The sequence below is a fragment of the Anolis sagrei genome, chromosome 5, assembly GCF_037176765.1.
Source record: "Anolis sagrei isolate rAnoSag1 chromosome 5, rAnoSag1.mat, whole genome shotgun sequence".
NCBI lineage: Eukaryota > Metazoa > Chordata > Lepidosauria > Squamata > Dactyloidae > Anolis > Anolis sagrei.
In genome coordinates, this window is record NC_090025.1 from 150,861,250 (window position 1) to 151,149,607 (window position 288,358).

The 288,358-nt window shown below is 39.1% G+C and overlaps 2 protein-coding genes across 2 annotated transcripts; both read left to right on the top strand.

The window, feature by feature from the left end:
• The first annotated feature begins 69,805 nt into the window (after positions 1-69,805).
• LRRIQ1 (leucine rich repeats and IQ motif containing 1) lies at positions 69,806-190,931 on the top strand. Its single transcript, XM_060777373.2, has 27 exons — positions 69,806-69,857; positions 71,375-71,510; positions 74,176-74,287; positions 76,304-76,398; positions 78,216-78,336; positions 81,772-82,001; positions 83,790-83,864; positions 84,731-86,074; positions 89,432-89,584; positions 93,347-93,497; positions 101,870-102,063; positions 103,904-104,031; positions 111,610-111,683; positions 113,515-113,608; positions 117,821-118,003; positions 127,222-127,695; positions 130,290-130,488; positions 131,448-131,567; positions 137,294-137,383; positions 139,068-139,189; positions 139,743-139,838; positions 141,041-141,126; positions 151,231-151,332; positions 170,882-171,008; positions 174,875-174,935; positions 178,976-179,096; positions 190,055-190,931. The coding sequence occupies exons 2-27, from the start codon at positions 71,376-71,378 to the stop codon at positions 190,186-190,188; spliced, it is 4,821 nt and encodes a 1,606-aa protein (XP_060633356.2). The 5' UTR covers positions 69,806-69,857; position 71,375; the 3' UTR covers positions 190,189-190,931.
• A 30,707-nt stretch (positions 190,932-221,638) lies between these two features.
• On the top strand, positions 221,639-279,260 carry ALX1 (ALX homeobox 1). The gene is made up of 4 exons (XM_060777372.2): positions 221,639-222,002; positions 235,321-235,625; positions 248,300-248,428; positions 278,609-279,260. The coding sequence occupies exons 1-4, from the start codon at positions 221,756-221,758 to the stop codon at positions 278,927-278,929; spliced, it is 1,002 nt and encodes a 333-aa protein (XP_060633355.2). The 5' UTR covers positions 221,639-221,755; the 3' UTR covers positions 278,930-279,260.
• The last annotated feature ends 9,098 nt before the right edge of the window (positions 279,261-288,358 follow it).

Genomic DNA, 288,358 nt, shown 5'->3' on the forward strand with positions numbered 1-288,358 from the left:
GAGCATAGTGTAGTTTGAGGGTTGGGTCAAAATCCAGGAGATCAGGGTTTGAATCCACACTCCACTGTGGACACATACTTGAGCAAGTCACACTCATTCAATCTCACCAGAAGGTGATAAAAAACCACTTCAGAATAATAGATCTTGCTGAGTGATGGAGAAGTTGGTATTAACGAAGTGCTTAAGCCTCTTTCTCCCTCTCTCCCTCGACTTTTGGAAATGGTTGGGTGCTTTAGAGGGAGATGTCACATACCTATAAGAAGAGTGGGCCATTAGCCAGAGTTGTCTGATGAGAGGAATAGACAGGCCAAGAAATAGGAAGAGTGTGGTGTTTTGAGGGTTGGGCCAATGCTCTGTGAAACTAAGGGTCAAAGAAGTACTTCACCATGTGTGTCTCACCCAGTCAAATGATGATGAACAGCCTTGGGAATAATAAATATTGTCTAGAAACCCCCAGGATAGAGTCACCATAAGTCGCAGATCACTTGGAGACACATCATAACAATTTCAAGGAAGCCTTGTTTGCAAAGTGAAAATACATAAAGAGAAAGATACAAGGGGAGGTAGACTACATATTAGGGTTGGCCTAAAATAGCCAAATTACAAGCCCTATCTAGTGTTTGAAAGAGGATGGAGCCCTCCATGTGGTATGATTCCCCTTCCTTTGGTAGTTGTTAAGATGTCTCCTTGAAGAGCAAAACCTTAACTTAAGAGTGTCCCAACTTAAGAGTGTTTGAGTTAAGAGACATCACTCAGCCTGGGTTTCACTTTGAGTTAAGAGCTAGTGCCAGAAGGAGCTCTAATGTGAGAGTGCAGAACTTTAGGGCTTCAAAGGAGCAGTCTCTGAGCCTTGTGCCTCCATACCTTGTATTCTTGTCTGCTTTGGGAGATTGCTGTCTGCTTTGCTCTTGTCCGCTTTGAGAAACTTTAGGTTAGTTGATTTTGTGTGGTTTTTATTCCTGATATGTTTGGAGCCCCGGTGGTGCAGTGGGTTAAAGCACTGAGCTGCTGAGCTGGTTGATCGAAAGGTCGCAGGTTCGATTCCGGGGAGCGGTGTGAGCTTCCGCTGACAGCTCCAGCTTCTTCCAACCTAGCAGTTCGAAAACATGCAAATGTGAGTAGATCAATAGGTACTGCTCAGGTGGGAAGGTAACAGCACTCCATGCAGTCATGCCAATCACATGACCTTGGAAGTGTCTATGGACAACGCTGGCTCTTTGGCTTAGAAATGGAGATGAGCACCACACTCCAGAGTCGGACACGACTGGACTTCATGTCAGGGGAAAACCTTTACATTTACCTTATGTTTGGCTTCATGAAGAGAGGGAGCAAGAGAGGGAGGGAGGCTTGAAGGAGTACAGCATGAAGAAAATGATGCTTCTGCCTCTTCACTTTGTGCTTTCTTGCCACAACTTTGTGCTTGTACCATTTTAAAGTTGATTTTTAATTGTTTCATGTGAATTTGCATTTATACATTATTTGTTATTTATAAAGCACATTTTCTTATTTAAAAACATGTAACTAAATGGGGGGAATCGGGGGGCCAGAACAGATTAATAGCATTTCAATGGGGAGATTCACTTTGAGATAAGAGTGTTTTGAATTAAGAATTCAATCACAGAACAGATTAAACTATTAAGTACCACTGTATCTTCCAAACCAAAGTAACCACCCAGAAGTAGTTCTGTGACCCATGTGTAGAAAGAAAAACAAGACTCCATGGTCCCTAACTTGAGTATGAGGGAAGTCTTATAGAAAAGGCAGATTCTGAGTAAAATGGCTGAAGTGACAAAGCATCCAAAAAACTCTATCCAGATGCTCTTTGTGACCATTAGATCTCCTTTACAACTGACTCTCAAGACAGAAACTACAAACTAGATGAATAATTATGTATGATGGTATCAGTTTACACTTGGTGATGTTTGCCAGGATACATGGTCAATGGTTGTTCTCTCACCTTCAGCTGGAGACAAAAAAGCTAACTGAAACTGAGTCATAGCCATCCTGAGTCCTTCTGTGGAGGTTGAGAAAGGACGGGATATAAAATCCCTAAATAAATAAATAAACTCAGATCAGCCATTAATTTTTCCATTACAGGGGAGATACTGCACTGTGCCGATGGTTCTACTCCCCACTAAGCACTAGATGCACTCAAAATTTGGGTTCAGTTGATTTTTTAAAAAACTTTCACACTACCCAAATTTAATCTCCAGTTTCATTTTAAAAAGACTGTCTTGTTTTGCCACACATCTGTTTTCATCCAACGCAGGAGTCAGTGTGCTTTTTTGAAATGCAATGAACAGATCTCTATAAATTTCAGAATATAATGTGGCACCTGTATTCCTTATTCATGCCACCCCAAAATAAGTTCTCTCAAGGGGTTTTCTAGGTCCTCCAGTATGATCATATGGTATTCTTCCAGTAGAAGTGGCTCATTTCAGTGGGTTTTTCTATCATCGGTAAGTCAATCAACATATCCCTGTAGATAGAAGGGTTGTACTGTACCATCCCAAACAAACTTTTGGCCACCCTTAATTATATTAGGGCTCCAGGGACATGACTCTCATGTGTTAATGCATCATTATATTTGTTTTCCTGACTAATGTGTTACTTAATTGCAAAAAATGAACTTGCTCATGTGGTCTTTTTCAATAAGATATGAGGCACCCTACACCACACAACCAAACATCTCAATTGACATCATATACATCCTATACAAATGACATATTTATTCATCTGACTAAGCTCTTTGGTTAGTTCAGGACACTTGGACTCATGATACTTGAATATGATTTCACTTTGTTCTTTTACTGGAAGAAACAAAATATTCAGCTTGGGACCCATGGAACTCATTTTCAAATGTCATATATTGATAGACTCTCTAACACAGATCTTCATCAAAGGTCAATCAACAGCAGACAAAATGGACAACTCTTGGACAAATTCTGCAAAGGTGCAAAAGCTACAGTGCAACTCAGAAGCAGCATATGCCATTTCCCATTCCTTGTTCTTTGTTCACACAACAGAAGCAGTTTCCATGAATAATTTTAACTTGGTGTTGTGACATTACGTATAAACAAGGGTGGGTCAAAAAGTTTTGCCTCCTGTGTCATAAAAATGTTATGAATGAACACATAACAGCAGAAGTTGCTACAGATCTTAGTCTGAACTATCCTCTACACACTGTTCAACATAGTCACCATCAATCTGTACACATTAGAACCATCATTTAACCCAGGCATCAAAACCATTTTGGAAAAATTCAGAGGTTTGCTTCGTGACCCATGATTTTAAAGCTGTTTGAACATCATTTTTGTCATTGAATCTGAAACCTTGTAGATTGTCTTTCAAAGGTCCAAACAGGTAAAAGACAGAAGGGGCCAAACCAGGGCTGTGGGGTGGGTGAGGCACTACTGACCAGTCCAAGCATGTAGCCGGGGGGGGGGGCTTGGGGGGCTTAACCCCCCCCCCCGAAATTCTCATGGTGGTCCGTGAGAAAGCCTTACTGGTACATTATTTAAACTGTTATGTTTATTCATATCATGATCTGATCAGCATGCTCAATATATCCCATATGTATGGGGGTATTGGGGTAACGATACAAAAGGTTTGCTAGGGTAGACCCTCTTTCACTCAGACTCAGCCCCCTCCCTTCCCAAAACAAAATCCTGGCTATGGGCCTGGACCAGTCCATTTTTGCAGTCGCCTGGGTTGAGAAAAATGACGCGTGGCTGTACATTATTGTGATGAAGCTTGATGGAACAAACATCTTTTAGTGGTCTCTTCTTTCTTCTTGCCTCCTTAAGTCAATTGCTTGGGAACCCATTTAACACACACTTTGTGATATCCCAAGTCAGCAGTGATTCCCTGGACAGAGCCATACGAGATGTTCAATACATCAGCAACATCCTGAACTGTAACATGTCCGTCTCCTCAAATCAATTCATCAGCATGTTCTTGATTTGCAGCTGTGACTAATGTTGTCAGCTGGCCACTTCTCAGTTTATCTGCAATTTCTATTTCTCAATTTTCAAACTTCTTCACCCAATGCCACACATTGCTGATGTCCATTACAGCATCCCCATAAACATTCTTCAAGTGATTATGGATTTCCTTAGCTGCACAACCTTCTTTTGCCAGAAATTCAATGATGACTCTTTCTTTTAGCTTTAGATTCATGGTTCTAGTCAGTCAATCTGAAAAAGAAAAGACTATATTAGTAGAGTAAGGTTACCTCCTTCATATTATGCATAGATAGTCCAGTAGCTGTGAAAGAAATAAGAGCGATTGAGGCATTTCTTTTTGATATATCACAATGTGAATTTCCATCTTTATTTATTTATTTATTTATTTATTTATTTACAGTATTTATATACCACTTTTCTCACCCCTAGGAGGACTCAAAGCTAGAACAGTAATTTAGGTTTCATATGTCCATCCCCATGTTCATATGTATGTCCAATTACTCGATATACATCCTATCCGGTATCAATGTGCCCACATAACCAAGATGTTTTCAAGGTTCTTGGAGTTATTAGTATCTCTGTGTGTCAATATTAAGTTAATGATTGAAATAAAATTGTTTTTCAGTGAAAGTACTTTTTTAACATTGAATAAACTACTTTCTGCTAGCTGTATTATACAGATGTCATGTTTTGTAGCTATGTACATTCTATATATGTTTGTTTAATTCTACTGCTACATGTATTTATTTCTTATAGCCTTTATTTATTTCTCTCAAATAAACATAACTGCCAATGTGATGTACAATAGGTAAAAACAATTTAAAGTAGAACATAAATAACTACAAACCAATTAAAATACTCTAGCTTCTCTTTAAAAAAATCTCTAAAAACAGTTTTTAAAAACCCTCCAAAATCAGAATTTAAAACAGCCAGAGCAGACTACTCACCAATTTATGCTGCTACCCTAACACCACATACGTGCAGCCCTCTTGATGTTCTTGACTGCAGCTGCCATCAGTCTCAGTTAGCATAAGAAATGCTGGGAGTTGCTGTTCATAATTTCCCAGGATTTTGAGAGGATTTGATTCCTACCTCTATTTTTTATGTGGAGTGGGACATATGGATTTTATACATTTTGGAGTTGGGATTTCCATAGCTATGAAATCACAAGGTGTGCTCCTACTGAAAAACATTGCATTATGCAAGAAGAAATGTCTGTTTGTAGAAACTGTTAGCAATTTCATATTTCAAAAAGACTGCTAGACAGCTACTAGTAATTTTTGAAGTGCTAAATGTGTGTGCCTCCCTATTAGTTTCATCAAAAAGATCCCAGGATAGAAGCAAAAGACTGAGAAGAAAAGAAGGAATGTGGCTAGATCTACTGCACATTCACAGCCCAGTTAGTGAGGGTGGCCATTTTTAGGCCATCCGCTCTTCAATTTAAATTCCCCTTTTCATAGGCCCCTTCTACACGGTCATATAATCCAGCTCAAAGCACACAATCTGGATTTTATATGGCAGTGTAGAAGGGGCCTTACTATGAGCTGTGAGGAGGGAAGGGCAATTAGCTTGCTGATTCTACCAGCTGTAGAAAAGAAAAAAACAATATGTGTGTCTGTGTGTTCTTCCTCCTGTGTTTGTTTTAGCCCCTTTGATGCAGTAAGGCTAAGTGATGTGTGACACATGTGTGAGACCCTGTCAAAGATTACACCTTTTAAAAAAGCCTGGAAGATATTTCTTTTCAATCAAGGCAGTTAACACATCCAGCAGAGAGTGATGAGACCCAAAAGGCTGTGTTGGTGACTATGTGTATCAATGAATCACCAATTACATAACTGTCTCATATCTAGAATTACATCTGCAGAAAACAGATGCTTTTAGTGAGGAGCATGAACATTTCAATGTCATAAAGAGTCTTGCAGACACATTTGTTGTAATATTGTTTTCTGTTTCTTTAAACAAAGCACACTGTTATGAACAGAGACTGTTCTATTGATGGGTTGTGTATACTGATGACTTTATGTCCCCTTCCACTCTCATCAGTTTGGCCACAGGATAAAGCAAAATATGGGAAACCAGGTGACTCTAGACTATAAATCTTCAGGAAACCATTTACTGTTCAAAGAATAGATCTCATTTGGAATATGTATAAAGTAATAATGAGTATGGGATTCAGCTGAGAATACCAGCAGGAAGGCAATTCAATTAGCATGAGCATCTGCTGATTTTCTGAAGTCTTATCTACTGGATGCAACGGTCCATGAATGGCCACCGTAAAACCTTATCTTCTTTGTAAAGGTGTGCACTTCAAATCTCCTGTCCAGACCTCATTACAGAACTGTAAGTTGCCAATCACTTTTGTTGATAATTCTGATTTGCAACCAATGGAAACAAAAACAAGTACCTCACTAGTCATTTTCAAATTCATCTTGAAACTGACCTTCCTCAGTGAGTTATGACGTTCTCAGTAGCCATAACTCACTTTCATAATAATCTCTTTAAAGTTCACTCAAGGAACTCATACATTCCAGACAAATAAGTAAATATGCAGAATTTCTTCATTCATGGCAGAAAGTAACAGTATCTGGGATCAATCACTGAGAAGTTTATCTGATATATAAATGGGAAGTTGAGTTTAGTTCCAGGATATCTGTAGATACCAAAATATGTCAAGTCTAATTATATACAATGGCATAAAAATAACATCCTTATATAAAATGGCAAAATATTGGAATTATGTTGGAGGAAGCATATTTTAAACAATGAATCCATGGGTGAAGAATCTGAGGGTATTAAGGGACAGCTGTATTCTCATGAAATATGTCTCTGCTAGTAACAGAACAGATAAGAGCTTCTCATCTGAGCAAACTCTACAGTTTATCCCAAAGTCTCCAAACATAGGAAAATTAACAATTACTTGCATAACAACCGATATCTTTGAACATGTTCACCATGAGTGAGGGAGAAGACTTTGTGTGTGTGCAAAAAGGCATGGCCAATATGTAGACAATATTTTGTAAAACTTTGCTATGAATGTTTTGTAAATATAGGCACGTTTAGTTACAATTCTCCATTTTCCCTATGTACAGCAACATTTGGGACACCCTGTATAGAAGAAAATGGTTAGTAAAATATTTTGATCCCAAGTCGAGTAGGAACTGATATATGAAATGTAGTCTATAATTAGCATTTTGAATTGGTCAGGTTCCAAGAATAGTTTCTGGTACCCTGCCCTAATCAATAATATGGTTTCAATATTCTGAACCATCTGAAGTTTTCAAAGCCAATCACAAGTGGCTATTCTCTGGCCATATTGGACATCTCCAAGAATGGATTCACTTAATACGTTCACTTCAACTGTAACACATTTTTCACCACAACTGAAATCTCATAACCAAAATTCAGAGTTTAATCCAGGAGTAAGCTCAAACCAGATTCTCCAGCGACAACTTCTGAAATTGCTCCTCCCTGTCACTTCCACACTTTGTGTAGAAAAAAATGATAGATAGATAGATAGATATGATAACATCAGCAGTAGGTGATTCATTAAAGTAATTATTATCCAATAGCCAGGAATGAAGCTCTGAAATGCATATATATCTTCTTCCTCCAAAAACCCTTGGAGCTGAAATGCTAATATATAGCTATCATTTTACCCAAGTATGGAATATTAAAGCCAAGCCAGAAATTATCCAATATGATAGGGTTCAGGAAAGTATTTGTTCATCTTAACAATACTTCAATTGGATATAATTCAGTCATATCCTGTTGCAAACAAACATTGCATTATCCACTTGATCAGCGTCCCTACTCATGGTTTTACAAGTTAGGATGAACAAGGGTCAAGAGCAAAACTGTTAGATTTACAATGAAAAATACATACAGGTAAGCCAAAGCAGTCTATCCAAGCATTTGTGTTTATTAGACTTTTCCTGATATCAATATACTCTTTTGGATGACTTGTAACATTTCTCCACCACCTGCGTTATCATATAATTCTAATTGTTCGAAAAGCCTGTTTTTGATTAGACTTATTTTTAGTTTTCCATCAACATTGCTCCAGTCAGCATGGTTTCATTACTCTCAACTAAAAATCAGATTAGCTGTCTTGGAACAAGGGCATGCTCAGAAGAAATATCAACCGTACAGATCATTTCTCCATACCAGAGATATCAACAAGTGTAAAGCTAGGAAAATCTCCCAGTCATTCAGAGCTGCTTCATATCTTTGTAATTAAAGATCACATTAGAAGGTTATTTTAAACATACGTGTAGTAGAGTATGTGCATTATCACATTAAACTCCCAATTTACCACACATCATGGTGAATCTGACAGGACCTATCTCCCCACACACTGCATTGCCAGCCTTTCCCTTCACTTCATCCCACAGGGGGAAGCATCCACTGCTGTTTTCAATGCAACATGGGAAGTCTCCTTTGCCAATTTCACCCTTTTTCAGGCACAGAGTCCTGTGGTAAGTAGATCAATGTTGTGTGATAGGAGCCAGTGGGCTTTGTGCCTGAAGAGTGGAGAAATTGGCGTAGCACAGGCAATTTTGCCTGTCTGATGATGTTGTATGACACACCTACTTTCTCTGACAAATAGATTGATATGCTTATCAGCCCATTGTGGTCACATGAAGGAAGAGCATTAAGACCTAAACACCTTTTTTGTGCATTATATATCCCGCCCTCATTGGCACAGTGGGTTAAACCACTGAGTTGCTAAACTTGCTGACCCAAAGGTTTGTACCTCAATTCTGGGTAGCGGGGTGCAGTCCTGCTGTTGGCCCCAGCTTCGGCCAGTTTCTGTTAGCAGTTTGAAAACATACAAATGTGAGCAGACCAATAGGTACTGCTCCAGCGGGAAGGTAATGGCACTCCATGCAGCCATACCGATCACATGACCTTGGAGGTGTCTACAGACAATGCTGGCTTAGAAATGGAGATGAGCACCGCCTCCCCCCCCCCCCCCCCCCGAGTTGGACACAACTAAACTTAATGTCAAGGGTTACCTTTACTTTTACATGGTACTGTTTATTGACTTGGAGCATATTGGGACTAATTGAGAGTATTTTCACCTAAAAAGGGAGGAAAGAATATCATATAATAAATAACCAAGAAGAAATTGGCAAGGAAGCAATTTTTTCTTTATGTACTTTCTTTACTGTGTTGCATATTTTCAACTTATTATGTGTTCATTTGAACTTTAATTAATTTTTGCCTTGAGCCTAGGAATTTAGAACACAGTTGGATTTCTTTTCTCTTATAATGCAAAGTTGCTTGCCAGGTAAACATTTATAACTACACAAAGCTGCAATCACAGCGTATTATTTTAAGAGTGAGTGAGAGAGAAATGAACTATTTCACTACTCAGCACATAGCCACTGCCCACCCACCTTATAGGCAGTCTTGTGGTCATGGTCAGATGGCTTCTTCTGCTCTTTTCCTTGCACAAGTAAAAGCTAGATAACTTCAGTGGGATCATACCAGTTGGAAAATGTAGCCCAACATTTTTTGAAAGATTTCAGATTAGGGTAGGCAATAGTCTGGTAGCCTATTTCCAATTTCTATAGATTTTTTTAAAAATAGGGAAGTTGCCTGTAAAAGACCGTGGTACCATACTACACTATTCACCAATTCATATTTTATTCCTAATTTTAGTTCATATTCAAACTCCAGTAGGATAACATTGTCCATTGTAGCAAAATCTACTTTTGTACTCCTTAATAGTTGTGTACTCTCAAATGTAGTCAAGTTCTGTTTTCTGCAATTATGGGTCAATAAAGAAGGAGTGAAAAACAGCTCCAGGCCATGTTTTGTAGTTATGAAATCCCCAGACCATTCCCAGAATTTTAGAAAATTTCTTCAAAAAAATTGACCTAACTGCTACATTGTCCCATCTTCCAAGATTCTTAATTAGGTTAAATGGCTCTATAAAACCCCCCTCAAATAGACATATCTCAGTCAGGTTTTTTAATCCTTTTCAGTCCTCCATTCACTTTTGTTGTGTGCCTTAAAGTCCTTTTTGACCTTCAGCAACCACAAGGCCGCCCAATGACAGGAGTTATCTTAGCATGATTAGTTCAGAAGAGGTTTGCTATTGTCTTCTTTTTAGACTGAGGGAGTGTGACTTCCCCAAGATCACTCAATGGGTTTTGTGCCTAAGCAGGGATTCGAATCTTGGTCTCCAGAATTGTAGTCTGATGCTCAAACCACTACACTATGCTGGTTCACCTCCACTATTCTGATTTAAATAAAGCTCCCCATATAACGGGAGCTCAACAATAACATTTATTTTTATAGCTACTGGTTTTTTTTTTTTTTTTACAAAGCCATTTGCCCATATACCAAATTAAGATAAAGATGAATGAAATCAACAGAATGGAAGCTGGCTGGTAAAGACTCTTAAGGCTATTACTGCCTCAGTCAAAAGAAGACTTCTTGTGTCATGTTGAAAAATCTGAGATGCTGGTAGTTGCTAAGGTAAAGGTTTTCCCCTGACATTAAGTCCAGTCATGTCTGACTCTGGGGTTGGTGCTCATCTCCTTTTCTAAGCCGAAGAGCCGGTGTTGTCTGTAGACACCTCCAAGATCATGTGGCCAGCGTGACTACATGGAGCACCGTTAACTTCTCGCTGGAGCGGTACCTATTGATCTACTCATATTTGCATATTTTCGAATTTCTAGGTTGGCAGAATCTGGGGCTAACAGCAGGAGCTCACGCCACTCCCCAGATTTGAACCTGTGACCTTTCGATCAGCAAGTTCAGCATCTCAGTGGTTTAACCCACTGCGCCACCGGGAGCAGTTGCTAGTTGTACAGAAATACATCCCCTTTTGTCATACATTTCCTGCTCTCTTGAATGTCTTAATGTAGCATAATTGTTTCCCAGGCTATACTGAGCCACTTACCACCTTTGGACTTGGGTTTATGGTAGATCCAGAGTGGTGGCGGCAGCAGCTTTAGACACCATACGAGGAAGGGAATCACAAGCTCCTCAATGATCGAAACTAGGCATGCAAAGGCAAACAGTTAACTTACATATGTATATACTAGGGCTGGGCTATTCGTTTCGTTAATTCGTTAATTCGTTAAAAATTCGTTATTTTTTGAATTACGAAACGATAACAAAACTTTTTTTTAACCTGGAAGTGTTTTTAAATATCGAAACGGCAGGCGCCAAAAAATTTTGTATTTCCGTCCATTTCGGAAATACGTAAGATGGCTGCCTGCCGATGCTTGCTGGGAGCTCTGCCGGCTGAGCAAGCGAGGGAGAGGGCGAGTGAGAGGGGCGAGCGAGTGGCGACGGTGAGAGCCATTCAGCTGTGAAACTCTCTGCCCCAGAGGGAGTGCGGTGGAGACTCTTTGAAACAGAGGCTGGATGGCCATCTGTCAGGGAAGGGCTTGGTGGGCCATTGACCTTCAGTTTTGGAGTTGTAGTTCACCTACATCCAGAGACCACTACAGACTCAAACAATGATGGATCTGGACCACACTTGGCCAGCGAGAGGGGTGAGCGAGCGGAGAGCGAGAGGGGCGAGCGAGCGGCGAGCCGAGCGAGAGGGGCGAGAGAGCGGAGAGCGAGAGGGGCGAGAGAGCGGCGAGCCGAGCGAGAGGGGCGAGTGAGCGGAGAGCGAGAGGGGCGAGTGAGCGGAGAGCGAGAGGGGCGAGCGAGCGGAGAGCGAGAGGGGCGGGCGAGCGGAGAGCGAGAGGGGCGGGCGAGCGGAGAGCGAGAGGGACTCAAACAATGATGGATCTGGACCACACTTGGCAAAAGCACTCAATATACACCCAAATATGAACACAGATGGAGTTTGCGGGAAATAGACCTTGACATTTGGGAGTTTTAGTTACGGGGATTTATGGTTCACCTGCAATCAAAGAGCGTTCTGAACCCCACAAGCAGCGAGCGAGAGGGGCGAGCGAGCGGCGAGCGAGCGAGAGGGCCCGCCAGAGTGAGTGCCTGCCTTCCCTCCTTAATAATAATTTAAATTTAATAATAATAATTTTAATTTCTCCTCCCTATTCTACTAAATTAATAATTAAATTTAAAAAATATTTTTAAAATATTGAAAAAAAAGGGCGCCATCTTTACAAAATGTTTTGTAAATATTTACGAAATTTCGTAAATACCGAACTTTTTTGGGGGAAAATTTTGTAATTATTTTAAATAACGAAACAAAAAAACACCCCAATTACAAAACGATTACAAAACCAAATTTTTGCGTTGTTACCCAGGCCTAGTATATACCATTAACGGGATCCCAGCCATTGTATCCAATATGCATAACATACCCATCTTTGTTATTTATTTATTTATTTATTATTTAAAATTTTTATATGCCAATCTTCTCTAACCTCCGTAGAGGGACTCAGACTGGCTCACAACAGAATTCATTAATAACATTACAATATAAAACATCCTACAGTAACAACAAATTAAAAATACATATAGATTAGATTTACAAATAAGCCAAATTGCCAAGATAAAATCATGTCCAACTCAGTCCATGTGTGTGATCGATAACTTTGTTCTGTAGCTGGTCTCAACCATTACTCTGGGAATGTTTCCTTCCATAGCCAGGATTTCACCAGCCTCCTGAAGGACAGGAGGGAGGGAGGACAGGAGGGAGGGGGCAGATCTGATCTCAATCAGGAGAGAGTTCCATAGCCGAGAGGTCACCACAGAAAAGGTCCTGTCTCTCATCCCCACCAGATGTGATTGTGAAAGTGGAGGGACTGAGAGCAACCCCCCCCCCCCTGAAGATCTTAATTGTCTTGATGGTTCATAGGGGAGAATACGTTCGGACAGGTTAACCGGGCCAGAGCCATATAGGGTTTTGTAGGTTAAGACCAGCACTTTGAATTGTGCTCAGAAGCTAATTGGCAGCCAGTGGAGCTGGCACAACATAGGAGTTGTGCGCTCCCTGTACTCTGCTCCCATTAGTAATCTGGTTGCCAGAAGTTGGACTAATTGTAGCTTCCAGGCAGTCTTTAGAGGCAACCCCACATAGAGAGCATTGCAGGAGTCGATGCGGGATGTAACCAGAGTGTGGACCACCATGGCCAAGTCAGACTTCCCAAGGTACGGGTGCAGCTGGCGCACACGCTTTAATTGTGCAAAAGCTCTCCCAGCCACAGCTGAGATCTGTATATGTTGAATAACATAGGGGACAAAACTGAGCCCTGCGGGACCCCACAGTACAATGGCCATGTACTGTGGGGTCCCCTTAACAACACCTTCTGGGAGCTACCCTCGAAGAAGGACTGGAGCCACTGCAATGCAGTACCTCCGAGGCCCATTCCCACGAGGCATCCCAGAAGGATACCGTGGTCGATGGTATCGAAAGCTGATGAGAGGACCAGCAGAACCAACAGGGACACACTCCCCCTGTTGAGCTCCCTCTCATCAACTAAGGCTTGTTTTGTGAGCTGAGACTATCCTGCAATTGCAGTTCATCATTTAGGCAACGTACTGGTATAAAATGATCAAGCTGGATTTTAGTACACATTAAGTATCAAGAGCCTAACAAAAATGAAAAATTAATCTGAGTTTGAACTGCCAGTACACTTACATTTCATGAACCTTTGATCCAAAGACTAGAATCCCAGCAACTTTCCTTTGATCTAGAGTCCTGCCCTTGGCTGCCGCAACGTTGCCAACTAAACCTTGGCCACATTTCATGGCCCTGTGAGCTCATAAGCTCAGGCTCCTGAGTAAGTGTGTGCCATAATTATGTCAGCCTTCATCAGCCATGTTTTATAGATGCTCTTATGCCAGGTGAGGTAAATATTTTAGAAGTATGGACTTGACTGTGCCATGGTCCCAGTTAACTGCTTGAGGCCACTCTAAAACAAAGCTGCCTCTTTAATTTAGTCACATTAGAAGCAGTATAATTTCTACAACAGGCTAATTTAACAAAGAATCCACATGTCTGAGTGGTTTCTACGTATAAGAAAAATGTATGTGGCTGTAAAAAATCCTTACTGACTCCAAGATAATTTCCTATGGGGCCATGCAATATATGCTTTGATAAAGATCCAAATTGGCCTAACCTACACTACTTAACCTTAACCCAACTGGGTCAGCTTATATGGAATAGTGAATAGCATGTAAAATCAGAAATTGGAAGGCCCAGATTTTAGTCCCTACTCATTTATGAAGCTCAATGACTAGTTGCCACTGATCGGGATAACCTTCCTCATGTGGTTGTAATAAAAAGTGAAATAGGAAGAGATGTTATACTCACCACCTTAAGATTTTTTAGAAGAATATAGTTGCAATAAATACAATTTTCTACTAGTTCATAATCTGGAAGTGTTAATGTCCTCTAAGACCCAATGATGTTTTTATCAGATTCAGCTGATATTTCAGTTCTGAGTGCCTGAGGTGATGGATGCACACCAAAGCTTGTATGTGCTGCCTGTGAACTTCATAGGGTTTTAAAAGTTAGGAATACCCAGAGGTGCTCCTACCAGTTTCTTGTTTAGTTAAAGCTTTAATGGAATTATCCAATGGGTTGAACCTATTTTAGGGATATAGTTCAGCACTCTGGATAGCTCTTTAAAGTCTGAAATAAAACATCAAGGCAATTTACCATACTATTGATATGGAAGCCACCAGAAGACACTGCCAGCCATGACCTTACGTGTACTGACATAGCTTATTTATCTATGTACTTGTATTTTCCCCCTCAATTATTGCAGGATTTTCTGACTACAGGCAGTCCCCAGATTATGAAAAAGATAGGTTCTGTAGGTTTGTTCTTAAGTTGAATTTGTATGTAAGTCAGAAAAGGTACATTTTTAAAGTGTAACTCCAGCCAAAAATATATCTTTTTTAGCTTTGGGTAGCAAAGAAGAGTTAACACACCTGTGGTGTTTGTTTAGCTGTCTGTGTCTCCGTCCAGAAGATTTCACCTCACTTTATTTCCCTGTGATAATTAAATTTTGAAACATTTGGCTTGTTGTGGAAACAAGGATTCATGATAAAGCTTTCATGGAGATACCTTTTCCTAGGGGTAGATTTCTCTCATTTCCTGTTGTCTCTGCCCCATTCTTACCTATGAGTCATTTGTAAGTCAGGTGTTTGTAACTCAAGGATTTCCTATATTGGTACTTTTGTGAGATAGTAGAATTCTCTGGATGAGAATTCTAAGCACGCTTCCCTAAACTGCAAATCCCAAAATTCCATGGGATTTTGCCATTGCAGTTAAAATGGACTGCAATGATCTTCTCCACAATTCTCAGCCCTGTCTATGAAATCCTCACCGGATGTAACTGAATGCCAGACCAAGCCTTTCATATCAGAGAAACCTCGGCATTTATTTATTTATTTATTTATTTGTGTGTTTTCAAGTTGCTTGTCAACTTATGATGTCTCCATGAATTTCATAGGGGATTCTTGGACAATGAATACTCAGAAATTGTTTGCTATTTTCTTCCTCTAAATATAGCCTAAGACACCTGAAATTCATTGGTAGTCTTACACCCAAGTACTTAACAAGTTTGGCCTTTCTTTGCTTCCAAGGTGAGATGATCTGCCTTTAGGGTATTAAGTTATATTGCTGGTTCTCCAGCACCTAATATGTTAACATTTTGATATTAATTCAGCCAACATATTTGTTTGGATTATGATTTTACTGATTGTTTTGTGTTTTTATCTTTGTAAAGCATTTGCATTTGCTATTGAGTGGCATATAAATTGGATTTACTGACTGGTTTATTAATTGACTAATAGATGTTTAACACAGTAGAGTGCCATTTCTACTGTGAAAGGGACAAATAACTGGCATCCTCTTGATGTGCTCAAGCATACATTGCACTTATGCATGTGATCTTTTTTTGGACAGTGCACAATCATCATATCCATCCTGATAATGATGTAAGTGGAATTGCATTTGTGAGACTACTGTACATGTGGTAACACATTCAAGTATACAGAATAGCATGGGAATGTATGTTGTCTCTACTTATTGCCTTTGCTGATTGCACATAGCAATTGCACAATGGGTTGCCAGCCATGCACATGGAACATTGATTTTGTGCTACATTAGGGTGAATATAAGGATTGCATAATATAATTTCTTCAGTAGATATTACATTACACGCAAGTGATATAGCATCTAAGCCACTAGGTGTTATTTCAGCTCTGTGTAGATAAGCTTAGTTACAGTAGGCCCTGAGAAAGGGGAGACTGTGCCAAAGGATTTGTGGGGGAGGGGAGAGAGAGAGCATAATCCTGTGGCTCTTCAAATGTTGTTAAACTGCAACTTCCAACATTACTTTTGTTCATGGGATCTAGAAGCAAAGGCTTACATATACTTGGCCAACTAGGGTAGACCTGTTGAATCAGTAAGGTTTTCATAAGGGTTGGCTGGCTGAATGAGTCTGTTCTAGTTGGCACTAGAAATTGGATTTAGGCCATTGTTTCTTCAAAGCTGATGCTATACAAAGAATACAAGAGAATGTGTGTGTGTGTGTATAATATATATGAATGAAAAAGTTGGTATTTAAATCTTTTTTATTAAAGAGTTATGTGGACTATCAATGTTTTTATACAAGCAAAGACGGTTACATTTTTTCTAATACACTGTTTTGTTTTGGTAATTACAACTAGATTGTTTTAGAGTTTTGTTGCTGCTCACTGATTGCTTGATGTTTCCATTTTTTTAACTTAGTGAAATATAAATATGTAAACCTGTACAGAAATGCCTGCTCAAGGTCCACCTTTTCAATGGTGGAAATCATGTAGCTCTTCAGATGTCGTCAGCTACTCCCATCAGCTTGAGCCAGTGGTAAGGAATGCTAGGTGCTGCAATACAACAGCATTTGGAAGGCTGCCTGACTCTCAATCCTTCCATGGTGCCTGCTGGGAATTGGAGAGGGAAAGCTTTTTCATTGTTGGTTCTCTGTTTTGAAAAGGCCTTTATTAGAGAGAATTCCATGGCGTGCCTTCTGACATAATTTTTAGGCAGAATATTATCTCACTTTTCCAGGCTTATGATCTGCAATAAGTTTTAATTTTTTGCATTTATGTTGATTTTTTTTAAAAAAATCTTCTGCCATTTTAATTATTTTGTATATTATTACTGCGCCCTCTGGCAGCACAATGGGTTAAACTACTGAGCTGCTGAACTTGCTGACTGAAAGGTTGGTGGTTCGAATTTGAGGAGCGGGGTGAGCTCCCGTTGTTAGGCCCAGCTTCTGCCAACCTAACAATTAAAAAGCATGCAAGTGTGAGTGCATCAATAGGTACCACCTTTAGATGGGTTAGAAATGGAGATGAGCACCACCACCCCTCCCCCCAGAGTCAGGCACGACTAGACTTAATGTCAATGGAAACCTTTACCTTTACTTTTACCTTGACCTTGTTAGTGAGCAGTAGTTTGTTTATTTATGTATTTACAGTATTTGTATTCCACCCTTCTCACCCTGAAGGGAACTCAGAGCATATCACAGAAAACATACACAACAAACATTCAATTCTGTTATACAATGACAAGACAGACAACTGTACATAGATAGAGGTATATAGGCTTTCTCGGGGGGGGGGGGGGGGATTGGCATCTTGTTTCTTAACATCTAGTTTCTTAACTTTCCCTGGTCCATCATTTTGAGGATGCTTGTACTGAAGAGTGGGGTACAAATTCAAAAATAAATTATTTTTGTGGTATCTAGCCAAAGGCAAATCTTCTACTGGGATAGATGTCAAGTGTGTGTTTTAATGTTAACATTTAGACACATTTAGATTTCTCAGCCAGAAAAGTCTAGTGCCCCACCAAACTAGAAATCATGGCAATTAATATGGAATAATTCTTATAATTCTATAGTGTGAATGAGACCCAGGTAATTAGAAAGCAGATTTTGTCTTGAGGCTCAGTTTAGCCTAGAGCATATTAAAACTTGACTGAAGCAAGATTCAGATTTGTAGTTTTTCCATTTAATGGTCAAAAGATCACAATACAATTTTTGTAGCTGCCAAGTTACCCAGCATTTCACATGAATGTCTGTTTTGTATTTTTAACCCCCCCCCCCCCCCCACTGCCTTATAGCAGTAAGTGACCTTAGCCAATTCCCATGGGAGTATAAGTTGCGCTTTCCTAACCTGTTGTTTGATCTTTTGACTTTGTAAACTACTGGGTTTTGAGTCAGAAGAACCAAGGACTTGCTTGAGTATGGCCATTTCTGTGTCCCTAAAATCCGATTAAATGCCCATCTTCAGTTCCCATTACTTCAATAGGAATTGTACAGGTTCATGTAAGGCCATTTGGGACTTGTATGTCTGCCAATGCCTGTCAAGCCTGACCTGCAACGGCCCTGCTATATTAGCCCTAAGCCTCTTTTCTGCAAACTCTGACATACACAGACAGATACACACACACACATAGAGTGCAAAGTGGGATCAAATCCATCTGGAATAAAACTCATTGTCTTACTTCTATTTGCTATCTGAAACAAGATGATCAATAGGAAAATAACAATAATTTTGCAAGGGTTCTAAACAGGATAAACTAATTGGATCGTATTTAAGCATCTTGCTTGTAAAAAAGGTCTATTAAAAACATACACACAATTAGGAATATATACTCTGAAAAACAAATTCTCAATTGATACTCATTCTATTGAAAGAGAAGGGCATTCATTCAGGCATTGTTACAGTCCAAGATCAGCTCATCATTTTTTTTCCCCTGACTGGCAGTGTCTGTTGCTCAAGCAATGTGATCATGTGACCACAACAAGGCTTAAACAATCTGAAGGCAGCCTGTCTGATTGCATTATATTTTTCAGGGTGTCATGTGACCCTCAGCAGCCAGTTCTCAGCCTTTTCTCGGTTACCCTTAGCAACAGAAAGGCATGTGATGGGTCTTAGGTGGTATAGCAGTCGTGTGATCGGGAATATAAAGCTTTAAGCAAAATGAAGTAGACAGGAATATTGCTCTGAGTTCTTGGAATTTCCCAGTAGATTGCACAGATAATGCTGTGCACTAATTCTGGGTGGGAAAGACAAAGAGAAGGTGCTTATTCTGCAAGGCTATGTATTTTTTTTCATTTTCTAATAATATATAGACATGGAAAAAACTTCCAAAAAGGGTGTGAGCCTATGCAGTTAGAAATAATGCAGGTTAGAGAAAAAGTTTAAAGAAATACTTGAATGGTGGTGATGATAGTGATAACGCTAATGATATGTTTTTTTTCATAACGATATGATTTTTTGGTGAGAATTGGCCATCTGCAAGAATGTTGCCCAGGGGACACCTGGATGTTTTGATGTTTTACCATCCTTGTGGGAGACTTCTCTCATGTCCCTGTATGGGGAGCTGGATCTGACAGAGGGAACTCATCTGGTCTCCCCGGATTTGAACCACCAACCTGTTGGTCTTCAGTCCTGCCAGTACAAGCATTTAACCCATTGTGCCACCATTTCTTACCTGCCTCTCCTCAAAGCTCTAGGTGGGGTACAGCAAAATTAAAATAAATAGATAATGCCATAAGCCAGATACAGTTAAACAGTTTTTTAACAGGTAAAGGTTTCCCCTGACATTAAGTCTAGTCATGTCCGACTCTGGGGGTTGGTGCTCATCTCCATTTCTAAGCTGAAGAGCCAGCATTGTCTGTAGATGCCTCCAAGATCATGTGGCCAACATGACTGCATGGAGCATCATTACCTTCCCGCGGATTGATCTACTCATATTTCAGTGTTTTCTAACTGCTAGGTTGGCAGAAACTGGGGCTAACAGTGGGAGCTCATTCTGCTCCCCAAATTTGAACCATCAACTTTTCTGTCAGGAAGTTCAGCAGCTCAGTGGTTCAACCCGCTGCACCATCAGAGTGCCCTAACAATATTATCTGACTTGAAAAAAACAACCACTTTCCAGCATATCATGTATAAGGCACATTGGAAGGTAAAGCAGTGTCTATGTTCTCTAAACAAAAAAGACTCATCAAGACATTCCATTTTAGAAATTGAGATGAATCATATACACATTAAATTCCTGTAAAGAAAAGGCAATGCTTCGGTGTACTACAAATACACTCATGAACTCAATATGGGAGAATAGGATAGAATAAAAGAAGAAAGACCATAGAAAATGCAAAGGTGAATGGCTGATGAACTAGAAAATGAAATCTAAAATCAGTATAGATCGTGTTCTAAAAAAAGGTTTTTAAGGAAATAAAAGAACAGGTCCCAATGTTGTGCACTCTGAGTTCATTACACTTGGATATACGGGTGGCAATGGAATTCAAGAACGAAGCAAGCTGTATAATTCAAGGGAAGGGAAGATCCACATGAAGGTGGCTTTGCCAATGGAGAGATCACCTGAAGGAATTAATATCCTTTGATTCTAAATTGTTTGAAGGTGGTGTCTCTGAGATATGGAGTCTTTGTATCATCTCTGCTGCGCACGAATTGGGAAATGACAGGGGATTTTAACAGGGAAAAACATCTGCAAGTAAAGATTATGCTCAAACACATTGCTGCTACTGCTCATGGTCAAATTTACTACTCTCTATGTACTCATACAGCTTGTCTGGTTTGATTCATACCTAAATCCACTTGAAGAAAACTTGGTCTTTCTTACTGAGTTATTTAAACTTTATGCATTACCAAAAAGATTCAAGTCAGCTAAACTAGAAAGCCCACATACACGTTTCAAATTCAATTGATTTCCCCACTGAATCAGGCTGATAAAGGGAGATTCAGGAGACATCCATTTCAAAGTGTGGCCATTCTGAAGGATTGGAATCCAAGTTTAATGAATGCTTTGATTTCAGAAGGACACAAAAACATAGACGATGTGTCTTCAAAAGTTAATGCATTGCTCCTAAGACAGACTGTGTAAGAAAATACCAGAAGTGAAAGAAATACAAGCTATATGTCTGCAAAATTATTACGTCCCTCCCAAACTTTCTATATAAGGAAGATGCTTATATAGGAAGAGCCACAGATGTAGATGACAATTGGTTGTTTTGTCTTCCAATCACAGTAGGAAGTTTTGCCTGGGATGTTTAACCCCAGTGTTTGGGGCAGATGAAGCAGTGATATATCACATCACTCTTTCAGTCTTTGGTGATCTTTATTCAACTGCTCTGGTAGAGTCTATGGGATGGAAAGGTGTAACATTGAGGCCCCATCTACACTGTCATTTAATGCAGTTTGATGCAGTTACATTATATGAGTTGACACTGACCATATAATTCACCTTCAAACTGCATTATACGACAATGTAGATGGGGTCTGGGTGTTTTTCTAAAAATGCTGGAAACCCGGGAGTAATCCCATACACTTCATGAGTGGAAATAATATTAAGATTATTTTTTTAAACAGGTTTTCTGTCAGGAAACGCTAAAAAGAAGGATCCAAGACAGGTGAGAATCTTCACACTTTGGGACTTATTTGCCATGGAAAATGCAATTGTGTTTTCTGCACAGAAATTACCACTTTCTATTCCAAAATAACCTCTTTTCTACACAAAATAGTTCCCAAACAATAATCTTCAAAAACAGTCAAGTTTTCAATTACTTTCTTATACCCTGGGGAAAAATGACAAAATTATTTCAGTATGATATTTCCAAAGATTTACATCCCAGACACATATCTGTACTTCTGAAAGCTTGCAGATGAACCAGGCATGTTCTCTTACACTACTATTTCTCAGGGTTCTGCAGGAATAGAGAATACCAGGGATTTCTAGGGATTGAAAACAATTGTGCCCAGAACCATTGGAGAGTTACTGCCTCCCAGATTTTACAACACTGAGCTAGATGAATCAATGGTTTGACTCAGAATAAGGCAGCTTCCCATGTTCCTAAACTTCAATTGTACGACCAAGTTATTATTAAAAGTACAGATAGTTGAGTCACATTGTTGGGAAACAATCATCTCCAATGAAAAGGCCTACTGTTAGCTCTGCATGCCCCAACAAAAAAATAAAATCTGTTTGTGTGTCTCATAACATAGGAATCTAACCTTCTGGCCAAAATAATTCAGTCCAAAACTATTCTTCCTTTGTGGGGGCAAACTACAACTTTAGATAGTTAAAGATTATAACAATTATACATATAAAATTATTATTATGTTTAATAACATATACCTGCCAAAGGCTTCTGGACACTAAAGGGGAGGAGGCTCCTGAAAAATGTAGGTTTAGAAGATATATTATGAGCCAAAAAAAGTCTATAATTACAATTTTATAAGTATAATGCTTTCTAATTCTTACCTTCTTTATACAATAAATGTGGAGGATAAGAAGTTGCATAAAGAACTAGGACTGACTGTGGACTGAAGGGGGCCTCATCCTGAAATGATAAAATGTGTCTTCAGATTGATCATTGATATAGTTGTAAAAGAAAAATTAAACGTCCTTGATTAATTTACTTAGTTAAAAGCTGTAATCCAAAGAAAATTATATGACCAGTTTGACAGTCTATCTCCCCATATGAGTTTCCCTAGGCCCTGAGGTCCTTAGGAGATCTCTTATTTTAATCTCATTGCTTTTGTGGACTCCCATCAAGAGGACAAGAGATAGATGATGCCTTGCTGTCCTTCTAACAGCAGAAAAAGATTTCCTTGTTTCAATAGGTTTTTCCAAACTGAAGACTTTTTTTTTTAAAAAAGAGTGTGCTTCCAGGGGCATATTATACTATTTGAATTGCACTATTTTGATGCTACTTGGTAACATTTTTAATTGTAGAATTTGCCTTTGATATTTTGTTATTAGTTGTTTCATTCTGTTTTGAGCCTTGGTTGAGGGGAAAAGTTAATAATTAGTAGGGCAGTGTAATTCGATAAAAACCTGTACCATTTTCTGTGTCCGTTTTTCAGCTACCCTCCTGATTCATTTTCAGGGAACTTCCCAAATTCAAGAGTGGTTTCTGTTTTCATTTTGGAAAGATTTGGTCCATTGGTGCAGTGAGGATAACAATCCTGAATCCCAATGGGGAATCTAGGATCATGTTCCCACAGCCACTCCACATTCCCCAGGCCTGGTAGCTTGGAAAGGATGGGCTGTGGCAGTCTCTTTTTGCTCCCAGCATCCCCCCCCCCCTCCCCGCACTGCAAACTCTTTACTTCCTGATTTTATTTTATTTGTCATTCAGGGTGCAAAGTAGCTTCAGTAAAGGGGAAGGAGTTCACTCCTCCCAAGCTGCCTTACTCCCTGAATGTTGAAAAATCAAGAAGTAAAAGGCTGGCAGTACCAGTAACTTTTTTTTTTGGTCATTTGGTGGGGGGATGGGGATGCAAGGAGAGTGGATATAGAGCCCATGCTTAGTCTGCTGGCATGATTGGGTTTTCAGGTTGGTGTTCCACTGAAGAGGATGCTCAGGAGGGCCTTGTGTGGCCTCAATGCAGCTTGGAAAGAGCATATTTCATGACAGTTCTGAGCCATATATGCCTATGTGGAACAGAGTTTTAATCTTAATCCCAATGTGCATGAAGCAAAAAATAAATTATGTACTTGCAAGTTGCCCAATGATATTTTTAGAGCCTCCTGGATTTCATAGGGGGTTTTTTATATAAGGAATACTCATAGGTGTCATTGCTTTCCTCTCATTATAACCTACAGGCATTCCCTAGAAGTCTTCCTGTTGAGTACTAACTAGGTCTGATACAGTTTATCTTCCATAATTAGAGCAGGGGTTGGGGGAGGGAGCAAAAAAGTGGCAAATTCGTGTTGTGTAGCTTCAAATTATTTCTGACTTATGATCATTATGAGGTGAACCTATCACTTGACAAGATTTAGACATTGCTTTTCTTTGCTTTCCTCTGAGAGTAAAAGAGTATGATTTGCCCAAAGTCACCCAGTGGCTTTCCAGGGTTAAGTCACTGAGAATGGAAATGCACAATGCCACAAATAGCTCTCATTGTTTCAACTGTTATTTTCACATTGTTGTTGATATCATTGTATTGGTAAGCTGGTAAATACAAAGGGTGGGGGAGTTTTCAAACAAAAAACATAGCACTAAACCTTTATCCTTGTCCAGATTGCAGATATATGTTTATATCTCAATATTTACCAACAGTGACCAAATGAGAAAACTTATGCTATAATAAAATGTGTACACAAAATACTTGGCTTTTTGAAAAGGGCATATTACAGTGTCTTGCATAGTTTCAAATGATTTGGTTTTCCTTGGTGGGGACATTCTCTGCTTGAATGCAAAAATCTAAACCGTGGGTGTCATAATGCTTCCTCTTGTAAAATCTTAGCAACAAAAATACAAGATTGAAATTTTCACAACAAAGTGCTGGAGAACACAACATGCTACTCTTCCCATGGAGCCAAAATGTGTTGTCTTAACTCCCAGCAAGTGGCACTTCAGTTTGCAAGGAGTCCCACAGTTTTCAATTAACAGTGCTACTGTAGCAAAAGTAAAAGATTTTCATTGGAATTATAACAGTTCCTAATTGCCACTGACTGCATCTAGCTAAGCTTCTGAGTGATTTTTTTTTTTTTGCCCTTTGGGAGAAAAATTCACATTAAAATGGATTATGCACGAAACCTCCTTTTATAGGTCTTTATGTTAAAAGATTTTTGTTAAAAGAGAGAGACTGTAAATTTAAAATGTAATGACTTGGGTGTTCAAAAATATTTCAAGGGAAGCTTAGATTTAAAATATATGTCTTTGACCTTTTCAAAATGGTGACAGAAGAAACAAAAGATGGTTCTTGTGGTCTTGTATGACTCTGTGCTCTTTTTGTACATGTTTTATAGCATGACATAGATTTGCATGTCTTCCCAAAAACTCCAGATATTTTCTAAGGTTCAAATGTCAATGAGCTGCCATGCTATCTCAGGACCTTTCCACACAGCCACAACTGAACTGGTATAAGAAATGCTGGTTCAGAGCTGGATGTCATCTCTATGTCATTCATGTCATCCATCTCTATGTGACTTCACTAGCCACACATCGCAGGTTTGGTACAGTTGTGCATGGGCAATGTCTCCTGAGCCTCCCTGCATTCCATCTCCCCATCCCCAATACAATGGAAAAGCCTCCTTGCCATCACAGCAGAGCACCAGCAAAGATCCAGATCTTTCTGGAAGGTATGGATCATTGCTGGTGCTTTTTAAACCCAGGGTCAAACTGAATTAAAATGCTTACCCTGGGTTAAAATGTGAGTGCTTCTCTGGATTAAATGCCAATGCATTTATTTATTTATTTATTTACAGTACATATGCTGTCCTTCTCACCTCTAAAGGGACTCAAGGGAGATCACAGAACACATATACGGCAAACATTCAATGCTGATTATACAATGACAAGACAGACAACAGATAGAAGTATATTTTTCATCATTCAGCATATTTTGGAGGCTGTGCTCAGCTTTGGCTGCAGGGGGTGCTGTCGCTCCATCACCTTTGCCAAAGAGCCTAAAATACCTCCCTGCTTAATGCAGTTCCTATTAATCTACTCACATTGCTGTTTTCAATCTGCTAGGTGGGCGGGGGAGCTGGTCTGAAGGTCAGGAGCAAACCCTGACCCATCTTCGAACTGTCAACCTTTCAGTTGGCAAGATTTACTGCAGCTGCAGCTAGTGATTAACCTGCTGTGCTAAAGCCAGCCCTTATGTAGATGGGGACTCAGGCAATTAAATTAAATGCCAGTGTAAATTTGTCTTCAGACTAGAAAATTCAAGCCACTAAGAAAAAAGAAATAGATTATTATTCTTAGAAAGATACCTTTGCCCCTAATTCTCTCTACTTTCTGCAGTGTTTCTAAGGGTATCCATGGCAACTTGGTCAGTTCAGGTCATTTGCTTGCTGTACTGCTTCTCTCTTTGTCCTCTAAAATATATGCCATTTTGCAAAGCAAATGCAGAAATAAACAAGTCCACACAATCTGGAGATGTGACAGTTGAATGAGCAGCACAGTGGCTGTAGGGTCATCATGTGTCCTATTTTATAGATGATAGACCACTGATTGAACACATTCTCTGGATTATGTCTGGTGTAAAGCTGGAGTAAGTTTGGTGCCCCATTAGGTAGGGACAGTGGAATCCTTGACCTTTAAGATCTGTACAAAAAACTGAAAAAACGCATATATCTTCTGTTTGCAGTCTTCTTCATTCTGGTTTTAATTCTTTCTGAGATAGAGGGATACTGGGGCAGGAGGGGGTAATTTGATCCAAATGTCATGGAAATCATAAATCACACAATGTATTTCCTACCATTGCTGATGAAAAAAATGCCTCCTCTAAATACCAGCAGCCATGGGAATTGTGTGATGCTGATGTTACAAACTCTGATGAGGTTCATACATTGTAGCTGTTGAGGAATATTATAATAAGGAAATATAAGAATAATCCAGCTGGATCAAAGGGGCCACCAGGGTATGAAGGCATGGAGGCAATAATTCCATCGTATTGTTGTTCTGGAGCCAGCATGGACTGCCAAACAGCCCCTCCCAGAGCAACTGAAGTGACAAGAGCATAAAAAACCCTTGAATCGAAAAAGTATCATATTGTACCTAGTGGTACAATATAGTTACTGCAGAAATAAAAATGTTCCATGAACACAACCTTTAGTATAGCATGCATATCTTTAATGAACACTAGGAGTTGAGCAGCCTATGGCAAAGGTTAGAAGCATAAATCCCACAGGTAGTTTTGATGGTTCCAATTAGTGTTTGCGAAGGTAGTTTGTATGTCATATCACTAAAACTATATATTGGGAAATGTAAGAGATAGTAGTGGATCTGTTGAGTAGAGCTATCAAATTGGCGAGACTAAATAGCAAACAGATCCCTGCTTATGCACAGACACACATGCACAAGGTCTAGCAGAGAAAGAAATAAGCCTAGTCCTTTTTTGAAAAACATATAATGGAAGGTTTCTGTTAAAAAATCTGGTCATAATCAAACAGATGAACTTTTGGCGAAGAGAGTAGGAAGAGTAAATGCAGGTTAGAGCAATAGACAGAGTGGGTGTGGGAAAGCAAACAAATAGGAAGTCTGAATATTAGAGATGAATATAGACATGAAAAGCTTTCTAAATCTATCAACATGTCCCTCTTTTTCTAACTTTTGCATGTTACTTAGCCTTGGTCAGTGGTAATGCATGATCAAATGTGCAACTGAAGTACCATTTCAGACCCATTCCACACAGCTGAATAAAATCCCACACTATCTGCTTGAACTGGAATATATGGCAGTGTGGACTCAGGATTCCAGCCATGGTCAGCCTAAGAGCTGTATAGATGGACCTGATACAAATGATAGTGGATAAAGGTGAGAGGCTTAGCCTAAGAGATGTGATTGTTTCCTAAGTGCAGTATAACCCCCTGTAACAAGCAGGGAATCTTCAGGCAGGGAAGACCTTTATTCTTCTATCCCCACCTTGCCACCAATTGTGAAAAAGATGAGGCTTTGTTTATTTGAGAGTGGGGTTTATATGAGAGAGAGATAATTCTAGGACTCCTGTTTATATCACTTTAATATCCAATTAAATCCAATGCAACAAATTTATCTTTGGCTCCACGAGATCTTCAGCTTCCTCTCAGATTGTTAACTGGAGCAAGTTACAGGGAGCGGTCAACCCTCCTGTTTTAACAGCTCCACTGACTGCCGATAAGTTTCCAGTCCCAATTCAAGGTGTAGGTTATTACCTATAAAGCTAACTCTTGCTCTGCGACAACCTACAGTGTTGCCAAGTTCTGTGCAGCAGCAATTAACATTAGACGGCTGATGACCAACTCCACCAGGCAACTTCCTGCCGGGAATATAGTTAGAATGATTTGTAATAACTGAAATGATGTAAATGCTCCCCTCTCAACCCTTTTTAGAGCTTCCAAGTTGTCTGATATTTGTTATTAGCCGCCCCCCTGTTTTAGATTCATACATGCACTTTAAACTGTAAGTTTAGTCTGCTTTTTAATCTGTCTCTTTTATAACATGTTTTTAATCTGCTTTTTATCTGACCTACTTGCGATTACTACTTGCGACCGTAATAAATCATTGATTGATTGATACCTATAAAGCTCTAAATGGTTCAGGATCTGCCTATTTGCATGACTGCCTCCTCCCTTACGAGCCCACATGATCCTTAAGATGTTCCAGGGATGCTCTTCTCTCGCTCCCGCCCCTGTCTCAGGCACAGTTGGTGGAATCGAGAGAGAGGGCATTCTCGGTGGTGGCCCCGTTTCTGGAACTCCCTCCCCAGGGAGATTAGGCTGGCACCCTCCCTAGCCACATTCCACAAGGAATTAAAGATGTGGGTGTTTCGTCATGCTTTTGATTGACAACTCCTGTGACCTGTACCGTGACTTGAGTCACCATTTAATCTGAATTCCTATATTACATTACTATTCATATTTTGTAAGTTAAACTGAATTTATTTTGATCCTGTTAAATTGCTGTTTTCATGATATTTCCTATGCTATTATACATTTCTATCCATCTTATTGAACCACTTACCCTTTAATTAGCTTGCATATCGGCCTCCTCCAAAATTGTTGTTGCTTGATGCTTGATTATTATTGTTATGATATTTTATGCTATTTTAAATTGTAATTTATTATTGTTCTGCTTTTAATTGTATGTTGACTGGGCTTGGCCCCATGTAAGCTGCCCCAAGTCCCTTCGGGGAGATGGAGGCGGGGTAGAAAAATAACCTTCTTTTTCTTCTCTCTTCTCTCTTCTAGGGAATCTTCTCTTAAATAAGTAGTCATAAACACTCAGTATTTAAACTGAACAGAAACAACATTTATTTGAAGATTTCTCAAGTTCACATATGTTTGGCGGTTACACAGTATCTTCACTTAACTCTTGGTTCTTTTAAACATATGAAACTGTTACTGTTACACTTTTAGCATCAGGTTATCTTCTGTCACTTTAGTATCTGCAATTTCCTTTCTTTTAAGACCTATTTTATTTTCCCAGTCTCACTCCTATAGCTTCAGACTTGACACTGAAGTCAAAACAGAACTACGAGAATCTCTTTCTTCTAGCCACCACACTTCTAGCTAGATTATGCCTCAGAGTTAAATACTTTTATGCCTTAAAAACACAACACTGAAGAATAAACACCTGCCTCACTACCTGAAGCCACCTGAAGCCACCTTTTCCTTCTGACTACCTCTCAGAGGCTTAAACTACTTGGTCTAGCTCCACTTAGCTAGAACCAACCATCCTTTGGCCTATCCAGCCACCAACTGACAACTTTTCAAACTGTGCTCTTTCTTTCAATGGCAGTTGACTCCGCCCCTTTTCTTCTACCTGGGGAGCTGTGTTGCTATGACAACGCCCCAGCTCAGGCTACCCAAGTGCAGGTAAGTGGCCTGCACTTACACCACAATATCAATAAACATATGTAAAGCCTACATTTTAATTAGACATTTCCTTACACATCCATATCCATGGTACTCATAGTTTTATTAATCCACTTCTGACAATGTATGTCCTACTTAGACATGTTCTATGCCCTTCAGCACAACTCTGTTGTATTTTTGGGCTGGGAATCTTTATTTTTATAGGATTATATATTATCTACAGTTGTATGTATTTACACAAAGTTCAGAAATGCATTCCTCACAGATAATGTTGTATAAGGGTTTTTTAAAAAAAGCACATTCTAGAAGTTTTATCTGCTTTGTGAAATGTTTTCATAAACGGCGTTAAAGTGAATATTAATTTCTCAACAACAGTTCAAATATATTGGTATATATTAATATTATATAGTGATTACTATTATTGAATATTCAACAGGGCTCAACTTGGATTGTTCCGTCTTCCAGGAGCACAGTTTGCATTACCTTTTAGTTGCATGGGATAGTGTTCCTTTGCATTTCCCCAGGGCTGCTACAAACCCAGCAGCACCCTGGAAGTTAAACAGTATCAGAGCCTGAAAGCCAGCCTGCAGGCCCTTTTGCAGCTATTGGTTTAGAAAGCTATCTCTTTGGGTCTAGGGACCGCCTTTTTTCCTGGGTTGAGATCTCCATTTTAGAATCTTCCCTGCCTCCTTCAGTAGAGAAAGAAAGCTTCAGCTGTACTGTTGGTCAGCAGGTAACTCTGAAAAAACCATTATAAGAACTAATTGAGATAGACTATTGAGATATTGAGCTATATAGAAGCATATTGGGATTCAGATAGAGAAGCTATTGAGTACTATAGGGATAGATAGATAGATAGAATAGGTATTGAGTTATATATTGAGCATTGCTTCATCTCCAAAGCTAACCTTGAGCTATAGATAGGGAAAAAAACCTGCTTTTTTCTAACCATAGCAGCTCAGGGTTGGGGTGAAAAGGTCCCAGGGACTTCTGCCATTTTGGGGAAAAGTTGCCTCAGTAACTCCAGAAAAAGAAAGATCACCTCTATTGTTTCACCAATTGACTGTTTTGTTTGTAACTTTGCCAAGCTGTGCCAAGTATGCAAGGACTTTGAGAAATAAATATTCTGTTTTGATGTTCAAACCTGTAGTAGCCTCAGTTGCTGGAAATCTCAAGTTTCTAAAGAAAGACCCCCGCAGTCCTCCCAGACAAAGAAAGAAGCACATCTTAGTTTATTTTTATAGGGTCCGGGTGTGACGGCACATGGATCTTAAAGCTAAGGCTGCTGCAATATATTTCCAACGATGATAACCCTCATATCCTTTTACCATAAGATTTGGATAGCCTTCAATCAAGTTTTTTAAAAAAAACAAATAGTAATAGAATAATAAATTTGTCAAACTAGATTATCAAATTAGTTAATATAGAGAGGTTAATTAGTAAATGCAATCCAGATAATATAGACAATTTTATAAGGCTCATCTAGTTTTCAAAAACAGAATTTTATCAAATATAATCCTACTTGAAATTGAAAGGACTTGCCAAACTGAGCACTTTCTTAGAAAGCAGTGGTTGGTCCCTTTGTAGATTTAAACTTTGAGCACTCTTAATTGGGCCATAAACCTTCATACAGCAGTGTGCATTTTGGATCCCAGCTCTGCCAATTGCATTAAAAACCAAAGAATTAACACAGTGTTTAGGATTAACAAAATCAAGCTCCTCACTGATGATCAGTTGCTAGGTGAAAATTAAATGAACCACATTAGCTTACCCAGTAGCTTACATAGTAAGAAAGCAAGCATTGTTATATAACTTCTTTTGCCATTAATTCATACTTTGTTGTAGATTCACAGTGGTAGAATATTACCTGGGACTTTCAAAAGTTCCTTAGATGTACAGTTCCATTTCACTTTAATATTTGATTATCTATCCAAAGTCTACATGTAGGTCTAGATCTGTTTCAAAATCCCAGGTCTACACTAGCATTACATCTTAGGTCAGTGTTTCTCAACCTGGGCTGGGAATCCTGGGTAGGGTCACGAGGGGGGCTTCAGAGGGGTTGCCAAAGACCATCAGAAAACACATATTTCTAATGGTCTTAGGAACCCTTTTGGCAGAGAAAGTCGAATATCTTTTTGCCTGTTCTTCTCTTCCTTTTTGGTGTTGGTGAACTACAACTCTCAGAATTCAAAAACATCCCCCACTCAACCCCACCAGTATTCAACATTGGTCATGTAGGTAGTGTGCCAAGTTTGGTGCAGATCCATTGTGGGCTGGGTTCAGAGTGCTCTTTGATTGTAGGTTAAGTTTAAATCCCAGAAACTACAGCTCCCAAATTCAAGGTCTATTTTCCCCAAACTCCACCAGTGTTCACATTTGTGCATATTGAGTATCCATGGCAAGTTTGGTCCAGATCCATCATTGTTTGAGTCCACAATGCTCTCTGGAGGTAGGTGAACTACAACTCCAAAACTCAAAGTCAATGCCCACCAAACCCTTCCATTATTTTCTGTTGGTCATGGGAGTTCTGTGTGCCAAATTTGATTCAGTTTTGGAGTTCAGAATGCTCTTTGATTGTAGGCTAACTACAATTCCCAAATGAGAAATTCAATAACCCCCACCCGACCTCACCAATATTCAAATTTGGGCAGATCGGGAACTTGTGTCAAATTTGGTCCAGTACATGAAAATACATCCTGCATATCAGATATTTACATTACAGTTCATAACAGTAGCAAAATGACAGTTATGAAGTAGCAACGAAAATAATGTTATGGTTAGGGGTAACCACAACATGAGGAACTGTATTAAGGGGTCACGGCATTAGGAAGGTTGAGAACCACTGCCTTAGGTTCAACCAGAAGTTTGGTTGATAATACAGGATAAAACTAGTTAAAGCAGGTTTATCTACCATTAGAAGAAGTCAGGGGGATTTGAGGGCTCTAGTTCAAACCGGCCCACTGACTTTCCAGCCAGGTGCCACCATTCCCTTTTTCCAGTACTCTATGGTTCATGGAAAAGTAGGTAGATTTGAGCTGTGTCATTACTGTCCCTGCAGAAACTAGCTAAGAGCCCTTGGTGGCACAATGGGTTAAACCCTTGTGCCGGCAGGACTGAAGACTGACAGGTCAGAGGTTCCAATCTGGGGAGAGCATGGATGAGTGCCCTCTGTCAGCTCCAGCTCCCCATGTGGGGACATGAGAGAAGTCCCCCACAAGGATGGTAAAAAATCAAACATCCAGGTGTCCAGTGGGCAACATCCTTGCAGACAGCCAATTCTCTCACACCAGAAGCGACTTGCAGTTTCTCAAGTTGCTCCTGACATGAAAAAAAAAAGCAGCTAGCTGAGAGCTCTGGGATAATAGATTGGGAGTGTAATGAAAATGGGCGAAGAACCAGACTGAGTAGGCTAGATTTTGGGGGACCCAGCTCCTTTGCAAAAACAAACCGGGTTAGTTCAGCTGCTTTGAAATATACCACTGTTGTACTGACTGATCCTTTGGTAAGATTGCTTCCCTTAAAAATAAAAAATCCTTGTGAAGTTTGGGAAGTTAGTTTAAGATGACTGTAATGAATGCAAAACCCATCCCAAATGGAGACATGCTAAAAAAAATGCTTTGAGTCCAAGAGCCTCATCCAACTCCTGATCAGTTATGATAGGTTTCAGTATGTTATTTTATTCTTCTTAAAAGTGAATTTTCATTGTCTGCTTCATGGTTAATGAGGCAAACATGCTACCAATGAATAGGACTTGGAAGAGGGTTTTTGTTTTGTTTTGTTTTGTTGTAATATAGTTCCCAGAATTCCTCAGCCAGGAGATTAGGGTATGGTTCATGCTTTTTTGTATGTTCTGATTCTTTACTCACTTTTTGGGACAAAACTTATATTAATTTACCTATTCTACTAGAAAACAGTTGGTGGGAAGTATGTTCATGATAAGCATAGTTGTTCAAGGGATCATCACATTTAAGCACAGCTTGGAAAAGTTACTTGCTTTAAACACCACCACTGCTGAATCTAATGTGGCCACTTTCCCAAACTCTGGGGGTAAGTGATATAATAAATGGCCTGATTTGCAGTTTAGCAGTTAAGTGTGACAGTTCATATCTCACCATTGTGGTCATATCCTTTCTCAGATGCAATTAAAGTGTAACTGCTTAAAAACCAAACATCAGCATGTGATGTCCACTCCAATTAGCAATAGCCATTGCTTCTGCCTTCCACCTCAGAGAAAGTAGTCTGTGTGTGGACCTTTTGTTGAAACTGCCTATAGCCAGACAAAAACCAGACAGCTTCAGCCAGCAGATCTACACAAAGATTAGGCCATCAATAGTAAATCCAGCTTAGAAAGACCCAAGTTTGGATAGCATCTCTGTGTACATTGCCAAGGTACTTTCTCTCAGCACATCTTTAGTATCAGGTTACTAAAGAGGAAAGATCAGTTATTCACTGCCTGAAAAAAGCCGGCATGTCAGAAGAAAGAGAGGAGAACATTATAGATACTCCTCATTGTACTGTTACCAGACACTAATTTATCATATATTTAAACACCAATTTGAAGGTAATGAAAATATAATTCAAAGATATATTTCTTAGATTTTTGGTTGAAATGTAATATACTGACGCTTCTTACTAGTCATGGGCCTGAAATTTGTCTCATTTCTTTGATTCGTGCTTCCGTTTCATTCCATCCATTTGGATGGCATGGAGCAAGAAGGCCCCTCCTGGAACGAAAATAAACTGAATACAAAAGGCAGGCAAGAGTGCGTACTGGCTCCAAGCCTACTTTTTGGATTGATTGCCATGCACTCCTTACTCAGCGCTCAGCTGCAAGTACCCTGGTGCTTTGGGCCTATGGGTGCAGGCTTTGGACCTATGTGCCCAGGCTTCGTAGGGCCTGCAACCGAGCACCGAGTAATGAGTTCTCCTTATTCGGTTCTTGGCTGCAGGACCTGCGAGGCCTGGGTGCATGGGACCAAAGCCGGCACCAATAGGCCCAAAGCACCCGGCCCTAGGGGTCCAGGCTTTGGTCCTACATGCCCAGGTCTGGCACGGCATGTAGCCTAGCGCCGAGTAAGGAGTGGTTTTTACTCAATGCTTGGCTGCAATCATGCCAGAGCTTTGGGCCTACAGGTGTAGGTTTTGGACCTATGTGCCCAGGTCTGACAAGGCCTGCAGTTGAGCGCCAAGTAAGGAGCACTCCTTACTCGGTGCTTGGTTGAAAGCACCCTGGTGCTTTGGGCCTACGGAAGCAGACTTTGGGCCTACAGGCCCAGGCCTCACAGGGCCTGCAGCTGAGTACTGAGTAAGGAGCACTCCTTACTCTGTGCTCGGGTGCAGGCCCTGCCAGGCCTGGCTCATAGGCCCAAAGCCTGCACCCATAGGCCCAGGCACTTTGGGCCTACGAGTGAAGTCTCTTGCCAAATAATGGGCTGGAAGAAAGCAGATCTTTCAGCACCAAAAACAGAAAACAAATATCTGCCCTCCCAATTTCAGGAGGCTCAGTTGAAACAGATCGGGGGCCCACCAAAAGCCGGGACACGAAATGGATCAAGGTTTGCCCCGAATGCACATGACTACTTCCTACTAACATTTCTCTTTTCTGTTTATTTGTCTGTAAGGTTTTGTTGCACTCCAGGATAGGAAAAGCCCTCTAACTGTAAACACCACACCGTTGATTGGAAAACAATCCTTTTATTGAAGATAATTAAAAAGCAGCAAGTAAAAGGCACTTTAAAGAAATAGGTAAATCCAATTAGGTAAGAAGAAAAGTGGGAGAAAAAATAGTCCAGAGTAAAGTTCAGCAAAGCTCATAAAAACAAAGTCCACACTTCTCTAATATAATTCAGGAAAACAGCAAACATTAATCCAAGGCTTGAGTAGGCATTCATACATTCCAAGAGTCCAAACCATGAACACAAAATACTTAGACAAGAATCTTCCAAGCAAAGCTTCCATGAAACAAAGGACAAGAACTACACTTGATTCCAACGATGCTTCATCTAGATATACTTCCATACTTGGAACTTTTTATCCCCTTGTTAAGCTATTCGCACACTCAGGAATTGGTTTTGTTTTACTTGAGATCCCCTTATCTTTTTGTGTCGGAGCCTGGCAAAATGCTGAAGGCACTGTTTGTCCTGTTTGTTTTGACTAATTTCCTCTCTCCTATCTATTTGCTCATTAACTCTCGCAGCTGGACCAGGTGCCCAGTTGTTTTCAAGCCCCAAATCCCGGGAACCCTCTGGTAGCAATTCAGGGAGTACACTATCATCCCCACACACTTCAGGGACATTCTCATGGGAAACTACACTTTGCACAAGGGTCTCCTCGTCCTTCTGTGCATCAGTATCATTGACCAAACCATTGCCATCTTGAAATTCATTGGCATCACTTCCCACATCCAAAGCACCCTGATCCTGAAACACAATCACAGGCTTAACACCAACAGGTTTTCATTTACTAAGCAACTGATTTTCTGTTACATGATCATTTTTTATATTTCACTAGCTTTCTCCTGCCACATGTTGCTGTGGCCCAGTCTGTGTATATCTGGTTTTTGTGTGTGTATATATATGTGTGTGTGTATGTGTGTGTGTGTATGTGTGTTTGTGCATATATGTGTGTGTGTGGTTTTGTGTATGCATTGTTATGTATTTTTTGTTTTTTTGGCTTTTTAAGTCTCTTCTGCTGTGTTTTTCAGTGGCTTTATGAGTGATGGTCACTCGTTGGCCTGATACATGTACTGTGTTCAAATTTGGTGACAATTCGTCCAGTAGTTTTTGAGTTATGTTAATTCCACAAACGAACATTACATTTTTATTTATATAGACTAGCCGTCCCCTGCCACATGTTGCTGTGGCCCACATGGGGGTTCTGTGTGGGAGGTTTGGCCAAATTCTATTGTTGGTAGGGTTCAGAATGCTCTGTGATTGTAGGTGAACTATAAATCCCATCAACTACAACTCCCAAATGTCAAGATTCTATTTTCTCTATACTCCACCAGTGTTCACATTTGGGCATATTGAGTATTTGTGTAGAGTTTGCCCGAGATCCATCATTGCTTGAGTCCACAGTGATCTCTGGATGTAGGTGAACTACAACTCCAAAACCAAAGGACACTGCCCACCAAACCCTTCCAGTATTTTCTGTTGGTCATGGGAGAACTGTGTGCCAAGTTTGGTTCAATTCCAACGTTGGTGGGGTTCAGAATGCTCTTTGATTGTAGGTGAACTATAAATCCCAGCAACTACAACTCCCAAATGACAAAATCAATTTTTTTGAGTGGAGGACATACATTGGGTTGTTAGGTGTCTTGTGTCCAAATTTGGTGTCAATTCGTCCAGTTTTTTTTGAGTTCTGATAATCCCACAAATGAATATTACATTTTTATTTATATAGATGGTGTGTTAAAGAGCCAAATTTTATTTTAAAAGATCTATTCAAGATGGAATCCACTATGTGGGAGAAAAGGATTGGGGCTTAATGTGTTTGGATTACGAGCAGTAAAGGGAATTTTTAAATTCTTCAGTTTTGCAGGAATAGGTTACAATTTAAGTGCATTTAGGGACTAGGTTTAATATTTGTATTTAAATTTATATTATGTTAGTACATTAAAAACCTTGCTGGAATGAAAATGAAAGCAATCACCCACGGTTTTATTTCCACTGCCTTTGTTCCTGGTGTGACCTTGGAACAGAAGGGAACAGCTGTATGGGTTCATTGTTACTTTTGTTTTGTTTTGTTATATTTTTTAACTCTTTCCCCACTCATCCACACTTTAAAAGGGAATTAATGGGATTAAAGATACAGAGAAAGGTTTCAGGAAACAGTATGTTTCTTTGGTGGCATGATAGCTATTTTAAAAAGGGGACAATAAACCACAATTATTACAACAGCTGGGAAATAGTCCAGCCCCACATAGCAACCACCTAACAATGAATGTATTTTTTTTTCCATTCTGAGGTATGTTTATTTTTCATCCCTTTAAAATACCCTTGAATTATAATATACATTGCCATAAAATGCATAGTACTTCATTTGAAAAATAAATATTTGCCCATAAATTATGGCAGTGTTCCAATACGGCCTTTATTGCAGTTGGCGATGCAACACAGAGATCAGGAATGGAGTAAGTAGAGCAGTTCAGATATTGCTGGATTGCAGCTTATAACCATTTATCACTGTTAGAGTTGGCAGCGTTTGCATGTCTATACTTTTTTTTTGCTTATTCGCAGAGGTTTAAGTACAGCATATATTTATAGGTCTTCCTTTTGATTCTTTTACCATGCTCAGGCTCTTCCGGCATCACTCTAAGGCCCCTTTCACACAGCAGTATAAAGTCCACATTGAACTGGATTAAAACAGGTAAACCCTGCTTTGTCCCAAATTAGTTAAATACCTCATTAGAGCCAGGCTTTCCTGAAAGGCTTGGGTCTAATGGGATATGGGACATGTGGGACTGACTACTGGGTAGTCCCAGGGGTCAATCTGCACAGCCATCTCAAATTTTTGATTCCCCACGACCTCCTGGCATATCATTTCTACACTCTAGGAAGCTTGCCGGAGCAGGGCAATGGTGGCCTAGTAAGTTTTTTTTAACTTTTAAGGCTTTTTGGGGAGAGTTACTGGGATGGCATGGGGATACCCAGTCAGGAAAGCCAGTGGGTTTTTTTTGGGGGGGGGGGCAGGCATGGGGACTTAAACCCATGCTGAAACGGGTTTCTTAAACCCACTTTGGCACAGGTTTAAGCCCCATGTGATGAGGTTGCAAATCTGCATCCAATCCCATAATTTGTATATGTATTCATTGTTATTCTGAGCTGGATTCTGCTTCAGTCGGTGAGTAACAATAAAAGGGACAGGCAATCTGACCAACTTGGAGTGCTGGCTTGTTTTAAAGGGGCAAAATGAACTAAATACAAATATGCTTCATGTCTGTTCTAGACATTCAGTAATTGTAAACAGGAATTAGGTAGGGGCCTTACTTCCAAGTGAGGGAAAAAAACAACAGTAATTGTTATATTATGCCACCACTGTTGGATCAGTGCTAGTGTCAAAGAAACTGAGACAAACATTACTCCTACTGTTCTGCAGAAATAAGAGCATTAATGGAACATGGACTGAATTAATGGAAAAGAAGATAAATACACATGCAGAGAGAAATGTGTGTGTGTGTGTGTCTGCAGTGCTTATTTTCAACAAATAATTTCATTCATGCTCTTTTTAGTTAAATATATATACAATTAAAAAGGGAAAAGCTGTCTTGCATTTTTCTTGATGTCCACCTCAGCTTTCCAGTTATGTAATCTATAAGTGAAACATACTGTCTCCCTGTGTGCCTCAGAGATGCTGGATCAGATAGGTTTTCTCTGTCCCCTGAGCAAACACTTTGATCCTTTTGTAAACTTGCCTTTCAAAATGTGAAATTCCAGCAACATTAAAGGAAAACGGAGGTATAAACATGTATTTATTCTCAGCCAAAATATGTGGTGGGAAACCAAGCCTGCAGGCTTTATCCTTCAAATATCAACTTACTTACTACACAGACTTTTCTAATCATCTTATTGTCATGAGAGATCACTTCCATAACATTTGTGATCAAAGCACTGGGCTGGACCATAGAGTTATGTCTGCACTGAAAATGAACCCCTTCTCAATGTACTGCTGGTTCATCACTTTAGATGTGATTTTGAGGTAACACGAATCCAGTGAATTGCTTTCCCAGTTAAAACTGGAATTGGGTCCTGTTTTCATATGCTTTTTCGGTTACACCAGGATAAATGGGCAGTTAATGACGAGGGAAGTCTGATCATAATCTTCCGTTCTCCGAATCCAGTTACAAGCTTCAGGCTTTTTGAAATATCCCACCAAGCTTCCACTGCATTTTCACAACCTCATTAGGACTCCATATAAACTGCCATATAATGCAGGTTCAGCATGCAGATTACCTGCATTTAATTAGATTATATGGCAGTGTAGACTCATATCATCCAGTTCAATGCAGTTCAGTCTGCACTATAGGAGTCTACACTGACCACCATGAGTCACACTGTTTGAAACACTGAACTATATTTTCTCTATTTTAAAAATGTATATACAGGCAGTGCCTGTATATATAATTGTCACTTGTCAGCAATTTCTGTGTTGGATATTGTCTTGAATCTCATCTCTAGCAAAGTATATTGTTCTATTTATTTGCTTAATTTTTATCCCATCTTTCTCCTGCTATACTCAAGGTGGCTTTTCTTACTTATACATACATAATTCTGAGCATTACCTGAATCTGTAGTTTGAAGCCATTGTCTGCTGCCCTGGCGACTAGAATGCAGAACAAAAGAGATTCCACCTGAACATTAGGAAGAATTTCCTGTGAGAGCTATTCAGCAGTGGAACTCTCTGGCCCGGACTGTGATGTGGGCCCCTTCTTTGTAGGCTTTTAAACAGAGGTTGGACAGCCATCTGCCAGGGGTGTTTTGAATGTGATTTTCCTGCTTCTTGGCAGGGGGTTGGACTGGATGGCCGCAAGGTCTCTTCCAACTCTATAGTTCTATGTTGAAGTAGGATATTGTCAAGGTATGTTCATGTATAGTAAATTTCTTTAAAATGCCATAAAACTTTGTTTTTTAAAAAAAATAAGCAATTACCAACTAAAACAGACTGACTTCTTTTCCCATGGCTGCTAGATTTATTTTTCTTTTCTTTTTTAAAAAAAGTTTAGCTTCGGGCTTCTACATCTTCTAACCTTTTTTTTTTTTTTTTTTGTAAATTACAATTTAAATCTTAAATACTACCTATTAGAGAATGGAGTCACATTTTGTCTTTAGAGTCTCAAGAGTTTTCACTGAAAATGGAGAAGTGGAAGTAAAAGAAAGAAACAATACATAGTCATACCTTGTCATACTTAAGAAATATGTTCAATTTCCCCAATAGTAAGTTGCTGTAGAAGAGGGATACTTTTCACACATTCATATTCTTAAATTAGTGGTGCCTTGTTTTAAATCTTTTGGACTGTATGCACATTTATATTGCAAACCTAATATTTTATTATTTCACAGTCTTCTTTTGCTAGCACCACTGTTGGTGTACTGATCTTCCCAATGAAACATCACTTTTTGTGTCCCATTCACGCTACGCATTTATTGCATTAAATTAAATTTTAACAGCCATGGAAACATCCTACAGAAACCTAAAATATTAAGTTGTTGTTATTGTTGGTGTCTGACTGAAGGCCAAGGGATTAATTTAATAAACAAATAAATAATTTAAATATATAAATATTCTGAGTCAGCATATAAATAAATCAAATTTTAAGCACTGAGTAGGTAACAGATAGGCTAATGTTAGATACACAAAAACACTGAACATAAGTTCACTTTCTCCTTATTTGACAACTATTTCTCAACATACAAACCATCTCCTTTGAAATATTTATCTAAATAAGTAGCTGTTTATCACCTGTCAGCTCATCAGGTCTTGCAAAGGCTACAGCCAATAAAAACAGGTAAAATGTGTAAAAGAAGTATTTAAAAATATATCAAGCGACTTTGCAATTAAAGATCCCAAAAGACAGTCTTGATTACAGGAATCAAAGATCACATAAAGTAGTATATCTTTGGCTGAAGAAAAAATCAAATTGAATTCACTCAAGAGGCAGTTTCACAGACAGCAAACCACTATAGAGAAGGTCTTGTCATATGTTTTTACCAGTTACCATCTACGATGGGTAAGTACATGAAAATATGGTAACTTTGTGATAACATAAAACCACCAATATTGATGTTTACTCTGTAATAGCAATCCCAGCCTAGCTGTTCTTCATTTACTAATTATGGTTACTAAAGACTTATGTGAAGAGTGCTCTGTGTTTTCATTTCATAGGTCTCAACTCATTATTTCTCTCTACCTTACAACAATGCTATACTTTCCATTTAATGTGGGTATGAATGGGAAAATATAAGTGTGTATGAGCACAATGGTAGGCAAAACATCCACTTTGGAACTCCTTGAAGAAAAAGTGTTACCACAGTGTATATGAAGTTGTTGCCACTGAAGAATGGCAATATCTTTGAGCTAATGATCTTAATTCTGAATTTGCATTTGTTCATCTGTGTACGGCAACATTGTCAGATAATGAGATTCTTCTTCAAGTCATATTATTCACAGCAGCAGAAGAAAAATCCCATAGGGATAGCAAATTTCATAATTGCATGATATTCCTTCATGGCAATGAAGATAAAGAGCCAAAATCCAGATGTTAATCACAACTACAGCAGACCCATTAGATAACTGCTGAATGCTAAATTCGTGTAAATCCCATTGATTCAATGTGTGAGCTCTAGGTGGGACTAGCAATTGGATTTAGGCCAAGGACTCCAGTCCTGACCCTGTGTTAGACTCTAAGACTCCATTTACACTGTAGAATTAATGGAACTTGACACCATTTTAACTGCCTTGACTCAATGCTATGGAATCATGGGTGGTGTAATTTGGTGAAGCACCAAGACTTTTTGGAAGAGAGTGCTAAAGATCTTGTAAAACGGCAACTTCCATGATTCGAAATCATTGATTTATAGTGTCAAACTGCATTAAATCAACAATGTAGAAGCAACCGAAGACTTACAGCCATTCTTTGTGGTTCTGATGGTGCTTATCTCCAAATCTTATTCACTGGTTTTGTGGTTACTTTGAATGTTTTAATGTGAATGTTCACTGGTTACAATTTCCTCTTATATTAGCTAATGAGAAAAGGATATTATCCAGAGCCCTTTAACAACAGAAGACATTTTGCAAATGAAGGAAATTGGACCAAGTTATATCTCCTTCAGTTTTGCTTTATAACCACACAGCAGTTACAGACTGTTGAAATGCAAACAACAAGAAAGGAAAAAATAATGTATTAAAAACTGTAAAAACAGAACACATGGATTTAGGACAAGAAGAATGTGAAATGTATTGCATGTACACAGACTTTGTCATCATCATATTGTAAAGCAAGGAGAATTGATCCTTGTCTGAAGAAACGGTGGTCTTTGCTGTCTGGTGGCAAACAAGAGGAAAGGCAAATCGCTTTGAGACAGCCTGCCTCATCAGCATAGCCTCTTTGCCTTATCTGCTCAATTAGTTTGGACACTTTGGGGCCAATTTAGGGATGGTTCACCTGCTATCTGCACAGCCCCACTATCTTTCAAACTGCTGTGCAGAGTGAGCTGCTGTCAACTGGGACCAAAGTCCAAGGCTATTTTATCAGAGACATAACCTTAAAAATGAAACATTTGGGGTGGCAATCAGTCATGAATACATATTCTGTATAGTAATTAAATTACAAAATTAATATTTGTAAAAAATGTCAATAAAACCAAAAGAAGAGCTGGTAGATAACTGGTAAAAACCTCTTTTTTTGTTAAAACCAACTTTGACTGTTTCATATTATTTTAAATCCTTGATCATTCTCTATCATGCTCCACATGTTTAGTGTTTCACTTTTTAGAAACATGGGTTTTTTTAAAAATCTCTGATGAATGACCCCCTTCTTTGATTTCAGAATACAACTGCAGGAAAGAAAAGAAGAGGTTGTTGCCCCGTTGTGGCTAGTACAATTGTGCTAACTGGAAGGCAAAGAACTGATATGGTAATTAAATGCCTGCAGGATAAATGGCCTTTCAGGTAAGAAGATCACAGTAAATAAAATTTATGTAATCCCCCCCCCCAACCCCCATGTATGCACTCATAAATAGGAAACAACAGCAACCAGCTTTACATGGATTGTATTCAATGTATAATAAAACAGGGATATAAATAGAATATACAATTTCATGTAAAACAGTGAACATTCAGTAAATTGTTGTCCCTATTTCTGAAGAGACAGAGAGAAACAGATGCATTTTCTAAGGCAAGTGGGGGATTAAGAGCTGTCAATTTGTTTAACTGGTTTTCATCTCCTGAGCTGTAGCATACAGAAATATCGTCAAGATCACTGGACTAGATAAGTGCAGCTGAGATAAATGCTTACTGAACACACAGTGCAATCCTATGCATATAAGGGTTTAATCCCTGATAAATTTACATTGGACTCTAGAGCTGCTTTGCCAGTAGCCCATATTATACATATTATATAATATGGCCTGCTGGCAAATTTCCTTAAAACGAAGTGATCACTATACATTTTTTCTAGTACATTTGACCACATGAGGAAGTGATTATTATGATGGAGTCAATGTTTCCAAAATTACAGATTTTAGAAAAACAAAAGAATAATTAACACCTCCCCTTATGTAGAGAAAACTAGCCATGAATTGTTTTTTCCCTGCAGTATACCTATTTTCTCTCCCACAACAAAATTTCATCAGAGATGTGTCCCGCAGCAATCTGACTTGTGAATGTTTACCTTGTAATGTCCACTCAAAACCAGATCATGTCAAATGGAGGATACATGAGGAATATCACATGCAATAAAACTCTCAGATGTTTTGCAGTGCTTGAAGCAGCACTTCTAGAAAAATGTAATAAATGTATTGTACAGCTGGACATATTTCCTCACACCTTAATAGCAGTTAGCTAGTTTGTTTTAGACAAATCAGAAATATGTCTGATAGATCAGAATGTTAGCATTTGCTCTGTATGCATATTTATTTATTTATTTATTTGCATACCATTTTTCTCACTCCTAGGGAGACTCAAAGTCGTTCTACATTTGAATACAACATTTTTTTCAAATATTAAATGCTATGCATGCAGAGCAAATTATAATATGTCCACTGAATGACTGACTAGCTTAATATCAATGATCACTTATTTTGTTATATTGCATTTACAGCTGTAAATCCTTAGCTATAAATATAATGTCAAAAGCCACATACTGTTCTGCAAGCCACACAAAAGCCTTGAAAGTTTCATATGTATAATACAGTTTCATATACTCAGTACATAGGGGAACAAGCTTTCTGCTAGTCCTTGGGCACAATCATATTCCTTCTCATTGTTTTGTGCAGTTGAGCCACTGCTATGAAATGAAGAACCTGAAAAGTGGCGACAACAGTAGAAAATGGTCATACATTGAAAAACATATGATAAGTGGTACAGACTTCCAAAAGGATTACAGTGTCATACATTAACCATCTCAGGATTATGTTGATTTATGGCAATAAAAATGACAAGAGAGGAGTACCAATGGGCTACAAGATGTACATTACCTAACAATGTATTACATTGTTTTGCAAATACTATAATATTCCTAAAATCATATGAGTGGCCAGGGAAACAAATTACTTTGATTTTATTCATGGCATCAAGCAGAACCGAAGGTGGATATATTGCCTCTTCTAAAGCCACACTGGTTTCATGGCAGGTACTAGTATTTCCATTATTACTACCACCTCATTCCTTTTTAGACCTATTTTCTGCTTCTTCAAATGATTTTTCATTACAATGAATTGGGGTGAAGGATGTATACTGGCTTCATCTTCTTCACCTTTGCCTCTACTAATATCAGATCTCTGACATTGGGATTAGGCAGTTTTCTATGGGAGCTGCTGTTGAATATCTCTGTGTCCCTAAAAGCAGACCACTAATTTTTCATTCTTGGCAATGGTGATCTAAAATATTCTACATTTCCTTGGAATATGTCTCTAGAATCACAGGATAGCAGAGTTTGGATTATGCTACCATCAGATTGTTTTCCTTTGTCTTTACATATATCCATGGTGGGCCAAAAGTCACAAATGTGTTTCAATGTGTTTGCATAACTTTTTCTGTTTTTAATTTACAATACCATAGTGTTATATACAGTATACATAGGAAATAATCAATATCATAGTGTCATACAGTATATATAGGACCCCTTTGTAACTTTTGGCCCATCATGTATATATATGTGTGTTGTGTGAATTCAAGTAATTTCTGACTTGCAGCAACCCTAAGGTGAACCTTTCACAGGGTATTCTGAGGCATAGAATATTTGGTTAACCCAAAGTCACCCAACGGGTTTCCATAGTTAAACGGGAAATCAAACTTTAGCTTCTAGAGTCATAGTTCAATGCTCCAACCAGTACACCACGCTGACTTTCATAGTAAAACACAGAATATGAAATCTCAGATAGTCTCACCAACCTGGAATTCATGCCCACTTCATATACATGGCTAGCTATATTTCTTAAGATTTTACAACACAAGTTTTCAGATATATGTAAGGTATGGTATACTTTTTGATTGGTATCTAATTTAAAACACAATCACTATTTTTCAAAAGAAAAAAATATTCTTACTTCAAGTAGCACTAGTCCAGTATTTAATGACATTAATATCCAGGTGTTTTCTTCATACCATTTGCTGATCTCATCCTCACAGCCCTGTAAAAACAAGCCCAAATTAAATGGAAGTTATTTTTATTCCTTCCTTTAAACTGCCATATTTTAAAAGTGTCTTCTGGTCCAAGAAAATTAAGAGGGTGGAAGGCACATAGAACAATGCTGTAAAAACATAAGCACATAAACATGCCTGAATGCATTTAGAACATAAAGTGATTTTATATGCTAAATATGATATGTCAAGCTGGCTAAAAGTAAGCAATTTACTTATTCTTGAAAGGGAGTTTTAAAATATGAGACCTTGGCCTAAGGGAGATTTTTTTATCTGCACAAAACCTGTTTGGCTTAACATAGGGTACATCTACATCGTAGAATTAACACAGTTTGACACTACTTTAACTTCCATGACTGTCATGCTATGGAATCTTGAGAGTTGTAGTTTTACAGTCTTTAGCCTTCTTTGCCCAATAATCCTAATGTCTTACAAAACTATCATTCTCAGGAGGAGAGGCAGGTAACAATTATTATTATTATTATTATTATTATTATTATTATTATTATTATTTGGTACATAACATGATTAGTACACAGCAAACATGATCACTAAGATGGATTTTGTATTTGATCACACGTTGGTCACCTCCCAAGTATCTAGGACTGTATGATGTATAAGCGAAAAATGCGTGCAGATCTGAGTAGAGTGGCCTTTTGCAGCTGACAGATGGTAATTTTGTCAGGTCCAATTGTTTTTAAGTGTAGGCCAAGGTCTTTAGGCACTGCGCCTAGTGTGCTAATTACCACTGGGACCACCTTTACATCTTTATTTATATAGATTAGCTTTATTTTAAGAATCATTGAAGTGCATTGTAATTGAAGTAGAACATCGTGGTACCCTTTTTGTCAAAGAAAATGAGCTTCCAGTGGGATAAATGGTTCCCAATGGAAAGGAAACAGATTATAACATGACTGGAAAAATGCATTCATGACATTTCATGGGAGGAAAAGGCAAGACAGAAGACTTACCCTAGTAAATGTTGCATTTTTCACTGAATCACAAAACCATTTCTTTGCCTTAGATGCCATGCAAGAACATGGAACCTGATTTAGATGTTCTTTATGCTCATTCCATTTCCAGTCTGTGGAATTGTATCGCCCACAACAATGAAACTGGGTTGGGGAGGTGGGAAAAAAAAGGAAAGTGTACAATACTTTCATGGACAGAAGGACAGGCAGGTAAACCAGTATAGCCAATATATTGAAAAACAACAATTATGTCCTTTGCATGTTGTTAAAAAAAAACTCATTTCTTTCCCAACTGGTGAAAAGACAGGGTAATGGGCTCCTGTAAGGGTGCACCATAATAAGGGTGCACCATAAGCATACCTTATTTTCAAGCTAAAGAGTCGTATTCCAGGCAATTAGTGGCAGCAAAAGGGGAATGTTGGTCATGAAAGAATATTAGCACATACTACTTATTCAAATTAAGGTGAATTACATTTCTGAGCATTCCTCACCACTATGTTGGCTAGGTCTGCTGGGATGGACAGTCAGAAGTGTCAATTATGTGATTCTTCAGATGTTTTGAATTGCAGCTCCCAACATTATTTACCATTAATTGTCTTGGTTTACTGGGACAATCCAACAACAATTGGAGACCGGCACAATCCCAACAGATTTTATGTTACAGTGCTATTACCAGTTTTTTTTTTTTTTAGGCAAACCCCACCAAATTCAGTGTGAGTTACCTTTGAGAAGTCATGTATAGGACTACATTTGCAAGTAAACAGACTATGGAAAATAGAGGCAGCATTTGTTCTTAGGACTATGGTACACAGGAATTCCCTGCCAGAATGCTGGTTGGGGGATTCTGAGAATAAATTCTGAAAAAATAATCTTTCCAAGCTTTGATCAGATCACTTTCGAAAGTACCTTGATTTTTTATTATCTGAGATGAAATTCTTAGCTTTCCATCTCATCTTTCTGCATGTCTAATTTTGACTGCTATGAACAGTTTCTTTTCTTCTTTGCATAAAGTGAAATCTTACTGAAATCTTCCTAATGGCTATGCCTATTACTATGTTCAGTAATGATCTTTTGAAGAAAGTACTTTAATTTGATACTAAAACTAATCTACATTTCTACCACTGTGGCTTACCATGTGCTGAAAGGCATTCAGACTATCCCAATGATGTGCCCTTCTGGGTATTTTTTTATTTCCATAACTAGAAATAAGTTCATCCAGCTGAACTTTCCATAAGTTATTAATCTGTCAACAAAACCAAGACACCAAGAATTTATTAATAACTCTATTAGTATGCTTTGATTTTAATCATTTCTAAGAATACTTTAGTTACCAATTACAGTAAATGAGGTACCATGAAAAGCATTTAAAGTGAGAGTCCGTTGGACAAAATGTGCAGTTAAAAAGGGAGGGTGTTTATATGAACTGTACAACAAATAACTGCTGTACTTAGGGTCTAGAAATAGAAAAAATACATTGGCCAACACACATTTAGTTTCTCAAATGTTAAACCTGTTTCTGGGTATATTTCCCTTCTGATTCCAGAAATGGCACCAGTTTTCCTCTATCAGCTTTAGCTTTTGAGATACAGAACATATGTCATATACCAGCCTTTAACCACGCATCCATAGAAAGCCATGGGAGCCATATTAAATAACCTCAGGCACAGGCCTAAAAACTAAGACACCAAGAATTTATTTGGGGGAGGGGGTGATTTTTTTTAATCATTATTGATTTCCTGGCTGAAACCTGGTGAACCCAATCAGAAAGATTGCCAGGTATTTTCACATTTCAAAGTGTTTAATGAAAACCTAATATGAATTCTTTGTGCAACAAATTTTTGTTTTGTTGAAAAGAAAATTGTACTAACACAATTTCCAGATGGTGATGTCAGTATGTGCATTGTGCAAGTTTGTGTGCATGCAAGGTTGTTTTTCTTTCTTTTTGTCTTCTGTTCTCTTAAGAAAGAAAGAGGGAGGAAGGAGAGAAAAAACCCAAATGACACATGGGATGATGATGTTTTTGAATTAAAAAAAAAACACTTTCCACACAACCCTCCCATGAGTATTTATGCACAAATTTATGCACAAAAATATTGCACAACAAACAGAAATAAATACATCTGAAATATAATCCTGGAGTAGAATTCTCTTTAGACCATGGACTACCCAAAAGACCAATAAAGTCATCATATAGCAAAGTTCAAACTCCCACAAGAAATTAAAATAAGGTTATTATACTTTGGACACATCATAATTTATTGAAAAACAGAGTAATGCTCAGTAGAACAGAAGGCAGCAGGATTAGAGGAAGAGACTACATTAGAGATGTGGAAATTCTGAGGAAAAGATCTGAGCAGTCAACAGAAATCTACACAATACTACTGTGATCTTCTGCTGTATAGGTGTTACTCTGTCACAGGCTATGTTTTTCACATGCCAGGTTCAGCCCACAATTAGGTTAATCTCCAGTTGTAGGGAAAGAGGTTAATCTTGTGCAGCAATGCCAGTGGTCATCGCTGGCTAGTTAGAGACAGACAGCAACTAAATTCCTGTCTCAAGCAGCCTCAATTCCATGAAACAAAGAACTGTATACAGACAAGTTCTCTAACTACAGAAGGAATATCTGAGTCCCCTTTGGGGTAAAGAAAAGCAGGGTATAAATAGGAGAAATAAAAAAGGGTAAATAAATACTTCTGATGTCATTTACATATCTTTGAGATCTCAAAAATAAAAAAATCCAAAAACACAAAATGTCATTTTTGTAAGAGGACAACAATTTTTTACAAATTAATTTTTGTATTAAGTGTGTTAATGACATAAAGAATGTAAAAGAAAACCTCAAAAAAGAATCAAATACACATAATACAGATATGTCATTTTTCTTTTCAATTTTCCCTAAAACCCCATCCCCTCCCGCAATGAACCACCACCCATGATGTCTGGTACCACTCAGTGTGAAACCAATACCTCAAAAAACCCTACCCTTATCTTTGCATTAATAGATTCCCCTTGCAACTACTTTTGTCTTCCTTTCTAAATATCCAAATGCATACCTCCAAAATTTCATTATGTCCTCCCTAGATGCCATTGGAGAACTTGGCCATTTCAATATATAATGATTTTTCTCTCCAGCCCTTTATCCTTTTAAGCCGAAATTTGCTTTCTCCAAGGATACACCATAAAGAATGAAGCTAACATCTGATCAACCAACATCTATACCCAGAAGAACTACCAAAAAGAAGAATGAAACAAATAGAGGAAATAAAATAACTGATACAAAATATTAGAGGCTACAGAGTGAAGAGGGGGCAGCCAGAAAGACACAGCTCCATCCTGTCTCATCCACCAGCAGTTGGGATTGAGACCTGGAACTGATGGAAGGACAACCAACTATAGGGTCACAAGAGCTAGCAACCCAAACGACACTGCCGTAAAATTTAATTGCAAAAATACCAAATATTATCAGAATGTAAGCTATTTGACCAGAAATGGAAAAGAATAGCACATGAACATATATTTTGACAAATGGTAGATTTGCGTGAAGCCCAAATGGTGGATCGATGACAAATCGAATAAAGGAAAAAGGGAAGATAGAAAATAAGAACAAAATGATTCATGTGACTTTCATGGTGAAATGTTGAATCTTCCAGGCTAGTAAAATATCTCTTGGAAAAACAAAACAGATGACGCAGGTATTTTCTTCCCACACCCTGCGATTTATATGTCTTAAATGTGTATATTCCTGAAGAGTGAGTTCTAGCTATTGCATACACCTGCCCTCCATGGGTACCCACAAATCATGAACATAATATAGCCAAAGACAAACATTTTCATGCCCATCCATTTCACCCATTATTATCCCAAGGTGCAGAAGGAGCATTGCCCTCAAGTAACGTGTGCAAATCAGAAAATCAGTTGTGCCAGATCAGGAAGCATAGCGACAAATTGGTTCTGAACTGTTTGTTTGTTTGTTTTTAGTAAAGAATAAATACATACCAATTGTTTTCCTGTAAACAACAGTCCAATCATCGTGACATGGGAAATGAGAACAAGGACAAGCAGACCCATGTACTGAAAAATAGTTTATAAAATTATGTTGAAGTTGAACACTATATAGAAACATCAATAAGATACACAAAAATGTCATTAATATAGAAAATCATCTCAGGGATAATGAAGGTTACTACCTATAAAGCAATCTTGCTTGTATACTTGTAATTAATCATAATTATAAATGATTTTTGTAATATATTAACACCTATTGGTTTCAAATGAAATGCCAATACCATGTGGATTACAGCCAATCCCAATTTCCTTCCTGCTTGAAAAGGCAAGTGAAAGGGACAGTCCCCCTACTTAATTGAAGATCTTGTGTTATCTTCAATCAGTAAGGGAGTTCTCCCTTTCACTTGCCTTTCACCTCACATATCCTTCCCCATTTAATCAACCAAAAATGAATTTTCTCCATGCAAAGATGGTCATGATCCATCATGCCACCATGTGAAGGAGAAATTGAAAATAGGTTCTGCGAAGAAGGGGGAACTCATAGGAGGAAGAGTGAAATGGTTTCTCCCACCAACGAACCTGAATAGGGAATTTGATGCCAGAATAAAAACAGTTATTTGGTCCTATTTTAAATGAAGATAATAACTGAGCTATCTAGACCTTGTTGTCATATTTCAAATAAAAGATTAAATTCTAAGGTGATATATCTTAAGTGAGAACCATGATACCTTCCTCCAAAATGAATACATTTATGATTTTGTATACCTACTCCCAAATTATTATTATCTATCCTGGGAAGAATTTATTATAACATTTTTCCTCCTAGCTAGTCACCCCTATTCCTTTAATACTTTTTGGAAAAATTGAGCAAACGCACAATAGGAGGTTCCCACCTTTTGTAACTTTGCTCGTTGTCTTTCCAGACCTTCTGTTTATGGAGAATTTATGAAAGGTCGCTACTCATTGACAGGATACGATTTAGATGTATATGAGCTGCAGGGAAATCACATTTCTCTGACACTCAAAGCACAATACAAGTGTCCTTTATCTGAAATGCTTGTGATCAGGGTCAGAGTTGTTTTGAATTTATTTTCAGATTTTGGGATATCTGTATTAGCACATAATGAGATATCTTGGAGATGGGATCCAAGTATAAAGACAAAACTCATTTATGCATCTTACACACATAGCCTACAAATAATTTTATACAATATCTTAAATAATCTTATGCATGAAACCAAGTCTGTGTACACTGAACCATCAGAAAACAAAGTGTCACTATTTCAACCACCCACAATGAAGCATTTTATTGCTTATTGAAAACTGCTGTGATTTCACTTGAAAGACAGCATACAAATAAATTAAAATTGTTTTCCTTCAAATTATAATATTTATTTTGGATTCACTTATGCTGAAAATGACAACTTTCAAGATGCTCTTAGCAATTAGCTCTCTCCTGTGTTAAGTGTTTAGCTTTTGCCTGGAATGTTTGCTACAACCTATTGCTGAAATGAAATCAGCAAGAATAATCTTCAGGCTTTGATTTAAAAATAGTTTCCACTCTCATTCTATCTTGAAAACATATTTTCTTAATGTGCTGAAACACACAAAATAGAATCCTCGAAAAACAAATTAAGAGTAGCATGGGTGTCCTCCTCTTCTCCATACACAGGCTGGTATATTAGGAGATGTATCAATTGTGTCTCTATTTTGTGTGATTTTGAACCTGTGCTTTCATTTCTCAGTTGGAACACGGATATCTTGGGAAAGGGTAAAATTAGGATAGGGCCACACTGTGAATTGATTATTGCAAGAAGCTTTTAGCCTCCATACTAAGCGTACTCATAAATTCTGCTTACCACAACCAATAAACACCAGATTCTTTGAAGGCTTCTGAAGTATCCCAAGAGCCCAGTAAATACAACAATGGATCCAATTGCAAGCTGCATATGAGAGACTGAAGTTATCAAGGAATGTTCTCCTGTGGATACTAATATAAAATATATTCATATTTTAAAATTCTAAATATGACCCCTTTAAAAAAAATACAGTGTGCTAGCCTGTTTATACCATCAGCAAACATAAGGAATTGACTATGTGATTTTGCAAAACAAAGGACATTGTACATTATTCTATGCAAGGGACTCCAGGTCTGATATTAAGGCCCCATCTACACTGCCATATCCAGTTTGAACTGCATTACAGTGTTCCCTCATTACTTTGCAGTTCATTTTCCGCAGATTTGCTTTTTTCGCGGGGAAGGAGGATGGGGAAAAGGAGGAGGAGGAGAAGGGCTTGCTTGCTTTCCTTCCTTCCCCAAGCGAGCAGGGAAGGAGGAGGGGAGGGGGAAAGCGGAGCCTCCCTACTTCGCTGATTTTCACTTATTGCGGGTGGTCCTGGAATGTAACACCCATGATAAGTGAGGGAACACTGTATAATAGTCAGTGTAGGCTCATATAATGCATATTGAATTACATTGGATTATACGTCTACACTGCCAAATATTCCAGTTTGATGTAGTTAATTTGCATTCTGAAACTTGATTATACAGCAGTGTAGATGCGGCCTTAGACTAACTGTCTGAAGACTGCCCAGGCTGGTAATCTATGAGAAAAGAAATGTTAATTTATGGCCCCATCTATACTGCTACATAATGCAGATTCAAACTGCATCATATGGTCAATGTAGACTCCTATAATACAATTTAATGCAGTTAAAATGCATTATATGAGTCTACAGTGACCATATAATGCATTATATGGCAGTGTAGATGGAACCCTAGTCACAGGTGGAATACTGAGAGTGGTCTGGGGGCCAATGTTCTGTCCCAAAACCTCTTGAGATCTACATGGAGTAGCCAAAGTGCTGCAAAGACCTTGTAAAACTACAACTCCTAATGTTCCATTGCATTGAGCCATGAGATTTAAAGTGGTGTCAAATTACATTGTTCCTGCAATGTAGATGCACCCAATGCTGTGGATCGAAAGCACTACTCATGAAACTAAACCGGTATAACTATATACATTCTGCTTTTGTAATCTGAACTAAGCAACCCACTTTCTTTCATGGATTTTGAAAGCATGTTTGTGTGATGAAGAACACCATAAAATGACAACAAAACCGGTACTTCAATACAGTTTCTGCGAAGGAGCAATTGTAATGCAATGCTGCCACCATGTGGAGAGCCAACAATGTTTTGTATTCAGTCACACATATACTTTGCATTGCAACACTTGAAAGAACAGAAAATTATGGTGAAATGCTCATACTCACGCAGTAGAACAAAAATCGTATTTTGGTTATGGGAAATCCAAAGACCAAAAGCCACAAGCATAAGACCCAACACCTGGAAGTAATAAAAACATTGGTTCATATTGGAATTATGCTTTGGAATATGTCCTTTAAAATTAAATCACTTGACGTACATCATACGAAAGCATCTTACCAAAATAAATGCATTGAGGATATTTAAGAAGTAGTTTAGTATGAAGAGTTTGTCTCTTTTTCTCATTTTCTTTTGTATTTAAATTTCACCTAAAACCAAATTTCACATTGTTAATTTTCAAAACACTTGTGAATGCAGATACTTGCTTTACAATACAACTGTATAAATACATCTTCATGCTCAGAATCAGAAATGCTATCCATTATTTCCAAGCAAACAAAAGGGGGAAACATATACATCCCGTGTTCTGTATATGTTAATAGAGTCTTCTGTGTTACCTTCCTTTCTTTCTTTCTTTCTTTCTTTCTTTCTTGTTTGCTTAGCTTTAACTGTTAAAAGCTAAAGACCTGCTCAATTTTACATAAGCCTTACAAAATTCAACACAATTCTACACAATCCTTAGCCTGTCAGTTAGGATTACACTTTTTATTTCTGTGAATATTTGCAATCAGGAAAAGGTGATCTCAACCATATAAGGTAAAAATATATCAGAATTTTAGAACATCATCTTTCATAATTTGGGTCCTTTTTTTCTAGAAGACCTTTTCCAAAATTATAAAAAGGAGAGATTTTGTAACTACTCAACGAGGGAATGTTTTAGTTATGATGCTCAGTGTTGGTTGATTTCTTCCACAGAATTTAGTTTTTCGGGTTACAGAGTTATTCAAACCTGTTTTTAAAGCTCAGTTTCAGGCCACATAACAGAATCCATTCAAATTCTAATAAATATTACCAAGCAATATGGGAGACAAAATAATGGTTCACACAATGGAAATCACAAAAGCCCCAGCCCTGAGTTTGCAAGAACTGAGTAAGGTAAATGAGGATCAGGACTCTCCTAGATCTTTCATTCCTAGGGTCACCATACATTCAAATCAACATACTGGCAAATCACTGGAGAAACATATTAGAGCTTTAGTGATAGTAATTTGATAATACCTATGCTTTCAAAAGAATTATTATTTTCCCTCACCTGTAGAAAGTTGTTTTTTTCACAGATATTCCTGTTTTGACGTTGTTTCCAAATAACCCATGTTATTGCCACATTGTGTGAATTGTATTGAGAATGTACTTCCTTGTTAGTGTAACTATGTACATACCTGTAGGTGTTTGTTTTGGTCTTAGTGACATCCCTCGTTTTCTCTTTTGCCATCTTCTGAGAAAATAAGAAAAGAAAAAGTTAAAGCAATTACAAATTCAATGATGTCTACCAAAGTAAGGAAATAGCAGGTTAAAACACAATTGCTAAGGAATGGGTCAATATTAAAGCAAAGAAGCAAATATGCAAAGCAAAATGTGGTGCTATAGAATGGTAAATTCTGTATATGAGAGTTTGCAGGGACAACAAATATGAGGTTCCTAATGTTTTGGCTCAAAATCTTATGTAAAATAGTATACATTCATCAAGTCTCACCCCCACACCCCAAATAATACTTCGTAACAGGTTGATTTATTAGAACCAAGGATTTAAAGGCATATATCTGCCAGACTTTGTGCCTTAGGTTTCATGATTTTGACAACATCAATGTCAAAACCTGCAGATAGTTTCTCTGAAAACATAGGAATTAGTCAGCAATTCATTTGATTTTATTTAATTTTATTCATTTTATTTAATTTAATCATTGAGTCATCATCCACACTGCAAGGAAATGAAGATGGTTCCATTAACAACCATCACTGATGATGTACTGAGGAATACTGATGATGAGGAATACTGATTAAATAATTGGATAGGAGTGAATGCATATGTGGAGTTTGTTTCCAAAAGGTACCAAATCCAAAAGAGAAAATGAAAAATGAATATGAGTTATAAATGACAGTACATTGTTGACTAGGAATAGAATATTGTATGCAGATCAAAACTATTAAAATATATCATTTCACTTTGGTACAGGACTCGGAAAATTGCATTTTATAGCAAAAAATGCATATCATCAGCATGTTTTTCCCCCAATGAAGGTTCAGCTAGACCAAGTGGAGGAAGCAGAAGCATCCAAAATGTAGAGGAAGGTGGCATGTCAGCCCACAGCAAGGACAAAGCCTTACCAGATCTTGGAAGTGACAGTGAAGGTAGCAGCCAGGCCCGTAGCCAGGATTTTGATTCGGGGGGGGGGGGGGGGGGGGCTGAGTCTGAGTGAAAGAGGGTCTACCCTAGCAAACCTTTTGTATCGTTACCCTAATACCCCCATGCATATGAGATATGAGTCGCCTGTCAAGGGCTGAAATATGCGGTATAAAAGTGAAGCAAATAAATATGTTGAGCATGGTGATCAGATCATGATATGAATAAACATAACAGTCTAAATAATGTACCAGTAAGGCCTTTTCGCAGACCACCATGAGAATTTCGGGGGAGGGGGGGGCTTTGGCGGCTACATGCCTGGTAGCAGCAATATGGTGGTGATGCACAATGATCGTGATCATGGAAGCCTCTGCTTCCTCTTCCTTCTCTTCCTCTTAATGTAAGGTGAGATTGCAGCAGTCTGGAAACTGCTTCTAGAGACAACATTGTACCTCTTTTCTCAGTGCTGGTTCCGTGCAAGGGGAGGGGAGGGAGCAGACATGAAACTAGCACTGAGTGAAGGAGAAGGGCATATATTGGGAGAGACCAGGCTAAGCTCCCACCCAATGGACAGGAAGTGGCTGCTTCTGCCATCATAGTCAATGCTGTGCACCAGCAATAAAATCATGCAAAGGGTTGGGTGGCTGCCCTATTTCCTTCTGCTTCCTGTGAAAGCTAACCTTTCACAGGCCTAGTGTGATTGAGTCAACCTGAGAAGAAAGGCTTAATAGTGCTATAGACATTTTGCCCCATAACTATAGTCCTAGATTCATTAAAATTGAAATAAAGCTTAGGACTAAATGTGAAAAGCAATGAGATTTTATAAACAAGTGAAAAATCAGAATAGCAGATAAACAACTATGGCAGCTAAGATAAGTGGCAGATGCAGCGTATGCATTATCCAGATACATTCTGTAATTTTCAAAATGCCTGGTAAGTGCTTGAACAAAATGCAAAAGAAGGAAAAAAAGCGAAAGAAGCCAGCAAAGTCCATGCCACACTGGAATCAGATGCAATACAGAGCTGTATATATTCAGATCCAGAACAGGGACATTTCCAGACAATTGAACTAATTACTATCATCATGTACTTCTTCCCCTGTGCAGTTCTTCGCCTTGTGTATCATGCATTTTAGATCAAAGTCTGAAAGCAGTGAATTTATAATTATTGATTTTGGTAAGCTGCTTTGTGAAATCTTTTGACAACTATTTAATAACACACACACACAATTTTAAGAGTTAAATGAAAAATGTTTCAGCAATAAATAACCTTTACTTTTGGTTTTCCTGAATTGTTTTTACTATAGATCATAAATCATCTTTGAAAGGAGAGGATTGTGCATGTTTTCTAAGAAATCTCATTCTGAATTGTCCCCTGTAACAGATCTGACTTACCTGGGAAAATTGGTATGTGACCTACCTTGAAGGGTAAGTGTGTGAGCAGCCATTTTGTAAAACCAGGAAGTTAGACAGACCTTTTGTGGTTCTCATCATGCAGCAGGACCAGGGGAGGAGCTATTTGCATAGGAGCAGCCTGATTGGCCAGATGCAAATGAGCCGGTGCTGAGGCACGAGAGATGGGCAGAGTCAAGAATGGCAGTTAGAAGAGGCCAACTGAACATTCTTTTTCAGTTAGCTGGGGTAGCTAGTGCAGTTAGCTGGTATCAAGGAGCTCTGAGAGGTCAGTCAGTCATAGAGAGGTTTTAAAGTGCATAGTAGTCAGGATTTCAGTGTCCAGTTAAGGAGTGCAGGGGGTTTTTTTAGCAATCAGTTTTTAGGAGTAATATTATAAAAGCCTTTTATGAAGGAAGGGCTGGGGAAATACATAAATAAAAGTCACACAGAAACTATTTTTAAAGTAACATCTTCATAAGAGAATAATCCATAACCATAATTGTAACCACCAAGCATCTGTACTGTATATATATATTGGGTTGTTGTAGGTTTTTTCAAGCTATATGGCCATGTTCTAGAGGCATTTTCTCCTGACGTTTCGCCTGCATCTATGGCAAGCATCCTCAGGGGTAGTGAGGTCTATTGGAACTAGGAAAGTGGGTTTATGTATCTGTGGAATGACCAGGGTGGGGCAAAGAACTCTTGTCTGTTGGAGCTAGGTGTGAATGTTTCAACTGACCACCTTGATTAGCATTTGATGGTCTGGCAGTGCCTGGGGTAATCTTTTGTTGAGATGTGATTAGATGTGCCTGATTGTGAAGGAAAGTGCAGGACAGGAATTTGCAATTAAGCTGCCATTTTGTTGGGGCTTTGAGCAGTTAGGCTGCCATTTTGTTTTGCTGGGCTACATTTTTGGGGCTTTTCACCGTTAGGCCCCCATTTTGTTTTGTCAGGAATCCATGTTGTCCACCCTGCTGCTTCTTTGATGCCATTTTTTTGCTGCTTTACATATAAGTAAATTGGTTGTTGGGTCTAAGGGTGACACATCGGGTAAGGCCCTTCAATTTGGAAACTTTTCTTTTGTGTGTAGTACCCTGTGGGTGAAAATTTGGTTGTCAAAAAACAAGAGTGAAGGAGACAATATGGCTGCCCCACTGCAAGTGTTAAGGAAAACCTAAAATGACTGCCTAAGACTCAGTGTGAAGAAGACAATATGTCTGCCTGACTGGCAAGAGCTGAAAGCCTAATTATGAGGCATAAAAGCAAATGGAGGCTTCCAATAATATTGGGGTTTAAAGCTTGAACAAATTGTCTGCTACTTTTGAATGAGGCCTAAATTAGGCCTATGGAGGCTTGCAAGTATTTATTTATTTACGACATTTATAAGCCACACTTTTCACCCCGAAGGGGACTCAGAGGGTTATATATATCTTATATAGCATTCTTCCGCCCCTTGTCAAATGAAAGAGGGAAGAGGCTCCAAGGCAGTCTCTCCCCATTGGCCCAAACGGTCTCTATTCATTCCCCTCTTGCTCAGGCTCTGCCTTTGAGGCTTCCGGTAGGGCAACTATTTGAGCAGGTGTGAAGTAGGTAAGTATCAGATTGATTTCTTGGTTTTAGATTTCCAAAAGGAGACAGCCATGCTTCTCTGTCTCCAGAGATATCGGTGCAACCTGCAAGCTTACCATTTTTTAAATTTAATCAGTGCTACTGTTTACTCAAAGCAAGTCTCACTATGATCAAAATATTGCTTAAGCTTGTTTTGCCAATTTGTTAATATCTCTTAAATAATTATAAGCTTCAGACACTTGCTTTCAATTAGATTCCAGCTGTTCCTTCCTATTTTGAGGCAAGGAGGGGTTGAACTTTGTTGCTGTTTTTTACTGGTAGTAACTGTTTACTTTTTAATGAAGGGAGTTTATGAATTTTTGTTAGATCTACCCTATGAAGAAACACACATTAGCAAAGGAAAGACAATAAGTCAGATCAACAGTGTAAAACTTTAATGACTATACAATGTGTGCAACAGCTGTGTTGCTGCTGTGTGCCTTAAAGTTATTTCTGATTTATGGTGATCACAAGGAGAACCTATTATGGGGTTTTCTTGGAAAGATTTGTTCAGAAAGAATTTGTCATTGTCTTCCTCTGGGGCTGAAAGAATGTGACTTCCCCAAGGTCATTGGGAAGGCTTCCATGATAAATAGGGATTTGAGTCCTGGTCTCCAAAGTTGCAATTCATTGCTTGAAGCACTACATCATACGGGTTTTCACATGCAGAATGGTACAGCACATTCATTATATTACTGAATATACCATTAGGCAGACTTTAATGGCATCCTTACAACTGAGGCACTCCAAATCACCCTATTATCTACAGCAAGCATGGGAAAAAATCAACTTCCACAATTACTAATAGCCTTCCAGTTGCTAGGAATTGTGGGAGTTAAAGTCCAAAACACCTGGAGGGCCGAAGTTTGCCCATGCCTAACCTACAGACTTGCTCAGGTTTCACAGATTCGGAGATATTGTTTCCTTGAGTGTATCCATCTGTGATGCAGTCTTCCTCTTTTCCTTGAACCGTACACTGCCTTATACCTTACCAAGCATTATTGTTCTTTTTTTCTAGTGAGTCATGATATGTCTAAAGTAAAACAGTCTCATATTAGTAATCTTGGCTTGATTTGGCCCAGGGCTCGTTTATTTGTCTTTTCAGCTGCCCACAGTATAGAATCAGTTCCCACCTACACTGCCATATGATGCAGTTTGGATTTCCAAAGGTGCATGGATGTCACTTTATTTGTATGTCTGTATGCAGAAGAAAAATAAGATGAAAGAAAACTAATTTTGGCATAGGTTTATTGTCATCCTTTATCCCGTTCTGTTCATCCCCGTTTGCAGAACTTGGAAAAGCTGCATTTTGGTACTACAACTCTCAGAATTCTGCAGCTGACAGAGTTGGTGGAAAGTTTTAGTACAAAAATGTAACTTTTCCACAGGCTGTTTGAGTAGTTTACAGATGCCTTTGGCTTGCACCTACCAGCATCCTCTACTAGCATAGCCAATGGTAAGGAATGACTGGAGTTGCAGTTCAACCACAATACCACACACCTGATATCTAGAGACTGCAAGCTCCTGTGATCCTCTGCACATTTATCTGGGAATTGTTCTGGTATTTGACTTACTCCAGAGTAGGAGCATCCATACAAAGCAAAAACAATGGGAGGCTATTTTAGCTGCACTCCCACTTTGAAATCAAATCCTAAAAAATCTGTAGGGTTCAAGGAAGGGCTGGTGGTTCTCCTTAATGACTTTGCCCAGGGTTTTAGTCAGTATTAACAAATGAGCAATCCCAAATGCTGAATCCTACCCCCAAATAGGTTCAGCACACTGAATAGCTCCCTGCACCTTCAAGCCAAAACCTGAATCCTGGGATCCCATTTACTACTCCTGGCAGGGATTAGTCAATGTTTGGAAGAGTATTGCCTTTGCAACTGAGAGAGGAAATCAAATGGGCAAATTGTCCCCCACCTCCTTTGAAGAAGAAAGAGAATGTTTCTTAATACTTCCAAACATTTCTTTAGGAGCTCTCTGCAGGCCGGCCTTATATTTGAGCCTACAGATTATTCCCATTCCATCATCTCCCAAGTTTATCTGAGGCAATCCCATCATTAAAAAGGAAACCTGGGGAGCTTTCATTCACAATTACAGCACTGTGTTACTATGTCAACTCCCATGGCTCTGTTGCATGGGACCAGGGCATTTGTAGTTCTGTGAGTCCCATAGTTCTAATTCTTGGGCTCCTGACATGCACTCAGATACTTTCTAGTGTAACATCCCTCCTCAAATCAGATACTCAGGTTTCAATGTAATCACTATAGGAAATAAATGGCTGTATAGCTCAATAGGTAGAATGGGGCAAGTGTGCCCAATTTTCCCTTTCAGCTTTTAAATGAACACACACACTTGAAGAAAACAAAACAGAGATAGATTTATTACAGAGCCAGTGTGACATAGTAATTTGAATGTTGGACTACAACTCTGGAAACCTGTGCTTGAATCCCTTTAGGCAAGAAAACTCAATGGGCTGCATTGGGTGAGTTACATACTCCCCGCCCAAGAAAATCTTGTAATAGCGTTACCATGAGCTGGAAATGACTTGAAGGCAAGCATCAATAGCAACAATAACTACAGTGATTTGTTAGCTTTTTTCTGACTTATGGCAACTCTAAACTGACACTATCACTAAGTTTCCTGGCTCTGAAATCCAAAAGATTTCTGTGGTTGAGCTGGGATTCAAACCCTAGTCTCCAGTTGGAGTCTAAACCACTACATCATGCTGGCTTATCAAAGCAGCCTACAAGAGGAAACAAATGAGAATTTAATTCTTGTGAGAGCAACTGGATAATATTCTGTGCTTTGAAAACACTGGGTGTGTTTTTTTACTAGGTTGGAGATTCATTTATCTCATGCCAAGACGGGCTGACATATACCACCATCTCAGGGAACACTTTCAGAATTTGAGAAATACCAATTAATAAGTGGTGTCAGAATGCTTACTGCCATATCACTGTGGCCTACTCAGGGCATGGATGGTGCACCATGTCTTCCATTGTGATGCGCCAAGTGTTCCATGGCAGTTAAGGCTAGAGTAGGGAACCCAGGGTGAAGCAGTTGGCAATAAGGATCACAAAGAGGCAACACATGGTGGGTTTTTCAAGTTTTGTCTTATTGTTTCCACTTTCCTTTGATAAGAGAACACTTCGGTTGCTCAAATGCATTCTACTGGGGAGAATGATTATTAGCTCCACTAGCCCTAGTGTCCTTCCACCAATAGATTTGGACCACCCTTAAATCTTTCAGTGAATGTCTTTGACCAGAATCCAGGGTAAAAGACATTTTTTTAAAAAGCCCATAAAGACGGACCCTGAATGAGGCAACAGAAGACACACCACTAGGATTTTCAACACATCCATTTTCTTTTTGTGGGCTACAAATATCCCATACTATTTTTTCCCTAAGGAAATTATTTTTGAGATAATGAGAAAGACCTTGGTTAATAAGGACCATCAGTCCAGGTGTCCATTATAAAATACAAACAAATTGGGTTAAAGATCGACAGGAAGGATTTGCAACTACCAGGTAAGATATTTGAAGGAATAAGCTTTTTAAACAGGGCAGTCATCAAGTTCAAGATCTGCATGAAGGATTTGCAACAGCCAGGTAAGGATTTGAAGGCATGAACTTCTTGAACCCACAGCAGTCACCAAATACAGATCTGCAACTTCTAGGTAAGAGATTTGAAATAATGAGCTTCTTTAACCATAGCATTCACCAAGTAGAAGATTTCCAGTAAGGATTTGCAACATTCAGTTAAGAGATTTGAAGGCATAAATACTTCTTGAATCAATGGCAGTCTTGATGTAGAGGATCTGCAAGAAGGATCTACAACTTCTAGGTAAGATATTTGAAATAATAAGCTTCTTGAACCCATGGCAGTTACCAAGTAGAAGACCTGCAGGGATGATTTGCAATGAGAAGGTAAGAAATATGAAATAATGAGCTTTTTGAACCCACACCAGTCACCAAATACAAATTTGCAGGAAGGATTTGTAATGACCAGTTAAGAGATTTGATGGCATGAGCTTCTTGAAGCCACAGCAGTCACCAAATGGAAGATCTGCAGGAAGAATTTGCAATGAGAAGGTAAGAGGTATGAAATAATGAGCTTCTTGAATCCACACCAGTCACCAAATACACATTTGCAGGAAGGATTTGTAATGACCAGGTAAGAGATTTGAAGTAATAAACTTCTTGCACCCACAGCAGTCATAAGGGAAAATTCTGCAGGAAGAATCACAACAACCAGATAAGAGATTATAATAACAACTAATAAAACTTTATTTTACCCCACCACCATCTCCCCAAATGGACTCAGGAAGGCTCACAAAAAGCACACAATAGTGCCACGACAAAACAGCATACATTTACATAAACATACTGTGAAGTCTCGGCCTAGTTTTTACTCCCCTCTGTTTGCTCCCTGGAGTTGGACTGTTCTATTCTGCTAAGTTTTAGAGTAGGAGCTTAGGCTCCCCCTATAGGCCGAGCCATTTGGTTCAGCCCATTCTGGCTCATAGCCTGGTGGAAGGACCTTTTATTCCATTCTTTTTGACATAGTTTGTAGTAGTTAGCCAGAACGTGTCTGGTCTGGCTTAGCAGTCCAGGCCATCCTTAGCACATATTTGCCTCGTAGAATAGTTATATTTGCCTTATAGATTATATAGTACATGTACATGCCACAGTCTATAGTTATATTTACCTCAGAGTTATACCTTATACCTGTTCCTTATTATTCTAACTATATCAAAATCAAACTGCACCTTTGTATACCTTGTTTTGATTCACCCTGATTATTCAGTAGCCCCCGGTGGCACAGTGGGTTAAAGCCTTGTGCCAGCAGAACTGAAGCTCGCAGGTTCGAATCCGGGGAGAGGCGGATGAGCTCCCTCTATCTGCTCCAGCTCCTCATGCGGGGACATGAGAGAAGCCTCCCACAAGGATGATAAAACATCAAAATCATCCGGGCGTCACCTGGGCAACGTCCTTGCAGACAACCAATTCTCTCACAACAGGACGCTCCTGACATGAAAAAAAAATAAAAATTCAGTTAACTTAATTGGTTAATTTTAGTCTTGTCTCTAGAGTTTTAATTTGGGGGAATTAAAGTACATATAGGGCATACCGATGGTCACTGGGAAAATAGCCAGACACATATAGTTTTCCCTTAATCTTCCTGGTTGTGCCATCATACATACGTTTGCAAAAGATTTTTTTTTAAAAAACCAACACAAAAACAACAGATTTGAAGAAAGGAGTTTCTTGAACCCACAGCAATCACCAAATATAAATTCCGCAGGAATTATTTGCATCTTCCACTTCAGAAATTTGATGGCATGCACTTATTTAATCCATAGCTGTCATGAAGTAGAGGATCTGCAGGAAGAATTTGCAACTTTCAGGTAAGAGATTTAAAGTAATGCACTTCTTAAACACAGCAGTCACCACATAGAAATTCTGTAGGAATGATTTTCAATGATCAGGTAAGAGATTTGAAGTAATGACCTTCTTGAACATGATGATGCTGGTGATTTGCAGATCCATCACAGGTTAGATACCTCATGGCTGAAGGGGTATAAGAGTGATGTGGGGAAAGAAGTTCTAATTGGAAAAGGGTTGAAGGTAAAAAAAAGAGGAAAGATGAAATGGGCATAGAAGAAATAACATCCAGGAATAGGAGAAAACATTGTCCCAGAGTGTTGGATCTGGACATTGTGTGGTATATTCTAAAATGAATCTCCTGAAGTTTTGGGCCTGCTTTTCTAATGGGACGAGAAGGGAAGCAGACTGGTAGGGCAGAAATGTGTGTGAGGGCTTCTTCTCTGAACCTTAAGACTAGAGTTAGGGAGGTTAGCTACCTGAGCAAGAGCCAGTGGGGTGGATTTTTGTGGTTCTTGTTGACATGCCTGGGGTAACACTGTCACTTTTGGGGTCAGGAAGGAATTTTCCTTCCGGATAGATTGGCTGTAGGTCCTGGAGGTTTTTTGCCTTCCTGTGAGTATTCTTCAGGGGTCGCCAGTTATCACTTTAAAAACTTGCCAAGCTGAACTTGACAAACAAATCTTTAAAAATGAATAAAAATGACCATTGAAAGAGTTCATCTTGTCTGTTTCACTTTCATTTTTGTGTTGAAATACACTGCTCTTGGAATATCAGCCATTGAGAGAGGGCAATATTTGCTCTCCCTTTATGCGGAACCTCATTCTACTTCAGGAAACATAGGCTGGAATTAACATAGGTTTCAGAAATCATTTTTTGGAGGAAGATTAGGTTGCAGATGTTTAAGTGCTTTCTCTTAATGTTGTGTAAAGAAATATTGAGTACCTCTTTGTATCAGACTTCTATTTGCGTGTGCAACAGCAACTGCCCCATTTGTCCACCCAAATGGATACTGACTTGCCATGGAGTATACCTTGGCACCCTACACATTCAGGGGTAAACAAGATGGCTTTGTTTGGTGGATTTCCAGCAGAAGCTCCACTAATGTCCAATAGGGAATGGACTGCTGGTTTCCACATTAGGTCTTTTGGAGAAATGTGGATATTGAAGCAGCCATTCCAGAAGAAACATCATTGATAAATTGAGTAGGGGTGTTTCTTCCCTTTGCAAATCTTCCTTGTGAACCTAAAAAAAAAATACTAGAGAGGACATATTTCATCAGATGCTGGTCATAATATATTTGGGTACTGTAGAAGACCATACCAGAGACCCTCGGCATGGAGCATAACAAAAAACAAGGAGGCCATCTCCTCTTGTTGGCCTGCCTGAGCCATGCCAAAGCTGCTACCAAGTTCCTGTGTTCCTTTGTCATTACCCACCCTGTCCCTTGTTTTACTGGGATCACATTTTCAATGAATGAAACAAGAACTACATTTTGTAATCTCTTGAGACGGTTTTATGTACAGAAGGAAGAGTTATTGTAACTCCAGATTGTTAACTGGAGCAAGTTACAGGGAGCGGTCAACCCCCCCCCCCCTTTCAAACAGCTCCACTGGCTGCCAATAAGTTTCCGGTTCCAATTCAAGGTGCAGGTTATCTTATATAAAAAAATGTAATGTTCGTTTGTGGGAATGAAGAGATGGGCCATGAAGGAGTTCCATCTAGCCTCCAGTGTCATCAGCTGGGAGTCCCCCCCCCCCTTCAGCACCAACCGCTGCTCTGAGATCAGAATGAAGAGAGGGGCCATGAAGGCAGTTCCATTTTGCCTCCGGTGTCATCACTGGAGCCCCCCCCCCCCCAGCACCAACCGGTGCTCTGAGATCAGAATGAAGAGAGGGGCCATGAAGGCAGTTCCATCTTGCCTCCAGTATCATCAGTTGGGAGGGACCTCTAAACAAGGACATTTCTATGTTGCATGTTCCAGAGTAGGCCAACCAGATAATCTCTACATCAACACAAGCATAAAGACATGACATATTAGAAACCAACATTTTCCAGATCACCAGACTGGGCCACAGCAACGCATGGCAGGGGATGGCTAGTTACCTATAAAGCTCTAAACGGTTCAGGACCTACCTATCTTCGTGACCACATCCTCCCCTATGAGCCCACATGGTCCTTAAGATCTTCCGGGAATGCTCTTCTCTCAGTCCCACGCCTGTCTCAGGCGCGGTTGGTGGGGATGAGAGAAAGGGCATTCTCGGTGGTGGCCCATTGTCTCTGGAACTCCCTCCCCAGGGAGATTAGGCTGGCACCCTCCCTATCCACATTCCATAAGGAACTAAAGATGTGAATCATTGTGCATTCGACTGACGACTCCTTTGACCAATGGTCTCTAACTATGACCTGAATTCAAGTTCTTATATTTGATTACACTTTTAAGTTAAGCTGAAATGATCCTGTTTAATTGCTCTATTCCTATGCTATTATATGCTTTATCCACCTCATTGACCAGCCTATTCTTTAACTTGTTTGCACATTGACCCCCTACCCCCCAAAAATGAGACTAGAGATATCTCTGTTGTTGCTTATGATGCTTGTTTATTATTGTTTATGCTATTTTTATGTTATTTTAATATGTTATTGTTCTGTTTTTAATTGTATGTTGCCTTGGGCTTGGCCCCATGTAAGCCGCCCCAATTCTCCTTCTTAAGAGTGCATCTACACTGTGGACTCAATGCAATCTGACCCCACTTTACCTTCCATGGCTCAATGCTATGAAATAATGGAACGGTAATTTTACAAGGTCTTGGTGAAAGAGTGCTAGTACCTCGCCAAATAACAACTCCTAAGATTCTACAGCATTGAGCCAAACTACATTAATTCTGCAGTTTAGTTTCATCCTTCAAGAGAAACACAACATTTATCTCCACAGCAAGCAGATTGTATTCAGGTGACCTATTGCTGCTCTTTCTGTTCCCCATCTTCTATCTAGATGCACAGGAACCTCGATGCAAATTAAGTTCCTTGTCAGCATTTAGTGACCAAGAACCCCTTAAGAGTGGTTTTTTAACAATTGTTTACATATTGGAGCAAAGGATAGTAGATAATGAAAAGCACACTGATACCACTTTTAGTTGCCAAGCCACCCTTCAAAGAAATCCTGAAATGTGTCGTTTGGCAGAGGATGTCAACCTCCCCACCAGAGAACCCTCTAGGGAACTCTCTGGCAGGGAAGTCTAAATCAATCACCAAGCACAATTTCAGATTTCAACAGTTAAAAGTCCTCTCAGTCTGCCGTATGCATTCGAAATAGAGGACCGTTCTCCATAAAGCAGGACAGGGACTTGAAAAGTAGCTAACTAGGGTATCCCTGTTTGTCCTGGGATTTTTAATACCAAAAGTTGAACATATAGCAACATTTTAATGGTCATCAGACCCAGCTGAAGTAGATATTAGGCTTGTTTGATAAAAAAAAAAAATCTTCCTGTTTCATTGGGTGGTCTTTACTTTGAAAGTAGTTGGGGGGGGGGGAGCAAAGGGAGAAGTGGGGAGCAAAGGGGTGGAATCCATCCATTTTGTTTTAAAATGCTTTCCAGGCTATAGCCCAGACATGAGGGGAGAGAAAAGGTAGGAAATCCATCCAGTTTGTTTTAAAACACTTTCCAGGCTACAGCTCCGACGCGAGGGGAGAGAAAAGGCAGGAAAATCTTCGTTTGTTTTAAAAAGCTTCCCAGGCTCGAGACCAGAAGTGGGGGGAAAAGCTGAATCATTTCCGACTCACTGCTTCATAACAAAAATGGCAGAAAAAGCTTCAGAAGGGCAAAGGGACTTCCGGTTTCCTTAAAAACTTCAAAATCGCTTCAAAAAGCAATTTTTCCCGAATTTATTCCAAATTACAAAGATTCCAACTGAACCAAACCATGCCTAGTAGATATGAATGGGAGTAACAAATCAAAGTGTGGGCTATTTATTTATTTATTTTTAACACTTTTACCCTGCCCTTCTCAACCCCTAGGGGGACTCATGGTGGCTTCCAATTGGCAACAATTCAATGTCGCATAATAAATACAAAATACCAATAATTATAATAGTTAAAAGCATAAAACATTAAAGTAATATACTTAGTCCACTGAGCTATTACCAGTCTGGTGGCCATTTATCTAGCCATATACTATGGTTGAGTACTCGGTTTAACTTTTCCATAATCCATTTCCAAGTCATTGTCACATTGTAAATTGTCATTTCTGCCTAATTGGCCGAAGGCCTGGTCCCACATCCATGTTTTTACCTTCTTTCTAAAGGTGAGGAGGTATGACGATGACCCAATTTCCCTGGGGAGTGAATTCCACAGGCGGGGAGCCACCACCGAGAAGGCCCTGCCCCATGTTCCCGCCAAACGTGTTTGAGACAGAGGCGGGGTCAAGATCAGGATTCCATCCCACAGTGGCCAAGGCATTGATTACAGGAAAACTGAAATGCTCACAAATGCACAATCAGCATACATCTCCTTCTTGGGGTACCAAAAGACAAGGCGATTCGGTGGGGGCGGGGGGGGGGGGGTTGAAACAAAGTCTTTAACTTCTTTCTTTAAAAAGTAAAAAAAAACTGATTGCATAAATTTAGAATTTTGTGCATGTTGTACCAAGTCATAGAGCTTTGAATAAGAGCAAAGCACAACCATGGATAGTGGGGATGTTGGGGTTCATAGCCACAAGATGGAAATATATTGTGTGCAAGTCAGTACAAGCCTCCAGCAGGGAAGAACCTTTCCACCATTGCTGTTTTTCATTTTCCTCTTTTCAGGTGAGTTTTCTTTTCAAGATCAGGGATCCTTAAGCTATCTGAAATAAGTTATGGCATGTCTGTCATAGATTCCAAGGGCCATCCAGTCCAACCCTTTCTGCCAGCCAGAAGACACCATCAAAGCTCTCCTGACAGATGGCCATTCAGTTTCCAGGCAGAGGTATATTTCAATGTGGAACAGCTCTAATCCTCTGAAAAAATCTTTCTAATCTCTTTTCTTGCCATTGGAATCTATTGCTCCATGCCCTACTCTAAATGGATATGTAGAAAGGGGACATGACAGCTGCCCCTTTAAGAGGTGTGTAATAGGGAATTTCAGCAGGTATTGTGTTTTAGCAATATCTGTTGAAATTCCCTTTTACGCACCAAATAAAGAGCCAGGAGCAGTGTCTCTTATTGAAGGTGGCAAGCCTTAATTGTATCTTTACTCCAGTTCCCTCCTTTGTACAGCAGTGCCAAGCAATACCAAGTGATGTAATTTGGGCCACTGCGGCTTCCGTAGGCAAGCCTATTTGTCGTTGCCGTGGTTACACTTCCTGTAACACTTGAAGCTCTCCGCTGAAGACGCTCGGCACCTGAATCAGGTTAGGGTTTCGCGGGGACGGGAACCGGGGGCGGGTTCAAAGTTTCTCCTTCGGTACAGAGATCGAGCCCATCTCCGTTGCAGGCTGAGGTGGTGGAATCTCTTTTCTTATTGAGAAAGCGGCTGTTAACTGAGGGCGGGGCATAGAACTACACCTCCAAGCATGCAAGCGGGCGCTCCTGAAGGGTCTTAGGCCTCCTTTGCCGCAATGTATCCTGGAACCTGTAGTCTTCGCGTCCTTCACTTGTGGGGAGAGTTGTGAGCGAAGCAGAGAAGAGTGAATTGTCATTCTGAAGTCGCCTTATTCGTTTTCTTTTTAAAATGGCATCAGTTGTTTTCCTCTCAAGTGGAGCTCGCTGAGTCGGGCTGCCAGAGGGGAAACCAGAGAGAGGGGCCACCGTAACTTCAAAGGTTGTGTAGAAGAGTTGCGCCCTCTCAGCCTCAGGATATCCTGCCACAGTTTCGCCTTTGGGTCGCCATAAACTGGAAACGACATGCAGGAAAAGAAGAGAATGTATCAAGAGGTGTTGCTTGCCACTCTTCCAGGTGGCCAGCAACATTTTCTGAAATCTCAACTCCTCACTATCCACAAAAGCACCAGAACTGTCTGCAGCACTGATGTTAAACTCAAGGCCTGCAGGCTAAGTCCGGCCTGTCATGTCGTTTTAAGTGACTCTCCAGATACTGGACTACAACTCCTATATTCCTCATAATTAGACTTCATGACAAGAGATAATGAGAGTTGTGATAAATAAATATCATTTATTTATTTACTTACTTCACTTGTATACTGCGCTTCTCACCCGGAAACAACATAAAACATAGTATCCAAACATTTTTCACCCATGGATTCAGCGGCCCTTTGAAGGCAACCATAAGGCTGAGGTGGTCCTCCATGAAAATCGGTTTTCATGAGTAAGTTCATTTGCTGCAAACAACATTGGCGACTTCAGACTTGAATATTATTATTATTATTATTATTATTATTATCTTTATTTGTACCCCGCTAGCATCTCCCGAAGGACTCGATGCGGCTTACAAAGGCCAAGGCCTCAAAACACAACATAACAATACAACACCTAAAGCAAATTAAAAACAGTTAAAGCATATTAAACAACAAGCAATAAACAATACAACAAAAACACTATAAAACTGGGCCGGGCCAGAGTAATGGGTACAAGGTTAAAAGTGCTTATGTGACAGGTGATATGTAAGGATTATAGGGTAAGTGCAGTGTGCAGTGTGCGGCAATCTCAATTCTCGTAAAGTGCTTCTGGGACTTGTGTTTGTGCTTTTTTGGATGGACTAATAAAGCTAGTATGATTCTAATACAGATTTTGAGTTTTGTGTGTATCTGCAAGAAAAACTTGCAGATGGCAACTATTGTCACTTGTTATTTGCTCTATTATTTAAGAAATGACATGACTTTAAAGTGTAATGTCTTTATAGCATAAGGGTAACAGCAGCCACAAAGTCCAGTAATATATGTGTTTGCCTTTCCCATATTATAATAAAAAGAATGGAGGAAGATTATGATGATGCAAGACTTGAAGAAGAAATAGAACTTGAGTTGAGCAAAATCAGCTACTCTTCTTCTGATGTCGATGATCCTGACACTAATGTGTCACTGGAAGCATCACCTGATAGTGAACCAGTAAGTATTTCACGAGACAGAGAGGGAGCAATGATCTTTTAGAATATAACAATAGATTTAAACCAGTACACTATAAAACATTGAACATAGACAACATAAAACATAGTTCTTGTTCATTCATTCAGTCGTCTCCAACTCTCCAACTCTTCCTGACCTCATGGACCAGCCCACGCCAGAGCTCCCTGTCGGCCGTCACCACCCCCAGCTCTTTCAAGGTCAGTCCAGTCACTTCAAGGATGCCGTTCATCCGTCTTGCCCTTGGTCGGCCCCATTGTATCCAAAGATTTTTCACCCATGGATTATGTATTTCACTGCATTAATAATCACCCCCCCCCCCTTATAAAAAATAAAAGGGGTGCAACTATTTCATGGTGGCAACTATGCATTGTGCAGGGGGAAAAAACTGCAGCTACAGGGCTTCCCTCGGCTGCCAGTGAAGGAAAACCCCGTAGCTCCAAGGGGCAGGTGCGTTGGCTGGTGGTGCAACTATTGTGCAAGGAGCATGAATTATATTAATATTGGGATACCAAAAAAATTGGGAGTGCGGCTATTATGTGATGGAATACAGTACATACATTGTTGTACAAATTGTTGTCTTTATCAGGATGATTGATGAAAAGGCGATATGCACAGAGTACAGAATTGGCAGTGAATGTCACCGATGATACTTGTTGAATGTCCTCTTTCTCATTATTCCAAGCACATAGGAGATGTCAGTAAAATGTATGAAGTAAATGTAGGTTAATTCTATTAAAGTACAGCTCTCGTTCTTTTGTATAGATCCCCTATAAAATTAATCATTTAAAAATCTAGTAATAATAAATTAATTAATAAAATTATATTCTTCCCCAGGAAAATAATTGTGAAGGAATATAACTGGAAGTATACAACAATAAGCTACCATGAACACTAGTGAAAAGGAGCTTTTGTGAATAATGCTAAAAATGATTTTACAAAAAGCACAATGGTTGATTTTGTTTTACTTAGGTATTGATCTAAATCAGGGGTTCTCAAACTGTGCTCTGCTGAAGTCATGCTGCTTCCCGCCTCTTTCCTCCTTCTGAGAAATGCAGGGGAATTAAAGTTTTGAGCTGCTGGAAACAGCAGCAGCGTCCTCTCAGGACACAGACCCTTTCTTCCTCACTTCCTTGCTTCCCATACTCATTTTCTCACTGCCCAGACCCTCCCCTGCATTTTTTGCTTCCAGAACTCTCCTTCCCGCCCACTGTTCCAGGGGTGCTTTGCTTTGTGCTTTTCCTGCATGGCAGAAGGTGGTTGAACTGGATGGCCCCTGAGGTTGCTCCCTGTTGTTGTTATTACAAAGGCTGAATTGCCATCTGTTGGGGGTGCTTTTTCCTGCATGGCAGAAGGGGTTTGGACTGGATGGCCTCTGTGGTCTTCAACTGTGGTCTTCAACTGAAATACTGTTAAGTTAAAAATTGTTCTTCATTTTAAATATTGTATGGTTTTTTCTTTCCTTTTTTTGCGCTGTGTGAATTTGTTCACACAAATACTCTTCATCCCTCTGTCACTGACCTGTCCCATGCCTGATATATATACATTATTAATATAATATAATATAATATAATATAATATAATATATAAACATTCCTTGGGACTCCATGAGAAACCTTGTCTATTGTTAAAAAGGTTTGAGAACCCCTGATCTAAACTATTAGTGAGAAAAATGATTGCCTTTCGCTGCTGACAGGTTGCATGTATCTGTTACAGGTATGACGACAAGAAATCTAGCAGGCAGTGCCTTTCTTATAAATATAGTTGGATAACAGGTCTGGACATGCCATTAGACAGAGAGTACATCTACACTAACCATTTAATGCAGTTTCAAACTGGTACTGAAGAAAGTGCTTTTGCTATGCAGATGGTTACATGTTAAATCCTGTAAAGCAATTTGGGGCCTAAATGGTGATTACACGAGCCACAAAGTACTGGTGTGAATTAAGGTCTTTCTTTCACTAGCTTTTGTGAGAGTTTGTTGTCAGGCTGCTGCAGTTTGAATCTGGCTTCAAAGTAGATGAAATATTTAGTGTAGATGACACCAGAGTGAAGTGGCCATCTCAGGTACTCAGGCATGTAGCTGGGGGGGGGGGGGGCTTGAGGGGCTTCAGGCCCCCCACCCTGAAATTCTCATGATGGTTCGCGAAAAGGCCTTACTGGTGCATTATTTAAACTGTTATGTTTATTCATATCATGATCTGATCACCATACTCAATATATCCCATATGCATGGGATAATGATACAAAAGGTTTGCTATGGTAGACCCTCTTTCACTCAGACTCAGCCCCCCCCCCAAACAACCTCAGCCCCCCCCCCCCCGAATCGAAATCCTGGCTACGGGCCTGCAGGTACTTCATGTTGAAGAGCTGGAAAGGGCAGTGCAATAGAGTTGTGTGTCATGGGACCTTCTGCCCACAGTTCTCCAGGTATCAGAGCATAGATTTAAGTAAAAGTATGCTAACATTAGCTTGGAATGTGGTTTTTGTAGCACAATCACCACCGACTGCTGCTAGAATTTAAAGTTGCAGTACTTGTGTCCCATCAGTTCAAGTCTGTACCTGTAACGTAGTTAAAAACAAATCTAATCTGGAAAAAAAATAATGCTGAACATCGAGATATAAAATTGTGTTTTAAATATTTATTCAGATTTCAGATGAATTGCCAGAATCAGTCCTCCATTATTTAAACTTTGTGCAGAGTAGAAATCAAAATGCTGAAAGAGTCATCTTGCAAGATTTGGAAAGTGAAGAAATGTCAAGTAAGTAATGATTTCATAAAGTATCTTTTTGATACCTTGATACTTGTGTATAACCTCTCTACAGGTAAGATTCATCAGTGTTAGTATGCATGATTAATTGAAGCTACATGCATTCATGTGAAGATTATATCACATTTTCTGTTGTTAGAATAGGAAAAGCACTCACATAGTTAGTGGGCCACATCTGTCGCCAGGAGCATTTATGTAACATGTAGACCAGTGGTTCTCAACCTGTGAGTTCCCAGGTATTTGGGTCTACAACTCCCAGAAATCCCAGCCAGTTTACCAACTGTTAGGATTTCTTGGAATTGAAGGACGATACACCTGGAGACTCACAGGTTGAGAACCAGTAATGTAGACTATGCTATTGCCTGTCATTTTTTTCACAAAAAGTATGATACTTATGCCAGAATGCAAATTCTCTTTGAGAACAAGGCATATTCCTCTGCACATTATTTTAGTAATGTATTTTCTTTTCTTTTTTTGAAATTCTGACTTTACAATTATTTATGTGTTTTCTTGGAGGGCTTGGTATGGACCATGGTGAAGTTAGGAACATTTGTACATTAGAAGATTCTTTTAAAAATAATCTCTTTCTATCTCTGTATATATCCACATATGGCACGATTTTACAGTATTGAGGGGGGTGGGGTGGGTGGGTGTTGCTGATTAATGTCCTTTAAAGGGGTTCTTTCAAACTTTAAGAGAATAAAGACTGAGAGGTTACAAGAGAGGTAGGGAGAATGGGGCATTGTCTCCATTTATTCCCACAATCTTTGGTTCTAAAGATAATGTTCAGAATGTAAATAAATGGTGAGAACATGACAGCCCAAATTATGTTTTAAATGAACAGGCTGACCTGGCAAGTCCTAAATAAAGACTGGGAAAATGGCACAGAAGGCTTGATAATGTGATATCAATTCTCTCTGTGTTGGATCTTTTTAACTGTTTAAGCCAACTGTGGGAGACTTCGTAGGGTGAGCATAGAGCTCGTTGAGTGCCTGTTTACAGGAGACTGTAATTCTAATATTCTTGGAATAGTTGAAACACGACTATTAGTGAAAAGCTCTATAGGGATCCCATTGTACTGAATAATAACCAAGTATATAATCTTTCCTATTTATTGACTGAATAATGCCCTTTCATCTCCAAGGGACTTTGAATTAAATAAATTCTCTTGACTAGAGAGAACAAGTTGAAACAGCTTAAAAGGCGGATCTGTACATGAAGTAAATGAAACCAAATAGACTTTAATAAGAAGCAATTTCTTGACTTGGTACTGTAATTAAGCTGCCATTGGTACCAATTGGACCTCCATGTGGAGTATTTTTACTGTTGGAGCATGACATCCAAAATGTTATTTTCCCATGTCCCCCCAAATCATATTGCTCCCACAGGGTCTATACAGAAGAAGGACCCTCTTGCAGACCTCAGTCCTCAGAAAGGTATATAAAGGGAGAAATGATCATTCTAGTGTCAAGAGGTCTCAAGTTGTTTGGGGTTTTAAAAGTTATCACCACCACTTTGAATTCAGATCAGTAGAGAATTGATAGCCAGTGCAGTTACTGTGAATTATAAAAAGTGTTGTTTATTACAGTACTTTTCTACGGAGAAAATGTGTTTCCCCTTTGGCTGCTTTGGGCATTGCAGATAAATTCAGAGGAAAAGAGAAATGAAGGGGTGGATCACAGAGGATGTCATTTCCCCACACAATTAAAAGTCCTATCATCATCATGTATTTTTATGTGTGTAAATTAATACGATGCAAGCATGAAGTAGGGTCTTGCCCATGATTTCATACTTTATCTAGAAATGTAAGCTTAATTTGAGAAAAGTAAACAAGCCTCCATTTATGACACAGTTGAGCACTGTGTACATTTTTGTCTTTCAGATATGATGTAGATCTATGAATCCTTATCTCCTCTGAGTGATCCCTGATGAGTTTCTTACTGAGATATGGCTTTAATGCTTGGTGTAATCACTTTATCTGCAGAATGATTTTCCCCCCAATTTTAGGTGATATCTACACAGTTATTCCTACAAATGCTTCAGAATGCTTGGCTGAGATAGCGGCTGAATATAATGAAGATCCAGAAGAATTAAAGAAAAGAGTAAATTTTAAAAGTTTTTTATATTTGATTAGATAGATACTTGTTGAATTGTGATCATGCTTAGCCAATGGTTTCATAGGGGGAATTCATGTAGTGTAGTATGATAATCAAGTGATATTTTTGATTATTTTTATTTTGCCACCTTTGATTACTAATCTCATTGTACAGAGCTATTAAAACATTTGATTTACAGATCAGTCTTATTCATTTCTGTTTAGAAGAAAGTCCCATTAAGTGAGTATCATATATACTCAAGTATTAGCCAACCCGAATATAAGCTAAGGCACCTAATTTTACCACCAAAAAAAAAAAAAAAAAAAAACCCCTGGGAAAACGCATTGACTAGTGTATAAGCCAAGTGTGGAAAACTACTAGTAAATTTCAAAATAAAAATAGATGCCAATAAAACTACATTAATTGAGGCATTAGTAAGTTAAATGTCTTTGAATATTTACATAAAACTGTAATTTAAGATAAGACCGTCCAACTCTGATTAAATAATTATTCTAACCGTCTTCAATGTAAATGAGCTTACGTATCTTTCCAATATTAATAAAGAGAGTAAAATAATAAATGTAGTAGTAATAATAATAATAAGAAGAATAGAGTAAAATAATGGAAGTGTATTAATAACAATAATAATAGAGTGAAATGATAAATGTAATAATAAGAATAGAGTAAAATAATAAATCTAATAAAATAATAATAATAGAGTAAAATAATGTAAATGTAACTATAATAACAAATAGAGTAAAATAATAAATGTAATAAAATGATGATGATGATGATGATGATAACAACAACAGAATAAAATAATAAATAACTTTGACTTGAGTATAAGCCAAGGGGGGCTTTTTCAGCTTAAAAAAGGGCTGAAAAACTCAGCTTATACTTGAGTAGATATGGTAAGTCTCATGAATTGAACATATTTATATACATTTTAAGTTTACAGAGCAAGTCATCATCAGAGCTACATGAAACTGCAACTGTAAATTGCTTTTTAAAAGTTTGTGTTTTATATATAGTAATCACCTCTTTGCTCATGCCTCTTCATTGTATTACTGGTTTGTATTTGCAATCGAAATTGTGTTTCTTAGGAGACAGTTTCTAGTGGTATTCTTTTTTTGGAAATAGAGCTGTTGCATATAGTTAAATGACATTGTGACACATACAAAATTAAATAATTCAAGGCAAAAAAATGTTAAAGAAAAATGTGAGATTTTCAGAATACATTGAATGTCATAACAAAATAATTCATAAAACTTGGTGGCTGCCCTAAGCTTATTTTAAAATTATGTTTGCAATCCCTCTCTCTTAAAAATGAAGTTGTGATAAAAATGCAAACATTTGTAGGCTTTGACTGCTATCTAGTTAGTGGCAATGTGTATGTGAAATTAAGCCCCCACTTAAACACTGCAGACTGGATGAAGAATCATAAATGCTATGTGGCCTGCTTTTCTTTCTCAAAACCAGCTGATGGACAAAGATCTATTAGAAAAATAGGGATATCGCTGATGGGACATTTGGGAGTGGGAGGCGGGAAAATGGATTGAGCTTTCCTCTTTAACAAGCCATTGAATAGTAAGACTGCTGCTTTTCTACAAGGATTCTCTGCACATAGAGGTGCATTGTGGTTAATTCAGCTGTGCCAAGGTTTTCTCTCTATAGCAGTTAACATCTGTTAATTAACTATATTTTGGATACAAAAAGTCTTGCTTGTGAGCGATTGCTTGCATTGAACAAAGCTGCTTCTGTGTGCAACTTGTTGTAATGCAACCATAATAGTTCATTACATTATTATGAAAATGTTTGTTCAGATTTTATCTCAAATAGAAGATGAAGAACAACAGATTAATGAAACTCCTGAACATCCAATTGAGCCCAACAACAGTGAAGATGTTCCTTCCAATGAAGTGGCTGATAGATGTTTTTTGCCAGGTAAAAAAACACGCACTTGTCTGTGGAATTATCCCAAACTTGTCCTATCAAAATCCATATTTTTACCCCCAGACCTGCCTTTGACTTATACATGACTATATGTGGTAAATCAAATGAAGACATACTTTTGCAAATACAGGAAACCAAGGATATCTGTTAAATCAACTGTTTTGTGTCTTAGCATTTGCTAAGGAAAGAAAAATACATGCTGCTTTTTGTTAATGTTTTAATCCTGCATGTTTTTTTTGTCCATCTTAGATCTTAGATCTATAGCTGTAAGATTTATTCTTACTTCTATAACTAGAACTTCTAGAACTAGAACCACATGCATCCTGGACCCCTGCCCATCCTGGCTTCTAAAGGAGGCCAGAGGGGGATTGGCCGAGTGGGTAAAGGTGGTGGTTAATGCCTCCCTCCGGGACGGCAATATTCCAGCGAGCTTAAAACAAGCTATAATAAAACCGCTGTTGAAAAAACCATCACTGGACCCCACTCAATTCGTCAACTATCGGCCAGTATCCAAGCTCCCCTTTTTGAGCAAAGTCTTGGAACGTGTGGTGGCCTCACAACTCCAGGTATTCTTGGTAGACACGGATTATCTGGATTCGGCACAGTCTGGCTTTAGGCCGGGACATGGAACTGAAACAGTCTTGGTCGCCTTAGTCGATGATCTTCGCCGGGAGCTAGACAGGGGGAGTGTGTCCCTGTTGGTTCTGCTGGACCTCTCAGCGGCCTTCGATACCGTCGACCACGGTATCCTTCTGGGACGCCTCGCGGGAATGGGCCTTAGAGGCACTGTTTAAAGTAGCTCCGGTCCTTCCTAGAGGGTCGATCCCAGAAGGTGTTATTGGGAGATACCTGCTCAACTCCACAACCTTTGTCTTGTGGAGTTCCCCAGGGCTCTATACTATCTCCCATGTTGTTTAACATCTACATGAAGCCGCTGGGAGAGATCATCCGGAGTTTCGGGGTACGATGTCACCTGTACGCAGATGATGTCCAACTCTGTCACTCCTTTCCACCTTCTACTAAGGAGGCTGTTGAGGTCCTGAACCAGTGCTTGGCCGCTGTGACTGTCTGGATGAGGGGGAACAAATTGAAATTGAATCCGGACAAGACAGAGGTACTCCTGGTCAGTCGTAAGGCCGAACAGGGCATAGGGTTACAGCCTGTGTTAGACGGGGTTACACTCCCCCTGAAGACGCAGTTAAAACTTGTACACCAGCTGCGCCCGTACCTTGGGAAGTCTGACTTGGCCATGGTAGTCCACGCTCTAGTCACATCCCGTATAGAGTACTGCGACGTTCTCTACGTGGGGTTGCCTCTGAAGCCTGCTTGGAAGCTTCAAATGGTCCAACGATCGGCAGCCAGAATGCTAACAGGAGCGGCACTCAGGGAGCATACAACTCCTCTGTTGCGCCAGCTCCACTGGCTGCCAATTTGCTACTGAGCACAATTCAAAGTGCTGGCATTGGCCTTTAAAGCCCTAAACGGTTCTGGCCCGACTTACCTGTCCGAACGCATCTCCTCCTATGAACCAGTTAGGACGTTAAGATCGTTTGGGGAGGCCCTGCTCTCGGTCCCGCCAGCCTCACAAGTGCGCCTGGCAGGGACGAGAGATAGGGCCTCCTCAGCGGTGGCCCCCCGGCTGTGGAATGCTCTCCCTGCAGATATTAGATCGGCCCCCTCCTTGCTGGTATTCCGGAGGAAATTGAAGACCTGGATGTTCGAACAGGCATTTGGCTAAGCAGTGTGACTGATTGATTATTGGAACACGGAATAATGGATAACGAGATTGGATACTGATTCTAGTGATGAGACCTGATGGATTTGCTATACTGATGTAATTTTATATTGATGCTATGTTTATTGATTGTGATGCTATTGTTTTAAAGGCCTATTGTCTGTACTATGTATACTGTTGAATTGTTGTGAACCGCTCCGAGTCGCCTAAGGGCTGAGAGGAGCGGTATACAAATGAAGTAAATAAATAAATAAATAAACAAACTCTTGTTTCTATGACCTACACAATACACTGAGATGGGTGAATGGCAAAATCCAAATTTACCATTCCAATCTCACTTCATCTTTTGATAGGAATCATCTTTTAAAATGGGGAAGTAAAATTTTATTTATTCATATACCACATTTATACCCCACCCTTCTCACTCTCTTCAGGGACTCAGACATCTTGGCAGAATAAAGTTTGAGGGTGGGCATGTGTACTATACTGCAGTGTTTCTTAAGATATCTGATGTAGGACACCAGGACCACTATCTTTTTCCCCGAATGTACCAGGGAATGGCATTGCATTTTACCCATTGGTTGTTATTTTTCTTTCTTTTCTGGAAACTCCAGAGAAACGTTATGGTTAACTCATAGACTAGAACTAGTCTATGGCCCACCATTTTGAATAATGCTGTGTATTTCTAAGAAATCTCTGAAAAGTTTTTTTTCACAGCTGTAATAATACAGGAAAATAAAGCCAATACTAAATAACCCTCACACCAAAAATGATACAGACTTTGGGAACTAAAACTAGTCATAACTAGAGTAGAGTAGATCCATTTTATAAATTTCTAAATGATAAAGCTGTCCTTTGTAACTTCTATAGATTACATAAACTTACTTTATTTGTGTCTGGTAATTTGATTTTCACTTTTTAAGGGAAAGGATTTCACCTCCTATAAAAGAGGTGTGATAGGACTGGGCCAGCTGTTTTGATCATATGAAATCAGTTATCTCTAGTGCTTAGGATCTTCATTTCCATTACTGTACTGTAACAAAAGTGTAGATTATCATTAAATATCACAGTGTACGTCCAATTTCCTTCTTAGAGTACACTGTAATCTATACATACAAAATCATAGCAGAAGCAAATTGAAATAGACATTATCATATAAATAACTCTGACATGGTGTACTTTGATGGTTCTTGCTTAATACCTATAAAACACATACACCGAGTAACAGTTTTTACCCATTTGTTCCAAAAAGGAAGGATATTAATGGTATGGTGAATGTTGCAAAGTTAAACACAAATAATCCACTTATAAGGATAAGATAATGAATAAGTCCAACAAATAGGTAAATTGTGAAACTTAGACTGTTCAATTCACAGTAATCACAAAATTAAGCAGTATGAAATAAGTTCTATACAGTCTTTTAGTGATATCGTTGTATGTTCATGAATCAGCGTCCCACGACCGGTTTCGGCCTTTGTTTCAAGCCTTCTTTGGGTGGTAAAGTTCAATCTTTTACAAATGTTCTCATAAGAGATACTTAAGTTTTTTGCAATGGGATAAGATACTCTGCTTCTGAGTTTGATTCTAATTGCGAGTATACTTCTTACAGCCACGATGTTGGAGATGAAACACCTACTTTAGTGTAGAATGTTTTCTTCTGCTACTGACTTTATATATGTGTGTCCTTCTAGATGATGGTGAAACTGTTGTTAGCTTTACTTTTCGAGATGTTGAAGAAAGATGCAAGCAAGAATATGAGGTTTGGGTTGAAAAGCAAAAAGTACTTGAAGATGAACAAACAAAACAGATGAAAGCTAAGAGAGAAATGGAAGAAACAAAAAATGAGGAGGAGGAGACAAGAAGACAGCAGCGTCTGGAAGAGCTAGAGGCTGAACGAATGAAATTGGAAATATTTCATGCGGTAATATATTATTAGTGTTAATGACAAGAAGTTCTTTAACATTTGTGTGACAAATGTGACAAAATAATGATGATGATGATAATTATGATTTTGTGATATGAAATCCAGCATATAGATCTCATTTGTCGTGACATACTGTGTTTTTGTGTCAATAATAATAATAATATACATCACACAGTCCTAGACACTTGGGAAGTGTTCGACTTGTGATTTTTTTGATACGAAATCCAGCATATAGATCTCATCTGCTGTGACATACTGTGCTTTTGTGTCAGAATAATAATAATAATAATAATAATAAATCTTTATTTATATCACGCTTTTCTCTCTCACGGGACCCAAAGTGGCTTACAACATATTATAATTATGTAAACAACATTATTGTTATGCATATTGCTCTTATGTAAGATACACTATTGCATTCCTTCTCTTTTCCAATTTTGTGTTCCTACATTCAGAGAGCCATTTTGAAAGCTTCCATAGACAAGCAAACCCGCTCTGAACTAATCTTGCCAAGAAAATCCACCTTGTTGTTGTTGATAGTTGTCTTCAAGTCATTTCTGACTTATGGGGACTTTAAGCTGCACCTATCATGTTCCCATGGCAGATTTTTTTTTCAGAGAGGATTTGTTGTCTTCAGGTCATTTCTGACTTATGGGGACTTTAAGCTTCCTCTGAGGGTAAAAGTGTGACATGTCCAAGATCACTGAGAAGGTTTCCATGGCTGAGTGGGTATTCAGACACTGGTCTCCCAATGTCTTAGTTCAACACTCAAACCACCACATCATGCTGGCTCCTAGGGTCACCATAACTCATAAATGACTTTAAGGCACATCACCACCACAACAGCAGCATTATAATAATTTTAATTATTCAGTAATAGTTTTCTAACTTTTTATAACAACTGATGTACCAATAGCTAAAGTACCAGAATAATTCTACTGGGGTGCTCAGAATTATGCAAACACTTCGATTTCTCTCATCTGGCATTTTTAAAAACTCTTTCTTTGATGCACCTGCACATGTACCTTCTCTCTCAGACATACTTATTCATCCTCTAAACCTGTTGAAATGATACTGTCTGAAAGATGAACAGCTAGACATTCTAGAAGCTACAATTGCACCAGAAAGAATATCAATATTGTGTGTTTTGAAATGGTTTGAATAAAATCTCAAGGTAATATTGCTTCTATAATTTAACTTCTAGAAAAGCATGTGCCCTAAGGTTAGTTGGCTTTCTCATCTGAGCCCTAAATTTCACACATTTTTTTCTTCCTGTATAGTTTTGTGTATTCGTTTAGTTAGTGGAAACTGTCCCCTTTTTTTCTTTTCAGTTCAAGGATAGAATCCCTTCATTGCCTTGAATGATGCGCCTCCTAATCTGATTTTGGTTGTTTTTTAAATTTGCATTATGGAAGCAAATTTATGCTATCAAGCAAAATGTATGTGACTCTTCCAAAATATTCTTGAATAAAAGAAAGATACATTTTTTTCTACACACTGGACACAATCCATCTAATAGATTTCTTGTTGTTGTGTGTCTTCAGGTTGTTTCAGACTGATGACCGTAATTGTTCAAAGGGGGGTTTGCCTTTATCCAGTGGGTTTCCTTGGCAGAACAAGGATTTGAACCCTGATATCCAGTAACCACCCAAGAGTTCTACTCCAATTCTCAAACCACTACATCATGCTGTTTTTGAGAATCAAACGACTAGAATTATTTTTCTTTATATTATTAATTATTGGAGAGCATTTAGATGGTAACATAAATGACTGTGTTTTGTATAGCAACAGCAGGCTATGATGGAAGAGGAGCTGCTGAAAGAAGAGGAGGTTTGGAAAGAACAGCTAAGACAACACAAGGTAATTTATCTACTAGAACATTGCCAGATCTGTATGGCAGTAGCACATGTGCTGCATTTGTAGCCTAGCTCTACCCTCAACTTTGTTAAACAGAAACACCACCGTTATGGGTTATTTGGCAAACTTAACATCTCATCCTACTTATTCTCCGCCCCCGCCCCCCCCCCCCAAAAAAACAAAACAAAACAAAACCACTGGGCTAATTGAAATGAAAACAGGTTGAAGACATTGGATCAAGGCAGACTAGGAAAAGTGCTAAGCCTTATGAAAAGTGTAAGGGAAACATTAATGGCTCGAAAGATCATTTGAAACTAAGTTCAAAGACAGCCAGGGGTTCAGAATCCAAATAGGGAACTCGAAAAAGATGCAAAACCATGGAGTTCCATTTACTGTTGACTAGCCTGCCAAAAAAAACTCCTTTTGAATTCTTAGTAAATATTCCTCTATGTGGATCTCCTTATTCCTTCGTAATTAGTAGCCTTTGATACCTAACAGTACGGCTACAAATGATTTCATTTCTTAGTTTTATTTCTACAAGGCTATCCAAAGCAGCAGTTAAAAATGCCGGAATAACCATATAATACAAAATATATTGAGCAATAAGTTAAAAAAACACTGTTATGTATAAATGTATATTTTACAAAAAGTTGATCAATTCACTTGGTTTCATGAAGTAAAAAAAATGAGACTGTTTACATACATATAAGTAGAGTTGCTACATAGTTTTTTTTATCTTGCCTCCACTATTTCCTCTACTTCTTTTGGGATAGTTTAATATACAACTATTAATAGTAAACTGTATGATGTATCTTAAAGTTCAACTTTAGATATTTCTTACAATAGCATAATTTCTCATTTGAGTTTAGGAGCTGATTAACAACTTACACATACATATAGAAGAAGAAAAAAGGGCTTTTGAAGAACAACAAGCAATGGAAAGACAAGTCTGGGTGGAGCTGCAAAATATGGCAGCTGTCAAAATCCAATCTGCATTCAGAGCATTTATAGTATACAAAAAATATGCTCCTGCCTTGAAAGAATGGAGAGCTAAATTGAAGAGGAAAAGAGAACTGCGAGAAGCAATGGAAAAGGAATTGAGAGAAAAGCAAGAGAGATGGGATAGGAAGACTCTAGAAAAGAAAGAACAAGAAGAGAGAGAGAGAAAGAGACAACAAGAAGAAGAAAGAGAGAAACACATAGAAAAGATGAAGCAGCTTGAACTATATGAAAAGAAAAAAGAAATTATGAAACTTCAACGAGAACAACTACTCTTAGAAGAACTGGAAAGAAAAGAAAAAAGGAACCTAAAAATTGAGTCCAAAAATATGAGTATGGAGCTACAACTGTTCAAGAAGGAAGAAGATACAGAAAATGCACAAGAAGAGGAGAGTGTAACTGAAACAAGGAAAATGAAGCTTGAATATAGAAATAAAGATGTAGAAATAATGAAGGAACAAAAGATAGAAGAAAAAGAAGATAAAAAATCCACAATGCAAAAGGGAATTGCTCCTCAAAATACAGGTAATGCTTTAGGAAAAGAAAATAGTGAAGAAGAAATAAATGGAAAAGAACAAAAGAAAGATAAAAAAGAAGAACTAATTGTTGAAAGAAAACCGGAAACAGGTTCTGAAGAAGATAAAGAAGATGAGAAACATGGAATAATGCACAAAAAATTACAGTATGCTGATGCAAGAAGTGAAGAAGAAACATTCAAACCCAAAATTAAAGATTTTGAAACAAATAATGAGAAATTATTAGAAAATGATGTGAAAGACATCATAGTGAAGCAAAATAGTGAAGCAAATGTTCTCAGTTTTGCAGTAATTAATCAAGAAAGCAATATACATAGCAATTTTGCAGATGTTCAACTAGATTCTGGAGACAATAGACAGATAGATAGATCTTATACATTTGGAAATCTTGAGAAACAGCAAGTTGCAAAAGAAATTCATGTGAAAGGCATTGATCATCGGACTAAAGTTGAAATTTCTGGCGATTTTTTGGAACAGCCACTTACGCTTTCTGATTCTGTTGAAGAGAAGAGACTAGCATGGATGAAAACATGTAAGTCTTGGTCTAGAATTTATAGGGAACACCAGACCAAGAAGGTGGTTGAAAGAAGTAAACCACGGAAATGTTCTGCTGGCCTGATGCCCCCGCTGAGTGCTGCCTTGATAATCCAGGCTGGCCCTTGGAATGCTCTGCAACAGGCAAGTGAGGATCAGATTTTCAAAATTGTGATGAAGTGTTACCTTGTGATTGTTGTCCATGTCTGTGAATGCTTTGCTAGACTCTACCTTAACATTTATCCCCGTCGAGATAGGAAGAAGTAATCTACAAGACAAAAAGAGCTAAGTAGTTAACATTATAGAAAAGCTTCCCCATGTTCTTTATTGCTGTTAGCCAGGATATGTTCACACATTGCTAAAGCTACATAATATACTGGGGAATATCCTTTGTAGTCTCTAGTTCTACTAAATGGTTTCCTTGCTAATATATTGCAATTAAGCAAGAGTAAGGACTGTGCCTGGCCTGAAGCTTCCCAAACTTTACCCTTCTTACTTATGTGGCATATTGGCATATACAAGAATGAGAACTACTCAAGCATAGAGCAATTGTATCTCACTAGCATCTGAAGTCTGGAACTGTTGAAGGAGAAACTATACCTCAGTAGTGGTTATAGGTTTTGGGTATGTAATCACAAACAACTCTAGGTAGGACATGGCTTAAAAAAATGGTATTATAGGATGATAGAGCTGGACGGAACCACAAAAGTCATCTAGTGTATTCATCTGCTAGGCAAGAATACACAAAGAAACACTCCTGAAAGATGGTCATCCAACCTCTTTTAAAAGGCTTCCACCACTATCTGGAATACAGTAGTTTATTCTACCATTAGAGCTCTGTGCACATACATGGGTGCATCTGCACATACAGTGGAGGGGTGAAGAGAAAACATAAGGGTCTCTGGATAAAGAGAAGGCTTTAATCTTGCTCCTGTTCTCAACATTATTCCTTGAGGTCACTGGCTTTAGTCCAGTGGTTTTCAATCTGTGGGTCCCAAGATGTCCTAAGAGCTGGTAAACTGGCTGGAATATCTGAGAGTTGTAAGTCAAAACACCTGGAAACCCACAGGTTGGGAACCACTGCTTTATTCTGTCCTTCCCTTAGCAGCCCTAGTCCCTTCCCTAGGGATAGGGCTATTGTGGGAATTATCCCTGTAAAAATATGTGATATGATTATTATTAGTAAGGAGGAGTATTAGTAGGAGGAGTATTTGAGTCAGGGAGACTCAAAGTGGCTAACAATAAAACATAACAATGTGTGAATTAAAATCTAACACATACAATTATTAAAATAGCATTAAAATTGGAAGTATTAATAATAAACAGTTTAAACCATTAAAACAATTTTAAACACACTCAAGACCCCCTGACTTAGTCTTAAAAACTTGCTTCTTTAATAGCTTGCTTGAAAAGCAGATGCTATTTCATCACACTAGAGAATGAATCAACTTTAAATCTGGTTTCTGCCTCCTGCAGAATTCTGGGGTTTGTAGTTTAGGGAGGAGCCTCTAACAGTCCCACTAAACTACAAATCCCAATATTCTACAGGAAGCAGAAACCGGTTTTAAAGTGGATTCATTATCTAGTGTGATGAAGTAAGCCTGCCACCAGAAGGACAGCGGGGGGGGGGGGGGGCTTTCTAGCCTCCCTAAGCAGAGAGTTCCAGAATCAAGAGGCAGCTCCCGGGAAAGCTCTCTCTCATGTCTCCACTGGCCAAGCTTGTGTTGGTGGTAAGCCCAAGAAAACGGCCTCTCCTGAGGATCTATTCATGCCAAGAGATAAGATCTGCTAAATAGCCTGGGCCTGGGGTGTAAAGGGCTTTATAACTCATAACCAACACTTTGAATTGTGCCTGGAAACAGATTGGCAGCCAGTTGAACTGTTGTAACAGAGGATTGTTTGCTTCCTGTAGCTAACCTCAGTTAGCAATCTGATCTCAACTCTTTGGACCAGCCAAAGTTTCTGAACACTCTTCAGAGGTAGCTCTAAGTAAAGCACAGTGCAGTGATCCATATAGGATGTTACTAAAGCATGTACCACCATGGCCTGATCAGGTGTCTCGAAGAACAGGCACAGTTGGTATTTATTTATTTCATAAGTGAATTGAGAATACAGTTATGTATATATATATTTTAAAAAACCACAAACAAAGTTAAAAACTTGTAATTATACTAAACTTCCTTTGACCGGAAGCTGGCCACTTGGAGTGCCTCTGGTGTGGCTGTAAGAAGGTCTCATTGTGCATGTGGTAGGGCTCAGAATGTATTGTAATAGGTGGTCTGTAATTCGCCTGCCCCACACTCGCTAGTTGTGGGCTCCACTTTGTAGCCCCATTTCTTAAGGTTAGCTCTGCATCTCATGGTACAAGAGCACAGTCTGTTCAGCACCTTCTAAGTCGTCCAGTCTTCTGTGTGCTTGGTGGGAGTTTCTCATCTGGTATCAGCCGGTGATTGAAGTTCTGGGTTTTAGCCTACCACTTTTGGACTCTCGCTTTCTGAGATGTTCCTACCAGTATCTTTGTAGATCTTAAAACATCTATTTCTTGATTTAAGGTATTGGCTTGCTGGCTGATACCCAAACAGAGGATGTGCCAGAGATGTCAAAGCCTTGGTCCTTTCATTACTGGCTGCTACTTCCCAATGGATGTCAGCTCGTGCAATACTGGCTGAATAGTATAATTTCTCCAGCAGTGTAGGTCTTGACATCCTGTGATGATGTGGCATGTCTCATTAAGAGTCATGACCACTGTTTTAATGTGATGAAATTTATTCCACACTGGGCATGCATTTTCAGCAGTAGAGTAGCAAAACACAAGGGCAGATGTCTTCACTGTATCTGGTTGTGACCCCCAGGATGTGCCAGTCAGCTTTCATGTGATTTTATTTCTTGCACCCAGATATATATATGTGTGTATGTCAGGCAATGCTTCTTGTAAGTCAGAGCATGCTCCAGGGTAACTCCCAAGTATTTTGGTGTGCTGCAGTGCTCCAGTGGGTTTCCACAGTTGGTGCACAAGTTTTAAATGTGCCAAGACATTCCTGGCCATCACAGAAAGCCCGGCCTTTAAGTCCAGCACTAAGTCCAGGAGGACGCCCAAACTGAAAACCTGTGTCTTCAGGGGAAGCTTAATCCCAGAGAGCACTGACCTGTTGATAAAAGTAACAGTTCACTTCCAAAATGATACTTTTGTTCAAAGCTAGACTTCAGAATAGAAAAAAAGTTAGAGAATATTGAAGGTACTAGTGAGGTAGCCGGTGCACTTGTCTCAGTTAACTATGAAGCAGTCTGATATATTTTATGGATTTCCATTGTCTGTTTTGTATTTTTCCTCCCAGATGTAATTTTAAGTTTGTCTTGCTTTTTTAAAAAAAGTAGCCAGGAGCAGCATGTATTGTGATAAGAAATTAGAATGAATTTATTATCATTTACAAGTATAATTCAGCTGAGGTCTGAGTATTTAAAACATCTTTTTGAAATACATATCTTATTCAATGTGTATAGGTCACCACAGTTACCTTTCAAGACTTGCCTGGCTGCAGCCTCTCCACGTTGTCACAGTGTTCAAAGCTTCAGTTCTTGAGACTTCAGCGCTGTGGATTGCTTGCTTTGGAAGGTCTCGGCAATTGCAAAGATCTAAAGTATATAGATGTAGAGGTAACACATACTTTTTTCTGTGTTGAAGTAGAAATTATTTTGAAAGATAACATATCCTGTTCCAAATACAGAATTTATAGCTATATTCCCAGACATAGGTATGCTTATGTGAATTACGTCTACAGTAGCACACATGTGGATACTGATTTTTGATTATATATATTTAAGAACATTTTTGCTTATAATGTGAAAATCTGTAATTCTTCCTACCGTGTCGTTGGAACTTTCATTTGTTTGTTTTCCTATCACTTCTGGTATTTGAACCGTTAGTGTATAGCAACGTAAGCAGCTAGGGAACAGTAACAATTATATCTAGCATTGACTATGGTTGAGAAAAGGACCATATTAGGCAATGAATGGACAACTTTGCAAAACCATTTATCCCCAACTCCTTGGAACCAAGATTAAATCAGAGGAAGTCCTCAAAATAAAAGCTGGGCTGTTGTCTAAAATACAGAGTGAGCTGACAAAGAATATAGCTTTCTATCAATATGAACTTGGACCCTTGGCAGTTTCCCATGCAAAGCAGATCTCCATAGCTGGAAGTATAAATTATCTTGGTGCAGGGATGAATAGTTCCCCGGGATCACAGCATGATGTTCAGGGACCCTGGAAATGATGTAATTTCACATTTACAGCTGACATTTTTTTGGCATGGGGACCTTTTTTTCTTTGAGCAACTTGAGGAACTTTGGCGGGGGGGATTGGATACTGAAATTACTGCAGTTATAATTGGTTCTGGAATGGAAATCATTTGATAATTGGCACAAAGATTAATTTTTTTAAAGAATTGATCTGGGGGCAGTAGAGCTTTGGGGCAGTACAGCTTTTCCACCTCTGACTTGATAAATAATATGTGTTCCTAAGTATTGCTTGCCAAATTGTACCAAAGTTAAGGATGGGGAATTTTCAGGAAACAATTGTTCAGTGCTAAGTTGCTTAATAATTCTGCCCATCTACATTTTATTATTATTATTATTATTATTATTATTATTATTATTATTTCACAACCCTTAGTCCAGGCTGCCTTCTTTGTAAGCCAGACTTTTCCTCTTAGCCAATCTTCTCATTCAGATGGGGCAGTGGAAGTAACAGTGTCAAAGGTTGGGAATGAGGAAACACCTGCAGACTTTTTAATGTTTGCCTAGTATCTCTAGACCAGGGGTCCTCAAACTAAGGCCCAAGGGCCAGATACGGCCCTCCAAGGTCGTTTGCCCAACCCTCACTCAGGGTCAGCCTAAGTCTGAAACGACTTGAAAGCACACAACAATAACAACTCTATCTCATCAGCCAAAATCAGGCCCACACTTCCCATTGAAATACTAATAAGTTTATATTTGTTAACATTGTTCCTCATTTTAATTATTGTATTGTTTTAAAGTGTTTCGCACTACAAATAAGATATGTGCAGTGTTCATAGGAATTCATTCATGCTTTTTTCAATTATCATCCGGCCTTCCTACAGTTTGAGGGACAGTGGTGGAGGCGCCTTCTTTGGAGGCTTTTTAACAGAGGTTGGATGACCATCTGTCAGGGGTGCTTTGAATGTGATTTTTGTGCTTCTTGGCAGGAGGTTGGACTGGATGGCCCAAGAGGTCTCTTCCAATTCTATGATTCTATGACTGTGACCTGGCCCTCTGTTTAAAAAGTTTGAGGACCCCTGCTCTAGACAAATGTAAGGGTCTATGGTGGTTAAACCTTTGTGCTGCTGAATTGCTGACCTGAAGGTTGGCAATTCAAATCTGAGAGATGGGATGAGCTCCTATTGTTAGCCCTAGCTTCTGCCAACCTAGCAGTATAAAAACATGCAAATGTGAGTAAATACATAGGTACTGCTTTGGCGGGAAAGGCATAAGACGCTCCAAGCAGTCATGCTGGTCACATGACCAGGAGGTGACAACTCAGGCTCCTTGACTTGGAAATGGAGAACAATATCTCCCCCAGAGCCAGATATGAGCACTGCCTTCAAATCCAGAAATGAAAGGAAAAGCCTTTGCATTTGTTTGTGTTTGTGTGTGTCATTGTATTGTAACTAGGCATCAAATATTTGCCAGTATTTGTTTGCACTGTAATCCGCTCTGAGTCCCTATGGGGAGAAAGGCAAAATATAAATGAAGTATTATTATTATTATTATTATTATTATTATTATTATTAAGTTTTGGAAATCCAAAGAGGTTGTGTAATGCAAAATTCTAGCCTCAGACATAGCACTATTTTAAGGTTAGGCTAAAGCTGTTGTCTCCCTACAAATGAATTGGATCTTGGAACATTGCCTGAGAGAGAAAGAGAGATAATGGTACTGCATAAGTTGTTACAATTTCTTTGAAAGGGTTGTGTTACATGCTACAATTATTTTAAGAAATATTCACTTTTCATTAAAATTTAATTTGAAAGTAGCAAAAATGACCCTAAGTCTACCCTAGAAACACCTTCCCAAGTGTTTATTAGGTTCTAAATAAATGTTATTTGTTACACTTTTTAAAAATAACATTACAGATTATTACCTTGCATCAAAAACATAATGCCTTTGGCTTCCTTGTTGTTAACAAGCAACAATAATGAAAACATATTATCCACAACATAGTTAGATGTAATACATTTCTTTCAAGTTCTAACAACAAACAAAAAGGACATCAAAGTTAAGAGTATCACAAATATCCATCTTCTTTCTGTCAAGTATCTGAATTATACCAAGGGAGAGAGTATTTTTCCCAAATGCTGTAGGTTGTGAGTCTTAGCAGTTCAGTTTGTATGATCAATTGTCATGAATGATGATAGGAAGAGCAGAAAACATCTAGAGAGCACCAAATTTTAAAAGGCTGGCAAAATTTGACAGCAAAGATTGGCGTAATTTTTCCTTTCTATTCCACTGGTTTAGAGCTTCATGCCTCAAAGAAATGAGATGTCTAGGAGTGTCCAGTCTTTTGCAGCTTAAGCAGACTGGGTGCCAGAAGAGCATTACCAATTTCTTCAAGTATTAAGTTTGATACATAGTCAGACCAAAATTATTCACTGACTTGGAGTGCCACAAAAGCAGTAGTAAAATTTCGTATAAAATATACTTAGCTATTTGTATTTTAAAGGGATATTCGGAGTTCAAAATGAAGCATGCTTCAGAGTGGACACATTCCAGAGACTGGATGGTGGTGACAACACTCAGTTTTTGTGTCTTGAAGTGTTCCAGACATCTGCAATATTTTGACTTATGGAAATGACATGGCATCACTCCCAGTTGCTCTTGGGGTCTTTTTTGAGCATTTTCGAGGTTTCAGTTTGGTTTGTTTACTGTTTTATGGTGCCCCCAGTCAGCATTTTAAAATTCCATAGAACTTTTTAAAGGCATAATGTTGTGGGAGTTTGATACACACACATATACTTGCACAGTTATTTACATAAATAAAAGGTGGTATGGACCTGGGTGAGTCAATAGTAGTAATAAAATCCACATTCGACACATCCTGGTCTACATAGCCCTTTTGACATGTTCATGCACATACATGCACAAACTGGTCTGTGAGCTATACAGTTTACTTTCTCATAATATTCTCCATAAATCTGATATTGAGCGATATTGGGCAATTTAAAAATATTAGAAAATTAGGATGACATTTTAAACATAATTGTCTGTGTCAATCTCATTGAACTAAATGAACTGCAATTTTATCTTGACATGCATAGTGTTTTTATTTAGTCCAAATATTGAAAGATAAAAATCCTGTCTCATTTTTGCTTTTTTGCTTATTGTTCTTTATTTGTTACAGGACAATAATATTCAGGTGATTAATTGTGAGAATCTAGAAAATCTTTGCATTTTAATTCTGAATGAAAATAATATATCATCTCTTCATGGTTTACATGGCTGCAGTAGTCTCTTGAATCTTGAACTTTCTTACAACAAAATAACTCGAATTGGTAAGGCACTGAGAGTGAGTATTTCAGATTGTAAATAATAGAGTTGTAACTATGAGCAGTTTAATTAATGTGAAACTTTTTTGTGATTAAAAACAGATTCTTGCTTAGTTAGTTGGGATCAGTAATATCTTTGTTTTATAACCTTTTTAAAAAAAATAAGGTTAGATAAATTCAAAACTGTCATGATTACATCATCATGAGAGAAGTTTTGCCATAAATACTTTTCAGTCAGGAAGATTCCAAACTAATTGTAATAGGCTCTCCATGTTGGTATTGGTCAACTTCACATAATATAAATTAAATTAGTAGAACAGCTACTCCTGATCATAGCATGTTATATCAAGAAAAGAATGATCTGTAATATTACATTTACTCTGAAAGGGATGCCAAGATACTCTTGCCTACTTTTTATGATGGAAAACAATGGAGTTAAGGTCACAACCCCATCAGGCAGACAGCAGTACCCCATAATAACATTAGTTTTCTGGTTAAAGCAATAGATGGAGCTAACAAGAAGAGGGGGGAAAAGCTGGGGGGGGGGCGTTTGTATTTTCCCCACAGCTTTTTGGGGTGAGGAGTTGGATTTTTTCCCCAAGCTTTTCAAAATTTCAAATCACAGCTTCATTGCAGTGTCCTGTAGAATCTAACAGGACCTATTGAAAATATTACACTTCTGTCAGCTTAGCTTTACTATAATGTGTCAGAGAAATAGTACTTGCATGTATGCGATTGCTTGTTATCAAAGTGTGCATTCAACCTAAATTGTAGGAAATGATGTGCCAGTATATTATTAAGAAATTGTTGTTGCATGCTCTTGGGCTTTCCAATTTATGGTGATCCTAAAGTGGCCCTAACTTGAGATTTTCTTGCTCTGAGCTTGATAGAATGTGATCAATGGGTATCCATGGCCAGGTAAGGATTTGAACACTGATCTCCATATACCTACCTAGTCCCACAGCCTACTACGCCACAGTGGCTTTAAACAGTTTTATAATTAAGCTAAAAAAATAAAATAACGATGTGACTTGCTAGCTCAAGACAAATATTATGTAATTATAAAATTACATTATTTGGATTTGAGGACTTAGGCATGGTAATGTTGTAATATTTTAATAGCTAATATTTTAATGTATTTATAATTTCTTGTTATTTTACTTAATTTTTTTAATTGTTTTATTGGGTTTCTTCCCACTCCCACCCTCTCCTCCTTTTACATGCAATTTATACATCAAACTACAGAAGTTAAATTTGAAATATCAGTTGTTTTACTTAATGTTAATTTTTTTTTTACTGATTGTGTGTGTGTTGGCATCTAATAGTTGCCAGTTGTGAGCAGCCCTGAATCCCTTCAGGGGTTGAGAAGGATGAGATACAAATGCTCGAAATAAAATAAATAAATAAATAATGAATACAGTCCAGAAACTAAACATATCAGAGATCCCCATGTAAGAAACAAATTGAAGGTCACCAATAAGCATGTTGTAATGTCATTTTTCAGATTCCAAAAGCTCTCCAGTATTAAAGTAGCTGAATGAACATTTCTGTCCAATATAGACAAATGTCTCTCTATCACCTACATTACAAACTTAAAAGACTAAAAGAAGACATTTGATCATTTTCAAGTGAACCAAAACTTGAGAAATTAGGGGTTTTTTTTCCACCCTGATTATTTATTAGATCCATACAAGCAATCCCACTGGCTATATTTTGGATTGTGGAATCATCCATGTAGAAGTGACATATTTTAGGCATAAGCTTATTTATAAGTGAATAGTGAATGTTGGTGTTTATTAAATTCCAAATACCTTTAATCCAAAGTAAACCAACAAGGTGGACTGATTGGTAACAGAAATGCTGGGATCTGTGCTCAATCTGTCTTCGGTGCCAGTAGTTCTGTAAGGGATTACTTGTTTCAGATGGATTTCCTTATGTGGAGTATCTGAAAGATTAATGTGAAAGTGACATAATATGAATTGATGAGTTTCGGCTATGAAAACTCCAGAGCCAATGGGGCAAAAGCCTCCTATCCTGTCTGTATATACAATGAAAGTACTGTATGTTAAACATAAGTGAGATGAGTTTGAATGAGAAAGTAGATGTTCAAAAAAACCACTTGGAGCCTGATTTTCAGTCCTCGTCAGTTGCTTTGGGGAGGTCTGGTTAGTAAGTTACATAGCATACATTTTGTGTTACACAATAACATATTGATCGGACTTTTTTTCTTTAAAAAATCATGGAATCACACAAAGATAGACTTGTAAAGGCTTGCTCCCACCTCTTCCATCTCTAAATCCTGTAGAATTTCTTTAGGGAAATTTGACAGTTGCCATGAAACAATCTCTGTGCACTGACACATACAATATTCAATGTAAAATTGTTCTGTGGTTGCTCCAATAAAACAAGGCTTAGTAGTATTTTAATGTTTTACTAGCTTCTTATTGTTTTTACATATGTAATGTAAAACTGAATGTAGAGAGCTGAGTATAGAAAACTCAATTGAGAAAATTCCTATAGTATATCCTGTGACTGCTGCCTACTCATATGAGGGGATTTACATTTACCAACCTCTTTATTGTGTGCTTTCAAAAGAAACAGCAAACCTAAATTAGGATTTTGAGAAGGTGAAGTGGAGAGTAGACATCACTCTCAAAGGCCAGTAAGTTTGGAGGGAGATTTCCTTGTTTTTTATCCCAGGCTTCTCCCCCCCCCCCCCCAAAAAAAAATTGGAATAGTTTCCTTTTGAAAAAAATGAAAGAAAACAATTGAATCAGGACCCCTTGCAGAAAAATGCAGAGATTGGTATTTATTTATTTATTTACTTATATACTGCTGTTCTCAGCCCGAGGGCAACTCACAGCGATTCACAACCAATAAAAACAGCAATAATTCAATGCAATAATGTAACAGCAATTAACAAATTAACATATTACCCAAACAATAAACAATTACTGCATTAACCAATCACTATCGTCTCATCATCCAAAAACATAATCCAGAATTCATAATCCATTGTTCCATTCCTATGTTCATTGCCAATCATTGCACTAGTTATTCGAACGCCTGCACAAACAGCCAGGTCTTCAATTTTTTGCGGTATACATACACTGTTCCACATCCAACTCCTATTGGAAATACCTCTGTCATAGATACAGGTGCAATGTGTTTTTATGGGTGGATCATTTTCTGAAACCCTCAGTGATGCAGCGGGTTAAACCGCTGAGCTGCTAAACTTGCCAACCAAAAGGTCGGTGGTTCGAATCCGGGGAGCGGGATCAGCTCCTGCTGTTAGACCCAGCTTCTGCCAACCTAGCAGTTCAAAAACATGCAAATGTGAGTAGATCAATAGATACCGCTCCAGCGGGAAGGTAACAAACGACACACCATGCACTCATGCCATCTGCATGATCTTGGAGGTGTCTATGAACAACAGCTCTTCAGCTTAGAAATGGAGATGAGCACCAACTCCCAGAGTTGACTAGACTTAATGTCAAGGGAAAACCTTTACCTTTAATATTCTGGAGTGAATGTGCCCATCTCAGGAGTGAAGCTCTTCTCTGTCAGTTAAGGAGTGCCCTGTTATTTCCTACAAACTTAGTCAATTGATCTGCTTGGTTTTTGCTAATGGTATTTCTAAGTAAAAAAAAATATATGCTTAGGACATTCATAGAAATGTGCATTTCAGAAGACCAGCTTCATTGTGTGAAATGTCTAGGTCTTACACAGAACTCTTTGGCACAAAATAATAAAAATAAAATCAGAAATGGAGACAGTTTGCAAATGTTGATAGCAAAGCAATACATTTATTTCTAGTGTGGTCCTTATAATGAAATTTAGGTCAAGTCCCTTTCCACGCAATGAAATTTGATCATATTTGGATTGACTGCTTCTTTGTATATTGTGAGTCCACTAGATGGTGCTGGCTAGCTTTTGAGTGCATTTTCACTTCCAGCAATATCTAAACAAGCAATTTGCAGTATTATCTATAAAGTTGAATGCATTTTAGAAATTATTTCTCAGTTTGGCCTCTTAGAACTCATATGGTATTTTAGCTCTTAAGCTTTTAAGAAACTGAGGAAGTTTAAGGTTTGTTTGTCTCAGAACATAGAGGGTTTTTGTTTTTTGTTTTTTACAGTATGAGTCAATGCATGCCTGCCATTAAGCCCCACAAGTTCCTTGGTATTGATCCCTTAGGAATATGTGTATAGGTTAGGCATGTAATGCTGTGAAATGTAGATTTGGCCTAAATATATTTAGGTTAGAAGGCAAAGTTGCTGCTCCTGCTTTCTTAATTAATATTAGGAAAGGCTTTTTACATTAGGGCAGGAGTCATGCCTGTGGCTATTATCTACACTGAGATTCCAATCATGGTTTTAGTTTAGTTTGAAATATACATGTCAACATTTTTCAGAGCATTTCCTAGCGTAGAAGATGTTTGTACGTAGATTTTAAATACATTTATTTACTACATGTATTTATTTACTACATTTATATCCCACCCTTCTCACCCCAAAGGGGACTCAGAGTGGCTTTACAGACAGACAGCAATTTGATGCCTTTAACAAACAGACAATAAAATAAATAAGTACTTTTATACCAAAAAGTTAAAACATTCTAATATTAAAACCAACTATTAAAATTATGCTGTCTAAAATCGTAATCCAATGCTGTTCCATATTGTCATATCAGTATTTCATATTCTTATATTGCACTGAGCTTCTATCCACAGGCTTGGTCCCATAAACACGTATTTACTTTCTTCCTGAAAGTTAGGAGGGTGGGGGCTGCTCTAATTTCGCAGGGGAGGGAGTTCCATAGGCACTTTAGAGAAGGCACTTTATCTCGACCCCACCAACCACAGGGCCTCCCCAGATGAACTTCATCACCGAGATGGTTCATACGTTCAGAAAGATAAGCTGGGCTGGAATTCTTTAGGCTAAAGCCAGAAATTTGAATTGTGCTTAGTAGCAAACTGTCAGTCACTGAAATTATGAACTCAATAGCAAAGGCATTTTGCACATTGTTCTTTCCTGCATATGAAAATAGCTTCTTCAGATCACTAAACCCTGTTAAAAGAATAGATCAGCTCATATTGGAGTGATACTTAAATGTTTCAGAATTTACACTAAGAGTCCATTGTGTTCACTCTGGATTTTGGAGTCAGTGGCAGAAAGCTGCAGAAAGGTGTTTGGCTTTTGTTCATTCTTCTTTTCCTCCACCAGACATTGCTCAATAGAAAAAAGCAAGCTACAAAGATGTCATATTTGTTATGAATTTCTTTTTCTCTTCTGCAGTAAGACTTAAGAGGCTACTCACTCTCACATGCATGCACATTCACTTTTGCAAAAAAAGTGTTTTTAATTTGATATTCATTTAATTGTGTAAGTAATTTTTATGTGCAGTTTATAGTGTTTTCTTGTATTTATCAGGATGATACGTATTGAAAAGAATCACAGATTCTATGCCTTTATGGTTATTTAACTGTTTTTGTATTCCATTGCCACTTTTTAACAAACTGCTCATAGGGTAACTACTAGGACAAGTTAATGCAGATGCAAATTTCATAGACTGCACTTTTCAAGATTTATGCTGCAATGCTGTTATATAGAGCATGTCTTGACCAAACTGTAAGATGTATCTCTTCATTGGCAGCATAATTAATTCACATTTCTCTAGATAAAGCAAAGTGATAGTGCTAGAAAAATTAGTAGCTGAAAGTAAAACAGACTCCACCCCCCCTTTTTGAGTGATTTTTTATATATGAGAGAGCATGCATACTTTTAATGTTTAGAGAAAGTTATGAGCTTGTTTTTCTTAAAACACAAAGCTTAAGCTGATTGTTTTTCAAAAAATTATTTATTCTATTTTCTATAGAATCCCCTGAGCGGGGATTCAGAGCAGCTTACAGATGGGCCACTTCAGTTCCACAGTGCAATACAAATTAAATAAAATACAACACATTAACAGAAGTCTGTTATGCAAATGTAAAACCTATATGAGTTAGCATTAGAGTTCATTGTAATTGTGTGGGGTAGTACAAGAGAACATCAAAGTTGCGTTCAGAGCTACATTTGATAAATCAGGAACGCGAGATTGTTATATATACAGAATACATTTTTTCTAAAAATGCATATTTTCAAAATCATCAAAATAGTAAATAACAACTTTTACCATATATCGTCACTTGTAAGTTGGCAACATGTGTAAGTCAAGGGCAAGTTTTGTTGCCCAAATTATGGATTTTGATATGACCCATGAATTTGTGTCATTCCATAGAGAGGGGAAGGCACCAGTGTCACCTCAGAGAGCCGGCTGCCCCCAGCTGATACCACCTCAATTTTGCCAGCCCGGCATTCAAAAAGGCCAGAAGCGGTGCCTTGACAGAGAGAGTAGAGTGGTCTGATGCTTCTTTTAGATTCTGCAGGGATGGTGTAAGCCCTTCACTTTCACCATTATACTCAGAGAAGGGGGTGGTTCCTTTTTTCTATAAGAGTCAAGGTATAGCACTCACATTGACCCTTAAATAAGTCAACCCAGGTTTTTAGAGTTAATTTTTGACCAAAGTTTCTAGACTAATATATGAATACATAATATAGTTGTTAAAGTGAGCAAATTACATTGATGAACTGAGTTCTGTTATCATAACTTTATATGAATTCAAACTCTTATAGTAGGGCTGTAAAGAACACCCTCAAATTGTCTCATCCCCAGTAAGAATTATTATCTTGACTTATCACACTGACAAGGAAATAGTAAATCTGTTCACGTTTTTTTCTATTTTGGGACTTCTTCAGATAAATGAGTGGATGGATAAAAAAATAGATGGGTTTTTTACACAATGAATTCTGGGGTTTTGCAACAAAAGAATTTGCACAGTCTATATATATAGCTCAACCAAATTTTTCACAAGAGATGTCCTGGTTTAAAAGAAATTGTAAGAAAATGTGCAAAAGTACTTGCAGTCTCACCCAGTAGAAAGAAAGAACTTTTGAAGTAAGCCATTCAAGAGAATAACAAGTGAAGATTTATCATCTTAACTCTTCAGTATCAAGTCATGATGTATATAGGGTGTACCTATCTTGACAGCTAGTCCAGACAAACTTCAGGTAACACTTTCTAACAAACAATTTCTTTTTCACATTCATATCACAGGAAGTTACTGGAACTGTACAGCTGCTTGGATTGGGTTTAGGATCTAGATCAGGCATCCTTAAACTGTGGTCCTCTAGCTGTTTGGGCTTCCAACTACCAGAAGCCCTAATGAGCTTGTTCATTTGTCAGGAATTCTGGGAGTTAAAGGCCCAAACAGTTGGAGGGCCATAGTTTGAGGATGCCTGATCTCGATGCAAGGTCTTCATTCTTCAAGAACGTATGCCAAATGTAGTGCAGCAAATATTTATGCCATTTGGGATGTTGGGACCCAGTCTTTGGAATACTCTTCCCATAATTGCTCATCTGGCATTTAGTCATTCCAACACCAAGCAAAGACTGTTTATTTTCTTTGTCATTTCTCATAACTTAGCTTCAAAACACATTTTTTAAAAATCTTGTTAGATATTCATAACATAGTAAATTTTACTGTTTCCATTGTTAATTATTACCATTGATATATGTATTATTAGTATACCTGTTTTTAATATGGCAACTTTCATATTGTGAAATTTATCACTGTGAGTGATAAATTCATTTTTTAAAAGAAAATAAAATGAAATACAGAATGTGCTGATGTGATCCTGCTGTTTGTTAACTGGTTTCAAAAGAGTTGGGAAATTAGCTAGCTGTATCTGTGCTTTGAGCAAGCCTGAGATAGTGGTTTGAGACCTGGACTACAACTCTGCAAACCAGAGTTTGACTCCTCACTCGACCATGAAAACTCACTGGGTGACCTTGGCCAGGTCATTCTCTCTCAGCCTCAGACTAAGGCAAAAGTAAGCCTTCCCTGAATAAATGTTTGCAAGAAAACCCCACATAGGATTGCTTTAGGGATACCATAAATCAGGAGCAATTTGAAGACACACAACAACAATAACAGCAGCAGCAATCAGTGCTTTTTGTTATTTAGCAATTATGCAAAAATAAGTAATTGTCTATGAATATTTGATATAAAGATGACATTTTTTACAGTGCACTGCACTCTTACAAGAATCGGGTACAAGTTTTAACTGTCATGTCTTCATCTCTCTGGCAGAGAATTCTAAAAACTTCATAAAAATAAAGCCCAGGATTCTGCAAGATGTAACTGTCTGGTGTGAAAGAGACACAGAAGATGGGCAATTTATTTTATGTATACATATATATAAATTATTTTCTTGAATAAATAAGTCAAACCAAGCCATTCAGATACGATTTAAATAAAAAACTGTACTTTTTTTTAGGGGGATTGGAGTCATTAAAAAATCTCCAGCGACTAGTTGTAAATCATAATCAACTCATCAGCACCAAAGGACTTTCTGAAACTCCTACTCTAGTATATATAGATTGTTCCTTTAATCATCTTACTCATGTTGAAGGTATTGAAAACTGTGGCGTTCTTCAAATTCTGAAGTTAAAGGGGAACAATCTCAGTGAGGTAAAAATAACGTCTTAGTTTTATATAGGTGATATTTAACATGTTGTTTAATAGGTGAGATATGATCATTCATGTGTGCTTTAATTGATTAAATTTACATTTGAGTAAAAACAATTTATCAGAGTAAAAAAAACACCTTTTTTGTTTTGGAGAGTGTATGTATATGTAATTTTAGATGAGGGAAATAATATTGTGGTCTCAAGATACGAGTGGCTCCAATCTACCAGACCATGATCCAAGTGCCCATAGAAATGATATATCTGAAAACACACTCATCCCATCAAAACTGACTAGGACAAAAAGGAAAATTGGAACTAGGCATCCAATAACTTCTAGGATTGATTTCAGCCATACAGGTGTGGCCTTTGGGAACATAGTAGACCCTTCCCACAGTTTTTTTTAACCCCATTTAAGACAATGCACATACATTTGCTCAAGTGTAAGGGAGAATGCCTCTCTTCTTGCTATCACATCACATGGAATTTATTTCTTGGAAAATGAGTATGTAGTTTAACACTCAACTGCTTTAAATGACATGTAATCGCTGAATGTGTTACTCACTGTTCTGCATTGACCATGTCCATTGTTTTGATTCAGTCATAATGTAACCAGCAGATGGAAGTCAAGAACCTTCAAGAAATAGAAAACATAGACACACATATGGCATGTATGTTGCCGGTGAGCATGCTCACTGTACACATTGTGTGTATATGTTGGAATCTTTAGGTAAAATTGGTAAATATATGCAAAATCATTATGGCACAGATCCATTGGCATAAATACACTTTTTATTCTATAATCAGACAAAATTTCAATCAATTTAATAATAATAATAATAATAATAATAATAATAATAATAATAATGACAACTTTATTTTTATACCCCGCCTCCATCTCTCCAAAGGAACTGGGAGTGGCAGCTTACACATGGGAAAAGATGTCCACAGAACATCAAAGAAAAAACATCAAAGCAAAAACAATAAATGAAAACCAAAAGTACGATTAAAACAAAATAGAGCAAAACATAACTATCAGATAAAACACAATTAAATAATCTATTGGGGTATTAAAATAGCAACCTTAAAACTTACTCAGACAATACACAACCAAAACCAATAGCCAGAAATACTAAGATGGGCATGATCAGGTTATAAAAAGGACCAGGTCTGGGATAGTGCAAAACAGCGTAGTACAGGGTGAGGGGATTGGAAGAAGTACAGAGAACAGAGTATGGAAGGCCACATTGTCTGCTCTACTCAACTCTTATAATGTAAAAATCACTATGACACAGATCCATTTGACATAATTACCCTTTTTATTCTGTAATCAGACAAAATTCAATCAATTTCTTGAGTAGACCACATTGTCTTCTTTACTCAACCCCTAGAAACTGGAGCAAGTGAAGTGTTTGCAGATACCCCACAGTATCCACTCCAGCCTTTTCATCAAACAAAAATCATGGGCTGTACTTCTTTTTACTCTTTTTTTCTAAATTTTTCGCTACAAGTCCATGTACATACATGTATGTTTTTTTGAAATAGTGGATAATAGTATGTTGTGAATCTGATGGATTGAATTATAGTCTACAGAAGCTTATGCCACCGTGAACCTATTAATCATTAACATGTCTTTAAAACTCTGTTTTGTTTACAACAATGTAATGTGGTTATTTGTCTGTCCACCTTACTGGGCAGTCTAAATAATGTTGACAGACAAGTATTTCCTTGATCATTTAGTAGGAATCATTAACTAGTAACTGTAGAATTGTAGTGTTCATAGTTGTAGTTGGTACTTCTGCATGCTATAATATACTACTGATGTGTTGTTGATTTATATTTAGCTTCCTAGCCTGGAAAATCATGTTTTGCTAAGAGAATTGGACTTGGAAGACAATAGCATTTCATCATTGGAAAAGATTTCATTGCATTGGTTGCCTTTGCTACGGACTCTGTGTCTCTCACAAAACAGGTAAAACTAAACATTTTAATTTTAACATGAGGGGTTGATATTTAACACTAATATTGACTTTAATTCAAGGTTAGAATCATCCAGCCTTGCACATATGCTTGAACTGAAACTCCCAGCCATTTGAGCCAGTATAACCGATGTTGTATGTATGATTGCAGCATATATCACTTGGAAAATTGTGGATTCTGGTTAGGATTTATTTTTCCTCTATTTTATTTTATTTCTCCTCTTCCCTTGTCTTGAGCTTTCCTTATTTGTTCTGACTACTACTTCTTATTTGTATTTTAACTTCATACCATGGTGCCTCCATAACACAAAATAATGATTCTTCTGTGGTCTAATCAGACTAGAAAGAGATCTCTGGCAAAGATTTTTTATAAACCTCTTAAAATGCAAGCATTATGTATTAAGTCTGAGATATTATATGTGTGAAGCATGTGCTGTTCTATCGATCTGTGGACACTTTCATATAGGTTTGTCCCTGTTGTACTTCTCTCCCCCCCCCCCCCCCCCCTATATTGCAGGCAGCAGCTGGTGAAATGTTTCCTGTTGTGTGGAAGGAAACACGTTGTCATAATAGCTGGGTGGATATCTGGCTGACATTTCTAGTATCAATAGTTTCCTTTCCTGTATGTGTCAGCATCTTTAATATAAATCACTTGAGCAAAAGTGAGGATGAGGACCAATAGATAGGTGTGACTGTCAATACAGCTATAATGACTGACAATATCAGCAGAATAGATGGTTAAAACAATAAAACAGTAGTATTTCAGTAGTTTGTTGTCGTATTTCTTTTCCAACCTGGCCATGTTCTAAGCAACTCCATATGCCTTTGCTATGGCATAAGTGATTGGAAGTTCTGTACAGAAGGATTGCATGTAATGAAGTAAGCTGTTGAAAGAAAAGCTGTTCCTTTGCTTTTATCCTCAGGTTGATGCAGTTGTGTGATTTTTTCTACAGAGTGTGCACTGAGTGTCATTTCCTTTTTGTTGATTGCAGGAAGCCACTATGAATGTTAGGATTGTGAGTCGATATATTCCTTAAAGAGTAAAGAACCAAGTAGGGAAGCCTGCTTTGCAAGTGAAAGATGTTAACAGGTCTTCATCTTTAGTTTATAATAGGACCAATTCATTTTTTAAAGGTAAACGAGGATGCCTAACAAAGATTCAGTTACACAGTTTGTGTAAAATGCAAAAAAAAAAATCTCAACAACTTGTCCCTCTGGATCATCACAATTGTTTAATGATGTAAGAATATTGCATCGGCATCTACCTAAAGGGATATGTGTTTCAGATTTCTATTTGTACCATATATTTGTAATTTGCAGAGTGCTTTTGTTTTAGAAGCTCACTTTCAATTTTTAAAGGATGCCATCATATAGGAGTTCAGAAAACAAGATTGGCTCTTAGGATTTCACATTCCCTTCCCTTTCTTTCTCCTTCCTAAGTCTTACATGCTTTCATTTTTATTTCTCCCTTCTCCAATCACTCAGGTATTGCTTTTTTAATTTAAAGATTGACCAAGTATTATGCATGCTCCAAGTTGCTTACAAACCATGGGCAACTTTCAGGCAAGTAGATCAACCCTATTTGTAATTATGGTTTCAATAATAATAACAATTATCATCTTTCTTTTTAACCTGCCCTCTCTCCCCAAGGGGACTCAGGATGGCTTCCAAAATAAAATGGCAAACATTCAATGCCAGTACAAATTTAATAGACAATTCACAAACAATTAAAATAAAACAATCAGAAAATATCAAATAAAACATATAATATAGAATATATCATATAAGACAAACTTGCACAGATTAAAATACATATAAAATATACATCTCCATAATTTAGAATTATCTGTTATCATCATAATCACAAGGTAAAATCATTGGTAGTCTACTTTCCTTCCTCTCCATAAGCTAATTCACACAAATGAGTTTTTAACTGCTTCTTAAAAGAGTGGAGTGATGGGGCCATTCTAATTTCTTTAAGGAGGGAGTTCCAGAGGGATGGGGTGACCACAGAGAAGGCCCCCTCTCTCGTTCCCACCAGCCGTGCCTGAAAAGGAGGTGGGACCAAGAGCAAGGCCCCCTTTGTTGATCACAGTGTCTGGACAGGTTTATACACAGGGATGCAGTTTATCAAATAGTCTGGGTCCAAACCGTTTAGTGCTTTTTAGGTAATGACCAGCACTTCGTATTTTGCTCTGAAGCAATAGAGCTGCCCTAGCATGGGAGTTTTCCGGTCTCTGTACTCTCCCTTCAAACTCTAGTTTAGAGCTAATTAAATATAGCTAGTTTGAAAAGAGAAAGAAATAATTTGAAAAGGAGCCCAGAGTGGATAGGAGCCCAGAGTGGATAGGAGAAGTGTTAAAAACAAGAATATTGCAAAAATTGTCTTTTGAAGCAACTAGTTGAATATTTTGCCTGTTTCATTGCTAGTGCTATCCAACTGGGCTTTCTTAACTTCTTGGCCCTGAATTCTCTGAGCCTTGTGTCGTAGTTGGCTAGGTTTCCCGGAATTTGTTTGGCCTCCCCTGGATTGTTTCTCAGACAGTTGTCTTTATAATTGCACATGTAGCTTGTCCCTTGTCCCTGATGGCTTCATTGCTTGAAACAAAATAATACTGAGTAGCTACTCACCAGTGCCTAGGTGATATAGATAGCCGCTTACATTTCCTTCAGGGCAAAACATTCTTGAGTTAGATGTGATATATTGAATGTCCATTTCTGTGCAAAGAGAAGTCCTCAGTACTAGATCCTGTTCCCCAAAAGATCTGATTTTTTAAAAATAGACTTAAATAATGTGGGGTTTTTTGAGGTACTACCTATTGGAGATTGATTTTGTTTTCAAATGTTATTTCAGGGACACCAACAAAACATGTTATTTTTGGTTTGGGAAAAGTGGCCATGACCGCTGAAAATGCCTCCTATCTTTTGCACATGCCCACCTGGCTTGGTTAACCAAATTAAAGTAGTTAAAGTATTTGTTGTTCAGGTTCCATTGATTAGAAATTAAGATATTTTTTTATAAATTGCTATAACTTTGCAGTCTTAAGCCCCACAAACTCACCAGTACTTAAAGTTGGTGGATATGTGTGCCACGTTTGGTTCAGATTTATTGTTGGGGGGTGGGGAGGGGTTCACAGTGCTCTCTGGAAGTTCTCCCTGAATGTGGTGTGAACTGCAATTTTCATCACCCAAGGTCAATCCGCCCACCCTCCAGTATTTTCTGTTGGTCATTGGGGGTCTGTGTGCCAAATCGGTCTAGATCTGTTGTTGGTGGGAGTCACAGTACTCCCTGAAAGTGGGAGCCATCTTGAAAAATACTTACAAACAAACATCGATAGATAGAGACATACATACATAGATGCATGCATACAAACATATTTTCACTTATGTTTCATAGACAGACAGACAGACAGACAGATAGATAGATAGATAGATAGAGATAGAGATAAATAACTGGTCTTTATAATTATGGTAGTGAATTATTCCATCATTGTGAAAAATAGGTAGTGTGATGTCAATTCCACATCACTTATATTTGTTTTCCTTGGTCTGCAAAAAAATAAAATCTGTTTGTATTCATACTTATAGCAGAAAAGCAATAACTGTGAGGGGAAGACCTAAATCCAGTTAGCCAAACTTAGAGTAGGCACATTAAAATTAAAGTCACAACTAACTTAAGTCTGTTGATTTCAATGAACCTATGCTATGAAATGCTGGGTTTCTACCACAGAGTATATTCAAAGGCCTTATTATAGTGTACTGTTTCTACTATTGTTTTTTTTATCTATTGCATACCTTTAACTTCTAGTTTGTTTCAGTGTGTGTGTGTAGAGAGAGAGTGAGAGAGGATTGTCTTTGTCCTGCTTTTCTGACTGTTTTGGTTTTAAATGATACCAGAGAAGGAAACTATTGGACTTGGAAAAATGTCTTATGCTTTTTGTGTCCTCTTTGTAATTTATATCCTTTTAATGCCTAGGGCTAGTGGGACAAGGTCAAGTGGTATTAAATTTTCTGTAATGTCCTTTGTCTTTCTGGTTTGAATTTTCTTTTAAAAGCGAGGAGGGATAGAAAAAAAGAAAAAAAGAAAAGACCACCAGTAAAAAGGAAGATATAGAATGTCAGATTGAAAAGTGAGTTCTAGCAGAAGTGTATAGATTGAGAATTTTAGATCCAAAAACCAAGTAAGACATCCTATTGTCTGAATTACAACAGCACTAATGCCAATAGTAACAAGCAACATATGATTCATTTTCAAGCAGAAAACTGTTTGACAAAAGGTACATTACTTCTGTGTCCATAGTTTCACCTGGGGAACTAGGCTTACTGCATTAGAGCATTTCAAAATTACTAGTGCAGTGGCCAAAACATTTGTTGGAGTATGAACATTGGACAGGAAAAAACCATAAAATCACAGTTTAACTTGTCTGTTGTCAAAGTATTCTGAACAGGCTGATCTCTCTAATATAGGATGGTAGAAATTCCAATTTTTCATTATGGGAAAGTGCAGTAATTTATTTGCTGCTACTTATGCCTTCTGGAACATATTGGACAATTTGTTGGAAGCTATCCGTACTAACACTACTAAATTGCAATGCTACTGGCCTACAATCTTCAGTCCTGGATATGCATGTGGATAACAGCTGTGGCATGTTGGAAGGGATCTTAATCTGGCCAGTCATAGCCATCTAAAAACCCTATCATCCAGCACCTCAACATTTCTATCTTGCCATCTCTAGAAATCTAAGAGAAAGAACAACAATACATTTGTTGTTGTTGTTGTTTGCTTGTGTGTAAGGAAATGTAGAACATTTTCAAAACTACTGCCTGAGCCTTCTTACCTCATGTGCAAAAGATCTTTTTAGACATTTTAAAACATTCACAATTACAGGTGACAACATTTAGACAAGCATTTATAAGTGTAAAAAATGAGGCGCTCAAAAGCAAAGCGCTAATGTTGACATAGTTTCCTCAAAATCAAGATAATTGATGCCCTGTTTGTGTAACATCCCAGGTACAGCCCCTGGCATTTCCATTTAAAAGGATGATGTGTTAGGAAAGGATTAATGTGCTGGCATAAGGCAGCCTCTAGCCTTGCTGTAGCTAAAATTACATTACTTTATTTTATTTTATATTTTTCCTTTAAGATAGCTTATAGACTATTAAAAACAGAACACAATGTAAGCACCAAAAATTATTTAAATGTGTGTATGTGTGTGTATGTGTGTATGTGTGTGTATATGTGTATATATTTGTGTGTGTGTGTGTGTGTGTGTGTGTGTGTGTGTGTATATATATATATATATATATATATATATATATATATATAAACAGTTAATCGATTGAATTGAAACCATTTTAAAATTTAATGGAAGACCAGATCTAAAAATAACAAAGTAACATAACTGTAAAAGCCCACTATAATGGATTCTGATTGGAATTTCACTTGTTGGCAAAAGGACAGTAAGGAAAGAGCCATCCTAGCCTTCCTAGAGAATGAGTTCCAAAGTCTGGGAGCAGCTACCAATAAGGTCCTCTCCACTGTAATCCCAACTATGCAAGGGAAGGTGGGAAAACTGAGAGAACTGCTTTTCTCAAAAGATCTAGTTCTTATGGGGAGGGCGGTGCTATCCTTCTGATGTCCTGGATACAAATTGTATAGGGTTTTCTAGATCTATATCTTTAAGTTATGCCTGGAAATGGTTCAGCAACTAATGGAGATATTACAGCAAGAACACTTTTTCTCTCTATAGCCAGTCCCTATTAACATTCCGGCTGCCAGTTGAAGTTTCTTGGCACTTTAAAAAGATATTTCTATGTAGTAATATTCAATCAAGGTGCAACCAAAATATGTGGCCAAATCAGGCATCTTGAGACATGGGCCCAGATGGCACATTCGCTTTAAATGTGAAAATGCACTCCTAGTCCAGAAACATTTCTGTATTGTCTGAATTAAGCTTCAACTTGTTTGCCTTCATCCAGTTTATTTTAGATGCCAGACACCACCTTAGCATGAAAACAATTCCCCTGGAGTTGTTGTTCATTCATTCACTTGTCTCCGACTCTTCGTGACCTCATGGACCAGCCCACGCCAGAGCTCCCTTCCGGCCGTCACCGCCCCCAGCTCCTTCACGGTCAGTCCAGTCACTTCAAGGATGGCATCAATCCATCTTGCCCTTGGTCGGACCCTCTTCCTTTCCCCAGCATAATTGTCTTCTCTAGGCTTTGCTGTCTCCTCATGATGTGGCCAAAGTACTTCAACTTTTTCTCTAGTATCCTTCCCTCCAGTGAGCAGCCGGGCTTTATTTCCCCTGGAGTTAGGTGGAAAGAAATCATAGCAAGGTCAACATCACCAGCAAATTGATTCCTCCCCACAACTGCAAAATTCAACTTTCGAGCCACACAATATAAAAAATAATTGCCTAAAATATGGATGGGTAAGGAGCAGCTCATAGGCCACATGTGGTCCCCAGACAGCCAATCCTCCATATTTTTGTTATTCCTCCAAAATGCCCCCCCCCCCATGGTCTCTAGAGTGTGTGAAGGTCATTTCCACCACTTTTGGAGCTCCCCAGCCCTCTAGGGATCAATACAATGTTTCAACAGTTATTTTGTTCCTCAAAATGCTCCAAAATGCCCTCTAGGAATTTAGAAAAGTGAAAAATGCCCTCTACAGTGTGTTTGCTGGCATGTGGTGTGTGTGTAAATAGTTATTTGTTTATTGTATTCAGTTATTTTTGTGGGAGCAGGAATGTGGCCCTCCAATAGCCCCCTATCTTTTCTTTGTTTTCCATCCCTAGAAAACTATGCCACACTCCCCATTAAAACCTGCATCAGAATTCAAAAACATAGTTCAAAAGTTAAAATTGTTGCATTCCTATTACTGCGTGAAGTTCGTTGCAAAGTCAGTGGTCAAAGGGCTATTTTGTCATGTATTTAAGAATCTGTAATATAGAAAGCACTTCTGGTTCTACTTGAGTTAGATACAATTTTAAACAATAACAGGGCGGCTCAGGGACCAAACGTTTTCATATATCTCTGGGTAAAACTTTTCTTTTATTAGCACTAAATGTTTCATGTGGTAATTCAATATTTTTGATGGAAACTCACAATGTAAGTAGAAGGCTGGATGTTCTTCTTTCTTCTGCCGTTAGTCTGAAGGAAACAATCTTCCTTTAAAGAAATCAGGAATGTGAGGAAAATGAATGAAGCATAGAATACCAAGTTCTACACAATCTATTTGTTCCTATAACCCAGAAAAGAGGGCACAAGTTTGCTAAACGTTTTTGAAATAACTAGCACTATTCTTTTTGGCCAAACAGCCACTGTAAGGAATATTGAAGGAACCAAAACAAATGTATTCTTGCACAGAGCTCCAGAAATATCACTTCAATAAACCATCACAGTTTTCTTCTAGCACCTTGGATAGCTAACAGACAGGGTTTTTTTGCTTTCAAATGGCACATAGATGCCTGGATTTTGAATGTATAGTTCTGCTGTATATGTTTCATGCTGTGCTTCCTCTAGTAAGATATTTTGACTTATAAAAAAAATCTTGGTTGTTTTTCCTCTAGTTTGACTGAAGTTGCTCCTCTTTTTTCTTGTGTGTCTTTGGAAAAACTAGATATCAGCAACAACTGCTTGTTAGGTGAGTTTAAAAGGCAAATGTGGGAGGGGTATCTCTGAATTGTCATGGATTTTTAATGCTGTGTTGTAAAATGTAAGTATTTGTAAAGTGTAAGTGACCTTGATTGTTAACATGTATACAAAAAAAGACCTTTACACATTTAGATTTTTTGTTGCTTTTTGGTATGGTTTTTGACATCCAATACTAATAATCTCTTTTAGGAAAACCAGTTCCTAGGAGCCTTAATCATAACTGAGTTTTATACCAGAGCTACTGTATTGTAACCAAGTTCTTTGTTAAACCGGATATGAGACTATTTATTTATTTATTTACCGCATTTATATACTGCTTTTCTCCCACAAAGCGATTTCCAATGTTATAAAGGCAAAATTCAATGCTGTACATACATATGAAAATCAGAAGATAATAACTATAAATTAACCTAACAAAATTATGACATAGACATAAAGCATAAAAATTAAACATTGATAATATAATAACATTTATATCAAAACCCACCGATAAACAACGCGATTTGAAAACAATTATTAAAATCACGCCATGCAAAATCAAGTCCATAGTCGTTCAATTATCCGTTTACTATTCCTTATTATCTTATTGCACTACGAGCAACTACATTTGAATCTCATCTTAACATCTACCTTGCAGCAAAACCTATTTTTATGAAACACAGTTAAAGACAGAAGACTCAATTCTATTTAGGGATAGAAAAGTAAAAAAGAGAACAATTTAGCAGTCTTCCTTCTCAGGTGTGTAGCTTTGTGATATGAGAGAATTGCTTCCTCATAAGAATTTACCTCCAATGTAACTTCGTAGTTCACAAATATCTAGCTTTGCAGTCACTTAAAATTTCAATTAAGCATTTAGAAATGCAAAGTAGGCATCAAAAGGAAAGGACAGACACTGCAAATTTAACAGTTATACAGCAAATTATTTTCAGTGCCTCCTTCTCTGCAATCCCAGAAATTTAGGGACTGAAGGAAATTTTTGTTGGGGGACAGAATAGTTATTTGGGAGAAATGATTTCAGTTTGTGTCCCTCCCCCCCCCCCCCCAAGTGGAGTGTCCCCCTCACTCCGCTTCTCCTGATCATAGTTCAAGTTTATCATTACATTTTGTAGTTTATCATATGTACTAGTTTATCTTGGAACATATTGCATGTTTGTTAACATCTACTGTTTTGTTTCTTTCTAAAGCAAATTGTGATAAAATAGTGTATTCAATTAATAAACCATTTGTTTTTAGCATTTCATACACAAATAATAATAATAATAATAATAATAATAATAATAATAATACGAAGAAGCCCTAAAATTATTTTCTGCAATAACAGTGTTAACTTACTTATCTAATTGATGATGTTGATTAGTTCATTGTTAAGTCTTTGTGTAGTAAACCATGAAATGTTGGAACTTGATGAGTGGCAGCTTTCCTCAGTCAAAAAAAAAAGACTATTCAACATATGTTAACAAAAAGGAATAGTTTACCCAAAACCATTCATGCAGAAGTGACATTCATGCAGATCAAAAGAACAGGAATAAGTTCCATTGAGTGATATAATATGCATGTAAATGTTATCAAAATTAGTATTTAGCACCTTTCAACATTTGGGAGATATATATATATATATCTGATTAGGAAAGATTAGAATAGATTGATATTTGCGGGTTCCATTTCATAGTCCGATAAATACATACAAAAATATGGCTGCAGAGATAAACTTTGATGTAGTTCATTTTTGTTAATGTAGCAGCTACTTGGATGTATTCTGTTGGAATCATGTTTGAAATAACACAACTATTTCCATCTATGTTTCCTCTAAAAAAATGTAGATCTTAAGAGCATTGTTTCTTGCCTTAATGGTTGTGATAGTTTAAAAGAATTAATCATACTTGGAAATCCACTTCTTCGGGAAGAAAACTGGAGGTAAGCAGATAAACAAAAGAGACTTGATCATTTTGGCTAAGTAATATGATACGGTGTGACTCAGATCAAGTTCATCTTATTAAACCCATAGTGACAAGGTGGGTAGCTATATCTTTAACTGAAAAATTATATTGGGAATAGCTTAGCAGAACTGTTTCACTATTCCTCTTCATTTTTTTCTGTTCTCTGTATAGAAGTACCTTATGGCACTAACAAAAGGAAGGGGGGGGGGGGATGTCAGAGCACAGTCACAGTTTTCTCTTATAATAAAACATTTTCCAGAAGGCTCTGCTCTAAATGCAAAATTCTATTGGCAGAACCTCTGGGATTCTGCTCACTTCCCTTACAGCCTTTTATACCACCAAAAAAGATCAAATTCAAAGGGCTTTTCAGCCCTAAAGAGACATTTTGAGAGGTAAATCCAGGGATGGGGTGCACTGGAGGAAAGGCCTTCTGCCATTCTGTGCCTTGGTTATAGCCGTAATGTTCAGAGAATTGGAAAAAATTAGGTTGTGAAAATTTTATTTGATAATAAATACAAGGTGCATATATTTCCTGCCTTAAAATTATCCCTTAAAATAATAGAAAGATGGCCTATGTAACATATGTATTACAGTTCATTTTTGTATTTCTTTTCTCAGTTTTGTGGGCCTTAATACTTTATGTATGCTTGACACTGGGATACTAAAGGAAGCAAGAAAGCTTTTCTGCTTTACAAAAGTTAAACGCTTCTTCTGGGTTTTTTAAAAAATTATTTTTCTGGCTCTTAAACAAGTGGCCAAACTAAAGAAGATCCTCACAGTTCATTTCTAATAATAATAACAGCAAAGATAAAGATCATAAAAAGGAAATTAATTTTGTAACTATTGTCTGTAATTTTACATACCAAACATGATAATGTTACACCAAGCAAAACTATATAATTGTATTGTATTATGTATGTGATACATACTGTGTTCCTAAAGTAACAAAGTGATTTCAATTTCTTAATGATGTTGGTATCACATTTTTTCAATTGTTACACACACAAATGCAATTTGATGCCCAGTGCTTCTTTCCTGCCTGAATCCAGCTTGGAAACTAGTATTTCTCACTTCATATATGGTAAAGGACTTTGTTATAGACTTTTACCTGGGAGATTACTACAATGTTCCTGTGGTACTATGATACTGTGGTACCTTCATTCACATTCCCAACCTTGTCATTCTTAAGCAGCCAAGGTCTTCCTATTCTGTTTGACCAACTGAGATTTCCTGTTTGGGCGAAAGATAAATTTATCTAATAAGCTATTATAAAGAATGGATTTGTTGAATTCAGCATTGACTCTGACTTCAGGCAATATGTTTCAGTGAACTTTGTATAACCCCTTGATACCAACAAAGGAATTAGTTGTAAAATTTCCCAATCGGTTTCCTACTTTCATGTCCAGCCAGTGATAACACTGAAGAAGCTGGAGTACTAAGAAACCACTTTTTAGAAATTAAAGTCTCGGATCAGTTTGAGCACTCCTAGGGGAAATGTGTTTCATTGCAGCTATGATTAATAGACCCTCTTAAGTGACAGAATATTCACCAGGAAGTTTTCACTAAATGAAATATTGACTCAGCCGTCACCAGGAGAAACCCAGCTGGAAAAACTAGTGTTAAGATCCCATGGCTCTAAAAAACATACTTTCCAACATTAATCAACTTGATATGGCACCCTTTCAGTATACCATTATTCAGCATTGTCTGCAAGAACTCTGCACTGCATTTTTAGAGCTATTGGGTTAGTACTTCCATTTAACATTTTTGTATTTGTAATGGTGTAATAGAGATATTTTTCATTGTTCTCACATCATATAATTATATATTATAGTTCAGTTGATACTTACTGAAACACAGACTGTTCAGCCAAAATAAAATGTGCTTAAGACCATTATTTTTAGTTGAGAAGGAATTAAACTTTCCATTGAAATAAGTATACGTTCATAGTATTTATCTGTGGGTAGATTGGGTTTGAATCTAATGAAATGTTAACTGGCCATGAAAATTGGCTTGAACACCTAACATTTGTATTTATATTTAAGCAGTATTAAAGTTAAATTGGCTCTAGAATGAAGAGAAAACAGCTTCCAACAGACAAACCAATTTATTTCAATATATTTTTAATAAGTTGTATTTCTCCCTATCAGTGAGAATATTCACACATTATAATTCCCACATAACTTTATGACAGTATTCATGATTCTCCTATTTTTTTCAGTCCCCTTAGCCAAGAAAATAAGAAATACCTTTACATATGTGGGCCAAATCTGATGGGTGAGCACCTTATGCTTGAGAAAATAATGTATACGTTTTTTTTGGATTTGACCTAAAAAATATTTCCAAGGTTTGGAAAAAATAGGGTTGGCTCTGCATCTCGTGGGGCCACAGCCCAGTCTGTTCAGTGCCTTCCAAATCACCCAGTTTTCTGTGTGACCAGGAGGGAGTCTCTCATTTGGTATCAGCCATGGATTGCGTTTCTGGGTTTTAGCCTGCCACTTTTGGACTCTCACTTACTGAGGTGTTCCAGCAAGTGTCTCTGTAGATCTTAGAAAACTATTTCTTGGTTTAAGTCATTGGCATGCTAGCTAATATCCAAACAGGGGATGGGCCAGAGATGTCACTGCCTTGGTCCTTTCACTTTTGGTTGCTACTTCGCAGTGGATGTCTGGTGGTGCAATACCAGCTAAACAGTGTAATTTCTCCAGTGGTGAAGGGTGCAGACACCCTGTGATAATGCAGCATGTCTCATTAGGGTCCACATCCACTGTTTTAGTATGGTAAGATGTGTTCCACACTGGGTATGCATACTCACCAGCAGAGTAGCAAAGCACAAGGGCAGAGTATTCACTGTGTCTGGTTGTGATCCCCAAGTTGTGCCAGTCAGCTTTCATATGATATTGTTTCTAGCACTCACTTTTTGCTTGATATTCAAGCAGTGCTTCTTGTAGATTAGAAAACGGTCCAGGGTAACTCCCAGGTATTTGGGTGTGCTGCAATGCTCCAGTGGGATTCCTTCCCAGGTAATCCTCAGAGCTCGGGATGGTTGTCTGTTCTTAAGATGAAAAGCACACATCTGTGTTTCAGATGGATTAGGAATCAGCTGGTTTTCCCTGTAATAGATAGCAAGAGCACCTAGAGCAGGGGTCAGGAACCTTCGGCCCTCCAGGTGTGGTGGACTTCAACTCCCACAATTCCTTGGGCCAAGGTAAGCCTTTGGGGCAAATGCCGAGCCTCAAGGAATTGTGGGAGTTGAAGTCCACCACACCTGGAGGGCCGAAGGTTCCCCATGCCTGACCTACAGCTTCGGGGAGCTTCTGTTTGACCAACTCAAAGCTCCCTGCTTGAGCGGTGATAGCATGATAGTCCCTTCTGGCAGTGGCTGGTCTTTTGTGTAAATGTTGAACATTGCATTGATGGAGCAAGCATGCTCCCTTGAGGCAGGTCATCCTTCTGTTTTCGCCATCTGCTTCTTTGGCCTTGGAACTCAACATAGAAGCTCCTGTTTTGTAGCAGATTTCCTATGAGACAGGTGAGGTGTTAGTCCTTCGTGATTGTATAAGTTTTTCTCAAGAGAAGGCAATGATTTACAGTGTTATAAGCTGCTGACAGATCTATGAAGACAGCTCCTGTAATCTGTAATTTCAAAGCCATCTTCTATGTGCTGAGTCAGGTTGAACACTTGTGATGTGCAGCTTTTGTCTTTCCTAAGGCCAGCTTGCTGTGGAATCATCAATGGGTCTGTTTTTTCTATAATTCTTTGCAAAATAAGTCTCTCCAGAACTTTGTAAAGATGGCACAACAAGGTGATTGGTCTATAGCTTTTTGCATCCTTACAGTCTTTGCCTGATTTCAAGATGGCAATGACTTTTGCTTTCCTCCAGATTTTGGGGATCTGATAGGATGCAGTGCAGTTGTTCATTAGCTTCAGCAGCCAGCACCTTGCTTTTGGACCAAAGTTCTTAATTTGTTCTATCCATACATTATCCAGGCCAGCTGCTTTGCCATTTTTACATTTATTGAGAGCCATTTCCAATTCATGGAGATTGTTGTTCTCATTATCTGTTTGTCTGGCTATTGGTTTCTTTCGTACTTTTGTGGCAAGGTTGGGTTTCCCATTCTCCAGAAGGGAAAAAATATATAATTGATGCAAATATATATACTCACATAATCCCTTTATTTTTTAAAGGTACTGCTTACGCAAACTTCTGCCTCATTTGAAAATACTTAATGGTGAAAACTTAAGTTCTGATGCAGAAATCACAGATGAAAGAACCACACAAAGACCTGAGCCGGGAAGTTTTACAACTTTTTGTCAGTCTCAAATTCAAGAAATCGAGTTAGTAACCAAAAAGGCCACAGCTAGGTCAATGTAAGTATCTTTAATTCATTTCCAAGAATGCATTTTTCCTTTATCAACTATGTGATTTTTGTCTCTGTTCTGGGATTACATAATACTCCACCAGTGAGATTTTCATGAGTGAAAATGCCCTGAAGTACCCATATCTTTTCTGTTCTTTGACTGTATTAACTCATGCCTTATAACACCTTTCAAAATCTTTATCATTTTTCAAAATCTCATCATTTTTAGGTGGATGTAGCTCTTTGTTGGGATTTTGTGAAATAAAGGGATAAAAAAAATCATTTTTGTTTCTTTATTTCTTCTCTCCTTTTTTATTTTTGACTCACATACAGCAGCATTTTAGGTCTGTTTGTCACCAAAGATTAATGGGCCTTGAAAAACAGGCTACTTGCATTTTTGTCACCCATTTCTAGGAGGAAAAAACTGGAATTGGTTTTGATAAAATATTGTAGCCCTTGTCACTATTTTATACTTCAAGGATATTGTCCAATCCTGCAAGTATGTGTGTATATGGATTTTTGTCTTATCCAAGGTTCTCATCTATTTAAATAAGTTGTTCCCTGGTAAGTGTTAAGTGCTTATGGGATATATTCATGGAAATTGATTTCCCCTCTCCTCTGCAGCCTTCCATGTCTCCCTCATGGGAGTCTGACTAAGCAAGGTTAAGTCACCCCCACCCCCCACCCCCCAAAGTGTCTTCTCACCAATATAATAACTTCTCTGTTATGTCTGCATAGGTAAGTATTTTAGACTGGACAGAAATAAGTACCATATTCACGATGTGAAATGTTGCTGAAAAGATTGTAGCAATTCTTATAACAGTGTTTCTTGTTCTACAATAATTCTTAACCTGTACTCTGTGGACCAGAGGCGGGCTGATGGCAATGTCCTCACATGGAACCTGCCAAGATGTCAAGAAATATCATGAGTGATCCCACAGGCAGTTTCCAAAAGGTTTAACACCTTCTCAATATTGGGCATAGGAGTACTTAATAAACATTTATATAAAAGAGTTCACTCAATCTGACATGCTAACTACCTCCAGATTGGGAAGAGGGTTCAGCAAACAATTTCTCTGCCATGTCTTCTCCCTGTGGGAGAAGTTGAGGAGGGTATCAAAGCAGTCATTGGAAGCTTTGATGTTACGGATTTATCTCAGTTGCTTATTCTGGGACTCTTCTCCTTTGGTTAAACAAATTAAAATGGGAAGACAAGGGACAAAAGTGGCTCACAGGGGTATGAGAGGCCGGTTTTCCAGCTGTAGCACTGCCAGCCCTGGCACTCATAAGGAGAGGAAACAATAAATTCATTGATATCACCCCTGCCAACCACCTTTAAGTTAGAAAGGAATGGCAAAGCCTCATCCCTTTCCCCCAAAATGCTAATTGAATAAATGTCTACTTACCTCCAAATGTCCAGCAGAGTGATGAGAAGGGGACAGACTGTACAGTACAGTGCAGCAAAGGTTAGCCAAGATATTTTGATGTACGAGGAGAGAGCAGACATATTTTTCTACATAGAATTACATCAAACTAACAACAACAAAAAATTGGGGCAACAATCTTGTATCAATTTTGTGGGAGAAAGTTCTTATAGGATTTACATCTGAGTAAATATGTATCAATTTCCCCTGTAAAATATTAATCATGATAAAGAAAAATAATGGTATTGCATGTTTTGGTAAGGAATACTTAAGGATTTAAATGTTATTTTGTTCTGTTAGTCTGTAAATTTTTTCTTGGCTTAGGGCTTACTTAGGAAGAACATAGGACACATTGTGTTGGTGTGTTTATCGGACTGTATGGCCATCTTCCAGAAGCGTTCTCTCCTGACGTTTCGCCTACATCTATGGCAGGCATCCTCAGAGGTTGTGATAGGGCACATTATCTCTGGCTATGAATGAAGGCATCTCAAAAACACAGTGTTTGAATGGTGCACATCATGAATGCGTGTAAGAATAAGCAAAATTGCAGCACACTTTGAAATAGGCCCTGTAATGCACATCAGTATGTGTGGGTCAGGGGTGCTTTGAATGCATTTTTCCTGCTTCTTGTCAGTGGGTTAGACTGGGTGGCCCACAAGGTCTCTTCCAACTGTATTATTCTGTGAAATCAGTTGAGGAAAGGGTGCTCTGGTGATCCCTTTATGTTCATTCAGGTGTAAGAGACTTGAAAAAAAACCCTGAATCTTTCATGACCATGAAGCCATAGAACTGGATTAGAGCCAAACTCTCTAGTTTATATAAGCATTACCCAGGCCTTAACCTGATTCCTGCATTTTACATGTGATCAGCTGCACATTCGCTCTTTTTCACAAAATTGCCATATACTGACAGAAAAGCATTTTAGTTAGTATCATTTACATGGATTGGCACCTCAGTGGTCTTAGAAAACAGTGGTTTCCATTTCTATCTTATAGGCAACGTATCTACATTATACTGGATGTTATCTGAATGCCATGGATAAACGTGTCTATGTATGCTTAAGCCTCTACATACAGTCTATAAATTTAATAGCATACAAAATGATTCCTTGTATGTTTTCTCAGTACAAGCCCTCACAATGTAAAGTGGAGTTTGGTCTCATAGGATTGCAGTCTTACATTCAACATTCCTAAAATACAGTGCAAAGCTAAGTCAGCATCTAGTCTGTTTGACATCTCACTAAATTATGAGACCCTTTAGGTATGACCTCAAATGTAAGCTGCCAGAGGTAATCATTGCTAGGCTCCCTAATCCATGTTTCATACACCAGAGCTGCTCAGTGAAATTGTCTGTTGTTTTTGCTTCCAAATTCACTATGTCTACTCATGTTTAAGAATTATGTGCTTTTAAAAAATTAATTACTCTGTTCTAATAAATGTCTGTCAGTTAATCTTTTGACACTTGGTTTTAAGTAGCTATGCTAAAATGCACTTCCGCTTCAGTGTTTTGGCTTTCAACAGGCTCTTGTACAGATGCCTGGAAATTAAAGACATTAATGGACATCGAAACCCTTTTAAACAGACATAGTTTAAACAGATCAAAATGACATAAAAGCTTATAAAAGGAAATATAGTTGAAGAAGTATAAACATTAAAACTCTGTGAATTTTAAAGGTCTTTTCCAAACAAGAATGGAACAACTATGATGCATTTTGGACAGAATTATAAATACGTCTATACTATTTATATGTCACTGCTTTTGTTGGAAGTCACAATATAGTATTTATTTATTTATTTATTTATTTATTTGCTTTATTTCTATACCGCGTTTCTCAACCTATAATAGGTGACTCAATGCGGTTTACACAATATTAATTACCACAACAATAACAATTAAAACACAGCATACCCAATAACAAACACACAACCATTCATACAGTGCCTCGATCGCAACCAAGATCCAGTCTCATATCCTTATACCGTTCCTATGTTCAGTTTACCGTCATTCTGTGTACAATTGCGCTGATTAGCCAAACGCTTGCTCAAAAAGCCAGGTTTTGAGCTTCTTCCTAAATGCCAGCAACGAAGGGGCCTGTCTGATGTCGCTTGGTAGGGCATTCCATAACCGAGGGGCCACCACCGAGAAGGCCCTGTCTCTCGTTCCCGCCAACCGTGCCTGTGACGCAGGCGGAACCGAGAGCAGGGCCTCCCCGGACGATCTTAATGTCCGTGTCGGTTCATAGGAGGAGATGCGTTCGGAGAGGTAGGTGGGGCCGGAACCGTTTAGGGCTTTGTAGGCTAATGCCAGCACCTTGAATTGTGCCCGGTAGGGAATTGGCAGCCAGTGGAGCTGGCTCAACAGAGGAGTGGTATGCTCCCTGAGAGCTGCTCCTGTTAGCAACCTGGCTGCCGAGCGCTGGACCATCTGGAGCTTCCGGGCAGTCTTCAAGGGCAGCCCCACGTAGAGCGCGTTGCAGTAATCTATGCGGGATGTGACCAGAGCGTGGACTACCGTGGCCAAGTCCGACTTCCCGAGGTACGGGCGCAGCTGGCGCACGAGCCGAAGCTGTGCAAATGCTCCCCTGGCCACCGCTGAGACCTGAGGCTCCAGGCTCAGCGATGAATCCAGGGTCACACCCAAGCTGCGAACCTGCGTCTTCAGGGGGAGTGTAACCCCGTCCAACACAGGCTGTAACCCTATGCCCCGTTCGGCCTTTCGACTGACCAGGAGTGCCTCTGTCTTGTCTGGATTCAACTTCAATTTGTTCACCCTCATCCAGTCCGACACAGCAGCCAAGCACCGGTTCAGGACCTGAACAGCCTCCTTAGAAGTAGGTGGAAAGGAGTGACAGAGTTGGACATCATCTGCGTACAGATAACACCGCACCCCGAAACTCCGGATGATCTCTCCCAACGGCTTCATGTAGATGTTAAACAACATGGGGGACAGTATTGAACCCTGCGGGACCCCACAAGACAAAGGTTGTGAGGACGAGCAGCTGTCCCCCATCAACACCTTCTGGGTACGACCCTCTAGGAAGGACCCGAGCCACTGTAAAACAGTGCCACCAAGGCCCATTCCCGCGAGGCGTCCCAGAAGGATACCGTGGTCGACGGTATCGAAGGCCGCTGAGAGATCCAGCAGGACCAACAGGGACACACTCCCCCTGTCGAGCTCTCTGCGGAGATCATCCACTAAGGCGACCAGGGCTGTCTCGGTACCATGTCCCGGCCTAAAGCCAGACTGTGCCGGATCCAGATAATCAGTGTCTACCAAGAATACCTGGAGTTGTGAGGCCACCACACGTTCCAGGACTTTGCTCAAAAAGGGAAGATTGGAAACAGGCCGATAGTTGACGAATTGAGTGGGGTCTAGTGATGGTTTTTTCAACAGCGGTTTTATTACAGCTTGTTTTAAGCTGGCTGGAATATTGCCTTCCCGAAGGGAGGCATTAACCACCACCTCCACCCACTCGGCCAATCCCCCTCTGGCCTCCTTTAGAAGCCAGGATGGGCAGGGGTCTAGGATGCATGTGGTAGCTCTCATTCCTCCAAGTATCTTGTCCACATCCTCGGGTTTCACCAATTGAAATGAATCCATCAAAATCGGACAAGCAGATGCTCGTGTTACATCCTCAGAGACTGCCGTTAACGTGGTATCCAGGCCAGAGCGGATCAAAGCGACTTTGTCCGCAAAGAACCGAGCAAATGCTTCACAGCGGGCCGTCGAGTTGTCAGGGTTCCCATCCGGAGTGGTGGGGTTCAATAGCCCTCTGACAACTCGAAACAACTCCGCCGGACGGTTCTTTGCGGACGCAATATTGGCCGCAAAGAAAGCTTTCTTTGCCGCCTTTATTGCCACGGCATATGCCCTTAATAGGGCAACAAACCGTGTTCGATTTAACTCGCTCGGGTCCGAACGCCACACGCGCTCTAGTCTCCTCTTCCTTCGCTTCATCGCTGCCAGCTCCTCGTTGAACCAAGGTGCTGGTTTAGCTCGGCTACTTGAGAGGGGACGTTCCGGAGCAATCGTGTTTATGGCCCTAGTCATCTCCCCATTCCAGAGAGACACCAGGGCTTCAACAGAATCACCAACCGAGGTGGCAGGAAAATCCCCAAGAGCCGTCAGGAATCCGTTCGGATCCATAAGCCTCCTGGGGCGGACCATCTTAATGGGTCCCCCACCTCTGCAGAGGTTGGAAGGTGTGGTGAGTCTAAATCTGACCAGATAGTGGTCGGTCCATGGCAACGGAGAGGTGGATAACTCCTCAACACCGCCACCTTGCTCCCATCCCTGACAGAAAACCAAATCTAATGTGTGTCCCGCACAGTGGGTGGGGCCAGATACTTGTTGGGACAGCCCCATGGTTGCCATGGATGACATGAAGTCCTGAGCCGCTCCTCCTAGGGAAGTCTCGGCATGTACATTGAAGTCCCCCAGCACAAGAAGCCGTTGAGACTCCAATGCCAGGCTCGAGACCACCCCCGCTAGCTCAGGTAGGGAGACCGTAGTGCAGCGAGGTGGGCGGTACGCTAACAGAATCCCTATTCTGTCCCGGTCGCCCACCCTCAGGTGGACACACTCGAAATTGGTTGACTGTGGAATGGGGCCTCTGGTCAGAGGGATAGAATTTTTATAGACCACCGCAACTCCGCCTCCCCGCCCTCCAGGTCTCGACTGGTGCTGTACAGAGAATCCTGGCGGACAAAGCTGGGTCAAATTAACTCCTCCAGCTTCATCCAGCCAGGTCTCTGTAATGCACGCCAGATCTGCCCGTTCCTCCAAGATTAGATCTTGGATGAAAGATGTTTTGCCATTGACAGATCTGGCGTTCAGCAGCACCATCTTCAACCCAGAGGGACTGCCAACCTGGGTACACCCACTTACCAAGTCAGGAGACCGATTACAAGTAATTAAGTTTTTTCCTTCTTTCCCTAGGCCGAATTTGGGCTGTAAAATTTTTACTATTTCTAGGCCGAATTAGCCGAATTGGTGGTCTCCCTTTCCCGTATCTCCCCCTCCCCGTCACGGGCTCTATGGGGGCCCCCCGGCCAGTGGAATACCCTTCTTCTACCATATTGCACTTAGAATTCGTAGTTTCAACCCATGACTTGTACCAGATTATATACTTTTGCCACTCAGTCTCAGTCCAATTCTTTCCTATTCCTGGTGTGTTAATTCCAGGATCCCCCCACCCGTTCCACCCTCTATTGTCCTCCCAGTCCACCAGTAACACAATAAGCAGACCCCAAGGGAGGAATGCTGACATTGGGGAACAGAGTTGATACAGGGTTGAGGTAGGATATTAGGTTCAAGTAGTAGTAGATTTTAAATTGCTAGGTCTTAAAGTGCTAAAGATTTAGTCTAAGCTGTTAAAGTGCATAGAAAGCTGTTAAGTGCATACAATAACGCGTTATCAGAGACTGACTGCTATGGTGGTCACTTAATAACCTTACTTATACAGGGTTAAAGTGCAAGTTGTTGGATGAAGTGCTGACCGTTGTATACCTTAGCAGCAATTGGCCCCTCTAAGTGCTAACAGTTGTAAAATTTGGCAGCAATAGATCAAATAAAGTGCTGGTAATTGGAAGACTTAATAGCGTTGGCTCATATAAAGTGCTGGCAGTTGGCAGGTATCAGCGTTGGCTCAGACAACAATTTACTAGCGCAATGAATGTGCAAGTTGATCGAATAGTCCTCAGTCCTATTGGTAGATGTAAAGTCCAGTTGGTCTCCCTCCTCCCCCTCCCACCATCAGTGTCAGGGTCGGGTGACTGGGGCCTTGCAGCAGAGTGACGGATCGCTAAGATGGCCACCGGAACTGCTGATGAGCTGGATAATTCCGGAAATGGAGGCAGTAACGCGGTGGGTGGCGTTACAGTAATGGCGGTTGATCACAAAGCATGTAACAGCAGCTATGTAGCAATATATATAGTTCCAACCACCCAGGAGACAGCCTAGCAGTCGTGAGGTTAGTGTTGCTGGTTAAGAGCGTTGCAGGCTAGAGATCACGATCGCCGCAAGAGAGCTTAAAAAACGCTGAGTCACCGCGCGGCGTTGGTCAGGCTCTCCCAGGGAGGCGCCGAGTCACCGCCGGCTCACCCTGTCGAGCTTGCCCCAGCGGTATCGGGGCATGGGAGAAGCAGCCGGGACGCCTCCAGGCCTCGGAGAAAGTTGGAGTACGAGGCCTGTCTCAGTTGGAGTCGCGGAGGAATCACACCTCCGAGTGCAGAGGAGTTCAAGCTTGGCGCGGAAGGATCGGCACAGAATCCGGGGAGCGGGGAGCGGAGCCACGCTGGGGACACAGGCCGAGGGCTCAGATGAAAGTCAGGGCCAGATCGAGCCGTGGGTGGAGATGGACAATGCAGAACGGCAATTCGCTGGCACCGCAGCTCTCGGAGCGACAGCCAGCTGTCCCAGCAACTCTCTCCGGCTCGGCAGTCCCTCGGCAGCCCCACAATCCACTCCAACCAGCCCAGGCCTCCGCTCCGGTCCGCAGTTTAATCCAAGCCGCGGATGAGTCCGAGCACAGCAACACAGGCAACACGGCGCACACTGCCGAGCTCCAAGGGCGGCCGCTCCGACCTCCCTCCGGTAGTCAACACAGCGGGTGGTAATTGGCAGCTGGCGGGTTAGATGTTCCAGGCCAGGTTAGACCGAGCAAACGGGCTGGGAGGGAGCGTGCTAGGCCGTATCGATAGTAGCGGCCTTCGCTCTACCTCCTTCCTCTCCCTTCTTCTTCCCTCCTTGGTTTTTCCTCCTCTGCTCCCCTCAAGCCCCCCTCCGGGGTCCTGAGGAGATGCCGGTTCAGGAGCCGATGACAGGAGTTCAGAATAGGGGCGGATGGATCAGATTAAGCTCGGATTAAGAGCAATCGCCTTACCCGGACGGGAGGTTAGCTGTTAGCAGTCGCCATCTTAACCGGAAGTTGTCAAAAAATAGTAAACAGTATTTAAATTTAAAATTGTTCACATTAACCCTTTACAGTATTTACTTTAAAATAATCTAATCCACATCTAAGAATTGTTCAAGACTTCAGTGTACTAAATAAAGTAAGGAAATAAATACAGTAAGAGGTAGCACTGTGGAGGGGGTGCAAGCAGAGATAGTGAGATGGTGCTGTTATTTAGACAATCTAAAGTACAAATAACAATAGATAATCCCCAACAAAATTTAGACATTTTTAAGGAAAAGAGAGACAGAGAGTTTGATTCCAAACATTTTGGGAAAATAGTCCTAGTACATATTGAAATGCCATAATTTCAAAAATCCAGTCCATGAACTTTTATCTACTAGAAGTTATACTGTGCTTTGTATTAGAGAGAATGTTCAGTTTATTTCCTTTAGAAAACTTAGATCAGTGAAGTTCCTTATATTTATGTTTAGTTTTCTGGTTCTAACTGTAATATCTGATTAAAGGAAAAATGTGTCTGATGGCCTTGTTATAAAAATGATTTAGCTGGTGTATGACCATCTTATCTTTAATTGTAATTTCATCCTTGTGTGTAATCAGTATCAAAGCCTGCTCCAGTACAGATCTTTTGTATACTTCTAACATTTCACATTTTTGCCTCATCTTGTGGCAACATGACTAAAAGTCACCATGGGTCAAAAACAGAGGTGATTTTTGCAGATGGTCTATCATTATAGCTTATGATGCAACATTACTGTTGTGTATGCGTAAGGTTGGACAATAGTTGCATGTTTTATATGTTTATTATATGAATTAGCTCTCATAATATTATTAATAAAATGCAACTTATTATTCTAAAAGTGACATTTTCCTCCACAAATTCTCCCCTAGATATGAATTCTCTACAGATGCTGCACAGCTCCAGTGTTGGTATTTTGAGAAGCTGATGAAACTTAGTAGTGAACACCGATACGCACATGAGTATGGCATTCTACACACAACTAAAGGAGAAGAAACAGAAGAACAGACAGGTCACTTGAACCAAGAAGCCATTGAACTCACAGAAAAAAATAACGTTATCACTGGTGTAAAAGAAAATAAGCAGGTATCACTGGATACTCCTGAAAGATGGATGACTTCTGAGCACACTCCAGCTGCAGCTATTAACTCATTCAAAACTCTGCCTGAGATAAGAAAGAGTAAAAAGAAACAGCAAAAGAAGAAAAGTGTTCAATATTTCCCTAACCACAGTGAGAAAAGTGAAGATAGGAATGTGTTAATCAGTCCTAATAGAAACAAATTCAGCAAGCAAATCACAGCAAGTAATGAAGGAAGTTATCTTCAGCATTCTGGCAGTTCACAAAAGTAAGCTCCAAAGGTCAAGCCACTTTTTTGCGAAGCATAGCATACCTTTGTGTAGTCTTAATGCAGACTGGCTGAAATGGTGCCACCTATACCTTTTCGAGCACAAATTTGTGATCCACACATATTGAACCTAAACTAGGCCCTTTAGTATCCTCACTCCACCCTGGAAACGACTACTTCTATATCCCATGTAAGTGCCATTAGACAACATTGTTGCAAAACTCAGCACCAAATATCGTAGAATACATGATACATATCAGTGCTGAGAATGGCTCCCCGAGTATTATTGTAGACTTGAAGATACTGTAAAGTTAATCGTGAATGTACAGTGTAACTGAGATACAGTCACAAGGTGTTTAGTTTTAACTCAGCAAGGGGAGATAAAGAGCCCCCATAACTTTTGAATATGGTTTTCAACATCACATATTAGGGAACAGATCTGCATAAGCTCCATCTATCTATAAATCAGAAGTCTGAACTTCAAAACACTTCTAGGAATTATGGTTTAGTATATGTTATGCTATCCTGGGTGCATTTCTCTTTTGATATTTTCCCTCAAAGCAACCTTTTCCAATTCTTTTACTCACAACTTTACCTTTGATGAATTTTAACTGTAATTTTTTTAGTGCTGTTTGTGTTTAATTCTGTTTTAATGTTTGCATATTTGTATATTTTAAATTGTATAGTAATGTTTTTTATGTCAAGCTGCTTTGAGTCTCCTTTGAGGAGATAAAGTGGGGAATAATAATAGTAATAATAATAATAATAATAGTTTACCATGTCAGGATCAACTTGAGAAACTGCAAATCAATTCTGGTGTAAGAGAATTGGCTGTTTGCAAGAACATTGCCCAGAAGAAGCCTGGATGTTTTACCATCCTTGTGGGAGGCTTCTCTCATGTCCCCGCATGGGGAGCCAGAGCTGACAGTGGGAGCTCAACGGGCTCTCCCTTGATTTGAACCACTGACCTTTTGATCAGCAGTCCTGCCAGCACAAGGGTTTAACCTGTTGCTCATAATAATATAGCTGCTAAATGTTAGCTATATTGTATATTGCTGTGTCAGACTGAAATCAGTCTTGGCATCATTTTAAGAAATCTAAAATATAACATGTAAAATAATGCAATATAAAATTAAAGTTGTGACTGCTTTACAGTTTTCCATATTGTGGCAGCCATTACACAGAGAGTGCTTTGTGCTTCTGACCACCACATGATGAACATTGCATTATCACATTTTAGAAACCTAGGGTGCAAGGCAGTGAATTGGCCATTCCATGGCTGGATGTTAGACACAGGTGGCAAAATGTTTTATAGAATCTGCTAAACACAAAGTTTTAAAATGGACATGACAGTTTTCAGTATTTCTTAGCAAAGGTTTCATTGCTGTTATTTAACAACCATACATGCCCACCAGCACAGTGGAGCATTCTTTTTCTCTTCAACTTTAAAGCTTTCTATCCAAAAAAAAAGAGGGAAGACTAGCTCTAAACAGCTTTATAGCACTCAGAACTGGTTTTGATGTGGGAAGAGGGAGGAAACTTCCCTCTTCAGTTTCTGCTGGGAGAAGCAATTCTGCTGGTAGGATTATTCCTTTGGGACATGTCCTATGCTGTATTACAAGGAGTAATTCTAGACAAGCTCAATGTCACAAGTTCATAAAAGGTAGAGATGTCAGTTTCTGTCCATTAGATGCAATGATGGCATGAAGTTTAACTGCTCTGTCAACACTAAAGCAAGAAGAAGAAAAACACTGGAGCAAGGGAATAATGTGCATTCCCTTGCATTCAGTGTATTTGATACTTCATCCAAACCATTTTTCACACATCTATAAGTTATAATATATACTAAATAAGGAAAAGCTGTATTTGATAAATCTGGGCTAATACCATAAATCCAGTCAGTTTTTAGAGAAAGGAATTATTTCTGAACAGATCTGAATAGTATAACATAATAAGAGTAATGTAGTTTGCTGCTGTTAGTCATTCTTCTCTTCCACAGCCTGACGGGCTCTGCTTGTCTCCATGACTGCCTTCTTTGTTGTTTTTCTGGTAGTGCCTTCCTTGTACCATTATGGTAAACTCTGTGGTCACACTATATTCATACATTCCAGATGCTTTCAAATACAAAAGTACAGGAGTTAAGTGGTTTGGCAAAGTGATGTTTCTGGGCAAAAAAAATGTCATTGTTCTTTTTTACCCCTTTGTTTTTTTACCCCATTTTGATTCTGGATATAATAAATTCACTGGGGGGTATGATCATTCAAGTCTGACTTGCTCCAGTACTACTATATGTAGTGATCTTGGCAATCCTTCACCTCCACATATAATAAAATATTTTCGATATAGTGAGCACACCTTTGTCCTACCCTAAATCCTGTATCAGTACTTCAACATGGACATGGTATGCTTGTGGTTATATATGTTTGAACATAAATCTCCATTCTGTTATACTCAATGTACAGTTAAATAGGCTAATTTCATTGCAAGTATACTTGCAGTGAAGTAGCAAGTATACTTTCAAAGAGAATCGTCATAGACTCATGATGCAGTTCACAATTCCTGAATGAAGAATGTTATTTTTCTTGTATATATAGCTTGGCAGCCATAACTATTCAGTCATACTGGCGAGGCTATAGAGTTCGGAAAGAAATCCGTTTCTGTGCAAGGCTACATCTCTCAGCAACTCTTATCCAGTCTCTTTGGAGGAGCTATTGTGTCAGAAAAAAGATTTTGGTCTGCAACAAAGAACATATCTATTTGATGAATAGACATAAAGCTGCCACAATTCTTCAGGTCAGTTTACCATCTTTGGTTATATATGTCTTCTCACAACTACTGATCAGTGTACAGTCCTTGATCACACATACCCTCTTTTTCTGTGCCCAAAAGACAAATACTTATGATGTTCATACCTTGTTTTATTAAATATGATTGAACCTGCACAATATTAAAAATTGGAGTGTTAGAGAAGAATAATCTTATTATGAACATCCAGTTATAAATTCTCCTAGCAAAAGGCATACTGGTGTAAAATCAATCCACACAGTAACAAAAATTAATGTACATATTATTATGATCTTTATTACAATCCTAAATTTGGTCATACTTTTAGTAGTTTAATTTAATGTATTTATTTAATACTGATTTAATACTTTTTTTTTACTTCTCCCGGTAGATTTTAAGGTTTGGCATGGGAAGAGATTTACTGGCACCCCTCCCATGAAATAAATGCTGTCTTTAGAAAACTTTTGTCAATTGGTTGATAGTAAAGGTGAAAATGATTGGCCTAAGTTAATTGCTAATATATCTACATATGTTGTCAGGTGTTATCAGTAAAACTTTTCATTTTAGTGTGATTTTGTTTTTGTTCCTAGTCATATGGAAGTTAACACTCAATTTTTTTTTCTTCTATCTCCTTTCCCTAAGCTCATAGTAGGTCCTAAAGGAATTGTCAAATAATTAATTAGTTGACCTTGGTTTGTAGATGAAGGAGTTTTAGGATTCCATTCTGCTTACTCGAGGCAAGCCCCCAGAGTATTCTGGGTTGTAGACATGTGCTGGTATTTAATTTGTCTTGTAGTTTTAAATGTCACATAAAGTTCAAAAAACAGATCATTGAGTTGTTACCTCCCTCCACTTAAAAAAAAAAGCCAAGGCCTATAATGTTTTATCTTCCTAATGGGATAACATAGAGACTCTCGATTTGGATTTGATCTATGGACTCATCTAACATGCTTTACATTTTTGTTTAGGCACTCTGGAGAGGTTTCCATTTGCGAAAGAAATTGGCCATTGCTCTGGCAGCAGTTAAAAGGGATGAAACTGAAGATGAGTATAAAGAAATAAATATGGATGAGTTCATGTTTGATGAAGTAAGTAGGTTGCTGCACATTAACTTCTAATAATACATTCTTTAACTAGTATAGGTGTTAAAACACACCAACAATTACCAATCATTGCACCCTATTGCAGATTCATTATAATGTGTGCCCTCCTTTAAAATATAACATGATTATGGTATCTATTCATATGATGAGGTTAAGTTGCAACATAGTTCCTCTTTTGCTTTTATTATTGCTACATAAAATGTGATTTTTTTTTCTCTGTGGTCTACAGCATGAGACAGCTGTAAAACAGAAGGGATACATTAAAATTATCTCAGTACAGCCTTTATTTTATTAATTGTTAGTAATCTTTGAAATTTCATAGGCCAGTATTCCTTTTCTCTTTACTTTTTCTCTGACTGAGTTCACAATGTTCCTGTCATAAAAATCATAATATAGAGAAACGTACTGCATGACTCTGAAGACAGAGCTTTTGATTCCCTTATAAAAAAAAATTAACATATTTTAGCCAAATGAATGTTTTGTTGTAGATGTAAATAATTCATGTGTATGGTAGGAAGCATGAACAAAGTCTCTTTATGTTTAAAACTGTGCATACATGCTGTTTCATGATTCCAGTCTAAATTTCTGTGATTCTGATTATACCTTACTTAAAATAAGAGGACAATGGCAGATGTCCTTCTTTTTGTAGCATCACATTTCCTGACCCTTATGTAACTGAAATGAATTTTTTTTGCAATGGAAATATTTGAATACAGGTCGCTCATACAATCAAAAACAATGCTTATGGATGTTAAGATTGTACAAAGAGAACAACGTAACTGGTCATCGTTTTCTCTGAACAGTAAAACATCAGCATACAAAGAAATCTGTGGAACCAACTGGGAGAAAAATGTAACATACATGTCATAGACAAATCAGATGCAAAAATAGACATTGTCTACAAAAGCTTATGCAATGATTGCTTATGCAATCTTTTGAATGCTGATACAGATTAACACAGCTATGTCTTTGAAGATAAGAATATTTGAACAGGAAAAGTCCCAGCAGACTGAAAGAGGGCAAATGTTGTCCACATAATCAAAATAGGAAATAAGAGGACCCAAAGAATGATTGCTCAGTGAGCGTGACATCAATACCAAGAATGATTCTAGAGCAGATAATTAAGCAGACAGTAGACTTCATCAAATGCAGTCTTCTCTGGATCTTCTCCCCATTTCTCTATGCTGCTGAAATGGAGTCTCATGAAGTCCATCACATGACACAGGACAACTTCTGGTGGGGCTCAATTTCAGCAGCATGGAGAAACGGGGTCCAGAGTGTCTTTGGAGGAGTCAGGTAACACCCAACTTCTCATGACACAAAGCAGGAAAACACTGGGGGAAAGATGGACCTGAAGGGGGAAAGGACATGAAAGGGACCTCAATGGAAGGGAACAGAGTAAGACAGTTCTCTCCAGTGTCCCACTCTTTCCCCCTGCCCATCTGATTAGATCCTATATCTTGCATACTTAGAAAAGAATGATATAATTGGCAAACACCAACGTGGGTTTCTCAAAAACAAGTCATGCCAGACTAATCATATCTCTTTTTTGATAGACTTACAAGCTTAGTAGACAAAAGGAATGCTGTTGATGTAACATAGCTTGATTTCAGTAAGATCTTCAACAATATCCCTTTTGATATTCTTGCAAACAAGCTAGTAAAATGTGCACTAGACAGTCCTGATGTTAGGTGGAGCTATAATTGGCTGACCATTAGTATTCTCACTAATCATTCCTCTTCATCCTGGCGAAAAGTAATTAGTGGGGAAGATCCAAAGTCTGCTTTGTATGAGCATGCAAGTAGGGGCTATATAGAAATACTGGCATAATAGTGCCAAATAAAGCAGATCAATTGAATCAGTTAATGAATGATGAGTCAGCATATAGAATTACTTAGTAATGATTCGATAAATGGTTAGTTTGTAGTCTCAGTTAGTCAGTTCCTGAATGGACTGTACTGACAGCCTGTTAAAATAAAACACCTGCTGATGAAAGGACCATAAGGAACCAGCCATTATGCCCTTCCTCAAAAGGGAATTCATGAGTCTAGAGGTACGACTGAAGAGGCACTGACTTGCTTCCCCATCAACTGTGCTCATAAGGGTGATGGGGCTGAGAAATGTACCTCTCCTCATGATCTCAGTGCCCAAGTAGGCTCATGTAGGATGGTACAATCTGCAGATAGCCTGGACCCATATATGGGCTTTATGTGTCATAACCAGCACTTTGAATTTTGTCTAGAATCAAACTGGCAGCCAATGGAGCTATTGTAACAGTAAAGTATATGATCTCTGTAACACACCCTAGTTTAACACAGAAAGTTTAAAACTATTCTGTCTAGATTTTTGTGGGCATATGTCTTTATCTGAAAAAATTCTAGAAGCAACCATTGTAATATTTCATAATGGCAAATATCTGAAAATAAAGCTAAACAATATATTCTATTTTCAAAAATAAAAGTTCCAGAGTAATTAGGGACAAGTTAGGTAAATATACAGATTCAAAATGGTGTGGCCTTTGTTAAAGCAAAGAACAGTTTCAAAAAGTAATTTTGCTTTTGAGCAGCATCCACTCTTTTTTTAAAAGATCCCTTTTAAAACAGGTAAAATGCAACCTTGTCTTTCTCCTTTTCATTAAAGGGTAAACAATGAAAATCATCAACATGCGTTATTCTTAACTCAGCCCATATAGAATTTCAGTAATCCTATCTTAAGGTATCCAAAGGCTAGGATAACAATCTCAGAGAAATAAATACAACCTAGCAATTGCCCATAAATAGGAGAAAGATGTTGTAGCCACATTGGGAAATGTTATATGTGGAGCAAAAAATAAGTGGAGTCAAAATGAAACACTGAAATTTTATTAAAACGGGAGCAAGCTGAGTTTCTGGAGTATACACAACTAGTCATTCTTACAGCAAATATATAATGTGAAAAAACCCTATTTTTACAGCTACTTTTTTACCTTAGATTTAATCTCAAAAGTAACCTCTAATATGGCATGTTAGATAGACATACCCACCTATCTAATTCGAAATCTACACATACACTGTGGCAACAAAACAGAAAGGGAAAATGGACCAGCAACTTGATATTTCTCTTACATATACCAAGGAACCAAAAAAATCTTCTTTTAGAAGGAGAATAAAGAAAGGATATATTTGCTATGAAATATTCAAATAACAAGGCACATATTATTCCAGACCTTTGATGCTGCAGCATTCCCTCCTTCTCCTTTCCCTCTTTTTTCTTTACGGAGTTTTTAGATTTAGATTTCCAAAGGGGTAATTGTGTTAGACTAACAGAGCAAAAGCAAGAAGTGTCCAGTTTTACTTGACATAAGATTTCACTTCACTATACAAAAGGACTCTTAGCCAACACACCAAATGTATTATCTAAACAATATCTTTTGTAGCTTTACTAGGTTAAATGCATTTCGGCTCATTTCTTTTGTAAATATCTAATCTATACTTGAATATCTGTATTACCATTCTGTTTGTTAATGGCCACGCTTAGCTACGTTATCAGCCACCAGTACTACTTCCCTACTCTTTCTGTAGACTCACATCATGCTCCCAACTACATTTGGAAGGATAGGGGCTCTCCAGAGCAGACCTAGAGGAAATGGGTTGAAGACAAAAGGAGAAGAGAAGCCTAGTTTATGTGCATAAGTACTTACACATCACCATCATCATACATTTATTACTCTCCTCTCCTTTGGGCTCGAGATGGGATACAACATTGTGGAAAAGATCAAACACTATTAAAATATAAGATGCACAGTTAAAATGCAGGTTAAAATTCACTGATAAATGTTGGGCAAGTAGGTTTAATAATGAAGGACCCTCCCCATAAATGTACAACAGAGTAACTCAGCAACAGCAGCGTGACCCAGCACCAGTAGCCCAAAATGATATAAAAACAAAAAGACACAGACCAATGTTATATCTTCCAAAGGAGGCTTTTCTTCATAGTAAAACAATACAGTTGCACTATTTACAATAACAAGGTTTCTATAATATTAATAAACAAATGCATAGTAGCTTTATACACATAGCAGCCTTTATACACTGGATCTCCCCACATGAGGCTTTACTCTCATACAGATGTGTCCTCACACAGACGCCTCCTAACACAGACTGACAAGTTCCCTTACTGAGGCAAAACTAACTCTAATAGGCTTCAGCCTACTCAACCCCCTCAGGGAAACGCCACTAACTCTAACAGGTTTCAGCCTAACTCTTTCAGTGTGTGATTCACACTTTTGTAATAAAAAATACCCAGATAATATTTAATATTTCTGCAGATTAAAATTCACAAAGCTAAAATTGACTGGGTAGGCGTGCTGGAAGAGATGGGATTTTGGGTTGCATCAAATCCCGACACCTAATTTAGCTGTCAGATATCTTCCGATGGGTCATTCCACAGTCGTAGGGCAGTTGATGAAAAGTTCCTCTGCATGAGGGTTGCCAGTCAGGTTCCAGCTGGCTGGAATAGCCACCTTTTAGAGAACCAAGGTATCTGGGGTGGATTATACGGGGAAGGCAATCTTGTAGGTAACCTGGACACAATATTAAATGGAACTTAAGATTTGAGCAGGGTAAACTTGAATTCCTGAAAAGCTGAGGCCAACTTTTATGATAGTTCTGATAGTTCACCCTTATGATGACCAGCGGGATAGACTTCAGATGGAAAAGAAAGGATGGAAAAAATATAGGGGCCATGAAGTGAATGGAAAGAGGAAGCAGTGGAAGGAGGCTAGACATCTGAGGAAGGAAGAAAACAGAGGGCTCAGGAAATGGGTGATATAAAGCTTAGAGAGATAGGTTAGATTAGTTCAGAACCCCAAAAAGGGGAAAGTAGCATGAAGACATGAGCATGCTCAGAACAGGCCCGTGAGGCGACAGACAGAGGACTACTGAAGAGATATGAAGGAACCATAATCACTGGAAAAGGAAGTTGCAGCAATCATCTGGGAATACCCCTGTAGTCATACAACTAAGCTTCCCCTATATGCAAGTTTATACTATTTAGCAGGCATGTAGCCGGGGGGGGGGGGGGGGCTTCAGGGGGGCTTCAGCCCCCCCCCCCCCCGAAATTCTCATGGTGGTCCGCAAGAAGGCCTTACTGGTACATTATTTAAACTGTTATGTTTATTAATATCATGATCTGATCACCATTCTCAATATATCCCATATGCATGGGGGTATTGGGGTAACGATACAAAAGGTTTGCTAGGGTAGACCCTCTTTCACCTAGATTCATCCCTCCCCAAATCAAACTCAGCCCCCCCCCCCCCCCCCCCCGAATCAAAATCCTGGCTACGGGCCTGCTATTTAGTGGAGCTTCTGCTTACTATTACTGTATAAGAAAATGACGTTCTACATCTTGCAGTAGTGCATATGCTTGGAAAAATGATCTTTTGCAACTGTGCATTGAATTTGCTCTATCACAGTGGCTGAATAGCACTTAAAAGTAATTTAGAATCCAGATTCCTCCCACTGGAGTTACTGTTGATTTGAGGGATTTAAAGTATTACTGCAAAAACAAGCCCTTATAGTTTTCTTGAATGTGGAAATGCTACAGGTGACACTTTTAACATAGGTACTGAAAACCATACAGATGTCAAATTCTTACTTTCCAAAAGTTATCAAAATGAAACTGATATTATTCCTGCACTATTGACTTTATTGCCTTTTTAAAAAACTTAGGCTGTCATAGAGAAAGAATGGCCAGCTTTGGATTCCACCCACTTCCTTTCGCAAACACCACTATCCTCAGAGCAGCTGCCCTTGCCAAAGGTAACATGTCACAGAAAGTTTCTTCATCCTTGGCCTTTGTTCATTCTTTAAGTATCATGCTATACTTGATGTGATTAATATTGCAATTTATTGACTGAAAAAACATAATTACTTTTAGAAGCCCCAGACTTCCTTTTCATCCCCAGATGTAATTTTTCATGTAGCTTTTGTTTCATTAACTGAATTCACCCCCTTTTTATTTCTTTCAACGCTTTACTTCACAGTAGCAAAAAATGATGTACCTCAGCTGCAAATTTGGCAGTGGATTAAAAATTGCTAGGTGACACAGTGCATTAAAAAAATAGTGAAGCTTCATTATATGGCAACAGCTGAGGATTTTCAGAACAGCTAAAGATCATTGAACTGTACTGTCTGATAGTTATTTGATAAACTGAAGTTGTGGCTTTCTTTGTTATGTAATGTGTTCTTAATATTTGTGCTAGCAGTAAAATACAGTGAACGGTCATAAACTGAAGACAGTAGTGCTTAATGTATGTTAATTTTTTTCTCCCATGGGAGTAATTAAATGCAATCCTTACATTCTTTTCTTAAGCACATTTCCTTGGAATGAATTCAGTGATTTCTAATAGATGTGTTTAACATTTGAGTGCCAGTCTGTGATTTTTTTTTTTTTTACTATAGCTATAATTTGAATTTATACTGCTCCCAGATCATAACCTACTCATATCTTAGGTACATGAGAATGGTTGACTTTCTTCCATATTATTGTAAAAATATTGTATCTATGACACAATAAAATGGAACGTGCCCATAGGATAGAATTGCACACTTAGCTGGATGTTTCTTTAAAGTTTAAACTCTGCTTATATTGCAACATAGTTAACACACATTTTGACCCCTCTGGGTTCTTTCCTGTGCATGCATATAACTGTCCAATGTTGTCATTGTTTATGAATGTAGGTTACGTGATCTACATGTAGACATTTTCTCATTATATGTTCTTTTTGTTTACCGACTTTCATTGTCTCCCAAGAAAAAATTTAGTATTGTTTGTCATGGAGTTTTACCAGATCAGCTTAAGAATTTAGTCATCATCAGTGCTAAGTATTCTTGAATGTGTCATTCCTTAACCATAAACCGTGTCCCGTGTTCTGGAAGGTCTACATATCAAACACCACTAATTGTTGTGACAGGAGGAAGAAAGCAGCTTGTCATGAAGGAAGTTTTCCATAGCAATACCTTGTAAAATGCTTTGAAAACTATTTGGACCCTTTAGTTAGTGAAAAAAAAAAAGATTGATTGCATCCATATAACTATGGAGAAGTGTGAATGCATTCAGCCTTTGCAATATCATCTGTGGCAGCTACCAATGTTCTTTTGGGCCCAATTAAATGTTTTGGTTTAAAGCTTACCATACTCTGAGACTCCAATCTTTTGGCAATCTTATCAGTTGTATTCCTCAAATTTGTCCCAGTTTCACATCCTGTCAATGCAGGGGAGACTTTGGTCACAAGAAATTGAGCCTTTGTGGCAGGATAGGAATCATGTGGCCTTCTAGATGTTGTTGAATTGGTACTTCCAGCAGCCTTATTAAGTTACTTGTAGCCTGTACATATTTCAAATTAATGAAAGTAAAATGGAAGTCAGCCTTTACTGGTGTTCATGTTGAAGCTGAACTATGAGAACTATTTGTTTAAACTTTTTTTCTTCCTTTGTTTACAAGTATAATGAAAATGCAAGATGTGAAGACAAGTCACATCATTTAACGTGGCCTTCACTTAAAACCTGGCAGGTTAGGGAAGGACCAAAATCATTCTTGTCGGAAAACAGCCAGATTAGTAACAGGTAAGTGAAATGAACTGCTTTGAATGTTTCTGTCTGTCGCTAACTGCATACTGACAAGAACCAGAATAGGCATTGGGAGAGTAATTAGAACTTCTTCTTCTTCTCTTGCTATTTTTAATTCATGTGATTCATTAAGTTTTAAGTGCATGTGATCGTAACTGAAGTGGTACAAATTAAAAGCAGAATGGTAGCTTTTCATTGAGTCAGTGTTTACTCATTATTTATTTTAAAGCTCATAAATGTACTAAATGTTCAAGTCCTAAAGTTTTTCTAAAAAAAAAAAGTAAGCCTTAAAATGCCGATATCTAAGACTGATAAGTGCAGAAGGGATTCTTCCAGTTTTACATTCCTTTGTAGAAAAATCTTGAAATGTGTTTTGAGTAATTGAAATGTAAACATTTTGCGTAGCTGTCTGACTTTTATTATTTTCCAAGATAAAATCTTCCTGGAGCATTAAAATAGATTTTATTTCTAAGATTTAGAAAGCACGAGCTTCGGATACGTACCTCTGTTACTGAGCTAGCTTTCAACATCTTTTGCTTGCTCTCCACAGGTCAGAGCAGAGAACACCGTCACAGCTGTCCAATGTGAAACCTTCTCAAAAGACATCACTAAGAACAGAAAGAGAAGAAAAAATTTCAGAAGAATGGTATGTTTGGCTTATTGTGGCTAACTTTTTAAATGGCAATTGTATTTGCTTAGAGTTTCATTAAAAGTGACACTAGCTTTTTAAAAAAAATCTATTTACATTTAAAAAGATATCTCAGTTATGTAAAATAACATTCCAGAAGACCAAAATCAGGAAAATAAAAACACAGAAGGAAAATTAATTGTATTAGTAAAAGGTTTTTATTAAACCTGACCAAATGTCCAAATAAATGTCAATTCGTACATTTCATCTACACATTATTCTTGAATTGCTGCAAGTGTTGTTATGCCTTGTATCCATTATTGGGGGAAATTATCTTTCCAATATCAAAGTATCAGTCTTTTAGCAGTTCAAAGCATTGGCCATTTGTTAATTTCTGAGAAACAGATAGATAATTCAAATGAACATAAATGTCCCTGATTATCAAGGTACTTTCCAAAACCAAATTTACTTGGGTGCTTACTTCGCCTCATAATGGATCTACTATGGGACAACTCCAAAACATCTCAGTTAAAGAAGTATTAGCATTACATCTCCAACAACTTGCCCTTTCTTGAAACAGACATTGTGGCAACCTGTATACCTGAAAGAGCAATTTCTGCTGTCTAGTTTGAGATCTGTTTATAGATGTTAAAACCGACAGCCATTGATGAGTCAGAATTGGATATTCCAGTTCTCTATTCCATCCTTTCTGTAATCCTCTCATGCATATTTAGATAGATAGATAGATAGATAGATAGATAGATAGATAGATAGGGTAGATATGGTAGATAGCAGACTGACTATTTGTCAGCCAATGTTTTATGTCATCTTGTGCAATTGTGCAAAAGTCTTCTTAATTTGAGTAAGAAAATATTAATGGAACATTATGGAGGATTCCGGCTTAAGCTGTAGCACCTGCCTATGTACTTCATCTATGGTGGTGTAGCTGAACATATACATTCCAAAAAGCTACATGTGGTTCTTCATGTGCATCTGAATTTTTCAGGAGCTGTTCTTCTTACCCAGCCTTTGATATCCTTGTAAAGACACCTCCAAATGCAAGAGATATGCCAGAGTAATCTCCAGTGTAGCCTAACTGGAAGGGAAATTGACAGCCTTTCTGTTTGTGCATATAACACCTTAAATGTGTAGAAAGGCTTTATGGGTATGAGCTGTGTTGTTTTACAAATTCCAACTGACAAGAATATTTTCTCTTTTAGGGGTTTTAAAGATGTTTCTACTGCACAGTTGATGCTGAGAAGAGCTCATAAAATGAAAGCGAAGAAATCTAATTCCAAAAAAATTGGTGAGCAAATCTCTCTTTTAATTGTATGCTATAATTTGCATCTCAAAATAGATGCAGCATCTCTGCTTTTCAGAGAGAGAAAATGCAGGGAACCATTCATTCTTTAAAGGTGGTGAATTTAGTTTGTAAAACAATTGATGCAACTCTAGTTGATTGATGTGTCATTCTGCCAATATGCTGTCCTTCTCACATCAAAAGACATGTTTTTAAACTAATAGTTAAAGAAGCAGTTTTGACTAAGTGTCTGCACTCTTCCCAACTCTGTTTTTGCCTCATTTCTTTCATTGTCTCAGGAAGTGAGTGTAAGCACTCCAAGTCCCATCATCCATGGTTCACCCTCCTCCAAACTGCAGCAGGGTGTAGAGAGTGAGTCATGGGGGTTCTGTGTGCCACGTTTGGTCTTTATTGGTCTTTGTTGGGGGCCACATTGGTCTGTGGGAACCAAAGCATTTGAAAGTACTACAAATCCCATCACCCTGTCAATGTAGGGTGATGGGATTTGTCCGTCCTCCCCCAAACCTCTCCTGGACATAAGGGGGTGATGGTGGCTATGTGTGCCAAATTTGGTCCAGGTCCGTCACCCGTGCTGGTCGTAGTGGTCTGTGAAAGTGAAAACCAATGAGAAAGCTTCCACATACACCTCTGCATACATACAAACATACAAACATTCACTTTTATTTTATACTAACTTGGGGACCCAGCAGTGCCCGGGTTATTTGAGAAAGGCATTGTGTGCCAAGGTTGGTCTTTATCAGTAATTTATGTGGCTTGCAGTGGTCTCAGGAAGTTAGTAAAGGTATTGTGAGTCCCATCATCTGCCGTCCATCCTCCTCCAAACTGCACCAGGCTGGAGAGTGGGTCATGGGGGTACTGTGTGCCAAGTGTGGTCTGGATCAGTCATTGGATGAGGGTCACAGTGCTCTCAGAATGTGAGTGAAGGTACTGCAAGTCCCATCATCCATAGTCCTTCCTCCCCCAATCCGCACCAGAATGTTGAGTTAGCCATGGGGGCTCTCTGGATGAGTGTTGCTGTGGTCACCGGAAGTGAGTAAAGGTACTGCAAGTCCCATCATCTGTAGTCCATCCTCTCCCAAACCTCACCAGGATGTAAAGGGGTTAATGGGGGTTATGTGTGCCAAGTTTGGTCTTGATCAATCATTGGATGGGGGTCGCAGCAATCTCGAGAAGTGAGTGGAGGTACTTCAAGTCCCATCATCCATGGTCCGCCCTCCTCCAAACTGCAGTAGGGTGTAGAGTGGGTCATGGGGGCTTTGTGTGCAAGTTTGGTCTTTGTTGGGGGCCACAGTGGTTTGTGGGAACAGAAAGGTTTGAAAGTACTACAAATTCCATCATCCTTTGTCTTCCTTCACTTACTGAAACTACTGCGACCCTCATCCAATGACCGATAAAAACCAAACTTGGCACACAGAGCCCCCATGACCCACTCTACATCCTGCTGCAGTTTGGAGGAGGATGGACAATGGATGATGGGACTTCAAGTACCTTCACTCACTTCCTGAAAACAATGCAACCATCATCCAATGACCAATAAAGACCAAACTTGCTATACAGAATCGCCATTACACACTTTCTCAAATAACCCGGGCAGCGCCGGGTCCCCAAGCTAGTATATATATAAAGAAAAACATCAAGTTAATAAGATCTGTGATTATTGTTAACATCAGAAGCATCAGCACTTTTTCATGATAACTTTTTCAGAGTCCACAAAATTGCCCATATACAGCAGCATAGGGAATCCTGCATTCTACATTGTCAATCAGTTGTTACTATTTTTTGAAAGGTGCTGTTTTAGCTTTCAAACATAGATTCTATGGATGTCTTAAATTGCTTTTAGAAGTGCTTATAATTGTGCTTAAATTTTTTTAAAAAGTATTGTTTCAGTTGGTTTTATTTCTTCATTGCCTTATGGGCTAAGATTTGATACAGAAATACTTCAAATAAATAAGCAATAAAAATAATTAGGTGACTAATGGCTGTTAGCTATTAAATTAACTTTTTTATTGTCTGATGACATCTAAGATGTCCTAAAAAGTCTTTCCTTTGCCAGGAGAATACCTCTTATGAAATCTGGAGTTTAATACTTTGGAAAGCTAGATATAATTGCTTGCTGTAAAACAAAACCAAATCAGAATATACCTTTTCATTTAAATATTATTTGCTTAACAAGATTTCTGCACTGTCCTGATTCCATAAATGTTAGTAAAGTATTCTTAGTGAAGGTTTATTGTTTCATGGCTATGGAGAAGTAATAAAGCTTTATCACTACTTATGCTTAAATATCCATAACATATTACAGATCGGATATTTCTGCAGATTGGTATTACTAAAAGGTCTGAATATTTATGTGCCAGAGAACTGTGTTCTGTTGATTATAACCAGTCTTTCCATTAAAACCATATAATAATAATAATAATAATAATAATAATAATAATAATAATAATTGATTTGTATACCGCCCTATCTTCCGGAAGGGACTCAGGGCGGTTTCCAAAATATAAGGCAAACATTCAATTGCCAGAAAGAAAACCATACAGACAGTTACATCAAAATAAACACATTCGACAGTATAACACAACCTAATTTAACTTAACAAACAAAACAACATCTAAAGCATCATAAAATACCAAAATCCTGTTAAAACACATTAAAAATAAAAAAACATTTAAAAACCTTGTCTAGAACCTTCATATTTATAAACACTAATGCTGTTTAGAGATTTAGAAAAGGGTATTTTCTAATAATGTAGACATATTCACATGAAAAAACCTGGGGATCTATATGAGTAGATGTTCTAGAGATTATTTTTTCATGTAAAATGAAGATATGCAAAGCATTGACTTTGTTTCTTAAGATTTTACATTGGAAAAAATGAATGTGCCCTTAATATAAGCTCATAGCCTCGATATTTATAGTGAATTGGATTTATACTTTCATGCTTATACCATATCACTAGGAAACAGCTTCCGTTTTAATGGATGTACTTTTAGGCATGATTAAATGTGGATCCAACCTGCCAGTGTGATCCCAGTATGATATTTTGAGTATATTTGAAATTTGAATACTGGAAAGACAGCACTGTTCTTTCTGACCCCTTTTGTACTTTACGATTAATACATTATGTCTTCTTCACACACTAATCAGTTCAAGAGCAGAGGTTTAATTGTGTAAAGGTGTTTGTGGAAAGAGTGACGTGAGATTTAAAATGCAACACCCATTTCTTGTGGCTAAATCATGTGTGCTTTTTAGAAGAGTAATCTTGTCAGTGTGACAAAGAATAAGAAAATAGAGGGAACCCCAAAGGAGTGCATACAAGTTCATTGATTCCCATGGCCTCCCACCCTGTTCTATCACACTGTTTAAGTGGGGGCTTATATCTGGCCTCCATCTGGGTCTTCCACATGTGTACAAGTTGGTGGCCCACATACGATTTGCAATTAATGGAACTCATGGGAGTTTATCATCTTTTCTCCATATGTGGACTGTTCTTTGTTCCTATCGATTAATCCAGTATTAGATAGTTATTTCTTTAAATGTATCAAAGTTCTTTTTTTGTTGCTGTTGTTGTCTGTAAAGGACTTCTGAATGTTCTAGTATTAATAAGATTAGTTTATCCTTTTCTTCTGTGTTTTCACATCCTCTTCTGTGCTGATTTCTTAAATTCATGAGAATACTATCAGTATATAATCAAAGTACTGTTGTAGTTAAGAACATCAGCTGTAAGCAGCATGTCACTGATTCAAATTTCAGTTCAATCCTAATTCCAATAAACTGGGTAGTCTTATTGAACCTCATCTGTCATATGTAATATCAGTGTTGGCCATTATAGACATTTGGATAGATTGTTGAAATAATGTGTGTAATATGATTTAAACATTTAAGAGTAGTAATTAAGAGTAGTAACTTCAGAATGAAGTTGAAAACATGGATATGGGACCAGGCCTTTGGGTAATCTGGCAGACTGACAAGGTAATGATGACCAGAGTTTGTAATTAATTTCATTTTTAATTACAAATGTTGCTAAAGCATATTCAGATTCCATTAATTCCTGTCTCCTGAAAGTGAATAAAAATAGACACAGCCTCGCAAAATGTATTAAGAGTTTTTATAGATTTTTGTTTTACTGAAATTCCAAGTTTATTTTCTTATAATTAGTAATTGGAATTATTTTGCCTTCAGACTATTGAACTCCAACAAGATAGCATGGCCACTGTTTGATACAGCTAAAAGTTGTAATCCAACATCTAGGATGCTACATGTTCCTCACCTTTGCTTAATACCCTCTGATATGCTCAGTCAGGCCTTTCACGTTGAACTGCACTTAAAATGGTAAAAGTGCCTTATTCAGAAATCCAACATACCTGTACTTCAAAATCCAGAATTGTCCAACAGGATGGCTGAGTGAGTGATAATTTTGCTTTCTGATAGTTTAGTATATAAAAATTTTTCATGCACTAAACTATAAAAACATGGTGTATAAAATTACTTTTAATATGTGTATAAGGTGTATATGAAACATACATTAATTCCATGTTGAAATTTGGATCCCTTCTCCAGAAGATGTCATTATGCCCATATGTGCAAATGCAGATATTCCAAAATAAAAAAAATTCAATACCCAAAACATTTTAGTCTCAAGCATTTCAGATAGTGGATATTCAACCAGTATTGAAATACAAATCCCATTAATGTTACTTACCGGTTCTAAGACACCATCAGTGGTAAGGCATACACTAATTTCAGTGCCAACAACAAAAAAGGTTTTGTTTTTAGGTTACATCTTAGAAATGAAGAAATAAGATATTTTGCAGCAGCAGTAAATTTGTCAACAAAGCATGCAGTTTCTTATTGTAGACGTGTTCCTGCATATTTAATGTCTCTTGTATGAATTATTCTTATTTCTTGGCTATGGGAGCTGTTTTGAGATTGATGTGTTCTCTCTCTCTCTCTCTCTCTCTCTCTCTCTCTCTATATATATATATACCTCCTTTCTGTAACATAGCATTCACAAACAGGCTAAAATATAGCCCACATTAAATATGAATGTCCCACATGAACTCATCTGTTCCAGCAATTAATATTTGGAAGTGCTTATAACAATTGTTTCCTCTATGATACAGTGCACAGTTACAGGGGGGAAAGACCCAGTTACTAGTCATAGCTAGAGGGGCTTACCTGACTCCCCGTATAATGAATTTTAGTTACTATATAACAAGTATGCCTAGGACTTTTGAGGAGCTGCTAAAAATCCGATCTTTCTATTTTTGAATATTTCTACTTATAATGGTTATGTTGGCTTTAATGTTTTATATTTTTAATCTACCATATGACAAATCATCCATATAACACATTGGAGGGAATCATGAAGCACAGTAGATGTTGCAGTCACATTGCACTGTGTTCATTGTACGTAGACCAAAAATAAAGTAGTGGGAAAAGGTGGGAAAAATTGTGCTAATCTTTGTACCAAGCACCATATAGATTCCCCATGCCTTGTTTCCATCATTGTTCTACTCACATTTAGAGCCACAGGTAGTTAAGACTTTTGCTAATATTTTGACTGTATATAATAAGTGCCATCTTCTTTGATGTGATTTACCAAATCTCTTTGTATGTGCAAAAGAACTGTGTGGTGAGGGATTCTGAATACAATATTTCAACTGCCTATAACAGTGGTTCTGAACCTTCCTAATGCCATGACCCCTTAATATAGTTCCTCACTTTGGGGTAACTCCCAACCTTGAAATTATGTTCATTGTTACTGTAATTTTGCTAGTTATAAATTGTAATGCAAATATCTGATATGCAGAATGTATTTTCATCCACAGGACTAAATTTTCATCCACAGGACAAATACCCAATATGGCCAAATTTGAATACTGGGGGGGGGGGGTATTGATTTTGTTATTTGAGAGTTGTAGTTCACAAACAATCCAAAAACATTCTGAACTTCACCAATGATGGAATTAAATCAAACTTGGCACAGAACTCCCATGACCAACAGAAAATACAGGATGGGTTTGGTGGGCATTGACACCTGAGTTTTGGAGTTGTAGTTTACCTACATCCAGAGAGCACTGTGGACTCAAGCAATGATGGATCTGGACCAAACTTGGCACAAATACTCAATATGCCCAAATGCGAACCCTGGTGGAGTTTGGAGAAAATAGACCTTAACATTTGGGAGTTGTAGTTGTTGGGATTTCTAGTTCACCTACAATCAAAGAGCATTCTGAACCCCACCAACAATAGAACTGGGCCAGACTTCTCACACAGGACTCTCATGACCAACAGAAAATACTGTGTTTCCTGATGGTTTTTGGTGACCCCTCTTACATCCCCTCGCAACCCCCCAGTGGTTGTGACCCCCAGGTTGAGAAACCTACAATGTGGTTTTGACAGCCAGCTGCTTCTTGGCAGGGGGTTGGACTGGATGGCCCATGAGGTCTCTTCCAACTCTATGATTCTATGAGTGGATCCAAAATCACTGAGAGCTGCTTTGGGCTATTTTGCTACATTTGGAAGCCTTCTGGGTCCTATTGGCTATTTGAAGGCAAAAAAAGCAGTTCCTCTGTTTGGGGAACAAGGTAATAATGATGGTGTATCCTCCCTCCCATCCTTGGTAATCCCCAGCACTGCTCTGGGAGGTTTTTTGGGGGGAGAGCCATTTTAAAGACCACATTAAATTTTGGACTGAATCCAGCCATATTACTTTCAATGGAAATAATATCTCTTTGCTTCTAAATTGGTTGATATCTATTAGGCCTTTTGTAGTTAATATATCACTGAAGAACTCTTCATTTCAGAGGTGGCATTCTTTGATTGTACAGTAGAATATTGTTCAGCTCATATACAAACCTAAGCTCAAAGTAGGAAAAGAGTGACCCAGATCATTTGTATATCTGCATGGTTTTATCAAGCCTGTCTTTGACAGGGTCTTAAAGTTTGCATGAAGGGAAATTAGATTCTGGCAAGTACCCAACTCTTGTTGCCTTTATCAAGCGGAAGGGTTCAGGTTAGTTTTCCATATGTGCTGCAGACAAGTACGTGCTGTAGACAACCAGTGTCTGAGTACTTGCTAGACCAGTGCTGTCAGGTAATGGCTCAGAGGGCTGTTCTGCTTTAATCCATTACAGTTTTTAATGTTTGTTCAAGCCGTTGTGGCCACAGTTTAACCATACCAAATCTGTGCTGTGATTTATTCATCTACTGTGTCCACACCAAGTGCTTTCCTCTAATATGAGATAATAAGAAAAGTGTGGGCGTGATACTAAAACATTTTGTACTGAAGGAGAATTGGCAAAATGTCAAAATATTTCCAAGTATATAGAATGCCTAACTCTAATTAATCAGCCGCCCATAACATGTCTCTTTGCTTTAAACACCAGTTGGCAGATAGGACATATGTTCTTCAGTTTACTTTTTTTGGTAAATATAATTTTAGTTCTAAATCTCAAGTAAAGCAATTCTATTGTTTTTCATAACAAGTAAACCGCTACTTCCTAAGTCTTCTGCCTTGATTCAGCAAGGACAAAAGGTATAGATCAGCCATTTTGTTTTTCCACTTACTCTCTCACAGCTGCTAGGAGAGTTCTGTCAACATACCAAGTAAACGAACACAAACAGACTGTCCTATCACCCAATTAATAAGCCTCTCAACTATTGGCTGCATTATTCTCCATAAATGCCATCTAAGTTGTTGGCCAGCATTGTGAAAAAATCCATCTTAACAGTGTGTGTAGAAGTTCTTCCATTATTTTCTCCATATCATGTCAGTTTTCTAAAATTATGTTATGATTCCTCCACTCTTTTTTATTAGAAAAGCCAAAACTTGTCCAGATGATTTGGGTTGCCAAGTTTTGAAGTTTCTTAACAACCAGAAGAATTTCTAGTAGTAATAGATTGACAAATTGTTCATTAAGATTTCATTACTGATAGAGTAATTATTATTGATAGAGTGGTGTTTTGATACTGTGAAAGATATACAAATCATAGTCTATTCTGCCTCAAGAGCTTTTAGACTGCTTGGCAATCATCAACACTTTTAAAGAAATTGATCTTAACTGCACAAATAACTTGTTCGGTATTGAAGTATATTCTTAAAAAACTGTTATCTTTTTATTTTTGGCACAAAATGTAATAAACATAATGTGATCCCAAAAATAGTAGTCCTCCATTGGTTGAAGTCAAATGCCAACAGCAAAATCATTCTTCTCCATCCCATCACATCCAGTATATTTTTCATGAAAGGTAGGTGTCCAGCATTATGATCCAGAGCCACTAATGCCAATGAGCAACTGATGGAGCCTTCCTCTCTTAGCATCCCTTTCTTGTTGGAAGAGAGATGGGGTGAGTGGAGATTTCAACTGCTAAAACTGGAACTGTATAATCCTAATGCTGGGCAACACCAAAAAGATTCATGCTTTAACACACTTACCAGGGGAAGCTGAAACTCTAAGTGCTAAGCAACATGGGCCATTCTATTGATTTCATTTATATTAAGGTCTGAGGTAGAGTTGGGGGACTAATTAAGTTAAAAGGAGGAGTGCTGTTGGCTCCACCTATATATACAGGGTGAGGCAGCATAACTTCCCTTTTTAAAATGCACACCATTCCGTCGGTTGAAGACGTATCGGAGCACTAGTGGTCTCATTTGAGAGGCGGGAGTATAAAGTTTTGTCCTGACACAGTTCAGTCACCATCATGCGTAGGAACAGTAAGGAGCATGCTTTTGCCATTGAGGCCTACTTTTCGAGCGGATTTGGAGTGGCCGGCCTGCTCTCCAGATTTGGCCCCTTGTGATTTTTTTCTATGGGTTTTTTTGAAATCCCGTGTTTCTGTGAACTATCCAAGGACCCTACAAGATTTGAAGACCAACATCCAGGAAGAAATTGCCAACATAATGCCTGCTACGCTGGCAAGAGTCTTGACAAACGCCAGAAATCAGTTTACTCAGTGTATGGAGAATGGGGGACGTCACCTACCTAATTTGATCTTCAAAACTACATAAAAGAAAACTTTAGATATGCGCCTACATTATTTTAAAAAATTCTGATTCATACAATGGGCTTTATTAAGTTTTGAAAAAAGGAAGTTATGCTGCCTCACCCTGTATTATTTACAATGATGTAGTGTCGAACCATGAGGAAGCTTTTTCTGTGCCATTCATTTTGTGTGTTCCAGAAGTCTTAATAGGCTTAAATGAAGTCAGTTCAGTGATTTTTCTGTATAACAATCATGTATGTCAACACTATGTACAGTGTATAGTGTTGCAAAATCAGGAACTCCCCTTTCAAACAGATACTTAGTGCTGATATGTTTGATATCACTAATCACCTCCCCCCACCACCACCACCTCCAAGAAGACCACAAGGAGCTCATAGAATAGACATGTTCAGTACATTCCAGGGACCAGATGCTGTATGCAGTTTTTTTTCCTAAGAGGATGTAGGTTATCACCTTTTTATATGGTCAAAGGCAAAGTAGAAAGAGGACCATGCATAAAAGCATGTTTTTATAGGCATCTTACACTTTACTTGTTTGGGCAATTGTCTCCTTTATAGCATACATTTTTATAAATTGATTTAATCCATTACAGGTTTTCATTAGCTTTAGCACCAGCACATTAGCACAAAAGCAGATTTAAAAGTCTTCAGAGTTGAGTTCTAAAACGTATCTTTTCTCCACATCCTCTGCCTTCTTTACTAGTTGGTTCAGTTACAGAGTTTACAGTCGGCCTCTGCTTTTCTCAATAGGAAATGCAGTTGCCAGGTAAAAGATTCAAATGTTAATTCAAATATACAGATTGTAATTGACATTTTGCTTTATGTTGCTAACTGGTTCATGGAATAATTGAGCTACAGAATAATTGTTTGAAATATGCCACATAAGTCAAAGTGCTTTTAAAAAAGAAACGAAAACCTTTTAACTCTTTCATGTTAGAAACAGTATATTTTTCCTTCCTAATGTAAAACCTACAGAAGATATTCTGTTTCTTTTAATAAATGGCTAAAAGGCGAATGCTTCTTTTAGAGAATGAATGAGCAAGATCTGACCTTTTGATTTTAACTTGTTCTTGTCGTCTAGACCCAGCTGTGCGCCTGGCGTTGTTCAAAAACAATGAAAATAAACATCCCCCTGTGAAACCACCAAAGAAGGCACAGACTGCAAAGACTGGTTACTTTGAAGGTATGCACAGGAGTTTCATTTTATGTTTATCTTTTCGCTCAGATCTTCCAAAACTCTGCAAATCATACTGATGGATGGATCAGTTTCCTTAAACTACTTTGCTTTGGGTTAATAGTGACACAAAAACTTTAATCCAGATAATCCAAATCTGCTGGTGATAGATTCATGCATTCTTGTTCTCTCTCTTATTCTTTTTGGCTCACTCAGGTAGACATTCGGTTTCTCTGAAAACCTACCAAAGTTATATCTTAATATAAAATATATTTCCTTTATTTCTTCAGAGTCTGAAGTTGGAAAGGTAGAATTTAACATCAACAGCAAGCAAGCACACACACATGTTATCTGTTAAAGAGGTTGCTAGTTTTGAAAGGGGATGCCCTAGGAAGTGAAACAATTAGAAGTTTTTTTAGTTTTTCTTAAATAGGAGTATATCAAGGTAGTGAAAAATTTAAGGAATAAGACATCTAAGATTCTTGACTGATTCTTGTCATTTTGACTGGTAGAGAATTATTAGTGATAAAATGATTTCTGGCACAAACTAGAGAAGGAATAAAGGGACCAGTGTGCACAAAATTGTAAGTGGCAGCCATATATGCAAGGATTTATGATGCTCTGTTCATAATCATATGTGACTAACTGGTTTGGTTAAACTTATTTTCATCTTACATACTGTTTGTATTTCAGATTTTCAGGGTTCAAATTTTAGTCTGCTTCTAGTAACCTACATAATGGAGGAAATAAAATTGTGCTTGTATTGTACTGTGAAAAGTTCTTTGAATAGATGCAAGTAAATTAATTTTAAATTGAAATTTAAAATGTGCCAAAATAATTACTTTGAACTGACATTGCAGGATGGTAACCCAAAATACAATAAGAGAACAAAGTTAGCCCACCAAGCAGATTAGTGTCTGTAGAGTTTTAATATGGTGTGTATATTTTTGCCTTCTATAAATATAATACTTCTTTCTCTTTTAGGCCAGATAGGTTTTTTTAATGTACCAAGAGAACTGCATTGGTTTAAAAGTCCTCTAAGCCTTAAGGAAAAATAATCACAATTCTTTTGCACATGTTTGTGTTATTCCTCTTTGTGTGTGTTCATTGTTACTTAACAGAATAACATAAAATGAATATATTTCTATGGAGTGGCAACTGTTTGTCTATAGATACTTTAGTTTGAGTAGGTAATGTACAATGTCTTAACTGCGGCAATAAATGGTTGCAAACATCTTATCGGAGAATCTTCAAAAAGCCCAAGAGTTTACATTTTTACACCTATATTTCTGTAATGATAGTATAAGCAAGACACTAAATTCCTTAAGAATTATGAGCATGTAGAATTAGAAAGAGAAATTAATGTTCCAGTGTGAATATAATATTTTATTATATTGGAAAAAATATTTTGAAATCCTTTAGTGCACATTCTTTTCACTAATATTTTTGGCACAATTGTATGTGGTTTAGTCCAACAGAAACAGCTGTTCATACCAAGTAAGCATGGTATAAGTGAAATGCATTGTTCTTACATGTTTTTTATCAGACTTCATTCCCATAATTGCTAAAAAAAATTAAAAATACCTGATGCTGTATAGGCTATATTTCAGAGAAAAGAATTGACTATTTTTTCTTTGCCGGAAAAAATATGAAATTAATGGGGTTGCCACAAGTCAAAAAGATGATTTTTGACTTGTAACACACACACACACAGTGCTGAAACATACAAACAGATATTGGGGCAAAGCATGGGTCTAACATTTGATGGATTTAGATAGAAGCAAAATTTTCACATAAAAATAGACTCATAGAGAGATTCTAGGGTATCTGGCAGACATTTGTATGCCACCAAACAATTAGGGGTCCCATGTTGACCATCCAGCAAAAATCAGCACCCAAAATTCACAAAACAGTGTTGCCTTTAGGGGGGCAACCAAAAATGCACAAAATACAAGCTTTCAAAGCTCCAATGGCTTCCTCATCAGGCAAAACTACTGAAAACATACAGGAGAATTAAAAAAAAATTGCAATGTTAGAGTCACAGACCTATATTGATGTTTTTCTTGTTGTCAGTTAAAATGGGCTAGAGTGATATCAGTACTGGCAGACATGGCTCTTGTGGCTAAACTTATGTTTTCTGAATTTGAAAACACCAGATTTTAGCCACAGCAGGGGAATCCTAAAAAAGAGAGAGTCATGGGACTGGGACATTGAGGTTTCTACCGCCAAGAAAAGTTACACTTTCACACTGTAGTGGCTTCTGGTGGGTTTTACCTACATGGCACTTAAAGGTTTTTTTTTCCAGATGTAGCAATGCAAAGACTTCTTAAGAAATTCAACATTCACTGCATAGGATAGAGTAGATAGCCTTACACAGTCTGGATCTCAAATGAAGTTACTTTTTTTGTTATTAATAATGCAGTTGAAATGGATGAATGTTATGGTGGCTCTTTGTCCCCCAATTCCCACGTAACCAAAGAAGAGAGTAGCCTCTGCCTGAATTGATATCCCTTCAGAATTTCTTAATTCACGACAGCAAAAAAACCCCAACATACTGACAAAATGTAGGCCTCTAACTCCAACACTGTCATTTTTCTTTCCCTGATGAAGAAACCAGTGGAACTTCACAAACTTACATGACATATTTTCTGCATTTTTGGTTAGTCCAATAAAGATATGACTATTTTGTGGATTTTAGATGTTGGTACACAACATCTAAGATGATTATGAGAATAATATGTGTATTTAAACCTCATAGGGACATCTGTAGTCTGTAGTTCGCTCTTTCATGTCAGCTTTTTTGCTCTTCTATTGCTGTTTTTTTTTTTTTCTTATCTCCCAGTTTTCTGTGGGCTGGATGAACTGTGAAATCCGGAAGGATTTCAGAAGATATGGGGGCAGAGGGGCAGTAGAGGAACATAGTACTTTGTTGTTTAACTGTGTGAAATCGCTATACACAAGTAAAAAAAATCAGAGACACCTTTTTGCATTCCTTCCCCCTTCAGAAATTAGTTTGGCTGTAGTGCCCAGGGACTGTTGATTTGTAATAGCATGACTTTAGAGTTACCTCCATGAAGAATATTGCCTGGTACTACCTTTGATCTGCTTTGCTGCCAGGTATTCAGGCATTCTAAAGCACTAATCTATTTTGGGATGTTTTAAATACGTTACATAATTGCTGTTGATCTGCTTTACTTTCACTGGGATGGATCCAAACTAGCCTGTGTGGTGTAGTGGTTTCAACATGGACTGTGACTCTGAAGACCAGAATTCAAATTCCCACTTTACCATGGAAGCCCACAAGATAACCTTGGGCAAGTCAGATTCTCACAGCCTCAGAAGAAGGGAAGGACAATTGTATAGAAATGGTTTGATGTGCTTGCAGCAGTAGTCTATTTTTTTCTTGTAATAACAGTCGTTCATGCTAGGAATTAAAGCAATCTTTTTCAAAGTATTCTGTATTGAAATAAAGCAGTTTAGCTTTCATATATATACAATAAACACTTTCAGTTGGTTTTATAATAAGTACATTTAGTAATACCCCTGGATATTTGACTTAATAATTGGTGCATTTCTATAATTTATTTTAGTTCTGTTTTGGGTTGTAACAGATATACAAGATTTAATTTATTAAATTTATTGCTAGAATTGAAATAATGTCATGGTTGATTATATCATCAACCATAATAGCACACAGTATTACGAGTTGCCTGGATGTTATATTTTTGTTGGATCAAAGTTGTCATAATTTTTGGAGTGTATTTGAAATGGCCCTGCTAACATATTTTCATATGATTTGAAACAGAGTATTATTCATGTTATACTGTGTCTATGGAGGAGGGAAATAAAGCTATTATGATTACTCATAATTTGGTTTTAATAACTGGACTTCCTGAGCTACAATACCATCAAATTCATAATTTCCTCTGAAAATAGAGCATGATTGTGTATATATAAAATTATAATTTTACTTAAAGAAGTTTTGTTAAGCCTATAATCCAAAATTAACTACTGGAAAGTGCAAGAAATGCAGTATTCCTTAACCCCAGCCCATTCAACCAAGCTACATGTAACTGGCCCATATAATAATGCATTCCCATAAAAACTAGGATTTTTGTTTCAAAATGTGGCAAAATGTGCTTCTTTTTAAAAAAAATCTAAGAGAGAAAGGAATTTTTTGGTCCAGTATTACAATCCTATAGTTTGTTTCTTATTATCTAGTGTGAGCTCACAGAGCAAAGTCCTTCACATAGAAATATTTTCTCATTTTAAGGAATTAGTGACACTCTACCAGTCCTTTAACATGTAAAATGAGTAGGTTACTTATGTCCAGTACATCCAAAAAGAGCCAGAATAAAATAAACATAAGGAGTTAGATATCTTGGAAAAAATCTGTCATGGGTTTGGGTTAATCATCTCCAGAAGAAATTCAACTTGATGCCTGAAATGTAAGACTACTTGGAGAACTCAGCAAAGCCCGAGGCAGTGTTGATCTGAAGGAGTGCTCTCCATGGGTCAGGGCTGCTTTGCTGGCAGAGTGCAAACCCAGTTCACAATAGCAGTGCTCTGAAAAGTTGTAAAATGACAGGGTTCCTTACCGTGCACACACTGGAGCTTCAATTACATTGTTGGAATTGTCCCCTTTTTCTTTGTTTAAAAGTTTTTTTAAAATTAAATAAATCTGTGCCTGATTTTCTAATCTGCCCGTTCTAACAAATGCAGAGACATTAGATAGGTGAATAAAGAATAAAATAGTAACTTTAATACCGGGTTGAAAGCCAATGAAATGTTAGAGATGGTAGTATAATATGCTTGAACTGCAAATACAGTAAAAAATGCTTTCATATACTAATATTGTGTAGTAAGTCCAGTTTCTTATTTCTCTTGCTTCTTCAATCTTCTGTTTTGAACAGTGGTAATATTTGTATCGATTCTGGTGTGATGTCAACTAAAAGGTGAAATGATTAATTGTTAACATTATCACATTGGCTTTTAAATTCAGTACTGGACTATGTTTAACTTGTTTTGGTTCTTCATATGTGACAACTTAATGACACAAATGTACAACTGTGGAGTTTGTTTCCAAAGGGTACCAAATCCAAAAATGAAAAATGTGTTACAGGTGACAACACATTGTTGACTAGAAGTAGAATATTATGTCCAGATCAAAATTATCAAAATGTAACAAATCACTTCATACAGGATTTAGAAAATTGCATTTTATAGCAAAAGAAGGCATGTTCTTAGAACTTTTTTTTTTATTTCTGTAAAATGCATTCAAATGGATTTGGTACCTTTTGAAAACAAGCTCCACAACTTTCTTTGAATGTATGTGTTTATGTATTTTACACACTGGAGTTCATTAGGTATTACAGATGCAATTAAATATATAAATACTTCAACTTAAAGAGCTATAGAATTTCACCTACAAATTGTATCAGGAAAGCTTAAAGCTCCTGGGTTGCTGTGAGTTTTCCCGGCTGTTTCATTGCCTCTTCTTGCACTGCATTTTCAAAGTCTGTTTGAAAAGCATTCTCATAGCCTGTAATCATAATGTGGGAATTATATTTAGATATATGAGACAAGTAAAGAAATCTGGCATCTCTCATTGTACCTGATAGAAAATTCAAAGCATCACTGAAGTCAGTCCATTTAGGTTCATTATATTAAGATATTGCTAGGGATATTAACCATTCCTTTCCACTAAAATAAAGGCTCCTATCTAAGATGTACTGATGAATAAATTAATACCCAGTGCATTCAAGGTAATGTGATTACAATTAAACACTTGTAGATTGGCATAGACTGTAAATCATATACTTGATTAGCCAATATTGGTGGTAAGATGAAATAATTTGTATGATAACTTCACACAAAGAATTTTTTTAGAAGTAGTGACTACCTTTGTATTATAGAAGGCTTTTCGTGGCCAGAATCACTGGGTTGTTGTAGGCTTTTTGGGTTGTATGGCCATGTTCTAGAAGCATTCTCTCCTGACGTTTCACCTGCATCTGTGGCAAGCATCCTCAGACGTTGTCCTCACAACCTTCTAGAACATTGCCATACAACCTGAAAAACCTACAACAACCCAATGATTACCTTTGTTGACCAATTGTTTCAAAGGTTTTCTCACCACTGTATTAAAAATATTTGGTCCAGTTCCATCACTGAAAGCGAGACTGAATGTAAGCCTCCTCCCTGAGTTATTCTACTCAGAAATACATAAAACATTTTACAACTGAAACTGGAGCTTGGATTTTAAAAACCGAGCAATATTTTCAGTTGTTCAGTAAGTAAAATTTTCATTATCAGCAAGTGTAATATTTTCCCCAGATGCCTCAACAAGTAACTTAAGAGTTTTGTTAGACAACATAAATTGGGAAATACAAAAAATTATTTGTCAATATTTAGATTATTCCCCCCTCCCCAGGTGCTCTTAATAATTTTAAGGTCTTTCTCTTTATCTGTGTATGTGTGTGTTTGTGTATGTATGTTTGTGTGTATGGACAATTATCCCAGACACAAAGTATGGAACGGAGAAAAGTTGGAATATTTTATAGTGCACAAGGCAGTCACTGGGAGGAATGAACCTCTGAGGGTTGAAGCATTTCAAATCCTTTTTATCTGACCAGTCAGTGACCTGGTGACTATTTCCTGCCCTTAAATAAGGTTGTGACCTAGAGTGCAAAAGACAGATAATTTTAGCAACAACTTAAATTCAAATAAGTTTGACCAAGAATAGGAGTTAGAGGGATAGATAAGGGGGAACAGGGTAGTAAGTATTATAATAGATGGACTTAATTACTGTTCTTTAAAACAAATAGAAATGCCACAAAACCACATCTTATTTTTCTTTGGTTCCTTAATTGTCTTGGCTTCTACCTTCTAAACAGTCATTATGAGCAAAATAAAGTGCATGTTTACACATTTATGGTAAAGATTTTTACACATGCAGGGGAATTGTGGAAATTCAGTCAAAAAAGTGAGAGTTGAGATGCAATTCATACAGTTAGCATCTGTGTAAATACGATGGTAACTTCTTAAAAGTGAATAGCACACATGCCTTCTACACCTCACCCCACCCCAAAATCTAGATCATGACCCTGGTCTGGGGAGGGAGGAAGGTGGCTTTAGCCCTTTGCCCTGCTTCAAATCATATGCTATTGTGCACTAAAGAAAAGTTTCCATTCGAGCTAGGAGAAGTTTACTTCCAATGCTAAATAACAGATGCACTGACACATTCTGTATTGGGGCCACACTGGGAGGAAATGGTTAAAGCTGCACATCTGCCATTTATTTGTTGCCAATTGTGTGAATGCTATCTCATTCAAGAGGTGAAACACTTATAGATCACTTAATAGAGATACATATTAACCTCAGTGCGTATTAACTATTCTTTCACCAGGAAAATTGAATGCCAAAAAGTAATTGCAAGGTAAAACTCCCCCTACTATTTTCATATGTACTTATTTATATCTGTGTTGCATGATGTATGGGGATTTCAATTTGCATTAATGATTGACAAAATTATTCCATCTTTGTGATTGGTAGTGACCAATCGTGGAGGATACATAGGATGAGTCTAGTTTACAAGTATATATGTATACCACATCATCAAATGGTCAAAGCTCTCTTCAACCATTGAACTGAAGTAGACTGACCACCAAAGATAAAAGTACTTTAATCTACTCTCTATTTCTACTCATCAGAGCTTCCTTTGTCTATAGAAGCTCTATTTTTCAAATTTTGTGGTGATCTACCTCACTACTGGAGTAGTCGTCCTGGGAGCGGAGGCACACCGCAATGGTGAGAGGGTGGCCTCTTCCCTTCCCTGGGCCTCTGCCTCCTCCTTGCAGTGGCTGCCAGAGTTGGTGAGGTCGGAGCGGATGGTCACTGCGGGGGGGGGGGTCTTTCCCTGCTATGGTAGGAGAGTGTCCGCTTCCCCATGCCTCTTCCTCCTCCCCACACCAGCTTCTTCCCTTCTCCAAGCCTTTTTCTCCTCCCCTCGTGGACCTCTTCCTCCTCCCTCCATTAAATCTACAGTATAGATGCACACAAACTCACCCCTTCTACACTGCCATGTAAAATCCAGATTATCTACTTAGAACTGGATTATATGGCAGTATAGATTCATATATATGTCTATATATACACATACACAATACTTTATATATTACTGTTATATATATTGCTATATAATACATATGTATTTCATAATATATGACAATAATATATATATTATAAAACATATATATATTATAATATATAATTACAATATTTTATATATTACTGTTATATAGATTACTATACAATATGTTACTATTATATATTACTATATAATACAAATTAAGTAGACTCATAGAATAGAGTTGGAAGGGACAGTCGAGAAATAACGAGAGAAAGAGGTAAAGGGAGAAGGAGGAAGGGAAAGAGGGAAAGAAGGAAGGAGAGAAGGGAGGAAGGAAGGAAGGAAAGAAAGGTAGAGAAGGAAGGAAGGAGGGAAGGAAATAAAAAAGTGAAAGGAAAGAGAAAGGGAAGAAGAAAAGGAATGAAAGCGAGAAAGAGGGAGAGAAGGAAGAAAGGAAAGAGAGAAGAAAGGATGTAACCAAAGAGCAAAAAAAGGGAGGAATGAAACAGGGAGAGATGGAAGAAAGAAGAAGAGCAATAAGAAGGGAAAGAAAAAGAGGGAAGGAAGGAGAGAAAGAGGGAGGGAAGGCTGGCCACAGCAACACATGGCGGGTACAGCTAGTTACTAATAAAGTTGTGGATCAACAATATATCATGTATTGTTTTGATGATATGAACAGACTAGACAATTGAAGGCTAGATATTAAAATCGTGGGTTTCTTAAATGAAAGGAACAAAGAAATACACCTTTAAGACTTTCCACATAATCTGCATAAATAGAAAGTAAGTACACTAGATTTAGAAATGCTTATGAAAAAAGTAGGTATGGCTAAAATGATTCAGACATGTAATAATGGGATTGTATAGCTCTCTTAATCCCCTTTTTTCTAATAAGAGTTAGAGCAAATGATATGTCAGACGTATGGTTTTCAGTTAGGGCTGCCAAATTTGGAACCATTGTCTTGTCTCCTCTGAAGACCTTTTTTGGTAATCATGACAAAAAGTAGTAGTCATTTTGTATCTGAGCAAACGTTGAACTCACTCTTCTGTATGTGTTTCATGAAAAAATCCATAAAATTGACACATTCCTTGTTAATACTCTCAGTTAGCTTTACAGAGGTGGGAGATGAGGCGGGGACAAGGGACAGGGCCTTCTCGGTGGTGGCCCCCCACCTGTGGAATTCACTCCCTGGGTAAATTAGGTCATCGTCATCCCTCCTCACCTTTAGAAAGAAAGTAAAAACGTGGATGTGGGACCAGGCTTTCAGGTAATTAGGTGAAAATGACAATTGACAATGTTGACAATGGCTTGGAAATGGATTGTGGATAAGTTAAACTGCGTTCTCAAGCATGGTATACGACTAGATAAATGGCCACCAGACTGGTAATAGCTTAGTGGACTGTAAGTATATTGTTTTAATGCTTTATGTTTAATGTTTTTATGCTTCTAACTATTATAATTATTGCTGTTTTCTATTTTATTATGTGGCATCAAATTGAATTTGAAACCACCCTGAGTCCCCACAGGGGTTGAGAAGGGCAGGGTAAAAGTATTCAAAATCATAAATAAATAAATACATAAATAAATACATAAATAAAGACCTCTGTTGGGTAGTCCTGCCCACTCCCCCCCCCCCCCCCCAATTTGATGGTAACTGTTGTCAGCATCAAAGAATATCATCTACCTATTCGGGGACACTATTTTGAGGAATAATGAAGGGTGGGTGCAGGTTTGTTTTGTGTATTGTTTGGTTGTTTTTCAAGCATTATTGCTTTGGGGGTACTCAAATGCCGTTAACTGAATGTCTATCAGTTATTCATGCTTGATAGGGACAACTGTTCATTGTACCCATTGCAGAAAAAGGACACCATTGGCTGCATTAATTGTTCATTCCACATCACTAGGAACATAACTGCAGATATAAACCTCTCCATATATAATTATATTACAATGGTGCAGAGCTGTAAACACTCCAGTACAGTAAAAACAAATGTGTTTCCTAATGAAGTAAATGAATTCATATATCACAAGATTATTCTAAACCAACTGTTTGTGCCAAGTAAAAGCAAAGACTGTTCATAAACATGCATCCTGTAGGTAAAAAATTAATAAAGAAATACTGAGCATATAGAGTATATACTGTCAGTGAAGGTTTCTGATTTAACCTACCGATGACCTAGCTTTGTTTGTTCAGATGACAGCTCTAAAAGTGTACAGGGAATATTCCCTTGTAATACAATGATTTGCCGCAAGCCCTGACCTCACTGACTGTCAGGGAGCAGGTCTGAATTGGCCCTTTCTCTGATATTGTGACACTGCTTCTGTTGCCTCGATTGTGACCTCTGATTGAAAGATACCCCTGGGACTTCTATATAATAAGCATGACTCCTGACTGTTAGCCAGGTCTGCTTTCTTAGATTTTTGTCAGGCTTTGCTAGTGGTTCAAGCTAGATATGCTAGAATTTACTTTAGCTGTCATGGTACTCTTTGACTTCAAGTATGCTTGTTCCAATTTTTCTTTTTTAAAAAATTGAAGTATGTGTTTTCCAAATGGAAAATGTCATGCCAGCATGACATTCTCATTAAGCATTCATTTATTGTGTACTTTATTGATGGGAATATTTTTACTTTTTAAATACTGTATAGATTGTAAACCTCTTAAAACCTGGCCCTTCCTTTTTAGCTCAAATGGCATTGAGCGCAAACATCTGTACAACTTTTCTTCCTTTCTGGTGCCAGTCAGATTTCCTAGTTATTTACCTATCCGTTTTGAAAGCTGGCAGCTAACCATATTGACTGAACAGTACATGAGTTGATTTTTTAATTACTCCACTGCCATATACTCATTATTTTACTTTGTTTCAAAAAAGTGCTTCTTTTTGCCCATTCATTTTCTATAATTGTTTTCTATGCTTCTAGTTGATAATAGAAATGTGTGTGCTCAGTCATAGGGCCCTTAACAGATGATGTAAATACCACTAATGTTACCACTACTCCGTACCGTTGCTAAGAATACCTTTTAGTAGTACTGTTGTGATTTGCCCAATTCCAAAGCAACAAGAAAACATACTACAGGCAGTCCTTAAGTTATGAACAATTTATTATTTATTTATTTCCAACATTTCTACCTCCCCCCCCCCCCCACTTCTCAACCCCCGAGGGGGGACTCAGGGCAGCTTACACCAGCAACAATTCAATGCTGCAATATGCAAACAATATAACAAATATAACAGCAATTTAAAACAATAAATAAAACAGTAAGTTCAAAACAATTTAAACCATTATAATCAAACCATATAACCATTTCCAGTCCAATTCAACATCTAAAGTGCTGTCATGCCTGCTGTCCAAAAGCCTAGTCCCAAAACCATGATTTTAGTTTCTTCCTAAAAGAAAGGAGGGAAGAAGCCGACCTAATCTCGCTGGGGAATGAATTCCACAGGCAAGGGTCATCACTAAGAAGGCCCTGTTCCTCGTCCCTGGAAAACGCGTTTGCGAAGCTGGTGGGACCAAGAGCAGGGCCTCCCCGGATGATCTTAAACTGCGAGGCAGAACCTAGAGGGAGATATGTTCGGACAAATAAGCTGGCCCGGAACCATATAGGGCTTTATAAGCCAAGACCAACACTTTGAATTGTGCTCAGAAATGGACCGGCAGCCAGTGGAGCTGACAACAGGGTGGTGATGTGCTTCCTGTATGATACATTCTGTAGTTTTGTTCTGAAGTTGAACTTGCATGTAAGTCAGAACATGTACATTTTTAAGTGTAACTCCAGCCATGTCTGTGTGTGTGTGCAAACTTTGGATAGCATAGGGAAGGATTAACACCCGTGTGGTGTTTATTTTGCTGTTTGTGCCCCTATTTGGAAGATTTTGCCTCACTCTCTGTGAGAATTGCATTTTGTGAGAATTGTGTTGTGTTTATTTTGCTGTTTGTGCCCCTATTTGGAAGATTTTGCCTCACTCCCTGTGAGAATTGTGTTTTGAAAATATTGGCTTGTTGTGGAAGCAAGGATTAGTGATAAAGCTTTGGTAGAGACCCCATTTCTTCATTTTGTCATTCACATACATGATGCCAAAAGTACAGAAGTTTGTAAATGTGCAAACTCCTTGCATCAAGTGATTGATACATGCAATAATGTTGCTTTAATCATATGCTAACATGCCTGATATAAGTAGCTGTTTGGTATCAATATATATGGTTTGCAGGTACAGTATTATAGATAACTTCATTCTCTTTGTTCATATTTCCTGATTTGCAATTTTGATACTGAAAAATAGGTTGAGAAAGTAAAGGTACAAAATACAAAAATATGTTTTGAACCTTTGATTTTCCTATCCACTTCTTCCTAAATGTAAACATTGTTTACAGGCACTGCAGCCTAGTGCAAATCATTATGAACAAAGTATAAACCTCTTGCTCTTAGAAATAAAAAAATATCTGATTTCCACGCTTTGCTTCAGACTGCAAATAAGTTTGCCATAATACCTGTCTCCCATTTTTTAACTGCAAAATTAAACCAGGGTTAAAAAAAAAGATTCAGTAAATGAAATAATTGCTAGAACTGAATGCTGGCACACTGTTACAAAGCGCTGAAATTCATCCAGGAAAAATGGACTTTCCTTTTTATCTTACTTTCCTTATTATCTTACTGGCAACAGTAGCACAGCTGTTTTATGTGGGAGGCAAATTATTTATATAAATTGGAGAAATTATATAATGGCATACATTGTGTAATTTCTGTACTTTCCATGCATGTCAATTTTTACTCAGTTCTCACCAACTACTCACTGAGATTATTTGACCATGTTGTTCAGCAGTTACTTTCCAGGTAAAATAGTTTCTCCCATTCATTCATATTTAACTATGTTAAACACAGTGTCAAAAGATACCACTGATAATCTATATGCTAAGGGCTAGTGTAGTGTACTGATTGAATACTGGAACCAACAGCTCAGATACTCACTTAAGTAATAAAAATGCATCAGGTGACATTGGTCATGTCACAGTACCTCACTCAACCTTAAATGTAAAGGTGAAGGTTTCCCCTTGACATTAAGTCTAGTCAGGTCCGATTCTGGGGGTGGGGAGGAGGGGTGCTCATCTCCATTTCTAAGCTAAAGAGCCGTCATTGTCGGTAAATGCCTCCAAGGTCATGTGGCCAGCATGACTGCATGGAGCTTCGTTACCTTCATGCCGAAGTGGTACCTATTGATCTACTCACATTTGCATGTTTTTGAACTGCTAGGTTGGCAGAAGCTGGGGCTAACAACAGGAGCTCACCCCGTCCTGCAGATTTGAACCAGTGACCTTCCGGTCAGCAAGTTTTGCAGCTTAGCAATTTAATCCACTGCACCACCATGGCCCTCAGCCCTTAGAGGAAAACAAATGCAAACCCGCTCTGAATAAATCTCGTCAAGAAATCCCTGTGATAGGTTTGCCATAAATTGGAAATTACTTGCATGCACAACACCATCCCATATGCTGCATGAACCGAGATAAAAAGAGAAAATGAAACTTTTATTCTGCTTAAATTGGTAATAAAATGGCTGCTTCCACAGCCATTTTATTACCAGCATCTTCTGTCCAGATGTACAGCCATTATAATTATTTTTATGACATTTTATCAAGTGGGTAGTCATTTGTCATTCTGGTGGAGAATAGAAAATATATGAGGTATGCAGGGAGACTTCACACATGAAAAAATCAGAACAGAATGTTTTGCTTGTGTCAATATAGTACTGTCTTGTTTTAAAATATTTTAAAATGGGGCACATCTAATTTTAAAGTATGATAATTTCTGTTATTCAGTCTCTAGAGGAGTATAACATGGCAATAGTAACATCATGCTTGTATGACACATTAATGGCCCAACTATAAATTATGCTGTTAGATGGAAAGAGATGGTTATATCAGTCTTCACAATATGTTACTATACTTTGATGAAGACAGAATCCTTCTGCAGAACATTAATACCCACCTTCATGTCTGTCCTTAGATAATGATTTTCTTTAAGGCATGTACAATAGAGTCTCGCTTATCCAACATAAACGGGCCGGCAGAACGTTGGATAAGTGAAAATGTTGGATAATAAGGAGGGATTAAGGAAAAGCCTATTAAATGTCAAATTACATTATGATTTTACAAATTAAGCACCAAAACATCATGTCTTATAACAAATCGACAGAAAATTTATTTTATTTATTTATTAGGAGCATTTTTATCCCATCCTTCTTGCCTCCGAAGAAGGACTCAGGACGGCTAGCAACAGGCACCATTCTGTGCGAAACAATAAAACAAGCATAATATTCAATTAACCTACATTAAAAATAATTATAGATACATTAAAACAGTTTGCCATTTCACGTCATCTTCCTAAAACAAAAAGCAGCTCAGTACACAGTAACATTACGTAGTAACTACTGTATTTACGAATTTAGCACCAAAACATCACAATGTATTGAAACAGCTGTGGATCCGGGCAGGAGGCAGACCGCGTTGGATAATACAGAATGTTGGATGAGTGAAAGTTGGATAAGCAAGACTCTACTATATCAATTTTTCCTGCTGGTTTTGACAGTGTGATTCTTTATCCCTGTTTGCAAAATTCTGTTGCTCAAATTGTTCTGTAAAGGAAAATCTTCTCATGGTCTCTTCCAACTCTATAATTCTGTAGATTCTTGTGCGTTTTTTCGGGCTATAGGGCCATGTTCTAGAGGCATTTCTCCTGACGTTTCGCCTACATCTATGGCAAGCATCCTCAGGTAGTGAGGTCTGTTGGAATTAGGACAATGGGTTTATATATCTGTGGAATGGCTGGGGTGGGGCAAAGAGCTCTTCTCTGCTGGAGCTAGGTGTGAATGTTTCTATAATTCTGTGATCTATTTGACTCCATTTCAACTCAACTCAACTACAACTCAGCAGGACCTAAATCAACTGAATCTCTTTAACTGTTTCCTCCATTATGATATGTATTGACTGACCATTTTAAGAAAATATCAAGCCAGTTCATTATCCCTTTTGTTTCATATATTACTTTTATTGGATTTGTTTTTATTTTTAAAATATTTTCATTGAAATCTACAATTGATTTTCAGAAAAGCCATTGTCACAGTAATGTAATAATACTTAAGTACTTATATATAATACTATAAGCAGTTTTAAATGTTACAACTTGCCTTGTTAAGCACTTTAAGATCCTTATGATTGTCTGATTTCCTGATTTCATTCTTTGAATGCTGTTTTCCTCTCCACTGATTCCAGTGTATCATATGCTGAATTTTAAATGTGTCCCCCCGCCCTACACACCAGTCTCACTGTAAGAATTGACCATTTTCTAATCTTCCTGATCGAAGAACCAGGATGACATAATGATTTGAGTCTTAAAGCAGAACTTTAAGAGACTAGGGTTCAAATCTCTACTTAGTCATGGAAACCTATTGGGTGACCTTAGGCAAGTCAAACTCTCAGCCTTCGAGGAAAGCAAAGACAAATCTGCTTGGAACAAATCTTGCCAAGAAAATCCCATGATAGGGTCATTTTAGGGTCGCCATATGTTGGAAATGACTTGAATATACATGCCAACAATCTTCCTGTATTGTTACTATTTTAAAATATATTAAAGAACTATGCTAGGATCTGTTTTGATATAGCTTTGACATTAAAAGTAGCTTTATTTAAACTTCAGTCCTAAATACAACAGTCATAAATTGAACGGAACACTATGGAAGCTTCTAAACGGACTTCCAAGCATTCTCTGTTTAGAATGCCAACTATTTTACCATCCAGATATTCAATGTCTGTTGCTGTATGATGTTTTTCAACAAATAGTCTTTGGCCACTTTGTTTTCAGATACAAAACAAAGTCTTTATGGTCTAGTTCAAAAGTTAAATAGGATGTTATTTAATTTGAATGTATCTTTAAACATTAAAATTAATTAAATATATCAGCAGCTGTTTGACATTAATTTACAACTATGTTAGCAAAGAAATTATATGAACTACAGCATGAAGGAAGACTATATTGTTAAATAATAATTGTTCTGATAACACAGCCCAACCAAAAAAAATCTTGGTTTCTCAGCATGTTCCTAGGGTTATTTGGGGTAGTGATTTTTAAAAATTGCATTGGATAGACAGCATCAGCTCTAGTTTCTTAGATATGGTTAGTATAGTTTTCTATGGTAGATGACCAATGTCTGTATCTCAAAATCTGGAGCCAATAGGGGAAAACTGGTACTATTTTTTGGAATCAACATGTCAAATATACCCAGAATCAGGGCTGAATTTGAGGCACCAAAATGTGTATTGGCCTATGTAATTTCTTAGTCTAATTGGTGGCATATTGCCCTGCGTAGTCAGCTGATGAGAGCGAATGGTTAGGAAGTAGTTGATAATATCCTCTGAATTTCAGCCAGAAGGCCATTCAACCATTGAGGAATAGGGCACCTTTTCAGCTAACGTAGGCATGGTGGATAGATAAGGTATGAGTATAAATAGTTTGGAATAGAAGTAGGGATAGAGACTGCTATAAGTTTGCTGAAATCATGTAAGGTCAGAAGTCACCTGGAAGCCACCACCCTGACCTCAGTGATCTATGGATTGGCCAGTTTTATGTTTCCTAGGAGTATTCCACTTATAATCTCCTTGTATAACTTGAATGTAATACAAGTTCTCACCAAGACACTATAGGGCTCATTCATTTAAAATAAGCCCAGCCCAGGATGCAATCTCCTTTAAAGTTCCCACTACTCGGAGAGATAAAACTATATCTGAGCAACATTTCAGTTTCTGCATTCCATTTATTTTATTTATTTGCTTGCTTAAGAATTATACCCCTATCCTGTGCATGTTTGCATGGGAGTAAGCCACTCAAAATTCAAAAAGATTTAATCCCAAGTAAGCGTGTATGGGATTCCATCTTTAGTTGTCCATGTATTCCTTTGTTCTGTTACCAGAATATTTAGCAGTATTCCCAGAACTTCTTGATGCAAAAGAAGCAACTTTTGTTACAAACACGTGCTGTTGCAGATGGCGAGGGAAGACAATTACAAAAAACTGGAAGTACAAAAAAGTAGATTCATTGTTGTTTTTGAGAAGGAAAGTTATAGGAAAGGGTCCTTTCCCATGCTACAGATTCACCCCCAAAGATTAAGTGCTTCCATAGATAATACATAGATTATAGGATAATGCACAGATTTTAGGAAGCAGGTGCTGGAGAAAGTGCTTGATTATGTACAGTAATTCAAGTTCACAGTATAAAAAATGAGGAATGAATTTGGAAGTTCATCCCAACACCTTACACTACGTGTTTTTACACATCATGGGAATCAGCTAAAGCGTTCAAACTTTTCTTGATTCAAACAGCAAGAAACAAAAGGCTTGCTTCTTTTGTACACATATTTAAGATACAATATCACATATTCCAATATGAAATCCTTTATTCTCATTTGATCCCTACCAGCTGGTGTGAGTTGGTAAAATAACATTTTGAACCTTCATTTCTGAAGCAATGTCTGTACAGGAGATTACCTCACTTTTGTCTGGTGGTGTATTTGGTTCACACATGTTTACATGTGATTATCTTTTCCTTCTAGTCCTTCTGCATTTCAGATTAATTCTGTTGTGTACATGTACTGAGTTTGGGGAGATTTGATTTCAGATATCCTAGTCCTTACCAGTTTCTCTGGTTTTTGTTTTACATCATAGAACAAAATCGCAGCAGGTTTTAAATAACTGCCATTGCTGCTGCCCATCATCTACCTCCTACATGTCAGCCTATTCCTATTGCAAAGTCTACTTTAGTTGACCATGACCTAGATGCATATTAAAAGCCAAGATCCATGTTCTTTGAATCCAGTGGATTTGGTATTTTCTTCCCTTCTTCAGCTCTGTGTGATGCCTCTACCACCACAACCCCCCCCCCCCAAAAAAAAGTTCCCAGAAGCATAACAAAATAGAAGCTGGGCTAAATACTAACTGTATTTTGAACACTGTCGCATAAATCTGATTTCTAAAATCTGGAGACTGCCATGCTCCCCTTTTATGAAGGAGACAAGAGCAATCAGGCCACAGTTATTAGTGGTACAATTTGGAGGTGATCAGATTTTATAAATTATTTGGTAGAAGCCTTGTGTCTCTGTAATCTAAATAGAACCCTACTTTGGCATTTGAGAGCCAGCATGATGTAGTGATTTGAGTGTTGAGCTACTATTCTGGAGACCAGGGTTTGAATCTGCACTCAGCCATGAAACCCACTGAATGATCTTAGCCAAGTCACACGGTCTCGGCCCCAGAAGAAGGCAATGGTGAACCACTTCTGAACAAATCTTGCCAAGAAAACCCTGTGATAGCTTTGTCTTAGAGTTGCCGTAAATTGGAATGCAAACAACAGCAATAAAACACTCAGAAGAAGAAAAAACTGAATCCCTTCCCAAAGCTCCCACCCCATGCACAAACACAAGCATCTTTTTAAATGTATACATGGTGTATAAAGTATGGAGAAGAAATAAAAAAGAAATTTATAAGCTCAACTTCTTCCTCACCATTTATCAGCCTAATCCTATTGGTATTCCCTAAGAGCTATATCCCACTGAGGGCCCATCCAGCCCAAATGTGTGAGCTCTTGTGTTTTTACCGGAGGCCTCCAGTAAAAGACTAATATTTCATGACAAAGCAAGAAAACTCTGCTTTGTCACAAATTATTTAGATAGTCAGTTAGACTTCCTGAAAGGCACGGGTCTAATAGTATGGTCCCTGTGGGGACTGACCCCTAGGTAGTCCTGGGACTACCAAGAGGTCAGTTCATACAGCCCAATTTGCTTTTTCAGGCCCCATTGACTTGGAGAAGCAAAGAGGAAACCCACTCCCTTCCCAAATCCCCCCTAAAACCTTTAAAATATAAAAAACTTTTCGAGTGCCCATTATGCCACTCTGGAGGCTCCTGGCACATACCAATGTTGTGCTAGGATTTGAGGAGGGCACATTGCTCCTCCCCCTCCCCACCCACTTCCTGGCGCAAAAATTAGTACATGCCAGGAACCTCCAGAGGGGCATAATGGTGGCCCGGTAAATTTTTATTTTATTATAAAGGTTTTAGGGTGGATTTGTGTTGCCCTCACTGCAATGGGACACTGCAGTGTAATTGTCTACACTGAAACAGGGACAATGCGTGGGAAAACCCTTTTATTTTCCCAGAGTGTGGGGACTTAAGCCGGCTTCGGAGCGGGTTTCTTCAACCGTGGGTTTAATATACATGTGGAAATACCCTGAGTCAGGTGTAACACACATTAATTGCATGGAAAATTGAGATTAAGTTTGTTTGTTATTGTGTTTTTTACAGTTTTTGTAAAAAAAAAAAGCTGGAATCCAAATATATATATGTATATATATATATATATATATATATATATGTATGTATATCATCCACAGGTAAAGAAGAATTTTCTCCCATTGATATGTCATCAGAGAAAATGGATAAAAACAGAGAACGTACATCTCAGTGGCTTCACACGCAAGTTTGGGATTTTGAAGGAGCTAGTCCCAAAAATGAAACATGGTGAGATCATTGTCTTCAAATTAGATTTGGGGATTGATATAATACATTGGGTAATATGAAACCCATCTTAAAAGAAATATGCCGTTTTTGCCAAATGGCCACATTGCCAAGTTTTAGATATACTGCAGTTGAGAATTAATTTAATAAATTCTGTGTCTTATTCTGCCACAAACATAGTGAATTTCTATGACAGGCCAGCATGCAATATTCCTTTATAATATCCATGAATACTGTTTTCTGTCAGAAATCCAAACAGCTTTATTTATGAAAAATCTACCAAAAAAAACCCCCCATATTAAATAGTATCTTCAAATTACTGTAATTCAATAGCTTCCCAGATAGAATGAATAATACACCGAAACACTAAGAAGAAGCATATTTGAACCAGAAATGGGTTAGAGAAAGCAAATTCTAACATCTAGCATAAATGAAAGAAAATGAGGTATTTCAGAACAGGACTAAGTGTTACAAAGATTAAAAAATCAGTGAAAATTCAGGTAATCTCAATGTCTCTCCTTTTTTTTATCTGGTGGAATTTTCACCAGATAAATAAACAGATATATTTTAATTATCAGAAGAAATTGTTTTCTTAATCTATATAAATAAAAATGTAATGTTCGTTTGTGGGATTAACATAACTCAAAAACCTCTGGACGAATTGACACCAAATTTGGCCACAAGACAACTACTAACCCAAGGAGTGACCATCACTCAAAAAATGGTTTTGTCATTTTGGAGTTGTAGTTTCTGGGATTTATAGTTCACCTAAAATCAAAGAGCATTCTAAACTCCATCAATGATGGAATTGGGCCAAACTTGGCACACAGGACTCCCATAACCAACAGACAATATTAGAAGGGTCTGGTGGACATTGACATTGACCTTGAGTTTGGGAGTTGTAGTCCACCTCCATCCAGAGAGCACTGTGGACTCAAACAATGATGGATCTGGACCAAACGTGGCACGAGTATTCCATATGCCCAAATGGAGTTTGGAGAAAATAGACCTTGAAAATTGGGAGTTGTAGTTACTGAGATTTATAGTTCACTTACAATAAAAAAGCATTTGAACCCCACCAATGACAGGATTGGGAAAAACTTCCCTCACAGAACCCCGATGAACAACAGAAAATACTGAAGGCCACCCAGTCCAACTCCCTTCACCAGGGCAAGAAAATGTAATCAAAGCCCTCCTGACAAAGAGCCATCTAGCCATAGATATAGATAGATATGTATGATTAACACACAGAGGTATTAATTTTTTAAAACCACACACAAATCTTTCTGCCAGTTGGAGTGTTCCTTGAATGGAAATCTGCTCAAAAAGGATTTAGATCCTACCACAGGTTATAAAAAAGATTCAAGATAGCACACTTTTGGATATTTTAAAAGAAATCATATAGACATAATCAAACAATTCTTCAAACTTACATTTAGGAGGGTTTGAACCTCACAACAATTGCCATGATTCATAAAATACCAGAGAAGCCGGTGCACACAACAGTGGTCTTCTGTGTGTTTTGGGCTTATGCTTTCAGAATTCCTGACCATTGAATAGCTGGCTAGGGCTTACGGGACTTGAAGACCCAAATACTGAAGGACCAAAGATTGGACACCACTGCTTTACAACATTTCGTAATATACACAAGTCAAATATGCCTACATTGAAAACACCCAGGGTCGGCCCTGGTTAATAATTGGATGAGAGACAGCTAACAGATACTGTTAGGTACTGTGGACTATGTTTCAAATGAAAAAAACTGGCAATACCACTTCTGAATATTGTTTGCTTAAGAAAAACCTGTGACATTCATATATATTGACTGTCTACATGAAGGTGCTTGCACTCGCCTACCATAGAGCAACATATTTTAAATTTCATACAGTACACTACAACAACACAGGTTTCTGTGCACAGTATGGTAATCCAAAATTCCCTCTTATTTTCCAATGAGTCTACCTCTCATCTGTAACCTATTTATGTGAGAATCTGCATTTATTCTATACAACTCTATTTCTAGATGTTATTCATGTATTTATGGACAATGGTAGCAATACGTATGTGCATAATATTTTTATTATAATTAAATATTTTCTATAGTCTTTCTTTTGAAGTAATTACAAAGTAATGTTCCTCAGTTTTTCATTATATCATTATTTTTAAAAATATCATGGAGCCCCCGTGGCACAATGGGTTAAACTCTTGTGCCTGCAGGACTGCTGACCAACAGGTTGGTAGTTTGAATCCAGGGAGCGGAGTGAGCTCCCATCTCAGCTCTAGCTTCCCATGTGGGGACATGAGAGAAGCCTCCCACAGAATGGTAAAAACATAAAACATCCAGGCATCCCCTGGGCAACTTCCCTGTAGACAGCCAATTCTCTCATACCAGAAACAACTTACAATTTCTCAAGTCACTCCCGACACACACGAAAGTTTTTATCATTATACTTTTCCTATAAATAAAATTATTGTAAATAGCTACTTACAGTAACTATATCAAACAGCAGTGATTTAAACAGCTACCCTAAAGATGTTTATTTTAAATAAGATATAGGCAGCTCTGAAGTTCTGGATTACTTGTATAACTATGGTTAAAATGAGATAAAGTTCTGTTGCATATTACTTAAGGCTGTGATTATCTAGGCTGTGATGATCACATCCTTAAATAATATGAAAGTTGGGAGTAAAAACACAAGAACAACAGTACTGTGTACCTAGTCAATATACTATTAAAATATTAAATTATTTTTATTAAAGTATAAAACAATAAACAAGCTGGAGCAGTTAATCTGTATCTTTAATTGTGTCAGCAGTGTGTTCAAATATCCAGCTTGCTTCCATTTGGATTATTCCCTGTTTTTTTGTTTTTTATTTATAGATTTTTTCTTTTGTATCAGTTGGGCTAGAATCCCAAGAAAAATTAAATCCCATTTCATTTGGGATCACTAAGCAATCATGCATAGAATTTCATTTAAATACAAAAACTTGTTTCAAAAGGAAGGAAATGTGTAACTTTATTGTTCATAAATCTTATCAATTTACTTTCTAGATGTAATAAATGTAAAAGCATTTGTTAAGATTGTTCAAATAGTATGTCTGATCCTACTTATCCTGCACTTAATGGCAAAACATCAATTGGAAAGAAAACAGCCAAAATTTTGTGGTCAAACAGCTGATAGACTTATCTAACAAAAACCAAGTTTATTGCTATATAATCAACTATTTGAGCAGGATCAGATAATGATGTGTGTAATTTATACTCTTTCAATAAACTAGCAAATTTGATAAATTTCTAGTTATTAAGGACCTTGCATTTTGAGAATTTTATCTTTAACGTCTTAGCAGTAACTGATTACCTTATCTGCTCTGGCCAGATTGTTAAAAATAATATTCCTTAAACCCACTGAAAATGAGAGCCCAAACCCTTAATGATGTTTAGCTAAACATTTTAAGACCAGTAGTTTCCAAGTAGCAAGAGACCTATTTATCTGAAAGTTAGTCCTAGTGATTACAGCTAAATGTACCAACCACTAAATATGCTTAAACTTGCAGACCTAAGGCAGAATCCAAAAACTGGATGAGCATGTCTATGTACCGAGGCAAGCTTTGGTTTTTCAAACAAGAGCATTCCCACACCCCTTCACTGTGAATAGCAACATCTCTCTTGATAAACAGAGAAGACTTGGGCAAGCCGTATAAGTTTGTGATGTGTTTTAGGTCTGTTGCTCAGATAAAGCAGCTATCCCAACTGGAAAACCCAAGCCTTTGGAGTAATTGAAGTAGTTGTTTGGATTCCAGCTTTAATTATTTCTGCTGCATTTTATTGTATTAATTGACATACTTGCTGTCTTCCTGTCAATCTGTAGCAAGCACTTCCTACCTGAAATAGACCCAGAAATTCTCAAAGGCGGGAGAGTTCAGCTAGTGGTAAGAAGTTTTTGTCACAGTTTTAAAAAATGTAACACATTGTTAAGACTGTAATTCACTATATGGAAACTTGGAATATGCCTCACTGAAGGTCCTGCTGTATGTTGTTTGGGATTTTTGTTCTTTAAAATTTGCAGTGTTCACAATGCATAAAAACAAATATTTGTATCATCATAAGTCACAGGAATGTCCTTAGTTGTGGGAAATTTTCCTTATTGTGTAATTTTCTACTTTAGCTTGCTGTACATGGAGATTCCTGTTCCCTTAATAGCCATATTGGGGACATGGTTTAATGGTAGGCCCCATTTACACTGCCATTTTATGTAGTTCCATAATGCAGTTTAACTCCATTTAAATGCATTATATGGCAGCATAGATGGGGCCAGAGAAACATACAGATCCAAAACAAAAAGACATCAGAACAGTGGTTGTTTCCTCTGTGAGTGTGTGTTTGTAAAAAAAAAAAATCTTTATGAATTAGATAAGTTTTCTTGTACTTATTGTCACAGGAAAAAAAACTGAAAGAAATTTTATGCTGCACCTTTCCAAAAACAAAACAAAGAATTACTGACACACACACATTTCAAAACCCCATGTTGGGAGCTACCAATCTATGCAACTCTTTCATTTGGGGTCCTTTTTTCCTGCATTGGTATTTTTGTCCTGTTGTAGTGTGGATAATGTGGACCCACAGGATGGAAACCCCCAAGAGCTAGCAACTCAAAATGCTGAAAGCAAGGCAAGAGGGAAGCACTGTGTAAAAGTGGAGCCATTCAGTCATAGGGAATAAATCACATGCATCATAATTGTGGATTTTTAGCAGTGATTATGCATACACACTTGGAAGTGGTTATGGAGAGAGGGGTGTTTCAAATAAGTATTTCACACTTCTCACTAAGCTCTTAGACAGTCAGTTCCCTGACCTGTTTTCCTGTGCCCCGTTCATAGAAAGCAATAGCAAAGCCCCCTGACTGCTTCCATGTCCTATCAAATGTTCAGCACGACTACAGTGGAACAATAAAATATGACTTGAAAGCTGCCATCTGAGTCTCCGTGCATCAATTTTCTGCCCTGGGGCTTTGTACATGGCTGCATGACAGCTGTCACTCCATTTGATAAAGAGAGAGGACACATTATTCATTCATGATGTGTATGGCTTTGATAGAAAAAGAAATATGTGCAGATGTAAAACTTCTGCCAGTTTCAAAACAGCAGCGTTATAAAATATTTTTCTGTCTATAGTGCTAACATCTCCAGCCTCAAATATTCAGAGCAGCTGAAAAAGGTTGAAGCTGAAATCGTATTAAACATATTTTGTTATGTTCATCCAGCTAATAACTATATAGATTCTTAAATGAGCAGCAATAGTCTTTTAAGGTCCAGATCAGACTTGTCTGAACTGTTGTTTGATGCTTTAAAAATCCCCTCTATTCTTTTGCCTCTCAGATATATTAGTACTGTTTTTTTCTAGCTGGAGAAACTCCTTCATTTTTATTATTGTTATTGCTTTAGAGAAAAATAGACTAAAAGGAGAGCATTGTATAAAGACAATTGGAATTATCACCTTGTTGATCAACAGGCAAAAATACTTTGTTTCCTTCATGCCAAACAGTTCATTTAAAGCAGACCATGAAATAAAATCAATATCAAATATTTTTTTCTGCATCTTGGCAAAATATTTTGAAAAATAAACATTTTATATAAATTGTTGATGTTCCCATCAACATTGTGATTTTATATATCTAGGATATATAACATTTGCACAGCAATATATAAATCCTCCAAAATTCAGTTAATAAATGACATCCAATTAAAGTGTTCCGACTCATTAATAAGATGCCACTGGTTAATCAGCAAATTTCAGAAGACTTATATTCTGCAGTAGCTTTAGGTGACAAGAGGCATTTTGAGTGGTGGACAGTAAAATGATTTTTCTTTGAAGGTATCTACTGCTGTAGAAATAGCTGCCTTTTTAAAACAAAGCTTGCTGTCTAGAACCAGAATTGTCCATGCCCCATCATATAAATGTTTAGGCATTGGGCTATTAAATTGATTCATTGAAACTCATAGGTCTAAACCCAACATAATGCTAGCAATAACATTGGGGTTTTCGCCTTCAACTTTCTTCTGGGGTTGAAAACATGTCCCAGGGTCTTTGCCAGATCTCTGGAGCAGGTTTTTAATTTCCTACATTATCTCAAGGCATAGCTTTGAAATAATAATAATAATAACAATAATTATTATAATTATTATATTTCTTCCCTGCCTTTCCTCATGGCTTAAGGCAGATCACAGCATAGTTAACACATAAACATTGTAAAGATTCTATAAATGCAAATATTAAAATATATTTATATAAAAGATACATATTTAAAATACATATTAAAATATATAGAACAGAGATTAAAATGTTGCTATTTACTTTTGGGAAGAACCCCCAGTGGTGCAGTGGGTTAAACTCTTTTGCTGGCAGGACTGAAGACTGACAGGTTGGAGGTTCAAATCAAGGGAGATCACGGATGAACTCCCTTTGTCACCTCCAGCTCCTCATGCGGACACAAGAGAAGCCTCCCACAAGGATGGTAAAATATCAAAATATCCAGACATTGCCTGGGCAATATCCTTGCAGATGGCCAATTCTCTCATACCAGAAGTGACTTGGGAAATGAAGATTTAATGTAGTCATGTAACAAGTATGAGAGAAGTTGTTTTGTTCATGCAAGAAGTAATACTTTCAGTTATTCTCAAAATTTAACTATTTGGAGGCAATTTATAGGGCTATCAAGAAGTGGTCTTCATCTTCTATGTAGCAACATCAGTAGAGGTACAAGGAGTATGAACCACACCAAATGATAACATCAGAAGAAGTGACTGCCTATGAAAAATTGTGCACTGTTGCAGCAGAAATGTATTGTTTTATAAAATATCTCTATAGTTAGATATAACCACAAAAACATTTTTCATAAACCCACCTTACTATGTAATGTATCAATATACCTGTAAGGCTAAAACTCTAAATTATTTTACTATTTGAACCTGCTCGTATATATCTAGAGCTGTCATTGTTACCCAATTAGTAATTACAATGGTGCCATGAATCAAGCAGTTTTGTCTGCATGCGCTATAAGCAAATGCTTTTGTTTCATTGCTGCTCTTTTTTACAATCACTCATTTTGTCAGCTTTCATGTGTAATAGTACACATTCAAATTATAACTTAATGTATGATTTTATGTTTTATGAGCGGTGCATTCAAAAATAGAACATTCAAACCTAACAAAAGAAATGTGGTAAGGCATACATCAGCCTCAAAGCCTCTGAGCCTTTCCTAAAATTAAATTCAAAAATAAGTACTTATCTTACTTAAAAGTAAATTGTGTAGGTTTAACATGAGAATTTTACAATATATTCAGAGCAAGAAAATGCATACATTTTTTCCTCAGATGCATACATTTTATGAATCCAATGAATTGGTTTTAGTGTTTTGGATTCTCTTTTCTAAATATAAATATAATTATCTTATACAGACTATACATACATGCACACAACAGACCCTCTTCTGAAGAGCTGGTTAGGTAGCGAATATGAATATGAAATTACTTGGTGGATGATTGTTGGATACAACTGATACTTGCTCTGGATTAAGGACAAATATGGCAAAAAAAATAATCAAATGTAACATTTCTGGCATTCAGCTCTGACTTTAAATTATAGACTGCTCCGTAAATGATCTTAAGCTGTTTAAGGTTTCATCAGTTGTCTGCTAGATTTATTTTCTTCAAAATTACAGTACTAAAATGTTGTCTTTTATTGCTGCACTGATTCTGATCACAAACCACAATTTCAAGATCGACTCCTATTTACAAAAATGCTTTGACATAGTACATTTGTTCAAACTGGGCAGCAATAAAGGATTGTGGTATCATTCTGAAGAAGATTGTTTGACAGAGGCGGCTTGTTTGTTTGAGGGTAATGTGAGCCGCATTCAGAAAATGTCGTATTTTGTTTCTTGATTGTGTATATTCTCTCTCACTGCTTCCAGACAAGCCCTGTAAGGAGAGAAGACACGGATTTAGAGCTTGTTTCCATGACCAGCACAAGTACTTTTACTCAGAACAGAGAAAAAAATAACCAGCCACACAGACACTCCACAGGATCCTCAAGTAAGTTGTGCTTTCCTTTTAATAACCAGTTAGATAAAAGTCAAATCACCTGGTTGGTTTCAACACCACAGTGCATTTTTACTAGGACATTAATGGCTAAGCTTCTGCTTATAGTTCTCCTCTTATTTGCAATTTTTTTTGCTGGATATAAAATGTGTGCAGACACCTATAAAATTATATCCATATAGATGGTGTAAAAAAAATCATATTTCTCTCCCTCTCTCTCTGCATGTATATGTGTATGTTAGAGTAAGGCTGTGCATTTGTCTTATATATTCTATTGGTGAAAAACGAGATCCATCCACATTTTGTTTAAAACAGCTTATTTAATTATCCATTGCTGAAGGCCATACAGAATCTTTAGATATTTCATTACCTAAAGACACATATTTGTCCAGTTCCTAGGTTCCAGTATTGAAACTGCTTTCTCTTTTATAGTTTTCACTGAAATAAAACTGATGTTTTTATAATTTAGGTAACAAGGTTTTTAAGTTTGCTTTCATTAATGATGATGATGATGATGATGATGATGATGATGATGATGAATGTATTACCCATCTCTCCCTGTGGCTCACTTCTTTAGGCACAATGGCTTTTTGTACTTTTATGTACTAAGGCTTTAAAGTAGGTAAAGTACAAACGTAACTTTCTGAATTTCCTTGGTCAGCCCGTAAATATTAATCCATAATGACCTGAACATCTTGGCGGTTGGAGTGATTGAAGACAATTGAGAATAGCTAGTTACATATTGTTAATAGATATGATTAACTTTGTTCTGAGGAAATTTTAGTAATATTTTCACTTGCTTTTATCACCATACCCATGAGATTTTGTTTACATTATTAAAACTTCACATACAACATTTTAATAAGAATGATGAAAGGATATTTGGGGAAAATACTTATTAAGCGATAGTGAACACAATTTATTTCAGATTTTCAGATTTTCTTTAAATTCTTAAAATGTTTAGGACAAAGATTTCAATAGGACATATAAAAATATGGAGTTAAGATGTAGCAGGTACTTTAGCTTAAACTTAGTAAACTCACTTATTTCACACAATTTCAAATTCATGTAAATAGTTTTGCTGAGAGTCATTCTGGTCATTTTTTTCTTTAAATTGTTGCTTTTTTCTGCCTGTGCTGTTTGGTAATACAATATGCCAAGAGCTTTAAAATATAAATTAAGTCATACGGTGCTTTATATGCTTGCAACAAATTCTATGACGTCTTAGCAAACTTTCTAGCATGTCCATCCAACTGATTTACAAAGTCTTGCTCTCTCTTTCTTAATGTTTCCGGGTATTTCCTATATGGCATTACTTATGAAAATAGAGTATATGTCAACTTTGACATTTGTTAAGGAACAGGAGATATAGTCAAAAGGCAAGGAGAAACCAGAACAAATGATTAGTAAAGAAAACAGATTTTAAAACAAAGAATTTACTACTTAGAAAAATGAGCATTCATATCCAGTTTAAAGAAGTAGATAGTGAATTCAGAAATTGTTTTATGTGTGCAAGCACCTGAATGTCTGCCTCAGAATATTGCTATGATTTTGAATAATTGGGAAGAAAAACAATCTACATCTAGGAGAATGACTAGTAAGCAGCACTTTCCTTGGCCTTCAAACAACTTACTATATTAAGCATACAAGCTGGAAGTTAATTCTATTATTTTCAGTGTGATTCAACAACCATGGAGATTGCTAGAGTGCTAGAAATTGCTAAGGTGTGGTTGGTTTAGAAGGATTTCTGTATATAAAAACAGAATATTGTAACCATGCTCTGGAAGAGAATGTGAAATAGTCCTAGAGTAGCATGATAGCATCATAAAGCCCCCTGCCTTCTATAGTCCCAGGTATATCAATGCAGGAATGTCTTTGCTGAATGCTTTAGATTCCAAATCATGCAAAAACATCCAGAAATACATCTCATGACCAAAAAATCCATTTGCAATAAGAGAATGTGGAGTCACGCAATCCTCAGAGCATGGAAAGCCCCAAAGCACTGTCAAGGACAGTTAAGTATGCCCACCATGAAAGACCCTCCATTTTTTACTATTTCTACAGTGAGAAGAGGGGTGGGAAATAAATAAAGCTTTTGTTGTTGTTGTTACATTCTGCTTCTATTCTAGAGATGTTATTGTAAGTTGCCTAAAAGCAGCATGGTATAGAGCAGAGCTTTCCAAATATTTCATGTTGGTGACACACTGTTGAAACATGTATCATTTTACAACACAGTCATTCAGTTTTACTAGCAAACCGAAAGTTAAACCACCCTCTTATTATTTATTTGCTTATTTATTTATTTACTTTTATCCTGCTTTTATCCCACAAATGGGACACAAAGCAGCAAACAAAATAGAAAAACAAACACCTTAATATAAAAAAAATCATCCCGTAACCCAATATATAAATAATAAATCAACACATTGCATAAAACACAAATTACATAAATATAAATAAGCATTAAAATATCACATATATCATTATCATTTAAAATCTCTGCATCTCAGACCACTGAGATTGTCCTAACATGTTAAAACATTAAACTAAACAGCTCGGAGCTCCCAATCGTATAAGAACATTATAAGAAAAACAGACATATACATACATAGAAATAACAAAATGTATAGAGACAGAACATATCTCATTAAAACCATATATATATATATATATACACACACACACACACACACACACACACACATTATTTATTACTTATTTCATACAGTTCTGGGATATCTCATTATGTTTGTGCGACACACCTACACACTGCAATGTAATACACAGTTTGGAAACCTCTGATGTAGTACGTTGTGCCTTGAATAATGACTTTCTAGATCAGAGTTTGAATCCACACTCAACCATCAACAGTCACTGGATGACACTGGGCAAGTCACACTCTATGCCTCAGACAAAGACAACGGCAAACCCTTATGAACAAGTCTTGCCAAGAAAACTTTGTGACAGGTTTGCCTTAGGGTCACTTTAGGTAGCCTGAAGGCACACAGTAGCAACAGAATTAGACTGTACTGGTCTCCGCTTATTTTTTATTATATTTTTATTTTCATCTTGATTTTTATTTAAAAAAAATGATTTATGTTTTATCATGGTTTTATTTTTTTTTATAATATAAAGAAGACTGGCTTCTTTTTATAACTGTGTGGCTAATCTGATAAGACCTGAGTCTGAGAAGGAATAGTGCTAAAGTAAGCTGTATTAAACATGAGGTTTTAGCAACTTTGCCATTGAATATCAGAATACTAATTTAAAAAGAAGAATAGAAAGGAAAAAGGAGGAGAACTCTTTTCTGTTCTGCTTCCATTTGTCTCCCCCTAACAAATGTATTACAGCTGACTGACTTGCATGAAAAATTCTCAACAAAACGTAGGAATTCAAAGGTTTCTGGCAGATTTCAGCCAAGAACTTTGATACTGCAAGCCTTCCAAAATGACAGAGTTTTTCAAAAAAAAGGATTCTGTTCTGGCAAAATCTATATACCTTTCAGTGAGTTTTCATGGGACTCCTAGTTAATTCTTTCCAGAGTCTTGCATCATTCTATTCCAGTGGTATATCAGAGAGAGGGCAAAGTTTGCTAAAAGTCATTCTTCCCTGGCTGCATCTATTGGCAGCCAGTTTACACTTGAGACATCTAACAGACAACTCTAACTGGCAGCAAGAATTAGGGAAAGATTCCAGGAAGTTGTAACTACACATTCCTTGTCTTCTTCAAGAAGAACTCCTAAAAGCAAAAAATTTCCAGCAGCCTAAATAGCATTTTGAGGTATGAGATGGCAATACCTCATTCTTCCCTAACATAGTTCTGCCTAGAGTTTTGGAATTATGAGAAACAGTGGAACTTTTAATAACAGCTATTTTTGTATGGCAAAGTAAAGTTTGTGATGTTAGAAAGCTGGATTTTGTGGTCCTGGCTTGTGTGTGCAATGTCCATGGTGCTAATAAACAAATATATGTTTTACTATTGTTTTAACCAAAGAAAAGTTGCATTTTGAAAAGTAACTCTTTATCTGTTTTCCACTCATATTCTCTTTCAGTCCTAAACAATGTCCTGAATACAATCCAGCTGTATTTTCTCTGCAATGTGGGAGCAGATTTGTGTTCCTTTTCATCTTCCATTCCTTTCTGTTACATTTTCACAACAAGATGCTTGTGATGAGTTGCAATCTGTGGCGCTTGGGTTTAAGCAGTTATCTTGTTGCACGTTTCATTGAATCTTCCAAAGCAGATCTGCCAAGCCCCTTTAGAATAATCCTTTTTGATAAATCAAAACAACTCTAAATATTTCCACAGGCAGAAATACTGGGTAGGAAGCAAGAAAGAAAAGAAAATTGACTTCATAAAGATAGACAAAGAAACAATTCTTGCCCTTACAACATTTATAATAGCAGCAACCTGTAATGATAAATAATGGATCAAGAATGTCATACAGAAACAATCGCCTAGAGCTCTTTTTTTAGCCTAAACACAAAAAAGAGATTGAGTCTTTCACAAGAAAATAGCAGCTTCAAAAACCCTTTCCATTTATTTGTTTCTTTTTTTCTTTAACAAAATTTTCCAGCCTTAAAGTTATGCCGTTAGTTAAGGAAACAGACAAACTCAATAATATTGTTTTCTCACTTGGCTCAATTAGAAAGCTCACCAAAGACATAACTGAATTAGCATCAGTGTTGCTCTTAGATGGAGTTTTTTATCTGGTTCTTATGATTTCAATGAAAGGAGTTCACTGTAACTCCAGAATTATTTCCGATTAAGCAAACAGCATACTTTGTGTTCCTTAACTAAACAGAAAACATTGGGTAATCTAGACTAATCTGAATATTTTCCCATTAATGCTGATATTGGCTAGTAACCCAAAAGGTAGCAATACAATTTGCCAGTTGGGCATATTGGACCTTGCTACTATGGTTGTGCATTTAAGCACAACTTTATGTAATGGGTTTAGGATTTATATTTCACTAAAGTCCGTTAGAGAACATGGTTTATAGAATTTACAGAGGTAAATAGAATTAATCTCAAGGTTGAGGAAAGTGTGGTCATCTAGATATTATTGGACCACAACTCCCAATGGTCCTAACCAACAGATCCACCACTGATGAGGGATGATGAGATTTACAGTCCAGCCTTAAGCTTTCCAACTCCTGATTCACCTATTTCAAAGTAGGCAAACTGAATACTCAGTTCATTACATGGTTTTGAAGCAGCCATGCCAAGTCAGATGGGTTTAAAAAAATGGGGGGGGGGGGGGGGGGTAATCATGCTAGTAGTGGTGGTTTGATGTTCATTGGGACCATATCATGTAGGGAAGAAATGATTAACTTTTCTCCCGACCTAACCCACATATTAAAATGGGCTTGCTCAAAAGAAGGCACTGACTTTGAAAGACCTGCCATTATATAGTCATGTCCGTCTGGGGGAAACTGTGAATGTACAAGAATGTGAATGTTAAAGAAGCCTGGTAGATGAGTACCAATGAGGGGATAAGAAAATGACAGGAACAGACATATGGACAGACAGATGAAGAATGAAGCAAAGGCAGGATATGGATGAGTAAATGATTTCTGAGTTTGAGAATAAGTGGGGGAAAGTAGCAGTTTTGTGGCTGAGAAAAATAATAGCCAAAGACAAGAATTAGAGAGAAAGAAAGAGTGGTCCCAGAGAGAAAGAGAAATGTCCTGATCACTTTTGATTTATCTCAGCTTTGCCTCCGCCTATCTCTGGTATGAACTTAATAGTCTCACCATCCCAAATCCTGAGGGAATGTGATGCTCAACGGAATAAATGTTCCCATCCACTGATCTAAAGTAACTCATTTTATTTGTAACACATATGGACTAGCTGGTTCACATTAAACATGAAAGACGGAAGCCCTATCCAGTTGTTTGCCTGAAGATTCAAGGGCCAAAGTGTATCGGGATGCAAAGGTATGTGCAAAATACCCACACACACTCAAATACCCAGATACAAATTCCTCTTCAGACCGTTGTGTGTCCCATGTAGGCATATTGCAGTGGGGCTTCCGTACACATCCTTGGCTCTATGCATTTTTCTCCTCATGTTCAAACACCTAAATAAAAGTTTAAAAAAACTATGCTACAAATCTTAGGTAGTTGGAGATATTGCTATCTAATCCCATCTACATTACCACTCTACTTTTTGGGTAAACCGTGTAAGTATCTCAGTTTCATTGAGTTCCCCATGACCTGATCTGGCGAGCACTATAGTCACATGGAATACCAGAAGACTATCTAACATGGATAAAGCTACTATACAATAATACAACAGGTATGGTCCACTGCCCTGCAGGAATTTCACCACCCTTCAACATTACTGTTGGTGTGCATCAGGGATCCTCACTCTCACCATTACTATTCATACTCTACATGGACACTGCTACAGCAGATTTCCAGTCTATGCATCCCTGGACACTCCTATATGTAGATGACATTGCACTCGGCCACTATAAACGTGCAACTCTTCAACTACAGCTTCAGAGATGGAGTGATAGACCCAGTGAAAATGGACTTCAACTAGACATATCCAAAACAGAGTGTCTGGAATGTGGCCTTCAAACTGGAAAAACTAATCAAATTAATGGACAAGCACTAAAGAAGGCCATCCAATTTAAATATCTAATGTCACTCATCTCCATAGATGGCAGCATAATGCCAAACATATGGTCGCAATTAAATGCAGCCTAGTTGAAATGGTGGCAAACTACTGGCATTCTGTGTGACTCAAACATGCCTGAACAACTCAAGGCTAAGGTCTACACTACAGTTGTTCACCCAGTAGCCCTCTACAGGGTAGAATTCTAACCAGCAACAAAGAAACACAAACAAGCCCTTAACACAATGGAAATGAAAATTCTGAGATGGATACTTGGCTTGACATTTCTTGACCATATGCCAGATGATGACATCTGTCAAAGACTAGAAATAAAATTGATCTGCAAGAAAATGCAGGAAGCAAGACTACAGTGGTATGACCATGTCATGAGAAGAGAACCAATATCAGTAGCACAAACAATACTGCATTTGGAAATTGCAGGACGACAACCACATGGACGGTCAAAGAAAAGATGGATGCACACCATCAACGAAGACATGCGTGCTGCCAATCTGAGACCTGAGGATGCCCAAAACAAAGCCCCATGGAAACTACAGTAACAATGCTAACACATCCATTGGGAAAATAGCTTAGAAAGAAATTAAGTCTGAGGCTGAGGCCAGTTGGCCCATGGAATTTTGAAGATGGAATGGGGAGGATAAGAGAGGAAATTAAGCCTGCTGAGAGCTTATGGCACCATAGATGAGTATTATAATTGGATAGAACACATGCCATGAGGTTTTTAAAAAGCCCGAGATCATTAATATTATATAGCTTAGGAGTAGAAGTAGGAGGAATGTATTTAGGTATATATGGGTGTATGCATTACTTTAAAACACGTTAAAATACTCATTAATCACTTTTTAAAACATCTAAATACACTGGTAATTTTCTGCAAACCTCAAACATTGAAATGAGGCTCCTGTTCTCAGCTGTTTGAAATCCAGTTGAGATTGTAACAATTAGATGACCAAATGGTGAAGCTGGAACCTTTGATTTTGCTTTCATTGATGCTGACAAAGGAGGCTACAATGATTAGTTGGGGAATATATTGTACAAAGTTCCATAAGTGCCAGCTAATTCCAAGCAAATGAACACACATTTTAGAGATTTTTCTTTGAATGAGTGCATAGCATATGTGTTTTTTTCTGATAAAAGATTGCCTTCTTTGGAGTTCAGGGACATTTAGAGAAGAAGCACACAACATTTTAGCCTGCAAGCTGGAATAGTACCAGGAAAACAGTGGTCTTGGAAATAGGTTTACTGAGGATGAAAAAGTGATTCATTTCTCCCCTCTCCCAGTAATTTCGAAAGCCAGGCAATTGCCCCCTTCCCACGTATCAGCTGGGCTGCAGGAGAAAGTGAATAGGAAACTGCCCAAGAAGTGACCAACAAGCACAAATTGTTTGACCCTGGCATCACATTAATAGTTGACAGACTAATGAAAGGAAGAGTAGGGAAATCTGAATACAGTTTTTCCACACTTATTGCAGTGGTTCTGTTCCAGGACCACCTGCAATAAGTGAAAATCCACGAAGTAGGGACGCCATATTAATTTTCTTATCTATAGATTATTTTATGTATCATTTTCTTATCTGCGCTTCCTTACCCGCCTCCCAGCCCATCCCAAGGGCACCTGCCTGCCTTCCTGGCCTTCGCAGACCCCTGCATAGCCTCTGGAGCCACGCAGGCAGCAGCAAGCCAGGGAGGCAGGCCTTCCCCACCACACCTCAGGCCGCCACACTTCTGGGGTCTGTGGAGGCCAAGGAGGCAGACTTTCTCCACCTCGCCTCAGGCTGCCGCACTTCCAAGGTCCCTGGACGTAATATTTTATATTTTATAATTTTATTAATATTTTCAAAAACCTGCAAAACAGCAAGTCTGCTAAAAGCAAACTGAAGTAGCGAGGGAACACTGTAGTTCTGTTTAAGGCAACACTGTGAATTTAGCTTGTTAGATGTGGAATGGCATGTTGTGCATAGTATGATCATAGTATGATATGCCCCCTCCCTCCTGACCTTCAGGAAGCAATTGAAATCCTGGCTTTGGAATCAGGCATTTGCAGTGTGACATCTAAGACTTGTAAAAATGAAAAGTTATCTGACCACCATATGTGGACTGAGTTAGACGATGTTTTAACTTGGCGAATGGTTTTATATGTATTTTAACTCATATGTATTTTAACCTATTGTTTTATGTATGTTGCTTAAAATGTTATTTATTGTTTAGTATCAAAATTTTTGCTGTTAGCCGTTCTGAGTCCCTCCACGGAGGTAGAGAAGAATTGGATATAAAAGCTCTAAACAAACAAACAAATAAATAAATACATGCAGTCTTGATCTTACTCCAGTATATAAAGGGCTCAGATACAGAAAGCAGTTTCCAAAAAGAGGCTGTTTTAAATTGTTCTCCATAGCATCTCTCTCCATACAGCGAGCTATTCGTGTGCAGTAGCTTACCATACAAACCAAGTAATTTTCAGTCATTTTCATAGCTTTTTTGTGTATGGGGCCTTTCAAGCATGCACAGAACCCTGCAGTACTCAAGTACTTCCACAAGCCAGTGCTTACATCTAAGTATTTATAGTTACCTTTGAAGACATGAATGAAAATAGATCATTCTGTACCTAGGTTGACTTTCTTCATTTCTTATTCATTGAACTAAAATGCAACTAAAGAGAGTATTTCATTGGATGGATGGCTGGCTAGTGCATGTTGGGCTGAGCAGGTAAATTAGTAATCAGTTGTACTTGTAAATCATCTGAGATTTTCTTCATGTGGTTAAAAGATGTCAGAAGCTTCAAGAATGGACTTCCTGTGTCACTTACATGTGCAGGATTTTTTTCCTGCCAATTATTTCAAAGTATGTGCATGAGTTGTATTATAATTAGTGCAAATTACAAAGCAGTTGGACACAACAGAAAACAGTTTTAACGTAAGTGTGTTGTAAGTCTATACATGGAGCCCCTGGTGGCGCAGTGGGTTAAACCCCTGTGCCAGCAGGACTGAAGACCGACAGGTCGCAGGTTCGAATCCGGGGAGAGGTGGATGAGCTCTCTCTATCAGCTCCAGCTCCTCATACGGGGACATGAGAAAAGCCTCCCACAAGGATGATAAAAACATCAAATCATCCGGGCACCCCCTGGGCAACATCCTTGCAAACGGCCAATTCTCTCACACCAGAAGTGACTTGCAATTTCTCAAGTCGCTCCTGACACGACAAAAAAAAATGTCTATTCATGTCTATGTATATAGGCAAATACTTTTTACCATTTTGTTCGCATTGTTCTAAAATCTCTGATGCCTAGTGTTCTTTCCTGGAATTAGATTCTCCTAAAATTACTTTTCTTTTCTTTTCTCCTTGAATGGTGATATGTAAATATTAATGAATAATCAGTGAAATTTATAGTTTAACTAGAGGTGTTCTGGTAAAGAAAGCAGTGAATCAAAGATCTTTGGGTGATTATCACACCACTCTTGTCAGCCTTGAGATTTCTTGTTTCTGACAATACGTTCAATGTGATTTTAAGTCAAAATTATTTTGCATTTAGATAAAATGTGAGTGTGTGAGTGTGAGAGAGATTTCCACAATTTACCATTGAGATGAAAACCTCTTCATCAGCTAATGGTTTCAGCTTAATTTGGATATTCTTCCAGAACAGTGTTTCTCAACCTTCCTAATGCCACAACTCCATAATACCGAACCCCACCAGCAATGAAATTGACCCACACTTGGCACACAGAACTTCCATGACCAACAGAAAATACTGGAAGGGTTTGGTAGGCATTAACCTTGAGTTTTGGAGTTGTAATTCACCTACATCCAGAGAGCACTGTGGACTCAAACAATGATGGATCTGGACCAAAGTTGGTTCCTAACACCATCAGAAATATGTGTTTGGACCAAGCTTGGCACAAATACTCAATATGCCCCAATGTGAACACTGGTGGAGTTTAGAGAAAATAGACCTTGACAGTTGGGAGTTGTAGTTACTGGAATTTATAGTTCTCCTCCAATCAAAGAGCATTCTGAACCCCACCAACTATAGAATTAAGCCAAACTACCCACACAGAAGCTCCATACCAACAGAAAATATTGTGTTTCCTGATGGTCTTTGGTGACCCCTTTGACACCCCCTTGTGACCCCCCAGGGGTCCTGACCCCCAGGTTAAGAAATGCTGTTCTAGAACAGTCTCAGTTAAGAATTAAGCAATGAAATGAGATCATGCTGGGCAAATACTGTATTCTTATTGCAGGAAAAGACAACTAAGTAGTTTTGAGCAATTTCACTTTCATTTTTAAATTGGTATTCATTTCTGCTTGTGTAGAAAAGGAAGTACCTGTACCTGAGAGATCTCTTTTGGGCCCCTCACATAAGGAGCGGATATCATTTCGAGACCATCAAGTTCAGTTCAGCGGTGGATGGGGAAGTGGCAAAAAGAAGACAAAACCTTTGAAATAGTAATTTGGACCTTCAACACTGAAAACACATGGAAAACTGTTTCTTTTCAGGAGGCCTGTGAATTGCCATCATTTTTGGATATCACGGATGCAATGTTCCTAGGCACCACCTATATTGCATTTTAATCTACCTGTTTTAATTCTACCTTTTCATTTCTTGACAAGTTTTATAAATGTCAGAATGATCACATTGTTTGTACCTGCAATTTATTTAAGCAATATGGTCTAATATTCAAAAATATGTCTGTGATTCTTGAAGGGTGTCTAGCATCACCAGAAGATCAAATCTGGATATATACATTAACGATGGTTTATGGTTTCATATTGATCTTTGGTTGAAATGGCCTAATCTACAGTTGAACTAAAATAGTAAACTCACTATGCAATAAACTCACTGTTCAGTTCACATTTCAATCACAAGAAGGAAAAGATTCAAAATTAAACTGTCCTAGATATTTTTCCATTAGCTGCTTTGTATACTCAAATGTATATCTGTTAAAAAGTAAAATGTGGAATGTACGTCTTTTTCCAAATATATTGATGATGTAAATATGTTTTGTGTAAAAAAAAATGCTGCAAAATCCGCTGAATCAGTTGCATTTCTGGATAAACCCGAATGAATGCAAATTCAGTAATGTGATAGTAAGATGTGTTTTGTAATTGCTGAATTATGTTTATCATTCTTTAGTACTCATGACAGTTTTCTTACAGTCGGTTCTCCCTTTTTTTCCAGAATTAAAGTATGAACGCTAAACATTATGGATTAATTTTGTTCTCACCTGTTATTTCTCTGTGTCTGTAAGAACTTACTTTTTGCAGCCTCACATTAGGTTTTCCACTTCCGTTCCATCAATGCACGCCTGCCATCCTGACTGAAGTAGAAACATGGTACAAATTGCTGATGGGATCTGGGGAAACAATTCTTTGGCTTTATATAATATTTCTTGTCTCTCTGAAATCTTGGCCCTACTGTTGAACTTGAGATGCAAAAGCGAACCCAAGACTTCGGTTAAAAATAATAATAATCTGTTTATATGTTGTGGTTGTGCTTGGAGCATGTTATACATTTCCCAAAAGAGCAAAGTACCCATCATGTTGTCTATGTTTGTTAATGTCTACATACTTATTTGGATTGGGAATACTTTCCTTTTTCTGGGAAAAAGGCAGCAGTACAGATGGTCTCAGCTAACCATTTTTGAAAAAGACTTGGATTGATGGGCAAGTACTCATTTCAATACATTTAAGAACTGGACCACGAAACAACAGACCAGTTCAGGATTGAGAAAGGAGTACGGCAGAGTATACTGCCGTTGGGTGAGTATACTCTCACCCAACCTATTCAACTTGTATGCAGAACACATCATGTGATGTGCAGGGCTTGAGGAATGCAAGGCTGGGGTGAAAGTTGCTGGAAGAAACATTAACAACCTTAGATATGCAGATGATACCACTTTGATGGCCAAAAGTGAGGAGGAGCTGAGGAGCCTTCTAATCAAGGTGAAAGAAGAAAGTGCAAACGCTGGGTTGCAGTTAAACATCAAAAACACCAAGATTATGGCAACCAGACTGATTGGTAACTGGAAAATAGAGAAAATGTGAAGGCGGTGACAGAATTTGTATTTCTAGGTGCAAAGGTTACTGCAGGTGCAGACTGCAGCCAGGAAATCAGAAGACATTTACTTCTTGGGAGGAGAGAAATGGCAAATCTTGATAAAATAGTTAAGAGAGACATCACATTGGCAACGAAGATCCACATAGTTAAAGCAATGGTATTCCCCATAGTAACCTATGGATGCGAGAACTGGACCATATGGAAGGCTGAACGAAGAAAGATCAATGCTTTTGAACTGTGGTGTTGGAGAAAAATTCTGAGAGTGCCTTGGACCGCGAGAAGATCAGACCAGTCCATACTCCAGGAAATAAAGCTCGACTGCTACTGGAGGGAAGGATATTAGAGGCAAAGATGAAGTACTTTGGCCACATAATGAGAAAACGGGAAAACTTGGAGAAAATAATGATGCTGGGGAAAATGGAAGGAAAAAGGAAGATGAGCTGACCAAGGGCAAGATGGATGAATGTTATTCTTGAAGTGACTGGCTTGACCTTTAAGGAGCAGCCGACAGAGAGCTCTGGGATGGACTGGTCCATGAGGTCACAAAGAGTCAGAAGCAACTGAATGAATAAACAACAAAAAAGAACTGGATGATCTCGGACACATTCTGATACGCTAAATATATATCTGGATAGATGAGCATCAGTTCTGCTCTAAAAAAAACTTCCAGCATCCAGTATAATATAGTAAATAGTGTGACTTTGACTGTGAAGGCTAGGTTCAGATTTTCACTCAGCCACTAATCACACTGGATGACATTGAGCTATTTAGTCTAATCTGGAGTACTAGGGTTATGTGAAGATAAACCCAGAAAAACGGACAGTTTCTGCCTTTGTTTTCCTGAACTCCTTGATTTAATAATTCAACACAATTCTATAATCAGTATAAATGAAAATGTAAATGTTGCATAGTGGAAATCTTGTTAGTCATGGCATACCTGTGCACCATATATATGAAATGACATTGATTTCCAGAGTTATCAGAGTGTAATCTGAACCAGATATTTAGTAAAATTGTCATGAAGGCAGGGAAGACAAGAATGACAGTTTCAAACACTTCCATATGCCAGTTTTCTTTTTCTTGTCAATGGTTACAGTCACACTGTATGTCAAGGAATATTGTTAAGAATGAAAGAACATCAGCCTCTGCTTAGGTTTGTAGCCCTCACAAACAAAACCCTTAATGCATGTGTAAACTTTATATTACAGAAGGCAGGTTTGCTGATGAGTGGAGAAAGAGTTATAGCTACCAGTTCTGCTTCCATGGATTCAACTATCCAGGGCTTGGTAATATTTTTAAAAATCCAAAAAGGAAACCTTGATTTTGCAATCTATATAACTGACATCATTTCACTATGCCATTGTACATAATGGGAGTTGAGCATCCATAGATTTTGATATCCCTAGGGGACCTGGAAGCTAGAACCAGCAGATACCAATGGATCACTGCACTTCCCATTTCCCCCCATCCTTCACAAGTCCTCTCTCTTTTGGGTTACATGATCCTACCTTGCCAGATTGTTCCTGAAAATTATAAACACCTCATAAAAAGCAACTAATCTGGTGACATTTTATTAGGAAGTGGAACTTTTACTTTTGGTGAACCATCCTGCTTCACTGTCAGGATTTTTTAATAACGTAATTTCCATTTGCAGGAATTAAGAGATCTCTGTAGCTCCTGTCCTTAGAATATGTACTTGGGGAAATAGGTTGTTTCCCATGCATCCCATTTGCACCAAGCCAGTGTTTCTCAACCTGGGAGTCAGAACCCCTGGAGGGGGTCGCAGGGAGATATCAGAGGGGTCACCAAAGACCATCAGAAAACACATATTTCTGATGGTGTTAGGAACCAACTTTGGTCCAGATCCATCATTGTTTGAGTCCACAGTGCTCTCTTGATGTAGGTGAACTACAACTCCAAAACACAAGGTCAATGTCCATCAAATCCTTCCAGTTTTTTCTGCTGGTCATGGGAGATCTGTGTGCCAAGATTGGTTCTATTCTATTGTTGATGGAGTTCAGAATGATCTTTGATTGTTGGTGAACTATAAATCCCAGCAGCTACAACTCCCAAATTTCAAGGTCTATTTTCTCCAAACTCCACCAGTGTTCCCATTTGGACATATTCGTGCCAAGTTTGCTGCAGGTCCATCATTGGTTGAGTCCACAGTGCTCTCTGGATGTAGGTGAACTACAACTCCAAAACTCAAGGTCAATTCCCACCAAACCCTTCCAGTATTTTCTGTTGGTCTTGGGAGTTCTGTGTGCCAAGATTAAACCATCCTGGGTCACCTATGAGCTGAAAAGGGTGGTATACAAATATAGTTAATAAATAAATAAAAAAAGATTGGTTCAATTCCATCATTGGTGAAGTTCAAAATGCTCTTTGCTTGTTGGTCAACTATAAATCCCAGCAACTACAACTCCCAAATGACAAAATCACACACACCTCAACCTCACCCGTATTCCAATTTGGGTCTATCAGGTATTTGTTCCAAATTTAGTCCAGTGAATGAAAATACATCCTACATATCAGATATTTACATTACAATTCATAAGAATAGCAAAATTACAATTATGAAGTAGCATAACCAACCTGAACATTCCACAGATATATAAACCTAACCTGCCTAGTTTCCAACAGACCTCGCAACCTTTGGGGATGCCTGCCATAAATGCAGGCAAAACATCAGGAGAGAATGCTTCTGGAACATGGCCATACAGCCCAGAAACTCACAACAAACCAGTGATTCCAGCCATGAAAACCTTCAACAATACAGCAACAGTGAGAAACACTGCAGTAAACCATGATGTCAAACTGCACACATTCAACAGTGTAGATCAGTGTTTCTCAACCTGTGTGTCCCCAGATGTTTTGGCCTTCAACTCCCAGAAATCCTAACAACTAGTAAACTGGCTGGGATTTCTGGGAGCTGTAAGCCAAAACACCTGGGGACCCACAGGTTGAGAACCACTGGTGTAGATGCACCCATGGAAGTAGCCTGAGCCAGGGCCCCCAAGGGTGCTCCCATCCACCCAAGTGAGAAGGCATCTTACTCCCAAGACAACCTCTGAGGGAGAACATCCTACAAGAACAATTTCTCTCCAGTTTAAAATACAAGAGCAGCAACTACAACTCTCTTTGGACTGTTATTTTCTTTCCGTTGCCATTTTTTCCCACTTTAGGACAGCACCAAACCTATATAACAGTTCTAAATAGATACAAGCCATGCTTTGAGGACACACAATTGCTTGTAACTACTTGAACAAAACGTACAGCTCCTGTCCTCAGGTTTGGCTGAAATTAAGAAGGTGGAAAACTCTCGAGGCGTTTCCTCCCGGTGCAAAACAAAGCGAGGCACCAGGGAGCCGGTCTTGATCTCATTGTCACGGGTGGAGCTGAACTCAAGAAAGAACGGGCTTGGGGGTTTTTCGGAATGGAGGCGCCTGAAAGATGGCTTTCCTAGCGTCTTGGCACACAGTCCTTTTCCGCATCAGCCCCAAAATTGATTCGGATTTGCACAGTTGTGTCTCCAAGTCAATCCCGACTGTGTGAGGGTGTTTTCTTGGCCACGTTTCTTCAGAGTAGGTTTACAATTGCCTGCCTTTGAAACCAACTGGTCGAATGGGGAGTCAACCTCGGCTCTCTCAAAGTTCTTCAAGACTACAGTGTGATCCGTCTCTTACATTTTGTGTGTGTATATGACCCCAAAAAGCCTATTTTGTTGTTGGCGTCGTGTGTTTTCAAGCCCAAGCAAACCCACCACAGTGGTTTCTTGGCAGAATTTGTTCAGAAGACGTTTGCCATTGCCTTTCTCCGAGGCTGAGAGAGTGTGACTTGTCAGTGGACACCCAGGGGGTTTCATGGTGGAGGGGGGATTCTAGAAAGTCCTATGGTACAGCTACACTATAGAATTAATTCAGTTCTACACCACTTTCTGTTAGGTTTTTTCATCCCTGCACAGTACAAGTCTCTTGTGTCATCAAGTCTCCAGTCCTCAGTGAATAGCTAGACTAGAGATAGGATGAAGCCGAGGGATTGTTCCCCTCACATTCCTATGCATGTTTACCAAAAGGGGCTTTGTCTTTCCTCTTCCTTGCCACTGTCTCCTCCTTTGAAGATGTAGCAATGGAATCTCTGTAAGGGAACTTCCGTTTTAAAGATATTTTATTGCCCTAGGTTGACCATGTGGTCTCCACCATTGTCACTTCTACCTTTTCCTTCCTTCTAGTAAGGACACATTTTGCCTCTCTCTAGGCAAAATGTAGCTGCATGGATCTTTTGACATTTTTACCCATTTTACTTTTCTTAGAAGGGTCCCCTGGTGATGCAGCAGGTTAAACCACTGAGCTGTTGAACTTGCTAACTGAAAGGTTGGCAGTTCGAATCCAGGGAGCAAGGTGAGCTCCCACTGTTAGCCCAAGCTTCTGACAACCTAGCAGTTTGAAAACATGCAAATGTGGGTAGATCAATAGGTAAAGTTGCACGGAGCTCCATGCAGTCATATTGGAGCTCCATGCAGTCATACTGGCCACATGCCCTTGGAGGTGTCTACGGACAATGCAGGCTTAGAAATGGAGACGAGCACCACCCCCCAGAATCGGATACAACTAGACTAAATGTCAGGGAAAATAGTTACCTTTAGCTACCTTTCTTAGAAGATCAGACTTAATAGGCTATTTAGCTCCAAGGCAGTGGCGTCTCTGGCCCATCCCCTGTTTGAATATCAGCCAGCAGGACAACAACTTAAATCAAGAAATAGTTTTCTAAGATCTAGAGAGACACTCGCTGGTACACCTCAGCAAGCGAGAGTCCAAAAGTGGCAGGCTCAAACCCAGAATCTCCATCAATGGCTGATACCAAATGAGAGACTTCTTCCTGGGCACACAGAAAACTGGGCGACTTGGAAGGTGCTGAACAGACTGCTCTGGCACCACGAGATGCAGAGCCACGGCATGCGGGTGTGGAGCAGAGCAAACCACAGACCACCTATTACAATGCCGCCTGAGCTCTGCCACATGCACAATGGAGGACCTCCGTATAGCAGCACCAGAGGCACTCCAAGTGGCCAGTTACTGGTCAAAGGACATTTAATAGAATGCCAAGTTTGCAAACTTTATGGTTTGTTTTTGTTTTGTTTTGTTTTGTTTTTAATGCAATACAACTATTTGGTTCCCTCCTGACAAGATAAATAGCTTCAAGACCTTTTCTATCTAGAATGTATTTCTTTTACTTTGATAAAATATTTTTGAACCCTAACTTCTAACTCTGCAATCTTGTGCCATCCTAAGAATAGAAGCTTATCCCAGCTTCACCCCAGGTAAGTTTCTGCTGGTTGTGAAGTTTACTTCTGGCACTCTGCTATTTTTATGTTGGATTCGCCCCTACTAAGGGTTATTTTTGAGCCTAACAGCTCAGATTCCCCAACACTTTCACTGCCATGGATCAATGCTACAGTATCCTGAGAGTTGCAGTTTGATGAGACACCAGCAATCTTTGGAGAGAAGGCGAAAGGGCCATCTCCCCAAATTCCACAGCAGGTAAAGTGGTGTCAAACTACACTGTAATTCTACATTGTGGAGACACTCATCCCTAACCCGCTTGCTCTCAGCCTGAAATTCCGAGGGCCTCTCTCGCCCCACTGCTCAAACAAGGCCCTCGAAGGAGGCGCAGGAAAAAATGGACTCAAAGGAAGCCAAGTACCAATTGCGAGGTCTCTCCCACGTCAAAGGACTCAATCTGGGAGGGGGAGAAAACGAGAAAGGAAGTTGGAACTCCTCGCCCAACAAACAGGGGCCGCACCCTTGGCGTCGGGAACACGTTTCTCTGGCCCTTCATAAAAGCCCTTCTGTGGGCCAAGGAGAGAGGTTTGGTTTTCTTTCCAACCTCAGACATCTTTCTTTCCCCTCTGCACACCCCAGTTTCTGCGTCACTGGCCAGGGTCTTTAAAACAGATAAATAATTATTGGGGGCTTTGCAACAGCACCTGCCTCAATCCGAATCCATCCAGCTGTACAGACCTCTCCAGTTAGGCCTTGCACTGCATCTCTGTGTCTGGGTGAATCTATAGCAGTGGTTCTCAACCTTCCTAATGCCCCTTAGGAACCCCTTTAATACACTTCCTCATGTTGTGGTGACCCCCAGCCAGAGCATCATTTGCTACTTCATAACTCTAATTTTGCTACTGTTACAAATCCTAATGTCAATATCTGGTATGCAGGATGTATTTTCATTCACTGGACTAAATTTGGAAGAAATACCTGATAGACCCAAATTGAAATACTGGTGAGGTTGGGACGGGTGTGATTTTGTCATTTGGGAGTTGTAGTTGCTGGGATTTATAGTTGACCAACAAGCAAAGAGCATTCTGAACTTCACCAATGATGGAATTGAACCAATCTTATTTATTTATTTACTACATTTGTATACCACTTTTCTCAGCTCTTAGGTGACTCAGGGCGGTTTAATCTTGGCACACAGAACTCCCAAGACCAACAGAAAATACTGGAAGGATTTTATGGGAATTGACCTTGAGTTTTGGAGTTGTAGTTCACCTATATCCAGAGAGCACTGTGGACTCAAACAATGATGCATCTGGAGCAAACTTGGCACGAATACTCAACATGCCCAAATGTGAACACTGGTGGAGTTTAGGGAAAACAGACCTTGACATTTGGGAGTTGTAATGGCTGAGATTTATAGTTCATCAACAATCAAAGATCATTCTGAACTCCACCAACAATAGAGTGGAACCAATCTTGGCACACAGAGCTCCCATGACCAACAGAAAATACTGGGTTTGGTGGGCATTGACCTTGAGTTTTGGAGCTGTAGTTCACCTACATCCAGAGAGCACTGTAGACTCAAACAATGATGGATCTGGAGCCAACTTGGCACAAATCATAGAATCATTGAGTTGGAAGAGATCTTGTGGGCCATCCAGTCCAACCCCCCTGCCAAGAAGCAGTAAAATACTCTATATGGCCAGTTGTGGTGGAGTTTGAAGAAAATAGACCTTGACATTTGGGAGTTGTAGTTCCTGGGATTTATAGTTCAGTTCCAATCAAAGAGCATTCTGAACCCTACCAACGATAGAATTGGGTCAAACTTCTCACACAGAATCCCTATGACCAACAGAAAATACTGTGTTTTCTGATGGCCTTTGGTGACCCTTCTGACAGCCCTTCCCATCCCTCAGGGGTCTTGACCCCTAGGTTGTTCTATAGAATGAATGCAGTTTGACATTAATGCCAGGGCTCAACTAAAGATTCCTAGTAGTTGTACAGTTTACATGGATTTTAGGTCACCAAACTACAACTCTCCGGATTCCATAGCATTGAGCCATGGTAATTAAAGTGGTGTCCAACTGCAGTATAGATGTACCTTGGGTGTATTATGGAGAGTTCCCAGGGCTGCACATTTCTTCCCAATACTTTGTATAGGCCCTTATTCCTTCAAGTTGGAATAACTAGTAGCACCCCCTTCCCTCAATCCTTAGATATATTGCCATGTAGTTTCCATACCCATATTTCATCTTTTGAGTGGAATAAGCCAAAGAGATTATTCCCAGATCAACCTGTATAGTAGTATTTACTAATAATGTGATTCTCCAGCAGTAAAACTGGAACTCACAGCTTTCCTTGCTGTTGTTATTATTATTTGAAACACAGCAAGATGAATCTACAGCAGACGAGATCACTCTGCTGGCTGTTGTATTAGATCACACTTCAGACACTTCCCAAGTGTCTAGGATTGTGTGATGTATAGGCGAATAATGCGTGCAGATCCCAGTAAGCAGGCCTTCTACAGCTGGAAGATGGTCATTTTGTCAGCGCCGATTGTATTTAAGTGCAGGCCAAGGTCTTTAGGCACTGCACCCAGTGTTTTCCAGAATAATTCAAGGTGGTTTACAGAATGTTCCTCTTTTTCATTTTATCCTTACAGCAACCCTCAGGAGAAAGATTAAAGCTGGCAATGAGTTGTTGTTGTTGTTGTTGTTGTTGTTATGTTATTTATACCCTGCTTTTTCTCTCCACAAGGAGACTCAAAGCAGCTTACCATTGGCTGCATTGGCTAGGACTAGTGAGAACTGGAGTTTAACATCCAGAGACCTATCAGATGCAAGTCCAATTGAATTCAAAAGTATTCACATCTAGCCCTGCATCTTTGGATGCATGCTGCTTAACTCTCAAGTATGGGTGCCCTAAGAAACATAAAACTTAGAGAAGTGCAGATGTGCCCTTAACTAATTGAGCTTTAGGTAGGTAGGTAGGAAGCAAAGAAAAATGAGAACTTGTAAACTTACTTTTCAAAAGTAATTGTAGTACTTGCCATTGCAATTGCAAAGAGAAGGGGTATTTATTGTTATCATTTCAATCTTAACATAATTCTTAACATTTCCATTTCTCAGAAGTTACTGAAATTATTCCTTTTTATTTGCTTTAACAAAAATACATTTGACTGCTGGTGTGTGGTGAATTTATGTTGCCGTTTATGAATCAACAGCATTCAATGGCATTGCCAAATAAATCAGTTTTAACACCGTCCTGGAGACAAGAAAGTATGTTTAGAAATGCCATCTTCAACAGCCCAAACCAGGGCCTATTTTGAGGGCATGACAAAGAGGGACATTGCCCCAGGGCTCACATGAAGATTTGTTATACATGAGATGGGCACTTCTTATAAACATAACAGAGGAAAACAAAATCTCAGAACCAGCCCTACTGGGAACAGTGCCTTTTGTCATCACAGCATGAGCAAAATAATTATAGCCATAGGCAGTGCTAATAGTAGCTAATCTAGTCTACCATAACCAAACATTTCTCCCTAAATGTATATATTCCTCCTTTCTTGTTTTCCAGAATAACTCAAGATGGTTTACAGAATATTCGTCTTTTTCATTTTATCCTTACAGCAACCCTCAGGAGAAAGATTAAAGCTGGCAATGAGTTGCCTGAAGTCACCTTGTGAGCTTTGTGACTAAATGGAGAACAGATTGAGGACATCTTGACTCTCAGTATAACACTTTAACCACTACACTCCACTCTGACTACTGTACCAATGGCCTGGTCTCTTTGAGACCTTTAAGTTTGTAGGGGGGAGGGGTGGAGTTTAGGCCTAAATTAAGCAGTTGTTCTTGGTATTGTTTTCACAATTTTTGACCATGGATGGTTGGATTCTATCTAAGGACCCTTCCACACAGCTAAATAAAACCCCGCATTTTCTGATTGAACTGAAATATATGTCAGTGTGGACTCAGATAACCCAGTTCAAAGCAGATATTGTAGGATTTCCTGCCTTGATATTCTGGATTGTATGGTTGTGTGGAAAGGCCCTGAGAAGCTGTTGTACTATGACCCACTAATAACATTCATTGCTACTACCTCTGTGATACTATGGGCCCTTTCACACAGCACTATATCCCAAAATGTCAAGGCAGGAAATCCCACATTATCTGAGTGTGGACTCAGATAACCCAGTTCAAAGCCGATATTGTGGGATTTTCTGCCTTGATATTCTGAGATATAGGGCTGTGTGGAAGGGCCCTGAGATTGTGTACATGGCATTGCTATTGGTGGGTCCCATATTTGACAGAATTGCTGAGGAGCCAAACAAGATGTTCCCCAAAAAGCCTAATACTTATGAGACAGAAAGTAAAACAGAGCCTGTGCTGGGTTGGTCATCACACAATTCAGCAAGTAACACATTGGACATTAGAAGAAATATAGGCAACAGAAGTCTGTAATGTTTGCTAAGCATCCAGAGTAAGACATGGTGAAGTTACTGGAATGCCAAGCAGAAAGAAATAAAGCATTATTTATACCCTGACTCCCCCCCCCCCCCAAAACTGAATCAAGGTGACCTACAAAACAAGACTTACTTGCAAACAAACACAGTAGGCTTAAAGGCTACCTGTCACAATAGTAGGTCCCAAAATGTGAAGTATATCATGTCTGTAGGGACAAATAAGTTAGTGATTTTTTCAATCTCCAAACAAGCCCTCTCATTTAAAAATGGGAGTGGGAGGTGTTCTAGAACTAGGTTGGAATTTTCCCCCTCTTTGGTCAAATTGTCAGTCACCTCAGTCCCCGCAGAAAGTGGTACAATATAGGCACTGGTCTTTGAAGAGAATTAATCCTCAAATGAGTTTCATGGAACTTCCCTTCCTGATAGCTTTGCCTCATGTTACCATCCACCCTTGAATTGCATGGAACTTGCTTCTGAGTAAACTTGGTTATTAAAGACTATTTCCAGTAGAGTAATCACATCAGTACATGAGCAACAAAGTGTGCTTCATCCTTTTATTAATTGCAACAAAAACTTCAGTGGAATATAGCTCATATTATCAGACACATGGTTTCTTTGCCTATGTATATTAGCAAAAAAAAATATCATTCAAATAGACCATAACACAGGTGTACGTGTGTCTGTGCATAAGTTTAGAAATAAACATAATGGTAATAGGAATTCCTTTCCAGCAGCCATTCCAATTGTATACATTTTTCTGCACTTAACAAAGGGCAGATAAAAACAAAGATTGTCTTGTTCCTTGCCTGCCCCCATTCTGAGAAATTGATATCTTACTCAATTGTTTGATGGCCAGTGTCAGAAATTGCATCTTTCTGGACTCTATTGCATTCTGATTCCATTATCATAAACATGAAATCAAGAAAAGCTCACAATACACTAAATTATTCTTAAAGGTGCGGTTGGATTTCTCTTCCCCCTTCCACCTTTAATGTTGTGAATTGGCTTCAGTAGTATCACCACTCCCAACTAGTTGTTCTTTCCTACTATACAGCAACAAGTCATTTGTGAAGCTACCTTAGTTCTTTAAATAACAGGACAGTACAATGTGCATGGAACAATGCAAATGCCAATTTAGTATCAAACCAGTGCAAGAGATTTTCCAGCTGCCTCATCAAATTTCCACTACCAGTAATTGATATCTTACCAAACCTGGGCTTCTTCTGTGTTAAGGATTGTTGGGAGTAAAGCAACCTAGCACACATTTCTGAAGATACACTTCCATTTTTTGTCCCTGCTGTAATGCGAACTTGTGGCATACAAACCAAATAAATATTATGCATTAAAAGTCTAATAGATACATGTAGCTTCCTCCCATTTTTCCCCAACTGATGTTGCATTACTACCTTCCAAATTGCAGGAGGTTTAGCAGATGTGGGATAACAAGTCCCATCATTGCTCTCAAAGGATTCAGGGTTTAGATGTAAGAAATCTTCAAGATAGATGGGTCTTGACATCAAGAATTGCCTTGTTTAGGAAAGGCAGTGCCATCCTGTAGTGTTTACCTAGAAGGAAATCTTGTGAGTATAAATATAATAGTCCCTGACCTATGAGAGGGAAAATATTGGATAGCTTGAGAAGCATATGTATAAAAGGGTTGTATTGCTTTTTACCTGGAAAAAACTTGATGCAAAAGAACATTACTTTCTGAGGAAAGGTCAGCCTCAGGTAAAATCCCCAGGAGCTTGTATTGTTATCACTGGCCAACACACATTTTGGTACCCTAAATGTTAGCCCCTTTCCTGAGAATATTTGACTGGCGGACTCAAAAACTAGTGCCAGTTTTCCCCTATGAGATCCAGTTGTTGAGCTATAGAACATATGGCATTTACCACTACTTCTTAAACTGTGGGTCGTAACCCCAAATGGGATCCCTTAGCTCAATTATGGGGTATTGAAAAATTTAGCAACAGTAAAAAGTCTTTGCACACCACCCATTTACAAAAATCTGTTAGCAACAACATCCAGTATTTACAGTGGATGATTTTGTACACTTCTGTACCCAGGGTCACATAAAAATTTATCAGGTGGAAAGGGGTCACAAGTGGAAAAAGTTTATGAGGCCCTGTCATATATCACTAGTCATCTGCTTGCCCATAAACAATCATGATGACTCTATCTAAGAAACTAGAGCCAATGGGGGTCTATAGTATTGATTTCAAGCAATTTTCTGAATTAGTGCCCAAAATAACCCCAGAAACAGGCCTAAGAACCAATACATCAAGGTATTTTTTATTGGACTATGTATTTTAGCCATACAAGGGCCCATGTCTCAGTCCCAAACCTGCAGTGAAGGGGGTAAAATCAGCCTTTGGATCAGTGTTTCCCAAGAGTTGGTTTTCTAGATCTTTTGGACCAGCTCCCAGAACTCTATCTGTTAACCAAGCTGGCTGGGGCTTCTGGGAACTAAAGTCCAAAACAGCATTGGAGAAATGTGGGGATCACTGCTTTAGACTGAAAGTTGTATGAATGTTGCTATCCCGGGAGTTTAAGGTGTCTAGTGGAAGCAGCAAAAGTCCCTTTTGCCATTGTCTTCTGTTGTCCAAACCTTGGATAGAGCTGGAAGTGCAAAGGAAGCAATGAACCGTGGCAGGCAGGCAATGCTCAAACCACTACCCTTTACTTTAGAGTATACTCCTTTGTTGTTGTTTTTAGAACAAAGCAACACCCTAAATAACACCTGGAATTCAAGTGAGAGTCATCTACTGTAGAATAATTGAAGTCTGACACCACTTTAACTGTCATATCTCAATGTTATGGAATCAGTTTTACAAGGACTTTAGTTTTACATGATCTTCATCTTGGAGGAGGAAGAGGAGGAGGGGAAAAAAGGAAGGAAGGAAAAAGGAAAGGAAAGGAAAGAGAGGGAGAGAAAGAAAGAAAGAAAGAAAGAAAGAAAGAAAACAACTGAAAATATTGAGTTCCTGTAATGGTTCCAGTGTTAGATTTGGAGATACTTGGGTTGGATTTTAGCCCAGCCAAGGAAACTCTGTGGTTGAAAACAGGTCACATTCTCACAGGTCTCATCTACACTGCCATATAAAGCAATTTCAGGCTGAAGCTCCATCTACACTGCCATATAATGCAGTTTCAAAATGCAGTTTAACTGCAATGAACTGCATTATAGGGCAGTATAGACTCATATAACCCAGTTCAATGCAGTTAAACTGCATTTTGAAACCACATTATATGGCAGTGTAGATGGAGCTTCAGCCTCAGAAGAAGGCAAGGGTGGCCAACCCCATCTTGCTAAGAAATCCTCATAATAAGGTCACCATTGGGTTTCTGTGAGATTTCCGGGCTGTATGGCCATGTTCCAAAAGCATTCTCTCCTGACATTTCAATCACATCTATGGTAGACATCCTCAAAGGTTGTGAGGTCTGTTGGACGGTAGGCAAGTGAGGTTTATATATCTGTGGAATGTCCAGAGTGGGAGAAAAAACTCTTGTCTGTTTAAGGCAAATGTGAATGTTACAATTGGCCACCCTGATAAGCATTTAAATCAAAGGACACTATAGGTCGCCCTTAGTCAGGAAGGACCTCGCTAGAGGCTGGCTCTGCTTGGCTCTGCTTGGAACAGGCCCAGTACTCCAAAGAGATCTCCTTGATCCAATGTTATTTTTGGTATTCTATGAAACTGAGTGATGATGAAGATGATGATGATGAAGGTGGGTTGGTGGGTAACACATCTCTTCTTGTCTGACACAGGAGAGATTGGACAGGAAAAGTCTTGAGAGATGCCTCTTGACTTTCCTCCTTCTTGGAAGGGACAGAGAGAGAGCGCTAGAAAATATACCGCCCTCCCCTTCCCTCCCTTTCCCCCCAACTGCAAAGCAGGGCTGTACAGACTCCCAGGCCGCATCCACACTGCAGAATTATCGCATTTTGACACCACATCAGCTGCCATGGGACAATGCTATGGGATTTAGAGAATAATGAGACATTCAACCCTTCTCTGGTGCAACAACAAATTGTTAATCCCAGGATTCCATAGGGCGCACCCGTGGCAGTTAAAGCGGGGGTCAAACTGCAATAACTACGCAGTGTAGAGGCCGCCCTGGTTGCTTGGAGATCTGCAGTTGCAACTGGACCCTTCTGGACTTTTCTCAAGTGTCTGAAGCAACAAGGAAGAGATAGATCCAAATTTGACCCTTCATAATTATCAATATCATCATCTCAGTTGGGTGATCTGGACTATCAGTTATTCGGATCCTATCTAAGAATCTTGGAATCACTGAAGTTTAGTCGGGTATTTATTGCATCTGGAAGTGCACCTCCACCTTAGAATGAATGCAGTTTGACACCACTTGTTATAGAATCCTAGGATTTGTAGTTTCCTGAAGCACCCCCAGAAGGTGCCTCAGGAAACAACTCCTATGATTCCATAGCCATGAGAGTTCCAGTGGTGTCAAACTGCATTCATTCCACAGTGGAGGAGGTGCACCCTATTTCTCCCCTAAATGGACTTCCCTCATTCTTTCCAACCCACTTTGGCCCAAGGAGGAGAGGGCCGCCTCCCAGGTCCTGGCTCTCAGCCTAATACTGTTGGTTTAAGGAAGGAGCCCCGAGGTGGATTTCCATACCTTTCTTTCTTTTTTTCCCCTTCCAACTCGGTGTTTTTATTTCCAACCGGGGTGTTCCTTCCTAACTGCTGATTCAGGACGAGAACATTTCAGGCTCGTGGAGGCATTTCTAACACGTTTTCACGCAACACTCTTTATTACTACTGCTCCCTCCCCAACAAGGCGGATTTGGGTCCGGATCCTTAGGCATTCAACCCAAACAAAATCCTGATTTTGGAACCACTGACTCTTAGGAATCGGCTACGGAGCCCAGATAATAATTGTAAGCAAAGTCGCCTTCTTCAAAAGTATTTTCCCTGGCGCTCCTTTCCACTTCGACTTGTTTCTTTCGGGTGTCACTCTGAAGCACTCCAAATGTGAACGGAAAGGATGCCAAACTTGGGAGCAAGGGCTCGGCAAAGCAGCTATTTAGGAGGCATCCTAGATCGGCTTTGGAACAGATCACGACGAGGTTTCTGTGTGATCCGAGGTCTTTCTGTCTTCCCCCTCCCCATTTGCCAAAAGCATCCCACCCAGGATTCAACTGGAAGAGTTTTGGAGGCCAAACTTTTCAGAATGAGACATTTTCCTCAAACCCAACCTGACTTGCTCCCCAGTAGTCTCCGCTCTCACAAAATCCAAACTATTTGATGGCAACCAAAAAATTAAATATTCTAAAATACACCGGGTTTGAGTTTCTTAGGGAACCTGCTTTACATTTCCTCCAAAGTGACTCCCTCAAAAACTACGCTTCGAATCTTTCCCTTCAAAGCCTCTGGTCTGTATAATTTCTGAGGTTGCTTTTTCTTTCCCTCCAGCAGCTTCAACGCATTCACTGGTTTTCTGTGTATCCTATAATACTCACCTATCGGTCCCAATGATCCGGCTTCACTGGTTTGTGTCTCTTCCCTCGTTTCAAAGTCTCTCCCAAGAGGCAAAATTTGTTTTTTAAAATAATAATATAATATAATATAATATATAATGTAATGTAATGTAATATATAAAATATGACATATAAAAGATAAAATAAAATACAAATGAAAAGATAAATTAAAAGAAAAGAAAATATATAATATACAAATATAATATATAAAATATGATATATAAAATATAATATAAAATATATAATATAATATTAAAATAATATATTTATTTATTTATTTATTTATTTATATTTACTGTATTTGTATACCGCCCCTCTCAGCCTTCCAGAGACTCGAGACGGTTTACAAAGCAAAATTCAATGCCATAGAAACACAAGTACAATATAAAAAAGCGTTAACATCCATTAAATCATAATAATAACAATAAAACATAAATCAATAAATTCTCATAATTAAAAGAAAAGAAAATATAAAAGAAAATGTATAATATAATATAATGTAATGTAATATAAATATAATATTAATATAATATAAAAATAAAAATAAAATAAAATAAAATAAAACAGAAAAGAAAATATATAATATAATAGAATATATAAAATAAAATTTAAAATAAAATATTTTAAGAATGAGTCGGGGGTATTTTAACAGTTTTTATGAATTGAATGTGATTTTGACTGAATATTTAAATAATGGCACCTTCATTTCCATTTTAATATTCCTACTTTGGAGGTTTGGAATAGCACTGCCTTTTAAGATTGCGAGGCCCTCATCTACACTGCCATTTAAATTTCAGATGATCTGCTTTGAACCGGAATATATGGCAATGTAAAAGTACGAATACAATCCGGTTCAATTGGATTTTATATGGCAGTGTAGATGGGACTTGGATCTCGACCAATATAGAAAAATGGAACATATAAATAAATATAATCACATAATAGAAGAATAATTATACAATTTAATAATAATAATAATAAAGATTTGAAGGGCAGGTTTTGGATTTATATTGTATTCTAACACGGCGAACAAAAAGAAAGCGGTTTCTGTTCTTTAACTTTTTTTGTCGTGTCAGGAGCGACTTGAGAAACTGCAAGTTGGTCCTGGCGTGAGAGAATTAGCCATCTGCAAGAACGTTGCCCAAGGGACGCGTGGTGTTCAAACAACAAAAACAAGAAGACGCGGTCAAGTTGTCTTCGAATAAATAGAGAGAAAAGAGTCCGAAGTTAGCCTGGGCGTCGAGGAAAGAGCAGATAGACAAGGAAGGAGGTGTTTGGGTTCGTTTGCTTGTCTTCTCCTCCCGTCCTTCCACGAAGAGGCGCAAAATTAGGTGGAGAAAAGCAGAGTTTTGTTTGTGTCAGTAAAAACAAAACAAAACACAGTCTCCTTCGAAGCGAAGAGCTTGGAGGCTGACTTGAGAAAAACCTTCTGAAATAAACAAGTTGAGCATCCCTTGCCATAAATGCTTGAGTCCCGCGGAATTTTGGATTGTGTCTTATGAGTATGTCTTGGAGATGGGGCTCAAATATAAACACGGGCTTCATATGTGTTTCATGTACACCTAGCTCATTTGCCTACACAACCCTTTCAGAGAATGCTTTGCACGAAACAACACGTGTGCACCTTGAACCACTTGGAAGCAAAGGTGCCACTATTTATCTCAGTGACTCATTGGACAATTTAGGATCAGAGAGCTTTTAGGATTGCCGGAGAAGGAACACCCAACCTATAACTCCTTCGCAACTCTGTCAGCCCTAGCAACTCATCCGGGGACATGGGAAAAGCCTCCCACAGGATGGTAACACATACTCTGGGCGACGTCCTTGCAGACAGCCAATTCTCTCACACCAGAAGCTGACTTGCCCTCCGCAACAAACAACTCATAGGTTTGGTCAGGCGCCCGAAGCTTGGTGGTTTGAAAAACTGCCCATAGTAGATTTCACCAGAGGTCCCAGCAGAATAACACCATCATCTGTGTTATATTGGACAGTAAATACGTTTTTTAAAAAAGCATTCAGTTTTATAGAAATACTAGCCGTCCCCTTCCACCCGTTGCTGTGGCCCAGTCCGGTGATCTGGAAAATAAAGTAATATGAAAGTGTTGGTTTCTAATCTATGTAATTTCTTTCTGCTTGTGGGTAAGCAGTATTTCTTGCTGTTTCTTTGCCAGTGTTGATGTAGAGATTGTCTAGATTGCCCACTCTGGAACAGGCAACATAGAATTGTCCTTCTTTAGGGGTCCCTTTCAAATCTAGGATACTATATCTCTGTGTATTAGTCCTATCTATCTATATCTATGGCTGGATGGCTCTTTGCCAGGAGGGCTTTGATTACATTTTCTTGCCGTGGTGAAGGGAGTTGGACTGGATGACCTTAAGTATTTTCTGTTGGCCATGGGGGTTCTGTGTGGGAAGTTTTCCCCAATTCTGTCGTTTGTGGGGTTCAGAATGCTCTTTGATTGTAGGTAAACTATAAATCCCAGTGACTACAAATCCCAAATGTCAAGGTCTATTTCCCCCAAACTCCATTTGTGTGCATATTTGGGCATATGGAATATTCGTGCCAAGTTTGGTCCAGATCCATCATTGTTTGAGTCCACAGTGCTCTCTGGATGGAGGTGAACTACAACTCCCAAACTCAAGGTCGATGCCCACCAAAACCTTCTAGTGTTTTCTCTTGGTCATGGTGTTTTGTGTGCCACGTTTGGTTCAATTCCATCTTTGGTGGAGTTCAGAATGCTCTTTGATTGTAGGTTAACTATAAATCCCAGCAACTACAACTCCCAAATGACAAAATAATTTTTTGAGTGATGGTCACTCGTTAGCCTGAAAGGTGTCTTGTGTCCAAATTTGGTGTCAATTAGTCCAGTGGTTTTTGAGTTCTGTTAATCCCACGAACGAACATTACATTTTTATTTATAGAGGTTTTATTATTAAACATCTTAAGTTGCAATTGAGAGGGTTGAACTTGTAAAAACGTCATCATAGAATCATAGAGTTGGAAGAGAACACAAAGACCATGCAGGAACACACAATCAAAGCTTATCCTCATCAGTATCACCCTCCTCATCAAAACCAGTAAATTAGCAGAGCAGGGTTCCTGATAAGAAGCTGGTACGGATTAAAAAAGGATTGAGTTGTAGATTTTTCGGGCTGTATGGCCATGTTCTAGAAGCATTCTCTCCTGACGTTTCGCCTGCATCTGTGGCAAACATCTTCAGAGATTGTGAGGATGCTTGCCACAGATGCAGGCGAAACGTCAGGAGATAATGCTTCTAGAACATGGCCATACAGCCCGAAAAACTTATAACCACCCAGTGATTCCGGCCATGAAAGCATTCGAAAATACATTTAAAAAGGATTGTTCTCTTCCGGGTTGTAAACCATGTTTGGTGTTTCAGGTGTGTTGGGTTTCATCCCTGACTGCACAAGTCTCCAGCCCTCAATGAGTAGTTATTAGAGGATTAGAGTGAGGGATTCCTTCCCCAAATTCCTATGCATGCCTATCTCGCTCTTCTTCCTTGCCACTATCTCCTCCCCCTTTGAAGATTTAGCAATGTGATCTCTGTGAGGGATGAGGTAACTTCCTCTTTAAAGGTATTTTGGATTGCCCTGGTTTATTGTTCATGTGGCCATTCTCTATTTTGGCCCTTTCTCTTCCTGCCTTTGTCTCCTTTGAGTGAGGACGCACCTTGCCTTTCTCCAGGCAAGATGCTGCTGCATGGATACTATTTTGTTATTTTTATCCTTTTACTTTTCTTTTGCCACTCCTCTTGGCGTCCCCCCAGCAATAGCAAGGGTTTCCCTCTGGGCAGCTAAACCAGGAAATCCCAACTGGATGCCCCCCACCCCCCACGAGTGTCTTCTTCCAGGGGCAAACCAAGAATGGGCAACTTGGAAGTCCCTGAACAGACTCAGAAGTGAAGTGGGCAGATCAAAAGACAACCTGGCAAAATGGCACTACCTAAAAGAATCCCATACCTTGTGTGACTGTGGAGTAGAACAGACAACTCCGCATCTGTATGCTTGTCCACTATGCCCTGCCTCATGTACAGAGGAAGAATTGTTGGAGGCTACAGACAATGCCATTGCTTTTGCCCGTTTTTGGTCAAAAGATATTTAGCCGCCTGCACTCCTTCTATTTTTATCAGTTTTATACTAATTTATGCAATGCTTTTGATACGAAATAACAAAATAAATAAATACCTTTTTTAGAAGATGGCTTAGTAAACTAGTTAGCTCCAAGAATCTTTTGTATGCAAAACGGATTTCTTTTTTTTTTTTTCACTGTAATAAACATATATTTTTGGAACCTAAAGTTGTGGCTCCTCCAATCCTGTGCCATCCTGTTGAATGGAAACTAATCCTAGCTCCTGCTGGTTATGAACTGTGCTTCTGGCACTCTGCTATATTTTTTGTGGAATCACCCCAAGTGAAGGTTATTTTGAGCTGAATAGCACTAATTTCCATTAAGGTGCAGGGCCTTGTAAATCACACACACAACACCATCCTCATCTCAGCCAACACCGGTTTAGTTTCAGAAGAGAAGTGTTGGGTTTCATCCCTGGGCCACACAAGTCTCTTTTGTCATCAAGTTTCCAGACCTCAATGAGTAGCTAGACTAGAGATAGGATTAAGCTAAGGGATTCCTTTCCCCACTTTACCATGCATGCTTCTCAAAAGGGCTTTATCTTTAGTCCTCCTGCTGGCCACTGTCTCTTCCCCACCTTTGATGATACAAGAGTTGAATTATGTGAAGGAACTTCCTTTTTAAGTTTTATTGCCCTAAGTTGACCATGTGGCAATGGGTTAAACCTGGGCAACGTCCTTGCAGACTGCCAATTCCCTCATACCGGAAGTGACTTGCAGTTTCTCAAGTCTCTCCTGACAGGGGAAAAAACCCCATGTGGTCTCCACCATTGTTCTTTTCGGCTTTTTCTTTATCCCTATGAGGATACAGATAGTTTGCTTCTCTCTTGGCCAGTGGTTCTCAACCTGTGGGTCCCCAGGTGTTTTGCCCTACAACTCCCAGAAATCCCAGCCAGTTTACCAGCTGTTAGGATTTCTGGGAGTTGAAGGCCAAAACATCTGGGAACCCACAGGTTGAGAACCACTGCCATAGCAGCGTAGACATTTTACCCCTTGTACCTCTTCAGAAGAGAAGACTTAGTAAGCTAGTGAGCCCCAAGACCTTTTCTATCTAGTGTCTACAAAGTATTTCTTTTATTTCAATAAATATTTTTGAATCTAAAGTCCTGACTCTGCAATCCAGTGTCATTCTATGGAGTAAAAGCTTTTCCCAACTCGACACACATAAAGTTTCTGCTGGTTATGAAGTTTATTTCTGGTTCTTTGCTATGTTTATGGTGGAATCACCCCAAGTCAGGGTTATTTTGAGCCTAACAGCTCAGATTCCCCAACAAGAAGCCTTTAGAGGACCGAGTTGTTGTAGTTTTTTTTCGGGCTATATGCCCATGTTCTAGAGCAGTGGTTCTCAACCTGTGGGTCCCCATGTATTTTTGGCCTACGACTCCCAGATATCCCAGCCAGTTTACCAGCTGTTAGGATTTCTGGGAGTTGAAGACCAAAACATCTGGGGACCCACAGGTTGAGAACCACTGTTCTAGAGGGATTATCTTCTGACGTTTCACCTGAACCTATGGTAAGCATCCCCAGAGGTAGTGAGGTTGCTTGTCATAGATGCAGGCGTAACGTCAGGAGAGAATGCCTCTAGAACATGGCCATACAGCCCGAAAAAACCTACAACAACCCAGTGATTCCGGCCATGAAGGCCTTCGGCAATACTTCGGAGGACCATTCACAATGTCCATGCTTCCTCTGAGTCCTCATCATTAGATCAATGAAAGAGATCTAAATTCTTCACGCAGCCTGATCTATTTCGTTCTCAACCCTCGCTAGGACTTGGAGACAGTCCTGATCCCAGAATCCCCCCCCCCCCCCCCACACGCAGACCGGGAGACGAATGGGAGTTATAGTCCAACTTTCCCAAGCTCTTTCCTTCAGTCCAGGAAGGCAGTTTCCCTCGAGAAGCGCAATCTTCTTTTTCTTTCTGATCTTTGCTTATTGGAGGGAGGGAGGGAAGGGGAGAAAGAGAGGGGGGGGGGAGAGAAGAAAGGAAAGGGAGAGGAAGAGAGAAAGATGAGGGAGGGAGAGAGAAGGAGATGGGAGAAGGAGCGAGAGTAAAGGGATAACGGGATGCAGGGAAGAAGGACATAAATAAAGGGAGGGATTGAGGAAGGGAAGAAGGAAGAAGGAGAAAGAAGAGATCTTCTGGCAGACTTTCAGCAAACTGGGCCCTTTTTCTTAGACGCGGTTGCCCTTGACCTCCTCCCGAGGCGAGGAGCAAAGCCAAGGAAGGCAGGAGGCGACCCCGGGGGACGCTGCGAGTCAGCTGCCCATTTCTAGAGCCTGTGTTTAGTGGTGTTTGTGTGAAAAGCCGAGCCAACTTCAGGCCAAACGTCTCCTTCTTTGCCAGAGGTTTGGAGGGGACTCCATGCCTTTCTTTTCCCTTGGGGAAGTTTCCCTCCCAACACCCCACCATCGGAGTCACGCAAAATATGTACATTTGCGCCTCAGCATCTAAAGTAGAGGCCCAAAAGGAAGGCAGAGACTTGTAGCGTTGCAGGTTTGAACGCTTTTCGGTGGCTCCCTCTGTGCAGCCTAGCAATTGGAAGGAACATTTCACAGACCGAAGAGAAGGATCCCTTGACGTGTTGTCCCACTACTAGTGGCACTGCACTCCTGAAGGCATCGCCCTAGGGCCCTTCCACACAGCCACATAACCCAAAATATCAAGGAAGGGAATCCACAATATCTGCTTTGAACTGGGTAATCAAAGGGCCCTTCCACACAGCCCTATATCCCAGAATATCAAGGCAGGAAATCCCACATTATCTGAGCGTGGACTCAGAGAATCCAGTTCAAAGCAGATATTTGTGGGATTTTTCTACCTGGGATACAGGGCTGTGTGGAAGGGCCCTGAGTCCACACTGCCATATAAACCAATTAAATGAGGACTTTTTTTTTTACAGCTGTGTGGATGGCGCCCAAGAAAGCACAGAAAGAATAACACAGACAGGTGTGGGGACAACTGGCCAAGAAAATTAAATTGAGGAATCCAGAATTAAATTCGGGGAGGTTCCGCCAAAGCATCCTTCAGAGTGACAACGTGTTTGTGTGTGTCAAAAAGGGCCCTGCCCAATACTTGTGTGCTTTCCCAGTTCTCCCTTCCACGTTTTCATGCCTCCTAATCCTCCTCCTCCTTAGCTGCCTGCCTTTTCTCAGGACAAGAGAGCATCGCCGGGTGTTGGAGTCACAATTTAAGTGTGTTTCCCACTTCAGGACAATCTCCAGCCAGGCCCAGAGCCGGGTCCCGTCGAGATCCTCCAGCTCCGCCCTCTGGGGTCCATGGAGGACCTCCACTACTTGAGAAGGGAGGTGGGCACATTTGAAAAGATGGGGAAGGCGGGAGGCCTCAAGCTTGACAAACACAGAGGCATCTTCTACACTGCCATATAATCCAGATTATCAAAGTAGATAATCCACATTGGGTTAGATGAGTCTACACTGCCGTATAATCCAGTTCAAAGTAGATAATCCGGATTTTATATTGGGTGTAGAAGCTGCCTAAGGCTGGATCTACGCTGCCCTATAACCCAGGATCTGATCCTAGTTTATCTGCTTTGAACCGGATTATATGAGTCTACACTACCAGAGGAGCAAATAATCTGGGATCAGGTTCTGGAAAGGAAGTCTTAGAAAGAAGGCTCAAGCACAGTTTCAGTCTCCCTCAGGCCCCTCCTACACAGCAGTATAAAATCTAATTATCTTCTTTGAACTGGATTACCTGGCAGTGTAGACTCGGATAATCAAAACAGGTAATGTGGATTATATGGCAGTGTAGAAAGCGTCTCACTCACTCGACTTCATGAATGGCTTTTTCTATTCACTCCCAATTGCTAGGTGGCTTTGTATGGGGGTCTGTCTCGCCCTTTATTTATTTCTTTCTCTCTCTCTCTCTCTTTCCCTTTCTTTTTTCCCTTCCTTCCTTCCTTCCTTTCCCCATCCAACAATTTTCCTCTAATGCAAATGGTTGCGGCGGGGAGAAGTGCTTTAGCAGACCCTTCGCTCCCAAATTTATTTTCGGAGGAGCTTCTCTGAATTTCCAACCCGCTCCTTCAAACGCACTCGGTGTACTAAAATTGTGTTGTCTTTCTGACTAACAGGAGCCCCCTATCACGGGGGTTTCTTGGCAAGATTTGCGCAGAAGGGTACTATTTGCACCACCGCCTTCCTCTGAGGCCGAGAGAGGGGGGCTGGCTCAAAGTCCGCAGGGACTCCAACCCAGGACTCCCGAGTCCCCCTTGTCTAACACTTAACCGTCTTAAAGGCGCCGTTCACCTCTTTTTCCCTTCCCCAAACTTGTTTTGGGAGCTGCGAATCGGCAAGCCAATTGACACCCTCAATGCCTACCAGTTGGGACACCGATTGACATGGGAGAAAGGCCACCTCTTTCTCTTTCGAAGTAATACAGTTTGAAACCACTTTATCCGCCATGGCTCACGGCTCTGGAATCATTTAGGTGGTAGCTTTACAAGGCCTTTAGTTTTCCTTGTCCAGGAGTACTGGCAGTTAGTTACCAAACTACAACTTCGTAGCGTTCAGCCATTGCAGTTCAAACTGTGTCAAGCTACATTAATTCTACAGTGTAAATCCGACCAGGAGAGAAGTCCATCCGCCTCCTAAGGGCGAGTTTTTTTTTTTTGTCGTGTCAGGAGCGACTTGAGAAACTGCAAGTCGCTTCTGGTATGAGAGAATTGGCCGTCCTTGTTGCCCAGGAGACACCCAGATGATTTGATGTTTTTATCATCTTTGTGAGAGGCTTCTCTCGTGTCCCCGCATGAGGAGCTGGAGCTGATAGAGGGAGCTCATCCGCCTCTCCCCGGATTTGAACCTGCGACCTGTCGCTCTTCAGTCCTGCCGGCACAGGGGTTTAACCCACAACGCTACCAAGGGCTCCCTAAGAGCGAGTGACAAGCCCCTTCTTGGACTGGTCTCCTTAAGACTCCCCCCCCCCGTCAGGAGCGACTTGAGAAACTGCAAGTCTCTTCTGGTGTGAGAGAATTGGTCGTCTGCAAGGACGTTGCCCAGGGGACGCCCGGATGTTTTTGATGTTTTACCATCCTTGTGCGACGCTTCTCTCATGTCCCCGCATGAGGAGTTAGAGCTGACAGAGGGAGCTCATCCCGCTCTCCCCGGATTCGAACCTCCCCCCTATCGGTTTTTAGTTTTGCCAGCACAAGGATTTAACCCACTGCGCCACGGGGGGGGGGGGGGCTCCTTAGGAGTAAGGACCCTTCTACACTGCCAGATCATCTGCTTTGAATTGGATTATATGGCAGTGTAGATTCATATAATCCGGTTCAAAGCAGAGACTGCCCCCTGCTTCTTGGACTGGCTGGCCCACGAGGTCTCTTCCAACTCTGTGATTCTATGTGGTTTATTTGCTTTGGTAATCTGGATTATATGGCATTTGGTAATCTGGATTATATGAGCATTTATTTCGGCAGGGCAAAGTGTAACCCTTCGGATAGTTTTGAATATCAGTTGCTATCAGGAGAACGGACAGTAACGGATTGTGGGATCTGCACTCCCTCATCTCCAACCTATATCCATAAGGAAGTCTTTAGGCTCCCTAGAAAGGCACCCCCGCCTTGAAACAATGACAGCGATTGGAAGAAAGGGCGCCGGGCAAGAGGGTCATTGACAGATGGCTTGTGCTCGTCACACAAAGTGGGGAGAAAGAGATCTACTCCTTCCAACCCGAAGCTGAGCCTCACCTGACTCTTTGTATGGCGTTCCCTGCCAAGGAACAAGAACAGGAGTCCCAGGGTCTTGCATTTCTCGATGTGAGGCTATCAAATCAGTCCTTCCATAAAAGGAAACTGTTCCAAGACATGGTCTGGAGGAGCAAACGTGTGTAGAAAGAAGACTCAGGCTGCTTTCCTCTGCCCAGGAGTAGCAGATCTAGAAGGAAAGATGCTCGGGAAAGTGGAAGACGGGAGGAAGACAGAGGATGCAAGAGCCCAGCAGAGCTGCGGGTGACCAACGAAGACCTTTCATTCAGATGTTGAAGTTTTATGGGTGGCAAATAAAACGTCGTTTTGACTTCTATGGGGTTTTTTCTTAGTACATCTACTGGAAGAAGTGCGCTGAAAGAAATAAGAGAGAAATCAAACTGCACTGTGGAGCTAACACGAGAGCTGAATAGTTCAGGCTGCGCCTTGTATGATGATGATGATGGTGCAGTGGGCTAAACTCTTGTGCTGGCAGGACCGCTCACCCAAAGGTTGGCGGTTCAAATCGGGGAGCGGGGTGAGCTCCCTTCTGGCAGCTCCAGCTTCTCATGCGGGGACATGAGAGAAGCATCTGGGTGTACCCTGGTAATCGTTCTTCCAGACAGTCAATTCTTTCAAAACAGATCGCTCCTGACACAAAAAAAATGATCAAAGCGAGGTGTTATTATTATCATGATGATGATGATGATGATAATAATAATAATAATAATAATAATTGATAATACCACCAATAATAAGTAGCCTCCGATGGCGCAATGGGTTAAACCCTTCTGCTGGCGGGACTTACTGATGGAGAGGTCAGCTGTTCCAATCAGGGAAGGGCAGGTTGAGCTTCCTCTGTCAGCTCCAGCTCCCCATGCGGGAGACATGGTAAAACACCCGGGAGTCCCCTGGGCAACGTCCTTGCAGGCGGCCAATTCTCTCACACCAGATCGCTCCTGACGGGAAGAGAAAAGCGAGGTATTATTATTATTATTATCATGATAATAATAAATGATAATACCACCAATAATATGGAGCCCACGGTGGCGAAATGGGTTAAACCCTTGTGTCGGCAGGACCTCGAATCAGGGGAAAGCAGGTTGAGCTCCCTCCGTCAGCTCCAGCTTCCCCTGCGGGGACATGAGAGAAGCCTCCCACAGGATGATAAAACATCAAAAATATCGGGGCGTCCCCTAGGTAACGTCCTTGCAGACAGCCAATTCTCTCACACCAGAAGCGACTTAGGTCGCTCCTGACACACACACACAAAACCCCCAATAATACCATAATAATAATAATAATAATAATAATAATAATAATGCAACCCCGCTTTTATCTCTTGATTGAGGCCCAAAACGGCTCACAACGTTTTTTTAAAATGCCACTAAAAATCTACAACACATCTAACAATTCGGCTCCCTCCTCATGACCCTTTTAGGCATCCACACGACAGCTGTTTCTCCTGCGACTCTCAAGAGCATTCTTTCCCCTCCGGGAAGCAGAGCAAGGGGAGGATTCTCCCTCTCCCTCCCTCCCTCCCTCCTCTTTTGACCTACCGAGCCAACAACAACAGCAGTCAAAACGACCCTTAGGTTTGCCAGGAAGAGCCACACGGCCCAGGCCCCTAAAATCCAGATTATGACCAACCGGGCCATCAACAACAGTCAAAACGACCCTAAGGTTTGCCAGGGAAAGAGAGCCACGCGGCCTCAGGCCTCTAAAATACAGATGATCCGCTTTGAACGGGATTTGCATGGCAGTGTAGACAGGGCTTGAGTCTTCTCATGTGACCTCCCTGTTCCTGCACATTTCAAGCGAGGGAACAAGAGCGAACGAGATCACCCTGGGTGCGTCTATACTGCAGAGTGAAGGCAGTTTGGCCCCAATGCCATGACTCAAGGCTATGCAGATCTGGAAACTGTCATGTTATAAGGTCTTTAGCCTTCTTTGGGAAAGAGTGTCGGTGCCTCACTAAACGGCAGCTCCTATAATTCTGCAGCATTGAGTCAAAGTGGGGTCAAACTGCATTCATTCTACAGTGTAGACCAGGCATGGGCCAACTTTGGCCCTCCTTTCAGGTGTTTTGGACGTCAACTCTCTCCATTCCTAAGAACTTCAGGCCCTTTCCTTTTGCCCCTCAGCCTCTTAAGCTCATGTCCCCGCATGCGCATGCAGAGCTAGAGCTTACAGTGGGAGCTCAACCTGCTATCCCCTGATTGGAACAGCTGACCTGTCCGTCAGCAAGTCCTGTCCGCATAAGGGTTTAACCCATTGCGCCACTGGGGGCTCCTTATTATTGGTGGTATTATCATTTATTAGTATTACCATGATAATAATAATAATAATAATAATAATAATAATAATAACAACAACAACAACAACAACAACAACACCACTCGCTTTTCTCTTCCCGTCAGGAGCGATCTGCTGTGAAAGAATTGGCCGTCTGCAAGGACGTTGACAAAGGGACTTTCGGATTTTTTTACCATCCTGTGGGAGGCTTCTCTCATGTCCCCGCATGGGAAGCTGGAGCTGACGGAGGGATCTCAACCTTCTCTCCCCTGATTGGAACAGCTGACCTGTCTGTCAGTAAGTCCTGCCAGCACAAGGGTTTACTCCATTGCGCCACTGGGGGCTCCTTATTATTGGTGATATTATCATTTATTAGTATAATAATAATAACACCTCGCTTTTCTCTTCCCGTCAGGAGCGATCTGGTATGGGAGAATGGGGCGTCTTCAAGGACGTTGCCCAGGGGACTCCAGGATGTTTTGCCATCCTGTGGGAGGCTCCTCTCATCTCCCTGCATTGGAAACTAGAGCTTAAGTGGCTGAGGGGGGAAAGGAAGGGGCTTAAGGCTGTTAGGAATGGTGGGAATTGAAATCCAAAGCACCTGGAAGGAGGGCCAAAGTTTGCCTGTGCCTGGTGTAGACGCATCCCTGGTAGTGTGCCTTCCTTCCCGACTTGTGGCGATCCTAAAGCAGAGAATGGTCTTGGCCACCTTTGCTCAGAGAGGGTTTGCTTTGTCTTCCCTCTGAAGCTGAGAGAGTGTGACCTCCCCCGAGGTTTCCATGGTCACCAGAGTTGAAGCCCAACATCCAAACCTCGCTGGCACTACCTCTACCTTGGCCCGGCTGCCTTGCTCTCTCTATCCCCTCTACGTGGGTTGTCAAGCTCTTCACAATTGATGTTTTCCAAGCGGCCAATTCCCTCCCCTCCTTCCTTGCTTGCTTTCGGCACATCTGCGCCTCGTTATTGACAAAGGAAAAGGTTCCGGATTCATGAAGGCTGGTCTCGAAGCGCCCGCGCGCCTCTTGGCTCTCCAAAGAACCCGGGAAACTCACAGGATTCCGGCCGTGAAAACATCTTGTCTTTGTTGTTGCCCTATTCTTGGAAGTCTCCTCCATAAATTAAGGGGGCTGCTTGAGAGGTTCCGTCTGCTCTGTGCATTCCATCCAGTTTCAAACCGATATTGAAGAGGTATGATTACATAAGGAAATCTTGGATCCAGCCAGAAGATCCAGATGACGATGACACAAGCCACAGAGCACTGAAGCGATGCACAGTGAAGATCTTCCTTTCCTGGGAGTTTCTGGTCTGGCATTGAAGCTGGCTTTGAATTAAAGGGTTTGCATTAAATGGTTTGATCTGCATTAAATGGTTAGTCCGGATCCATCCAAACCATAACAATCCCACCCTCTTGTGCCAATCCAATCGCACTTACCTTCCAATGCCTTGAATAGGCTTCAGGCTCTTTCTGGAGTTGTTGAAGGATTTCATGATCGGAATCACTGGTTTGATGAAAGTTTTTCGGGCTGTATGGCCATGTTCCCGACGCATTCTCTCCTGACGTTTCGCCTGCATCTATGGCAGGCATCCTCAGATGTTGTGAGGTTTTTCTGAAGTCCTTATTCAGGATGCTTTTGTGGGAAAGGATTCAAAGTTTCGTCGAAGGCTTTCACAGCCGGAATCACTGGATTGCTGTGAGTTTTCCGGGCTGTATATCCATGTTCCCGAAGCATTCTCTCCTGACGTTTCGCCTACCATAGATGCAGGAGAAACGTTAGCAGAGAATGCTTCGGAAACATGGCCATAAGCCTGGAAAAACTCACAACAACCCAGTTTTAAAGTTTCCTTCCTTCCAGTTGCTCTCTTTCTCTGAGTCTGTCAGAACCGAGTGGGACCGAGAAAAGGATCTACACTGACCTTTTAGCCAGCTTCAAACTGCTGATGATACAACATAACTCCCACGGAAGTCTTTAACGCGCATCAGCACTCCATGCTCGGTGTCATTCGCCACCATCGGAAATGGGTTTCGGATGGAATCATCAGTCCTTGGGAGGCTTTCTTCAATCCCGGTTCGAAACTGCATTAAATGGTCAGTGTAGGCGCAAGGAGGAGAAGGCAAGGGGGGAAAGAGAGGGAAGATGAGGAGGGGGGGTGTTCTTCCTCTCTGCACCCCTCCTTCCCTTCCCAACACCCCCCTTTCGCCGCTTTGTCTATAAGGCAACCAAATCCCCCCTTCCCGCCCCCTTGGCGTCGCCAGGCGAAGGGGAGGAGCGGGCAAAGGCAGGGAAGAAGGAGGGCAGCCTCCGGGTTGTTGGGATCCGAGGCCAAATGCGAGCGGGCTGCGGTGGTCGGGGGACTCCCCACTCCGTCGGTCCTTTCCGCTGAAAGAGAGAGAGAGAGAGGGAGAGTGGGGGGGGGGGCTCTGGGTGGAGCCAAAGGGAGGCCTCCGCTTTCGGGGCGGTTGCGCAAGGAGCCCAAGATATAAAACGCGCCGTCGGGGCGCAGCGCGACAACAAGCGGTGTCCGTGGCCGGGAGCGGGCTCCGTCGGGGATTATGGAGTTCCTGGGCGACAAATTCGGCTTGAAGGGGCCCCCGGCGAGCAAAGGTGCCGAGTTCTACTTGTCGCCCGGAGCCCCCCTGGAGCACGTCATGGAGGGATTGGACGGGGGAGGCGGAGGAGGAGGAGGCGGCGGAGGAGGAGGAGAGGCCTTCTACAGCAAAGGCGGCAAATGCGTGGCGCAGGCTGCTTACAACCCCCACGCGCGGATGGAGAGGGCCTCCCCGGCCAGGGAGGGCTCCGGTGAGTCGAGGCCACGCTTGGGACGTGTGTATATAACTGTCTGTGTGTGTGTGTGTGTGTGTGGGGGGGGGGGGGGTGCTTGCCAGGGGGTTTCAGCAGGACGTCCCTCTCTCTCTTTTGAATGTTCCCCTCTGGCCTTTTAGGGAACCACCCCCCCCCCCCGAAAGGGAGAGTTTATATTTAAGTTGTAGAACTAATATTATAACTCCATTTTCACTGCCGTGGTTCTATGGACTCTAATTAGAATTGTAGTTGGATAGGGCACTAGCATTCTTCGGCAGAGAAGGCGAAAGAATGCGCAAAACTATAGTTTCTATAAGGGATCCCACCTCGTACGGGTATCAGGGTGCACCTATTTTACCGAATTAATAATAATAATAATGTAGCTGCTGATAATGATGATGATAAGGAGAGGCGAGTAATAACTTCTCCTTCTCCTTTTCCTTTTCCTTTTTTTCTACTCCTCCTTTCCTTTTTTTCCTTTTCCTTCTCCTTTTCTTCCTCCTCCTCCACCTCCTTTTCCTTCTTCTTCTCCTTCATGTCCTCCTCCTTTTCCTTTTCCCTTCTCTTCCCCCTCTCCTTCTCTTCCCTCCCCCTTCCTTCTCCTCCTCTTCTTTTCCTTCCTCTCCTACTCTTCTTCCTCCTCCTCCTCCTTTTCCTTCTTCTCCTTCTCCTTCATGTCCTCCTCCTCCTTTTCCTTTTCTTTCTCTCCCCCCTCCTTCTCCTTATCCTTTTACTTCTCTTCCCTCTCCTCCTCCTCTTCCTCCTTTTCTTTTCCTTCCTCTTCTCCTCTTCCTCCTCCTCTTTTTCCTCCTCCTCCTCTTCCTTCTCTTCCTCCTCCTCCTCCTTCATGTCCTTCTTCTTCTCTTCCTTCTACTCTTTCTCCTCCTCCTCCTCTTCCTTATTCCTCTATGTAACACGATTTTTGTTCCTGGGTTATAAAAATCATTTCTTAATTTGGTCTACCATAAACACATGGGGGGAAAAAGTTTAGTAGACGGCATAAAACATTTCTTTTGCAGGGCATCCGGCAGCACATTGGGCTATAGGTTTTCAGTGATGATCTCCTCCAGTCCTACTCAATTCAGCATTGTTTGTGGCAGCCACAAAAATGACGTCGGTGGAGTAGAACTATTTTCAAAGCAAGGACTGCACACTTAAACAGGAAATCACACTTTCAAACCAGGAACACCCCCTCCCCAATTTTGTTACATAGCGAATTAATAATCCACCATGGAACAAACATTGGGGGGGGGGGGTGTTCCTGGTTTGAAAGTGTTTAAAGGGATCCACACCTCGTGGGGGTCTCAGGGTGCATCTATTCTACGGAATTAATAATAAATAATTATTAATACCAATTAATACTAATTAATAATAATTAATACTACTAACAATTAATTGATACTAATAATTCTGTAGAATAGATGCACCCTGAGACCAATTCCTTGCAAGTCTATAGGAAGAGGCTGGATGGCCATCTGTCAGGGGTGATTTGAATGCAATATTCCTGCTTCTTGGCAGGGGGTTGGACTGTTTGGCCCATGAGGTCTCTTCCAACTCTTTGATTCTATGATTCTATGAAGAGCTTCCTTACCGAAGGGAGGGAGCGATGCAGTTGGGAAAGGAGCTCCTTCAAAGCTCGTGTCCATTTATGGCCACCCAAGGCATGAGTGCCATGGTGGGGTGAGGATTCAGAGGTGGTTTTGCTACTTCTTTCCCCGCTAAAGCATTGCCTAATGGTCTTCCAGGGCTCGCGCCCATCCAAAGGTCTTCTTGGAATGAAAGACATTTGGTTGCCGAAGGAACCTTTCTTTTGGGGAGGATTTTGAGGACTTCATCCGCTACTCGATTCTCCAAAAACCTTCCTTTCTGCTTTCTTTGAAAGCCTCCCCAATTGATTTGATCCTTCTTGCCGGCGGGGGACCTACTCAGGCCTTCCTCTCGCCTTCATTCCCTTCCATTGTAAAGAGAAAGAGGTTAGATATTACCACAAAAAGTTAGATCATTCCCCAAAAGTAGGTTCTCCAGTTGTCGGTCGTCCAAACTTGTCTCCATTTCTTAAGGAGAAGACTCTGATGTCTTTATCTCTGATGGAGAAAATATCTCCCTCGTGCAAGATATAGAAAGAAGAAAAAGAAGCGCATTATGTGTTGTTGTTGTTGTTGTTGTTGTTGTTGTTGTTGTTGTTGTTGTTGTTGATAATGATGATGGTAATACTCTTTAAAGTAGTGAAAGGGGCTCTCTGGAAGGACTTATAGTCACTGTCTATTAATTATTCTAGGAACATGGAGCCCCTTTTTCTTAAGGGAGGAGAGAAAACAGAGCAGAAAGCAGAGCCCACGGTCCCGTTAATAGGTTCACGGACACGCGTGGGAGGGTTACACGTGCATGGAAGCCCGTGTTCCCATAGAAGCAGTATTATCTTCTCAAATCTGCTGTTGGACAACTATATCATCAACATATCCAACAATACAGTCCAACAACAACACAAATCCCGCGGTGTATTGGTTTTTAGGCCTATTCCATGGAATATTTAGGGCTGTGATTCAGAAAATTGCCTAGGATAGATAGACCACATCTTAGATATGGTTCTTATGCTTTTCTATGGTCCAGTAGGTTAGGACTGGTAGGTAGCCTATGTTCTATATCTCAAAAGCTAGAGCTGATAGGAGAAAATAGGTGCCATTCTTTAAATCAGCAGGTCAAATATATCTACAAACAGGTCTAACATTTGAGGCACCAAAATGTGTGTTGGCCAGTGTAATTGGAGTGTATAAAATTAATTACAGGCAGTCTCCCGCGTTACAAATATCCGACTTACAAACAACCCACACTTAAGAACAGGGATGAGACTACAGGAAGTGAGAGAAATCTGCCCCGAGGAAGGGAAATTTCCCCTGGAAGACTTATTCTCATGGGGAAGAGGAGGATTTACTGCAGCTTTCTCACCAATCCTTGCTTCCACGACGAGAACATCTTAACCAAACTTACAGGGGAAGAAAGTGAACCGAAATCTTCTGAACAGGGGCACAGACAGCAAAGGAAACATCACAGGGGTGTTCACCATTCCCTATGCTACAGGCATATATACATATATGGCTGTAGTTACATTTAAAAAGTACCTGTTCCGACTTAAGTACAAATTCAATTTAAAAACAAACCAACAGAACCTAGCTTTGTCGTAAGTTGGGGACTGCCCGTATATGTACATCCAATGCATAATAATAGTACCTTATATTATAGTATCTTAAATTATCCATATATTATTAAATGTATGTTAGATGATACATACATTAATATTTTAATACATAAAATTTTGTTATGTATCTTAATTTTAAAAAATTAAATTCACTGAAAATTAATTCAGTTTTATACTAATTTATGCAGTGCTTTGGAGACGAAATGATAAAGAAATAAATGTATTTTAATAAGAATTAATATGTATCACATGGATGAGATTAGGAGCCATTTGAGTCCTGTTACTGCTTGAATCAGAGTATTAAATCATGCCTGTCTCAGGGCCCTTCCACACAACCCTATATCCCAGAATATTAAGGCAGAAAATCCTGCAAGATGTGCTTTGAACTGGGTTATCTGAGTCCACACTGCCATATATCCCAGCTCAAAGCAGATACTGTGGGACTTTCCGCCTTGATATTCAGGGATATAGGGCTGGGTGGAAGGGCCTTGTCTCATTGCTGTCAATGGGATGCGAATTCAATTGAATCTGGATCTAATCAAGGCTCATAAAAATGGCTGAGGACTATCAGTTATTTCCTGAACTGAAACAAATGAAGAATAGGAAAGAATATTGAATTAGTAGCAATTTCAAAGTCACGCCAAAAGTTAAGTAAGGGCCCTTTCACATAACCCAGAATATCAAGACAGAAAATGCCACAATATCTGCTTTGAACTGGGTTATCTGAATCCACATTGCCATATATTCCAGTTCAAAGCGGAAAATGTGGAATTTTACTGTGTGGAAGGTGTCTAAATATTATTTCAAAAACAAGAGGTAATCTATTCGGTTGACATTCACTAATCTATTGTAAAGGAGAGAGCAAATGTCCCGGTGTATTATGTAAGGGAGCATGTCTAATATATAGATTTTACTATTTCATGTAATGACACTATATGCTTTCATATTTCTTCTTTGAAGAAACCGAGAACCGAACGAGCCGATTATTTTCCCTGATCGACTTATTCCATCAATATCTCCCTTGGGAAGATAAAGCGGGTTATAAATAAAGTTTATTATAATCAAAGATCCCGACGCATTCAAACGCTCTCGGTTGAATTGTTTTTCCCCAGTTTTCCTTTAACACACTCTAAGGGGGAAACGAAGCCTTACAAAGAAAGCTGGAGAACTACAACTCTCATTCAGCCATGGCAGTCCATCACACCAGAGAATGAATCCACTTTCAATCCGGTTTCTGCCTCCCGCAGAATTCTGGGGTTTGTAGTTTAGGAAGGAGCCCTAGGCTCCTCCCTAAACTACAAACCCCAGAATTCTGCAGGAGGCAGAAACCGGATTGAAAGTGGATTCATTGTCTAGTGTGATGAAGTAGTGGTGTCAAACTGCACATCTATATTACATGTCAATGGGCGCAATTTATATTTCCTGCCCTTGACTCATTTCTCTTTGCCTTCCTACACTTCCCCGACCTTCAAGATAGTCCTGACCTCCAAATAAATCTATCCACTCTCAGTCCAATTTACCTCCAATTAAGTACAGATTGAAATCTTGTTAATCCTTCTACAGGAGAGAGGGACTCAAAGGTCTGTATTTCATGTACTAAATTGGGAAATCTTTGACAAGCACAACCGGCATAAAATGTGTAAAAGTCCCTTCAAAAAAACCTCTCTCTTTGTTATTTCCAAACCCTTTGAATCTACCAAATTTCCATTGGAAACCAGCGGGACATTCTTCTATGGCTTCCCACCGAAATCCCGTTAGTGGGGCTCCCTTTTTAGAGCCGACAAAGCAATGAAATGTGAAATGTTTATTACAACGTCGTTTAGTTTAACGAGGTTGCAGATCTTTCCGATTATTCAGCAAATACTGCCATGTGGATTAGTTTTTTTAAAAACCCACTAATCAACTAAAAAGACCCACTGCTTGGATTCTTCTAATACTTGTCTTCAAAAGTTGAATTCCTTCCTTTCTTTGCTTCCAACCTTTGTAAAGTTAGAGATTTTTTTTCAAAGCAAGCATTTGATTCCTGTCCGTATTTAATCTTACAGTCAGCAGTTGTTGATTGTTTATAGCAACTGTAATAATAATAATAATAATAATAATAATAATAATAATAATAATTATTATTTCGTGTCAGGAGCGAATTGAGAAACTGCAAGTCGTTTCTGGTGTGAGAGAATTGGCTATCTGCAAGGATATTGCCAATGAAACACCTGGATGTTTTACCTTCCTTTTGGGAGGCTTCCCTCATGTCCCCGCATAGGGAGCTGGAGCTGACAGAGGGAGCTCATCCACCCTCTCCCTGGATTCAAACATCCGACCTGTAGGTCTTCAGTCCTGGGGCGGGGGGGGGGGGAGGTTGCAAGCACGTTGCCCAGGGGGACACTCCGATATTTTGATGTTTTACCATCTTTCTTGGGAGGCTTCCCTCATATCCCCCGCATGGGGAGCTAGAGCTGAGAGAGGGAGCTCATCCACACTCCCCCCCGGATCCAAACCTCCGACCTGTAGGTTTTCAGTCCTGCGGCGGGGGGGGGGGGGGTCTGCAAGCACGTTGCCCAGGCGACACCCCGATGTTTTGATGTTTTACTATCCTTGTGGGAGGCTTCCCTTATATCCCCCACATGGGGAGCTGGAGCTGACAGAGGGAGCTCATCCACACTCTCCCCGAATTCGAACCTCCGACCTGTTGGTCTTCAGTCCTGCCAGCACAAAGGTTTAACCCATTGTGCCACCTGGGGCTCCTAACAACAACAACAACAACAACAACAACTTTATTTTTGTATCCCACCACCATCTCCCCAAGGGACTCCAGGCACCTTACATGGAGACTAAGGTCAATTAGAGTTAAAATATAACACAATAAAAATACACATACAACATCATAAAGGCACAATTAAAAACATTATTCATCATACAACAACCAATAGCCAAGCATAAAGGGAAAGGTTTGTGCAATACAGCTGTCAGGACAGAGTTGATGGCAAAGTGCTAGAAGTAGATGATAAGTCAAGGCTGGAGGGCCAAGTCAGATCACTACAGTACAGCTCCAAGGCAGGGACAACAGTAAAGTGCAAGAGTCGAGAATGCAGTTATGGCTAGAAGGGTCAATTCTTTTGGTGAATAGATTCATCAAAAGCAATAAGGCACATTGGAACAACCATGTTTTTAGGTCTTTATGGAAAATGAACAGGGTGGGCGCTAATCTAATCTTCTTAGGGAGAGAGTTTCTGTACAATCTTTAACAAAACCCAAGTTTTCAGAGTATGTAACTGAGTGGTAAATGAATTTCCTCTTATTTTGTACATAAACAAAAATGTCTCATTTTTACTGTTGATAGTAGAGTAAAGGTTTCCCCTTGACATTAAGTCTAGTCATTTCAAACTCTAGGGGGTCGTGCTCATCTCCATTTCTAAGCAGAAGAGCTTAGACACCTCCTAGATCAGGGGTCCTCAAACTACTGGATACGGCCCTCCAAGGTCATTTACCCGGCCCTTGCTCAGGGTCAACCTAAGTCTGAAACGACTCGAAAGCGCAGAACAACAATCCTATCTCATCAGCCAAAAGCAGGCCCACACTTCCCATTGAAATACTAATAAGTTTATATTTGTTAACATTATTCTTCATTTTAATTATTGTATTGTGTATAAGATATGTGCACTGTGCATAGGAATTCATTCATGGTGACCTGGCCCTCTGTTTAAAAAGTTTGTGGACCCCTGTCCTAGATCATGTGGCCGGCATGACTGCATGGAGTGCCCTTAGCTCCCCCCCAAAGCTGTACCTACTGACATTTGCATGTTTTTGAACTGCTAGGTTGGCAGAAGCTGGGGCTAACAATGGGAGCTCACCTTGTCCCTTGGATTTGAGCTGCTACTTAAGCAAGTTCTGCAGCTTAGCAGTTGAACCCACTGCACCAATAATAGTAATAATAATAATAATTTATATTTCATCCTCGCTCTCCAAGGGGACTCAATGGACTTATTTTGCACCAAATGGTAGAATGGGGTATTTTTAATGGAATCCTCCACTTTGTGCGACTAAGGAGCAGAAAAAACAACTCTGCATCTGTATGCTTGTCCATAATGTCCTGCCTCATGTACAGAGGAAGAATTGTGTTTGCTGTGAGTTTTCCAGGCTGTAACATGGCCATATAGCCAGGAAAACTCACAGCAACCCAGAGGAAAATTTGTTTAAAGCTACAATGCAGTCGCTGTTGCTAGGTTTTGGTCAAAAAATATTTAGCCGCTTGTGCTCCTTCTATTTTTTTATAAGTTTTATATTTATTTATGCAATGCTTTTGATATGAAATAATAATAATAATAATAATAAAAATATTTGAAAATGTTTATAATAATAATTAAAAAATGATAGTACATGATGGTGGATACTTCATGTACTTCAATTCTTAATAAATCTCAGTATGTCCAGTGGATTTTATTTCCTTACATAAGCAAGACAGAAATGTCGTGTACATTTACGTGGAAGTAATCTCATTAGATTCAACTGGTTTTACTTTTGCGTAGATAACTTATTCCATCACCATTTCATCATCTATTCCCCCCCCCCCCAGTGGTAAAATAGATTTTTTAAAAAAAGTCTTAAATATTGGTAATAGTGAAGAAATATCGTAGATTCTCAGGTGTAGAAATAAGTGAATATGGTTAAGAATTTAATAATAATAATAATAATAATAATAATAATAATAATATGTTTATATTCTGCTCTATCTCCCCGGGGGGGGGGGGGGACTCAGGGTGGATTTATTGGGGTGGGGGGCAAATAGGGATGTATAATGTAGTTATTTTCCCTCCTCCTCCCTCCATTAAAATTTGTCCTTACAAATAAAGTTTTCATTTGAATTCCCCAAATTTTATAGCATTCCAGAAAATAAAACATTGAAAATATTTTTATTTTTAAATTTTTAATTGATACATCAATTCATTTAACAAACTTTTGCCATACAAGTCTTACACTGAAAATAATTGCCACCTTGAATTCTAATATTTGCTTAGTTTTAATTGGCATCTTTACATGCCCCTTTTCTTTGGATATCTGGTTTGTATTTCTAAATGCTCAACTGAAGTTTTAAATACTTTTTTACATTTGGGGACTCGAGGAAAAAATTAGACAGATCTTTTATTTCATATTCTGCTCTCATCTTTTTCCAGTCATGGTTACACACTTAAATGTAATATGTCTAACGTTGTTTGTATGTAATGGTTTGTCATAACATTTGCATGATTCTCAATTTGGTTTAGGAAAACGCTAGAGGACAGTAAAAATGATTTAATAACAGTATACGCCTATTTAGCTGAAAAGAATTCTGGCAGAGCGTAAACCTTGCCAATTAGCTAATTTACATGATGTACCTCCCATCTGATTTTGAAAACCTTCCTGCTGAGAAAACCTAACCAATTCCTATCCTAATTTGCAGCCCCCAACCTAAAGATGTTTACTGTAAGTGAATCTCAATTGAAGTCAGTGAGGCCTGCTTCTTAATAGCAGTTGCTGCAGCTATTCTATACTGTAAAATTATTATTATTATTATTATTATTATTATTATTATTATTAATATTTGTAGACTGCCCTATCTCCCTGAAGGACACTCAGGGTGGTTTCTAGCAACCATGGCAAACATTAAAAATTAAAATTAAAAAAGTAAAATAAAAACTTCATAAAATACAAATAAATCCTGATAATATAGCTGGATACCAGTTTAATTATCATGCCTCGATGCTATGAAATCCTGGGATTAACAGATTGGTGAGGCACTTATGCAGAAAAGGCATAATAATAATAATAATAATAATAATAATAATAATAATTTATTACGCCTCTCCTTGGTGCTGGAGGCAGAATACAACATGGTTAAAGACTGCTAAAACTGCAACTCTCATGATTCTATACTATTGAACCATGGTAGTTAAAGTGGTGTCAAACCGCACAACCATATAGTGTAGATGCATCCAGTTTAGACTTGGAAGTTAGCCTCAATGTTTTCAGTAAGGCTTTTACCTTGAGGGAAACTGGACTGCAGCCTGCGTCTGGTTAAAATTATACCAAACTAACTAATGAAATTACCGGGAGTGGAAGAGAGCTGTTAAAACAAGGTCCTAAGGGCACCTTGGGTGCCATCCTTTGTAAAGTTTTACTGCTTTCGAAAGGCTGGAATCCCTGTCCCACCCCGCACCTGTCCAAAATTAAAAGAACCAGGAAAAGGTGAAGATATTTTCCAGTCTTATAGTGTGCGCCACTCTTCTTGGAAATGTGGCATATTCCAAGAAACGCTGTATATTTCCTCTGAGGCTTAAGAGACAAATGTTCGGCTACGTGGGAAAGAGGGCAACAGTCCTCTCAAATGAATTCTGCGTACCCATGACTTTCCTATCATTGGGAGGAGTTTGGCGCTGAAAATAATTCACACTTAAATTGTTTATATTGGCTGTGTTGGCATTCCCTTGCCCCTTTTTCTTTGTATTTGCTAATGTGCAACTAACATTTTAAGTTATTGCAACTTTAGAAATTTAGGACTGAAGGAAAATTTCATTTGGGGGACAAAATTCTTAGGGAGGGGGGAAGGAGAGAAATTTCCTCATATTGCCCACCCATCTTTAATCATATTCTTATGTTTTCCCAAGGACAAATGGTACATTGTAACTAAATATAGAAGACAATCTGTTTGACACAATAATTTTGCAGAAAACCACAAATTTCTACAAAGCCATGCCTTTTTTTTCTTTTTTTTCCTTTCTTTTTTTGTGGAGGAGGGAAAATTTGGGTCATTTTTATTTCCTTTCCTGCTACCCTTTGTAATTTAAGATAATGATATGCTCTTTAATGTCTCTTTGTTACATTCTTCTGTCTAATAATTTTAATTGGGATTTCATCTGAATATCAAATACAGTGATTTGGAATCATTTGGAATGGTTATTTCTAAGTACCCTGAAGGCATCTGATAATTTCTGATCTTGGAAGCTGAGCAAGCTCAGTCCTGGTTAGTACTTGGATGGAAGATCTCCAAGAAATACCAGTTGCTGTAGGTTATTTTCAAAGGTGGAACTGGCAAAAACACCTCTGCGTATTCCTCGCCTAAGAAAATCCTATGAAATTCATGTGTTTACCATAAATGAATAGGTAACTTGAAGGCATGCATACACATGCATGTCTATTGAATTCAACAACCATACTCACTTCTATCTAAGTGTTATACTACATCCATAAATGCCCCATTCCAATGGCATATGCTTCAACTGATCCAGGTTTAAATCTCAACTACTATCAAGCACAGACCCATTGCATAGATTGATCTCACATAAGTATTTATTTTCCAAATTCCTCCTTATTCTATTTGTGATAAACAACTGAATTTAGGTCAGTGGGTCTAAAGCGCTTACTCTCAGGTAAGTGCAAATAGAATTGTAGCTGAAGTGTTTACATCTCCTGTATTACTCAGATTCACTTGGAAGTATACCTCACTAAACTCACAATGACTTACTTGTGAGTTTAGTAAATTTACAATATTTAGTAGATATGCTAGGTTTGCATTAGAAGAGTCCAAATGTATGCATAGTTACCTGAAAGAAACTCTCACTAAACATATTTGGACTGGTTTCTGGCACGATTGCATTATTTATTATTTAATTAATTCATTTATTTATATAACACTGTGTAACAGAATTTGCAAAAAAAACCTGTTCCTGGTTTAGGTTATTTCCTGTTTAATTGTATGTGCAACCAAAGTTTTTGCAGTTTAATAAATGTTTACCATGTTTTTATGATATAACCAACTGGGAAATGAAATGTATAACCCAGGAACAAAATTTGTGTTACATTGTGTAATTTTTACCCCGTTCCTCAGCTGCAAAGCACTCAGAGTGGCTTACACAATGTTAATGTGTTGTCATAACAGCCTTATGCCTCTGCGGAGCTGAACAGACTTTCTGGAGAATAAGTGCCATCACAAATGTTTGATTTCCTTCTAAACATACATTTATAGTATTGAACTGTACATTTGTAATATTATTTTGATCTGATTTTCTACTGTTCTTTGTTTGACTTACAGACATAAAATATGTAACAGGAATTATAAATAAATGTATGTTCAAGTAAATTCCATTGCAATATGATTTTCTCCCAAGTAAAAGTGATGAGAGCTAATATGTAAAAAAACTTTCAAATAATCTTTCTTAGGCCATAGTCCTTGACAATGTTGTTGTGCTTGTGTGCTTTCAAGTGATTTCCAGATTGTAGCAACCCTAAGGAGGCTCTTTCACAAGCCCTTTCTACTCAGCTGAATAAAACCTCACATTTTATGCTTTGAACTGGAATATATGGCAGTGTGGACTCAGATAACCCAGTTCAAAGCAGATATTGTGGGATTTTCTGCCTTGATGTTCTGGGTTATGTGGCTGTGTGGAAGGACCCACAGTGTTTTCGTGGCAAGAATCGTTGAGAGGATATTGCCTTTGCCTTTCTCTGAGTTGGAGACAGTGTGACCTACCAATGTGTTGCCAAGGCAGAGCGGGGATACAAACTCTGATTTTGAGTCATAATCCACTACTCAAACCACTATATCTATTCTTTACCTCAAAGCAAATCTCATTGGAGTGCATAAACACTCTTGAGTTCTGTGTTGGGAGAGAGACAGCACATAAAAGAAATAAGCATGTAAATAAATGATTCTTATGAGTAGACAGATGTGGGATGATTCTGTTGAGAATATTTGTTTTTCTAAGTCGAGAGTCTGTATGCTCCAGAAGATGCTGAATTACAGCTCCACTACCTTCACCAATGATTTACAATGCTAGCCGTGGCAGATCAGCAATACTATATATCTTGAAGACCATATCTAGAAGACAGAAAGTTGTTGTTGGACTGAAACTCCTGTTGATCCAGAGAAGGAGTAGTCTACACAACCTATGAGCCACAAATAGAAATTCCTCATAGGTACTAGACATAGACTGTCCATCTATTAATCTATTAGGACTTGAGAAAGTTACTTGTTCGGACTGCCAGACTTCCCCAGACAACTTTTCTAGTGATTATGCTGCCAAAGCTAAGACGTCGGGACATAATGATTTCATTCAGGTCTGCGCACTTTGTTGTTTTAAACTGTTCTAACTTTTACAAGTGTTTACATTGCTTTTCCTGTTTGTAATTTTAAATAGTCTAAATTAATTATCATTGTAAGTTGGTATTGTAATTTGAACGATGACTCTGGAGACTAGAGTTTGAATCCCTGTTCAAAAATGAAATGCCATTGGCTGACTTTGAGCAAAAAAATATTTCTCTCAACCTCAGAAGGAAGCCAATAGCATCCCTCTTTTGAACAAATATTGCCAAGAAAACATCATGATGGGTTCATTATAGGGTCTCTATACATTGGAAAAATCCTAAAGATATGCACCAACAACATAACTTTATGATTTACAGGCTAAGTATCCCTTATTTGAAATGTTTAAAACCAGAAGTGTTTTGGATTTTTTCCCCAGATTTTGAAACTCATGTATTTGCACACATGTACATAACGAATAATATCTTGGGGATGGGACCCAAGTCTAAATATGGAATTCATTCATGTTTCATATGCACCTTATACACATAGCCAACTGGTCTTTTCATATCCTATTTTAAAATATTTTTGTGCATGAAGCAAACTTTGTCTACACTGAATCATGAGAATCAGAACTGTCCCTATCTCAGCTATTTATTTATTTATTTCGCGCATTTGTACCCCGCCCTTCTCAACCCCTGAGGGGGGACTCAGGGCGGCTTACAAAAGGCACAATTTGATGCCAACAAAACAGATAATAAAAATAAAACATGTATCAACAGCAATCATAAAAAAATTAAAACAGTCCAGCTACTCTTGTGTGGATGATTTTGGACTATTCCAAATTTCAGAATTCTGGATAAAGGATGCTCAACATGTACATCTTCCTTTTGCTTCTTTTCCTTTTCCTTCAAACAATAGCAGCAGCAAAAACAATATGTTGACAGGGAATTCTGGGAGCTGTGGTGAAAAAAAGTATTTTTAAGCCCATGCACATACGCACATACACTGCTTCTAAATGTAAGATGCAACAAACCCAACCAAATTTGTTTCCTTGTGCTGCACAGTGACCTACGGGATTACGAAAGTTGAAGGTCAGCCTCTTCACACGGAGCTGGGGAGGCCTTTGGACAACTGCAGCAGCCTCCGCCTATCTCCCGTGAAAGGGATGCAGGAGAAAGGAGATCTGGATGAACTTGGAGATAAGTGCGACAGCAATGTCTCCAGCAGCAAGAAGAGGAGGCACCGGACCACTTTCACGAGTTTGCAGCTGGAGGAATTGGAGAAAGTGTTCCAGAAAACCCATTACCCCGATGTTTATGTAAGGGAGCAGCTGGCCCTGAGAACAGAACTCACAGAGGCCAGAGTTCAGGTAGGAACTACAGTTTTGTCCCAGAACAAAGCATCTTGTTTTCTATAAAGTTCAGAAGCAGAGGTGTACTGCAGAAGTATCTGTGAACCAACTCTCAATTGCATGTTTGTGGTTGCCACTTGGCCAGTTTCCATATGGCTTAATTTGATAGTTTTGTTTTTGGGCCAGCATTTGGGGCTTGAAAGACTAAGCAAAATTTCCATGAATTTCACATCTCTGGGTTTAGCACAGCAGTTCTTGCACAGTTCTGAAAGTTCAAATGTTTTCTCATAAAGCTAGAACCTAGGAAGATTTCCTGAATTTAGATGGCGGGAAACAGCCCATTCTCATCAATTCTAGTAAAAAAAAAAAGTCAACCCAAAAAATCTGGGATGTCTTATCAATGAGTCAGCGTGAGTATTGTACATTAACTCTTATATATAAAAAGGAACCACCCCTACTCTGAGTATGGTGACAAAAGGTAAGCACTGAAAAGCAAGGTGTTAGTCTGTCCTGGGAGAACCTAAAAGAAGCACAGACCTCCTCTACTCTCCACCATGTAGCCACTTCTGGCCTTTCAGAAGGTCTGAGTGGAGAAATGGCAGCAGCGGGTGGTCCCCTGAGGTGGCATTGGTGATTTCCACTCTCCATGAAATAACTGTCGAGCTATCCACAAGTCATATCAAAATCCATAATTTTACTCCCAAAACCTTCCCTTGACTTATACCTAAGGTAGACTTATATATGATTATGTATGGTAATTCACCATAAATAACTAAACAGTGAAATTTACTCTTAGGTAGTGAAGGCTGTCACTTGAATGGATTTAAGATTAGAATACTTAATGGGGGAGAGGGCTACCAGTAGCTGCCAGTTAGAATGGCTGTGTATCACAGTTGTTGGGAATACCAAAATGGAAGAAACAATTGTGTTCATGTATTGTTGTCATACTTTTGACTGGCTATTGTATGACTAGAATGCAAAACTAGATAAATCTAATGTTGCATGGTTCTTTTTATATTCTTATAGTGGACCGGACACATTTGTTATCTCTGCATGAGGAAAGAAAACTGACTTGCATAAGGACATTTCATGTCAGTTCATGGATTCTGAGATAATGATTGCTGGGGTCACCAAATCTGATCCAGGAATAGTTGTATTTCCCTGATCCAGTGTTTTAAATTTTTTTGACAAACACGGCTTTGGCTCTCTTCTGCACTATTTGCATTTCTAATATGAATATTATTCATGAGGGATAAAGAGAATATTTTTAAGGGATTTGCTAATCAGGTTGCTGTGTAATATATAGCATGACCTCCATATTTGCAGAGGATACAATTCTGGAATTTGCATGGATGTGTGAAACAGTAATAGTAGTGAAACCTATTAAAATGAAGGACTTCTGCCTTAAAATGCTATGGAGTCATACTGAAGGACCTGAAAATGCTTAAAGAGAACACACTGTATTTTGTTAGACATATGGGACTGTATTTAGGTTATGATTCTATAATTGCCAAAATGTATAGAAGTATCAAGGATAAGTAAGAAAGCACTTATGATTCAGAACTGGCAAGCTAACTCCTTTGTAGGACAATGTGGATACTTATAAGCATCTGGTATCAAGAGTGAAGGTAATTGTAGTTCAACCACATTTGGAGCGCCACAATGGTCCTTCCCTGTCATGTAAGAAATGCTTTGCATATTAAAGGTTTTTGAGATTATTTCAGTACATAAACTGACAGTCTATTGCTGTGTGGCTTTGACAGTGTTTTCTTGAAAAGGAGTTAAGCATGTTGATACCAGTTGTCTCCCTGTTATGATCTGGTCATCAACCATTATAAAGTTTACTTACAGTTAGCAATTTTACAAACAACAGAATTGTGATTCTTTTTTCATCACCAGACCAAATAGTAAATGTTGAATTCTGTACATAAAGTCTGTTTTGGGTAGTTAATGATCCTAAATGGTTGGTGAAGAAAGCCATGCACACTGTTGAGTTTCATAGCTTTGCTCTTCTTTGAAAACAAGCATACTTAGAGCTATTTTACACATGATCTTTTTATTTTTTAAAAAAGGTATACAGACCCATCGAGTTTTAAATACACCAATATGTAGATTATGAAAAGCAGATGGAACAAGCTTTTTCTGGGAGCACATGAATCATACACAGCTAGGACTGGCAGTCCAGGGCCTGCTAAGTATATCTTCAGAGGCAAAACCTGATTTGTGATTGTGCAGTGGATCAAAATGGCAAAATCTGGCAAATTATGTTAAACAGGCTCCATGCTGCCAAGTGTCTCTGGTCCTTTTTCTTGGAAACAAGTGCCACTATATCAAAGGAGGCCCATGTATGTTTCAGTCATAAGATAACTGGAAGTTTCAAATGCCTTGATGACATTGTTTAAATAAAGAATGAGCATAGCAGAAATCAGAACATAATTCAGATTCTAGTACTGAATATTAGTTGGGAGCTTTCACATTGGTAGGCAGGTGAACCCTCTCTGTGGTTTTAGTCTGAATTTTGAAGTAGCCATCCAGAGTACTGAACCTATTTTGAGGATCAGGTTCAAGACCTTCTAATTTTATTTGAAGTGAGATGACATGACTCAAAAGCCATTGACTGGCAGTGTTACTATACAGGGTGTTGCAAAGAGAAAAAACAATAAGCTTGAGCATATAACATAAAACTACTTAAGGTTGTTTCCTTTAGCACCTATGCACAATAAGCCTTTCCAACAACGGTGGCATGCACTGGTGAAGAAGAAGGGACTCCGTGGAAGGTTGTCTTTGAAATGAATGAAAATAATTTATACATTAAGACTAAGACCCTTTCATTACAGTTAAACTTATTTATTAAAATAAATATGCATTTCTAGGTTTCTAGCTTGGTTATCTGAATCAGGGTAAGCAGCTGTTGTGTCAGTGATCAACAGGATTGCAATAAAGATTACATAAACTACCAACCTAATAACAGAACAGGTCCAACGCTCTAAAACATTGCTTTTGTGGTAATGATGACTGGGAGATTCCTGCAGTTGTAGTGAAAACTTTTTCAGTATTTGACCATATCTAAGGCTGCCCTTGTATACTACTTTTTTGGTAGTAACTCTCACTGAACAAAGTGGGACTTATTTCTGAATGTATATGTATAACACAGTAAAGCTTTTTGGATTCAATAAACTGAAGGAAAAAGCTGGACCGGAGAAGCTAAAAGTGATAAAGTATAATGAGAAAACTCACAGATCATAGTGATAATTTGCATGTGCAATAACTTACAGATTGACAAACCATAACATTCAATTAAATGTCAATTCAATTTCAGTAGAGAGGTTTTATGGTCAAAAATTGTAATAGACACCGAACTAAGAATTGCATTTCTCAAAGTTTTGGATATTTCTTACATTGAATTGTACATAGCAAATATACATCAAGTTTGACTACTCTGAGAGAGCAAAATCCAGTGCAAATTCCTTTATCAAATGCAGAATCCATAGTAACTTTTCAGAACCTAGATAATCTCTTTAAAAAACAATAGTTTAAGCCTTAAAACTGGAGCTCAGAAAAGTTCATGCTGGTTGAGATATTCTGAGAACCAATTATTACTCAAAAACATATTATAAAGTTCACTGAGTCTAAATTTCAGATTTTCAGTGTTTCTTTGTATGGTATGATCCTTTTATCCATGGACTCAATATCCATGGTTTCACTTACCCACACTCCAAAAAAATCCCCCACTCCCGAAATTATTTGTAAGCTTTTCTAGGTCCTACATATTCTGTGCCCTTCCACACAACCATATAACCCATAACATCAAGCCTGAAAATCTCACAATATCTCCTTTGAACTGGGTTATCTGAGTCCACACTACCATATAACCCAGTTCAAAGCAGAAAATGTGGGATTTAATTCAACTGTGTGGAAGAGGCCTGTATGGTATGTTTCCAGCCTAAATATAATGTAAGATTTTCTAATAACCACATGATGGGATACAGGAGATCATCTCATAGTTGCATTTCTACTTTCAAATGAATATTGCTGACACATCCTCCCATGCAAATTTCATGTTGCACTGCAGAAGAACAAGACCCGGCTATAACAGAGGCTGGTTGTATTGAAACTTCTAGATTACAGGGCTTTCTTATGCTATTTGGTGCAGTATTACGGCTCTGGATGGGTAAGGCTAGCAGAATCAAACCTATTCAATTTGTGGGAGGCACAATAAAGAGAAAAATAGCATGCAGTTTGTGTATGTTATGTTTGCCCCTTGGAAACAAATTGCTAATTTCATTTCCCCCCTCCTCCTTGAGCATGTTTATTTTATGCGTTTTATGTACACAGTGATTTCCGCACTTGTTGAACAAAATGCTCTGGGTTTTTGCATTTCTGATCAGCTTGCTGAAAAAAAGACAGTGTACGAGGAGGAAAAAAAGGGGGACCATTCTTCTGCTGAGTGGCAACAAGATTCCTTCACTATATGAAACAATTTTCAAAGACCTGACATCATTAGAGACCAGCATCTGGTTAGGCAAGGATAACAAGCCACAGATTGTTGTTTCTTTCCCCCTGCATTTTGTATGGGCAAATGGTTACTTTACCTTTGCCAAGAGTCAGTTTTAAGTAAATTGATGTAAACACCAAACTTCTTTTGAGGGAGGGCATGGAGTGCCAGTGTTAAAAATGGATTTTCTTACCTATGCATTCTTTTAAATGCAAGGAAATTGTTTGCTATAGTTTAGTGCAGGGATTGGCTGGATATGCTCCACACATTTCCCTTCTGCAGCATTTCATCAAGATCCAATTTATGTTTTGTCTTGCATACATGCCGAGAATGCTGGCCTGAACCTAATTTATCAGTGTTGTTCTCTTTTCCTGCTCCACGTCAGTGGAATAATTGGCACCCAGCTTACAGAAATGGTAGAGGACTTTTTTCAGTGAAAGGACCTCATTACTAAATTCCCATAACCATGTTCTCCATGCCTCCTGTGGAGACTGTGGGAGGGCAGACAGATTTTTAGTAGGTTTTGGTGTAAGAGATAATATGAATTTACCAATGAAGGGAGCAATCTGGCGATTCCTAACAAGCTGGTCAAATCTCTGTGACTTCAGTGGGATCTCTGCATGACTAAGGAGGTTCAAGTATGTTAAAAATATCCTTGCCAGCTATGTGTTGGTGATGAACTTTGAATGTTCAAGAGGCATTTTTCAAAACTGTCATATTAAATCTACTGCAGTTCTATGGAGGTCTATCCCCACTTCTCTAGGCAACATTAGGATATGTATGTGCTTGAGGTGGAAAAAACAATAACATCCACAAATGATAAAACCCAAGTCAATTTCAGAAACCTTTTCCCGATTAGGTTCCTGCTCTGATATTAGATTTTAAGACTTTAGGAATCTGAGCCTTTGTTAGCCTTTCAACTCAATTCAGGGAGAACAACATTATGTTTGCATTGAGTTTAATTTTGTGCAAGTTGATTTTTAATGCTTTGATATACTTACAACCAATCTCCAGTTATTTGACATAATTGTGGTAACTTTTGACAGTTGATTTTTACATATCTGTATGTATATCTGTGTATATAATCTCTTTATGTATTTTATTTATATTACAATTTTTCTCAATGTGTGACAAAAATAGCTTGAATCAGCATGCATATACACATGCACATTAAAAAGTCACGATCCACATATTTATAAGAAAATAAAGGACTACTTTGAGTAATTGAAGTAGGTGATAATGTGTAATTCCCCTGAGTAAACTCCTAAAAAGCAATTTACAGAAAAATGTAGCTATTGGTTTGGCGAAACATTCAGTTCCAAACACATTTGCCACATGATAATGGTTTCATATGAGTGTAAGACCTCAGCCTTCACTGACATCCGAGTGCTGTGCCCCATTCAGTTCAGTGTAAGGTTTTAGTGTCTTAAATTGCCTATATACCGAAGTAAAAAAGGTTACATTATATGCTCAGGCATGCCAATTGGTTACTCTAGACCAGTGTTTCTCAAACTCTGCTCCTTCAAGTGTTTTGTACTTTAGCTTCCAGAAATTCAAGCCAGCTTATCAGATATTAGGAATTGTGGGTCCAAAACACCTGGGGGAGCAGAGTTTGAGAAACACTACTCTAGATTATTGTAACGTATGCTTGGGTTGGTTCAAGAATATATTTGCCAGGTTATTTATTTGGCTCTACATACTGCACCATATAAGTGGGCTCTGCGACAAAATGGTTCAATGTATGATATCTCCAAAAAGCAATTCTTATCAGCCATTCCATCCAAGCTGCACATCCCATGCTGCGCTCATTTTATTATTTTTCCTCTTTGCCAACAGTTTATCTTTTTCTACAACTGCTAAGTGTCCTCAGTCCTCACTGGGCTATTTTTAAAAGCATGCCTTGAAATTAAAAACAAAACAAACCTCTCTGGAATTTGGAATCTCCAAAGTATGCTTTTAGCTGCCTCTAGTTTCACAGCAGTTCTCTTTGGTCTCCTAGTTTGGTCGAAGAAGAGGGATCTCCTGTGTTTATTCTGTGTCCATTGGAAAATGGTTTCATTCAGTCCTAGTTCAATATGATTTTTTAAAACTTTAAAGACCTATGCTGTCTGGGATCAGGGCATCTTAAAAACTAAATGCAAATGTGGAAATTCTTCTCCAGGTAACCCATGTGTTGATATGTGGGGATAATGAGAGGTCATATTCTATACACTTCATTCAGATGAACAATCAACACATATTTCTCCCAATATGCATTTTTAGAATAGCCATGAATTGATCTCAACAGTACTAGACTCTTCAGCATTTTGCAAATGCTAGTGCTGTGATTATATTTTAAACTCTTGTTTGTGTTTTTTTAAATATTTGATTCACCACTTCTAGCATTTTTAAATGGCTAATAACATTACATTTTTTTAAAAAAAACTGCACAGAGATTAGAACAAGTAGGACTGAAGAGAGAGAAATCTTGATGATATCAATAAACTTAATGTATGTGCATTATTTAGATTCAACCATGAAATCCACCTGGACATTGAATTGGCAATTAAATGTGAGAGTTAAGAACTCGATAAAATTAATTTCTGAATCTTTTAATGTTGAACAAAGAGTAAAAACAAACCATCTTATTGAAGAATGATTTCAAAATATGGGTACACAGATGTTATTGAACTACACCTCCCAACATCTCTGATAATTGATAAGATATCTGAAGAAGACAGGAGTGATAATCAATTGAAGGACTAGAACTTTAAATGGTAAATTGTGCATTCCTACAGAAACCCTTTCCTCTATTCCCAGAGGACTGCTATAGCATTATCTTTCATGGCAACATTTATGGATTTGCAGTTTAGGAAGGGTTATTTAGAGTTATCCACTATGCTCACTAAACTTGAAAACCCAGAATTCCACAGAATTTTGTCATGGCAGTTAAGATGGAATATAGCAGTATAACAGTATAGTGTGAGAAAAAATGGTACAAGAATTTAGCAAGGCAATCCTTTAACTAGAAAGTCCCTGAAGTGCGCTATGTTTGTGAATGGTGGTGTTGTCATCAAACAGTATCCGAGAATCTAAGACTGAGAACCAATGCTAAATTTTCAGAAAGAGATCACATGATTTTTTTCAGATTGTTGCAAGATGCTGTATAAACGATATCACTTGTCTACGGGCTATCAGAAAAACCATATTCATATACATGCCAACTTTGACCCCAGCCAATCTTCAAGCCTTCAGATTACAAGAGAGGGCCTTGTTGGTGGCTTCTTCAGGCAGTTGAATTTCCTTCCAAGGGAAGCTAGACTGGTCACTTCCTTTTCCTTCAATTGGTGCAACAAGTTCATTTTGTTATTTCAAGCCTTTGATAATTTTCTAATGGAAACAGGCAGAGGTTTTAAATGGATGGGCTGGATTCTAATTTTATTTATTCTCTGTGAGGAGTTTGAAACCATTTCAATATTGTGCTTTGATATTGCACCACATATGTATAACATAGCCCAACACAAAATGTACTTTTCTTGGTGTCTTGATTTTTCGGCCTTTTCTGCTTCAAAAAATTACACTGGATAGACTGCATCATCTATAGTTTCTTAGATATGTTTATCATGATTTTCTATGGGCAAGCGGATGAAAACTGCGCTATGGCATATGTTCTGTATCTCAAACACTAGAGTCGATAGGAGAAAACTGGTTCCATTTTTAAAATCAGCAGGCCAAATATACTCAGAAACAGGTCTTTAATCTGAGGCACTCAAATGAGTGTCGGTTAGTGTAATTAATTGGGTTTTTTTTAGTAGGTGTTGGTTTTAAATATATATTGGAAGCTGCTTTTCAGCCTAGCCATGAAAGAAAAGAAAGAGATAAATCCAATAAACAAATAAATAATACATATAAGGATGCAATCTATTAGGCGGCACATCTGGTGGACATCTGTTGTTCCCCTGCATGGCCTGGCACCAAAATCCCACATAAGGTCCAATGAAATAATAAGAGCTGTCAGGCTAACCATCTACTCAGATTGCATATAAAGTGCAGCACATACACCTCTGCCTTTTTGATTACTACTATATAAGAGCAGCTCTACTATTAGATAACCATCAAAGGTGTCAGATGCTGTGGGGCAACAGTGGCAGTTCCCTTATTCTATGGCCCAACCTCCTAATCTTTTCCTTCTATGGAAGGATAGAAGTGTATGTGCCACTGATGTTACATCTACACTGTAGAATTAATGCAATTTGGCACCACTTTAACTTCTGTGTCTCAGTTCTATGGAATCAGTTTTACAAGGTTTTTACTCTTACAAGGTTTTTAGCCTTCTCTGCCAGAGTGCTTGTGCCTCAATAAACTACAACTCTCCGAATTCCATTGCATTGAACCATAAGAGTTCAAGTGATGTCTAATTTTATAAATGCTACAGTGCAGATACAACCTCAGTTCTTTCTGCACTCCATAAACTAACCTGTCACCTTTGAGTCCAGTGGAAGAAAGTGTTCCATTCCATTGCTCAAATAAAATTCAACTTTTGATCCTGTTTGCTTCTGTATGTGGAATGGTAGGGGGCATGTTGTTATTTGTGTCAGGATGCAAAACCCCTTGATTGAGCCCACATATATAGGTTTAGATGAGACAGGTGGCCATGTACCAATGAACTATGGACAAGTATTTTAACACCCCCCCCCCCCAAAGGTATGATTTGACCATTAGGTATACATGCAATGGAATACTGATTAGGATAACTTGGTATACTTCTCTATAGCAGTTCTCCATACTATATCACATGACTATCAAATGGCATAAGGAGCCTTTTAGGTAACTCTTCTGATGTTGTTTCTGAAGCAATCATGGAATGATTGAAACTCTAAATTCATGCAAACAAGCTGTGGGTCTGAGTTTTGCCACAACTTTACTTTGTTTTTGAAATTTGAATTCAGGAGATGAAGCAATGGGAGCTGAAATCACTGCAGATTTCTGTCAGTTATCAGAATATTTACATAGCTGATTTTCACTGTCAAACATTACATGTGGTTATCGAAATGCATTTCCTAGGCTATTGAATTGAAATTTCTCAAGAAGGTGGGAGATTATTTTGTTCTTGTTGAGGACTGAATTCCTACAGGGTGATTTGTCCAGGAGTTACATGTCAGTAGTAGAAGACAAACGAGTGAATGAAATCTCCCTGCTCTCTTTCTTCCCATCTTTCTCCCTTTCTGCTGCTTTGCTCTCTTTCTGCGCCTCTTCCCCCTTCCAGTAGTCTATAAGGCAAAAGCAGATCACTTTCACATACATTATAGCTTACCCATCATCGTATTTAGGGATACTGAGCTATTTTTAAGGATTTTGCTCAACAATTAAGCCTCTCCATTGGGAGGTTTTATGGTTTCTACCAAAGCTTGATCACAACTCTGTTACCCAAGATCCTTCATATATAAAGTTTGGTTGGTTCTGGCACTCCATCAGATTCATAGCACTGCTGGTACCCAGCTGGTCCACCAACTACTCTCACTGTTGTCTTGGTCCTAATGATACCAGTGGAGAAGTTGGAAAAAATATAAAAGTGTCCAAAACCACCATGGAGGAAGGGAAGGGAGACTCAGCAAATGCCCTTGAAGTCAAAACTGAAAAGATTGAACCTGGTACCTTGCAAATTAGTGAAATAATAGAACTTCAGACCTTGCAAAGGATCCACCTTCTATTTGTACCTACATATAATTTTTGCAGCATAAAAGCATAACTTGTAAGCCTGTTCAACTATATACTTTCAGGTCCGTTAACGCCGAATTATGTGAATTATCTTTGAAATATGATTTAATTATTACCAGGAAATATTTAATTAAGCAATACAAATTATAATTACTAGATTAACTTAAACATGACACTTAAGCCCCTTCCATACAGCTGAATAAAACCCCACATTTTCTGCTCTGAACTGGACTATATGGCAGTGTGGAATCAGATAACCCAGTTCAAACCAGATATTGTGGGATTTACTCCCTTCATATTCTGGGTTATATGGCTGTATGGAAGGATCCTTAGTGTTTCCCTTAGGGTAAAGCATAAAAACAAAATGGTGTGTGAGAGTGTGTACACTTATACAGGTACACACACATTTTAAATCTATATGTACACATAGAATATTAGCTATATTAGTTCATTTCTTTAATCTGCGTTTAACTGGACATTGCTAGATCTGTATCCAGAAATCTAAATGCACATGATGTTTTCTATGTGCTCTTATTGTAATACATTAGTTTATGCTGAGAAACCAAAATAAGATCAGGCAGTCTAATAAGTAAACTCACAGGGTATGTGAATTAGAGCTATCTACACAAGGGAAGATATGGCATACCCTCCTGATTTGGTAAGGAAAATCCCAATTAATGCTTTGGTGACCCAATTTTTGGCTGCATTTCAAATGTCCTAGTTAGTCCTCTTCTTCTTTGCCTCTGGCTTATTTCTATTGGTGCAAACTGAGTTTAATGTGCAGAAGTCATTAGTACTCAATTAGTCTGCAAGGAAAAGGGGATTAAGAATAAATTCTTATCCTTCTCTGTAGACTCAGGCAAAAGTAAACTTCTCAAGTTTGTCTAGGTGATCTGTTTTTCCTCTGTAATAACTTTTGCCATGTTGATTGCACTTGGTTGTTGCTTTGCCACATGTGTATCAGTTGTCATCTGTGAAATGTTGAAGGCTATGATATGATGTGTGTGGTTTTTTTAAAATAAAAAAACCCCTTTCTATTAAACCAACAGATGTTAAATGTCTATTTCCTCTGTAAGGATAACTGAATCCAAGTCACCTTCCTAAAAATTGGCAATGAAAGTCTCTTTGGCAAATGTTGATGCCTTGTTGGAGATGCAGTGATGTTCAACAGATCTGCTTCCAATCAGTTTGACTTTTACCATGATCACTGCATGGAAGTTGGCTGTGTTGGTTTCGGCTGCATGTACCTTCACATATTTAGAATAAAAAGTCTAAGGGCTGGAATTTATTTACTTTCTAAGTTTGGATTTCAAAATAAATGAAGAGAAGCAGAAACAGTGCCATTCTTCCTGTCTGCACGGCAAGGCTGTTTTCTTGGATGTAATTCCTACTGGCTGCGCAGACCTAGCATGTGTGAATGGGGCTTTGGCTCTGTCTTACACCCTCTTGTAGTTCTGTTCCTTTTGCTGTGGTCTCCTCTTCTTGAATTGGTTAGCTGTTTAATGTGCCACTGTGAGCATTAACTTGACTGTTTTAACTTCTCTTCTACAACAGTGCTGCAATCAATGTTTCATTTAGTTAATTTGTAAACCATCCACAAAGCTAAGCATCATTTGTAGTCTTCTGAGTACCTCTTCCATCTTGAATTAACAGCCAGCCATATGGCAGAGCCTCAGGAATGTTAGTTATGCATTAAAATATTATGCATTCTTGTTGTTGTTGTTCATTCGTTCAGTCGTCTCCGACTCTTCGTGACCTCGTGGACCAGCCCACGCCAGAGCTCCCTGTCGGCCGTCACCACCCCCAGCTCCTTCAAGGTCAGTCCAGTCACTTCAAGGATGCCATCCATCCATCTTGCCCTAGGTCGGCCCCTCTTCCTTTTGCCTTCCACTTTCCCCAGCATAATTGTCTTCTCTAGGCTTTGCTGTCTCCTCATGATGTGGCCAAAGTACTTCAACTTTGCATTCTAGTCCATTATTATTTCAAGTTTACAGCAGGGTGGAAATCACAGACATCTACACCAATGGTTCTCAACATTGACTACTCCAGATGGTTTGAACTCCCATAAGTCACAGTCAGGTTGGCTAATGGTCAAGGATTCTGGGAGCTAAAGTCCAAAAACCAAGAGGAACAAATGTTGAGAGCCATTTATGTAGATGTTATTGGACTGAAGCTCCCAGTAGCCTAAGCATAACTAGTAGAGGGGAATGATGGCAGTGGTAGTTCAACAACAGCTGGAGGGCTACAGTCTTTTGCTTGGGTCCTTCTCCAGGTGGAAGGGTCTTATGGTTATTCTAAGATACTCTCAGATTTGGGGTTTGTTGGGTAGCTGGAGAATGAATTCTGTAGCTGTGCTCAAACTTCTCTGAAAATTCTTTTAGTTAGATGTCCTACTGTGATGTATTTCATAAAGGGACCCTTGGTCCATTTAGGAAAAATGTGAAAGATCTGAGGGAGATAATTCATATGGATGTTTTCACTGTTTTCTTCTCTGATGTAGGTCTGGTTCCAAAACCGAAGAGCAAAGTGGAGAAAAAGAGAGCGATATGGGCAAATCCAACAAGCAAAAAGTCACTTTGCTGCCACCTATGACATATCTGTTCTACCAAGGACTGATAACTATCCACAGGTATTTAATATATTAAAATGTTGGTTCTTTCCCTGTACTATTGTATACCTGTGGTTTCCAACCTTTTTTTGACCAGAGAACACTTGAACAGGGACCACTTTGACCAGGGACCACTCTCGAATATTAGTACCAAAAGGATTACAAATCAGTTTTTGGTCAACTTTAGATTCGATTTGGTTATTTGGGCTTCTGATTCAGAAAATTGCATTGGATAGACCACATCAGCTTTAGTTTCAGATACAGAATATATGCCACCCATGAGTAGTATGAAAGGGCCCTTACTCAATTTTCTATGAACTGAATTACTGGAAAATTCACCCTCCAAATCACACAGAGGACCTCCATTGATGAAGGAAGGTGTCCTCTGTAATAAGCTGTTCTCTGTTTTGTGGAAGATGACAGAACCATTGCCACAATATGCAGAGCCAGTAAGCTTCACCCTCCTCATTTATTCTCAGATTTTGTTTGAATAAAAAATGCACAGATACAAGTGAACCCTATTGTTTCTAAGGGGGGGGGGGTGAACAATGCAGAAGAGGGTGTAGATTTTATAGTACTGAATAAGTGAAACCATGGCTCTGAAACTGCCTGGATTGGGTTCATAGATATGGAGGTCATATCATACAGACTATCAGTGCCAGAAGATCTTTCAACCACATTAATCTGAGACAGAGAATCAGACCTAGATAAAAAAGGGAGTCTGAGTATAGTAGTAAACCTCCATGTCTATGTGGGATCTTTTGCTTTGAGAAGTTTTAAGATTGGAATTACTACCTCCTAGTTTCTAAATATGATAATAATTACAATACATATAAGGCATTTTACACAAAGTTTCTGGATGAACGAGAACCTTGAGAATTGCCAATAAGCTAGTAAATGTTTTCCTTTTTTTTTGGTTAAACCATCCTATAGTTTTATCTTTGGGTTCAATACATTTGTTAACGATTAGAAGAAATCTAACCTTGTGTTGCATGATACGGCAGTATTTTGAGGGCTCTTTTATGGCAATCTGTCCCCTGCTTGAATAAGAATTCTATAAAAACAGTAATTACAGCCAACCATCTGTTTTCTTTTTATTCCATTCTGTGAGTAGCCATTAATTGCATAATTTTATTTTTCTGAAACACATTTTGGAGTTTTAATTAATTTTTTGCCATTCACAAATGTCAGAAAGCATTGTAATCAGAGCAGCTAAGTGTTTGCACATATAAATAATTAGTTGTTGGAATGTTCTGTGAAAAATGAAAATTTGAAGGAAATTCTTTCAACTCCCTCCAGTTTCATAAAGTTGGCTTCCAAGTAAAATGGCAGGCGTTAACTGTTTTCTGGCGGATTCACCATTTTCCTGTTTGGACAATTTGGCATATATTTCTGGGAGAAGGTTCCTTTCACACATCATTAAATTAAGTGAAAGCTAGTTATCCTGATGCTCAAACAAAGTTCCAGTTTGCTATTGTTCTGCTGTTGTAAAGCTAACATGTATTATCTAGGATAGCCGCATTTCTGGAAATAGGTGATAAATGACCCATCTGCCTATTAGTGATTAACTGTGTAGGATTGATTACCTGCTCGTGACTGTTTGCCTGTGTTCGATTAACTGTATGATCAGAGGTACTGATTTCATGATAATAATATGATTTTTGGTATCCATCCAACCTGGCCTCTTCCAAATGTTTTAGAACTCCCATCAGCCACAGTCATTGGCCATGCTGATTTAAACTAATGAGTAATGTAATACAAAACATCTGGGGACCTTCAGCATGGGGAAAGCTAGCATGCCGAGTGTGCAATAAGATATGACTCAACTCCTGTTGGTCCCGCCTTCCTAATATCTTCCCATTGGATCTTCACATGAAAGGGACCTACACAATGCTACTTTCTATGCCTAGGGCTTCCAAGTCTATCCATGTGTGTAAGCTGTTGTTACAATAATTCTTCAAATGAGACAGGAGTGTGTCCCATTCCATGCATATAGGGAAGGAGAATGAATATGTCTGCATATCTCCTATGTGATGTCAATTACCATATATACTCATGTATAAGTCTAGAAATTTTAGTCAAAAAATAAACCCCCCAAGACCTGAACTGATTTCTCCATAGGTCAGCGTGAATACTGTACCTTAGCTGTTATCAAAAAAGGAACCACCCCCTACTCTGAATAGAATAGCAAAAGACAAGAGCTTAGAACCTAAAAGGAGCACCAGCCCCTTTGCTGTCTCCACTGTGTGTTTCTTCTGGCCTTTTTGAATGTCTGAGTGGGAAAAATGTTAGCAGTGCCCTGAGGCAGCTGGCATTGGTACTCTACATGATTTTCGACTTATCCATGGGTCATATCAAAATCCATAATTTTGGCCCACAGGCATGCCCTCAACTTATATATGAGACTGACCTATGACTGACTGGATGAGTCAATATAGTGGATTTTTTTTACAGTGAATCCTTTCAAAATATTTGAAAAGCTAGGGTTTTGTGACACACCAGCTGTGCATGGAACTTATCACTTTTTTGCTTGGAATAGACTCACATACCCACCAAAGTTTCACAGATGAAAACCAAGACACATGAAGAAAGCAAAATCAGAATATGATCAAGTTTGCTTTTTTTTTGAGGAAGAACACAGGAACTAAAAGAGGTGGCAGCATTTTGATTTTGCCTAAGCCTCCTGGGAACAAGAAGATTCCATCTCTTCCTTTCCTCTCACCAATGCTTAATTGATGGGGTGAAGGTTTTTGGCACTTTGGACTCCATTTGCACCTATTAAAGATGAGGAAAAATAGGGGCAACAGAAAGAAGTGAAAGTAATGGCGATACTGTAAAATCAGCTGCAAAAGTGAGATAAATCAGGACTGGATGAGTGGGTAATTCTTCCCAGAAATCCCAGCCAGTTTACCAGCTGTTAGGATTTCTGGGAGTTGAAAGCCAAAACATCTGGAGACTCACAGGTTGAGAATTACTGCTTTAAAGGAAGACAAAGTGGAAAATTTCATTGGCTTCTTCTCCAAATTGTACTTTGGAATGTCTTCCATCTCATTAGAGCAGAGTTTTAAAGGATGCAGAGGGTTGTGTATTCTCTATCTTCACTTTTTTCTTTGTGTCCTGACCTCAACCTTTTTCTTCCAGGCTCAGTTGGTTGCTCTTCTTATCTTTTATGCTTCTGTTTCTTTTCATGCCTCTCCCCTTTCTAGAAAGAATACTATTTTCCAGCAAAGCCAGCAATTAGTTCTGTGACACCTAATTTATTATGGCATAATAATATTATTAACCCTATGCTGTATTTTTCAAAAATTTGTTTCAATTTTTTGATGTTGATGAGTGTTGTGTGGGTGTATGCATCTTCAAGTCATCTTATGGTGACCTCATGTATTTCATAGAGTTTCCTTCAGCTAGAAATACTCAAACATTGTTTTGCTTCCTCTTAAATAAAAGGTATAGTACATGGTCTTCATTGGTTGTCTCCCATACCAAGGGCTGACTCTTCGTAGCCTATGTTATGAGTCTAAAATTCTTACATTTTAAAAGACATATATGATGGTGTGTTGGCTCTTAAAAGAATTTGAATATGAATGGACATGATTTCCTTTCCCCCCTCTACCTTCAATTTACGGTACATGGCTGTGGTGGCAAACCTTGAAGTGCAATGATAAATGTTGCAGTACAGTGCTTGTGGCAGCCTCAAAGAAAACCCCAGATAGGCAGCTGTGTGGATCTATATCAACAAACTATTTTTAATGGTCTTTGGCTGTACCAAAACCAAGTCTATAGTAGAATTAATTACTCTTAATTGCCTGTTCAATACCAAGCTGCTCTAAAATATTTTAGATTACAGCAGTGGTAGATCATAACAAGGTATTATTATTAGGACATTCTTCCCCAGCTACTGTGAAGATTGTAGCTAAGCTCAGAGAGGACAGGAGAACTGAAGAAGGAAGTGGCAAATGACATGATCAGTACATTCTACTGCTTTGTCTCTGTTAGGTATTAAATTGAGATTTCCTTGTTCCTTTGCTTCACAATGATCCTTGTAAGTCAATTCAGCCAAGTGTGCCTATTTCATACTATTCTTCCCTGCCCTTCTTTCTAACCTGAGAAATAACATTGCGTGTGGAAACTTCAAAAGGAATGTGTGAGCTTACCATGGACTTATACTTTTGTGAAAATTATAATTTTGTGTAATTGATGTATTCTATTTTTTACTTACCAATTTTATATTGCCCACCATTATTTTTTAAAGTTAAAAATTGAACAAATTTTTATTTTCAATGAATTTTAGCGGTTTATAATTATAAATATGAGCTATATTTCCCTTCTGAAATGGCTTTATAAGGTTTAATCATGTCTCTTCAGCCCAGGTCAAGTATTCTATATTGTGGTATACCAAAATCACTATAGGAATGTAATTCAAAAATGTAATAAGAGCTGCAGGTATCTCAGATATAATCTATTCAGATGCAGGTAATCTGTTACTACAACCTTTCTGATAAATGGTTGGGTAGCCAGCCTCTAAAAAAGAGTCTGACATCTTTTGAGGTGGTATATTGCATCAGGACATTCTTCCTAGTATTTAGTGGGGTTCAGGTCAGACATAGAGATCCAACAGAATATCAGTGTGATATTCCTGTCAGCAGATGCTGATGTAGGTCCATTTTGAGTTGACCAAGAACTGACAGTGCAATTGTGTTTCTGAAGGCATTGCATTGCCTTTGAATTTTTCAACTGCATCGGTATATAGCAGAATTCTGGGTTGTGGTGTTAATTACATGGCCTACAAGGTACATGTAGGAGCCCCCAGTGGCACAATGAGTTAAACCTTTGCACCGGAAGGAATGAAGACCAACAGGTCACAGGTTTGAATCCGGGGAGAGCACGCATAAGCTCCCTCTATCAGCTTCAGCTCCCCATGTGGGGACACGAGAGAAGCCTCCCACAAGGATAATAAAACATCAAAACATCTGGGCATCCCCTGGGCAATGTCTTTGCAGACAGCCAATTCTCTCACACCAGAAGCAACTTTCAGTTTCTCAACATGACATGAAAAAAAGGTACATGTAAATTTGGATAGGCTTTGGTGGCACTAACCTCTGCCAACCTCCCTATTTCTTTTTAATTGAAAACCCTTTATACGATTTTTATAAAAATCATCCTGTAGAATGAGGTTTTATTTAAAAATACTAACCCTACTCATCCTAAAAAAGCAGAAGAGCAAAAGATATATATTTGGGAATTAAATTTACTTTTGGTTTGCTTTTGGGGATTGATATAAGACGTCTTACCACTTCATATAGGAGAGCAGAAACCACTTCCTCCTTCTCCTTTGCCCATATTCTAACCAAGTTTCCATCTTTTATTTCATTCCAAATCATTCGGTTTCAATAGCCCTTCCGTGATGAGACATTGAGAATGAAATGGAACCCCCAGAAAAATGTTATTTGGGACTTGCTAGGCTCAGAGTCAGCATGGTGTAGTGGTTTAAGTGTTAACATTAGACTCTGGAAACCAGGATTCAATTTTGGGTTCTGTCATAGAAACCTACTTGGTGACCTCAGGTGTGTCACACACTGTCATCCTCAAAAAACTTCATAATAGGAAATAATTTAAAGGCAAACAACAACAAGTCTCCTGCTGTCTGCGTTTATTTCTCTGCTGTAGCTCTGGTCATTTCTTTGCTGCAGCATTGCCATATCAGTAAGCAACTAATGTGGTTCACCAGTGCTCACCAATGATCCACATTGGAGAATCCCTCTGGCTGTTTTCCAGTAGTGGCAAACAGCAAGGTCGTGGTCCTCCCAAGGTGGTGTGTGGGTTCATGATTTCCTCCCTATACTCTGCTGTCTTTAGAAAAGCTTTACTTTGCTTACAAGACACTAGAACTTGATGAGTGGGGAATTCAGCAGTTTCCATCTCATTCTTTTCTAAATGGCTGAACAGAGGTGTGAAAGCAAGTAAAAAAGCACATAGCAAGAATGTGGCATTCCATTAAAAATAGAATAGCTAGTTTTGAATCACCGGGACTAGCAAATATGTTCCAGCTATTACATCCTTTCCAACAGTGGGAAACTTTTAGAGTGCTTGATTCTATTTCCTAAGCCAAAGATGCAATGAAATATATAAATATGCACATGATCTTTGTTAAATCTCTCATCTTAATTCCTCACTGAATTCCTTTATGACCATAGCACGTTGTGGGGGAACTTCCATTAGCAGTAATCAGAGTTAGATGTTCAAATTAAATATTCCATATGGTATGTATTATACACCACATGGCATTTGACTAAAATATGTTTTTGTTCTGCATGCAGCTGACGAATAACCATGGAGGCTCCAAGTCCTTCTAAGAGCCATTAATTCTGATTTGTACACCATGCCTGTGTAGCCTTTGTTTGGTTGTACAATTTATAATGTTTTCCTCTAGGAATATGTACCTAGCAGAACCCTTGATTGAGCAAGACACAGAAGCAATAGGGGTGATTTATCTGGCAGCTCTAGTTTCTAATAAACTAGAACTGAATCTGATGATCAATAGTATAGCTGTCTTGATTGTTAACGTTGGAACCTGTAGTTATGCATATGTTGAATGAAACAGCTTGAGGAAAATCTGAACAAAAGTATAATTCAGATCTCTATCACACTGCACCGATATAATGATATTATTCCACTTTCATTGCTATGGAAACATCATATGGGATCCTGGGATATATTGTTTAGAAAGGGGGAATTCCTAGCCACAGAGCCTTACCTCCTGACCGCCCGGAGATTACTGGCAGCAGTGTAATGGTGGCCTGGTAAGTTATTTTATTTTTAAAAGGCTTTTGAGGGGTTTCTGAGGAGGGGGTTTGTGAGGGTTGTGCGGACTGCCCCCTCAATAATCCCAGGACTACCTGGGCCTAATTCACTGCCTAATTAATTTGGGACAAAGCAGGGTTTTCCTGCTTTGTCCTGAATTAATTTGCTTTTAACCTGAGGCATTGTTTGGATGCCTCAGGTAAAAGTCTGAGAGGGCCCGCATTTTGGGTCCTGTGTGGATAGGCCCTTAAAGACAAATAACTGAATTATAATAATGTGGTATGATAGAGCCCTGACACACATGTCTGATATAGTTGTTGTTCTTGTTGTGTACTTTCTAGTAGTTTCTGAGTTATGGTGACCCTAAGCTGAGAATCTCATGGGTTTTTCTCGGCAAGAGGTGTTCAGAAGTTTTTTGCCATTGCTCTGAGATAATGTGAATTACTCAAGGTAACCCAATAGGTCTTTATGACCAAACAGGGATTTGAATCCTGGTTTCCTAGAATCTTAGACCCACAATCAAATCACTGCACCATGTTGGCCCCATGCTGACATATATATTACTTATAACTATATACAGCAGTGGTTCCCAACCTTTGGTCTTCTAGTTGTTTTGGGCATCAACTCTCAGAAATACCAGTCAGCTTACCAGCTCTTAGGAATTGTGGAAGCTAAAGTCCAAAACACCTGGAGGACGAAAGGCAGGAACCACTGATATACAGAATAGAGCCCCCAGGTTTCCTGTGTTGGAGGGGTATGAATGTCTAAAGTGTGTGAAGAATGCCACCTATAAAAGGTTAGTCTTTGAAATGAAATAATTATCCAATTTAATTCACAGAAGAAAACAGACATTTCTCAACATATTATGATATGTTTGTTTTTATTGGAACTGTGAATTCTTAAGTACATTTGTATCTCCCAAATTTCCAAACTCCTCTGGGTTGTCCCTTTTCTGGGGCAAACTGGCTTTTCTGGAAGCTTTCAGGAATGGAAAGTTATTTTTAAATAGGCCATTGCCTCCCCTTCCCCATCATACTCTTTAAAAATCCTATTTTACAAAGTTGGAAGTAAACCTTTACATGGACTGATACTATTTCTTTTGCTAAGTATACAAATGCATTTAAACAAATGTACTTGTTACTGGAGTATTCATTCTCCTTTGTGATTTTTTTTAAAATAATGGGGATGATAACATACTTAAGAAGAAAAGCAACCATATCAGAAACAGAAATCTTTAATGTTTTCTGCTTTATTTATTCCCTTTCGTCCAGAATAATACTATCCAACCTATGTATCTGCCTTCATACTATGCCTCATGGATAAAAGTTTACCCTTGTAGATTAGGTTTCCCCACCCTATCAGTCAGCTACAATTATACTTGATTAATGAACCGTTTCAGCCAGTTGCAACTTTTGCATACACACAAATACACCCTATAGTGAGGCAATATATTGAAGGATTCTTTGGTGATTTTGTGGTAACCACAAGAGCAAAACTCAAGATGTCTGTGATGTTAACAGAAACCAGAGATGGGATCTATGTATAGGCTTATTCAGAATATCCCTGAATTGCCTTTTATACATTGCACAGATCACAGAAGATTTAAACAGGAAAAATATATTTTCTTTTCATTTGAATACTGTCTTCCTTTCTTCATATATTCCATAAGTGGCAGCAATATTTTTCTACTTATTGTAAAACAGGGGCTACTTTTATTTTCAATTCCAAGATAGATATTACATTTAGTGTTTTGGGGGGTTTTTTTGTTTGGATTTTGTTTTGCTTTTTAAGACACTTATAGTGTACATCTTCTTAAGAATCCATCCACCTGAAAAGGTGGTTGTTATCCGAAATAAAATAATATATGGCTTTTAGGGAGGATTGTGAAACAGTACCATATTTTTTCAATTTAGTTCATGAGCCAAGTATTGCTTGATCTGCTGAATATTGTGACTCTTCATTATAAAATGTATGTCTTAGATTTTTCACACAATGAGACTTGTGCAAGTTTATATTCAGTTTATTTGTATGTCATTGACGTTCACTCTGTCTAAACCCTGGAGTAGGCCCATGGAACAAATGAGATTTTCCTACATGCAAACACACTTTTCTAGTTGATGCTAACCAAAACAATTTAAACATTTTCATTTTGTGGTTAAAACCTAGAGTTTCAGGACAAATTAGGAGGAAACATTTGTCTGGCTGCACTTCAAGCATGCATTGTGACAGGAATTACATGCTCTTTAAAAATTTACACGCACCTTTTGTACTTTGCCATGTTCCACATTTCATCCAGTCTTACAAATCCACATTTTATCTACCCCTCATATGTTTTTAATATCTCTTGATTGTTGGACTATTTACCTTGACAAAATTCGAGGCAGAATATCAGTTGGGGTATCAAATGTTGTGATTTTCTATATTACCATAGGGTTAAGCTTGGTAGAATAAGCATAAACTTTACATACCTTGGGTTATTATATATAATACACTCTATATAATACAGAAAATGGCTTGTTTAGTAAAAGGATATTGATAATTGCTTAGATGAGTTACCCAGAACAACATGAAGTGAAAACCGATAATGGTAATAGAAGAAACAGATTGTTTGTACTTTTTTTGGGACATAGAATTTGTCTTGACACCACCTCATTATGCAATTGATTGCCAACAAATGTTATAAATAACTCTGGATAAAACCTGATGCCCTATTTTTGTTTTTTCTTCTTTGTTCATGTACCCATAGAGTCCCAAGGCTACAAACAAGATTGGTTCTGTAGATCTGTTCTTAAGTTGAGTTTGTATGAAATTCAGAACAGGTACATTTTTAAAGTGCAACTCCAGCCCAATATTATATTTTATTAGTTTGGAATAGTACAAAGAAAGGTTAAAACCCTTGTGGCTTTTGTTTTGCTGTCTGTGCCTCTGTTCAGAAAATGTCACATCACTTTCTGTTCCTGTGATAATTGGATTTTGAACATTTGGGGTGTCGTGGAAACAAGGATTGGTCACAAAGCTTCAGAGAAAGACAAGGAAGTTCCTCTCTGAATCAGTACTTCCAGTAAAACTCCATGGTTAAATCACTTTAGTGTCATCATAAATCGGAAATGATTTAAGAACCCACAAGGATAATAATAATCATGTCTTGCAGAAAAGCATCTTGGGTTGGTATGCATGCCTTCACAGACAGTGGGGCAGTAAGTTTTTTTCATGAATGCATGATGATTTCAGAGCAACCTTAAATATGCCCAAGTTGGATATGTCTGTCCTATACTGGATATCAGGAATACTAGCATAACTTGCCTGTCATTTCAGGAGGGCTCCACTGCAGTACTGGAGCATTTCAGGGAGGAAAAAGATGGTGAAAATATCACAGAGTGTTAACTGATTTAGATATGCTTGCTGGCCGATTATTAAATGGTAGAGATGAAAATGATGTTGTGTTATTTTAGACATGAAGAACAAAGCGCTTTGAGTCAGGGCAAAGGTTCAGGCCATTTTTAAAGCATCCAGCTTGGTCTGAGAGTTGGACTACCATTCTGGAGATGCGGGTTCAAATCCCTGCTCAGTCATGAAAACCCATTGGGTGACCTTGAAGAAGTGATACATTCTCAGCCTCCAAGGATGGCAATGACAAACCTCTCTAAACAAATCTTATTAAGAAAGCCCCATGATTTAGTTCACTTTATGGCCAGAAGCAAAGTGAAGGCACACATTAACAACAATTTCCTGTACAGAGACTTGGATTTTCAAGGGTGTAAATCATGTGGCCCTTCAGCATACATTGAGCTGGCAATCCTCACCATTGACTGTTCTGACTGGGGTTGTTAATTATTTATTATTTACGGCATTTCTAGCCCACCTTTCTCAGCACCAAGGCAACTCAAGGCGAGTTACAGATTGGCAACAATTTGATGCCACACATTCATAAAAGATTCAATTAAAAACATTCAACATAGCACTATAACAACCATATTTAAAAAAACTATTGGACCCCACAGTCCAATAGTTGCAGTCCAACAACATGGAGAGTGGAGACACATATTTGTAATCTAGACCTACTCATAGTAGGTCCACTGAAATGCATGTGATCTAAGTTAATCACAACTAACTTCAGTTGCATTGTTTTCAATGGATCAGCACTACATATGAACAAATCTGAACCATAAATTTAGAATTATAGGCCAAGTTCCATGGAGCTTGTTGTCTAAATCTAGATGTGGGTTGGTGATAAGATGTGGAATGTGTCAGAAACCACTATATGGATGAAGAGAGAAAAATGTAAGGAATGACTGTGAAACGAGTGAGGTTATTGTACTTGTGGCTAAACTAGATATAATCTGGGCAAATTTCATAATTAGAAAGATTTTTTCAATTTGTTTGTTTGCTTTTACTTTACAACTTGGAGTGACTAATGTGAACACAACAATAGCTTTCTTCAAACTTCCTCCCATTTCCAAAATTCTATTAGGTCAACAGGGCAAAGAGGAATAGCTTCCTCTGTCACTCTTCCATCTTACTTTCCTTCTTTTCTACATGTATATTTTCCCAAAGATTGTGAAGATTCTCATCAGTCTAATATTCTTCTCACCAGTTCTTCTCAACACACATAAAATACTTTTTTGCCATTTTTATGAATGTTTTTGATTCTTCTTTCCACCTCCTACTCACCAGGCCAAGTTAGAAAGTTTGCCCATATCTGCTATAGCTGGTCAGATAAATATCAGAATGGATTCTACACACACATAGCTGTATGGTAAAATAAATTAACCAAGGTTTACCCCATGTTACAAGGTTTGGGAATGTTCTAGACCTTCAGCAAAACTCCATTGCAGCCCTGCATTTCAGCATTACGACATCATATGAGCTAATTTGCCCGTTGTATGATGGTTCCTCTCCTCTTTTGCCACAGAGATGATTACACAACGTACATCTACTTCTGGCAGAGCTCCATGGTAAAAGGGGGGAGGAAGTGACGTATGATGCTGTGACGGCAACAGAGGAGGCTTCCTGCGTAGCATTTGCAATAATGGGGGGAAGTTGGGTGGTGGATGCTATCCTCATAGGATGGTGCCAAAGGTAAGTCAGGTGATGTGGGGTGACAAGTTCTCTATTCCCCCCCCCCCCCAGGACCCCACAGATTTGCCAGGATACATGATGAATCCTGATGTTAATGTGATAAGGTCCTGTGTAGACAGATGAATTGACTGTAAACCAAACTGATCTGCCATCTACATGCTAGCACCCACTTTTTCCTGTGCTCTGTGTTATAGGCAAAAGGGTATGAATCAGGCTTGTGTCGTTCTTGTGTTAGATGGGTACAGAGCTCCTAAGAAAGATCACATGGAGACTTGGTCATGCAGAGAGTAGGGCTGGGCGGTTTTGTTCGTTAATTTCGTAATTCGTTATTAATTCATTATTTTTTTGATAACGAAGCGATATTGAACCATTCAGGAGCAACTAAAAAACAAAACGAATTTTTCCAATTCGTTTCGTAATTGTTTCGTAATTGTTTCGAAATTGTTTCGTAATTGTTTCGAAATTGTTTCGTTATTATTTCGTTATTATTTCCGTATGTCTGGTGCAAGTTTTATAGTCGTTGTTTGTTTTATCAGTGATAAAAAAATTATCACACCAACAGTCAACAACAGAGGGAGAGGGAAGCTTCAGAAGTTCCCCCTGTCCCATTTGGAGGGTTTTTTTGCGTATTGCGCAATCGTGTCCGCCATTAATGAATCGATTCGTTATTGTTTCAAAATTGTTTCGTAATTTCCGAAATTTTGTAAATATCAAACTTTTCAAAAGAAAAATTTCGGAATTCTTTTAAATAACGAAACGCAAAAGCCCCCTAAAAACGAATCGAATTTAGAAACAATTTTTTCCGTGGTTGGACAGCCCTAGCAGAGAGCACTGTGGTTGTTCAGCAGCAGTGATGGGTACATACAGGATAAGGTGACAGTCCTGCAGGCCAAACCAAAAAAGTGGTTTGGCCTGCAGGACTGTCACCTTATCCTGTATGTACTCATCACTGCTGCTGAACAACCACAGACCATTTTTTGTCCTTCTGATGGTCTTGACTTAGTTTCAATGCTGCAGGTGTAGCCCCCCTCACAAGAGGGGGGAAGGGGAGCTGGTCTGGAGTATTGCTACTCAGGATTGACCTTTAATTTCATCCTAGGATACCACCAGATGCAGCAATGATACTTAAAGTGGAAAAATAGTACAATAAATGTATAAAACGACCTTAGGATGATATAAGTGGTTTTCCTTAGATTACCTTGGATTGGATTTTTCTTTTCCCCCAAAAAGGAAAATCTACATAAACAAATGTTTCACGCATAACACTGTTTATATTGTAACAAGTGAAATTAATATCTGTTGTTTTGATTTCAGATACCTTTAGTTCACATTTGTTCATATTCTTTCTTTGGCCCAAGACCAAATCAAAGGCATAAACTCTCCCTTCATACTAGTTCTTGGATTTATCTAAATGGCAATTCCATGCAGTGACATTCTTGTATTGGCCAACTTATTTGGAACTTAAGACAGCTTGAGGCACAGCTGCCAACATCATGCATGCATAGTTTGAAACAATGACAAAAACAATCTGAAAGAACCCTGAAAGACCAAAAAGACAATAGTTTATCCCTTCTTCTCACTCTCTTGATCCTTCAAAGGAAATGTTTTTTAAAGCAAAAATAAAATCTGGTAACATTGGTTTAGAAATTGAATCTATTATTTAAAAAAAAACAAAAAAGCAAAAACCCAAACAAACAAAAAACAAAAATGAAATGTGTATAAAATTGCCTTACTAAAAATATAAAAAACCAAATCGGATTGATTAAATTGAGTGTTGTGGATTCTTCATTTCATGAAAATCCAGTTTATGTGTATATTTTCACATACTACAGAAAATATGCTGGAAAAATGAACCATACTTATTGTCTGCTATCTCACAAAAATGCAGAATATGGCATTGCCATTTTGGAGGTATGCACATTGATCCTGAGTAAACCCAACTCTTTGACTCTTAGAGGAGAAAACATCTTCTGAAAACTTCTTACCAAGAAAACACTTGTGTAGCCTTGCTGTTAGTTGAAAATGACTTAGGCCCCATCTGCATAGAAATGCGGTGTTGGGAGCACATTATCTTTAGGTGTCCAGTTTAACTTAGTTAAAAAAAACCTGGGAAGATGTGCACCTTCCAGGAAGGTCTGCATGTTCCCAGATATGGGGCCTGATCCTCGAGATTGCCATGATCAATCCCAAGGCTCAGTCCCCAAAGCCATCCCGTCTCCTCGGACTCTGATAGACCAGGAGGATGGGGACAGGGATGGGATGGTAGTGCCTCTGGGTGCATCAAAATGACGTGTCAGGAACTTTGGAGAGGGGAGGGGGATTCTGACCACCCTGGAAAGCGGCGTATCTGGTGGGGCTTAGCTGGCCTTCATATGTGAACACTGATGTCATTCACATGTGGGCCTGTGTGGAAGCGGCCTTAAAGGAACACAACAATTGTTGTTCATTTGTTCAGTCGTCTCTGACTCTTCGTGACCTCATGGACCAGTCCACGCCAGAGCTCCCTGTTGGCCGTCACCACCCCCAGCTCCTTCAAGGTCAGTCCAGTCGTTTCAAGGATGCCATCCATCCATCTTGCCCTTGGTCGGCCCCTCTTCCTTTTGCCTTCCACTTTCCCCAGCATAATTGTCTTCTCTAGGCTTTGCTGTCTCCTCATGATGTGGCCAAAGTACTTCAACTTTGTCTCTAGTATCCTTCCCTCCAGTGAGCAGCCGGGCTTTATTTCCTGGAGGATGGACTGGTTGGATCTTCTCGCAGTCCAAGGCACTCTTAGAACTTTCCTCCAACACCACAGTTCAAAAGCATCGATCTTCCTTCGCTCAGCCTTCCCTAAGGTCCAGCTCTCACATCCGTAGGTTACTACAGGGAATACCATGGCTTTGACTAGCCGGATCTTTGTTGCCAGTCTGATGTCTCTACTCTTTACTATTTTATCGAGACTGGACATTGCTCTCCTCCCAAGAAGTAAGCGTCTTCTGATTTCCTGGCCACAGTCTGCGTCTGCAGTAATCTTTGCACCTAGAAATACAAAGTCTGTCACGGCCTCCACATTTTCTCCCTCTATTTCCCAGTTGTCAATCATTCTTGTTGCCATAATCTTGGTTTTTTTGATGTTTAGCTGCAACCCAGCTTTTGCGCTTTCTTCTTTCACCTTGATTAGAAGGCTCCTCAGCTCCTCCTCGCTTTCAGCCATCAGAGTGGTGTCATCTGCATATCTGAGGTTGTTAATGTTTCTTCCAGCAATTTTCACCCCAGCTTTGCATTCATCAAGCCCACACATCGTATGATGTGTTCTGCATACAAGTTAAAAAGGTTGGGTGAGAGGATGCAGCCTTGCCGTACGCCTTTCCCAATCTTGAACCAGTCTGTTGTTCCGTGGTCAGTTCTTACTGTTGCTACTTGGTCCTTGTACAGATTCCTCAGGAGAGAGACAAGGTGGCTTGGGATGCCCATCCCACCAAGAACTTGCCACAATTTATTATGATCCACACAGTCAAAGGCTTTAGAATAGTCAATGAAGCAAAAATAGATGTTTTTCTGAAACTCCCTGCCTTTCTCCATTATCCAGCGGATATTGGCAATCTGGTCTCTCGTTCCTCTGCCTTTTCTAAACCCAGCTTGAACATCTGGCAACTCTCGCTCCATGTATTGCTGGAGTCTTCCTTGCAGGATCTTGAGCATTACCTTACTGGCATGAGAAATAAGGGCCACTGTACGGAAGTTGGAGCAGTCTTTCGTATTTCCCTTTTTTGGTATGGGGATATAAGTTGATTTTTTTCCAGTCTGATGGCCATTCTTGTGTTTTCCATATTTGCTGGCATATGGCATGCATCACCTTGACAGCATCATCTTTTAAGATTTTATTTTTTTATTTTTTTTTATAAATATTTTTTATTGTTTTAAATATATATAGAGTGAGTAGTGATACAAAAGGACAGATAGACAAACAAGAAACAACAACGCCACATGTAGGACTGACAATACATTTTACATAGTACATAATACATAAGACGGTGCCCCAAAAAAACCCCCCTCCCCCTCCCGCTAAAACCGACTTCCCCTCATCAACCATTCACAGTATCAGATTCTTTTTCTGTTTGAAATATCATTACTAATTTTCTCTCCTCCTTTTATACATTAGAACAATAGCTATACTTCCTTCACTACTTAATATATTATTCTTCTTCATTTAAAACAGTTCGTGTTGTGTTCATTATATTGCAGTTTTCCTTTTATAGCATTTTATAACATGACATTACATAACAGTACATTTATTGTTCGGTATATCCACATGTTTCATTCTCAATATAGTCCTTAAACAAGTTCCAATCTGTCATCACCACCCCTTTTCCGTCGTTATGACGCAGCCAATAGGTCAGTTCATCCATCTCTTGGATTTCCAATACCTTTCCTAGCCATTGGGTTTTAGTTGGTGTCAGGTCTTGTTTCCACATTTTGGCATATGTCATTCTTGCGGCTGTTGTAAAAAAAATAAATAATTTTTCCATATTATTGTTCGGGAAATGTTTTGAGTCAAACATTCCTAGTAAATATATTTCAGGAAGCATGGGGATGTTAAGTTTTAAGATCTTTCTACATTCTTTGTGTATGGACCTCCAATATTCTCTCGCTTTTTGGCATAGCCACCATAAATGGTAGAAAGAACCTTCCTTCTTTTTGCATTTCCAGCATCTGTTGTCTGTGTTCCTATACATTTTTGCTATTTTCTGGGGTGATAAGTACCAACGATGCAGCATTTTTAACCAGTTCTCTTTTAGATCTGATGAATAAGTATATTTTAGGCGTTTCCTCCAGATTATTTCCCATTCCTTTAAATGGAGGGGTTTTCCTATGTCTTTAGCCCATTGAATCATTGAGTGTTTGATAGTCTCTGTTTCTGTGGCCCATCCTAATAGGTTTTGGTATATGGATGTTACTATTTTCCTGTCTTTCTTTTGGATTTTTTCCCACATTCCGTTTTCATCACCAAAGCCTATTTTCTTATCCTCTTTGTAGCTTTCTTTAATTTGAGCGTACTGATACCACGAAACGTTCTTAAATTCGTTGGCTATATCTTCTTGTGTTTTCAGTTCTATTACTCCGTTCTTCTTGCATAGGATATCTTTGTAGGATGGCCAGTGGGTCCATCCTAGCAATCTACGTTGTTTAGCCTCCAGTGGGGAGATCCATAGTGGTGTTTTATGGTAGTAAAATCTTCTGTATTTGTTCCAGACTTTCAAAATTGATGATCTAATGAAATGATTCCCGAAATTGCTTTCGGTTTTCTCCCCCTCGTACCAAAGGTACGAATGCCAACCTTTACGGAGGTCGAAACCTTCAACTGTCAACGTTTTTATGTTGGTAAGTCTAGTCCAGTCCCTTGCCCAGAGTAGGGCACACGCATCATGATATAAATGCAGATTCGGTAGACCAAAGCCTCCTTTGTTGACTTGCATTGTCATGACAGCGTACTTTATTCTTGGTCTTTTTTTCCCCCAGATGAATTTTGTGATCTCCTTATCCCATTCTTTAAATACTTTATTGTTCCTAATGATTGGAAGATTCTGGAAAAGATAGAGCATTTTAGGTAAGGCATTCATTTTAAAGGCCGCAATTCTGCCCAATAACGATAGGTTCAATTTACTCCATGCTTCCATTTCTTTCTTAATTTCTTGCCATTTTGGTGTATAATTGTTTTTTAATAAATGTAGGTTTCTTTGTGCTACCCAGATTCCCAGGTATTTAATCTTGTTTGTTGTCTTAATTCCTGTAAGTTTTTCTAGTTTTTCCTGATTAAGTTTTGTCATATTTTTGGGTAGGAGCTTTGTCTTTTCCTTGTTCAGCTTAAAGCCCGCCACCTTTCCAAACTTCTCAATTACCTCCAGCCATTTAGATATGTTTGCCCTCGGGTTTTCCACCACGCAAATGACGTCGTCTGCGAAAGCTCTGGCCTTGAGTTCTTGCTTATCCAACTTAAGTCCTCTTAACGACGTGTCCTCCCTTATTCTCCTTAGAAGCACCTCCAGGGCGAATATAAAGATAGATGGCGAGAGAGGGCACCCTTGTCTGGTCCCCTTCTCAATTTGGAATTCTTCCGAGTATAGCCTGTTTATTATTAATTTGGCTCTCTGGTCTTCGTAAATCGCGTTTATCGCATTTCTAAACTGGAAACCAAAATCCATCTCCTGAAAGAGTGTCTTGAAGAAAAACCAGTTGATGTTGTCGAAGGCTTTCTCGGCATCGATGGCAAGAAGTGCCATTTCTTTCTGATGGTTAATATCGTAATATTCTAATGCATCCAAGATGATCCTCGTGTTGTCCTTTATGTTCCTACCTGGCAAGAAGCCGTTTTGGTCTTCCCCAATCCACTCTGTAAGGAAGGTTTTAAATCTGTTTGATAGTATGTTGGCAAATATCTTGTAATCATTATTCAACAAAGAGATTGGTCGATAGTTCTTTATATCCTCTTTGTCGGTTCCTTCCTTATGTATTAAGGTAATTTCTGCCATCTTCCAGGACTCTGGAATTGAGCCTTCTAGTAGTACTTTATTCATTACTTTTTTTAGGGCATCTACAGTCTCATCTACCATTGCCTTGTAAAAGCACGCTGTGTATCCGTCGGGACCAGGGGCTCTGTTGTTTTGTAGGCTCCTGATCGCTTTTTTAATTTCATCAGCGGTTATTTCTTTGTTTAGTAGATTCCTTTGTTCTTCTGATATTTTTTCTAACTTTTGGTTGCTTATGTAGTTTACTATTTCTTCTTCGTTTGTCTCATTCTTCTTATATAGATCTTGAAAGAAGTCTTGGAATACTTTTATTATCTCTGCGTCTTTTATCAGGATTTTATCTTTTATTTTGACCTTGGAAATTCGTTGTTGCTGTGTTTTTTTTCTAATTTTCCAGGCTAGGAATTTTCCTATTTTATTAGCATTTTCAAATTCTCGTTGTCGGATAAATTTTAGTTGTTTAGCCATCCTTTCGGAATCCAATCTATGTTTTTCTTTCTTCAGGAGTTCCAACTTTTCTTTCGTTGCCTGGTTTTCCGGGTTATCTTTAAGCTCTTGTTCTGCATTTTTTATCCGTTTTTCAGTCTGCTCTTTTTGTAGCTTTTTTACTTTATTTCTGATTATTTTCTGTTGAATCAAGTGCCCTCGGAGCACCGCTTTATATGCTTCCCACACCGTTTCTGTCTTTGTTTCTTCTTTGGTATTGAGCTGGAAATACTCCTTTGTTTTCTCTTTATACCTCTTGATGTCTTCTTCTTGTTTAAGCAGGTTGTCATCCAATCGCCATTTTCTAGGTCCTTGTTTATGGTTTATTATCATTGTTATTGGGCCATGGTCTGAATAGTCCCTTGGGAGTATTTTTATTTCTGATATCTTTGTTGTGATTGACCGTGTGGTCCAGATCATGTCTATCCTGGACCACACGCGGTGTCTGTTGGAGTAGTATGTGTAGTCTTTTATTCCTTCATTATGTATCCTCCAGGCGTCTTCAAGGTCATATTCTTCCATACAAGACAGGAGGCAACCCGGGAGTGTATTAGTGTTTGTGGTTTTATTCTTGTTTTGAGGGGTGGTCTTGTCTAATTTGTGATTGATGATGCCATTAAAGTCCCCCAATATTATCAGGTGGTTATACTCCCCAGATGTTATCTTTTCCTTTAGGGTTTTCACAAATTTCCTTTTGGGACCATTAGGTGCGTAGATATTGCAGATCAGTATACTTTCTGATCCTATCATTATTTTAACTCCTAGCATTCTCCCCTCCTGATCCTTGAAGATGCACTCAGAGGGAATATTATCGTCTATGTATAGTACTACCCCCTTCTTTTTCTCTGGACCTGACGAATAATACATTCTGCCTAACTTTTTGTGTATTAAGTGTGCGGTGTGGCGTTGCGCTATATGTGTCTCCTGTAGGGCTACTATATGATACTTTCCCTTTATTATTTGGCTAAAGATGGACTTCCTTTTCCTAGGGGAATTCAAACCATTCACGTTATTAGAATAAAATTTTACCTCTTGTGTAAAGTCATCCATCTTTTCCTTCCATTTCGTCCTGATCCATGTCGCCCTCGTCCTCGTCCTGTTCTCCTTGTCCAAGTTTGTAGTCTCTGGTCGTTCTACCGATGTCAGGGGATTTACTTCTCTTCCTCTTGGACTTTTTCCTTTTCTCCTCCGGTCTTTGGGTCGTTCTAATTTTAGCCTCCTTTTCCAGTTTTTTGTAAAATTCTCTGGCTTTCTCTTCCGATGTAAGCCACCATCTTTCCCCTTGGTAAGTAGTCATAATTCCCTCCTGCTTTTCCCATCGAAATCTGATATTTAGCTTTTTTAATTCATCGGTCAAGAAGAAGTATTTTCTTCTTCTATTCAATGTGTTTGGAGGGAATTCTTTTAATATTGTTACTTTGGACTCTTTATAGTGTACAGTCTTCTGGCGGCTTACTTTCAGTATTTCATCTCTAGTCCTTTTTCTAACCAAATTCACAACAATGTCTCTAGGGGATTTGTTTCTTTTTGCATAGCTCGTTTGAATTCTATGGACTCTATCTATTCCGTTATCAATTTCTTGTATCGGCACTTCCATTAATTTGTTTAATAGGTCTATTATAATTTGCCTTGTGTTTTCGCTCTCTTCTTCTGTAACATTCCTGAACCGAAGTTGGTATTCAGTCTCATTTTGTTCTAATTTCTCCTGCGCTCTTTCTAGTCTTTGATTTTGTTTTTCGATATAGGCTAATCTTTTTTCCATTTTTATCTGTGCCTTCTCCATCTTCATATTATTTGTTTTAACTACTTTTATCTCCTGTAATGCCTCAGCTATTTCTCCTTTCATTATATTCATATCTTCCTTAAATTCCTTTTTGATTTCTAGTATCTCTGTTTGTATAGCTTTTTGCTGCGCCTCTTGTTTTTCTGCCCTTGCCTGAAAATCAGTTTGGAGCTTATCTTGTTTCGCAGATAGCCCTTGGATTTCAGTTTGTATTTCCTTTAACAGATCTTTTATCCCTAGCTCTTTTGGTCCCACTTCCTTTACACTGGGTTCCTCCAGAGGCCCTGCCACAGAATGTCTCCTAAGGGAGCCCTTCGGATCTTTCAGTTCTTTTAGATCTTTTGGGTCTAGTTTTCCTTTAGGGTTGGACATGTTTGTTGTGGCCCGTATATGGGTTCCTATTGGGGGAGGGAAAAGAAGGGAGGGAAAGAAGGGAAAAAGAAAAGAAAAAAAAGAGAGAAAAAAAAAAAGAAAGGGGGGGGAGGTTCGGTGTTTGTAGAGGGAGGGGCAAATGAAAGAGGAAGGTAAGGAAGGAAAGATACCCCGGGGCTATTTTGTATCCGTGGCCTTTAGAGGTCTATTGAGGTGGTCTGTGAAGGTCTATAGCATTCAATAGCATTCTGACCCCTCACTATAGGGTATCGCTCCTCTTCCCCTCCTCCGTATTGCCCTCTAGTTTCGTCCTCTCTCGTCCTCCTCCCTCCCCACCGTACCTCCTCCGCAGCCTTCCTCCCCCCCTCCCAGTTCTCACTGTCCTTCCTCGATTCCGCGTTATCCTTCTGGTCGTCAGTCCATGTTGTCTCCTCGCCGCCGCGCCTTCGCCTTTCGCCTCGGGGGGGGGGGGGGGAAGGCCGCTATCCCCAGCCGTCAAATCTCCACCCTCCCTCCTGGGTTTCTTGGTTCCTCGCTTCTCCTTTCCTCACGCCCGGCTTGGATTCCTGGTCGCTCCTTCTGTTGTGCCTCCGCTGAGACGTTGAGCCGCTAAGATGCTGCGTCACATCCGGTTGTTAACTCTTCCGTTTTCTTCCCGCTCTCTTGTCGCTCTGCCGCCGCGTAGCCGCCAGCCGCCGTTGGGCCCCGATCCCGGTCACACTTTGCTGCCACTCCGCGCCGCAGTCGGGCAGGCTGAGTTAGTTAACTGTTAATTTACTATCTGTTGCATTTACTTTTCCCCAATTTGCTGGGCTGGTTTGATGGAGTTCCGCTGGCGTTTGTTGGCGGAATTCCGCTGCCGTTTGTTGTAGGCAGCTGTTGTCCCTTCACGTTAATTTGGGGTTGGAATAGGCTATCAGCTTTAATTAGCTTTAATTAGCTTTTATTAGTTGTATTTGGGTGTAGTAGCAATCCCTTCCTGGTGGCTTGGAATTGTGTAAGATATATTGCTTGAACTGTTCCTCTATAGCAATTCCTTTGTGTTTAATCCACTCGGCCTGTTAATGACATTATACCGATCTCTTCTTTGTGGTTTCTTAGCGGTTTCTTATTTTCTATCTATCCTGGATTTTCTTCTTCCTGCTCTTCCCTCTAGCTGTTTTTAGTTCCTCATTCGTTGATTATTTTGTTGCTATAGTACTATTTTTATAACACTGTATTTCTTGGTCTTCTTTTCTCTCGGTCGCTCACTGTCTGTACTAATTTGCTTTTCAGTATAGCCTTTAACTTAGGAAAAAGTGACAATAAAAGAGTTGCTTGTTTGCATATGCAATCAGTCCCACCAATAGTCCTTAAGTAAGGAGAAAACATTAAGGAGAGTAATGGAGAATGGTTGAGTGAGTTCGTTCCTTCTTACTCACGCTTATTTTGCGTAGCGTATTTCTTCTTTGTTTATATTCTTCTTGAGGTGGCCGTGGAGAAAGTAAGTGCAGAGTTGCCTCTGCTTCCCGGTACTGGGCTCGCTTGCCGTTGCCGTTGCCAAACAGGCTTGACCCTTGCCGCCCCTTCGAAGAGACGTGTGGGGGTTGGGGGTCTGGGACGGAGGGCACAGCAAAGCGAACCTCTATCCCCTCACTCCAGGACAGAGAGGGGGGTTGTTTTCCCCCCCAAAACCCAGAAAATCGGGTGGTTTGACGAGAGCTCGTCAAGCCTGACCTTCCTCCGCGCTCGTCCACCGGAAGTCATCTTTTAAGATTTTAAACAGTTCAGCTGGGATCCCGTCGTCTCCTCCTGCCTTGTTGTTAGCAATGCTTCTTAAGGCCCATTCAACCTCACTCCTCAGAACACAACAATACAGTTTCTAAAATAAGGAATTATTTACCTTTGAATATGATTTTATGGCTAGTATCGATGTACATGGATTGTATAGTTAAAGAGGATAGCATTTTGAGTAGAATCAAATATTCTTTTTCCTCAAATTGTCTTTTCCATCAGCCTTAGTATATTGTTCCTATAACTAACCAGTAAAACAGGCTAAGAGACTTTCTGTGTGTGTGTGTGTGTGTGTGTGAGTGAAAGAGAGAGAAAAAGAGAGAGAGCAAGAGCACCAAGGTCGCTAGTCAACCTTTCACAATTATAATACTCCTATTCTGCTTTAATGGCCAAGCTTATACCTTTTTGAATGACATCAATAGAATTAGAATTCCGATAGAGAACTTTAGTGCAATCCTAAATTACAAATCCCAGAATTCCATAGGATGAAACCAGGATATCAAAATTGTAACCAAAGTGCTATAGTTGTGTAGTATGAAAGGGCATCCTGCATGCTTAATGAAGGAGTGAGTTTTGAAGCTTCTGCAATAAGACTTTCAAGAATTTGGTAAAGTTTGTATTTTGGCTGGGTAACTCAGGACCTTTTTTGGGCATAGAATAAGTCCTATACTGTAAAGAGTGCTTGAAAATGGTGCAATTTTCAATGACATTCTTACAGTTAGAGAACAAATTGTTACATTATTTGTTCTTGCATAGAAAAATGAAATGTACAAAGATTTTCATTGTTTTTAGTCATAATGCTGGCACATGGCCAGGTGTGAGACATGATGGATGTATGGAGCTGTCAGAGGGGGTTGGGTAGGGTGGAGATGATGAGCTGAGAATTCCCAGAAGCGGTGGCCATTAAAGTAACCAGTGTCCCATAAAGTGGGGCACTTAGCCTTGACAAACTGCAGAACTAGTTCACGTAGGTGAGGAAGGCCATCTAACAAAGCAACTTCGCAATCTTATGTGAAGTTAGGGGAACAGACAAAGATGATATTTTATGTAAGGGTGACTTTGCATGTTTAAAATAAGCAGCAGTAAAGGACAATGGTGCAAGTAAATCTGCAAGCACATTATTCATTATGACTATCTTCAAAGAGGAGTTGGCAACTGTGTCTGTCTGTCTGTCTTTAGCTAGCTACCTACCTCTATCTAAAACTAGGAGTTTTCATCATCAAGAGAAACTAATGGACCTGAATTCTTCTCTGAAGGACAAACCACGCGTAAATACCTTGGATTTCAACAGAGATCTCATCAGAGTATATTGTTGCTGGAAAAATTAATTTCTCATCCAGCTAGTCTGGGATTGCAGCTAAATTAAAAGGAAACAAAGTTGGGATGAGATGACAAACAATGTCATAGTCCCAAGGATTTCAGCCTGAGAGCTCCAGAAATTCACTGAAGTTGCATTCTTTTTAGCTAACAGGCAACTTGGTTTCATTCGCTAAAACTGTGTGGTGAAAAGTACAGGGTTGGCACCATATGGCACCATTGGTGCCAATGGTACATATGGCACCATTAACTTGCCACTTTGAGTCCCCCCAGGGGTGAAAAAGGCGGTATATAAATACTGTAAATAAATAAATAAATAAATAAATAAATAAATAAATAAATGATCAAGTGATATAGTTCTACAAAATGACAAATGGGGAGGACAGTATAGTCAGAATTTTTTTTCTTTCATAATTTTAGAACATGGGGTCACCCAGAGAAGTTGGCTGGCAGCAGGTTCAGGACAGACAGAAAGAGGTACTTCTTCACACCGTGTCTAAGTAACGAGACACTCATTACTCCATGAAGTACTGCTGGCCTGTAGCTGAGATAACCTTTTAAGAACACCAAGGACAAAAAAGTAATAATGAATGTCTAGTAGATTTGATCATCATTTGATCACTAGTAAACAGCATTTTCAGGAATGAATTCACAATTGGAGTTGGAGATACAGTAGAGTCTCACTTGTCTAACATAAGCGAGCCAGCAGAACATTGGATAACCAAAAATGTTGGATAATAAGCAGGGATTAAGGAAAAGCCTAATAAATATCAAATTACGCTATGATTTTACAAATTAAGCACCCAAAACATCATGTTTTACAACAAATCGACAGAAAAAACAGTTCAATACATGGTAACGTTATGCAGTAATTACTGTATTTATGAATTTAGAACCAAAACATCGCAATGTATTGAAACAGCTGTGGATCCGGGCAGGAGGCAGACTGTGTTGGATGATACAGAATGTTATTATTATTATTATTATTATTATTAACTTTATTTGTACCCCGCTAGCATCTCCCGAAGGACTCGATGCGGCTTACACAGGCCGAGGCCTCAAAACAATACAATAAAATACATAACACAACAATAAACAAGCAAATCAAAACAGTTAAGCAAAACAACAACAATGGCAATACATCAAGACAATATTAAAACTGGTTCGGCCGGTGCGATGGGGTACAGGGTTAAAAGTGCTGAAGTGGTAGGAGGAACGTAGGATAAAAGTGCAGTGTGCAACAACATTAGTTGTGATTAAAGTGCTACTAAGGCTTGGGATGGGGATTCCTATTCTGGGAAGGCACAGCGGAACAGCCAAGTTTTTAAATTCCTCCTGAAAACTGCTAAGGTAGGGGCCTGTCGGAGATCTCTTGGGAGGGCATTCCAAAGTCGGGGGGCCACCGCAGAGAAAGCCCTGTCCCGTGTCCCCACCAAGCGCGCTTGTGACGTAGGTGGGATCACGAGCAGGGCCTCCCCAGATGATCGAAGTGAACGTGAGGGTTCGTAGATGGAGATGCGGTCGCGCAGGTAGGATGGTCCCAAACCGTTTAGGGCTTTGTAGGTAAGCACCTGCACCTTGAATTGGGCTCGGAAAATAAATGGCAGCCAGTGGAGCTCCTTAAACAGAGGGGTAGACCTCTCTTGATAATGAGCCCCAGTTAGCATCCTAGCCGCTGCCCGCTGGACCAGTTGAAGTTTCCGAGCCGTCTTCAAGGGCAGCCCCACGTAGAGCGCATTGCAGTAGTCCATTCTAGAGGTGACCAAGGCGTGGACCACCCCGGCCAGATCAGCCTTCACGAGGTATGGTCGCAGTTGGCGCACAAGTCTCAGTTGCGCAAAGGCCCTCCCGGATACCGCCGACACCTGAGCCTCAAGTGTGAGCGAGGAATCCAAGAGGACACCCAAACTGCGGACCTGTGATTTTAGGGGGAGTGTAACCCCGTCCAGCACAGGTAACCACCCTATACCCCGATCCGGTTTACGATCGACCAGGAGGACCTCTGTCTTGTCGGGATTGATCTTCAGCTTGTTCTTCCTCATCCAGATCGACACAGCGGCCAGGCACTCGTCTAGCACCTGAGAAGCCTCCTTGGAATTAGGTGGGAAGGAGTAGTAGAGTTGTGCGTCATCCGCATAGAGATGGCACCCAACTCCAAAACTCCGGATGACCTCTCCCAGCGGTTTCATGTAGATGTTAAAAAGCATGGGAGATAGAATAGAGCCTTGCGGGACCCCACAGGTCAAAGGCCAGGGGTCAGAGCAGGCATCTCCCAGCTTCACCATCTGGGTTCGTCCCTCCAGGAAGGACTGGAGCCACGACAGAACCGCGCCCCCAAGACCCATCCCAGAGAGACGACCCAGAAGGATACCATGGTCGATGGTATCGAAAGCCGCTGAGATGTCCAAGAGAACCAGCAGAGTCACACTCCCCCTGTCCAGCTCTCTGCGGAGGTCATCCACCAAGGCGACCAAGGCTGTCTCAGTGCCGTGACCAGGCCTGAAACCAGACTGTGACTGATCTAGGTAGTTGGTATCGTCTAGGAAGCCCTGGAGCTGCGAGGCGACCACCCGCTCCAGCACCTTACCCAGGAAAGGGAGGTTGGAGACTGGTCTGTAGTTATTCAACACCGTGGAGTCAAGGGAAGCTTTTTTGAGGAGTGGACGAACCACTGCCTGTTTCAAACCAGATGGAAAAATCCCTTGCTCCAACGATGTATTGATAATCAATACAAACCAGTCAACCAACCCCTCCCTGGCTGATTTAATGAGCCAAGATGGGCATGGGTCTAGAGGTGAGGTGGTCGCCCTCACAGCCCCAAGAACCTCCTCTACGGTTTCAGGAAGAACAAGCCTAAAAGAATCCCACAAAATTGGACAAGCAGGTACCTCCGTCACCTCTTCAGGCACTGCGATGGAATTGGAGTCGAGCTCGAGGCGTATCTGGGCGACTTTATCTGCAAAATGGTGTGCGAAATCGCGACACCGAGCTGCGGGGTCGTCAGGGACCTCCTCCACCGCAGGTGGGTGGAGGAGCTCTCCCACGACCCGAAACAGCTCCGATGATCTATTTGCTGCAGATGCTATACGGGCGGTCGTGAATGACTTCCTGGCCGCCCGTATAGCCACGGAGTATGCCTTAAGAGAGGCTCTAGCCCGTGTTCGATCAGATACAAGTCGAGATTTCCTCCATTTGCGCTCTAGCCCCCTTCTCGTGTGCTTCATCACAGCCAGCTCCTCGGTAAACCAAGGAGATGGCCTGTCACGACGCAACGAGATGGGGCGTTCGGGTGCGATCATATCTAACGCCCTGGCCATCTCCCCGTTATAGAGAGTTACCAAGGCGTCGATAGAATCGCCAGGCTCCAAGGCAGGAAGAACCCTAAGATTCCTCAGGAATCCATCCGGATCCATCAGTCTCCTAGGGCGGACCATCTTAATTTGTCCTCCACCCCTGCGGAGGTTTAGGGTCGCAGTAAGTCTAAATGTGATCAGATGATGGTCAGACCATGACACTGGAAGGATGTTTTGATCTTCCACTCTGATCAATTCGTCGTCCGCCACAAAGACAAGGTCGAGAGTGTGCCCAGCTTGATGCGTGGGGCCGGATATTATCTGTGACAGTCCTATGGCCGTCATGGTGGCCATAAAGTCCTGAGCTGCGCCAAATAAAGTGGTCTCGGCGTGGATGTTAAAGTCTCCCAGCACCACCAGGCGCTGGGAGACCAAGGCCGAATTAGAGACCACCTCCGCTAACTCAGACAGGGAAGCTGCTGGATCTCGGGGTGGACGATACACCAACAGGAACCCCACACTGTCACGGCTCCCCACCTTCAAGTGGACACATTCAAACCCAGACGCTTGCGGGACAACGCATCTGGTCACGGCGATGGATTGCCGGAAGACCACTGCGACCCCTCCTCCCCGCCCCCCTTGTCTGGCCTGCTGATGCACTCCAAAACCTGGTGGGCACAGCTGAGAGAGATTTACACCCCCCAGTTCGTCCAGCCAGGTCTCGGTAATGCATGCCAGATCCGCCCTCTCATCCAGGATCAAGTCCTGGATGGCCGCGGTCTTACCATTTACAGATCTGGCATTAATCAGTAGGACCTTAAGACCAAGGGGGCTGCCAAGGAGCCTACCACTACCCACCTTTTCCAGGGTCGCAAGGACTCTATTGCGCTTCTCCCTGGGATGTTTATGACCCACCAATCTCCTCCCCCACACGACTTGGATGGCACCCCCTTCCTCCGGAACCTCCCCCCCCCCCTACATGGTCAGGATCTAGTCAGCTCCCAGAAGAGGAAGACGGGCTGGGAAATAATCTCCCTTGTGCGTTAGGTAGGGGTGATTCTGATGTTGAGGTAGATAATGAGACATCAAGGGAGCTAAGTGGGCTAAATAAGGGAAGAGTTCTCGAGCGGAGAAGTGTGGCTGGCTGAGAGGGGGCGACCGGGGCAGATGGGGTCTCAAAGTGATACGAACCAGGAGGGGGGGCCCTGACTGGGGAGCTAGTTGTGGAATTCGCACGGGGGCCAGATGGAATATGGCAAGAAGAAACCCCGGAGGCAAACAGGGGGCGAATGTGAGGGTCCACAACTACCCTCCTGATGATGATGCCCCATTTCTTTAGGCCAGATCGTTTAGCCATTAGATCACCAAGCCAAGTGTTGTCTTCTGGTGTGATTTGAAGACGGGTGGAGCGGTCAGAAGATTGGTAATCCCTCCACAACCACACTATGGCTTTTAGTCTTATCTCCTGTGATCTTTTACCCAGAATTTGGGCCAGGGAGTTACAAACTGCCCTCTTGGAGGTCCATCTGCCTCTGTTTATCATTAGATCGGCAATATCCACCGCAAAATTGTCTGTAGGAAGGTGTTGATCCTGAGTGCAAGATGCGGTGGTCCGATCCATACGGCCTGGTGTTATGTTGTCGGTCGTCCTCTGGGTGGCCAGCACAGACCGCTGCCACTCCAGGATGTTTCCCTTCCTATATAAGCCCAAGGGTTCTCCCTTTTCCTCCGATGACACATCATTAATCCCTCCCTCCCTCCCTCCTTCCACCCTATGCTCCGCGTGATCTAAAGTGCCTTTCTCCCCATTTCGGCCCAAGTCCTTAGTCAAGTCTGCACACTGAGGGGCAACAGTCTTTGGGGGGTTGGATTGCACAGAAATTCCTGAGAAAGAGGCAAAGCCTCTAAGGAGATGGTCCATTTTCTCGTTCAAAAACCTGAGTTGAAACAACACATGGTTGAACGAGTCCTTCAGGAGGTCGTAAAAGTGCAGAATGTCATTTCTCGCGTGAGACTCCGCGTCAGCCATTCCTATGTCAGGTTAATTATCCCTCTCACACAAACCCAACCCACTCTTAGAATGTTGGAAAAGCGAAGGTTGGATATGCAAGACTCTACTGTACGAATGTATTATGTATTATTTACTAGTTGATTATAAGTATACTTAACTAAATAGTTGATCTAGAATCTCACCCCATATATTTCTGAGTATTAGATGGCAGAACAAATGATAGTGACAGGGATTTACCTGCATGTGTGGTAATGTATCTCTTCAACCACTACTGGAATCAATGGGAAGTCCAAAAGTGGGACTCTTTTTTCCTTCATAATGAGAGATGTTTGGACTCTTAATAAATCATACATTAAAAAATCAAAGTAAAATGAAAATACAGTCTGGGGCATTGAATCCAGGGAAACAGTAAAGGAAATCCAACTGCTTCCAGTGCAGCTTCTTTTTCAGAAAGAATTTTGAAAAACAGGGCAAGCCAACTGACATGGATCTTCAGTGCATACAACCCTCTTACTAGCCAACACTAAAAACTGTGTTACTGCTGATATGTTGAAAACTGTGCAGCCCTTTCTCTGGAAAATTGACGAGTTTTGATTCTCGACATTTTTGGTGATAGGATTTTATTTTACATCAAGTTCATCCTTATCACAGAAGTGATATTACCGTATTATGAGCATAATGGTAAGATCTATAAATGGCAAACACCAATGTAAATGAAAGACTATGGTAAGATAATTTTAATAAGTATGTTTTTGACTTGCTTTCTTTCCTGTGTTCCAGATCCAGAATAACCTGTGGGCAGGAAATGCAGCCAGCAGTTCTGTGGTGACCTCCTGCATGCTTCCACGTGACACTTCTTCTTGTATGACCCCTTATTCCCATTCGCCTCGGACAGATTCTGGGTACTCGGGCTTTTCAAACCATCAGAGCCAATTCAGCCATGTTCCCCTCAATAATTTTTTCACTGACTCTTTACTTTCTGGAACAACCAATGGACATGCATTTGAAACCAAGCCAGAATTTGAGCGGAGGTCTTCCAGTATTGCAGTTCTACGAATGAAAGCCAAAGAACATACTGCTAATATCTCCTGGGCCATGTAATGTAACAGCATCTCTTCCTTTGCCAGTGTTGGGCAACTCAGCTGCCTCTGTTTCCCAATTTTTATTTTCCATATTTAAAGGATCCAACAATAAGCTGCTGTGTGAAGACTTGTTAGTGATCAGATGTACAATGGAGCCTGCTTAAGCAAATACCTAATATGCTATTTAACAATAACTTTTAAGCATAAGCATGTATGAGGACTGAATACAGCCACCATGTGCCAATTTCAAAAAGCCCTCTTAAACAAATAGCCAAATTATGTTTAATTGTACTGGTTGATGAAATATGATTGTAAAACCTGCAAAAAAGAATAAACCTGTTAATGTAGTACATCTGCTATATATTGCTTGGTCTCAGTGTGGTGAACAAGAAGAAAATCTTTATTAAACAGGAAGTCTGCTGAGAAAAACACATTTGTTATGTCAAAGCTGTAAGGGAAAACTTTGAACAAGCTCTACACAGTGAATGAAATACAGCATTCCACCAGTTAACAAATGGGAGACCTGGCATAAAATGGGTGGGAAGGTTTTCCCTAAAGACTCTGCATGTATTGATTTGATAATGCTCTATTCTTAACATCGTGTCCCAACAGATATGCTAGGAGTTGCTGGAATGTTAACCTTTTCAGAACCTATCCCTTTAATGGTGTGTGGTGGGAAGCTTCCTGCATCTGAGAGAAAGACCGTTTGGTGTTTAACCTTGACCTACAGCACAGTCCTAAAGCATCTTTGGACCAGTTCCTGGTTGCTGCTTTTGCTCTGAGTTTCAGACAGGCTAATAACACTCAGCTGGAAATTACTGTAGTTCAGAGTGCCAGCAATTCCTGTTTGCTTTAAGGAGGTCTGTTTCTAGTGCATAGATTTGGAAGTTTTCAGACTTTTAAAATGTTGCTTTTAAAATATAACTCCTAGGATTTCTCAGCCAACATGGTCAATGGACATGCTGCCTGGAAATACTTTATAGAAAAATCCTTGTTGATTTATGATAAACGCACACAATTGTGTTTCTATAGGAGCCTCTGGTGGCACAGTGGGTTAAACCGCTGAGCTGCTGAACTTGCTGACCAAAACTTCACCAGTTCAAATCCTGGAAGCGGGATGAGCTCCCTCTGTTAGCCCCAGCTTCTGCCAACCAAGCAGTTCGAAAACATGCAAATGTTAGTAGATCAATAGGTACCATTCCATTGGGAATGTAACAGTGCTCCATGCAGTCATGCTGGCCATGTGACCTTGGAGGTGCCTACGGACATGGCTGGCTCTCCAGCTTAGAAATGGAGAGTTGGACATGACTGGACTTAATGTCAGGGGAAAACCTTTACCTATGTTTCTATATATTTTTATTAGAGAGGGAAATAATGCTCATCATGCTTATTCCCAGGATTCCAGAGATGGAAAACTGTATCAGAAAGAAAAAAACGATTCATGAGAATTTTGCATAATTTTTACGATATTTCTATCCCGCCTTTCTCAGCCTGAAGGTGACTCAAGGCAGCTTACAAATTGGCAGCAATTTGATGCCAAAACAGTCATAAAAAAATTAAAACATTTAGCATAACATTATAAAATCTATACAAAAACAATTAAAAACATATAATCACAAGTGTCTTCCTCTTAAACTCATTTTTCCAGTAGCATCGTCTAGTCGTTCCATGTTCACTCTTTCATAATTCCATGCTTATCTATTTGAATTTTTCAAAGTGTGCTGTCTTAATGGCAGAAGCCAAGATGGAATGGATTGTTAAAGAAATGCATTTATTAAATGATTAAGTGTTATTACTGGAAATTTGCTATTTAACTCAAGTATAAAATCCGATAGAAATAATGAAATCACGAGTTGGAAGGTGACTTAATTTTACTAAGCAGGACACTTGAAATTAATGGGATAGACTAAATTAACTCCTGCTGACTCTAACAGGTCTACTCTGAGAATGATCAAAAATCTGGATCCAGTTGAGAAATAAAATAAAAGATTTGTGGGTCTATGTAAGGAGTGAATAGAAAAGAAAAATATTTCCCTGCACATTGGCCACACTGGTTTGGGGCTGAGGAGATTTTTCATTTAAAATAAATAGAAATATACTTTGAACCAATAACAGCATGATCTATTTGGAAATTCTCATTGGTTATCAGAATTAAAATGAATGGGAACAGAGCACCAACATGATAATGGGTCTTACAGATCCTAATTGTACCCAATCTATCACATATTCACACACTAGTTCTCTCTCCCCCTCACATACACAACCCACTTTAGTTTAGGGTTGGTCATTTCTTGGTTGGTTTTAACACTGCTAATGTGTCAATGAACTGGTACTTTTTTATTCACATAATATCAGGGAAAAGATTAGGCTTTCCAGAGGGACACAGCCAGGGAAGACTTCTATTTATGGAAATAATTTTAGGAGATGAGGAGTCCCTTTCTCTTTTCGGCCTCTGAACACATCTATTTCTGGAAAGAAGTCCTGGAGAGGTACAGAGGCTTGCACAGAGAGAAGAAGTGGAGAAACACCTCTATCATGCCTGGGTCCAGAAGCGGATGAAAGGTTCTCGAGCTATCCAACTGTGACTGCCCTGACCTCAGAGGGAGCAAAGAAGAGATAGGAATAGCACAATCATGCCAAGCAGCAGAGGAATTGGTTTTTCTTCACACAACTGCTTTGGCCACAGAGAGGGGGAAATCTAGGCAGTATCTACTGGACTCAATTCCCTCCATAAATGCCATTTTCTTGTCCTGGGACCTTTTCACACTGCCCAAAATTTGGTGGCAGGTGTTTCTCAGGTCTGCCATGGAACCTGATGGCTCCCATCACACCCTGGAAAAGTACTTCTCGGGTGGCTCCGTGGTGGAAATGTCGCCAAACCCTGCTGGCACCAAAAAATTGCAGGCGGCGATCAACAGGAGGTTGAGTTGACTGAAGGAGGCCTCCTTCTGTGTGATGAGATGGGGGGGGGGGGGGACTGGGACAGTGCAGAGCATGGGGTGACAGGTTCCCATGCCCCCTGGTTGAGATCCACTGGAATTGTTGCAATTAGTGGTGATCTGCAGCAATTCTGGTGGCACATCTCTTGTGTATCATGTCTTAGAATTCATCCACATGGGCCAGCTATGACAGAGTTGATCAGGAGTGGGGTACTCCAGAAAAGCCCTTGTGGAGTCTGCACAGCCTGCCACTGGGCTACCCTGGTAGGAAGGTATCCTCGTGGCCTAGTGGCACTGAACCTGGTTTGGCACTGCAGAAATGTTATCCTTACTATAACTGTTGTATCCTGGGCTCAGCAGTAACCACCAGGCACAAAATTACTGGTGGCCATTGCTGTTTATTGCATGTACTGATGCTGGCTGAAGTGCCAAGTGATGCAGCAGATGAGTGGAGGAATTGCTCCCTCCTTTCACTCCTCACTTATCTGATTGCTTTGGTGCTCTAGCCAGCATCAATACATGCAATGAGTGACAACCATCAGTATTTTGTATCTGGTGGTTGCCATAAACCAAGGACACAACAATCATGATAAATGCTATTCCTTGTCATATAATCATATAATCATTACTCTATGATTCTGTGATTCTTAGTGGGAAGGATGCATAATCAGTGATGGTGGGTTGCAGCCAACATAAGTAACAACAGGGATTGTAGGAATTATTGTCTAAATATCAGAAGGCCCCAAGATCCTCCAGGCCTGTCTTAAACACTCCATTCATTTCAACCATAACTTATTAATCAGTGCCCATAGTATATATATTTTGGGGATGATTCGGTAGCATCAATGGTGTTTTATGAAATGATGTTTACATATCTGGGAGATTTGGGGCAATATATTTCTAGAAAGGTGCACAAAAAAGTAAGCACTGACTTTTATGAATGTTTACTCCCAATAAAATGGGAGAAGATCATAGCCTTTAATTTTGTCCTATGGCAAAGTGGAGGATATAGACAACGCTATCAAATACAGCCTACAAGTAAACTGGTAAACATTTTGCAAGTATGAATAACTTCTACTGAAGTTCATGCTGAGTTGAAATTTCAAACCATCTGTTGTGTGTGTGTGTGAAGTTCAAATGATCCCTGCAAAGATTCAAGGCAAAACTCCCACTGGTCTTTCAGCAGGAGCAAGAGAAAGCCTTATGTGCTTGTGTGGTGTGTCAGTACCTTTGCTACATAAAGGAATTAAAATGTCAGCAAACATTCCAAAATTTCTGGTAGGAAAGAAAAGTATGTATGTGTTAGGGATGAGGGGAGTAGGGAAGGAGTGAAAGGAGGGGGATGAAGAAAAATACTTTACATCTGGCGAATTGCTATCTGCTTTGATTTATGTCTCCTCCCTTTCCCCTGTCACATTCCAGGCCCCTTCAGATGAGCGAAATGCTAGCCTCTTTGAAAGAGCCAGTCATGCTCCCAAGTTCATAAAGGCAAACTCAGCTGCACTGACATAAAGGAAGACTTGAGGCTGGGTCTGAGTAGGACCTTGCATTTTCTCACAACCTTTAAACAGGAGGAGGGAGTCATTCGACTTTGAGAAAACCAATGTAGCAAAGCAGGAGTGGGGCATGAACAGATATATAGTCAGTAAAATATAAACCATTATTCCAGTCCCAATGCTGCTCTTACTACCCATTGACATTAATATGGTGACAGCAGAATGCTACTTGCTATACAATATAGAGATATGGCACACTTCCTATTTGAAAAGCCAGCCATAGATATGCATAATGGCATCAAGTCATATGTACTTTTCAATTTGAAGTGTTTGTCTGTTATGTAAATGAATCCACCTGGATGATGACAGGCTTAACTAGTTTGACAGTCTACCTAATGGAACCTAAAAAAGACCATACCACCAACTACTTCAGCTTCCCTTTGAATATTTGTGTGCATCTATATGTGTGCGTGTGTTTTGTTCTTGAATGTGCATTTATGTACCAATTTTGACCCAAACTGATATTTGAACAACTTGATATCTTTGCTATTTTCACACAAATTTATGATTAATCTCAAGCTTCATTCATTTTCCAGAAAATTTTCCAGTTTTGTTCCATTTTGCATGGAATTTGATTTGAACCCTGTTTTACGGTTTATAGGTATTACTTGCTTTTAAAATTAGATTCCATAAAACTTTCCACCATTTTTAAAATTATATTCCATAAGACTGTTCATCTCCAGGGCAATGAATTGATACAATCATAGTATAAATACTTGTGCGATGGTAGGAAGTACATTTGCTAGTAATAATTTAATTTGATTTATGTATTTCCCTTTTTTTCATTCAGATTTCAAACACACCAAATTGATTAATTAAGTTAAAATCAAATTAGAATTACAATGCCAATTAAGACCTACTCACTGAGTAGATTTACTATTTATAGCCATAATAATAATAATAATAATAATAATAATAATAATAATAATAATAATAATCTTTATTTATATCCCACCTCCATCTCCCCAAAGGGGACTCGGGGCGGCTAACATGAGGGCAAGCCCAGAATTACAGTACAACAAAATAAAATAAAATACGAACATCAAATAATAACATCAAAATAAAATACAGAAAATAACAGAAAATAAATAACCAAAGGCAGAGCAGGTTTTAACTGAATAAACCTTAACTAAACATAATCAAAACTCAGAAATCCTTCAGTGAAAACAATAGCACTAAGTGTTGGGGAATCTTTGGAAATCCTATTCCTAAGAACAGTTTTTATAAACTATTCAGTTAGTTACATTATAAATCAAAACCTTGTCTCCAAAGAAGCAATTAAAAATTATAGTAAGTTTTAAAGATAGTTATTAGGCCTGGGTAACAACGCAAAAATTTGTTTCTAAAATCGATTTGTATTTGGGGTTTTTTTTGTTTCGATATTTAAAATAATTACAAAATTTTCCCTTAAAAAAGTTCGGTATTTACGAAATTTCGTTAATATTTACAAAACATTTTGTAAAGATGGCGCCCTTTTTTTCCAATATTTTTTAAATATTTTTTTAATTTAATTATTAATTTAGTAGAATAGGGAGGAGAAATTATTATTAAGGAGGGAAGGCAGGCACTCACTCTGGCGGGCCCTCAAGCGCTGCCGCCGAGTCGGGCCCGGCTCCTCCGAAGCAATGCGAAATTGGGAGAAGGGCTCCCCAAAGGCTATCTAGCCCAGCCCTCCGCTAAGGAATTGGGAGAACGAAGCACAGCCCTCCGCTAAGGAATTGGGAGAATGAAGCACACCCACCGCAAAGGTGAGGAAGGAGGGACGGGCCGCCTTCCCGCTGAGGGTCGCTCGCCCTCTCGCTCGCCCTCTCGCTCGCCCTCTCGCTCGCCCTCTCACTCGCCCTCTCGCTTGCTTGCTCAGCAGGCGCCTTCCCCGCCCTCTCCTCCTCCTCCTCCTCTTTCGGGCTCTGCCTCTGACTGGCTAAGAGAGGAGAGAGAGGAGAGCTTCCAGCAAGCATCGCCAGGCCATCTTACGTATTTCCGAAATGGACGGAAATACAAAATTTTTTGGCGCCTGCCGTTTCGATATTTAAAAACACTTCCGGGTTTAAAAATAAGTTTTGTAATCATTTTGTAATTGCTAAAATTAACGAATATTTAACGAATTACAAAATTAACGAACGAAACCGCCCAGGCCTAATAGTTATATCTGTTTTTTTGGGAGTAATATGGTTACTTTTAGTAACTTCGTGCATTTCAAATGCACATATAAAGCTAATAAGTTGTGTTCTCTGCACTGGGCAAGTCCAGTTCCTTTTCTCTTCAGATTCTGTTGCTTTGGGTCATATGTCATTTTTTGTTAGCTGTCTTCATTCATACAATTCCAAGCCCATTCCAAGTGGACATTACTTCAATAGAGGGATTGCTATATCCACTTTTTACTGCTCACTGACTAGCAAAAGAGAGGACTGCCACTGTTATTAGGTTAATGCTGGAGGAGAGTGGAGTGACAGGAACCCTCTTACTAAACCTGAATCTTGAAGAACAGAGCTTTTACCTGTTCTGCACCTAGCCTAGAAAAATGAAGCCAGCAAAATGTTATTGGCATTCCAATTTTTCTAAGTGGAAGTAGAGGTGAATCTCTAGGCCACTGCTTCTTAAACTATTGATCCTGACCCCAAATGGGTTCCCCTCAACTCAATATTGGGCTCATGAAAAAATTGGGAACAGTAAAAGGTTTCTGAATGTCATCAATTTAAACAAATCTGTTAGCAACTATGTGCAGTGTTTACAGTGGACTCCACAGAAAATGCTTCAGCTGTATTCCACAACAAGGAAACTCAACCTATTTAGGCTGAGTTTTATATATATATATACCTGGGGACACATAAACATTTCTCAGGCAGAAGTTTTCCCCTGACATTAAGTCTAGTCACGTCCATTTCTGAGAAGTGGTGCTCATCTCTATTTCTAAGCTGAAGAGCTGGCGTTGTCTGTAGACACCTCCAACGTTATGTGCCTGGCATGACTGCATGGAGTGCTATTACCTTCCTGCCTATTGATCTACATAAATTTTCATTTTTTTGAACTGCTAGGTTGGCAGAAGCTGGGGCTCACAGAGGGAGCTCACCCCGCTCCCTGGATTTGAACCACCAACCTTTTGTTCAGCAAGTTCAGCAGCTCAGTGGTTTAACCCGCTGTGCCACCAGGCAGAAAGAGGTTGCAAATAGAAAAAGTTTAAGAAGCCCTGCTCAAGGTAGTACAATGCTTTGGGTTTGTATTAAGCAGGGGTTGAATCTTATGATTATAGCATAAAAGAAGTAAATATCAGAAGCACTTCAAAAAACCTGAATCAGCTAGTTCTTTGATATGAGGTTTAAGTAGTATTACATTGTCTTTAGAGATGGTTGTGAAATCTTCCCAAGGCAAGATTGGAAAATAAATGAGAAACACAAGACCAGCTATTAAAACCTCATTTTTAGAACTGCTCTCAGGTTTAAAAAAGTCTCAGTAAATCATGGAAAAGTTGGTTTTTTGAACTACATCTCTTCTAGGTTTGTGCTGAGCTGAATGCTGGCTGGGGGAACTCAATGAGCAGTAATCCAAAAAAGTAACTTTTGTGAGCTCTTCCATAGATCCTGATACACAAATATCTCATTCTTCAGAGTGTAGAAAAAGAAAATCCCTTTGATCTGCTAATCTTCCACTGTTTGCACAGATCTAAGATAAGGGCATGGTGAGGAGGAGTATAGTGGAGAATGATGGCAGAAGTGTTGGGGTGAGAGAGGGTAGCAGAGTGAGAGTTGTTACAACAGCTTGGAAAAGTTCTGATTCATTTTTATTCTATGTAATTTCTTATATTGATCCAAGGCAAACTGAAGAGAGCTTGTATTTATTTATTTACTATATTTGTATACTGCCCTTAGGCGACTCAGGGCAGTTGTACTTCTCTAAATGCTATGTATTCTTAATGTCTATTTATTTATAGTCAACTATACAAAAACTAAATTATAAATTATCACTCTGTGTTTGAGAATATGGTTTGATTTGGACTTCATTTGGCTATTTCAAATTTGCTCTCCATCCAAGGAGTTCCTGTTTAATCAGCCCTTCCCCAATGTTTGTAATTGATCTCTCTTAGTTTATTACAAACTTATGACTTCAGAAAATGAGAATCAATTTCTTTTATTCATCTATACATTGAAAGGGAGTCCCCAGTGATGCAGCAGGTCAAACCTCTGAGCTGCTGAACTTGCTGACCAAAAGGCCAGTGGTTCAATTCCAGGGAGCAAGGTGAGATCCTGCTGCTAGCCCCAGCTTCTGCCAATCTAGCAGTTTGAAAACATGCAAAAATATGAGATCAATAGGTACCACTCCAATGAGGAGGTAAAAGCACTCCATGCAGTCATGCCGGCCACATGACCTGGGAGGCAACTATGGACAACGCTGGCTCTTTGGCTTAGAAATGGAGAGGAGAACCATTCCCCCAGAGTTGGACATGACTAGACTTAATGTCAGGAGAATCCTTTACCTTTACTTTATACATTGAAAAAGAATTTAAAACTGATTTTTATGAAATACTTTTGCCTCTATGTGTAACTTTAAAGCTAACAAAGATATGTCTTTATAAATTATTTCCTAATTATAATCTCTTTTCATGCCAAAAACATGTCCACTATAAGTTTGGAGGAAACAGAATGTAGGCGGAGGGCAAAGAGAATAGGAAAAGGCCCTAAGGATTAGCACCTTATAAAAGACCTTGTTTCAAAAACTTGTAAAACCTGAAAGTTTCAGACCTCGTCACTTTGAAATCCTGATAAAAAAGATCATTTGTGCATTTTTAAAGTTCTAGGGATTGTATGAGTATAACAATGAATAAATGTTTATATCAGTGTGTGTGTGTGTGTATATAATTTAGTTCTTTAGGATCCTTGTGCCACATAGAGGAAAGAAGAGGGAAAAATTAGCTTTTTATTGTTAAAACAGTAAAACTGTTTCATATTGCCAAACGTG

What these genes read in the sequence shown, in the direction of transcription:
- LRRIQ1 (XM_060777373.2), top strand. Translation starts at nt 71,376, where the DNA reads ATGGAGGAAGATTATGATGATGCAAGACTTGAAGAAGAAATAGAACTT. An exon ending in ATGAGTTCATGTTTGATGAA is followed by an intron (nt 131,568 to 137,293) that starts GTAAGTAGGTTG and finishes TAAAAAACTTAG; the next exon opens with GCTGTCATAGAGAAAGAATG. An exon ending in GAAAAAATTTCAGAAGAATG is followed by an intron (nt 139,839 to 141,040) that starts GTATGTTTGGCT and finishes TTTCTCTTTTAG; the next exon opens with GGGTTTTAAAGATGTTTCTA.
- ALX1 (XM_060777372.2), top strand. Translation starts at nt 221,756, where the DNA reads ATGGAGTTCCTGGGCGACAAATTCGGCTTGAAGGGGCCCCCGGCGAGC. An exon ending in CCCGGCCAGGGAGGGCTCCG is followed by an intron (nt 222,003 to 235,320) that starts GTGAGTCGAGGC and finishes TGTGCTGCACAG; the next exon opens with TGACCTACGGGATTACGAAA. An exon ending in TCACAGAGGCCAGAGTTCAG is followed by an intron (nt 235,626 to 248,299) that starts GTAGGAACTACA and finishes TCTCTGATGTAG; the next exon opens with GTCTGGTTCCAAAACCGAAG.